The sequence below is a fragment of the Alternaria novae-zelandiae genome, assembly GCF_023758075.1.
Source record: "Alternaria novae-zelandiae strain BMP 2774 chromosome Unknown scaffold_6, whole genome shotgun sequence".
NCBI classification, from domain to species: Eukaryota; Fungi; Ascomycota; class Dothideomycetes; order Pleosporales; family Pleosporaceae; genus Alternaria; species Alternaria novae-zelandiae.
Genome location: NW_026056966.1, coordinates 1,125,941 through 1,345,815, shown reverse-complemented (window position 1 = coordinate 1,345,815; position 219,875 = coordinate 1,125,941). Strand labels below are relative to the sequence as shown.

Here is a 219,875-nt window from a genome sequence, read left to right as displayed (position 1 = left end):
ACGGCGGAGGCTCGAGCGCATCGTTTCCACAGAGAACGGTACGGGTAGTCGGCTATACAACCATCTCCATAGTGTCAGTGGCTATCATAGCCCGATGCTTGCTACAGTATCTGCGACCGAGGAGAATAGTTGCACAAGACTGCTGCATGGCCTTTGCCTACCTGCTTTTCCTTGCGCAATGTATACTCTACATTGTCCTGTCACCTATACGGGTCAAGGTGCAGGAGGTAACGGAAGGCAAGATACCACCCTACCCCGAGCTACCTTATCATATCTATCTCATTGGCAGACTCATTTTTCCTGCCTTGACGTTCTTCTGGGCCATTTTATGGACCGTCAAGCTTGGGCTGCTTTTTCTCTACAGGAAATTGACTGTTGGGCTACCCAGAGTGTACATTCGGATGTGGTGGTTTCTTGTCATTCTCTGGGCTGTCGTGAGTTCCCCTCAATATTCTGACAAGGTGACCACTGTGTGCTGACAGGACAAACAGTCGCTCGTTGGAAACTATGTAGCTTTCCTCACAACCTGCGTATCACTGGACAGCGTTTTCGATGGGTCTAGAGGTTGCAACAACAAAGTCAGGCAGTTCGTCAGCATCTGGTACTCATTCGGTGCGGATACGATCACCAATATTATGCGTAAGCACCCTCCACATCAAGTCGCCCGCCTCGAAATCGCTACTGACCATCCCTAGTCATCGCATTTCCTTTGCATCTCACGTGGAACCTTCAGATGCCGCGCACGCAGAAAACTGCCATCATGGTCTTATTTGCCAGTGGAGTCTTTTGCATCTTGATCGCCACTCTACGTGCTGCCAATATCACTGCACAGACTATCAGGACTGGCAAGACGATGGATGGTACATGGCTTGCAGTATGGAGTATGGCCGAGACAGCTGTTGGTAAGTCTCCCATAGGTCTTTAAGCTTGATCCGCTCCGTTAGTTTAGTCGCTCAATACTGACACATGTAAGCCGTTTTGATCGGGCTTTGCCCCTCCTTTGCCGTCCTCATCAACGCGAACCGCAGAACGACTCACGAAGTCCGTGGATGGAGCTCCAATCTGCGCACCATGGGCAGTGCTTCAACACGTCCCAAACCCAAGGCACCGACTGAGTTGGATACGTTTTGGACAAACATACACGGCAGTGAGGAAGAGCTAGCAGGGAAACAAGATAGTGCCTCTCTCACTACGACAGTCGACCAAAGTGAAGAGGGCCTAGGCATGGCTAGATGAGTGCGTAAAATGGCATGAGAATGATGAAAATGTGAGACAGTAGTAACTGGTGCAAGTGCAGGGTATCACGCCGACTTGTCATGGTCCATGGAGTATACAACGTGTCGAACTCGCGTGAAGGTACATGTAACAACTATGCATGACATTTACGTCATGTTTCATACACTACTGCCGCACTACATTTTTGTATGTGTAATCATCTGAGACCAGGTTCTCTTCATCGATCGTTGCGACACAGCTCTACGTCTCTTTCACGACATCGGAGAAAGAAGCCAGTCTGACGCTAGTGAGCCACATTCACTTCGTTTCTGAGGCCCACACTTAGCTTGTTTGGTATATCACGGGTTCTAGCGCAGTCCGCGAACTGCAAGTGACGCCGACTTCTCTACAATAGCCAAATTCTCTTCGTTCGCGTTCGCGATACAACCTAACGTGCTCTGGTTTCAACCACCCCTTCCATAACCTCTCCAAGCACCTCTCTAAGAACTTGCGGCTGTTCTTCCAGCGCACCTACATCTTCAGGCTAACACATCCCAGGGCTTTACCTCACATAACCGAGAGACTTTCGGTCAGCCGAAAAGATGAGCGCCAATCAGGACTACATATCGCCGAACGAGCACCTCCAGCGGTCCCTCCAAAACACATCCGCATTCGAAGTCTTGGGCCACTTCTGCGGTATACCCGCTGTCGGCTCCCCCCAACGACTCAATGAGGCCGCCGTCGTCTGCATCGACGCAGAGTGGTGGCAAAAAGAGCCGAAACCCACCACCGAGCTCGGAATTGCAGAACTAATGCAGAAGGGACTGACCCCAACAATACACGCCGAAAACATCCTCTCTAGCATTCAAGTCGCCCACGCCCGCATCATCGAGAACGCGCACCTCACCAACAGATTCCCCGGTGCTGGTGACCCCGAGAACTTCCTTTTCGGCAAGACCAAGTTCGTCACTATGGACGAGGTGAAACAGGTACTCATCAACACGTTTGTGCGACCGCGGGAATACGGAGATGGGTCGGAACTGCAGCCTATCATTCTCGTCGGCCACGCTGTGGAGAACGAATTCGAGCATATGCAACGCGCATTCGGAGTTGACCTGCTGAGCTACGGTACTATCGTCAAGGTCATCGACACGCAGCTCATGGCGCAAGAGCTGGGTATCAAGGCACCACGAGGACCGTTCATCGGCCTGAAGGACCTTCTCGCACACTTCAACATGGTTGTACCCAACCTCCACACCGCTGGAAACGACGCAGCAGCTACACTCATGGCCGCCGTCTTACTCACCCTCAAGCCCTGGATGTACCCCGACGTCCCCGGCTCGCCACCCGCCATCGTCCAGGGCCGTAGTATGTCAGATGTGGTGGCTGGAGTCATGGAAATAGGACAGTCGTTGTCGCCGCCTCCGTGGGGTGAGCTTGTGTACTGCGTTCGTTGCGATCACAAGAGTCATCTCGCCAAATCCTGCTACACTGCTCTGACCTGTCAGATTTGCAGCAATTCGGGCGTCAAGAGGCTGTTTGGTGCGCGAAACACACATAAGACTACGAGGTGTATGTACCAGTACTTACCGATACCGCCAAGGGATTATGGATTTGGAGGGCAGTAGATTGAAGGGAACAGAGGCGAGAGATGAGACCAAGGAAACGTTTGAAAGGACTACCGGTAGAACACCCAGGTAGCTACGCAGCTACGAATGAAACCATCACACTGGCGTACAAGTCAGACCCCACCCTAGCCTAAACTGACCGTGGGCTACCTACTTTGCATGTGTTCATCTTGATGTAGGCTGTAGACCTGTTCAGTTCTTCCTTGGTGCCACATAGCTGCTCGTATATCAGCCCGCCCCATCTTCTCAACGGGGCCCAAACGCACACAACCCCTCCATATGCGTCCCCGCATTCTTCCTCCTCCACTCCTGAACTGCACATTCACACCTCCTACACTTCAGATCCGCATTGTGACACTCCATAAACCCATGCTCACCACTCCCACATCTCCAGCAAAAGACTTCTACACCAACAGGCGGCGCCGGCGTGGGCCAATTCATCAAGCTCTGCACCACGAACATCGCAGACTTGGAACTTGACTGGCCCACCCGCCCTGGCTTTGCCTTCGCATTCTGTAGAGACCCATAGAGCTCGAAACGGAGGGTTGAGAGGATAGCGACGATAGTGGCGTACATGGCTGCGTTGCCGCTGTTATCGGAGTGGTATACCGGGATGTTGAACTGTCTGAGGAGGTATGCGAAGTCTGCGTCTGCGTGGCGCGTGATTTTAGACTGTTGGGGTATGATCTGCGCATCGAGGCTCGCTACCGTGGTATCCAGAAGAGACGGGTCGAAGTCGAACGCCACCTTGCGGGCCTTGCTGATGCTGCTGTTGGAGCCAAAGGACATGTATATAATGGGTCGGTAGCCTGCATCCTCATTCTGCTCGTCCATGGGCTGGTGCCAGATCTGATGGAGCAGGAAAAGAGCTTCTTCTTGTGTTACGTAGACCGTGGTGCCGAAATGGAAAGGGTCGAGACCGGTGGCTGTAGAGTCGAGGTGCGCAGTGGAGCGGATGACAAGGTGTAGACACCATACTTGGCGTAGCAGGTCTTCTGCGTGCGGGCCAGCCATGACAGGCTGCCCTTGATTGATGCTAGATCGGTCGTAGGTGGTGATTCCTAGCTCGGTGAGGCGATACGGTGGGTGAGCTGACCACTTGCGGTGGAGGACGACGAGGACAGCGTGGTGAAGTAGGTTTGGAGCAGTTGTCGACGTTCCGAGATATTTGTGCAGGACGTCTTTGTCTGGAAGCTGGGCCAAGACGCCGCGGAGGGTTGTTAGCTTTGCTGACGTGGATTTTGACATGGCTTTGGAGCTGCGCGATGTCCATGGGTAGCAGCAAATGAGGGTTAGGAGATTTGTGTAGGTGAAGCTGTCGTCCGTTGGACGCGGCGCTCTGGGACGAGTCTAGTGCCATTAAATTTGAAGGTGAAGGTGAAAGTAGATGTGAAGATGAGAATGAGATTGACTTAGAATCTGGTTTTCGCGGTCTGCTGCTGCCCAGCGCAGCACATCTTTCTCGTTGCATTCGATTGAAGTCATGGCCTCGTGTAGCCATTACCAGCGTATTTGATCCAAGCGTGAGTATTTTTGACTTTTTCTCATGCCGAAGGAAAGTGTATGGCATCTCGTTGCAAAATGATCGCGTACGCCATGATAGATTATGGCTTTATTCACTCTTGACTTCATCGTCGACACGTTTTGGTGACTCACAGGGAGCTGTGACAGCTGATTGCAATTTTCGGCTGACGAAAGCTCATCGACCTGCACGGGATTCTACCGCTATGATGGGTGTGCCCGAAAAGACGACCTTGTGCTCTCCCTTGCAGAGAAATGAGGAGAGAGGTGAGGGGATTTCCCGAGGTCGGCCAGACGTTAGCGCAGCCGCTAATCCGTGAAGGGCCTAGCTCCAGACACCCTTGTAATCCCAGCGCATCCCCGCCATAGCTCCGCGAACCCTCAAAATCTGATCTCTCCAGCCTTATCATTGTCCATCGTCGACATAGCCCGCCCACCAAACTTCTATTATGTCGTCAGCGCCACCCAGAACCATAATTGATCTTCCGATTGAACTCATCGAGCTGATCGGAATGAATCTCATTGAGTATGCTCCATACAACGATTCCGTCGCACCAGTCATACCGCGATTACTCGTGGGGAGTTGCCAGGCAGTGTACAACACCCGTCTAGCATGTCGGGGTCTCAATAACGCTTTGAAAAAAGCGTTCCTAGAGGTCCTACATGATGTACCCTTCCAATGCACTGAGGAGCATCTGGGCCGTTTGACGCGATTGTTGCAGCTTCCCTGGGTGTCGCAGTCGTTCAAACAGCTCACTATCGGCGGTGCCAAGATAGCCAAAACACCCATACAACGATCCCGGGCGGTCTGGATACAGGACCATCTGGCGGACGCTTTCAAGACAATTCTCAGCATTGCGCCTCGTTTGGAAAGCATTAGATGTGTCCCAATCTTTGAGTCTTTTAAGCCAAACGATCCCCGTGACTCTTATGACAAAGACGTCGCCAATGAAACTATTCCAGAACGAAGGCAGGGTCCCTTCCGCTCTATAGACATCTTTGGAGTACGTCAAATCACCCATCGTTTCCACAGATAGTCTCAAAATAGAGGCTAACACGTGAACGTAGAAACTTTACACATCAATACACGAAAGCGGACACGCGGAAGCTCTTAGGTCGCTTTTGTTAGGATTCGACTACAGGGGAACACACAGAGTCTCAGCGCCGTATGAGATATCGTACCGCGGTCGAATAAAACTCTCCCCGTTCCTTGCGAAGCCACTACCCCATCTACAACACCTCGTCCTCGACTTGGGATGTCTACGATACAGCGCTGGCATTTCCAGTTCGACCCGTATGCCAGTCCTCGAGTCGTTGACGATCGTATACACAACGTTCCACAATAAGAGCGAACGGAATGTCGGGCCGTGGCCGGAGGGAAACCTGGACCTTCTGGCAAAGACTCAACCTCGACGGCTCGTGCTCACCAGCTATAGGTACATCACTCGAGAGGTACACGAGCCTCGAGAGAAGATTCTTGCTATTGTTCGTGCATTCAGCCACAGGCAAGGGCCACTACCGTGCTTAGAATTGCGTGACATGGATGTCGAATTGGATTACCATCGGGACGAACGGCCGATGCCAGCAGATACTTGGAAGTTCCCGGGGGACTTTCGCATCGCAGAGTTGAAGATTGCAAACGTGACGTGGTACCGACATGTGATCCATCGTGGCAGGTCAGAGCGCCGTGGCTGGTGCGAGACGGGTTGGGAACTGTTTCCTCAAATTTGTGACGCGTCAGATGTCGTACGTGTACGCGTGTGTGACGGGTCGGAGCCCATTGAAGAATGCTTTCTCGAAAGACCATATGAAGATTTGCATATTGATGGCAATAGCACGGATCATGATACCGAGACAGATCGCAGCACCACCGAAGACGGATTCGATGATTCAGACCGGTCCACAGACGAAGATGAAGACGATGACGAGGACGAAGATGAAGACGAAGATGACGACCATGACAATGACGCAATGGACGAGGCATAGGCTATGATGGTTATGCATAGCCACTGCTTTCGATTTGATACAAGGGGTCCATTTGCATAGTGTTGGCGCAGCTTTACGTTCGGTGACAGCTTCAACCTCCGCCAGGCTTCTTCAGCGCTCCACCAAGAATACTCGGGTCAAGCATCTTGGCTTCAGGGACGTCGACACCACAACGCACCCACATGCTGCTCCAAAGCGCACCGACTGCTCTTTCTTCGGGCATGAAAACGACTGTATTCACGTACGATCGTGTCGTGTTATAGCAGTCTGGCATGTTGAATAGTTGTGCCTCGCAGTTGTCGCCTTTGTTCGAATAGAACACGCCGCATCGCGCTTCGCTTGGGAGAGTGATACATGTACCGTTTTTCCATGTTTCGAGGGGCGGCGGGAAATATGTCTTCTGCAGGAGTTCGCCGCGGCAGTGCTTAGGGCCGCCTGCACCGGAGTATGTGAGGGCGAGAATCGGTATCTGTGGAGTGGTCGGCGGTCGAGGCTTAGGCGCGACGGACGGTTTTGGCGTAGCAATAGGCCCCAAGACACCTTCAGCGCTCCAACTCGCACTCGTTTGTGGTTCCGGTGTGAAGCCAATCATTCCGTCCTGGGTTTCGGTCATCGTGGTGGGTACGAGCGTCGCGCCAGACACGATGCTGCTGCCGTTGTACACATCGCCGCGGTCGAAGTCTGTGCCGTTCAACAGCGCCTTCGCCGCGACGATATCATCGCCATCTCCGACTCTTGCAGCTTGCGCGAGGTTGATTTGTATGACTGGTGTGGTTGGTGCGCGTACTTCGATGGCGGTCGCTAGCGAGATTGCGATGAAGAGGAGGAGGGAGACGGACGATGCGATGAGGATGATGCGCCGCGGTATGGACGACATCGCGGTGGTATTACATTACTTTTGGAGATTTGGGAGGTTGAAGGGGTATGCGACAATGTCGAGGTTCGTGGGCGACGCCAAGGAAGCGTCGGGGGTTGCTACACTACGCGTTTCATCCCCACGTCTTCCCCAGACATCGTCGCAGGCATGCAGGCAACTTTTCCACACTTCCCTGACAGCTGTATACACGTTCTTTACTTCATTCGGACATATGATCGTGCGCGAGTGTACAATCTCGATAGAGCAGCGGTTTAGACCGACATCTGTAGTTCAGTCACAATCCATCCCCTGACCCTTATACAGCTCGGTACCAGCCTTTGTGGGCTATTGCTTGGATTACACACCTTGTTTACATATAGGCTTTCCATTGTCGTGTAGCGAAAGCTGCACTAACGATTCGATATTGTGGTTTTAATGAATAGGGTAACGGCCGTCTTCCACTCCACGAAAAAGCGAGAGATTCACTGGAATGACAGCCATTGGTCCAAGCTCATGACAATTCTTCTAGGTATTGACGTGTAAACACAGATCACTGAGTACCAATCTTCCGATCACTCGCTGTTGCCTAAGCACTGGTCTGTCCCCTGCGCGATTTATGTCTCGGTTATCTCCCGTCAACCGTACTTAGCCACCCTCATCCCAGAGACCCGTCTACCTTAGACCATTACCCTCAATATCGACGATTCACCTACGCCAAATTCATCTATCTCTCGATGAAAGAAGGCGCGGACGAGACCCCGTCCTCGATTCCGGACATGGCTGCCGAGCTCTTGGACGCAAACCGACGAGCGCTAGCGTTAGCCCTTAAGAAGACTGACGCCAACAATTCGAACACATCTACCGCTCGACTTGAGATGATGAAGGCCGAGTCTAGATATCATTCGCTGAAGCGTCGCCAAAAGGCACTGCATCGTGAAGAGGCTACTGCTGCTCGAGAATACGGCCAATCTTGGTGCCAAAGCTTCTCTCAAAGCCTCCTTGATAAGCTCTCTCGCGAGTTGCGAGATATGATCTACGGTCACCTTCTCCCTCATTCAGCAGAAGTATCACTCCTGGGACAGGATTGGCGCGTTTCCTTCTGCCCTAGTCAGACGTTCGGCTCTTGGAACGACAGCGAACTCGATCCCATCCCTCATTATCTAACGAGTGAATTTATGGGCACTTCCTTCCAGAAAGAGATCATGGAGGAACTCCACAGACACGCACAATTCCGTATCTACCACTCAAACGATGTGGAAGAGTTTCTGGAAGATGGCCTGCCGCTAGCATCACTTCCGGTCCGGACTTTTGACTTCGTTCGCTCACTCACTGTTCTGCTATCCTTCCAAGCCCATCAGGACGTCGACAAACTCAGGTGGCGCAGAACGGGACAGTACGATCTTAGGGGCAACTCTGGAGGAGATCGTCAGAACTTGGAAGCTGTCGCTACCAACCATACCTTCGAGAAAAATGTCAAAGTGCTTGCTGTTATCGCCAAGATCAAGCAATTGAACAAGCTCGAACTGCATATCTTGATTCGCACCTGGACCCCTACAGGAGCGAGAGGCTTTGAGCGAGCTCTGGTTCCTTTTGTGCACGATCTGCAGGACCGCGGAGTGAAGGTTGACGGGGAAGTTCAGTCATATCGACGTGATTCCCGTCGTAACACTGAGATGTACACTGGCTGGAAATGTGACTTTACCCGTCCAGGGTCGCGCTAGAAAAGCCACCGACTCAAGACTTGTACTTTCGTAAGTTCCCAGCCTCATGGATATCCTGCAGATGCTTACCATCAGACATGACTGGATTTTTTATACGTTGAACCTGTCGATGAAGTCGAAGCTCGATGATCTCGTGAGGTCTCGTGTTCTCTAGAGTTTTTATTCCTATTGCTCCGGCTTCTCAGCACAACAATGTAGTCTTCACGCAGAAATATATCGTGAGACGGCTTAAGGAGTGTCGTCTTGCTATGCCACCATGTGGTGTATAAACGCGCTCGTGGATATATGCTCTCGTACAAGAGATGTTCTCACACATAGGACCACCGATAAAGGGCATCTTTGACACCTTAAACAAGAATTACTTCGATTGCTACAACATTTGTTCTGGTGCGTGATTCCCTTGCTGAAAACACTGCATCGTTCGGCGCCCATTCACGAAGTCGTTGTGAAACTGAAAGTGATATTTCGGCAAAGACTAAGACCATACAAGGATGCGAAGCCGTGCGCGAGCCTAGCACCATGTGGTACACGGTGATGCTACATTCCCCTAGTCTCGCTGACTCCTTCTAGGCTGCACCACACTGCACTTGTTTCTACGTGCAGGTGTAGCGCTCATACCTCTTGTCTTCTAGATCTAACATGCGCGCTTAGGGAAATAAGGTTTCTAGAGTAAGTTTGTCAGGGGGGCTTTCGAAAGGAGCGGCGATAGCAACTTCCACCTGGCCCGCTGACAGCAACATGCTCCGATCATAGGTAACTGTTTCCGTATCCGCCGGCTGGGGGTAAACGTTCCTGCCCCGCTTCTCGTACGAAACAACGACCTTGCAATCCTTTTCGACAAGCGTTTGGATATGCGGGAGCAGCACAGCTTTGTATCTGTAAAGCGCAATCTTCGTCCGCACACTGACATTAAGTGTGACGCTCATTCTGGAAACTTGTGCTGTTGCCGCGAGATCGCCAAGCCAACTCACCTGGCTCTCGAAGCGTTCCCTCTTTATATTAGCCTCTGCTGTCATGTGGCGAGCTATCACATAGTCCCGGGGACGTTGCGCAAGATCCACATAGTCCCGGTCAGGCGGGACCAAATGGTTGGGGATGGGGATGAATATGTCGACCGAGAGCGTTCGGAGGAAGTCGATGGGTCGGAAGGGCGCGTCCCTCAAGGGGCCAACACTAAGTAGGAAGGGAACGTCATCGATGTGCCAGACATTGTAGGAGGCGTACGTATTAAACTCTTCCGCGAGTTCGACCACAAACTCCTTTCCCATATACTTCTCCCTGAAATAGTGCTCAAATTTGTTGTCAAGGCCGCGAGCCTGGCCGCGACGGTCACTGTGGTCAACGTGGAGGTAGTATTTGTTCCCTTCGTTATCGGGCAGGTCTTTCTCGCGTTGAATGATGCTGACATCTGGAGCGCCACCCATGAGATGGAAGTAAACCATGTCTCGCACTTCGCGGGCAGAGAGACGTTCGAACATCTCAGCGGCGAACTGGCGGTTCAACGTGCAGGTGTAGTCATCAGTTGACTTGCCGAAGTTGCTTGAAGGCAATGTGACGTCAGTGATCAATCTGTGTTGTGCTGGAGTCTCACACTTACGTAGCCAAGCTACGCTTCTTGCGCTGAAGTGTGCTTCGCGTGCTTTGAAGTGCACGCAGCTTAGTCTCAAGCTCTTCGATCTCTTTGTCATTCACACTATTCCTACAATAGCTTCGTGAGCATCCAAAGAATGAGAATCAACGATTCACTTACATCTCTTGATTATCCCTTCGCTTCTGTATAATGCTGCGCAGTTGTAAGTTATTGGAATGCTGCTTGTGCGCACATCTACGCCGACTTACAATGAGATTGCCTTAGCCTTGGTCTTGAGTGGATTTCGAGGGGCCATCTTGGCGGTCTCGCGTTGATCGTGGTATGGCGGTAGCGATTGAAATGGAAGAGAAAGTTCGGGCGCTTGGAGTTGAGCTATATAAGACTGTCACGATGTGCAGTTGATAGGTGCTTAGTAGGTAACGTGATGGAGTCGCGAGCTAAGTAGGCACCACGATCTAGGCAAACACTGGGCTTGACGCACGTGCACTCGTCGTGAATGACCAGTTCGGTCTAGTCACAATTCCTATCGCAAAAGTTACTAGGCTGGAGAAGGAAATGCTAGCCCATCAATCTTCGGATTGCGTCGAGAAAATTACAACCCCAGATCTCTTCAAGCATCCCCACCCTCAGCCTTCTCCTTCGCCTTATCCAAATCCAACGGCACCCTAACCACAATCTTACCCCTCGCCCTCCCCGTCTTCAACTTCTCAAACGCCTTAGGCGCATCCTCCCATTCAAACACCTCATCAACCACAGCCTTGACCTTCCCCTCCTTCATCCACCCTCCAATCTGGCTCAGCGCATCCGACGACGGCTTCGCCATCAACAACTGATAGCTGTTCTTGCCGCCGCCCAGAAATCCCGGCAACAGCATATTGGAGCCCACATTCTTGATGCTAGCAACGCTCATCGCCGAGCCAATTTGCACGAACTTGCCGGCTGGAGTGAGGAAAGTGGAGGCGGCTTTGTAGAGGTTGGGTGGTGTGCCGATATTGTCGACGACGAGGGTGTAGGTCTGGCCTTTGGAGGAGAGAGTGTCGATAACATCGCTAGTTTTGTAGTCGATGACTTCGTCGGCGCCTAGGCTCTTGCAGAGATCGACGTTGGGCGTTGAGCAGGTGGTCGTCACGTGGCAACCCAGCGCTTTCGCGATTTGGATGCCGTACACACCGGTCCCGCCTGAGCCGCCGTTGATGAAGACTTTGTCGCCGCTCTTGACGTTTGGAGCGATGGCTTGGTATCTGGATATGGGGTTAGCATGGCTTTCAGCTGTGTTCTCGGGCTGCACGGCCTTACTCGGTCAGCCCCACGATGCCGACGCCTGCTGCGTCTTCGACCTTCACGCCTTCTGGTAATCTTGCCAGCATTTGTCTATCCACGGCTACGTATTGCGCCATGCTTCCTCCCGTCAGCGCACCAACCTTTGCGCCAAATACGAATTCGCCAATCTGGTACTCGTCGACTTTCTTGCCTACTTTGGCGACCTTGCCGCAAAAGTCGGCACCGGGGGTGATGTCGGAGCCGACAAGTCGCAGAGGCATTGGCCCTTCCGTGACTTTGTGGTCGACAGGATTGATCGCCATAGCGTGAACTTGGACCAGAATCTGCTCATCATGAAGCACTGGTTGTGGCGCGGCCTCATTGATCTGGAGGTTCTTCTCGATGCCGCCTTTGGTGCTGTTGTACTGCCAGGCCCTCATCGTGGACGCCATGTTGCTGTTTGATCGTAACGGAGCTTGTCGCGATAAATTTCCGATAGATTTGATGCCGTCGATGCGCGCTGTCCTTGTTATCTTATAGCGTGGAAACAGGCATGCGTCATGACGATTTGCGTTGAGCGGGGCAAGCAGCGCCACCACCGCCTGTCAGCACGAGCTTTGTGAGTAGACACCCATCTATCGGAGCTCCATTCAGGCGACCGGAGAGATCGCGCAGATTGAGCCTGGGTAGGACACCTACATTGTGGAATCCATTGAGGTGGGTATGCCTCCTTGCCCAATGGGTTGGCTTACTTGCGCTCGGTCGATCAAGGGGCATGCCCACATTATCACCTAGCCCGATCGGGCGCATTCTGCGCAGCGACAGCAGTCTCATCATGAGTTCTGGAAAGAGATCAATATCAAGATATGGGATATGAGCGAGATCATTGTTTGTGTCACGATGGATTTTTCAATTGATCGGTCCTGTACGTCGATGAGGAGCTGGAGGCCTAACAGCTGCAGCTCAGGCCGCCCTTTCGCCCTGCATGAAGCCTCTTACGCGTATGTAACAAACATCTGCTCAAAGCCAGTAACGTTCCACACACCGGTAATGGTGTTGAGCGTCAAGTTGGTTGGAGTGGTTGGTCCACGTTGAAGCGCCCCACTCTCGACATGACCGCCTGCAGCAACTACAGTTCCGTTCGTCCTTTCCAAATGATTGGCACCAGCCTTGACGGTGAAGTTTGCGAGGCTGATATCTAAGGGGTTGCGAGATGCGACAGATGGCGAGCCTAAATGTTGTCAGCACATACGTTTCTCGACATTGCGCAGGTGCAATGGGTATACTTACCATAGTACTGCGCATTGAGCTCCTCAGGAGAGATGAACAGCTCGTAGTACCCTCTGTAGTAGCCTTCAGTCCACTGAAGCTCCCGGTTGTCACGCACGAGCGCTGCGGACCGGTCACTCGAATTCGCAATAGACCTACCAGCGCCATAACCGCTGGATGAAACGGCCGTGCCAGCAAACTCGACGCCGATGGCACCAGCACCAGTCGCCTGGTCGTATGGGGTCTCGTCGAGCCAGACAAGATCAGACACCCAGTTGGCATGAGAATCGCCAGCCAAGAAGGCGGTGTTCGGAATTTCGTTGCTGTAAAGGTGATGAAGAGTGCGGTTGCGGTTGGCAGTGTATCCGTCCCACTGATCAGCATTCAGCTCGTTGCTGTACACTGCGCTGTTGTTCATCCGGGAGAAGATGATCTGATTACCGATAATCCTCCAGGTAGCACCTCGTTCATGCGACTCGGACAGCTGGTTGTAGAACCAGTGTTCCTGGCGACTACCCATGAGCGAGCGGCCAGCGTCATCCTTGAGATCCTCGATGTAGTCGTCATTCCAGTTCAGAGTCGTGATGGATCGATCGTAGTTGCGAGTGTCGAGCATGATCAGGTCGAAGAGTTTGCCCATCTTGAAGTTGCGCCAGATGCGGAGGTTGTCATCCATGTCGACCTGGCGAATGCTGCGGTCGTTATTAGCGAGATCAGGGACGATCAAAGCGAGATACGTACGGCATCCACTCGAAGTAGGCGCGAACAGCGTTCATCTTCCTGGAGTCAACGCTCACTCCTCCGAACTTCTTGAAGCTTTGTTCAGTGTTGTTCATGCCGCTAAAGCCATCGCGATAACCGTTGTTCGCGACCTCTGTCCATCCGTTAGTTGAGTATAGAGGTGCCATGCCAAGCAACATACCATGGTCATCCCATGTTGGAATCCAAGCAAAGTTCTGGTGAGCAAGGCGAAGGTCGTCATCAGTGCGATACTGGCCAATCCTCGTTCGGTAGTCTTCGAGACGGATCAGTAGCTGTCAGACCCAATGATCAGTTGCTTACGAACCGTAAAGTGTGACAATCTCCCGCGATGGGTTCGTGGCGCGCGGGTCTTGGCCGAGCTTGCCCTTGGTGGACTCATAGATGTAATCACCAAGATGAACCTTCATCTCCAGATTAGCAGAGTCAAAAATGCGCGTCATCATCATACTTACGAAGAAGTCAACTTGATCTTTCCTAGCAGCATTGCCGTAAGCGTTGAAGTAGCCATTCTGCCAGTTGGAACAGGAAAAGATAGCAAGACCAACTTTGGAAACATCGTCGTCTTCGTCGGGGCTGGTCTTGGTTCTGCCGAGTGGACTCTTGTTGGAGCTACCACAAACGTTGAACTGGTAATAGTACTGGGTGAATGGGGACAGGTTCTTTGCTTCAATCTTCTCAGAGTTAGCTTATCACCCGAAATACCCCTGGCTTAGATCTTACCTTGACGGTGAAGTCGATGTCGGAAGTGGTATATGCTTGGCCTTGATCGACGATGCTGGAGAAGTTGCCGTCCGTACCAACGCGGTAGTCCACGCAGATAGGGTTTGGTGAGGCCTTGATGTACTTCTCCGTCTCGTGGTTGTAGAAAGCTACATTGCCCGTAACTGTCACGTTCGATCCGTCGTTCTCGAGAGATGGCGCAATGCGTGTCCAGAGAATGACAGAGTCGGGATAAGGATCTCCAGAGGCGACGCCGTGCGTGAAGCTTAGCTGAGCCGGATCCCACGGAGTCGCCCGCTTGATGAGGCTTCTCTTCGCGACCTTCGGCACATCAATGCCAAGGCCTTCGTGTCGGCGAGAAGGCGAGTGGTAGTTCAGGTTGCCATCGAAAGATGCACACACGAGCGAGGCTAGAGGCGCCGCTGCAAGAAGGATCGAAAGCATTGCGAAGATCAAAGAAGCTTCGGTGACTCTCTTCTTAGTTTTCAAAGTCCCGAGACTTCAGAAAGCTTAAGTACTTCCATCGCACTTCGACGTGCCGTCCTTCGCGTACAATTTCATCGCCTTCGTACTACTCCGGCCGCCAACATTACCGCATCGTGCATTCAGTACAGTTCTGACAGCAGCTGTGGCCAATCGCATAGAGTGCATTGTAAGTGTGTAAAAGAGTGCCTGTTGATCGTCAACCGCGACATATGCACGATGCGCATGTGCCGGGAGGATGAGCTGAGATTGGCCGAGCGCGACTTCATCCCGCTGGACAGGCTAGCCCGTTGTGGGGATATGCAGCGCGTCGAACGTCGTTGATCCTGGCATGACCTACAGTGGGTGAGGAGTCAACGCGACGATGCGGAACTCTAAGGTGCAGTCTTTGGGGTGACAGAAGAAGAGGGTTACTTGGCTTTCCAGCTCCCAGTCCGCGGAAAGAGATGGCGCTAGTATTAGAAGGGTTTAGCGCCAACCGCGCCGCATGCTCCCTAACCATGGAGAACTCCATCGTCCATTCCTTCGACACCCACCCCGTCTAGCTTTCCGAAGAACTCCTGAGTCTCTCTCTCATTCCTGACCTACACTTTCTGTACGTACGAGTTGCAGTGCGGATCTGGCCTTTCTTTCGATGCCCAATTTTCCGCTTCTAAAGCGCTTGCTTGCTTCTCTATCTTGATTCAACCAATTATTGCATCATTTACACCCCGCCGTAAACGTTCCCGTGTTGTCCACGTTGCATTGTCGGAACTGCCATTCGCGCAAGAGCTATCACGGTATCGCTGATGTCGTTGTACCTATACCGACCACGGAATGTTTAAACACGGAACATTACTGCTGCGTGGGAAGCCCCCCGGCTTGCCTAGACCCTTCACGCTATGCAATGCGGTACCGCTTCATAAAAGTACCAGTCCCTGTCTTCTTCCTGGAGTTCGTATGAAGCACACCATCTTCTCCAGGGAGGTGTATCAGCCTTTACCCTTTTCCAACCGGCGTGAGCTCCGGGACTATTACATTACGAAAGAAATGAAGACTAGAACGATCTACCTCTGCGGACCCAAGTTTGCCATTGAGCAGGATTATCGGCGATTGTTAGAGGATCATGGCTTGAACCCGGGGATGACTCTGTCGACCTATACCTGGAAGGGGTTGACTAGAGGGGTTTACGCAGTCATGCCTACTGTGGAGGATGCGGCCCGAGCCGTCGCAAAGGTCGAAGGTGCACTCCTTTTTGACACCAAAGTCCTTGTTTGGCCCTATCCTGATGAAGGATTCTTGGACTCCAAAGTCTATCAGTTCGAGTGGGGCTGGTATGCTACGAGTGGGCCAGGCATCGAGAATATACGGTTGCGTGCACCTTTACTGTCCCCACCGGTCGATATATTTAGGCCGATTAAGGAGGGTGCGTTCTGCCTCCGTTGTGAAAGCAAATAAGCGTTGACTAATTTGGTTCAGCCCGCCAAGTAGTTGTGAAAAGTTGTCAGGGGTACTTTCGCGGCGTAAAAGCCAGGGACTTGCAAGTGGAAGTTTATAATCTGTTTCATTCTTTTGATGTGGAGTGCTTTGAGATGAACAAGCTGACATCGGGGGAATGGTTTATAGTTCTCAATTTCGTTGATGCTGAGCAAGCAGAGATTGCTCGAACGACGTACAGCACGTATACGTTACCGAGCGGTAATCGAATCAAGTGTGCATCTAACAGGGTGCCGAAGCGCTTTCTAAAAGATATGCCCTGGGAATCCAGTCGGAGTGAAGGGTGAGTCTCTTACCCGCACAGTTTTGGCCGCGATACTAATGGTGTCTTCACCAGGCGTGAGTCCCACTCCGAACGAGGTCTCGTCACGGGCAAAAACCTCGAGCATGTAAGCCATCATCCTTTTACTGTCGCCGCTCTTCAATACAGCGAAGTGGACATTGCTAACCCAAACAACAGCTGCAAGAGGATGTGTTTCGCAAGTGGTTGTTGGGCAAGAACGATCGAGGTCTCTGGGTTCCTGGGTATGTTCATGACAGTACAGCTGACTTATTCGTGACTAATGGCTGCAACAGGCACAAATATTAGACAAGAATTTATATGATCTCCACAAAGATAACACATCCCATCTAATCAACCTTATAAACAAGCTTAACACCCGAAACCTTCCCATCCTTCAAATCCTGCAACCCCTGCGGCACACCCTCCAGCCCACTCCTCACCTCAATCGGATGCGTCTTCAGCTTGCCTTGGCCAAACCACTCCTCAGCCTGCTTCCAGAACCTAGCACCAAACTCGTAATCCTCTTGACTGGCGCCAACCTTCTCGCTGTACGCTTCACCCAGCGCAGTATACGCGAAAGTGAACTTGGTCTTCACATCGCTCCTCGGGTAGTTGTTCACGGGCAGAAGAGCAGACATGTGACCACCCGTGGAGCTAATAGCCGCAGCGGTGATGTCGAATGAGTTTCCTTCGGCGATGCAGTCGAAGGCCAGTTTGAGCTTGTCGTTGGTAGCTTCGCGGATCTTGGCGCCCACATCCGCGTCTTTGTAGTTGAAGACCTGGTCGGCGCCTAGTTTGCGGAGGAGGTCGAAGTTGTGCGGTGAGGATGTCGCAATGACCTCGCAGCCTGTGTGCTTTGCGTATTGAATGGCGAGGGTACCTGTTGCGGTGGAGCCGCCATAGATGAGGACGGGAGTTGGTGATTGGACCTTCGCGGGTGGGAAGGGTAGGCCGAGTTCTTGGTAGAGGCCTTGGGCTACGGTTGTGATGCCGACGCCTAGAGTGGCGGCATCTTCGAGCGACATGTTGGAGGGGATCTTTAGATTGATTCCGGTCTTGGCTTTGACATGTTCGGCGAAGGCGCCGTTGGAGTGGTCTGCTGGGTCGCCTGGGATGTGTTAATAACCTGCTTTCATGATGGTAAATGATGGATCTACCTCCGCGAACAAATCCAGCAATTCGGTCTCCAACCTTGTAGTTTGTTACATCCTTGCCAACTTCCTCGACTTCACCAGCATAATCGCATCCAGCGATAGCACCCGGCGCCGCGGCCCTATCGATGTTCTTCCAGTCCGTCGGGTTCAACGCTACAGCTTTTGTCTTAACCAGGAGCCAATTCTCAGCCGGAAGCTTAGGGATCGGGACGTCATTGCGCAGTTCAGATACGCCGTTAGAGACGTGTACAACTGCTCTTTGTGTAGACATGTTGCGTGTGTAAAAAGCACTTGGGAGTCTGGTATGTAAGTTTCGGAATTTGATGAGATGGGGAAAGACGGTTTTCATCATTTATAAAACTAGACTCTTTGAGGTCCATTTCTGCTATGATGCAAGATGTACTAGTGGATTTGTAATGGGAGGGGACTACCGCGTCATGCAGCCTTCTTTAGGACTACCCGTAGACGGGCGGAGCGGAGTATGCTCGGCGAATTCTGTGGAACATGCTGAGCATACTGGAAGGCCAGTGAACATCGATTACTTGTAGTGTGTCGTGACATGGCATGCTATGGCCCGGTATGGCATGACATTTGACACAATATGTGTGTGGTGAGTGCCGTTGTAGCAGTCGCTGACAGGAGTGTGATGGTCCAAGCTCGGACTGCGCTAACTTTGGCGCAAGGGTCCAGCATCGCGACAGCTCCATGCGTAGCTTTCCTACTCTAAGCCCAGCATATGCAATTGTCCCGAAGCTTGTCAAGTGCATAAACTCCGATTGCGACCATGGACGAACCTCAGCGACCACCGACACCCGATGACGAGGACATCAAGCTCAACTTCTTCCCCGACCCCCCGCCTTTCTACAAGCACTTCACAACCGAAAACCTCACGCGACTCAAAGAGATTGAGAAGGAAGCTGCGCCCGAAGATGACGAAACGAAATCCTCGCCCTCATATCCAGCGACGAAGCTCACCGCAGAGCAAATCCTCGCTTTACCGACCGAGCTGCGCTACCTGATCCCACCCGAACCGCCCGCCGACGATGCCGAATTCCACGTCTTCGGTACAAAAGAAAAGGCCAAGGGTAAAGATGTCTTCCAGCAAAACATGGACTTCATAGCCGAGCAGCTCAAGTGGCAGGATGTCTTCCCAGACTGGGCGTACGAACAACTCTACCCTTCCTCCTCCACCGAGCCCACGACCGACGACCCCTCCGCGCAAGCACCTACGGCGAATAACTCCGCGTCTCTCGACCGGCAAAACTATCTCTTCAGATTCCTACGCAGCATACTCATGAGTTACATATCGCTATTGGGCATCGTGGCCGCGAACCCGACGTCAGAGCAAAAAGAACAGAAGCTCAAGGATATCATGACGCTGGTCGCGAATATGCATGCGCTGATCAATGAGTACCGGCCGCATCAGGCGAGGCAGACGCTTATTGCGAAGATGGAGGAGCAGGTGCGCAAGAAGAGGGAGGAGGTCGAGGGTGTGAGGAGGATGGGGGAGAAGGTCAAGGAGGTGCTTGCTGGATTTGGTGGGGTGGATGGGGAGGATAAGTCGGGTGATGGGGGTGAAGAGACTCTAGAGGATGGTATGAGGGCGAGGGAGGAGGACAGAAGACGCGTGCAGAGGGGCATGTGGGAGGCTATTGGTGAGGTTGTGGGATAAGACGCGCCAGATTAGGCAGTTATCACGACGAATGTCATTGTCATATGAGGCAACGGAAGCTGGTGTTTGCTGTCGGCGCGCCATCGACACACGAGTTCTCCCGTACCTCTGAAGCCGGCACATAACGCGTCTGCCGCATCAGCGCAAAGAAGCGTCAGGGTATCTTTGATAAACACCGCAGACGTTTGATCTGAGATCCACTGCGCCTAGTATACATCGCAGGCAAGCAACCGCACTGATGTGGTCTGGCATGGGGTTGGATATCCAGGTATGAACTGCTTCGCGCCACACCGACAATAGATACACCCACAACCACTTGTTCCTCCACATACGACCATAGGATCATGAAAATTAGGCTTCCCGTCCGCTCAGCCATATACAAGCATGATACCGGCGGATTAGTAGTTAGGTGGGTGACCACTAGCGAATCCCCCCTGTTGTATGTTGTTCATCTTTTTGTCAGTTGAACTATCTTTTTGCAACCTTAGCGACTCTGGCCATGACGTCATGGCACCTGCCGTCCTGCAGCCTTCCAGGAACACCAATCCAGCACCTCCCTAGGGTTGGCCTACGATCATTCTCAGCCACGTCCAAAGCCACATTTTTTTTACTGATCAGCTGTTCCTCCATCGTTCATCTCATTGTTTCGGAACTTCCCGCTGTCGCATGCGCCGGTTGATGTTGTGCTTGTGACACCGACGTAAGGCTGAACGGGTTCCAAGGTTGGCACGCGCTCAGCCCTGGTGCGCAGACCGCCAAATACTCGATAAAGAAGGCGACCACAGCTGAGTCTTTGGGCGATTTCAGCCTCTGACCGACTCTCCTTCAGCCTACAAACGCCTAGAGATAAGCAAGTAAGACGAGGGGACTGCTAATTATCTAGACGCGACCGCGTCGTTTCTCTCAAGTCTCTACGCGCTTCTTTGGTCTACTAATTCACCTATCGTTAATCTTTTGGATCTGCCTTGCGCGCAAGTTTCTTTTCCCAGCTTCTCAACATGCCTTCCACGACTTCAACGCGGCCAAGTAAGCGCCTAGCCATCTTCTGCGACGGAACATGGGTAGGTCGCGAAACCCAAGTCGAAGACGCGCCTCCAAGCAACATCCGCCAACTCGCCAACATGGTCGGCGAAGTACAATACTCCACCGACGACAAGACAGCCGCAAAAGTCCACCACATCAAACCGCACAAAACAGCCACCAGCAGCTCGACTCCCGACATCATCGCCGGCTACCAGGAAGGCGTAGGTCTTAACAAGACCTTTCTGCAATATATCTGGGACGGCGCAACCGCGTCCACCATCAGCGACGAGTGCATAGCCGTGTACCGCTTCATCGTCGAAAACTACACGCCTGACCATGAGATCTGGTTATTTGGATTTAGTCGCGGCGCCTTCACCGTGCGTTGTGTAGCGGGCATGATAAACAACTGCGGCATAATAAAACGACTCCCGTCATACTCCGACGCAGAAGTCCAACGTCTCTGCTACGAAGTCTTCCGCACCTACCGCAGCAACCTCCCTGTCGACGCCCCCAAAAGCGAGGAGTGCCAGAGATGGAAAGGCCTGGGCGATAGAGTCTGGCAGGTCAAACGACCAATCCGGTTCCTGGGTATCATCGATACAGTCGGCGCACTCGGTATCCCGCGCCTGAATGCCGGAATAGGATTCGACTGGTCCCCCTTCGAGTTCTTCGATCAAACCGTTTCTAGCGTTGTGCAACACGTGTATCACGCGCCCTGTCTGCACGACCGCCTCTGGATCTTCCAGCCTTGTCTCGTGTACCCCAACGATAACGACGAAGAGGAGAAGGACAGAGCCGTAGTAAACCAACGCTGGTTCCCAGGTACCCACTACGACGTCGGCCGCATGACCTTCCGCTTCGTGCGGCAAAGCCCCGCGAACTGGATCGAAGACGCGCTGGGTTGGTTGCCAAATCTCCTCTCGCGGACTATCTATCCGAATGAAGTGCTCAGCGATGCGGTGTTACGGTGGTTAGTACAGGGAGTACGGGATGTAGACAACGACTCTGCAACGCCGTTGATGCCTAATACCGAGCAACACATCTCCACTCTCAGCACGCGGCTTGGCGAATCTTCGTTAGCACTGCCGAAGGAGCCTGCAGCACCGAGTGCACGCACAGGAAGCGGCGATATATACGGCGACGTTCTCGCCTACGCCCCCGGTGGCGTGCTGTTTAGCGCTATTCAACGGACGTCCCGCTCTATCACTAGTGCTCTAAACAACGTGTTCCCCCAACTCGGCGACAACCTACAAGGTCTACTGGGTATCAAGACGCTTGTTGGTATCCTGACTGCTACGGCTGATCGACGCATACCGGGGACGCAGGCAGATGTTTATCCGTATATGGAGGAGGAGAGTGTAGTGGTGGAGGGAAGGGAAGTCAGTTTCTCAGTAGAGAAATTAGCGAGGTTGAATGAGAAGAATGAGAGGGGGGTGTTGAGGTATCCGAGTCAGACGCTTGAGGCGTTTTTGTTGTGGAAGAGGGTTTTTGGGAGGGACGAGAATGAGTGATGGATAGGGTAGTGGTAATGAGGGGGTTTCGGTTAATCTGTAAATAATGTGGTGGTAAGGGTATACATTGTTTCTTAGTTGGCTTCAGAATGGCTTCGCTTTACTTGCTCTTGTTCATCTGAAAAGCAGCTTCATTCGCAAATGCCTTCTTGTCAACAACTTGGTCCCTAGTAAAACATCTATTAGATTCCTTCTATACTCGAAACATATACATCATCAACCTTGAAAAGACACTTTCGTCTAAAACAGACCCACTACATCCCCGATAAAACACGATGGAGGCAAGACTTACTTCTTGCCACGGCCTCCGAAACCCCATCGGATCTGATTCGCCCACCTTCCCTCAACACCGAGATCATCAGCGCACTGCCAGACGAAACCAGGGTTCTTCTGGAACATGCGACCGATGAAGGCGACGTCGAGGTTATCGTTCTCCAGATACCCGTTCGCTTGCTTGCCATCGGTGATGCTGCCCACGGTGCCGACCGCCATCTTGTCTCCCACCTTGTCCTTGACTGCCTTGGCGAACGGCTCTTGGTAACCTGGTCCACCGTGGATATGCTGTTTCTCGTGGAGACCACCGGATGAAACGTCGAGCAAGTCTACGCCGCGATCGGCGAGTATCTCAGCGAGTTTGACGGTCTGGTCGACGGTCCAGCCCTCGATGCCGGCTTCGTCGAGCCAGTCTGTTGCACTGATGCGCAGGACGAGAGGCATGTCTTTGGGGATAGTCTTGCGGGTGAGATCGACGAGTTCGAGGGTGAGGCGCGTGCGGTTCTCAAAGGAGCCGCCGTATTCGTCTGTGCGGTGGTTGGATGCGGGGGAGAGGAAGGTGTGCAGCAGGTAGCCGTGTGCGTTGTGGATTTCGATGGTGTCGAAACCGATGTCTACTGCGCGTTTGACGGCGTCGACGAAGGCTTGCTTGAAGGCTTCGATGTCTTGTTTTGTCATCTCCTTGGGTGTGCAGTGCTTGTCGTTGAAGGCGATGGCGGAGGGCGCGTAGACGTTGTCGGGCCAGCCGTTTAGTTCCTTCGTTGCGATGTCGCCTTTGCTGAGCCACGGGGCGACGGTGCTGGCTTTGCGGCCAGCGTGTGCGAGTTGAATGCCGATTTTCTGGCCTTGAGAGTGCGCGAATTCTACGATCTTGCGCAGCGGCTCCTTTTGCGAATCTTTCCAGAGACCGCAGTCTTCGGGTGTGATTCTTCCTTCGGCTTGTACGGCGGTGGCCTCGACAAATGTCAGACCGGGACCGCGCTGGATGATACCGCCCAAGTGTGTGAGGTGCCAGTTCGTCTGGTGACCATCTTCGGCGGAGTATTGGCAGAGAGGGGAGAGGGCGAGGCGGTTCTGGATCGTCATGCCTCGGAGCTTGAGGGGCTGGAAGAGCTTGGGGATCTTGGAGCTGCCGTCGAGCATGCCAAGGGCTGTTCCGGCGACGGGCTCTTGTGCGGGAGTGAAGTAGGGGATCTGGATGGGTCAGCTAGGTGAAGGCATGGGGTTTGGATGTATGCATACACCAGGAGCGGCCTTGTTCCTCAGCTCATCGTGCTTAGGGACTTGTTCGCTGTTCTTATCCTCGGGGATATCCTTTGCGATCGCATGATGCGAGTGCGGCTTGTCGGTATCAGCCTCGATTCCCATTATGGCGGTTGTCGGTGTGTATAGTTGTATGTGTGAAGCGTGAGGAGTGTTGTGTCGAGAGTCGGAAGCTCAATGGATATAGAAAGTGGAGGAGGGGTGGACAATGGCATCTTTATACGCGCATGCCATTCTTCTCGAATGTACCGGCATGACGTGCATGTTTGGACATCGTTACCATAGAACCCCAGCCGTGGGGCATCTTTGGCGCCCCGCCTTCCTCGTTCGGCATGGCTCGTCGCTAGCAGCTCATCATTACGCTGCGTCCTGATTTGTAAGACGCACGTCGTCGCATTCACCGATAGGCGTCGGGTAGTCGAGTATGTTGTTGAGGGCGCGCGTACCTGAGCAATGGTTTACTCTACTATGGTCGAGCCAGTCAGGAGTCCGCTCGGAAGCTTAGACATGTGCTGACAGAGATAGCCGAGTAACATAAGCAATCCCTCTCATGATCTGCATGCATCCGTCATGCTGTACGCTATATAGCCTGGAGCTTGTTCGCCTCTACTTCGGAATACTTAAGCGTTTGTACCTGTTCGCTACTTACTGAGCTTCACGCAGCATGTCTCAGAAGCTTGAAAGGCATTCGTGCATTGCCTTACTAAGCATCGTGATATACCCGGCGGCTACTTGGCCACTGCGACGCGGCTCAAACTCGGCCCAAGCCACGCCGCCGAACTCTACCGCTCCAAGCCATTAGTGCTAGAATCGATTCTGTCTCATCGACTTCCCAACTCAGTATACCAAGTCTTTTACGCTGGTATTGACCCTGCTCAATATGCGATAAGCGTAGAGCGTAAAGCTTCGTCAACCATGGCGTCTTGTCAGGCTTTCTCTCGTGCGTGTAAGCACTATGTGGAACATAGCCTATTCAGCTTTGAGTACTACCCAACCAGCGCACGCATCGCGCACCATCACGTCTGCCCGTCCAGTCTCGGAGGCCAATTGAGCGCTCGATAACCAGATCCATACAGGTCTTCCGGGTCATTATGCTCGATGACTGGTACCTTCGGATACATGAGATAGCAATTGGGCTCAGCTTCAAGATCAGGCCTGTACGTGTCGGTCTCTTTCTCTGGTCGAAGTACAGCGTAGCTTCGTGTCGCGAATCCATTCTCAACACCCTTACACTCCATGTATATATTTCCTACGCGCCATTCGCTCTCAATATCCGAGTCCGCCATATCATACACGTCCTGTGCGAGTTCTACCGGCGGCTGGACGATGCGAAATCCCTCCAGCTCTTCTTCTCTTCGCAGGACTTGTTCTACTAGATCACGGGGATCTTGATTGCGCCATTGAGTTCGCATTCGGTAGCCGAGATCGGGAAACGGTCTTGGGAACCTGACCATCATAAAGTTCAAACTTTTCATATCATGTCGGATGGACCTCAATGACCAACGGATTCGATGGTATGTGACTTCTGTCGTCAAAGGACCTTGGATGAACACGGAAAGGCGTTCGAGGTTCGGAAGACTTTGGATGGCTCTGGCGATACTAGGGCTTGACCCTGATATGTTGAAAGTCTCAATGCTCCATGGAGATGGTAAGCCGTCTGTCTCATATAAGAATCCATGCTGGCCAAGCTCGCGGAACTGGAAGTGAATGTGCAATGAGCGAATTTGGGATAGGTGCGATGCAAGAGCGGCCCGACGGAAGACACTGGAGCGGGACAGTACTTCCAATCCGACGTCTAATCCAGACACCACTGCCTGCGTCTACTGACCAACATGCAGTTCCACCACGCGCCGGACGTGGCCATTGTACCAAGCCTAGGAGAAGAACAAGAACGTCGCGCGCATTCACGAGCTGCGCGCTGGACACACGGCATTAGGGGTTTTCTAGAAAAGAAGATTCGACTCGCAAACACAATCCGTGAAGAGTTGGATGAAATGATGGAAGAAAGACGGCGGAAAAGGGAGGCTGAGAAGGTGCGAAAGTACAAGCCATTTGAGCTGCGCGCTCGCAAACGTTCCACACAGGAGAAGAGCCGTCTTCTCAGTCTACCAGCTGAAATCCGGATCATGATTTGGGAGTATGCCATGACTGGACAGTTCATCGTACTCTATCGAAAGCGGGGCAAAGTCACGTCCAGTGTCTTTGATAGCCATGGCACCACGAGTGTCAACAATGCAACTGTCTCGATCATGACCAGCATAGCCATGTCGAAAGCGGAATCAGGCGCCATGTCCTTGCCCCTGACTTGCACGACCACGTAAGTCATTAGGCATAGCGACCTTGCGGAAGCCCACGGACTGACGTAGTAGATACCTGGAAACGATGGCGATGCTTTATCAGGAAAACACGTTTGTCTGTCTCGATACCACCGTGCTAGTTGAACTGTGTAGGGAACGATCCCGGTTCAACATGGCTCTCGTTCGCTCTTTCCATTACTTCGTCGGCACACGGAAGTTCTCTTGGTATGGAACGTCACTACCAGAGCTCGATATGATTCCGTCTCCTACCCACACCGAGAGATCAGAGAGTGCAAGCAAGATCTTCCATAAATGTCTACCGAACCTTCAACAACTCTCAATATTTCTCTACGGCCCCATCCGTAATGTCGAGGACTACACCAATATGCTAGAGCACCTGCACAACGTCTATCGAGACCGAATGTCCATCAAGATGAATGCGTTGGGAGTGTACGAGGATTATTTGTTCCACGATCGTTTGACGCACCCCAGTGGCAACTCGGTACCTGTCCAGATACTGACCTCTTCCTCACGCATTCCATTATTGAAGGGTAACAAACGTCCGACAAATTACACTGGACATTCGCGTTGGGGCGAAGGTGATGAGATATCAGTCGAAAACTTTACTTTCAGGGCTGAGAAGCTACGGCTAGGCTCTTATGGTCGAGCAGAGGGGGCAAAGAAACTGGTGTATGTGGTACTCAGTCCCGAAGATGAATCAAGGAGGATGGTAGGGCAGTTTGAACCGGCAATACTCTGGGATCTTATTCCCGACAGCTAGGGGAGTAAGCAATTACATCAATGCTGACTGGTTGTCTGTGCATGAACCTTCGACTTCCTGTTTTGGGCTCGCATACACGTTGAAGGAGAGTTGGACTGCCGAGTGGAGTCGGATGCATCGGCACTCTCCATCGCCCGTCGATCTGTACCCAGCAAGGCGACGTCAATGCAGACATGACGAAGGCGCCTGCCTGGTCAGGAAGCCCAATGATGCGCATCACGCGTGTTTCGTTTCGAGATGGCTGAGGCTTCAAGGCTGAGGCAGCCGATGTTCCCGATGCTTCCCAAGTAACCGGTCCTTCTGCGCGTGACGTTATGTGGGAACTTGCCGGCAAGGCCGAACGCCCTTTTGGAAGCTTTGCATGCATGCCTCGGACAGGGAGTGTGGCATAACACGCCGAAGAGCAGGATGATACGCTTTTGTTGCAACCGCCTGTGCCACAGCCACAGGTGGTGCGAGAAGCCTCTCTGGGGGTCAAGTTCGCAGTGGGGCCGTTGTCTACATGGCGAAGTAGAGGCGGCCAAAGCGGTGATAGGGTCTTTGTTAGATGGAATCGCAATTTACCCCACGGCGATTGCGGCGCATGATGAGAGGAACAGGCTAGCGGGCTGCTATCTTGGGCAAGGTGAAGCATGGGGCCAAACAAGGACGGATGTGGCGCCGGCCAATGGCAGACAAGCCTCAACCCTCCGCCAGCCGCTGCCCTCGAACGCGACCGAGTATCACCTGTTGACGCTCCCTCGACACCACTCGTGGCCGTTTTGTGCTCCATCGACAAACGTAGACGCCTGCGCTGCGATTCACTCACTTGCTCGCGCCATAGCATCTTGTACTCCATTCGTGTTGTGTTGACTTTGCGACTGCCGCTCGGCACCCCCTCGCGCCTGCCGCTCCCTGACGCCCGTACCCACTCGTTCACCACAACTATAGTCGTCGCATTCACCACGGCGCAAAGCCAACAACAATAGCCCGAGCAACAACAATACCACTGTTGTTGCTATACATATACGTACGCAGCCATCGGACACGCCTCTTCCGCTGTCACCGCTGTTCAAGCCTTGCGCATCTCAAACACGCAACGCTCCACCCACGCGCACACGTCTCTTGTCATGCGCACGGCACTCTGGTAGCATTCCGAACACCCACCTTTTTGGAAAGCCCTCCGTCCCCGGCCACCCGCCGCAATCCTCCGTCTGCTTAACAAAACTACCGCCCCTGTCGCTCTTTCCCTCGCTCGCTAGTGGTGAGCAGCCGGCCTGTCACCACCATATCGCGAATACTCACTCGACAACCGAAATTGCCTCCTCCTTTTGGCTACAACAACCAACCCATGTCCTAGCGACCAAGTCACTCCTTAGACGAACAGCTGGACTGCAGGCCACCGTACCGCTGAGCGGATACTTACATACACACATACGTACATACCGACTAATACCGAATCGCCAACATGGGGTGCTGCGGAGACCGCGAAAAGGGAACTACGGTGACAGAGGAGCAGAAGTGGACTTATATCGTAAGCACTTGACCGCGAATACGGAAGCGCATCACTAACTGTCTTAGAACTTGTCCGACTTCAAGTCTACATCTTGCCTCGCGCCTTTCTCTTACGCCTGGCTGTGGATTCTCGTCGTCATCTCATGCGCCGTCTACGCCGCCGATGCCTTTACCGCCGTCAACCTCCTCGCTTTCGACAAATGGACGAGCCAGGTCAAGCCTACCGTGCCTTTCGACATTGCCAAATGGATCTTCGCCATCACCATTATCGTCTCCTACGTCTTTCTCGCATACCGATGGATCCGGGCTCTGCGCGTCATGCGGACAGGAAGTGTCACCGAATGCTACCTCGAGCCATTGGCTGCTATACTGCAGAGTATGCGCATCACAAAGACTGGCCAGGGCTGGCGCCGCTTCTTGGTCTTCGCAGAGTTGACCAAGAGTAAGAAGGGTGCCAACTACATCGCTCTCTTCGTATACTTCCAGTTCAAGAGCGCTCTTCTCATCATTGTCGCCCAGGGACCTCGCATTGCCCTCAATGCCATGACTTTATACGCCGTCATGCAAGCGCAGCTCATACCCGTCGGCGAGCACGCGTCAGAAGATCGCTCCAACTTCGAGCAGTTCTTCATGAACATCAAGCTCATGGTCGAGACCGGCAACAAGCAGGAAACAGTCATCTACTTCACCATGTTGTTCTCTCTCGTCATCTGGGTCATCGCTGCGCTGGGTCTCATCATCGCTGGTATCTTGTACCTCTTCTTCCTCTGGCACTACATCCCCAAGGCCGATGGCAGTCTTACCAACTACTGCCGACGCAAGGTCGAGACCCGTCTGGAGCGTATTGTGGGCAAGAAGATCAAGAAGGCCATCGAGAAGCAGAACCAGCAGCTGAAGAGGGAGGAGGAGAGGGCCATCAAGAAGGGCGAATTTGACGCTTCCAAGTCCCGTCCTACGCTACCCAAGCTCGAAGGCGATGATGACGATACATCGACTGTCTTCTCGCTGCAACGATCCGATACGATGCAGACCACCGCGACACTACCCCCGTATACCCTCGCAAACACACCTTCATACAGAACAAACCCGGAGCGATCGAACACCTCGAACACCTTCAACACCATGAACTCGGGCCGAAACTTGATGAACAAGCCGTCTTTGCCCACGCTAGACGAGCGACCTGGCATGCCAGAGAGGGACGCACAATTCACAAACTTCTCGACTGCCAGCTTCGCTTCAAACGCGCCAATGCTGAACCAGGCAGGAGGTATGGGCAGATCGTCGCCTGCACCCCAAATGCCACCTCTAGACCGTAACGGCACTGGGTACTTTGGCCAGCAAGACAACCTGCCTTACCAGTCCGACCGACCTTTCACACCAATGTCACAGGGCAGAGCGTCCCCACTCCCACCACGTGGGCCCATGCCCCCTGTGGATACAAGCTACAACAACGGGCGATACGAGAACGATCCTCAACTCATCACTCCCCTCGATGCGCGAAATACACCACAACAAGCTCACCCCAACCGACCGTACCAAGAGTTCAGCCCCTACGACAGCCGGGGTCCTCAGATGGGCCCGGAGTATGAGCTGTCACCTGTCGATGTCAACCCCACAGAAGATATCTCGCAGCACTACTTCTCGGACTCAAATGGACAGGCCGACTACCAGCCACCTCAAATGCCCAGCTTGTTAAGAGCTGGCTCACCCGCCCCATCACAACCCATGGGTCTACCATCGCAACCACGTTCAGGTACCGCGCCTCCACGATCTGGCACTGCACCACCCCGAGCTGGTGTTCCAGCATCACTGCAATCTGCAATCCAGCGTCGCGAAGCCTCGCAACCTTTCCCCAACCGAGGGATGAACGGCTCAGCGCCGCCTCAACAACAACAACGAAGTGCAACAGCACCGATTCAACAACCAGGTTGGGCTCAGGGACCTCCTGTCCGTAGCTACACACCTCAGGGTCCCGGCCCCCAACGTAGCTACACACCCGTCTCTGGACCCCAACAACAACAGCAACAACGCAGTTACACCCCCACTGCGCCCCGTGGCTACGACAACAGCTACAACTACTGATCTCCCTCATTTCATTTTATCTCATACAACGTTTGGAATCACCACATTCATGCATCTCACGGCGTTCACTTCTACTCTCCATCTGTCATCTTTGTGCCTGAGGCCACCCAAACCCCATTCTTTCCTTACAACTCTTACATTCATACGCACGACGTTCTCTCCTCCACTCCAACGTGTGTGAGTGAGGGAAATGTTTAACGACCTTTGTTCTGTTTTCTACTTTCGCCCTTTAGCTTGGTTTCGAGATACCCCCACCCGCATGGCTGGCCTCGGACGTCCGTTCGCTCTTTCTTTGTTTTTACGCGTTCACCTGGAGGACTTTGGTTGGATGACTTGGTGGAATGATTTATCTGGTTATGTGGAGGAGCTTGTTCTCTTGTGATGGATGAGGGGGATGAAGAGATGGAGATCTAGGCTTTGGCTTAGACATGTACAGGTAGCGTGGTTGGGTTACATCACCCTCAAAAGTGAGGACTGTCTGCGCTGGGAGAGGCGCCCATACGTGTATTATATACCCACTTCTTTTGCAATTCCTGGAAAGCAATGGAAACTTGTGCATACTCATCTCGAGATTTACGCTTCACTCCAACCAAATATCCTCCCGATGCCTGGCATCCGTCATCTCATTGAAAGCCCGCTCATCCATGTCGCGAAACTGCAGCGCTCCCATTCGCCGATACACGCTTCCAATCTTTCCTCCCATCTTCATGATTCTCTCTGACTGCTGCAACATGAGTTTCTCGAAGGCATCCAGGCGCCATCTTTGTTCTCGAGACGGTTCTACGCCTGCTAGTGCGCTTTTGTATTCTTGGTACAGCCGTTCCTGCCCAGAGATCCAGGAAGTGTGTTTGATGAGGAGGAGACCTACACCGGAGTACGTCTGGCGCGCTTTGGGGGAAGAAGGTTGGGGTAGGTGGGGAGTGTTGGTGGGGTTTGGAGTGGCGGATGCGGCGAGGATGATGAATGCGCAGTGCTCTGGGTCGATGCATGTAGTCGCTAGTGGAGTGTCGAGGAAGGCATCTACTTCAACGGTGTCGGTAGAGATCTTGCTCGGGAAATGGAGACGGTATTGGTCTTCTTGCCCTTTGACCAGTCGCCCAAAGTTGATGTGGGCCTTCAGTGCCAGTGTTCTGCTCTCTAATATAGGCTCCTTGTCGCCTTGCCTAGTTTCTTCTTTGACCGTGAATCTGACAGCAGCTCCATCGTGATCTGTAATCTTGTATGGTCGTTTGGCTAGTCGGTGTTGAGGCACAACGGCACCCTTGATACTTGCCCAAGACCAGCTGGGGATATTGGCGTCTAGCTCCGGCATCCTCTTACATGCTTTTGTATCCCGCACTCTCCAAGTCAGTTGCTCCTCGAGCGCTCCAGACCACATACCCACAGCGTATTGCTCGCTCATAAAATCGCGTAGCAGTTTTGCGATACTCCAGATGGCGATTGTCTTGTCGCCTTGATTGGTCAGTTCGCATTCCGTGTAGTTTTGAACTGCGGACATCCAGAAAGTATAGGAGCTTTCGTTGTCGATGACGCCGACCAAGGCGTTCGATGAGACTGTGCTTCTGGCTAGCCGTCCTCTCCAGTGTCGATCTGTGCTCGCTTCGTGGTCGAGAGGAAAGGGAAGTCCTTTTGGGAATACTTCGCAGGCTGAGAGCGTGCCGCAGTCCCAAAATATTTGACGCTTTGTGAAGTGGAGGATGCGAGGAGAGAGAATGCGTTCTATCAATCGTTCAAGGTCAGCTTCTGGTGAGTTTAGATGGCCTGATCATGGGCTCTGCTTACCTTGGAAGACCCATGCACGGCCATATATGATGGAGCTCAGAAGTTCTTTTTCCCAGAGATCCGCCGGAACAATCGTCCAACTCTTCTCCCCCAAATGATGACGCGCATCGGTCCCCTGGTATGTGACCGGAAGGATTTCGTGAGGTTTTCGCGTCCTGAATAGGCCGCCGTATGCATCCTTCGAGTCCGCTGCAACGATATTGCAATGCGAGTAGCGATACACCCTGTGCATGAGATCGGCTTCTTTTGCAAAGTCACCAAGGGGTTCCTGCACGATCGCGAGACTGTCAATCCAGATGTACCGCACCTTCAAGAAGCGGGTAACATGTATTGCGTGTTGGAAGTTACGTGGAAGCTCGTCTAGAGTAATGCCTGTGATCAGATGCTTCGCCATGTTCCACACGGTGGTAGTGAGGAACGGCTTCTCTCGTGGTCCCCAAGCGTGACTCAACGTGCAGTAGGGGCCCTTGGCTTTGGTCGTTTTGGTATCTACTAAGCGGATGACCTTGTCATCTCCAGTGTCAACATCCAGAAGTCGTGTCGGTAAGAAGGAGGGTTTGGATCGCTGGTCTTGCCAATAGTTGCTGCAGTCTTGATGATCGCGCATACAAGTGTCCATCCATTTGTTGATCTGAGTCCCTCCACTGAGTTCTGGATCTGTTGTTTCTGATAGATCCTCAGGCGCAGGCACATGTAGATCGTTCCCTGGTAGGAATCGGAAAGACTTGGTTGTAAATTTCGGATGAGAAGACCGAAACCGCAGCATCATCGATCCTCTTAGCTCCCTGCCGCGTGGTAGCGCTCGAAGGGTCCAGTGATACAATGGCCAGTCTTCAGTGTTCGATAGGAAGTGCTCCATGTTGGCGTAAAGCGATGTGCAAAATGTGCACTGGTTCAAAGCGATATTTGCACCATCTATCGAGGCTCGATGTTGACCGGAAGATGCAGCGGAGTCTAACACACTACTGATGCAAAAGTCACATACGCCCATTGGCGACTGTTTTGATGCCGTTTCCGCTTGCGTGACCTTTCTTCTGGGCTCATGGTCCTGAAAGATACCCCGAGACATACCCGGTACATACTCGGCGCTGTTCATTCTAGGAGGCGATTGGACTAGTTCATCGTCCTTGTCAAGGAATAAAGTCCGATCGTACGTATCCTCCGGCTCGCGGATGCCAAGGCTATGTTCGAGGCTCGTGAGCGGTGTTAGGAGAGGCCTTTCGCTTGCCAATGTGTCGAATGTGCTTCCCAAGAGATCAGGTGTTTGGTCTGATGAGGATGTCTCTTGGAACTGATGAGATAAGACAGCACCAGGTCTTCCCTCAGCTGCAGAATCGACTCGGCGTCTCGCCCGTTCCAACGAATCATTGTACTTCTCTTTTACATACAGAGGGAAGGCGGGTTGGCAGCATATATCCACTTTCCGGTCTACAGTGCGAAGATCTGTAAGCCATCCATTTGCTGCAGTAAAGACGTCTTCAACAGATCTGGGATAATCTATGCTCAAGCAAGTTCTCTGAGCAAGACTTATACACTGCTCCAATTCTTCCAGGGAAATGCCATTCGAATGGTGCGCAGCGACAGCAATTGCATGTAGCGGAGGTAAACGCTCTGGTTCCGGCTTGCGCTCGATGAAGCTCATCTCGGTGTCGAAATAAGCAATGACATCCCTGGGCAGCCTGTCATCGATCCGATCTATGTTGAAAGTAGCGACCTCGTCCCGGGTAAAAACATCTTCCAGATACAATAATGCAAGTGTTATGTTGCCACCAGCTTTCGACTCGATATGTTCAGCAATGCGGTTCGTGGCCTCTGGCTGGATGTCGCGATAGTGCATGCTCAGTCTCTTTTCGAGCAGGGGCTCGATGTTAAAGTAAGCCAACTTGACGCTGACATACTGATAAGTTTCTCTGAAATCATCCACTGGGCACATGTGAGAGTTCTCCAAGTGTTCCTTCTTTTCACAGTTGTAACACAGATCGAACTTGTTACAGTTTGAACATGCCCACCAGAGCTCCAGATAATTCTGCTTGCATTCGTCGCAATCTTTGTTGCGAGATATAGAAAACACTGGGACTCTCCGTGTTATCATTACCTTGAAGCCGCTGAGCTTCAAGGCGGACAAGTGTGTATCGACAATCGACTGTAATGCTTCGTTGATGCGATCGTATCCGTCAAGAATGAGAAACTTGCAAGCACTGGGTGCAAAGCTACTTAAAGCTTCGATCAGCTTCTGTATTCGCTCAGTTCCCGGAGTTCCGGAGTAACACGCAAGTTGATATGCTGCATACTCCACGTTGTGTTCAGTACCGAGTTCCGAGTATATGAGCTGAAAAAGGTCTTCTATAAACCCCAGGGATGTCGACCACACATGCTGAGTGATGGATATCGATGCGACAGCCGTTTTGATCCCATGTATGCTAGACGGCAGCCTATTGGCAGCGAAAGCAGCTACAGTCGTCTATCATGGTAAGTACTGTCCTCTGCCAGATCACTACGAGCTCACTTTGCCACACCCAGGCTCTCCATAGCAATGCAATTGCCATGATTTACTACCCGAAGACCATGCGCAGAAGGCTGGGGACGCAAAAAACTCGTTGAATAAGATGGCATCATATTCGCTGCCATGTAGCGTGTTTCGGCTCAAGGCTGAGTGTGGTACGTGAGTTTGTGGCGCAAAAGGATCTGGAACGTCTCCAGCCGCGGCGTCCGACATTGTCGTAGGCGCCACGAGATTGCAGATGCATTCGCAAGGAAATTGCCATCCATTGATACTGTTGTTTGATGGCTGCAGGTGTTGCTTTTGTGAGTCAGGACGAACGACGGGTTCCAGTGGGTCGGCCCCCGCTCGATCTATGTCCGTGCACTCGGCTTATGTCATGCAACCGGTCAATTAGCCCGGCGCGTAATCCACAAATACACATCGTCCTCCACTCCCACACAACCTGTATGTCAGCCGGCACGTCGCACAATGTAACGCTGCATTGGTCGGCTGTATATAGCACTTTCCTGTTCGAGGTGAACATCCGACTAGTTCGCGAACTCGCTGCCTCTTTTCTACTGCCTACTTTTGCCTTCTTCAACCTTCTCCTGTCCTAAACAGTTCCGCTCACGACTGGACGAACCTTTGCCACACTAAGCGTGCGCCTCTGCTGCGCTCACGATTATTTCTATAGGTGCCAATCAGGGCTTTGTTTGCTCATTGAACTCCAGCGCGGACGAGGGGCTTCTATCACCGAGCTTTCATCTACCGTTTGGACCTTCAGCTTGCGATTGGGCTATGCAAACTCGTAGCCAGCTTCCCGTCGACCTTGGATATATCGAATTAGGGATACGTGTATCTCTTCAGCCTACCGACTCCTTTGACCGCGTGGGATAGGCCGAAAGGCCATGTGGGGGCCAAGTGCGGCTGAAATGCAAGATGACTGCTCTGTACTCCGCGCATGAACCCACAGATCGACTGACAAGCCTCTAGCGCAATTCCGGGAAAGGCTTAAATTATCTCATGATCCATTTACCCCCTGCAGCTTTCCGTTCACTGCGCCTGTGGGAATTGGTGGCTTCGTGCATTGGCAGGAGCAAGTGTTCATTCATTCGATAGCGAACGTTGGCGGCCTACCGTTCCTGTAACATTCCAATTTCATGGAGTTCCCGTTGAGGCTGCGCAAGCCATCGCCACCCATTCAGATCCCTGCCAGTGAGCTTCACAGAGTTACACAAGATGTGATCACCGAAGTTCAAAAGTTGAGGAGATCCACTCTATCTACTGAAAAGATAACTCGCTTTGGTTACTGATTCTTGGTCGCGCGTCATGTCTCTCGTTAAGCGCCTGACGATATCGTGCCTGTTGGCATACGGATGGGCAAACCCTCTGAAAGGCTCTTTCGCCACTCGACAGGTTGAGCCTCCTACAATTTCTTCGGAAGCTTTCTCTACTGCGTGTGGAGATATCATTGTCGCTGTAAACAACAGTCAGTACCATTTCATATGATTGGGGAAAACGCCTTGACTAATTAATGGCCAAGACTACACACTATTCCAGGCATCATGGGTGTACGAGTGCTTGCAGAGCATTCCCTTCAATCCAGCCGTCGCAATGCGCTTCCTCGACTACTACAATATGACCTTACAGTTCCAGTCCACACTGGGATACCTCAAAGCGCCACCCGCAGGCTACCAACGAGCGCCATTCGACGTCGACCAAGCCTTAGAGCAGATCAAGCAGAACGTGACTGCGGCTGCCTACAACAACCAATACGAATTTGAGGCACAAATTCAGCTCCTGGTAAACCAGCTTCATGACACACACGTTATCCTCAATGCCGGGGCTCTGTCGGCATTCTCCTTCGTCGGCTCATATGGGCTTGTAAGTGCGTCAATTGACGGCAAACAAGCGCCAGACATCTACCTTGATCAGGACCTATACGAAGCTTGGGCGATTGATGAATACGAAGCGTCACCTGTGACCCATATCAACGGGGTCGACGTGATCGAATACCTGGAAAGCTTTGCCAACCAAAATTCGCAAGGCTTCTTGGAACCACATGCAGATTGGAATGCGATAATGAATAGTCCTGCGCTCAATATCCAGGGTATTCCGAGTACATTCCAGTCGGCAAGGCTTTACCCCGGCAATGGAGTCTTCTCTGATGCGCTAAACTTTACACTCCAGAATACCACTGTCGTCGAAACCGTCTGGTGGGCAATCTGCATCGGTTGTGAGGATACAGGACCCCTTACCACTGGCGGCGACTTCTACAACTATTTTGTTCTTGGCTTCTTGCCAGACAGTTATAGTGAAGGCGAGCAGTGGTGGCCAGCCATCGAAGACGAGGTTCCTCCTCCAGCCGACCAAAGCGATGGTACGTTCAACTTCACAGCGGCACTGGAAATTTATTGCAATGAAGGAGCTTCGTCGAGCCAAAACTGGTGCATGAACAGCTTTGGCGCATACCCGAATAACCCCATGACCATCCAAGCCGACCTTTCCATCACAGGAGGAGGCATCGTGTCCAGCTATATGTTAGATGGGAAATCTACCGCTATCCTTAGCATACCCTCATTCTATCAGAACGGTATCGATACCTCCAACTTTCGGCAGGCGATTCGCGACTTCATCGGCAACGCATCACAAAGTCCGGCTTCCCGTGTCATTATCGATCTGCAACAGAACTCTGGAGGTCTTGTGTTCCTTGCGTACGATACCTTCAAGCAATTCTTTCCGAATCTTGAGCCCAACGGTGCAAGCCGCCAGCGCAGTCATGAATTGAGCGATCATCTTGGTGAGGCTTATACAGAATGGTGGGACCACTCAGGCCAGGCCCAGCCTGAAAACTACAATTGGGCGTCGAGCGAGTGGATCGTCACTAATCGCATCAACGCCGCTACTGGGAAAACTTTCTCGTCTTGGGACGAGTTCTACGGTCCAGAGATTAGCAACGGCGACACCTTCTCGGGGAGTCAACGATACAATTTGTCCGATGAGAGTTTCGACTATTCCGCATTTGGCGACTACCCATATGGCTACGATCCCAGCGACCCCATAACCAACACTTCACCACCTTGGGCTCCTGAACAGATAGTCATTCTTACTGATGGCTTGTGCGCCTCTGCATGCGCTGTTTTTGTCGAGTTCATGACCTATGAAGCTGGAGTCAAAACCATTGTCGTTGGTGGTCAGCCCAAGCCCGGCCCCATGCAAGCAGTCGGCGGCACTCGTGGCGCCGCCGCATACTCTGCTGACGCCCTCGACTACGATTTTGACGAAGGATTGCAGTATATGCCTGTGAATAAGCCCGAAGTAGTTATACAACTGCCCAACCGAACGGATACAGGAATGTGGATCAATTACGCCGGTTTCACAGTCAGGAACCAAGTGCGCGGCACGGAGCTCACACCCCTCCAGTTCCAATACCAGGCTGCCGATTGTCGTATCTACTACACGCTTGAGACGATCTATAATATGACGCAACTTTGGAACCACACTGCTCGTGCAGCATGGGACGACTCGACGCTTTGTGTCCAGGATTCCACAGGTTATCCAACGGCCCGCAACAAGACTTCGGCCAAACTGCCCCCATCAGCCATACCCGCCGCCTCACTGGCAGTCTATGACTTCTCGCCGCCGCCGTCCGCTGATAACGCAACGTTTGAGATTTTCGACGGCGACCCTGCCCATACAAGATCAGCAGGTAAAATCATATCGCCATGCCCTACGGATAATGCTTGTCGCTGTCGCTCCATGGAGTTGTCTTGCCCCGGCCAAATTTATCCTGTCAAAGTCGGGGCTTGTCTGCCAGCTTGCACTGTCACAGCTGGCGATCCACAAGGCGATTGCCGGGGGCATAATGTCTGGTGCGCCCCATCAGGGCCACCCAGGGACACAAAGGCTCACGGACAAGGAGGCACTAACTATGTGGAACAAGGCGGTTACTGTAAGTCATGGGATACAAAGTACTGCCCGCTTTGGGCCATGTAGGTCAATTGAGGGAGCGTAGAAAATGAGGGAAAGAGCTGTCGCGTGATGAGGCTGCATGCGATTTTGGGGCCATACAACGACAAGCACATGGCATGTCCTTCTATCTTAATTACTTGTTGTATCGATTTATCTGGCTTATGCAAATACAAAGATCTTAAGGGAAGACACTGCGATCAACTTCGCCACAACTGCTTCGCCTGTACAACAAGACTTCGGTGCAGGGTCCAGATCATTCGATCTAGGAAGTTAGCGTGATTGAGACATAGCGCTCACAAAGCCCGAGAAGGCTCGTAGTCTAGCCATGCTGCGATTGGACCTTTCAGGTCTGTTACGGTTCGATCAGAGTCGACAGGGTGATCCAAGATGACGTCTCTTATCTCAGCACACTTATCTCGATCGATTGAAGACTAACCTGGCTGCCATTCCACACGCATGGATTAACGCGACTCAAATACATGTCATAATATGGCCTTTGGTAAATTAGCAGACTACGTAAAGCATTACTCATGGTCCATACAGTGGACACGAGGTCGACATTAACCGAAGTAGCGAGACATGATGAGCAGTCGCCCCGTGGTCTAGCCAAAGATGACCATAATCAATCGCCTTATTGTTCGGTTTAGGACTACCATAAGCAATCAGCTTCCTGTTCTGTCTAAGAACAACGTAAGCAATCACCCACTTGTCTAGTCCAAGACTACTATAGGCAATTGCTCTCTTGTCTAGACTAAGACTTCTATAAGCAACCGCCCTGTCATCTAGCCTAAAACCACCATACACACTCATCGTCTAACAGTTGCAGTAGAGTAATGTCAAGATATTTTGCCTGTCGGGGACGTGCTCAGAAACAGACTCATGAATGATCGACATCTCTAATGGTTGCGACATCTTTAATCCTAGGAATACGTTTGCATGTGAGATGGTTGCAGGGATCATGAGAGGCTCGTCGGTTTCTGTCATGGTAGTACTAGTGTGAACAATCGACGATGGGTACTTGGTAAGAAAAGTATAAACATGGTCTTCAAATCTCGCAACAAACACCACTCACATCCTCAACAATATCATCGACAGCCATCTAACTCACGAGGACCATCAACATGCGTTCCATTCAATCCATCAGCCTGGCGTTCATCGCCCTCCTCGCCACGGTACACGTCCCCTTTCCCTCATATTCTCCCAGTGCGTCAACCCCAAACTAACCACAATACCAGACCAATGCCATCCAAGTGAACGACGGCGGCGCGGCCGGCGGCTGCCCAGGCGGCTGCTGCATCCCAACCTGCAACGTGATCGCCTTTGGCGAGGGCGATGACCTGGGCGCATTCGGAACCGCGTCTTTCCTCGATACATGCAAGCAGAACTACGACCGGAAGAACGGGGGTACAGTTGATCTGGGTGACGACCACCAGGCAAGCTGGGTCTACGAAGGCGAAGACAAAGTCTTTCTCGATGTCTTCCGCAAGAGCGACAAGAAGTACAATCGATTCGAGATTACTAACTGTCAATTGGCTACTACGGGTGGGTCGCAGTGTGCGCCCAGTGGTGGAGGCTGTGTAAGTTGTGAGCGGTCAACTGTGGGAAGTGTGCTAATGGGTGCGTGTAGGATGCCAAGCTGATCCTCGTTGAGCAACAGGGCTAGGAAATTGACTGCACTTACGACAGTATGTGGAGAATGTTGCTATTGAGATGGTGACAGGGTCGATGTTCGTCGACTACTTGTCAAAAGCTTATACTTCTTGGGTACAATCTTTTGGCACTACACTCGTTTTATGAACTACTATCAATGGATTGTCACTTCCCTGGCGCATACCTTTGAGATGCGTTCATGTCTGCTTGTGTTCACTCGTCACACACCTACCACTGGGCATATCAGATATGCTAAAGTAGCTAGCGAAGCATTCTATCAGGAGCGCTGATGTGCAGTTTCACTCCAGACCAGGATCCCACTACCACACCACCACATCCCCATCGCCTCTCCCTCTCAAGCATCTGTTCTTCTTCGTATGTGTATCATCAGACAAACCATGAAACACGCAAATCCCATCTGACACACCCGTTGAACCCGTATCTCGGCTTTTGTGGGAAGAAAAAAGCATATGCGCGGGAAAAGCAAAAGATGTGTCTAGCGAACACCCGGGTATAGTTTGCAGCGGCTCATGCCGATGCAGATCTAGATGCAGATGCACACTTCGTGGGTTCAACCGTTCATATGCGCATTAGCCTCCTGTCACATGCTTGATCAACGTGTTGAGCGTGGTTGTGAGGGACGTTGAGGCTGTTGAGATGGTTGGGGATCTACGTTTATGTCGATAGACCTGCTCGATATGAACGATATCAATAACGTCTTCCCAGGAGTATTTGTCTCACCCACGATTGTTGTACTCGGGTGGGCGTGTTGGGTAGCGCGGTGAAGAGGATGCGCGGTTGAGTTCCCTAGATGTCTATATGCAGCGAATAGGGTGGGTAGATGAGTTGCTTTACTGATTGCGGTTTCGATGTCATGGTTTGACGATGCCTAAAATTGGTATTGAGAACTGAGGATAGACGATGGAGGACAGACGGTGAAAGGTAGTGGGGCAGCCGCGGGGATATATTGACATTGCATAGTATGCCATATCTCCAAGCGAACGTACTAGGTGATCAATACACATTAATAACACCACCTAGCTTCCTTCTCCTCAAAGCTGGAGAGAGAAACGGAATGCAAACTCTTACCCATCCATACCTTACCTGTACGCACACCAACATACCTGAACCCAGCAAACGATACAGAACAGCTAGACTTAACCCTCACCGCCATCTTACGCCCTCCTCCCGTATCTCTATACCATCTGGGACCTACGCGATTAACAGCGAACGATCATACCTTGAACACCTAGCTACCTCCCTCTATGCCTCTACTCCTTCCTAACTCGTTCAAGCGTACCGTTACCCGTGCAAGTGTACCACCAAACCCATTCGTTCAGACCCTGAACAGCGCTACAACATCATTTTCCTCCCTAGCCGCATCCCCCGTCGCATCCACCACCAACAAACCCAACTTGTCAGCGGCCCCCAAACGCCACGCGGCGCCCGGGAGATGTCCAACCTGCATACCCAGGCTTTCGCAACACCGACTACGAAAAAGAAGGGTAGAACTTCCGAGTGGGGGCCGCACATGAGCTGAGCGATTGGCATGTACGTTCACATGCAAGTTTCACATTTCCCTTCTCTTTTGTTTCTGCTAGTGACGGCGGTGCCAGTGCCAGTGGCGGGCACGCGCCGCGGCGAAACGTGGACGATAAGATAGCGAAGAAGCGGCTTGGTCTCGCGTGGTACACTACGCGTAGATGCAGGTAATCGGTTTCAGCCACGCTGTCTGCGCGCTTCTGCGAACGTGTGGATAGCTCGGGGACCGAGTTCGGCATTGCGCGTCTGGCGACGGGCGGGAACTGTCGAGGTTAGAACTTCTTAGAGTCCGTTGACCAACCGGCCACGTGTGACTCAGTTGAACGGAAACTGTAGCATGAGGTTAGTTGGCCGAATGACATGTTTTGACAGGTGTTGCGAGCGAGGTGGACGTCGTGGTAGGGTAACGTGTGCTGTCTGGCGACGCTGTGGGCTGTGCCTCAGCACCGTCGAAAATGTCAGATGTCTTTCTCATCGCTGTCACAACGTCGCAACACTTTTCACAACATCATTATCACCAGTCGCATGCAGCGCATAAGATAGTCGCCATGATATCAAGCATGACTGTTGTGTTGTGTTGTGCTGTTGGTGCCGCTCACTCTTCACGCCGCGACACCCAACGCCCGCCCGGCACTCTGATCGGCAAACCTGATCTCCTGCGCTGCGCACGCAGCACCAACCGAGAACGCGTTTGATCGACAGGCACCACATCCGCACCAGCGCAATGGTGCCGACTCCTCCTCCTCCGCGGACCACGCTCCAACACAACTTCGCGCCCGCTGCCAATCCAGACTTTTTCTGACAGACTAGCTTGCGCGTACTCAGAAACGTTCGGTGGCTTTGAACTTGTTTCGGCGGCTTAGAAAGAAGAACGTTGGGGGCGTTCTTGGTGGTCATTTGGTTTTTGCGTGGTAGCGAGATTGTGTTTGGGATTGTTGGGTGAGGGGCGCCTTGAGGTGAGGGGGAACCGCTGGTGCTGAGGGGTGTGTACATGGGTCCCCGCTACTATGGCAGATTGTTGTTGTTGCTGTTGTTATGGACGACGATATTTGCAATCAACGCAAGTGCGTAGGGCAGACATTGAGTTCCGCAATTCCAACATTCCGCCTCATGGCGACATGATTGAGTCATCACTACGATCGATATGGTCACTTCCGCCTCGATTCGAAGCCAGATACCACGTCCGTCATGTTGCATGCCTGCTGCCCGATCTGACCGATATCTCCACCCGCTCGCGTGCCTCTATGACCTCTGATCGCTTGTACCCTGTCAACGGGTGTGTAGTCGCAAAAAGAAGATTCTGTCAGGAAGCACTCTTCCATCATCTAGCAGCCAGTCGAGCACATAACCTCGAGGTATGACTGGTAAATCCGCTCCACAGCACCACAAATCCCTTCCACAAGCGAAATTACCTGTAGTTGTCTAGAACACATCCGCTTGTTGGTAGTCTTACACCTAGTGATGTCACACCAACCCGGCTCCGAGTAGGTATCGATAAGCGGGCAACACTTGCGAACGTCTTGCATGAACTTTTCGTCGCCGGCTCCGCAGGACGTTGCGCTTTTCGTATGATTGGTTTGTGTGGAAAATCATGATGGTAGTGTTGTAATGTCCGCCAATGGGATGTTTTGAGCGACAAATGCAGGACTTGTCGGTCCGGCAGATAATAGTAATCGTATGGCTGGCTGAACTAGAGAGCATGTGTGTCGCCTAGAGAACGGCGGCAGGAACAGAAGGTGTCCGCATGCAGTAGTGTTTCTGTGTAGCTCTTGGTTTCGCAATGTCTCAGTTGGCGCATAGAGGCTGTGTTGTTGCTCTGTGCAAGGGCAGGTTGCTCGACCAGATGTACAATGTCGAGGGCGACACGCAGCACAACCATGAAAGTACCAAGACATATGATGGAAGCACAGAAATGTCCGCGTCACTACTCTCGCTGGCCATGAGAGAAGGTCCAGCGGCCGGTGAGCCGAAGGTACACATGGTTTTCGCTTACCGGTCCGTTTCTGCTCGGAGGAGCGTCACAGGGAAGATCCAGCGAACAGCGACCCACCACGTCGTGTGAGGCTTTTCTGGTCACGGCTGGCGGTGTCGCTGTACACCGTACTAGCAGTGGGTAGTCTTCCAGATTTTCACCATGCATATACCGGCTACCACGTTGCGATAAAGAGCCTTATCGTCCCGCTGACGGCACCGGGGCTCCACAAACGTTGCATCGGCACATCTTGCTGATCCGTGAATGGAGAGAATCCTGCCTAGGTGCAGGTGGGCTGCAGATGTGGAAATGGGCGAGGCAAAAAGTCGTCGTGTGGACGGTTGCGTCACGATCCTGCGGAAGGACTGCATGCCCTGACGGAGTTGGAGAGTTACGCATGCATAGCCGAGGGGGAAGACGTGTCCGGCTCACAGACTGTCGCGGCTGAATGGAGTGTACATTGTGTCTGCACACGGCAGTGACAGTGATAGATGAAGGTTGTGGACTCGTCAGGGCGACGGAGACTAGACTCGTTGGGTGAAAACACGTGCCGGAGTGTGACAGGAACACGCAGGCAACGCGGCGCCGATGTGTGGAAAACGTTCTGGAATCTGGAGGGTCAGTATCCACGGGCGGCTGCCCCAATCACAGCTGTTTGGGTTCCACACTGTGTAGATCGCAATTGCGCGGCCTTCACGACGTCGCCCGCGGGTGCTGAGTCGAGTCCCGCGCCTTGGGATTGCGCACTGTCGTTGTGAAAGTCGAGCGACAACTCTTTGCTTCCTTGCCGCTTGCGAGTCTGGCCAAGGGGGACGCGGCTGCGACAGGCGATGAAGCGACGAAGAGAGATCAAAAGCGGCTGAAACCTCGGAGCGCCAACTGTGCCTGGCTCAGGCACACCAATGAGAAGCGCCAGCCAAGTCAGGATCGCGCGCTATCCAGGGGTGCAACATCCGGTGCAATTGGCCCTGACTAAATTAGTAACGGGGATAGTCCGCAGCGCGCTAGTCCAATTCTGTCTCCCAGGAGATGAGATGGGGGCAGCCCGGCTGAAGGGCCACTTACCTTTGTGCCTGGCCGCTTGTTTCCCTTTTCCTCCTTCACCCCAACATATAATCCACACATTGTCCCTCTTTTTGAAAAGGCAAATTCGCGCGTTCACTCTTTCACGCCCGTCTTGCGCCTGCTAGCTCTCGCTCACCCAGTCACTCATTACTCATACCTCAACTACTCGTTGACCAACCACTACCAGCGCATCACGACACGCCGTTGAACGACGTTACGACCTGTCCGCAGTATAAATACCAAGCGCTTACCTCACTCAATCACCCTTACGCAACTTCACGATGCGTTACTCTTCCGCCGCGGTGCTGAGCACCATCGTCGTTGGCCAGGCTGCTGCCGCCAACCTCCACAACCGTCACGCCAGCTTCCACGCCCGCCGTCAAGCGTAAGTAATGCCTCCGAGTCGACAACGAAACCTGGATGCTAACTCTTTGCAGTGAGGTCAAGCGCAGCGCTGCCAACGAAGTTGACTGGAGCAAGGTCGCATACGATCTGAGCGATGTCGACTGGAGCTCCGTCTTCGCCACCCCTACTCCTACTCCTGCTCCTGCGGCTGCCCCCAAGGTTGCTGAGGTTGCCGACTACAAGACTCAGGCTGAGCCCACGCCTTCCTCCACCAAGCAGGAGCCCACTACCACCAGCGCCAAGCCCGCCGCTACCTCCGCAGAGTCTAACGACCCTCTTGGTGACCTCGGCGACGCTTTGGACAACGTTGGCGACGCTATCGGTGGACTCGTCAGCTCCATCTTCGACGATGTCCAGGACTGGGTCGAGGAGCTCGGTTGCAAGAAGGGTGTGAACAAGCAGTCACAGTGGGACGGTATCTGGGTTGGCGGTGACAGCAAGTGGAAGGCCGAGTTCATCAACGACCGCTCCGACCAGGATATGCTTCTGTTCTGCTGGAGGGCACTCGGCTACTCTGGCATGTCCGTCAAGGCCAACCAGCCTGACATCTCAGTCAAGATCCCCGCCGGCAAGTCCCTCGAGCTCTCCTGGAAGGAGGGTGTCCCCTCTGCTTGCGCTCCCGTCTTCCCCGGCTACAAGGATGACGGCTTCCAAATCAACAACACCTGGTGGGAGGTAACCTTCGGTGCCTCGGGTGCTTTCGATGTTTCGCGTAACATCAACATGAACGGTGACAGCATTAGCTCCAAGGGCTCCAAGTGCGTCTCCGACATGAACACCTGTGTCTTCAAGTGCAAGAACGGCCTGGACACGTGCGAGCAGGGTTCCGACTACGACCTCTTCAACTGCAACTCCAGCGGTGGCGGCGGTGGTGGCTACGACCCAATCATGGCCGGTACCGGTGGTGGTTGCTCCATGGGCCAGAACGGTGAGACCGTCAAGGTCGTCATCTCCTAAACGCTTCCGACATGAACATGCTTGGAGTTGGATTGCGCCTTGGGTCATTTTGTGTATTACTCTTCGCCATATTCCCCCTTTGTACCTTGTCGACCTGAACGTCTCCTTGCCTAGGCAGTCATCTTGACTTAGTTGCCTGGCAAGATGCCCACGTGCACTTTGGGTAGTGGTCGCAGGTCCATTCGCGTTACTCGTCACGGCTCTTAGCGGTCTATGTGTATTTTGTAAATGTTTATTGTTAGTATCTCGCAAATTCGAAAAGCCATAAAAACTACATCACCTTTCTTGCTTGATTGACATCTAAGGTGAAGCTCGCGATATTGCACGCGTCATCACATCTAATTGCGTGCTGTGATCGGCGTGGTTCCCGTTCGGGACTATCCTGGTTCTCCAATATTGACGCTCAGACATAACGTTTGCTGCTATCCCAAGGTTGTCGCGTTCCCAGACCAGGGCCAGAAACCAGGACTTCGCAGGCAAATTTCCGGTCGTGGAGCATATTGCCTGGGGTAGGTATGTATAGCCGTTATTGCTGCACAAGTGGAGCGATTATCGCTTCACGATCCAAATCTTGCGTGGTCCAGGATATGGAGGCCGCTGTGATCAGAGGCCGCGTAGTCTGTTCGTAGCTTCGATGCATCGTTGGGCTATTAGAATAAAGCGTTGGCTTAATGAAGCGATAAGGCGACCAGACGGTGGATCGATCGACTGCGACGATACTGCGCGCGTCTCCCGATTCTGCTTTCGAACGGCCTGTCTGTTAATGTGTATCGCGCGTGCCTTTGGTTGGGTGTCGCATTGTTGGTGACGGTGGCACGGTGGTTAGCCAGCCCTAGAGGTTTATCCGCAGTGCGTGTGTTCACCATCCCTAGGCGAGGTGTAGGATTGATCCAGCGACGGCAAGCGAAAGTCGAAGAGCGATGGCCAGACATATCCATCATAGGTAGGAACGACCAGGCGACAGTGTTTCGAGCGCGGCAGCCATGGTGTCAAATGGGGCAGTCGCACCATATGCGTAGAAAGAAAGCGCAAACCCCAGACCAAAGAACAAAACTCGCAGCACTATCTTGGAGTGAATAACTTGCTGTAAGCCCGGTAGATGAACCAAAGATATCTCTTGCGCTCCGCATTCTGTTTGGGAAGATGTTGAGTGTAAGAACGCTCGCAAGGGGAAAGCGCAACCACGGCACCAAACGAAAGAACCCCGCATGACAACGGAAGAGAAAGGAAGAGCAAGTATCGAGTAACTCAATAGGCGTGAACATCAGCAAAGCCCTAGAGCATGTTCTCTCCACGCGCGACACGTAGACTATGAGTAAGGAAGGAGCAACCAAGACACGATGCACGTTGGCGAAAAGAAAACATGGAAGCGAAGGAAACCCCTCACTCAAGTACACGAAACGATACGAGACCATGGCATGACACTATCGAATGTTCAACATTCCTCTCTAGAACCTCGATTTCGTTGGTACACCAGCTCACCGGACCTTTGTCCTGGCAGGCTAAGCTGGGTAAAGCGGCACATGCTATACGAGAGCCGCGAGGAAGGAGCCTTCTAGAAGCGGCTGTCAAACAGAAAGGCACGGGCTAGATGTTGTGTCGCAGTTTGTAGTACACATACAGTTAGATTCTGGTAAGTAGAGATGTTCTAGAGTGGTGTATGCTCCTACGCTATGTTTCATTACCTGGCCACCTCTAGGGACGAGGATGAGGCTACAAAAGAACCTTGGAACTCATCCAAACGCGTCACAAAACCCACATTCACAGGATTCACGAGAAACAATGAAAATACGCATCGTCATCGTTGCTGGTAGATTAGCAGTTCGCTTTTTGTGGCGCGCGCTCGACTGATGACGGTGAAGCACATCGCCGTCTTTGGCCTGGTAGTTATGTGTAGGTGGTTTGCAGTACAGTCCATACCATCTTCGACCACAGACTTGTGACGATCTGTGTCGAGTTGTCCGTTGAGAAAGGCCTTGGTTCCAAAAGACTTGTCGCAAAGAACGCAAGAGAAGCGCTTGAAGAAGACATCCGACTGACGCTTAGCGACGCTGTTCGACATAAGATTTGCTACCCTGAGTCGGCACGGATGCGAGCTGTGTATTACATCAATAACCAACCTAAGAGTCTACATCGTCCTAAGAAGTAGTCGCGTATCAACATTCAACATGGTGTATGCAGCAACATGCAACACGAATATAAGCAACACCAGGCATCATCGAAAGGATGAAGTGATCTCATAAGTATTTCATTCCAAGTAAATACGCCCATGACTGGTAAAGCAAACTGCGCATATATCTGAGTGCGTCTAAGCAAGCTGTATCCCCAGCGCGAAAAGTGCTTTTCTACTCATACACGTGGGTGCCAATGCAACCAAAATACGACATGAAGGATGCAACATATATGGCGACTCTACAGTCAACCATCTACAACTCGTCGTGGTCATCGGGCATCTCATCGTCACCACCGGGGCCGCCAGCGCCGTAGAGCTTGGAGGTGATGGGGTAGGCGACGTCGGACAGCTTCTGGAACTGCTCGTCAAAGTCCTCAGCGGCGGCCTCGGCGGCGTTGCTCTCGAGCCAGTCCTGGGTCTCCTTGACGGCCTCGAGGAGAGACTCCTTGTCCTCCTCCTCGATCTTGCCACCAAGACCCTCGTCGTCGTTGACCTGGTTCTTGAGGCTGTAGGCGTAGTTCTCGAGCTTGTTGCGGGACTCAATGCGCTCGCGGTTGGCCTTGTCTTCCTCGGCGTACTTCTCAGCCTCCTCGACCATGCGCTCAATGTCTTCCTTGCTGAGACGGCCCTTGTCGTTGGTGATGGTAATGGATTCACCCTTACCAGTGCCCTTGTCGATAGCGCCGACCTTGAGGATACCGTTGGCATCAAGCTCGAAAGTGACCTCAATCTGGGGAACACCACGGGGCGCGGGAGGGATGTTGGTAAGCTCGAACTTTCCAAGTTGGTTGCTGCAGACATAGGTTAGCAAATCGATCTTTGTAGTGGACATGCAATGGCGCGGTAGATACTTACTTGTCCTTTGTCATGGCTCGCTCTCCTTCGAATACCTGGATCAAGACTACGGGCTGGTTGTCGGCGGCGGTGGAGAAGATCTGGCTCTTCTTGGTGGGGATGATAGTACCACGCTTGATAAGGGTGGTCATGACACCGCCAGTGGTCTCAATACCGAGGGTAAGAGGGTTGACATCCATGAGAACGACGTCGCCGGTGGCGGCGTCACCGGTGAGAATACCACCCTGAACAGCAGCGCCGTAAGCGACAGCCTCATCGGGGTTGACATCCTTGCGGGCCTTCTTTCCGAAGTACTCCTCAAGCATGGCCTGGACCTTGGGAATGCGAGTGGAACCTCCGACGAGAACAATGTCGTCGATTTCGCTCTTCTTCATCTTGGCGTCCTTGAGAACCTGTTCAACGGGCTTGAGGGTCTTCTTGAAGAGGTCGTTGTTGAGCTCCTCGAACTTGGCGCGGGTGAGGGTCTCGGAGAAGTCCTTGCCCTTGAAGAAAGACTCAATCTCGATCTTGGTGGTCTTCTGGGAAGAGAGAGTACGCTTGGCCTTCTCAACCTCGCGCTTCAACTTGGACATGGTCTTGGAGTCCTTGGTGATGTCGACATCGTTCTCCTTGTTGTACTTCTTGGTGAAGTAGTTGATGACACGGTTGTCAAAATCTTCACCACCGAGATGAGTGTCACCAGCGGTAGACAGGACCTCAAAAACGCCGGATTCGATAGTGAGGATGGAAACATCGAAAGTACCACCACCGAGATCGTAGACGAGAACCTGGCGTTCCTTCTGGTCGGTCTGTGGTGCGTTAGCTGAGTTGCTTCAACGGAGGATGCTGATAACTTACCTTGTCGAGGCCGTAAGCCAGAGCGGCAGCGGTGGGCTCGTTCACAACACGGAGAACATTAAGACCAGCGATAGTTCCGGCGTCCTTGGTGGCGGCACGCTGAGCGTCGTTGAAGTAGGCGGGAACGGTAACGACAGCGTTCTTGACAGGCTCGCCAAGATAGCTCTCGGCCACCTCCTTCATCTTGCCCAGAACCATAGCGGAGACCTCCTCGGGGGTGAAGGTCTTCTCCTCGCCGTGAACCGCAACGGAAACCTTGGGTTGACCGCTCTTGTTGACGACCTTGAAGGGGAAGTGCTTGATGTCATTCTGAACAGACTTCTCCTTGTACTTGAGACCGATGAGACGTTTCTACTCCACAGTCAGTATGCCAGCCTTCCAACAACGGTATGCGGGAGTGTACGTACGATATCGAAGATGGTGCGTTCGGGGTTGGAGGCGAACTGGTTCTTGGCGGCGTCTCCGACAAGACGCTCGTCATCGGTGAAGGCTACCCAAGAAGGTGTGATACGGTTACCTGGAGAGGACACATGTCAGTTTGGGTGTGTGGGATGGTCGAGCACGCAGACTTACCCTGGTCGTTGGTGATGATCTCAACCTTTCCGTTCTTCATGATACCGACACAGGAGTAGGTGGTTCCCAGATCGATACCGATGACGGGGCCGGAGACGCCATTGGCGTCCTCCTTGATGGGCTCCTGGTCCTGGGCGTGTGCTGTCTTAGCCAGCATCAGACCGCCGACAAGGACGAGGAGGAGGTAGAAGGCAATGGACCATGTTGAGCGCTGGTTGGCGCCCCGCGAGCTTCGTGCCATTGTGATGTGTGTGTAGTCGTCAAGACTGGGGGTATGGCCTAGATGCCAGGTGCAAGTGCGGGCGTAACTCTCTGGGAGCTCGCAATGTGTGGAGTAGACGGGGCTCTCCGGGTATCGCTGAGAAAGAAACAAAAGACGAGGTGCGGTGGTTGCAGTTGCAAGGTGAGTGGAGGAGGGAGGGCAAGTAGCGGTGGGCGGCTACTGTTATATGGACACGTCGTGGAAGTATTTCGAAAGAACACCTTGCGATCTCGAGGATCTTGCTCCGCAAACGGCCTAGCGCGCAGCTCGCCCATGGCCCGTTCACTTTGCCCCAACCGCCCGCATCAGCCTCAATTTCACCTGCGTTTGACGCAGCTGGCTACAGGACACGTGTAATTCGCTAGCACTGTGCTTTCACTGCGCCCGTGTAGCAGGTGTGACTCCGCGCTATGCAGACCTATAGGCCACAGTAGCTTCTTGTGCAGACGATGATGGGGAAGTCGCAGCTCCGTCGTTATCTGCTATCGTGCCTCTAGGCCAATTTACCCCTCCATCTAAGCGAACGCGAACATCTACAAACCTCGGTGCTCTACCATCTCAACGTCCAAGTCGCGAATCAATGCATCTGAATTGCAAAATCGCCGTTTCCTCCATGCGCGAACCCCAGCCAGTCTGAGTCGCTGCGTCGGTAATCTCGGACACGGCCCTCGTTGTCTGTCCCAAGTTCCAGGTGTCCTTTCGGTAGTCTTCCAGTCGCTAGGCAGACAGATCTACACGAGACACTGGCTCCACCGCACCGCCAACACCATTCACCTCGATGACTCCTTGGTCGATATGCAACGTTTCCTCAATCTTTTTGCCACGAGTGTGAACACGCTGCTTCATATCTTCATAGCTGCCTAGCAGAAGGACGGATCAAAGCACCCTGCCCACCGTGCACGACCAGTCACCATACTTGCACATGTGAAAGGATTTGCCTGTAGGTAAAACTGGCCTCTTTGAAAGCAAGATGTGCGAAAAACACTACACGTATGTGGTTTGATGCTTCGTCCCGGATAGCTTGACGTCTGCCCAAGAGAACCTTCGCGACCGTTCCCCTGTCCCACTCTGCCGATCAGCCGCTTCGCCGACACAACCATCGGAACCCGTCACCAGGCCTTTGCCAAAGTCTCCCTGAAAGTGCTCAATATGTCAGCCCACCGCGCACCAGACCTGCTCTTCCACACAGCCAGACCGAGAACGCCGACACCCAAGGCGGAGGGTATCGCCTTCTTGGCAAACCTTGTTGCAACGTGTCTGAAAAACATGTCCTGCTTCTGCCTTACCCGCTTCACATGCTCGTCTCTCTTGTTCTTGACAGGGAATGGCTCCTCTGGTACCTCTTTCTCGAGGAACTCGCATAGCGGCTTCCAGCCATCCTCCAAGCGGAACTCGAGCAAGCGCTCGGCAGGCACCGCAGCACGAATTTCTGCATAGTGTTTCCTATATCGATCCTTGGCAACCCGCCGCATCTCATGCACATTACGCACATCATAGAAGCCCAGCATGATCTTGCGAATCGTCTTGCCGCCATTGAGACCGTACAGTGGTCCCAGTACGTTGATCACGAGATCAGCGCGAAGCCCCCATGTCGTGCTGAAGATGGCCGCCTCCATACTGTCGTACCACTCGTCGATATCACGTTCCACCAAGATTAGCTTCGCCTCGGGATAGGCTTCTATGAGCTGCGTCGCGAAGAACGAGCTCATGTCGGTGACGGCCTCATAAGGCCCAAAGATAACGTCCCAATCGGCGCGTGTGAATGGCGCGCCTGTGTAGGTCGGCAGCGAAGGGTAGAAGGCGTCGCATGCTTTGCTGAAGAACTCCCACTCAATTGGGGAACTAATGGCCTGGATGCCGTGGTGCACGCCTTGATATCCGAGAATCTCGAGAGCTTGAGTAATGGACGCCGACCCTACCCTCGCTTCAGTCAGCTTCTCCCGACGGCTGTAACGATAGCAAAAGCAAACGTTGGAGGAGCTCACCAGTACGCGTCATTCCCAATGATAGCACCTTCAGCTCGCGCTTTGGGCGATCGCCAATGGAGGTTGGTGTCGCCATGGCTCAGACCAAAGCTGGTTTCAATCACGCCAAATGGCTGACGAGAGAAGATGGTCGGGAGTACGACAGAAGGTGATATTTCTCGACCATTGTAAGCTCGGCAGAGAGGTGACTACCCCAAGTTGCTGCTCACCGTGGACCGTGGTAAACATTCCATACTCATTTATTGGACCGCCTACCACGTGGTCAAAGGAGTGGCCATCTTACTTGCCGCTGTCTAACTCGAATGTGAGCGCCGAAGAGCGCCCACTGCTATCAATACGATCTACCGGTAGACCCCATCCTAATTTCAACACGCTCGGGCCGAAGTGTAACGGGCCGAGTAAAGTGCCACTGCAAACGCATCGCGCATAATTGGTCTACACTCCAAGAGTACAACGGAATACGCGCAACCAACATCCTGGCTTGGTAAAAATATTATCGGAAAGACAGGCTTTCTGCTGTCGAATCACATGAGGTAAATCAACGATGTCCGGGTCTGATACACGCACACACATCATCACTCGTGTTCACCGTGTTCACCGTATTCACCGTATAGGGCGTACTTGCCCGTCATGAGGCCTACGCAAGCGTTCTGTACACTGTTCTGACGCTGCCGGTATGCATAGCCTTGTAGATTTACGTGCTGATACAACAGATGCTCAATCAAGTTCTGACTACCGCCTCGGCCTGATGGAGACCATGAGCGGCTTCTTCTCCCAGACCAAATACGACTTTTGTGTGATCCACCACTTCTCACTGTTTGGGCTGAGCGAGATGTCAAAGTTCCAGAAGAGCTTAGCCAAAGCCAGTCTCATCTCATTCATAGCCATACTGGAAAACCATGAAGTCAGCGATCGTTCCACCGATACCGAAAAGGGAAAGAGAGATCTTACGTTTGTCCAATGCAATCATGTCTACCATAGGAGAAAGGACGAGATGCACCTCGGTCATCACGAGCAAACTCCCCATCTTTCGTCTGCAGCCACCTCTCTGGGATAAAGTCAAGAGGCCGGTGCCAGTTCCATGGAGCGTGACAGGCTGCGAGATTGTGCATGCCTACAGCTGTCTGTTGGTCGACTAGTCAGTACAAACTCGCCACGGCCGAGACGCGAACAAATACTTACACCTCCCGGTACCCATTTTCCATCTATCTCCTCTCCACCCTCTGGAACCCAGCGCGGCAAAGCTGATGGCGTAGGCGGCGATATACGCATCGACTCCTCGATGCAGGCCTTCAAGTAAACCAGCTCACCAGCAGCAACCATGGTAATCTCCTCTTCGCTCGCAAACCTACCCCGCACCTCGGCAATAACCTTCTTATAGGCGTCCGAATGCCCACAAACGAAGAAGACAAATGCGCTCATCGTATACGTAGTCGTGTTACTGCCCGCCACAATCAACGCGCTCGCCATACCAAAAAGATCCATGTTACTCAAATTCTCACTCTCGTTACCAAGGATGTAGCTCATGAAATCCCGTCTCTTCCCTTTTCGGGTGCCAGCACGCTCCTCATCAATCCGTCGCTGTACCTTTTGGAGGGTGAGTGTTTGATGCCGCTTCCGCGCCTCCATGGCCGCTTTGGGTGCCGTCCATTTGAGTATCCACTCGATATGGTAGTACGTAGCGAGTTGATACCAAACAATGCTTTTGACGCGCGATCCGATAACGTCAAGCCAGGGCTCATCGGCGCGGTCGAGACAGCCCGCGGGTTGTCCGAAGGCCAGGTCGCTCATGATGTCGAAACTCAATAGGCTGAACCAGCGGAGGATATTCTGCTCTACAGCATGATACTGTGGTTTCCGTAACTGAGAAACAAGCCGATCAGTGTGATCCCGAAAGAAATCTTCTTGATCCCGCAATGCGCGCTCACTGAACGCTGGCTGAAGCGCCCGCCGTAGCACGGCATGGCGCTCAGGTGTCTCGGTAACGATACTACGACGTCCATTCACGATCGCAGGAGCGATTCCACGCCCGTCCAGACACTTGAGAAACTCGCGAGGTGGAGGTGAGCCGTCGATCTTCTTCAAGGCCGTGCTGCTGGTGTAGGATAGCTCGTCGGGTGCGATGCGTATTACGGGGCTGCTGTAGTAGATGTGCATGTCGCGGATGCGCCATGCGAGGTCGCCGCGGAGGTTGACATAGTGCCAGGGCAGGCGGGAGATGGCCCAGAGTTTGGGGCCTGGGAAGCGTGAGAGGGGGTGGAAAAAGAGGTAGTAAACGGAGCGGAGGAGCAAGTAGAGTATTGGCTGTGCGCGGTTAGGATGTTGGAGGTTCCTGATGGTGTAGGAGGTGTTGACGTACACTGGTGAAGATGAAGAGAACTATCATGGACAACATCTCGACGTTCAGCTCGGTGTTCGCTCGTTCTGGTTCTTCTGCCCAGTACTCAAAAGACGAGCTTCATAGCCACAGGTTCGTAGTAGTGGCATAGACAGATATCTTCTTCCTCGTAAGTAATGCGAACCAATCACTTCCACCTCGATTGCTGATTCTCTTTCGTTCGCAGGGTAGTTCTGGTATCGTTGCCATCGTCGCAGATGTAGCAGTCGACGAGCCAATGGGAGTAAACGTATATCCACGTGGCTGATCGACTTACTGTGAGCGTCTGATCTCGAATGTGACTCCACTCGTTGTTCTCGATATTGTGACCCCACGCGGCTCCTGGTCTCGGCGATACTAGGACTTCGATCCCGCATTCGGTCCGGCCTCGTTAGTGAGGCCTAGTCGCCGTTGGTTGCTGTACTGACTCGGGACTTGCATGGCATCGTTACGAGGTCAGTGGTGATGGAAGAGGAAAGAGCGAGGGCTCAGCGTACATTCTGTCATGAGCGGTTGGTTTCAAGATTTAGGATGGATGACACGTGACTACACTCACACTGCCACCACCATCCAAGAATTGAGCCACAGTCGAGTCAGCTAACTAGAACAATGCACCAGTATCTACTCAACAGCAACCCTCAATCTACACAAAACCGCCTTCTCCCTCTCCAAAGGACTCCCCGGACTGCACACCACGGTAAAATTATGCCAATCCCTCTCCAAATCCACGTCCAGTCCTTCAATAACATCATACCTCTGCATCATTCTCACAATCACATACCCCGCCTCCGTAAGAGCAAATTGCTGCCCAATACAAATGCGCGGCCCCCCATTGAACGGGACGTACTGCCACGTTGATCCCGGTCTCCTCTTCTCCCAACGTTCGGGTACGAATTCATCGGCGTCTTCGCCCCAGAGGTCTTTCCGGCGTTGCAGGACGTGCGTGCTGAAGTTTACTTCTGTCCCGGCGGGGACGAAGATGGGGAGGGTGCCCGAAGGGCCACCGCCAGTGGGGAGGGTGGTGTCGCGGATGGCGCAGCGGGAGTTGAACGGTACTACTGAATGTAACCGTAGTGTTTCGTTCAGAACATGTTGTAGATAAGAACAGCTTTTCAGCTTCTCGAACGTGATGCTTTGTCCAGGCGTGGTATTCGAGTAAGATCCAAACTCTGCGAGAACTACTTCACGTAGCTTGTTGTATACCCGTGGGTTCCGCACTAAGCAGTAGAAAACCCATGATGTGAGTGATGCTGTCGTATCTCGACCTGCGGCTAGCAGACCGAGAACTTGCTCGCGGACTTCAGCGCGGTCGGCACAGCGCGATCGCAGTGTTTCGAGGAAGTCGTAGCGGAGGGACGAGGAACCTTGTTTTCTCGCCAGGTCCGCGGCGTCGATGGCGCGGTCGACGAAGGTGTGGAGGGTGTTGATGCATTTGTTTAGTTCGGTGTTGCCGTAGAGCCAGTAGAAGCTGCGAAGACGCATTCTAATTCCGAGGATGGTCAACATACGCTCGAATGCGTGGTCGAAGCTGCCTTCTTCATGATTCTCGTCGCCTTCCTTCTCCTGTCGCTGCTCCTCAAGCAACTTATCGAGCGACCCCGTACTCATCCCCAAAAAGAACTCCGTCGCCGAGTCCATCGTCAGCTTCGGTAACAAGGCCGCCAAACTGACCGGCGCCGACCACGCCCTTCCTTCCTCATCAACCCTCAACCCCCCTTCTTTCCCCTCAATAACCCGTAACAAACTCCCCACATGCCCCTCCAACACCTCCAACCGACTCACGTTCTCCCTACTAAAAAGCGGCCGCATAGTCTCCCTCGCCCTATGCCAAGCCACCCCATCAACAGCAAAGATACTGCGCCCCAGCGCCCGTTTCAAATTCGTGCGTCGTGCTGTACCCATGATGAAGTCGTCGAATTGCGTGGCGAGTAGGGCTTGGATGTTGCGTGGCTCGGCCGTGATCAGATTGGTTGTGCCGAGCAGGGATATGGCCCATGTGTACCGGTTCATGGCCATGAAGCGCGAGAAGACGAAGTCGGGGGTGCGTTGCTCGCGGTCGGCGAGGAGACTGCGGCGGATGGTGTCGATGCCGAAGGGGAGGTGGTAGGGCTCGATGAGGACGGGACCGCATCCTAGTTGACGGCTTTTGAAGTAGTTGCGGAGGGGCTTGATGAGGAAAAGGTTGGCTATGTGGATCAGGAGTAGGAAGCCAGCTCCTAGTATGAGGAGGTGAGTTTGCATGTTGTGTGTCGCTACTTCTGCATTCGAAGCTGCGTTGACCTAGCAGTGCGCCACTCTCAGCTTAAGTATGCTACCGAGCTATTCATCCCGACGCACCAATTTTGACCCACGTGCATAGCACTAAGCAGGGGATGGGTATCCAGTCGACTTTCTGGATTCTGAGCTGGAATTCGCCCGCTTGGCGTTGTTTGTGGGAATGGCCGGGAGCGAGTCGTTGCGTTTACAGTGCATGTGCGATCATGATCGCATCACGGTTATATTTTCGATACCTCGCTATCTACATCGCCATACGCAAGGCATATACATCAGAAACAGCTCCATGGCTTCATCTTCGGCTGCCGTTATACATTCAGATCAGACACAGGCGTTAGCTGGACCATCAAAGGCAGCTTCTCCCACACCAAGTAAGTGCCCTGCTTGTTCCACCAGTCGTTACCAGGGTCATGAAGTTCCCAGTCAAAGAACCGTACCAATTTCGCCATCGTAAGCGACATCTCGGCATAAGCCATAGATCGTCCGATACAAGCCCTCTGACCGTAGGAAAACGGCTGGACGGCAGAACGGTCATCGTCCTTGAACTCTTCGGGTGCGTCATCTAGCCAGCGTTCCGGATGGAACTCACGAGCCTTCTTAAAGTTACGCTCAGAGTGTCCGGCTGCCAACTGATTGACAGCAACGGCATAACCACCCGGAACCCATTTGCCCTCGATCATTTCGCCCTTTCCAGGAACGAAGCGTGGCAGTGAGCCTGGTGTTGGTGGGTAGAGACGCATGCCCTCGTTGAGGCAAGCGCGCAGGTACTTGCAGCTTGTCACAGCTTGAACGGTCATGTCTGCGCGGCTTTTGAACAAGCCGCGTATCTCTTGCTTGAGCTTCTCGAGTTTATCTGGGTTGCGCAGGAGAAGATATGTCAGGCCGGACATGCCGCCTGCCGATGTACCACTGCCGGCTACGATGAAGTTGGAGGAGAGCATGACCAGTTCAAGGTGGTTGAGCTTCTCGTCGTTCTCGAGGATGTAGGACCTGATTAGTCACTGAGTCAGTAGTGTTTGAACTGAGTGATGAGTCGATTGAGCTTACATGAAATCCTTCCCAGGGTTCTTGGCCTCGACACGTGCCTTCAACTTGGCTTCTGTCATCGCGATGTGCTTCTTCCTTGACTCGGTGACGTATTTAGGTGTCATCCAGTTGAGCAGACCCATGAAGCCGTACTGCACGGCAAGCTGGAACCAGACGATAGCCTTTGCGCGAGCGAGGATAGCTTGGATCCATGGTTGCTCGGGGTTGTTGACGCAGCCTGACGGTTCACCGAAAGCCAGGTCGGATACGATATCGAATGCGACAAGGTTGTACCATGTAGTCATGTCGACGGGTCCGTCTTTGCTTCGTTCTTTCAGCTTTTGGACAAGGTTATCCGAGTGGTCTTGAAAGTAACTCTCTTGTTCACGCCTAGCATGGGATCAGTATTGACATACCATGCCTGCATTTCGATGAATAGACTTACAGCGCTCTCTGACTAAAAGCCGGATCGATAGCTCTTCTCAACCTCAAGTGTCGATCTTGATGCTCAGTCATCAAGCTACGTTGGCCACCTATACTCGCAGGCGCGATACCTCTACCGTCAAGAGCCTTCACGAACTCAGGGTTTCGCTGTCCATATATCTTCTTCCACGCTCCCGAAGTCGTGTAAGAGAGTTCATCAGGAGCGATGCGCACAACAGGACCGTATTTGTCGTGAAGCTCGCGGATCTTCCAGCTGATCCGACCCTTCATGTTTGCGCGATTCCATGGTAGACGAGAGATGGCCCAGAGCTTCGGCCCCGGATAGCCAGCTAGAGGGCTGAGGTAGAGATTGTATACGACCTTGGAGAAGACGTGAAGCAGGATCTGGTAATCTTTGTGAGATGATTCAGAAGCCAAGTTGGGACTTGCGTGAACTTACGAGCACGAAGATACCGACGGTAATGTTTCGCAATGTCAGTGGTGGTGCTTGGCGCAATTGTTGCCACAGGCTATCTGGTATGAAAGCAGCAGCCATGATGTTGTGAAGTTGCCAGACTGTGACGAAACTCAGAGCCAGCGGTTCGAGAGCCGGGAGATGGACAGCTCAGTCTTCTCCAGCTCATCACCCCATTGAATGCTCACAATGCCGGAGGCATCTATCCCGACGTGTTCGATCCATGCGGCATCTGGCAAAAACTTCCAATTCCACTACTATCGCCAAACGTCGCACCTGCCGACCGATGGTGCAGACCAGAAGTAGCCAATTGCATCCCCTCAATTACGCACGCTCTGCTACAGTTGGTGTTTAAAGAGACTGAAGTTTTCCGCGGTGAAGATACGAAGGTGAGCTCAGGTGACCCGGACTTTCATTCGGCCCTTGGTTGTCGGGCCGATCCTCTCTCCGAAATGGCTTGCAGATAGTCGGCTGTGCGTATGCGATTGTGGATACTGGCGGGAAACATGGGTTTTCCAGCAGTGCGCAAACGATTATGTGCAGCTGGGCCACGTGTTTGGGGTGAATGGTGAAAGCTTGACCACGGGACGGAGAAAAATGACTCGTGATTACTACCCGGCAATGCAGTGTAAGATAGAGCATTTCTACACCCCTGTTGATATGGAAGGATGCCAGTTCCTCCTGCGTGGCCTCCAGCACGCGGTATCGTTGGGTTGCTGGCCTGTCAATGTGTCCAAGAGATGGGCTGTGATGACGAGCTGGTTGTCTGTGGGCAGCTAAGCATCTCGTTGTACGAAACACCATCTCGTTTCGGTCTCGACGTCTCTCTTTGATATCGCCGGTCAACGCGGTAACATCTGTATCACCAAAAAACATGGATAATCAACATGGCTCCGACAGCGTGCTTGCCTCATCGGCAAAGACAATCCGTGCCGAGCTTCAACAGAAGCTTTCCAGCGAAGCGCGAATCCATCTTCCGTTCGACATGGACAAAACGGGCTTCGACAAGGGCAACCTTCGCTTCACTCAGTACGAGCGCCCAACATACCTCGCTATCGTCGAGCCAGGTTGTGAGAACGATGTAGTCGAGGTCGTCAAATATGCGCGGGAGAAGGGTATTCCATTCACACCCCGTGGTGGCCACCATGCAGTCACTACCACGATGAGGCATTTCAAGAACGGTATATGCATCAATATGCGCCCACTCAACCACATGCGATGGGACGCTGAGAAACGGCATGTTACCGCCGGTGGTGGAGCGATCACTGATGAGTTCGTGCGCTTCGTGCATGATTTGGGTATGGAAGTCAGTAAGTGTAACAGCATCTTCGCTGAGAGTGAAAGTACTTACAAAGCTGGTAGATGTGGGGTCGTGTCCTACGACTGGTGTTATTGGCGTAGCGTTTGGTGCAGGCCTTGGCCGTTTACAAGGCAAATATGGCTTTCTAAACGACAACATGGTGTCTTGCAAGCTCGTGCTCGCCGATGGAAGCGTAGTGGTTGCATCCAAAGACTTGCATCCGGACCTGTTTTGGGCGATTCGTGGCGCAGGCCACAATTTTGGCATTGCAGTCGAGGTCACGTTTCAGGTCTATCCGCAGCCGCACGGAGGCATACACCATACTTGGGATCTGGAGTATACATTGGATCAGTGCGATGCGGTATTCGAGACGCTGAATAGCGTCTACGAAACTATGCCCGCTGATTTGGCAATCTTCGTCATATGGTTGCGCCAGAGCAGCGGTCGCAAAGTAGGTCGCTTAACGAGTGAGGTATCCACGCTGCTAACAAGGCTCAGCACATCATTCTCGTCAACCTAGTCTGGTCTGGTCCAGCTGCGGGTGCAGACCCCTATGTGCAGCGCTTCGAGTCCCTGGGCCCAGTCTTGATCACCGGGCGGAAGTCCGTGTCATGGCCAGAGCTGCCGTTCACCACTTACAAAGAGATAAACAAGCTCTTTTGCAATCCCGAAGTCTGGCTCAGAGGCCCCTATAAGATGATGGGGGCCGCCTGCGTCGACAAGTTCGACCTCAAGACGACACGCGAGTTCTTTGAGAGTGTCAAAGCTATGAGTGAGGAGTGGGAGGACCGCGGCTGGTTCAGTGCCATGTTTGAATGCCTGCCTGATCAGCGTGTTCGCGAGATCCCCGACGATGCGACAGCCTTTCCGTGGCGCGGTGGTTCGAATCATTTTCTGTGAGTGTACCACATTGGTTCTGTACCAAGCAAGTTCTGACTTACGGGATATAGTATGCTGAATGCGACACCAAAGCGGCTGGAAGACCGCAAGGTTTTCGAGGACCATCTCAACTACTGGAAGCAACGCTTCGTCGAGACGTCTGGATACGGCCGTTTGCAACAGTATGTGAGCTATGGTAATGGCACGACGACCTTGAAGGACCCGCCCGAAGCACTGTACGGCTACGAGCCCTGGAGGTTGGAAAAGCTACGGCTTCTCAAGCAGAGATATGATCCTGACAATGCGTTTCGATGGTACCAACCACTCGTTGAGTCATGAGGTACCTACTATAGATCTTTGGAGCAGCATCCAATGCAGACATAGCTTACCCACGATTTTGTTTGATGAAAACCGTATTAAACAACGTGATCCTGCCTGCGCTTACGCGCGGGCCTTTGGACATGGCGGCGACACCCTTGGTGCACCTCTGAGCGTTTTGAGATATTCGCTAGCTTAGCAGATACGATACCAACTCCCTGCTGAACAGTAAAAGCCCCCGTACGTACACGTGGGCATAAAGAGTGGCCTATAGATGTTGCTAGAACTCCGAAATCTGGCCAAATCGTGGGCGCAGTAGGGAGTGGGTACTCTGGCGCATCGTGACCCACGCTGGACTTCGAAGCGAGGACAACAGCAGTACGGTCTGGTGAAATATCTGAAGCCGACGCTAATAATTCTCCGATTATAAGGGCCTTCGGTGGGTCGGAAAAGTCTTGGGAAGTCTTGTTTAGAGTGGTGGAGACACACCTGAGTCGTGGCTTCGGTTACCCCGGTCGCCTTCAGATCTTGGGAAGATAGTCGAACACGTTCACCTGTATCGGGGAAACAACATGCTGCGTGCTCAAACAACCCAGCGGTATTGGATAGTTTCGACGAGATGTTTGATCGGCTTCATATCGCTCCTGCATAATTGCAGTGCGGATGCGTGGGCTTGAGAACGGTGATCGGGCCATTGCGACGCGAAGCCTGTAGCATTAGTAGATGAGAGTCTCATGAGACCCTTTGAAGATGATTTGTACCTGTAGCCTTCACAGCAGGCTTTTACGATTGTTCTCCTCACATTCACCACATCATACAGCTTTGTACTACTTCTCATACCCCTTCCTCCTCTTCAAGCTGTCACAATGAACAAACCAATCGCCATAATCGGTATCTCTTTCCGGGGCCCAGGCGATGCTCGCGACCCCGAAGCCTTCTACCGTATGCTCGTAGAAGGTCGCAGCGCACGCGCCGAGATCCCCAAAGATCGTTACAACGTTGACGCTTTCTACCATCCCGATCCAGAACGGCTGGGTAGCATCCAACAAAGGTAGGCTCAATCTGTTGCCACGCGTAGGCCGTTAACCATACTGATGTGCTATTGCGACAGACATGCGCACTTCCTGGAACAAGACTTCAAGGTGTTCGATGCTCCTTTCTTCAGTATCACGCCGAAGGAAGCAAAGGCCATGGATCCGACACATCGCATCTTACTGGAAGCCACGTATGAGGGCTTCGAGAACGCCGGCTTGACCTTGGAGCAAGTCTCAGGCACACAAACATCCTGCTACATCGGAACCTTCACAGCAGACTTCCCTAACCTGCAAGCCCGTGATAACGAAGGGCCGTCAATATACCGTAAGTGATCGAGTCGGTATAATGCTGGTCCAAGCTAAGCCTTCTCTGCAGACGCGACTGGCATGTCAGCATCTCTAGCCTCCAACAGACTGTCGTGGTTCTACAATCTGCGGGGGCCTTCACTGACAGTCGACACGGCCTGCTCATCAAGTTTAACAGCATTCCATCTAGCCTGCCAAAGCATCCGCACAGGCGAAGCCGAGATGAGCGTGGTTGGTGGTGCTAATCTCATGTTCGGACCAGATATGTCTATCCTCCTGGGCGCTGCCAAGATTCTGTCGCCTGAAGGCAAGAGCAAGATGTGGGATGCAGACGCGAATGGCTTCGCGCGCGGAGAAGGATTCGGCGTTACAATTTTGAAGGTGTGTACTAAGCGCTTCCGCCGCGGTTTCGGTATGAGGAATTTGACTGACGAGTGGCGGTATGTAGCCTCTAGACGCAGCGATCCGCGACGGCGACAACATCCGAGCAGTCGTGCTGGCCACGGCCGCTAACGAGGATGGTCGCACACCAGGCATTTCGTTGCCAAACAGCGAGGCGCAACAAGAACTGATCCGAACCGCATACCGGCAGGCTGGTGTGGATCCAGCAGAGACAGGATATGTCGAAGCGCACGGAACGGGTACACAAGCCGGCGATCCACTCGAAGCCCGAGCTATCCTTAAAACCATTGGATCAGTCGAGAACCGGTTGTCGGATCTATACGTCGGATCAGTGAAGACGAACATTGGTCACCTCGAGGGCGCAGCTGGTGTAGCGGGTATCATCAAGGCTGCGTTGACTGTTGAGCGAGGCATGATCCTGCCGAATCTCTGGTCAGTAGATCGCTGAAGCTCTCAATCTGCATATACTGATATCCTCCAGGTTCGAGAAGCTCAATCCCGACATTGATTTACCGGAGAATGTCAAGATAGCTTCCAAGTTGACGCCATGGCCACACAGCGGTCCTCGCCGCGCAAGCGTCAACAGCTTCGGCTTTGGCGGTGCGAATGCACATGTCATCCTTGAAGACGCGGCATCTTTCCTGTCACGACATGGCTTGAAAGGTCGACATGCGACAACACCACCCCTTCCCAGCCCAGGCAGCGTGCGCGTTGCTGAGCTCAGTGATAGTCCTAGTAGCTCTGCAAGCACTGTTGAGACGACCAGCGGAGACTGCAGCGACAACACGAGTGATGTTTCGAGCGAGATCTTGCGCGACCTTCATCCCACATCGAGGTTGTTTGTCCTGTCTTCCAACGACCAAGAAGGAGTCAAGCGCAACGCCGAGCGCCTGCAAGACTATCTGGCCTTCAAGACATCCACGGTACCTTCGTTCCTCAACGACTTGGCATTCACGCTGAGCTCCAAGAGGACTGCGTTGCCTTGGAAATCGTATTCCGTCGCCTCGAGCGTCAGCGGCCTGCGAGAGAAGCTTACGAGCCTTGCTCCAGTGGTCCGTTCCTCCACTTCTGCGATACCACGAATTGCCTTTGTCTTCACTGGCCAGGGCGCGCAGTGGCATGCAATGGGGAGAGGTCTTTCGTCGTACAAGGCCTTTGCTGAGAGCATGCAGAAGTCGGAGGCCATGCTCAAATCGTTCGGTTGCCCATGGAGTCTTGGTGAAGAGCTTAGTCGCAGCGAGGCTGAGTCCAAGCTACGTGAGACTGAATACAGTCAGCCGGCTTGTACCGCTATCCAGGTCGCGCTCGTAGACCTCTTGAGCGACTTTGGTGTTAGAGCTGTTGCTGTTCTCGGCCATTCCAGCGGTGAAATTGCGGCTGCGTACGCTGCTGGCTTCATCGACCGAGAAGCGGCAATCAAGATTGCTTGGTTGAGAGGCCAGGTCAGTAAGACTGTGTCCAAGAACGGTGGCATGTTGGCCGTCTCTGCAAGTGCCGATAGCGTACAGGATCATCTCAATGGCTTGAAGAGCGGTCGAGCAGTCGTGGGATGCTTCAACTCCACCAAAGCCTGCACCATCACCGGCGACGCTTCAGCCATTAGTGAGCTGGAGACGCAGTTGAAGGACGCGCAGATACCGTGCACCCGACTGCCCATGGACGTCGCATATCATTCGTTCCACATGGAGTCAGCTCGCGAACAATATGAGAGGGCTTTGGAGGGCATCCCACATGGCTCCACGGCGACCGTCCCCATGTTTTCTTCGGTAACGGGAAGTTTGATTGATCCTGCACAGATGAAACCCTCTTACTGGGTGGATAACCTCGTGTCTCCTGTCAACTTTGTCGCAGCTACCCGCTCCCTTCTGAGCCACCCTCAAGAGAGCAAGTCGCGCAAGGCCTTCGCCAACCTTTTCGTCGAGCTCGGCCCTCACTCTGCCTTGCGCAGCTACCTCCTAGACATCTTCGCCAGTGCGAACCGTGCTGCTGATACAACCTACACTAATCTGCTTCGCCGCAACCACGATGGCGCTGCTACTATGTTGGAAGCCATGGGCCATCTCTGGGCGCATGGATGCAAAGTCGATTTAAGCAAAGCCAATGACGTTTCTCCCGACAACACCAGCATGTTGGTAGACCTAGCTCCGTACGCCTGGAACCATAAGGCGTACTGGGACGAATCCCACCTCAGCCGGCAACACCGCCTTCGCAAGTCGCCACGCACCGACCTTGTCGGCTATCGCCTTACTGGAACGCCAGAGCACACATGGCGCAACTTCCTCCGGTGCAACGAAAATCCATGGATCCGTGAGCACAAGGTCCAGGGCGATATTCTGTATCCAGGTGCGGGCATGCTCGTCATGGCTATTGAAGCGGCGCACCAATTAGCGCAGGAGACCAATGCCGACGAAGTGTATGGTTTCGAGTTGCGCGACGTTAGCATCGACACTGCGCTTCGCGTACCTGATACAGAGAAGGGTATTGAAGTCATGACACAGCTGCATAATCGTCGTACCGGAACACGAGCCGCGCCGTCGTCCACACTTTACGAGTTTGTTGTCTCTTCCTGGAGTGAGGAGATGAACTCTTGGAGTGCCCATGCTCGTGGCCTCGTCTCCGTCGTCTTCAAAGCCTTCTCTCCTTCGATGGAGCGTGAGCTGGCGCTCGAAAACGAGCGCTACATGTCGTCTCTTTCCAACGCTAGAGATGTCTGCCAGAAGCCAGCACGAAGCTTCTTATACGACACAGTCGAGACGATCGGTATGCAATACGGACCGACCTTCCGCAACATGACTGAGCTGTATGCTGGTCCTAGCTCCAGCTATGGCATCATCAAGGTACCTGATACCAAGGCAGTCATGCCTAAGGGCTTCGAATACCCCTATGTCGTTCACCCTGCCACGCTGGACTCGGTCCTTCATCTTGTCTTTCCCAGTATATCTGGCGACGATCAAGCACTGAACGAGGCGGTCGTTCCTAGATCTTTTGATCGCATCTTCGTTTCAGCCAGGATCCCAAGCACCGCTGGTTCAGAGCTACATGGCTGCTCTTCCGCGAAGAAGCTGAGCTACACGACGTGGACTTCCAGCATCACGATGTCCGAGGCAACCATGACCGACCCTGTTGTCATCATGGAAGGCGTTGTACTGGCATCTGTTGGTGCAACCGAGAACGCATCGAAACAGCTTGAGACGCGTGCGTCTTGTTTCGCGCAAAACTGGCACGTAGACGCTGATCTCTTGTTCCCGTCTCAGATCAAGGAACTCGTCTACAAGCGCACGTTGAAGAGTAGAGACGACGATTCAGTGCTTGATCTGCTCGAGTTCGTCTGCCTCGTATACATCTATCGCTGCCTTGACTGGTTTCAGAGTGAAGCAGGCAAGGCACATGTTCCGCAGGACGGCTTCTGGAAGTCCTACGTGGAGTGGATGCATGACACCGTAAAGCAATTTCCTCCGCTGCCTGAAGATGTCGAGACAGAGATGCAGGCAGCCCGGAAACGCATCATCAAGTCGGAGAGCGGCGATATCACGGTGCAGATGGTGGACCGCATTGGGCAGAATCTTTCTCGCATCTTTACACGCGAGGTCGAAGCTCTGCAGTGCATGACTGAGGGTGATCTACTTTACTCCTTCTACCGCGGCGCTTTCGGCACGAGTTTCAACACCAATGTGGCGGAGTACGTAGGTCTGATTGCTGACAAGCAACCTGGACTACGCATCTTGGAGATCGGCGCCGGAACGGGTGGTACTACATACCATGTTTTAGAACGTCTGCGCAACCCCGATGGCAGCTCCAAGGCCGCCCAGTATTACTTTACCGACATCTCTCCTGGTTTCCTTGCCAAAGCGGCCGACCGGTTCGACGAGGACGCATCCATCATGCAGTTCGGTACGCTCAACATTGAAAACTCACCCACGGAGCAGGGGTTCAGTCCTGAGTCCTTCGATCTCATCGTTTGCGCCAACGTACTTCACGCCACGAAGAGCATTCAGGAGACACTAGCACACTGCAAGATGCTGTTGAAGCCAGGTGGTCGTCTTGTCTTATCCGAGGTGACCATCAAGCGCATCTTCTCCGGGTTCATCATGGGGCCGTTGCCCGGCTGGTGGCTAGGAGAAGCGGACGGTAGGAAGGGAGGTCCACTCTTGGATGCTGAAGAGTGGAACGTCGCTTTGAAGCTGGCCGGGTTCTCTGGTGTTGATGTCGATATCCGCGGTGATCGAGAAACTTCGAAAGAGCCTGTCTCGCTGCTCATTTCGACCAAGCCCGAGACTACAAGTCCTAGTCTACCTCCTTGCTTGGTCATCACCACTAGGACTGAAGCGACAGGTAGGCTTGCCTCTGCCATCCAGAGAGCATTCGCCTCCACCGGCCATGACACAAGCATCGCCCAGTGGAATGACATCTCCAAAGCACACGTGGAGGGCAAGTACTGTCTCTGTCTTACTGAATGGGATGACACTATCCTCGCCAATCTTACCGATGGCAACTGGGGTAGATTGCGGGAAGTTGTCCTCTCGTCCCAGGGTGCTTTGTGGATCACAGGTGGCGGTGCCCTTGACACGCCATCTCCCATGAAGAGTCTGATGGTTGGGCTTGCCAGAGCCATTCGCAATGAGGATGCCGGCGTTCGCCTTGCCTGTCTCGATTTGGAGGCGCCATCGACCATTGACTTCGAGAGAGCGGCACAGAACACACTCAAGGTCGCTCATGAGCACATCCGCGGTGACGGCACCGAGGGTGAGTTTGCCGCCCGTGGTGATATGGTCTACGTACCCCGCGTAGAGCGAACAATGGAAGTGGATGCATCTTTGCGCAAGTATGAGGCCAAGGGTGATCCCGAGATGGTATCCTTCAAGAGCTGTGGACGTCCCCTCAAGCTGAGCATCAAGACACCTGGTCTTCTCGACACCTTCCAGTGGGAAGAAGATGAGACGTACCACACGCCATTACCTGAGGATTGGGTTGAGATCGAGGTCAAGGCCGTTGGTCTCAACTTCAAGGATGTACTCGTGGCGTTGGGTAACCTGGCTGAGAACAAGCTCGGTGTTGACGCCTCGGGTATTGTCACTCGTGTCGGAGCGGCTGTCACAGACATCCAGGTTGGCGATAAGGTCATGACTGCATCTTGCGATACCTTCGCCACCTACGTCCGCTTCCCAGCCAAGGGTGCCATACCCGTTCCCTCTGGCATGAGCTTCGAGGAAGCCGCCTCAATGCCACTCATCTTCCTCACAGCCTACTACGCGCTGGTAACTGCAGGTGGCATTGTCTCTGGCGAGAAGATCTTGATTCATGCCGCTGCTGGCGGTGTCGGACAGGCCGCCATCATGATCGCGCAAGCCAAAGGTGCCGAGATATTCGCTACGGTCGGCGCGGACGCGAAGAAACAGCTTCTCATAGAGCAATATGGAATCCCCGAAGACCACATCTTCAGCAGTCGCGACACCAGCTTTGTCAAGGGAGTGCACCGTGCCACGGGCGGCAAGGGTGTGGATCTGGTACTGAACTCGCTGGCTGGCGAGGCTCTTCGTCGATCATGGACTGACTGCTTGGCCAAATTCGGTCGTTTCTTGGAGATCGGAAAGGCGGATCTCTTCGCCAACACCGGTCTTGACATGAAGCCCTTGTTGGACAACAAGAGCTATATCGGTGTCAACCTGCTGGACTTTGAGAACAATCCGACACCGCGAGCAGTAGCGCTATGGCATGACACGGCGAGGATGATCCATGAGGGGGCGATCAAGCCCATTGCGCCACTCCAGATCTTTACCATGGCCGAAGTCGAGAAGGCCTTCCGCCATATGCAGGCAGGAAAGCACATGGGCAAGGTGGTCGTTCGCGTTGACGATGCCGACTTGGTCCGTGCCGTACCTCGAATTCCACGCGTACGTGTCCAGTCTGACGCGACGTACGTGATTGCCGGACTTGGTGGTATCACGCGTGAGATTGCGCGTTGGTTGGCAGAGAAGGGCGCAAGGCACCTGGTGTTCCTCTCTCGGTCTGCAGCCAGCGGCACAGACAACAAAGCATTCGCTGCGCAGCTGCAGAAGACGTACAGCGTTACGCCGTTGGCGCACGATTGCGACGTTGGCAACAAGGCCGCTCTGCAAGCAGTCTTGGATGACCTGAAGGCCAAGGGCTTACCACCTGTCAAGGGTTGTGCGACTGGGGCCATGGTCCTACAAGACTGCCTCTTCGACAAGATGACGGCAGACCATGTACGTACAACGGTCGGTCCTAAAGTCCACGGTACCTGGAACCTGCACGAGCTACTGCCACGCGATATGGACTTTTTCGTTATGCTGTCTTCGCTAGCCGGTGTGATGGGCCATCGTGGACAGGGCAATTACGGCTGCGGCAACAACTTCCAAGACGAATTTGCTGCATTCCGGCGCAGCCAGGGCCTACCCGCGATGACCATCGACATCGGTTATCTTCTGTCGGTAGGGTTCGTGGCTGAACATGACGAGTATGTCGACCACGTCAAGGCCATGGGGCTCAAGGTCATGCACACGTCGGATCTTCATGGTTTGCTAGCGACAGCCATCGAGGGCCCCTCTCAGCACCCAGGGCAAGTCATGTGCGGTCTGCCCTTCAATGAGCACGACGACGCCTGGTACTGGATGGCCGACGCGCGATTTTCTGCACTGCGCAACGTTGCAGCTGGCTCCTCGGCGAAGGCTGGACAGACCATCTCGTTGCGTGAGGAGTTGACGCGATGCGGCACAGCAAACGAAGAGGCCGTACAGCTCATCACAGCCGCCATCGTGCAGCGTCTTGCGAGTTTGATGATGATACCCGAGGCCGATATCGATGCCGGCAGGCCGCTGAGCGCGTATGGTGTTGATAGTCTGGTGGCTGTTGAGGTGAGAAATTGGGTTGCGCGTGAGATGTTGGTGGAGTGCTCCGTGTTCGATGTTCTGCAGAACATCCCGATGACACAACTGGCGCAAAGCTTGGCAGAGAAGAGTAAGCTGCTCCTTACACAGGCCTGAAGCTGTATGCACCTAGGTAGCATGAATCGTGACTGATTGCTATCGCATCGACCTTCGTTCTTGATGTTCGTGATGCTTGCTGACAACGAAGGACGAAGCAGCCACGCAAGCGGCTTAGCCACATCTTCTGATTGGACAAAGGCTGATCATAACGTCATGGACTCGTGGAACCCTTTGGTCGTCACCAACGCTGGGCCGCGCATTCGAGCTTGATTGATGTGCGAGCTACGATGATGCCTGATCATTCAATACAAGATGCATCCAACGGTACATAAGTTTACCTGCCGCTCCACCTGGCAGATCTACTTGCCCGGCTTTCTTTCCCGATCGACCAGTATAACACTAGTTCATCGTCGGACTTTACTACCAACATGTCGGGCAACGTGGTCGATCCTGAGGCACGCGACAAGTACCTCCTGCAAGGTACGTTGCAGTGGACTGGAATCATCTTACGAAATGCTGATGATTTTTAGTGACGGCTGGACCATCCTACGATGCCTCAAAACACGAACAAGTATCAGTCAACGGCGCTGAACCCACACCCGTCGAGAGCGACCTAGTTGAAGCATGGATACGCGTCCGAATCAAAGACTACCATGGCCTACCTCGCGGTTCACCAGCTTCATCATCTTACTTTGATCACCCACAACATACCTCTGATAGATACTCCATCGCCTACTCATTCGTTCCCAAGCAGGACATGTCCGGCTCCGATCTTGTCATGGGCTTCGATTACGGCCATTCGATCAAGCACCAGCTTCCGCCAGGTTTCAGGTACGCAATGAAGATCGCCACGAGTATGCTGGATCCCGGGCTTTACTCAGATGCATACTCTGACGAGCCGTATCTCTACGGACCCGCACTATCGAGCTTCTTTGCCTTTCGCATTGGAGATCGGACGAGCGATGTATCAGCACAGGATCAGCTTGCAAGTCTCAGTCAAGAAAGTGACGATGTGATCGAAGAAGGTGCATCGGGGAGCGGCAAAGAAGTGCGCAAAGCGTCGTCCATGCCTTCGAAATGGAAGAAGCGGCGGAAGTATTACCTCGATGAACAAGCCCTTTCAGCCTTTAATTTCGAGAAGGGCCGCATGTACCATGCCGATTTCTTCAACCCACATCTTGACTTTGCGAATTTCTCCTTGAGGTTACCCGGGTTTTCAATCAGTGTGGCCAAGTACGTGGATGAGAAGACGCATCATCTAAGATATGTACTTCGGAATCGAAAGACGGAGGAGGTACTTCTTGTGGTCTTCTTCAAGTTGCTGTTTGGCAAGGAATTAGATGACACGTTGGAGAAAGAGAAGAGGAGGGAGAGTGCGCCGCCGGCTGTAGCTGTAAACGATCAACCAAAGCCAGAGCGGACAGGCCACGATGAGCTGACGAGAGTACGTGCTGCTGAAGAAGCTGAAAGACGAGCTTCACAACCTCCTCCTCGGACGGGTCATGAGGAGTTGACGAAAGTTTGCGCTGCTGAGGAGGCCGAAAGACGGGCTTCGCAACCTGCACCTCGCCCCGTACAAAACGATAGTACGCCATCTTCTGCAAAATCTACCCGTCAAGAAGGTTCAGCGTCTGGAACAGCCGCTCAAGTCGATGGCGAGACACAAGGGGATCAGAGTTACATCGGCCAAGCAACGAGTGCTGCGACAAACCTTGCAAACTCAGTGGTGGCTGTATACGCGGCTTTGGGCTTCGGCAACTCATCATCCTCCTCGTCTGATTCTGAACCTTCAAGCCGAAGTAGTTCGGAGCAGCCAGCAAACAAGTCGATGGCAGCTGAGATCGACAAGATGGACGATGCAACGGTAGAGCAGTATTTGCGGGGCCGACACGGAAGTGTGTGATATTCTGTATACGCATCGGTTCTTGAGACAATAGCTAGTATAATCTTATAGTAATCAACATCTCAATGCTGCGTAGGTGTGTCGTCTTGATCTAACTGGTTGAATTTGAAATGAGTAGCACGCTACCTTAGTGTAATTGAGGCCGACCGTGGATCCGGATATGGGAATTCTTTAGCACCGGAGGATTGTGATTGTAACTTTGTCCGCGCCGTTTCACGGGCCATAGGCAACGCCACAACGCTACCGTATGCAGCGCAAGGGTTCCATGGATTTAGGTTCCGTATAGAGTGGTGATGGGTACGGATAACGTGCGACTGGACGATGTTTGGCGAACAGTCTTCTCGCATGTCGTTAGTTACTGCTCTGTCAACGAGAAGGCATCGCGACTGCTTCATCTGCGGCGCGAGCAATAAGCCGTACCGATATATGCGACGCGTGCTTCAGAACTTTGGAAGAAGACATTGCCAGAAACGTGGTGGAAAGAGTGATTTGAACCGGAGAATACATTGCGCACGCCAGTCGGAACCCAGCCTAGCAAGCACGTGCGCGCTCGGCCCCGCAAGCATCTCGAAGCCGATGAAACTCCGACCTTGTCTCCTTGACACACGCACTGCACCACCCGCCATTCCAACGGCAACAATACACGCCCTCCCAACGCGCGGGCGCACTCAACCAGCAAGTGCAGTCGGGCCTAAGCATTTCGATGCGCAAGGGCTTACCCTAGCCCATCGGCAGCATGCCTCCACCTGACAGATCAGCGTCTCGGAAACTGTCTCTTCCATGGCACTAGTCACGTTTTGACTCTGGCCTTCGCCTGTTCCAGCAGCCCAAAGCACGTTGCTTTCGCGCAGACACTGTTGCGGTCAGGTACGTACCTGATTCACCCGGCGTCAGTCGTCCCGCTCAGCTGCGGGTATCTGTGTTCCAGTACTCGATACCCTTGCGGCGCCCTTTTAGTGGCGCGGATTCATGCGTTGCCGGTGTGTATAGACTACCTTTATGTAGCTGAAAAAAGTCCTTCATTACGCCAAATGGGCTGGCGCCTTTTGCTGTACTACCAACCTTTTCACATGATCAGCTTTTCGACCGTCTAGTGTTTGTCAAGTCGGCCCGGAGGTCAATCTTAGCAACCATGATAAGCACTTGTTTGGACCTTGCGCTTCTGTGCCATCCGGTTCTTGCTTTCCTCTCGATACAACGACCAAAAATGGCGGCTCCGATTTCAAAATGGCAGTACTTTCTTCTCAGCTTTCTTTCGCTGCTCGCTATTCGCTATGCGAGTACTACGAACGCGAGTCCTCAGGTTCCGGTCCTCCATGAAATCCAACAAGCTGTCGAGCAGGCTGTCTGCAAGACGGTTGACCAGCCAAACCCCATTGCGTCACAGTACCCAACAAATGCGACGGGAACATTGAACGGCACAATCTCAGTCTTACCAATCTCCCTGGATCTCGCACGCAGTCTCATCCCTTCGCAATACCGCATCTTGGAGCACGCATACCGCCATCTCCTCCCTGACTTCCCGGAAGGAATGTACCCAGCCCTTCTCCAGGCAGTCCACGACCACGGCGTACAAGCTTTCGGCTTTCAAATACCCGACTTCTCGGTACGATAATGCGCCTAACCTTAGATCGTGATCCGCGATAGTAGTGCTAACTTTAACTAGCGTGGTGGCATCGAATTCCCATTCCTCGATCTCCTCGGCGATAATGCCACGTCCTTCAAGTGGACGCCATCGCTTGTTATGTCGGCTGAAAACGTCATTGCGTTGAAAGGCGCTGCGGACTACGGTATCAAGACTTACCCGTCGTTATTCGAGCCTGCTTGCGATGCATACAGTGCGGTTCCCGACGCTAAGGAGCCTGGAACGACGTCGTTCGAGGCGACGAGCGCTGAGGCTGGCGCCGCATCCATTAGCACGCGGCTGTCACTCACGTCGGAGGAAAAGTACCCGCTGGGTTTCTTCATGAACATCACCAACCAGGTCATGTTCGGCGACGGCAAGCAATGCGACAACATGATCCGTCTCTTCAACACCAGCCTGACAACAAGTCCCAACAAAATCGAGACGGTTAAGGGCACCGTCAAGACCAAGGGTTTCCCATTTGAGGGCGAACAGGAGTTCGAGTGCGCGTATGGGATCAGGTTCAGCTCGGCGTTCATCGAGAACAACTATCTGCCTTGCGAGAACTTCAGGAACTACGGCACTGCTTAGATGATGATGGGGAGGATGGTATGTGTAGATTGCGTTTTCTTCTGGCGCGAGTGAATGCTCTAGGAAGAGCACAGGAGGTCGGGCGAATGCCCGCAAATAACGATACCCATTAAGCCATTGTGGCTAGCGAATACCCCCTTGGACTGTATATAGAATTCTAGAGGAATGCATTGGTGTATATATACATATCGCGCGCCTTGTCCAATGGTCTGCTGAGTCATCGTGGACAAAATCAATACCTGATCTGACAGACTCAGGCATAAGGAGCTGACCGAGCCGCATGTATGCAAAGAGATCGAGCTGGGTAAGGTCATGGCAACAAGCATTCAGAGATACGTCGAGATTTGCGCACGTCTTATGCCGAAAATTGCGGCTGATGATACAGCAAAGGGTGCGCATCCGATGCTTCTATGACCCACCTCGTAATGGGTATATGTCGCAAAGATAGGCTTGCGGTGTGGATTTTCGGAGTCAATAAGCAATTCATATCAAGTGTGTCATGGCCGAAGCCAGAAATACGAGTCACGTTGCAGAAACATACCGCAAAAAAGTGCAACTCACCTAAGACGGTGTATAGCAGGTGGGCAGACCCAAATATTCTCTACCTGGCCAGCGGTCGCACAGGTTCCTTGACTTTGGTTAGAAGCATGTCAGGTGCATGTTGGAGAAAAGCGTACATGTTCTGATTGGACTGTCTCAAGCTCATACGCCCGAAAGGGCCTCCATAGTCGCCATTTGTTGTACAAGTACCGCCGTGTCGCGGTAGTCTTCGCATCAATACTGCTGTAAGCCGAACCTTTTGGGAATCGCATAGACACACCTTAACGCCAAATTCCGGGGATATTTACCAAGCGCCTCTTCTGCCTCCGCGACGACCTCCTCGTCCACCACGGAAGCCACCGCCGCCGTATCCACCACCACCTCCTCCCCAACCTCCACCGCCGCCTCGGTCCATGTCGCCGCCGGAGGGAGCGTAGGAATTGCGGGGTGGCTGGCGGTCCTTGAGCTCCTTGGTCAGGGCTTCGTAGGACTTGCGCATTTGAGCGTAGCCGAGATGCATCTTTCCGTAAAAGTGGTCTGCTAGACGCCGATCATTGTCAAGACGGCTGAGATACGCACCACATACGTCGCACACTTGGAGCTTCTGGTGGCCAGATGGGCCTCCGGTGTCTGACAGAGCGCGCAGCTCCCTCTCTCGCTCCTCCTTCTCGGCTTTCTTGTAACGGACCTTGGTGAACTCTTGGACGGCCATGTTGACCATGCCTTCCTCACCCATGATTTGGATCTCGAGCATACCGGCGTCGATCGATTTGGTCAGTTCGTTGATCGCTTTGAGCTGTCGCGCGTGAGCAGATAGTGCAGGTCCCCTGGCCGGGATACTTACAAGAGCGTTGGTCTGCCTGATCTCTTCAGGCGTCTTCTCTAGGCGGCGCTGGGCAGTGTCTATCTTGCGATTACAGCTGTCAATGTGATGCTGCATGTCGCGCATGTAATCAAACTCGAATCCCCATTTGCGCTTCTGTTCCGCGTCTGCCTCCTGGTACTCGGTCCGGAGCGCCTCGTTGTGCACCTTGGAACAGGGACCCAGTTCGTTCTTGGTGTTGGTGAAGAGGTCATGGGGGCAGTTGCCCACGAGGTAGGAGCGACAGACCTTGGTGTCGTTGATGTTTAGCTGGGGCGCGCGCTGGTCGGTTCCGCTCATGAGCTGTTCGCCCATAAGCTGCTCTGTGTCGCGTTAGCATGGCGGTGTATTTGTAATAGTGTTTTGGGGGGGACCTACCAAGCAGCCTGCGCGTCTCTGCGGCGGCCATGATGTGTATTTGTTAGGGATGCGCGGTTGGGTCGTGATGTGGAGAGCTGCAAGGTGAGCGACAGCCAAAAGAAATCACGACCGCGGCAGTGCCAAGTACAGTATCCACGCCGGGTGACCAATCACCGGTGGGGCGCCTTCACTCCACATGTCCGCCGCAACCCCAACACCAAGGGCCTGTCGTCAGTCTTCCCGCTCACATTTCGCGTAGAGAGCGCTACGATGCTGCGATGCTCTCGTCTTTTTACTTTGTGTTGCTCAATGCCTTGATTGCATTCGTCTCTGCGGGCGCCGACTACAGCGAGCGACTCCTCCTGCGACCCCTTCCCCAGAACACCCTTCTGGCCTCTTTCAACTTCCGCAGCAACGAAAGCGCAACTGCATTCGAACAGCAGAACTTTCGATACTTCCCGCGATCTTTTGGACAGATTCTGCAACATGCGCACACGAGAGAACTACATTTGAGGTTCAGTGTTGGAAGATGGGATGCTGAGAATTGGGGACAGCGGCCCTGGAACGGCGCAAGAGAAGGAGGGACCGGTGTTGAATTGTGGGCCTGGGTAGAGGCTGATACTGAGGAAGAGTACGACTTCTATGCATTGGGCGAGGAACTTCTACTAATTGCAACAGAGCATTCGCACGATGGCTGAAGCTTACCAACGCCTTGTCAGGCCTCTTTTGCGCCTCGATCAACTTCATCGATGCCACCAAAACCATACGGCCCGTCATGTCATTCGACCCCGAAGGTCAGCACCGTAACTCGTCCAACCTCCACCTCCTCCACGGCACGCTACCCCACGAAGTCGTCTGCACGGAGAACCTTACACCTTTTCTCAAGCTACTACCCTGTAAGGGTAAAGCCGGTGTATCCAGCCTACTGGACGGACACAAGTTATTCGACGCTTCATTCCAAACCATGGCCATCGATGTACGCCCGACGTGCGAAGAGGGTAGCTCAACCTGCTCAATAGAGATGGAGCAAAGCGTAGACATGGTCTTAGACATTGCGCGAGCCAAGCGACCCAGAGACAACCCTATTCCGCGACCTTTACCAATCAACCAGATGGAATGCGATACCTCCAAGCCATACAACGGGCACGATACCTGCTATCCCCTGAACAAGGGCACCGAGCCCGCCTGGACACTGGAGGAGGTCTTTGGAAGACCGCTCAGGGGAGCCTGTCCACTGGCAGAGCAGGCTGAAGGAGAAGCTAACAACGTTTGCATCAACTTGCCGCCAGAGCGCGAACTCGAGGTCAAGACAACAGGAGAGTTCACAGAGTCTAGACTAGCATCAGACACCCTCCGATGCTACAAGCTCCCCGTGGGCGAAGATCTAGACCTCGTCCTACCCGAGCAGAAAATGAAAACCGGTCTCGTCCGTCCCGATCCTCTAGTCTTCGCGGCAAGATCCATCAACGGTCACGGCCAGGAACGCGGTAGTACACAGTCCGTCATCAAGAACCCGTCTACCACGAACGCCGTCGAGATAGTATACCTAGAGTCTCTGCCCTGGTTCATGAAGCCATACCTCCACACGCTCCAGGCCCGCGTCGACACCACAGACGAAAGCCCCATAAAAGAGACCTACTACCGCCCAGCAGTCGATCGCAAGCGCGGCACCCACCTCGAGCTACGCATGGTCATCCCACCAGCCTCCACCCTCACACTCACTTACGACTTCGAGAAAGCGATTCTGCGCTACACGGAATACCCGCCAGATGCGAATCGAGGCTTCGACGTCGCACCTGCTGTTATCCGTATTCTGTCGCCGCAGTCAGGAGATAACAAGGGTATCTACGTTCGCACTACTTCGCTACTTCTTCCGCTTCCGACGCCGGACTTCAGTATGCCGTATAATGTTATTATCTTGACTAGTACGGTTATGGCGTTGGGCTTTGGCAACATCTTTAATCTACTTGTGAGGCGCTTTGTGGGCGTGGATGAAGTGCCTACTATGGGTGCTGGGGGATTGAAAGGTATTATTATGGGGAAGGTAGCTAGACTCAAGGGCCTACTGGGGATGGGCTGAGAGTTCGTAGTTATGAAATTTTTCAACGATATACGCGGTGCTGTCGCCGGTGTATGTGACTTCATTCTGCATAGAGATCAAGCTGTTAACACTCAACGAAGCGCATCAATTGCGCCAACGTCCTCAGAGTCATCAAGCGAACACGAGGCTGAGGGCAGGCTGAGAGTCTGCAAGGTTGACATCGTCGCAAGGCTGGGCTGATCCCCGCATTGCCGACTCCGATGAGTGGACGCCATCTGCGGCAGGCGCACTGCTGTGCTGCGCCTTCTTACAAAGTCTTATCGTCTGCCCACTTTCCAGCCTTTCGCTCCGTCACTCCTTCCATCTTTGTGTACGCCTGCCATGGCTGAAGTGGCCGGCACCATCGTTGGTGTCATATCGCTTTCCCTCCAGTTGTACGACAAACTCTCCGAATATACGAATGGTGTCAAAGATGCGAAAAAGAAGGCTGAACAGATTACCCGCGAATTGGACACGCTGGTGGATCTCCTCGAGTGTCTCGAGACCGCTACTAGCAGGATGGACCCTACGACACCTATCGCGTTAGTCAAAGCTATCATACAGCAATGCGCGCTTTCCATAGAGTCGATCAGGACGAAAGTCGGGGATGATACTCCTTCGACGAACTCTAGCAGGTTTTCGACGCAGTCGCGGAAAGTTATCAGGCGACTAGCATATCCGTTCAAAGAGAGCGACATCAAGTACTGGAGAGATGCTTTGAGCAGTGTTCGACAAAACCTACAGATCGCGTTGCAGGCGTTAGAGATGTAAAGACTTCACCTGTGTGTAGACAGCGATACCTCAGCTAACAGCTAACAGGGATCAGTGGCAACAGAACTTCGCGACTGTACAGGGACAGCTTGGTCAACTGTCGCTGAATACCCAGATGATACTCGATCAGCAGCGACGCGTCCAAACATCGCCCGACCGTTACCTCATTGACCAGAGCTGGAGCTTGAGCGCAGATTTAGCCACCAGTCGACGACAGTCAGGTTTCATACAGCCATTCATCGATCAGCATGGTAATGTGTTTGCCCAGGATCCTCCAATCGAAGTTCACTTTCCGAATTCACCCGCGACGGCGCGACATAAAGAGCTCTGCCATACACTACTGCCAATGTCTGCAGTGAGCCTTGGAGAGGAGATCACGAGTCTTCGAACTCTTGAGCGGAGGATGAGAACAATGCACTCCAAACGGATTGAGGATTCTAAGACTTTCAATTTCTGCACATGCCGCAAGCGCCTACAAAGGAAGCAATTCTCACGGTCACCGTTCGTCGTATCGCGGGACGAAGTGCACTACCATGATCCGAGTTGCCAATTCTGGACAACTGGAGGCCATGACACGACAATTGGATTTGGGATGATACTTTGCTATTTGATCCTTGGCCTAAAGCTTCGTTTATTCCTGCAACTGTCAATTGGAAGTGGCACTTTTTCGATCATGCCGAACCTCTCGTTCCGTCGAATTGTTACTGTAGAATCCTCAGCAGCATTCAAGCTGATCAATTCCATAATGCGGGGGAACATTGATCAATTTCCAGTCCTTGACTACCCTGTGGAGCTGAACAAGATATTTCAGACACGCCAAGCGTCACCTCACGACCGCTTGCAGGATGGGAAAACACTGTTACACGTCAGTATTGGGATACCCCTTATTGCTGTGTAGAATTTCACTGACAACCAAAAGTTCCTCTGTGAACGTATTAATTACGCATCAAGTTGGGGGGATCCAAGCGATCTTGTTGTTCATCGATCACTGTTAAAGCAGCTTCTGAGCTACATGGATTTCGCATCTGCATCGGACATCGACGATAACGGAATGTAAATGAGAACCGTTCGAATTTTCTGAATACGACTGATCAGATACAATTAGGACATGCATAGATCTCCTCCTGAGCGACGTGGGCTTCGTGAACCCCTCTCATGATATATGGAAGATGTTTGGATCTGATCTTCTGTGTTACGATCTAAAGATATCGTCAACAACCAAGCATGCTAAGAACTATGGTTCGTGGCTAGAGCTTCCTTTCACAACCTTTCCAGACCCTTTTGCTGGCCTTAGTAAGCCTGTTGTGGCAGCGTTATTAAGATCAGAAGTGGAGTTCAACGAGGCAGTAAAGAGACGCCATTCTGAAGAAACTCTATCGAAAGAAGAAGCGGCTCAATTGTTCGCTTTGACCACTCGTATGGGCTGGGTACGCGGTTGCGAAATTCTCCTCAATGCTGGATTGACCTACATAAAAGATACAATGCGCCACACGCCGCTTCTGCTCCGTGCCGTGGACTCACAAAATCCAGCTATGGTGCAATTCTGGCTTGGCGTGCGCGAAAATGCTGGAGAAGAATACCTTGAGGATATCGGGAGCCTAGAAGTCGCCATAGTACACGCATCTGTAAGGTCTAAAGCAGATCTAGCAGAAATCTTCGCCACGCATCTAGTCGAACAAAGACGTCAGCTCCACCAGTTGATAAAATCATACGGTATCGATTGCGAATGCCTGGACAGATCGAATGGTGTACTTGATTTTCATTGCGCGTGTGCAATACGTGTGCTCGAAAAACACAATGTCAGGATTTCGTCCTCTTTCTGGTGTACCGTACGGAGCATCTACAATGTTGATATTATTTACTACGGCATCCCCCACCCCCGCTTTGACGTTTCACCGACGAAGACTTCGTTGAAGGTCCTGCAATTCCTGTACAACACCGGGTTCAGAGATATCGCAGCAAAGGATACTGGATGCAGCCACATCACCTCCTGCCCGCCATTGCACTTCGCTGTAGCAAATTACGTCCCACGCACTTTTTCTTCTGACCCCTTGTCTGGACTTTTCCAACTTGTAGACTGGTTCCTAGGCAAAGGGGCGCGCATTACCGACTGCTGGCTTGGGCTGAAAAGCACCGCGTCACATTGCATCGGTGCAAAAGCTGCCATGGCCTTTTTCTACAACAGTCACGAAGCAATACCGGATGATACGTGGGGAAGGTTGATCAACATCTTTCAACAGAAACTTACGGACGACTGTGAATGCAGATGTAGTACGCACGGGTGTACTAGCATTACTGCTTTTCACAAGCAGGCTCCGATCGTCACTCACGCAAGTGAAGGACTGAAATGGAGATTGAAACTTTTGAGTTTGGAACATATGCATCCCCACGATCAACGCCAGTACCAAAAGATCACAAAGTATATACAACTTGTTGCGAGAGCAGCTGAAGATGCTGTGCATAGATGGATCATCACCGAATTCATCAGAATGTGTGTCTTTACCTGTCTGGGCATTCGACACACGTGCTGCGACCTCAATTACATCATGGGTCCTTTTTATCATCACGACTTTTCGCGTCCGACTCCACCGCGATACTCCCCAGATGAGTTGCACCGCATCCAGGAAGAAGACGCAAATCTTGTTCGTCTGCTGGATGATCTGGTACCAGGCTTCGATGCACGATATGACGCCCATGAAGGCGATCTACTATCTTTCGTAGACAACGTCATGGTACCGGGGGTCAACGTTGTGTTGGATCGATTGAAGCAAGAGGATGAGACCGCACATGCCGCGGGAAGACGGGAATTGGGCGTTGTCATGGTCGACGAATGCGAGAGTGACTCCATCGAAGGATACGAAACGGACTCACTTGAGGAGTACGAGAGCGATGCACATGATCCTACCACTCAAAGTCTACCCTGAAGGGTGCGTCATGCCATGTTCGATGATTGATCAGGTTGAAACACTGCGCATACCGGCTACGTGTAGTAATAAACGGGGCACAATATCTCACATTCACTGAACATCCAACAGAGCAAGTAGACGAACGAATCTCATTACAAAATGATACAAGCCTACAATTCAGACCATCATACCAGCTCACCGCTAAAAGGGGGTATATCCACTACAAAACAGAAGACAAGCATCGCTCACGCACAACCACGCTCACCACATCTAGTGAAAAAGATCCTGAGCCGCAACAGCAGTCGCCTGCGCCTTAGCAGCCTCATTCGCCGCCGCCATAGCAGCCGAAAGATCATTATCGACCTTCTGCTGCGAAGAACTACCAGGCCGGTTATTATCACCCGTTCCTTCCCGTTCTCCCACTGCGGCGGCAGCGAGATGTTGCAGGCCGGCCATGTTGGGTTCGAGCGCGGGGCTGGCTTGCTCAGGACCGGTGTAAGGGGGAGTGGAAGACTTCTTCTTGTGGAGGAGATCGCCGATTGCGGTTTCCCAGCCTAGGCCGTCGGAGCTGCGGTGGATGATTTGGCCGTTTGATAGTGCGTCGCTCATTTCTTTTATGGTTGCGCTTGCTTCTGCTTTTAGTTCGCCTCGGTCGTTTAGTTCGGTGAGGGATGTGGCGACTAGAGCGGCGAAGATGTGGTGCAAAGGCGTGATAGCGCCGCTCATGAGGTTGCTGAGCAGGTCCTTGGTGACTTCGAGGACCTCGGCAGAAGGCAAATTCTGGCCTGAAAGTCGCGCGATAAACACTCTGAGATACTGGTGCGCCAGATGAGGGGGCGAGTTACTCGTCAAGGTAGTCAGATCGATGGACTGTTTGATTTCATCTAGTGCCCCGTTGAGGTACTCTGACTCCGTGGTTCCAGGTTTGAGCGCGGAAAAGGCGAATGGGGCTGCTGGGTCAACATTTGGGATGCTTCCAGCCCGATTGACGTAGGCTATGCGGCCAACGAGTAGGGCAACACCTGATGAAGATTAGTCTCGGATAGTCATCAATGGAAAGAGCTTGCACTTACGAGCGAGATAATAAGCGACTTCACCCAGGGCTGAGTAATCGTCTCGCGAAAGTGTTCCAGAGTATCGTCGAATCATCATGTCCGTCGATTGACTAGACGCGTGGAAACGGTCTATGATCAACGCAGTCCAATATACGCGGCGAGCTGTCTGATACACTTCGAGATCTTGTTCTTTCAGTCCAGCCAATGTTCTGGCATCATTTATTCCGACATCTGCAATGCATGCTGAGACACGGGCCAGCAGTCCAGTAGTACTGCCTATGATGCTTGGGCCAGGTCTGTCAGATGCTGCGGCAAGCAAGATCAGTGACTGGCAGTATACCAAGTGGTTATAGAACCGTCGTGAGCTGTCCGTGTCATGAAGACAATAGTTCGCCGCGTCGACTGAAGTAAAGCACTGTTGTAACAGCTGATTAAGACTGATATCGATAGGTGGCAGAGCCTTCGAGGCGATGGACCGGATACATCCTTCTAGTACGAGGAAGAACGTCTCTCGCAGCTTCGACGGACAGTTTGTAAGGCGGTTTAGTTGAGACTCGTGATGTGGCAGAACAGGCAACGTGGGATGAATGATGTTGTAATACCTGATATATGGTTTAGTGTCTGGCAAAATGCACATGTGCGGGTATACGTACGCTTTGAGAATCTCTTCATGAGAGCCTGTGATAAGACTCCCGCCCAAACTCATTTCTCCAAAAGAGGTACGACGGTTGCCATTGAGCGACGAGTCTTGATCACCTAACACAGGCAGACCATGTGCGTCTACAGATCCACCATTACCGCGATCCTGTGCGGACCAGTTGGGCCGGCTGAAAGCCTCGTGGAACCCGTCTGTCATGGAGTGAGTGCGCTGACGCTTGAACTGCGGTGGACTCTGAGTATCGGGAAACGGCTGATCACCCAACGTTCCGAAATCGAAGTTATGCGACTGCGCCGGAGGATGGTGAATCTGGCTTTCGAGCGAATTCAGCCGGTCCGCAAGTTCTTTGATATAGCTGGAAATTGTTAGCAGACTCGCCAAACTGCACACAATCCACATACCCTTTGCTCGGGCCGCGCTTCATAGGCTGACGGCTGAACTGACAGCGGGCGCCAGTCCGTTTGCAACTAGAGCAGGCTTCTGGGCCGTTCTCGCTGGTCGCGTCGCATCGAATCTACCCAGCGTAAGCGCATGTTGTGCAGGATTGGAGGCATCGCATACCTTCTTCCTTCGGCATTCGTCGCAGGCGCGTGAGACTTTGGAGCGTTTGCGATTCGGGTCGTTGGGATCGTACGGGTCGTGGTGTCCGTCCATATTCATGACATGTTGCGCCATTTGCTGTGGAGAATGCGTCGGGCGCGTTGGACCTGCAAAATGCGGATGCGCGCCCATGGCAGGTCCCATATGAGCCATCTGCTGGTACTGAGGCTGCTGGGGACCGACTGGATGCATCATGTCTCCACCGTCGCGCAGCTGCTGTAGGTTCTCCTGTAGGCGCAATTCGGGATCAGTCAACTGGTGTTGCTGCGCCGGTGGTGTGCCATTCTGGTTCGCGTATTGGCCTGGCCCTCCTCCCATCTGCGTATCCGAGTCCCCGTAACCAGCCATTTTTCAGCGCGTCGTATTCGAGATTGCAGGTAGAAATGTCGTTGTTATTTATCCAGAGCACCGGTTCGGTAATGTTGCGCGATCGCGCGCGAGGTTCTGGCGTTGGAAAGCGAGAGGAGCGTGTTGTGTAAGAGGCCGCCGAGGAGAGTTGTGCGAGCTTTGCGATTTTTGCGCTAGCGTGAACCATGGCAAGAGAGAACAGGTCCTCATGGCCTTGGATGAATGGGAAAGTGACAACAACATTATGGTGGTTGTCGTTTTCCTAAGACATGGGAGATGTTATCTGCTTGCAGCGTGGATCGGAAGCTACTAACTGGTCGGTGACGACGTCGCTGTTGGATTATCTTTTCACCGTACGCGCTCCGGGCGGCCAGTGGGAGCACCATGCACAGCCATCATCAGAACTGCCCGCACACTGCAACCGATGATGAATAGCATTATGAACGTCAAGAGACTGCTGAATTAGCCATATTCTTCTGCTGCTACTGTACTGCTGCTGCGCGATATTGACCTCGTCCTGTCTATCATGCGCTGATCCATTGGTGTTCAGATGATGGTTTTAGTGCCGACTTACTTGGGTCACCACACACTACAATGAGCTCGCCATAAAAAGTCCCCGGTGCACTTGGACACGTTGAGCAAGACGTTCAACAATTTCGAGCCATTGGTGGGTACGGGGTCTGAAGAATCACCGTATCATATGATATACGTACACCTGTTCACGGGTCACGATCATGTACAAGGCCAGTGCATACCGAATCCGAAGTCGTTCAATGTCAGATGCTGTAATTACTCCGGCTCTCGTAGATTAGCGGTACCAGAGTTCCACGAGACGATCAACGACTTGACGGCTGGCTGCAGCGTCAAGCGTAAGATCACCAGGATCTCCCGTATAAGAGCGGTGCAATACACCGACAGAGTATACCCCACGGAGAAGCCATGGGGTCCCGTTTCAAAAACATTATGCCAACGCTGTGCCCAGTGGTCCCAAGGGCTAGACGCTCTGTTGGATCTAAATTCCATTTGTCCCACAAAAGATCAAATTCGAGTCGACGGGCTAGCGCTCCCTGGGCCGGAGGATTCATGTGAGATATACAAGCGGGCACTGTACCTGAGAGTAATGGATAGGCTTGCTTCCGGTTCTATATGTGCTGGACGCTATCGACGCAGACAATAGTGATGATCTCCACTTGGCAACGGGCGACGGATGCTTCGAGTTACGGCCGTCGCGGTAAGGGAAACATGCTGACTCGACAAGCGAATCGCGTCCGCAATGAAACATGCCGTGCGTGGAGTCCCGCATGATTAGAGGCGGGCTGGCGAGGCCAGCGCAGCACAGGAGCAGGCTCCGTCGCAGGCGTCGTAGGCGTCCGGTGTGGATCGCGACGGCGGCGGGCTGGCGGATGGCAGGATTCATGCGGTGAGAAGGTGCTGCTGGCTCGCACCTGCACCTGCACTTGCACTTGCATGCAAGTGTGGGATTCCCGCGCTAGCCCAAAGGAGCCGCCGTCATGATGGCTGATCGCGCTTGCTTCGAGCGTCGAGGTCTGAGCGCACTTGCCGATGACGCTAAGCCCCACAGCCAATTACACGCCGCGCAGGGCCGTGTGCGTTCCTCTTAACCTGTTCCTCCCGCTCGCTCTCTTCCCTCTCATCACTACCTCACCCGCACAACACCACATAGTATACTGGTCTGGTCGTTCCCAAGGAGCTCCGTCTAACGCTTTCGGCCAGCGCCTCTTGCGCTCGGTTCCCCTTTGATCTCCCACTCCACTCTCCACTCCATCCTGTCGTCCTCGGTCTCATTCCCCGGCGTTCACGGTTACAAGTCAGCATACCATACCATTGCCCAAGATACCCTCTGGCGTTTGAACTAGCTTCTCTTGAATCCTACTATTCTTCCCTGTATCTTTACCCAGACGCTCACACCGCGCGTGTGGCTTTATTTCGTCATTTTTCGCCGCTTCTAGCCAGTTGGCTCCCTGGACCGCTCCTACCCAGCTGCTCGTAGCCAGCTGCGACGACCGCACTCGGCCGTTATCGCCCCGGTATGCCTGTTATCGATGGCGAGAAATGGGCCTGCTCGTCCTGCATCAAGGGCCACCGTGTGAGCGGTTGCAACCACACTGGTATGTCGCTCAGTGCGACGCTTCACAACCTTTCAGTGCTAATTCGTCTTGAAGATCGGGATCTCCACCACATCAACCCCAAGGGTCGTCCTGTCAAGCAATGCGAACACTGTCGCGGTGCGCGCAAGTCCAAGTCTCATCACGCCAAGTGCGATTGTGGCGACAAGAAGGACAAGGACTTGCACAAAGACAAAGGCGACGCGAAGAGTGAGCTCACATCTGGCTTGGCCGTCCCCGACATCTCTGACGTTACTCTAGCTCATGACAACCGCTGCCAGTGCCATTCCGGCGGCAAGTGCTTGTGTGGCACCAAGAAGGAAGAGATCGATCTCAAGATCGACACTACCCGGCAGACGCTCCACGATGCTCGCGCGAAACCCAAGTTGACTGCGACGCACTCGGAGAGCCACTTGACCGTCTTCGCAAACGGCCACCACAAGCCTTGCCATCGCAACAACAACTCCGCCCACGTCTCAGGCCTTCCGTACAAGATTCCTCGTCCGCATACGCTACACGGCCATGCCGCCTTCTCCGCTCTCTCGCAAGAGAAGAGTACTCGCAGCAAGCCTGAACCGCCCGCTACCCGCTCCATGGACACGCTCTCGTTATCGAACAACGACTTCCACACCATGTTCGGCTCTACACAGCGCTGTGCCGACAAGTCGCCGACTCCCAACGTCGGCGGTAGCCTCGACACATTCGGTTTCAACGAGATGTTCAGCAGTCAGCCCGGCGTCTTTCAACAAGACGGCGAGTCTCCCAACAGCAACGTCAGCGACACGTTCTCGAATCAGTGGCCATGGATAGCCAACAGTGTAACACCCGTGAACAGTACGTTCGGTCTGGGCAGCCTGTCCACCTCGCCATCGCAAGATTGCCTACCAAACATGGATAGCGACTGGTTGACAGCATCTGCTGGTTTCGACCACGTCTGGTCTGCCACTGATCTCCCGCTGGACCCTAGCAAGTTCAACGACGACTTGGCGCAGCCGATCTCACACAGCGGAGAGTCCAAACTGAGCGGTCCCGGCCTTACTGTAGCGTCGTCTGCGCACTCGGAAATTGGAGAGCCAGCCCTCTTTGGTGACTTGGACTTCAAAGCCCCTCAGTCGGCTGCCAGCGAGTCGCTCTTCTGGGAAGATACCCCTGCGTATCGCTTTAGCACTGCCGTACCGAGTGAATCCATCAACGCGCCCATGCCAATGGCCACTACGGCACCCATGCCGAACATGCTTGGCTTCGATCCTATCTACGCCAAGAGCATGACTGCTGCGCCAGCAACTATGACGAGTACCGCCTCGCCTGACTTTGCCGACACAGCCGCCCTCTCGATGCCTAGCAATTTCGAAGATGTTGTTCCCATGGACCCATGGCCTATAGATCAGACCAATGGTGCTTTCAACGCGATGAACAACTTTGATCTATCTTATACCAACAGTGGTTGGTTTTAGACGCCTGCGAAGGGACAGCCAGCTCTCGCAGCTACTGTCGCTTTTGATGACGCCATGATTGATGACGCTGCTGGTGCGCGATGATACCAACGCCTAGGCGATCTCTATTCATATCTTCTTTTAGTCTTCATGACTACCCTTTTGACTATCGGTCGCCTGTGTATATTTTATGACCTGGCCCGAACCATTCGCTTGATGTGCGTTTGAGGCCGTTCTACATAGATCGCCGCCATCACTGTTTGTTGCATTTGAGTGTTGAACAAGCAAGCATACGTATATACAATGGGATGGATTTGGGTGGTGATTTCAATGCTTGGGCGGTTTGCCCGTGGGGGTTTCGCAAAAGTATAGACGGAGCCTTTGGCGTTCTGACGTCTGGCCCACAATGAAATAAGAAAGTAAAACAATCTTGCGTGTCCATGTGCCTCTCATCGTGAACTCGCAATGTCAATTGAGGCATCCCGACGGACCCCTCAAGCATCGCAGAGTGACGTCCTTGAGTCGCAGCCTGCAGGGCGTGCCGCACGGCCGCAAGGTTCGCTTTCCTTCTCCTCCACCAATTAGCGTCTCTGCCAATCCAATTTTTCCAGGGTTCCCGCCTCGCCCACACGACGTATTCCTCAAGCGGCCAGATGAGACGCCCTGCATGCGAAGCGTGGAGCGCCTGCGAGCAGAGATTTTCGCTGACCATGATCGGTCGACAGGGATAGGTTATCTCCCAGCAAGACCGTGATTAACCTTTTGGACGCGCATGCTCTGTCAAGATCCCACGTTGGGGTCGTCCTGCACCAAAGGACGATGAGGTGCGTGGATGATCGGCGACAGATGTAACACCACTACGTCGTCTCACGGGATGCGCGACGAGAGCGCTACGCCAGGCGCTCGCGGCGGCTGCGATTGAATCGACGTGATCACTCGCAATGCGACGCACTGCACAAGAGCATGTGCCGGGACGGCCTCGGTGGCATCCCAGGCTTTTAAGGCTAAACACTCAGTCGCAACACACCTTGTCGTAGCTCCAGACGGCTCAGCGACCGTCCGCACAGCGCGGCAAAGTCAGTCAATTAGCTAGCCGCACCGTCAGGAAAGCTAAATCAGCAGCATGACCACGAGCATGTCATCCCACTTACGAGAGCTGCTTGCGGTCGCGGATGCGTTCACAATCCGGCGCCCGCTGCACAGCACAAACAAAGAACCGCTGTTTGTGTGTGTTGTGCATGCCAATGCCCAGTGCACAGCCTCCCTTTTACGCTTCTTCACGAACCGCCAGTGTGGGAGGTGTGCAGTGGGCGTTCTGGCGAACCAGATGCGGGTAAGCTGGGTGTGCTCACGCGTTCTCGTAATGGGGACGGGTGCATACTTCCTCACGATAGTGCTAGTCTGCCGCTTTCCATCGCCCCAACAGATGGTATCAAGAATGAAGAAGTGTTGTAGCAGTTGTTCATGAGGATGGAGAGATAGCTCAGCTTATCAACAATGTTTGCTCGAACCGAGCTTTCGAGATAATCACTCATCGCGAACTTGCAACCGCAGCGGTACCCTCTCTCTTGCCTTCTTAACGAAGCAAGCGTTCCAATAGCGAAAATCACGCACGCATGCAATGCATCTATAGACTTTCGCATATGTAGCCGCGGACAATCCCGCCTAGCGAACTGAACTTCCTTCTCGAGAGTCGCGGCATAGCGATATGTGAAGGTTGTATGGAATGTCTAGACGCCATGCGTCGCATCGCTTGCATCATGATACCCATTTCCCGCGGGCTTTCGGGCGTTCGCAGACTGCGTGGGCTTTGCGGGGTCTGGTGGAAGAACAGCAGCTTATTGGCGCTAGCTCATCCAGAATGTCAGAAGACGAGCGCACTCTGTTGGAACACCATCATGAAGGTTCGGTGGTTAACAGATCATTGAAGACGTACGTCAGTCAACCTCAGAGACCCTTCCTTCAGACAAGGCAAGATCGTCGATCCCTGAATCCCCTACCTTCGGCATCGGCCGTCGGTACTGTCTGTCTGCTGTCGCACCTGTCGCACACGCTTCTCTATCGGACCTTTCGGCAGGACCCTGAAAAACTGCCCTTGTCCTTGACCCTGGCGTCTCTCTGACACCCGTTCAAAATGATGTCAACGTCTCGTGTTTGTCCTTCGCGTTCTTTGAACCGAGGCAAGAGGCAAGCGAAGAGACAACGAGGTTCCACCGTTCCACCGACTTTTTCCCCTTTGGGTAATACAGCCAGTTGGATATCGCGATCGCCAACGCCGACAATGATTCAGTTTTTTTTTGCGAGTTGGAGTTCGCGCGTGTCTGTATTGTGGGGGTTGTGGGGGGTGCGGAATCATCTGCTTTTATAGTATCTATTGCGCTGCGGATCGAGTGCAGTTTACTGGTGAGAAGAAGAATGAGGCGGAACATGCCCGGGCAGCTGTCATTACTGCGTTTCGCGTACAGTACCCAGGTATGGGTAGTTCGCGATTGTGGTCGAAGGTAACACGAGAAACGACGTCATCTCGCCCGTTCCCAGCCCCATCATGTCCACGAGGTCGGTTGCTAATAACCGTCTCATTTCCGAGCGTAGACATGGGGATCAGCTGCCGGTAAGCAAATCCCCGGATATGCTGTGAACACTAGTTCAACGTTATGCTGCGGTGCTGAGGTGCAAGGTTCGGATGTAAGTCATCAATCACATGCACGGCGGAGAATTTCCGCTTCACCCTGCATGCAGCTGGAGAGTCGATCGCTGGAATGTAACGGTCAAGCTTCCTCTTGGTTGCACGTTGCACGGCGGGATTGGTGGCGCGTTTACCGCGTGTACATGTCGCATGTATGGGACTGGCGGTGTCGATACTGGAAAAGTAAGATGCATGGCGCAAACAAAGAGGTGTACGCTTGGTCTGGGTTGAGTATCTATGCATTGAAAGTGATTTTACTGGTGGTTTGGTGCACTTAGTCTGCGCGTGTGTGTAAAAAAGGAAAAGGATGATGATTTAGATGATGAGTGTCGTGAAGGTGATCGATCAGAAGAAGTGAAGATGCGCCTCTGAGGAAAGCGATACGTGTTTCCGTGAGGCAACGGCGAACATCGAATGAAGGTTGTGGAACAGTTGATAATGGAAAATATTTCCAAACGACGAAGTCGAGAAGTCGACTGTTGAATATCAATACTACGTGAGGGGGGGGAAAGCTCATCAAGATTACACCCAACACACTCTGAACCACTTCATCCCTCCTCACACCTGATAAAAGGAAGGCACTGAACAGGCCTGAAGCCTACACTAGAACAGCAAACAAGAAGACGTAGCGTCATGGTAGACCCATCGGTGTTTAGCCTTTCCCTTCAATAAAGTGCTCGGCTCGCCTTCTCTTCACCCTAACCATCCCCCTCCACCTCCACTTCTTCATACCCACTCCCCCAGTCAATCGGCTGATACCCACTAAACAAACTATCTCCCAACTGGTACCCCGGTTTACTAAAGTACGTCGACATGCGTCCCATGAAAACGGGTGGTGTATCGTAGTCTTCGTCCGTGTAGTAGGATGGCTCTTGAGGTATGGCAGTGTAGTTCGCTTGCGATGGCCAGTAGGATGAAGATGAATTTTCTCTGGGGAGAGGAGTAGGGGGAAGTGATGTTTGGGTTGCGGTGGTCGAGTAGGTGGGTTTTTGCGGGGGTGGAGGGGGGTTCGGTGTAGCGTGGCAGTTGCATGGACATGGTGAAGTTTCTGAAGTGGGCCTTGGCTGGGGTGGAGGACTGTGTTGTAGTGTCGTGGATTCCTGGTTCAGGGCGGGCTGTGATGATGGTGGCGATGGTGTGCTCTCGACTGGTGCTGGAGATATCGTCTTCGTCGACACCGGCTTGCGGTCTGGCTCTATCACTGGCTCGGCGTCTGTCCTCGGATCTGACTTTTGCGGCGACTCCATCTTCTCCGAATCGCCTACACCTGAGCCAAGAGCTGTCCACTGCGATATATACGAAGGTCGTCCCGGTTGCCTCATTTGCCCCTCAACAATCGTCTCCCCCAACAGCGAAATATCCGAGTTCGTCCTCGAATTCGTATAACTTAGACTCGGTGGCCGACTCGCTCGTTGCGAACTGATTGAGCTCGACCGCTTGCTCCTGTTCGTATCGCTCACTCCGCCATCTGATCGCATGCTCGTTTCCGATAATGGTCGCAAGAACGAGACCGTTCGCGATCTCCTCAGGGCCTGTCGATCAAGCTTCTCTTCATCTTCAGTAGGCCCTGGCTTCTTCACTTCGGGCTCTTTGTACTCCAGCTTGCCGTTCTTGTCGGATGCGAAGTATTCCTCGCCTCGACCGAAGACGACTTGAAGGGACGCAAAGTCTCGTGTTGTGCCGTCGATGGGATAGAGCCAGTCTTTGAGTGCGGGAGGGAGATCGTAGCCATCTTTGAGTTGTTAGTATGAGATCTTCCCTTATTATCAGACAGTGTGTGCGCACCTTGTCTGAACTCTCCTCCCTTCGTTTTCCAGCATACGTAGTATCGCTCGAAGGCGCCAAATGCGCAGACTATCAAGTCGTCGAGACTTTCGGGGTCGTTTGGGTTTTCTGGTATCTCTCCCAAGCGTTTGTATAGCCGTGTCGATGCATCCATGTTGGGTTCTCCGTAGAGCGAACAAAAGCCTTGTAGGAGATACTGTTCAGTACTATGCCGAAGCTTCCACCGAGTGCATTAGTCGACAAGATTAAGAAAAGGGACTGTATACAACAGAAAAGCAAACGACACACTCGAAAGAAGGGCTCGCCCGTTCTCCAGTTGTTAGCAGTCAGTAGCAGGCACGCTTGGGTAGTTACCCCAGCTTTCAACGAGCAATCACTTTACCGCGCCACCTAGCATTACCATATTCTCCATCAAACAGTTCTCGCTACATGACGCCTTGTTATCGCGTGATCAATACGGCATGTGACATTTCGCCAAAACGTGTCGGAAACCTGACGCACTTGCGATGGGTGAGTCGGTCGATGGTGGGTCGAGTTTCACATTTGCCGGTCCGCAACGCCATGCAACGGGTGGGTTAGCCGGCAGATCCGTCGTATGCGGTAAAGTGTATCATCTGGATTGACTGTCGCTCGGGTTCTGGATGTTGGTGATTGTGAGAAGTGAGGTGGTAGAAGAGATGAAGAAAGATGGTGGCACTGAGCGAATTATGGAAGGTGGCATTGACGCCTAATCGGTTTTGGGCATCAACACGGAACGTGATTACTCAACCAAGCACTACCTCCTTGCGAAATAGATATAGTGATGTTTGATAGAAATTTTGTATTGATCTTCATCTTTCATCTTCGTGATGGTGTTTCAACGCTATATCACTTCGTCTTCCCACTCTCCTCCTCCAAGCCAACCAAATCATCAATCTGCCTAAACAACGCCGACGTAGTCTTCCTCCCACCATTATCAGTAGCCGCCCTGTCCCTACTCTTCCCAACCGCAGGACTACTACCAGCTTGCCTACCCATCCCACCCGTACTTCCCCTCCCCTGACCCCCTCCAATCCTATTATTCATCCCCTGATTCCCCTTCCCACTCGTCATAGTCCTTGCAAGAGACTGACGCCCTGATGCCGTAGTGGATGACATAGGTGACGGACGAGACGTAGCGGCTCTAGAGGAGAATGGCGATGAGAGTTCAGAGATGGAACGATCTCTTTGCCGGCGATCGGGAGTGGGTCTTTGTGTCGACTGCTGCGAAGTTGATCGTCGTGATGAGGGACTCGGGCTTGGGCGGGGACTAGATCTATCTGGATTCGGTCGACGGGGTAGAGATATAATGGGTTGGGCATTTGATGTAGATTGAGCTGCGGATATGGCTGGGTCTTCTCGGATGGAGGGTGCGCGTTGGCGGGGAGGTGTTATCGGTCGTTGGATTGACGGGTCGGATACAGACATTGTGGCTCCTGATGGCTGTGACCGCGTCGCCAGTGCTTTTGCTTGTTTCGCTTTGGAGACGGCGAGTGCTAGAGACGCCGGTGCTGGTGAAGCTTGGGGCTGTGCACTGACTCCAGGCACGCTCAGTGACGCATCTTCATTGGAGTATACAGAAGACGTGTTACTGTTGGCACTCGATCCGCGTTCACTTGATCGCCGTCTAGCCTCAGGACTAGTCTTTTGCGCTGCTGCCATGGCTTCGAACTTCTGCGCCTGGGCTAGAGCTCGAGAGCCGCTGCTTCTGTTCAGCTTCGGTGTGGTTCGTCTCTCGCTGGAAGACGAGGGTTGCTCTTCATGTGACGACGTAGAGTCTACCTTGTCAGCGGTGGTGCCTTGGATCTCATCAACCCGTATCGATGGTGATTGAGCTTGTGCGACGTTTGCGTCGTTTGATGGACTTTTTGTCTCTTCACCGAACGTTGACTGAGCTTCAGCTGACCAGGATTCTGTTACAACAGGAGGCGTTGGGTTACTACTTTGACCCATGCTGGATACCTCACCAGGCGCTTCCTCTTGTCCCATCGCTGTCCCCGAGGTCTTCTCTTCACCCCTTCCAACAGACTCATACGCCGGCGGCGGTGTCCTTGACCGAAAGACCAAACTCTCCACCACGGGCGGCGGATCCTCAAATATAGACTTCGGTATCTTCATCGGCCTCCAACCCTCTTCCTTCCCCTCTCCCACTGCAGCACCGACCCCCGGTCTAACCTCCACCTTCTCCCCACCCAACGGCTTCTCAACCGGCGCATCATCCTCCCTCTCAACCTCCCTCTTAGTAGTCTGATCCGCCACCCTCTCGTCCGCCTCTTTCTTCCACCTCTTTTCCTTGCGACTGAGTTCGATCTCTAGTACCCTCGTACCAGGTGCAACTCTAGACTTGAGGCCGTCGTCATCGAGATCAAAGTACAAGCCCCATAGTCCGGGTGCTTGTTCAACTGCACACCACCCCTCCCAACCATCGAGTGTGAGCCGTCGGTCTTGACGCGTGCAGTCAAACGGGCCTGTGAGATGCGGTTGTGCATCAGCTCTCACACCATATTTCGCTTCTCCCGTCTCTTTATCTACATACACCCAGTTCATGATCGGCGCCACATCCGTAATCGTCGTCACAAGCCCTTCGTAACTTGTATCCGGGTACGGTAAGTAATATCCAGCATAAGGATGACCCAGTGGACTTCCATCTTCTGTCCCGGTATCGATCCAGAGCTTCCCGTTTCTCAGTACGACTTGCCGGCCGTCGATTTCGCGGCTGCGATGTGAAGACTTGACGCATGTGGCGATGAGGTTGCAGCGGCGGGCACGGTGTTCTTCGCGCTTCTCTTTGGATTGCGATTGCCGGATCGCTTCTTGAGAGCCGAGGAGACCGGGGGCTACGATTGTGGCGATGAGGATTGAGAGGACCATTTCGCGTGTGCTGCATCATGGGGATGCGTTTGGGGGTGCACCATGTTCGCTATCGCTTGCAGATGGGATTCGATATGGTCTATGCGCATTACCGTGGTTCCATAGAATCGGGATCGCTTGATAGCTCCGGTGGTCTGATGGTCGCTCGACTGAGAACAAGAGTGTCCGAGCTGAGACGGTCGCCCTGAGCTTCACCAGCCCCTGTGTGTTTCATCGTCACAGCCGCCCCGCCGGCAAGCATAGCACATCCCCACAACATTCAAGCGACTGCGGTTGATCGTCTTGTCTGGACCCTTGATTCCCTTTCGGTAGTGAGGCTGGTACGAGACTCGGACGATGGCAGCGACTTTGAGACACAGGAGTGCCACAACAGCCGTTTCGGGCGTTCAGCGCGACATCGACTCATGGAAAAGGTGAATGGTATGCGTTGTTGTCGTATCGGATGGCGACTTTGCTTATAAGGCAGAGATATGGCACTTCATCAAGGCCAGTACAGTTGACCTGAATCTCATCCTCACCATCCACCATCGCCAATACCCAGCAACGGCCCGGCGCCTGTCCAGCTTGAACCACTTGCCTAATACCTAATATCGACTTCTTGTTATATCCAACCATCCATCAGAATGTCTACCCTGTAAGCAACACTGGTACGAAGGGTTTTATATGTGCTAACCTCAATCAGCGACTCCACCATCCGCCCAACAGCCTACGGCTCCGACACTGAGAGCGATGGACAAGCCTCCGGTGGCCGTAAGGTGTCTTCCACTTCCAAGGTTGGCCCTGTCCCATCCTCAGCCACACTCAACCGACCGGCCGGCAACATCATCAAGGGACCAGTGGACGACAACGGCAAGCCCAAGGATGCGGCGTTACTCCTGGGTATCAAGCTAGATTTGGAGGCAGAGATTCACTTGACGGCAAGGATTCGTGGAGATATTACGATTGGATTGTACTGAGCTACTGGCATGGTGGACTACGGACAATTCGCCCGGGGATTCGAAGACATTGTGTGGAAGACTCCAAGCGACATCGCAAGAGCATAGGAAGGCGTTACTGGTCACGAGTATTATGGAAAAGGGTTGAGATCTGAGCACATTGTTAGCGTTTGATACACCAAAAGCAATCAATATGTGCAAGTCGAGGTTGTTGATCAGACTCATGCCCTGTCACAGGCAGTTATCACCATTGCCGTAGCTCGGTAGACCGTCGTGATAAATTGAATGTTCATCTTGTAAAGGAAGTTGAGGTTGTGGGTGAAGACTTACCATAGAGGAGAACATCACGATTGCAACATGAGTAGAAGATCCTACGCAACTGATCAGTTGCTGTTGTCTCTCATCTTCATAGTGCAACACAGTGTAGTGTGGATCAGACAGGACAGTTCTCGTCGTCGCCGAAGCTTGGACATATGCTTGTCATTGATAAAGTCGTATCATCATATCGAAGAAGGAGATAGGCGGCGAGCGTACCGATTGTAGTGAGGCAAGCACTGATGGATCTGAGTAGCAAGTTAGCAAAAGCTTCTACCAGTAAAGAGAAAGCAAATAGTATGCATTGAAGTGGGATCAGTTGACATGAATGGATATTTTGATTTTAAGTCTTCACCGGGCGAACCCGTCGGACTCGTCATCAAGTGTTCATCATTTCCCAGAAGGTGAGCAAAAGGAGTGCGCTTACCATTGAGGATAATACAGACTGTTGTTGGAGAACAGACTGATTGCGTTGTTAGCCGAAGCTCAGCGACGCTTGTATGATTGTGCAGTATTGGCGAGCGAGGTCAGTCGGCGAGGTTTCTGAGGCCTGCCATAATGAGCGTATCCGTCACGAATTGTCGGTGCCCAGTGCGGAATCATCATATGGTGTTCGGAGGGGGGTCGAGAGGGTGGAATCGTACCATTTGGGTCGCAGGATGATAGTGTCTGCAACGCGCGAGATGTTAGCGAGAGCTACAAGCGATGTTGAGAAGAGCAGGGAATTGAAGGTCGAAATCAGAAACAGCCATTGTTTATCGGCACCGGCAGAAGCCTTGGTCGGTAATTTCCAGCGTGCCGTAGCACAATCTGATCATCATTGGACGAGGGAAGGTGGAGGAGTGATGTGCTTACCAGTAATATTGCAGAGCTGCGAAGCTACCTGTGGCCGTCATGAGCGCCAAAGCGCACTGCGCTTGTGATCTAAGTGCATATCAATAGGATCTGAAGCTGGTTAGCTTGATGCTCTCGTCGCAACAGTCAAAGACAATGTGATGAGCGCAGTCGCGATCAGACTGACGTGCAAAAGTTTGAGTTTCATTCCCCTAGAGGTCAAAGACTCTAATTTGTTTTTGGCTTTGTGAATCATCATGAAAGCGCAGGATGGAGGGTAGGGTACTTGTACTTACGGGAGTGAGCGCATGCTGGAAGCAGTGCTGTTAGTGCTGACGATTAGTCATAGATCCTGTGCGCACAACAGCAAATCTTGCTGTATCGTTGATGCGCCATTGCTGGGTGAAGCAGTAATGGTGTAGGAAGACAAGTTGTAGGCCGCTGAGAGAAAAGTTAAGCTATCGGAGTTCTCGCTAGTTTTTCCGCTCCACTAGCGCGTTGGTGACTAAGCCAGCCTCACGCGAAGGTGGACCCCCAGCCTCATAGAGACACGGGCCTCAGTACTGAGAACATCGTAGAATCACATAATGACTACTGAGCAAGGCACGAGGATCGCGAGTCATGTTGCTTCGCTCTGTGGAAATTTGGTGAAAACACTGATCGCATGTCTCTTGCTGCTCTATCCTTGATCTTTCCACCCATATTGACGCCAAACTGATATGCATGCCCTTCTCCGACTTGCGCCTTTACTATGACGCGTGAGAGACTATCATGGCGCGTAACTTGGGTATTTACATGAAGTCGTAAAAACTGGAACTCATGGAGTCGCGTGTATGGAAGCCCCTTCGCCTGTACATCCAACCTTCCTATGCAGAACACGTACTGGCAACGATGCGAACAAAAGTGGCGAAGCTGTCGTCTCTCATGAGGCAAAGATGCGAACGTTCAAGTCAACGCAGCCTGTCGCAATAACACAACGTATACCTGCTTTGGCTGCTTCCTCTTCTTTCTTCTTACTGGCACCGTTGGTTGCGCCGTTGGTAGCATCTCCGTTAACTGGTACGTCCTTGATGACGTTGGGGGCCCAGCGCATACAGCTTACGAAGTGCCCATGGGCGTCGGTAACAGTCTTGACGCATCGGCCTTCCTGCGTGAGGTCCCAGCATCGGATTGTCTTGTCGTCACTAGCCGATAGCAAGTACTTGCCGCCTGGATGGAAGACCAGCGACCGTATCCAATTGTCATGGCCAGTAAGTGTTTTGATCAGTGTTCCCCGTCCGTCCCATATCTTTATGGTCTTGTCTCTTGATCCAGTCGCAACGTACTCGGCGGAGCTACTGAGTGGTGGTGGTTTCTTGAGTCCAGCAAGTGCTGCAAGGTTGGCGTACGATACCGGAGGCGCGATTGTAACGCATTCGATAACGTGCTCATGACCGAGGAAAGTGCATTTGGGCTCTCCTGAGCTTGCGTCCCATAGCCGAGCAGTCTGATCGTTTCCTGCAGACAAAAGCCATCGTCCGTCAAAGCTCGGGGCTACGTCTCGTACCCAGTCGGCATGCCCGCGTATCGTCTTGACGCAGTATCCCGTTGTGACGTCCCAAATGCGCAGTGTCTTGTCTCGGGACGCAGAGACTAGTAGGTTCCCTGAAGATGGAGATCCGGCGGCCCCACTAGGAACGAATCGAATCGCAGAGACGGAATGGTCGTGCCCGGGAAGCGTCCTGATGTTCTTGTATTCGTCCGAAGGATCCCACAGCTTGATAGTCAAGTCGCTCGAGCACGAAGCCAGCAGCGTGCCACCTCTTGGACCACCAAAATCGACATCCAGCACTCCTTTTGTGTGTCCCTTCACCGTCCTTTCCAGCTCACCCAATTCCCAATCCCAGATCTTGATGGTAGTGTCTTCAGAGCCGGAAGCGAGTGACGAGAATACGGGATGGAAAGCGACGCAGGTAATGGGCGAGCGATGTGATTGGAGGGTGTGTCGTGCTGGAGCCCGTGGTAGCCAGGCGGTGGGGTCTTGGTTTCTCCTGATGAGTGAGGTTGGCGTTGTGGAGTCGAGCTCGCTCTGGAGGCTCTGGTTGCGTTGCTCGAGTTCCAAAACCTGAAGAGTGTAAGCATATGGTTTCACTGTAGGTATTGACGCGCAAGTACCTTCTTCTGCAGCCGCACTACACTGGTCCACTTCTTCTCCAGCAGCCCCTCGTACTTTTTCCGCGTGGCATCGTCGAAACTCTCGGCTATGTTGGCTTCTTCCCGGAACGCTTCCGCCGTCTTTGGCGCGTTTATAACGCCCAGATATGCGATTATGGCCTTGTGCCTGGCTCGTCGTCAGTCATGGCTCTCGAGTCACTTGCTGTCTGCAATGCTCACAGCTCTTCCGCTTGCCGATCTGTCAATATCGCGCTCATGGCGTAATGGCTAGGTCATACGCGATTGACGCTAGACGGGACCATGCACTATCGCGACGTGGTGCGTAGTCGTGTGCGGTCGAGGCGGAGGTTTTTGGTGGGCGCGGGGAATTGCGGTGAGCGGAGGATGTCTGCAGGGGTGGGGTATCTTGGGCGGAAATTAGAGGTAGCGGAATGGCGACGGCGGGAGGATAGCGATTGTCTCGAAGCAATAATGCGGGCGTGTGTTGGAGGTGGCGTGTGTGCTGGACGCTGTAGGTGGGTTGGGCATTCATGTGGTGCAGGGATCTGTTTAGGAAGGAACACTGCTGTTCGCCCGGACAACGAGCCCTGGAGCGCCCGCCAAAACATACTTGCACTTTCTACATCATCACCTCACACCATACTCGACCCCTCACACTCCGCTGTTATCGCTATCCGAGACTTTGCGATCCAATAGTCTCACAAAAAGCAATCGACAACATTGTCTACTGACATCATCTGGTACGTCTCCGCCGCTCCTGCCTCCTGCATCAGTCATGGTCCACTGCACGCGCGCCCATCCGCGCGCATATCACTGTTGTCCACACAGTGTTTGGACTGTTGCGCCACTTGCTATAAGGCATTCCAACCTTCCAGAACTCCGCGACTTACTCTTCATTAGCTTTTCTGGTTTCTTAGACGACCCCGCATTACATCCATCACATTCCATAACAGGCCATGGCCGACGCCGCGGAGGAAGATTTCAGTTCTCTGCCGCTTCCGGATCGCTTCGTACACAAGGTCTGGAAGGTGCGGAAAGAAGCATACGAGGCCGCTGCCAAAGAGTTCAGTCTCGCCGCCAGTGAATCAGACCCCATTGTGCGCCAGTTCATAAACGATGCGAGCGTATGGAAAGGTGTTGCGGGCGACTCCAACGTCGCGGCACAACAAGAAGGTCTCGGCGCACTGTGCGCCTTCCTCGAGATAGCAGGAAGGGAGGGCTGCGTACGGTAAGTACTTTGCAAAGCTTTGCGCGGCGCATTACTAACGCATCGTTCAGGTCACGCGGAAACACCATCACAGTCATCGCCGAAAAGGGCCTACCCTCGACACGACCGGCAGCGAAGGCAAAGGCGCTCGAAGCGCTCATGCTATACATCGAGACCGACAAGCCCGACCCCGTAATCGAAGAGCTCCTACCAGTACTAGGGAACAAGCAACCCAAAGTCATCGCCGCGACTTTAGACGCCCTTACACAAATTTACCATGCCTACGGCTGCAAAACCATCGAGCCCAAGCCCGTCCTCAAGGCGCTTCCGAAATGTTACGGCCATGCGGACAAGAACGTTCGCGCCAAGGCGCAGGAGTTGACAGTCGAACTTTACCGATGGCTAAAAGAGGCCATGAAGCCGCTCTTCTGGAACGATCTGAAGCCCGTCCAACAGCAAGATCTCGACAAGCTATTTGAAAAGGTCAAGGAAGAGCCCTCGCCAAAACAGGAGCGACTGCTCCGTTCACAGCAGGCTGCCAAGGAAGCCGCTGCTGCTGCACCAGACGTTGAAGAGGAGGAAGAGGAAGAGGAGGCCGCCATTGATCTTGAGCCCGAGTACGAAGCCGTTGATGTCTTCGCTAAGATTCCCAAGGACTTTTCGGAGAAACTGGCCTCGTCGAAATGGAAAGACCGAAAAGAAGCGCTCGATGACACGCAAAAAGCTCTTGATCACCCAAGGATCGCCGAAGGACCTTTCGATGAGCTAGTACGCGGCTTTGCGAAGACCTGCCTGAAGGATGCGAATATTGCCTGTGTTGTAACTGCCGCGAACTGTGTCGAGCTTCTAGCCAAGGGCTTGAAGAAGAGCTTCGCCAAGTACCGCAAAGACGTCATGAACGCAATGATGGAGCGTCTGAAGGAGAAGAAACAGACTGTGACTGACGCCATTGGAGCTGCTCTGGACGCCTCCTTCGCATGTACGAGCTTTCAAGAGTGCTTGGAGGAGATTCTGGAGTTTCTAAAGCACAAGAATCCTCAGGTCAAACTTGAATCGTCGCGATTCCTGGTTCGATGCTTGAAGAACACCCGCGAAGCCCCAACACCGGAACAAGCCAAGGCCATCGCAGAGAGTTCTACAAAACTACTTACTGAATCTCAAGAGGTACAGCGAGCTGCTGGTGCCGAGGTGCTTGGTACGCTGTGGAAGATTATGGGAGACCGTATCATGAACGCTCATCTTGACGGACTTGACGAGATCCGCAAGACCAAGATCAAGGAGTTCTTCGATGCTGCGGAAGTCAAGTCCAAATACAAGCCAAAGGCTGCGCCAGCGCCCAAGCCTGCAGCCGCAGCACCAACTAAGAAGCCTATGGGTAAACGGCCAGCACCGGGCGGCGCAAAGAAGCCGGCTCCTGCAGCAAAAGCACCCCCGCCTCCGCCTGTGGAAGAGCCCGCCGCACCTCTCGAGCCGAAGCCGACTTCAAGACCCGCCGCGTCCAAATTAGGTGCCAAGCCCGGTCTTGCTGCGCCATCAAGGCTCGGTGGATTGAAGAAACCAGGTCTCGGAGCTCCTTCGCCACGGAAATCTGTTGTTTCACCTCCTCCCGAGGAAGAAGCACCACCGCCACAGCCCAAGTTTGGTGCCGGACGTGGTCTCGCAGGTCGTCCCCTGGGAAGGCCTGCTGCTGAACCCGTCGCCGCCCCAGCACCACAAGCGCCAACCGGCCTCAGCCTGGTGGAACGTGCGGAACTTGATGAGCTACGAGCAGAGGTTGAACGCGTACGGCGGCAGAATGAAGATTTGCGTGGGGAAAGGACAAACCTCACTTCGCAGATCCATGAGCTCCAGAACCAGAACGCTCAGCTCATCGAAGATCACACCCGCGACGTGCTCTCGATAAAGGCAAAGGAGACGCAGCTCGTCCGTGCGCGCTCAGACTTTGAAGCGTCCGAACAGACAGTACAGAACCAGCGCCGCGAGATTGATAGATTGAAGCGCGAACTCCTTAGGCAGGCGCGTTCAAATTCTCCGCCAGCTACAGACGTCGGAGACCAGATATACACTGACAACGGAGTTGGTAACACCAACGGCGCGCATTTCGGTGACTCTGGCTATGGCAGTCGGGCCATGCACCCAAGGCGAGAGAGGAGTTTTGCCAGTGGGCCAGGAAGCCCGGGCGGCGATGGTAAGGAGAATTTTGATTCTCTATCCCGCCCTGGTAGTAACTTGAGCGGAAAACTAAGTCCACGAGCAGATGGGCTGTCGTCGATGTCGCGTGATGGCAGAAGCCCAACAGAGAACGGAACAGCTCAACGGGTACCTTCCGCAGGAGCATCTGGTGCGGAAAGCTGGAAGCGCGCAGCAGAGGTTACCCAAAATCTCAAGCAGAGGATTGAGATGATGAAGGTCAGTTCCGACACCTCCCGCTTTGAAGAAGACCGCCGTCTTTGTTTTACCTTTAACGACGAAGCTTACAATTCCTCAGGCTAAGCAAGGTATCGGACGGCCACAGCAATAGAATAGCGACTTGCCGATTCGACCTCATTTTCTCGACGAGCAGTCATCTTTGCGCTTGCACGAACGAATTGCCGCGCTTCACCCAAAATCGAGACGGGCACACACAGATTCTCTTGAGGGCGTTCATAGGGCTTCGTAGCTCATCGCTTATCTTGGACCCTGCACCCCATACAAGGGAAAAACTGAACACCTAGGAGCCTACGTCGCCGTCAAGCCACCAACTTCACAAGTTTTTATCTTAATGTAGGCTCTAGGGTGTTCGGTTTTCCTTTAAATAGGGTGCCTGCATGCGCTCTGCATGCATTTATCCGTGAGCATCTTCAACGGCGTTGGTCTGGCTTGGGGCGTGCATTTGTGTAATAGTGTTAGGCAGGGCAGGACATGAGGCTTAGGATAGACCGGGGGAAAAAAGCACGCGTGCAGGCTCTATGACTTGCATGGTCTTGGTGCAGAGGGGAGACATTGTTTTTCCCTTCCTTCCCTTCTTCAGAGATTCCCCACACGCTTGTGTTCATTATCGCGAATCCAAATAATAGATGTTATAATCTTCACTCTGTCCTCTCTTCCTACTCTTCTTCGAGATACCCATCCCGTCACCGTATCGAAGCTATGACCCGTCCCTCGCCGGCCGCCTGCCCAACCAACAGAACGCGTCGCGTCAGCCCCAGGTTACCAGTCCACTGGGTCCTCACAAATAACTGTGCCGCAGACCGCAGCGACCACCCTTGGCAGCACACCCCGGACAATGAGATCGCAACGTTTTTTATCTGCGACAGCGACGTGCTGCAGGGTCACTTTCCCCACAGTGCAGCAGCTGTAGCTACTCCACCTCAATTTTGTTACATCACGCATCGCCATACTACATCCTGCATACTGAATGCGCAGCACGCGCCACCTCTCCGTCTCAGCCATGATGGACCCGGGACTGTCGCGACGAGCGCGGAACGCGCTCGACGGGCTTGCGCCTGCGCTTGAGGGTACCGCACCAGCGTCGTTTGACCCTTTTGACAATACGATTGATCTTAGTTGTGGGGGGAATGAGGTGTTGTATCCCGAGTTACAAAAGTTTCTGGGCGATGTTGTGAGGGATGTGGGGGCGGTTGAGGTATGTTCGCCCCGGTTTTGGAGATCGTCGGGATGCGTTTATACAAGTATAGTTTTGCGCATGTACTAATTCGGTATGAATCTACGATAGGCATTTACGTCCCCCGCGGAATCTCTTAACGGCGGGGATTTAGGTTTGAGGAACGCTCTTGCGGGCTTTTTTAACTCGTATTTCAAGCCTGTTCATGCTGTGAGGGCTGAGCATGTCGTTCTTACAGCCGGGACTACGGACGCGATTGAGAATGTGATCCATGCTGTTTGCGACGATGGGGATAGTGTGCTTGTTCCTGGTCCGAGTTGTCGTAAGCATTCCTTCCACATTAAGCCCCGGTCATATCCATAACTTCGTCCAACCCTCACTTACAAAATTGCCATCTTTGACTGATATAACCACAGCCACCCTCTCGCTCTTACTGAAGCGAAAAGCAAACGTAACACCCATCCCCGTCATCCCACCAACCCACATCCACTGGGACAACTACCTCGTCCCTTCCCTGCAAGCCGCCTACGATTTCTCCGACTACAGAACGCGGATTAAAGCTGTTTTGTTGTCTAACCCTAACAACCCACTCTCCCGATGCTATCCCAGAGAAACTTTACGGGAGTTACTGGAGTTCTGCCAAGAAAGAGGATTGCATCTAATCGTTGATGAGGGGGCTGGGTTGATGGCATTAGATGGGAAGGAAGGGGGCGGAGGAGCTAAGAAGAAAAGAAATGGTGAGACGTTCGTGAGCGCGTTGTCGTTGACTGAGCCGCTTGTACCGGAGGGAGCCGTCAAGGTCGATCCGAGTCGCGTGCATGTGGTGTGGGACGCAAGTCGATTATTCGGATTGGGTGGACTGAAAGTTGTAAGTCGTTCTTCTTGTCCCCTCAGAACTACACCTATTGCAATGACCAGGAGCTGATGAGTATTTCAGGGTTGCGTGGTATCCCAACAAAACACCCCTCTCCTCTCCTCCCTGGCACTAACATCCACACACCCCTCCTCCCTCTCGACCATCTATCTGACCTCCCTGCTTACATCATCCCTCCTCCCCTCCCTTCTCACTCTGAACACATCCCGCTTGTCAACTTCCTACAACATGCTCGCTTCCTTCCTCCGACGCCACGACATCGAAATCGTGGTACCGACACACGGCCCCTTCCTCGCTGCTAAACTAGCAAAGAAGACTAGGACAAGCGAGGAGGAGAACGCTTTCTGGAGGGAGTTGGAAGGAAGAGGTGGGATCAAGGTTGCGCCTGGGCGGGCGTTCAATGGGGTGGAGAAGGATGGGGGTTGGGCGAGGGTGAATTTTGCGGTTAGGGAAGAGGTTATGCAGGAGGTGGTGGGGAAGCTGGAGGAGTTCTTTGGGGCGAGTGGGTGAGGGTGGTCTTGTCGCCTGGAGTGTATAGCTGGGAGGTGGTTTGCTTGCCTGGCCTCGGTGCGTACTGTGCTGTTTGCGATGGGCGGGAACGTTGTGTTTGCTTTCCATTGTATAAGCGTGGGCGGAGCTCGTTTTCGTCGGAGTGTATAGAATGACATGTGTACGGTTTTCCTGGCTTTTGGATAGAGAAGCTTGCGCTGGATTGGAGTATCTAATAGTACAATATCAGGTTTTCTTCCATGCCACGACTAAAGCGCATGTATCCTCAAAGTGCGCCGACACCGTCCACGTACAACATACCAAGGGGATCATCTCACAAATGTCCTCCCTCTCATGATCGCACCTTTACCCGGTCCCTTGCCCGCCTCAAACTATGAGGACGTGCCCAAGACCCCATCATTCTCCTCAATATACCTCACCATGTCATCAATCGTACACACCTTAATCCCCCACTTCTTGCCGAAAGCCAAACAGTCGTCCCTCCTCATCATGCCTCCACCAATCAACTCCGGCTTACCAGGCACCTCGTCGCCATCGGTAATCAACTCGCAAATAACACCAACAGGTTGCTTGCCCGCCAACCGGCACAGATCCACCGCCGCCTCTGTATGCCCCCTCCTTTCACGCACACCACCATCCCGCGCCTGCAACGGCAATATATGACCCGGTCTCCTGAAATGGCTGGCTTTGGCGCTGGGGTCGGCGAGCATGCGGCATGTTAAGCTGCGGTCGGTCGCTGAGATGCCGGTTGTGACGGACGCGTCGGACGAGTCAATGCTGACGGCGTAGGCGGTGCGGTTGGGGTCGGCGTTGTCGGCGACCATTTGCGGGAGGTGCAGGGCGGCGGCACGGGAAACGGGGAGGGGCGCGCAGATGTAGCCGCTTGAGTAGCGGATCAGAAAGGAGGCTTTTGAGGGGGTGAGGGCTTCGGCTGCGATTATCAGGTCGCCTTCGTTTTCGCGCGAGGGTGAGTCAAGGACGATCACGAATTCGTCGTTTGCTGGAAGGCGCGTTAGTAAGGGTTGTGCGGGGTGAGGGGTATGGTAGCTTTTGGAGCTGGAGGTGTTCGCAGACACGTACCGAAGGCTTGTATGACATCTGGTATCGAGTCGAACGCTGGGTGTGCAGGTGTGGGATTTGAGAGCTCCGTCGCGTTGCCGTTGACACCATTGGTACCGTGGGCAGGCAGCCCGTTTTGGAGTTCTGCAGGCATGTTTGGGGTATGACTCTGGTCCAATTACTTTCGCCTGGTATCGCCTTCTCTTAAAGTAGTCGTGTCGAGGAAGAATAACGGAGCTTGGTCGTTCCGCGTGCTTGCAAAGCGTAGAGCTCGCTACCACTTTGCTTAGAAAAAGATCTCGTAAGCCACCGGATGTCCGCGCCTGGAACCTCGAGGTATGCTAAGCTCTGGGATAGTGCTCCTTATGTATGCTTCGAGCGCGAATGTATACTGCGTGACAATGCGAGAGTTAATTGAAGGAATTCGAGCGGAGTCAACGGTATTGATGTATGCGGAACCGGCGTATCACGAGTACATCGAGAGGAGGTATCTAGAGGCGGGGCTTGCCTCGGAATCGGAGGCGGCAAACTCCGATGGCCGATGTGTGGCACGTGGTGGCTTGAGGTCGCGACTGCTACAAGACCAATGTTTGACAAGTCTGATCCTAGCACACGTACCTGTCGTCTTCAATTCTTAATAAAGAAATTCTATCCCATGCGTCCCCGATGAGGCCTCCGAACCCATGACATCCCTATCGCGCAGTGCAGCTCCACTTCTGCAAGCGGCAAACTATCCTCGCACAGCCAGCTATCAACGCATCCCTGAGGATGTTTAGGGCTTGTAACTGAGCACATCGTCCTTGTAGTATCTGGTAATGTTATTGTTAGATTTACTAATCCTCGGGATCGTCAATAGGGTGCATACCTAAAACCATTAAGCTGCGGAAGCTGTGGAAGACAAGCTGTTGATGCGGCGCATGGCAGCTTCCTGAAGTCCCAGGACCGCCTGGGTATACTGACCTTGCATATGCTCCGGTATGTACGACTGGCATTCGAGAAGGAATTCGACCCCTGCAAGAACGGCAGAACGCTTGTCCTCTCGATTAACTCCCGGCGTTCCGGGCAGTTGGCCATCATCGCCAGTGCTTGCTTGCTCTCCGCCTCCTAGCATCTTTCCCGTACTCCATTCTTCACCTTCCTCGTCGCCGGCAGTGACTTCTTCCCGGCCCTCGTTATCTCTCTTATCTTCTTCTACTGGCACAGTGCCCATAGCAAGTGCCTCGATGACCGGTTGGTGTCCGCGGATCGGAAGAAGTATCAGCGCGTTACCCTCGCCTAACTTAACGCCCTCGGCTTCCATCTCCGCATCCTCCTCGCTGTCGTCTAGCTCAATTCCATCTGCTTCCGAATCCGTCTTGTCTTCATCGTCCTCTCCCTCTTGCTCAAGCATCCATGCTTTGTGTTCCTGGAGATATTCGTCTCGCTGCCTAGCCAACCAGTCAAGCTCCTCACGGAGGTCTTGTAGGAGGGTGAGCGAACCCGTATCATTCTTTTCCGTCGCTCGTCGTAACACATTACTGTAAGTACTCTCCTGAATTGCCACGGTCGAAGTCAGCGCATATTCCACATCCAATCTGTACGTTGGAGATCTTACCGCGGCGAGCCTCCATTCATTGCCATCATCCCAGTTATCCATAGCGCTCGTGAGAAGTATACAGTTTCTTATAATGTAGTACGGCGGAAGAGTTGTGTCGCTGGAAATAGTAAATCGCAATACTAATTTTGGCGGATGCTTTGTTACTGCCACTTACGTTATGTTGCGCTGAGCTGCCAATATGCAGCCAGCTATATCGCCGCTGTCGAAGAGCGCTTCTGCGTCCTCGAATCTCTTCCGAAACAGTCTCGCTGCTGCGTATGGATCAGACATGTTCGTCTGAATTGTACCCATATTTGTGGGAATTCCAGTATTGCGTCAGCAAAAGTGTAGTGGAGAGCAAACGCAACAACACGCAGTGTAGGCACCAGAGTTTGGATGCCAAGCATTGCGTATAGGACAACAACCAACTTGTTTGCTATACAGAGAGGCAGAAAATTTTCACTCCGTTTCACTTTACGCCGGCATACCACTTTACTCAATTTCTGCACATTTCGTTCTGGATCTCGGTCGCGTCTGCAGTATCCAGCAATCGTATCAAAAACTGCGCCGTAAATAACCTCTCGCGCAAGACGAAGTCCTTGGCATACACATGACAGTCTTTTCGCGTCATGCACTACATTTTTTGTTGGGCGTACCTTTCACGTTGAGTCTAAATCCATCATGAGAACAGGCTGGACCGTCAAGTACCTCCGGGATCTACACATGGAACAACCGACATCACGGACAACTTTCTCGACGATATGGAAGAGAAGACATCGAAGCAGCTACCGTAGTACCCACGTTCAACATCGTCGTGAAATCGCCCACCAAGCCTACAGCGCCTCTGCAAGACGAAGATCAGCCCGCTAGCAGTCTGCAAAAGTAGAAAAGTAGAACATTTGGCGGTGATGCAGCCAATATGTATGCCTCTAACAAGCCGTTGGGCAGGAGCAGTGGCGGACTGGCGTTGTACGACTTCGCGGAAGATGAGGAAGATGACAGGGAAAACAAGCGCGGCAGGGATAAGGACAATAAGCGTGTCTGAAGTGCAACGTATGAAGCAAGATGTCACACAGCGCCTGCAGGAGCGGCGTGTGTTGACTGTGCATCATGGACGTTGTAGTTGCAGTCGGGTAGTGACCTGGGGACCTACGTAGTTCCAAAGAGCGATAATATAATGGTCACAACCGAGGTTCCTTGCACCTGCGTCGGTGAGTCGGTCGCACCTGCACCCGATGGCCGACGTGGCTTGAACTGCTGCAAGATCGATATCTGACAAGTCTGGATATCCTTGTACCAGATGCGCTGAATGTCAGACGTCGTGCGCTGGTGGCTTTGGAACACGGCGTTCTCTCCCGTTCTAATGAGACAATTGTAATCACATGCAAATCTTTCAAAAATGGAGATGTTACGTCTTGTGTACCATTGTAATAAATCCGATCTATATCAGATACAAGTGAGGGTATAATCGAAGAAAACTACCCGCGTCGGCGCGCATTAAGGCGCCTCGACGTAATAACGCCATGTATACAAAAAGGTCGCAAAATGACTATCAAATTCCCATATACAATCTCAATATCAAAGCAGACACAGTCTACGACGCACGTTTATCGGTGACGAACTCCTTGTCATCGTGAGCCGAGCTGCCTCCGCTATGCGGCTCTGAGACACCCATAGTCTCCGGGTCAGATCTCCAGAAGTCCTTCTTTCCGCTGGCGAGCCTCTTGACCCACGGGGGGAGGAGGCCGCCCTCGAGACGCCAGGTCCAGTGCTCTTTCTCGTCCTTGTTGGGAGGTACAATGCGACCACCAGAAGCCAGCTCGACGAGCCAGACGGTGCCGTTGATGAGAATGTACGAGCAGATACCGGCGATCAGACCGTATGCGATGGAGTACGTGAAGGGCATGACGGCGATGGTGAGGAAAGCGGGGATGGAATCGCCGAGGTAGCGCCAGTTGATGTCCTTGGCCGAGGTTGCCATGAGTGAACCGACGATTACCAGGGTACAGCCGGTAGCCCAGGGAGGGATGGATGCGAAGATCGGAGCGAAGAAGATGGCGATGAAGAAGCAGATACCAGAGAACATGGCGGTAAGACCGGTCTTGCCTCCTTCAGAGATACCGGCACCGGATTCGATGTAGGCGGTGACTGGAGGGCATCCCATAAGCGATCCGATACTGATACCGAGAGCGTCGACGGAGTAGGCGATGGAGGAGTTTTCGAAGTCCTGGGTGCGCTCGTCGATAACACCGCAGAAACGAGCCATGGAGTAGAGGGTACCAGTGCCTAGTGATGTCAGCATATTGCTCAAAAAGTGTCTAACGCGCAACTTACAGTCCAGAATATCGACGTAGAGGAAGGTAATGAAAGCTAGACCCCATTGACCAGCGTGCTCCGAGATGTTCCACTGCTGAACAGCAAGGATCTTGCCAATCGGATGGAAAGTAACGACTTGCTTGAAGAAGTCGAAAGCGGAGTTGCCAGTCTCGGTGTACGGGAAGTAGGTGACGCTTGTTGGGCGAGGCCATGAGATGATGGAAACGAGGAGAATGCCGATGATGATGGCACCCTTGACGCGGTACAGCATAAGCATGACGGTCAAGACACCGCCACAGAAGATACCGATCCACATGGTTGGGCTCCTCATCTTGACACTTCCTGGGCAAACGCCATCAACCTGGTCTGCAGCAACGCAACCGGCGAGTTCGAGAGGGGTCGATTGAGCACCGGTGATGAGACCGATACCAGCGGAGTAGGCGAGACCAATAATCGTCAGGTACAGTCCGATACCGACACCGGTGGCAAGCTTGATACTAGCAGGAATAGCTCGTGCAAGCCATTGTCGGATACCCAGCATAGTAAGACCAACAAAGACGAAACCCTCGACGAATACGGCAGTAAGAGCGACCTCGTAGGGGACCATGCCTAAAAAGCAATTAGCAACGTTCCATGAAGATCAACTGGTACGACCCGTGGCGCCGGTAAGCAGACCCAATTAGGGAACCGCATAACGGGGATACATAAACGGGAACGGGGAATGGCGCATTGGTGCGACGTACCTGTACCATGGAAACCAACTACGGTGTACGCAAAGTAAGCGTTCAGCCCCATACCCGGAGCCAGGGCAATGGGCAGATTGGCGAACAAGCCCATGCAGAAAGTAGTCAAAGCGGAGATGGCAGCGGTCGCAGTAACCAGATCACGTCTGACTTCCTGGACACAGAGGGCGTACTGTGGGTTGGTCTCGCAAATGGGGTCGTCCGGGAGGCCTGGGCACACGCAAGTACCACCAGTGTCTGACACGATGGATGCTACACATGGTCATCAGATGCGGTTCTGTCAACGACATCCCGCAATGGACATACAGTTAACAGAGATGATATAAGCCATGGCGAAGAAGGTGGCTAGTCCCGCGCGGAACTCAGTGAAGAAGTAGCTCCCCTTGCGCTCTTTGGGCTATAGGGCTGTTAGTGCATGTACCGACTATCGACATGCGATATACATACATGCCCTGATCCCTCGAGGCGAAAGTACCGTCCGACGGCGGAGCGCGCGACCGCGCCATTGACCTTGTGAACAAAGCCCGACATTGTGGCAGAATTTTTTCTCGACGGCACCGCGGTTGATAATCGCAAAATTGAGTTGAGTTGTGTGCGATGAAGAGGTACAGTTGATGCGGAGTAGACCGGCGAGAGGATCGACGTCAAGCTCTGCTCGATTTACCAGTGAAGGCGAAGCGAGTCTTTTAAGTCAGGGTGCGTTCGTAGCACAGGGCCTGGACGGCGGATGTGAATGAAAGTGTATCCCGCACCAAAAAGATAAGGACCAGCGGCGACGACCAACCCTGTCGCGTTCGACCTCCCGCGAAGAACCAATGACCCATATCAGGCCGATCAAGCCCTGCTTTAGTTGGACTAGTCGCGCGGCCCATGCGATTCCACTTCGCGGCAAGCTAGGCTGTCTCGGCGTGCTGCGCGTGAAGGTGACCGGCCGCTTCCCTCAGCCTAAGCCTGGGGAACGTAGAGTGAAGTCCCGGGCACGGCAGCTCGCCTTTCGCGACACCTCATCTTGGCGCATACACATGCTTTTCCCCCTCGAAGCCACGCCAGCCCTGGCGTATCAGGGCGGACGCGCTATTCGGAGGTCGCCGGCCGGCGCCCGCAGCCACGCCCTGTGGAAGTCGCCTCTTGTCCACGGGTATCTAGGACCGAATCTCTGTTATCGTAGCTGACGAGACGCACACCACGGGCGCACCTCGTCGATTGCAAATGGAATCTTGTCAATCTTCGGAATGGGTCGCTCGTGTTGGAAATAAAGGTGGAGCTAGTCCATGCGACGGTTGACGGAGACTCGCCTAGTCGCGTTAATGAAGTTCTGATAGCACCAAGTGGAGTCCTTGGAATGCCGTCAGCCTTCCACTGCCTGCAGCGCTGTTTCGCCTGCATATGTCGTCTGCCTTCGTCCTCCATTGCGCAACACGACCATCCATATTGACGTTGGTGACACCCGTGTCATCGTTGGGTCGCTTCTCCTCACATGCAGGAGCGAACCCGGCAGCCAGGGCATCGGGGGCTAACTGCATGGGTCCCAAATATATCGCAAGGAGCCCCTTGCCCAACATTCACCAACAAACGGCTTTCTACACACCACCTCCGGGGAACAAACACATCGCTTGCTATACATACGATCTTGCATGAACGCTACGAGTATACTAATTGGCACGTTCCTTCTGCCGGGGTAGTCTACGCTCACGGGGAAGCACTCGCGGCATCGCGATTCGATAAACTAATCAAGGACATCTAGCCTACTTGTTTGTTCTTCTTACCTCGAACACCACCATCTCGACGACTAATCTCAAGAGTCACACAAGAACGATGTGGCTACACCAATCGCCCTCCAGCCCTAGACCATGCCACCACGATACCTCGCCTCGCAGCATCTCAAAAGCAATTACGCGTCTTCTGGCCTTATGGGACTCCACTGGGCCACATCTAGAACGCCCCGATCTCAGGTTTCAAGGCGCTTGATGCGGTTTGCCATGTTATCCGCGCCGCTGTCGCGCTGTCGCCGGATCTGGTGTAACAAACAATCCACAAGGAGTATTTCGAGCGCGGATTAACGCGGCTTTCCCGATGCGCCACGGGCCGTGATTGATCTGAAACTCGCTGCGGGGATCTAGGAGGATGAAATATTGTCGCAAGGCCTCTCACTTTGCATAGGCCTGCTGTGGAGATTGTTGACAGCGTGGTCGATATCCTGTGTCAACATCGCCGCTGCCGGAACCAAGCATCTCGGCGTTCGCAGACTGCGGTTCAAGCTGACTACATCGCCATGAAGAGAGCTGAATATTCGAACGCCACGCAACAAGCACAACGATTGTTCTAACCGATATGCACTACGTGAGCTGAACGACGGTGCGGGGATCGTCGCCTCGCTCCTAGCGCTGCCATGTGGCTACCCCTTGCGCTAGCAACATGTATTGGCTGCTAGGGGAAATGCAATATGCATCTTGCTCTTTAGAGCGCCTCCCTCACGTGGCATAGGAGACGTCACGAAATAGTATTGTTTGGAAATGACAGGATTAATAAGCTGGCTAACCAATCGCTTTTGCCGTGTCCTACGGCTACATGATTTCCGTGTTGTTGGTTCTTTCGTTTGGCGACTTCGGACTCGGCTTCACCTTATTCGCACTTATACCAGAGCTTATGGATATCCTCTTCAGCTCCTGCGAACAACCTGCATGGCTTCGGGCCTCTTACTTACCGGAGATACTTGGGTAGCCGTTGGGCTGCTGGCGTCATGTTCATCGATTGTAGCGCGGCCTAGAGCTGGACTAAGCAGACCTAGTATGAGTGATCATCGCATCCCGGAGTAAACATGAGCGTGGAGAGTTTGAAATGAGGGGATGACGAATATAGAGTTTGCGGAGTAAATCCTCTGCCGTCATACTTGAGTGCGATCGCGCCGTTGGTCCGCTCCGTATACACCTGCCGTATGATCGCCCAGCTGGGCTGACCGCATTGGCGACTTTAGACACAATAATCTAAGCAAATTGTATGTGAGTATCCACGAAAACTACGGTTACTGCAATGGCATACAAGCCACATACAACAAAACGCTTCAGCTCCCTACCTATGCCGCGTCTCCGTAACAAATCTTCGTAGCCTTCCCCATATCCACCACCCCCTCCTCATCCATAATCTCCTCCGCCCTCAAATAAAACAACGACCACGTCTCATTCAACTCCCCCTCCTGCATATGAACCTGAAACATCAGCGCATCCCGATACCTAATCCGCCACTCATACCACGTCTTCGCTTTTGGCGGAAGCACCCATTCGTGATTCGGTCCCAAGCGCATAGTCCTCTCACAGTACGTATAGGCCAGGAGAGTTTCATCCTTGGCACTACGTGCATCGGCGACGAACATGATATTTTGGTTTATGAAGTTTACGCTGTATTGGTTGCGTAAAAGCCAGTCTTTGCATTCTGATGTGGATGTGAAGGGGGAGAGGAAGGAGAGGCTGGAGGGCTTTTTGGTGTAGTCGGTGCGGGCCTTGGGGCTGGCTTTGGAGGAGGCGATGTAGAAGGGGGAGAAGTCGGAGGGCATGTTGTGGGTGGCTTTGTGGACGAACTGGACAGGTTGTTAGTTTTGTGAGAGGGGTGGGGTTGAGAAGAGGTAAGTCTTGCGGGCTTCGCTTCCTCACCGATGCAGAATAGCATCACGCCTGTCATCTTGAGGAATGATGTAGTTTCCTGGCTTGTTTGGAGTGAGACCGCCGGTTTCAGGCACTACCTGCTTAGGTAGGTAAGGATGAGGATGTGACTGTGGCTGGCCTTGAGCATGTGAGCGGCCGTGCTGTCACAAATTCTTAAGGGACGCAAGACTCATAACGATGTTGACAACGGGGCGTAAACTTAGATCTAAATCCTTCATAAAGCGTTGGTTGAGATGCATCTAAAGAACCGCCATTGGTCGGGTGCCTTTAGGATGTGGGGTCGTGATGACGTACAGACAGTACATGGACGCCTAAAACGCATTTCAACGATCAAAGTCACCGGGACGGTGGAAGCATGTGATGTGTGTCTGGTATCGAATGGAATGAGATTATAACTACAGACTTCGGGAATCAGGAAAATTCTGAAGCAAAATTGAAGCTGCAGTAACATGTCTACCCAGGTAGACCACTTCCTACAGCCCACCCCCTCCTAGATTCTACCTCCACCAAAGTAACTCGCTGTCTATTCAACGCGCCCAATTCCCCCTATACAGTCCATCTAGGGCCTCATTCAAGGCGTTCAAGTCATCCCAGTCACCACTCAGTCTCCCATCCGCACTTATACCTTGAACCTTCCCATTCTTCAGATCCTTCTTAGCTTTAAAAATGAGTACAGACAAGACAACAACGACGATCACCACGGCCAGAATGATAGTGAAGCAGCAGCAGGCGTCTTCCTCAGAATTCGGTCTTCGCTTCGGCGTCGTGAGTGCTGTGCTGCGTGTATGGGCTGGGGCCTCAGCTGCTGGTATGCGAGTTGTGCGTTGGACCTCTGCGGCATTTGATTGCAGCGAGGAGAGAGCGATGTTTGTAGTGCTGGAAGCGTTTATTAAGTGCGATGCGGCTTCGATGTCGTAGTTTGGGTCGCTGGGTGCGAGATGGTGGTTTGATGAATGGTGGGCGTCGGGGAAACGGACGGGTTCTGGATGGGAGATGATGTGATCGGGAGTGTTGTGTGTTGGTGGGTGGGAAGCGGTACTGCAGAAGTTGTCTGATGTAGTATGCGACATGTGATCATGCGTAGAGTAAGAAGGTGGGCAGTCGAACGACTGATCGTATGACGTGAAGGTGTTATCGTCTGACATGGCTCCTTTGAACTCGATAGTTTTGTGTGAAGGCTGTTTTGAGTTTTGTGAGGAGTGTTGCAGTGGAGGAATAGTGAGGAAGGAAAGTAGCTTTAAAAGTATTGAGATCTTGCCTATAGTGGGTTCTACCATATGTTGTAATAGCGAACCACGGGTCTACGGTCATGAGTCGTCCACTCCAAACATCAGCATTACCGCCAACGGAATTTGAGCAGATTACACCGACCTCACAAAACTTAGGCAGACGCGCAATGACCGCCATCCACTCTGAGGTCGGCACCAGTCATGAATCGACTCCCTTCTGCTAGCAAGAACACTGCGGGTGCTTTGAAGTCATCCGGTACACCAAGCTTCCCGAGCAGTGCGCCAGCCATCCACGTCGTCTCTACGTCTGGGTCTGCTGCGAGAAGTTCGTCGGTCATCGCAGTTCGGATATACTGTGGATGCATTCAGTATGATGTCTAGATAGCGAGATGCAAATAGACTTACACCTGGCGAAAGCGTGTTCACTCGAATGCCATACTGGCCCCATTCTTGCGCTAGCGAGCGACACATTTGGTGTACAGCTGATTTGCTGGCGTTGTAGGCTGTGCATGTAAGACCCTGAGATTATTGTTAGATCCACTAAATGCTTCAAGACGGAGGCAATATACACACCCTATTGGCGACCTGACCCGACATACTAGCGATAAGCACGATAGAACCACCAGTACCCTTGTCCTTCAGTATCCTCGCAGCTCTCTTGACTGATATGAACGCGCCGACAACGTTCACTCGTAGCATACGCTCAAAGTCTGATGCTTCGTAGTCGAGCGCTGGCACTCTTTGTTGGATACCCGCGCATGCGACCATACCATTCAGTGGCGCGCCTTGCTCATCAGCCTCGCGTGATATCTCATCGAGAACTTGAGTGACTTCCGCTTCACTAGTAACGTCGCATCGACGGTATGTAGCTGTGGTGCCGAGTTGCTTAGCAAGCTTCGTCAAGGCTTGCCATTCTGTGTTGCTTGGTTCTGGAAGGATGTCTAGGCAGGCTGCGTGTCCGCCTGCTTCCACGACAGCGAATGCAAGGGTAATTCCGAGTCCGCGACCACCTCCTGTGATGGCGATTGTCTTCCCAGCGAGAGAGAAGAGTGCCGGTGTTTGCGCGGCTGATGTTTGAGTCGTGGATGAGGCAAGAGCGCTAGTGACTGTATTGATGGCTGATGGACTCATTTTGCTTCGTGGGACGTCAGAATCTCCTAAAGATCAAGGACTGGTGTACGAGAGGGTCTGAATGCAAAGTGTTGAAGAGCGACGACGCAAGCAGCTTCCATGTATACCGAAGCTCATGGAATATATAGACGCGCATTTTCTCCACATTCGACATGAAAGCCGCACATGTGGAACTGATTCGCTGGAATTTCATCGTCGCAGATCCAGCGAGGTGTGTACGTGGATGGACGTTGGTGTTGGCAGTTTCCGAGTTGATCGAACGAGCAATCTTAACCGCTGCCAAGAGAAACAACCTTGTTCAAGGTACTGTTTGGCTGCGCATATAGCTGCCGCGTTAGGAAAATGAATGTTGCGAGATGTCGCCAAACTCTGATTGTTTCTGGTAGACTCTGTACTTGGGATGCTCGAATTCAGCAGATAAAATATCCTGGTACCCGTGCTCTTGCCTGGCGCATTCTCCTACTGACCCATCGGAAAGATGATTAGCACAAGGAATCCACTCCATCAATCGGGCAACTTCCAAAGAACCATCGATTGCAGCTGTGCGACGGTGCCCTACTATGCGCGTTGCATGCCGAAGCCAACGCCCTAGGCAACTTCCCGACCACCATCGATCGCTTGACAAAGACTGACAGGCCGTACAAACCCTGGCGGGGTCGTCGTACCCTGCAAGCTCACCACCCGAAACCACCACGTTGGGCAAGTTCACGAAAACCATCGATCACGGCTGCCCTTTCGTGCCCTTTCCACGCGACGCCTACAGATTCATCCAATGACCGTCCAACGCCGTCGTGCCCTCTGTGCCCCCTCATGCACGCCACCGGAACCCTCAAACTACTCTGTACAGTAACTTCCAGCCCACCCATCGATTCCCTCGGAGCACGTACATCTGCACATGTCTGTTTCAAGACACCGCCGCAGGAAATACGCGTTGTAGCGTCGTACGTCCAGGCGGTGAGGGTGGTTCACGAGACCCTCCATTGAGGCTGAATGACGTCGTTTTCTCCGCGCGTGCATTGAGCTTATCGAAGCACCTGTCACCGATGGGACCCGACACCGCTTCCACGATATACACAAACTTCCTCTGCCAGCATGATCCCTCTATTCTAGATCTCCTTTTGCCTGTCTCTCTGTGTGTTCCCTTCCTGCGCGTTCAGTCCCTGCATTTCCAGCGTCCAGCTTTCAGCGTGTCGAGTCATGTCTTTCCTCCAGCAAGTCCGCAACACGACGCGGCGCTTCCGCCGCACCCAGCTGCACAACATCGAGACGATTAAATCGCAACCGTTGGCCGAACTATCGGGTTCGCTGGGTGATCTAGGCACCCTGCTCCCGCTCATGACAACCCTGGTCCTAACGAACTCGATATCGCTCCCCTCAACCCTCCTCTTCACCGGCGCAGCAAATGTACTCACAGGCCTCGCTTTCGGTATCCCGCTACCAGTACAACCGATGAAAGCCATAGCCGCAGTAGCAATCGCACGACAATTCACACTGGAACAGAATGCAGCTGCGGGACTAGTGGTCGCGGGCCTAGTCGGTGTATTCAGCATCACAGGATTGATTAACTGGGCAAATCGCGTCACGCCCATTCCAGTGGTAAAGGGGATTCAAGTCGGAGCAGGCCTATCGCTATGCTTAAGCACAGGGACAAAACTTCTTTCCTCGCTTACCTGGACGGGACCGTGGTGGGGCGACAACCTCTTCATAGCCATCGCAGCAGTCACCCTCTTACTATGCACATTCCCCTACCCCCGCGTACCCTATGCGATGATAATCTTCCTAATCGGCATCTTTCTCTCCTTCGCATCCCCCCAAAACGACAAAGTCTCCGTTCCACACGCCGCAATCCCCATTCTCCATCCCTCAGCCAAAGATTTCCTCGAAGCAACAACAACAGCATCGCTCGGCCAACTCCCGCTCACCTTACTCAACTCCGTCATCGCCGCCTCAGCACTATCGTCTGACCTCCTGCCCTCACCACCTTACCCCACCGCCCCCACCGTAACAGAACTAGGCATCTCAGTCGCGGCCATCAATCTACTCGGCTGCTGGTTCGGCGCCATGCCCGCGTGCCACGGTTCCGGTGGACTGGCCGGCCAGTTCCGATTCGGTGCTCGGAGCGGGAGTAGTATAATTTTCCTGGGAGCAGTCAAGTTCATGCTTGGGCTTATTGCGTTTTGGAAAGCGGATGCGATTATCAGTACGTTACATGATATACCCAAGGCGCTGCTGGGTGTGCTGGTTCTGGCTGCGGGCGTGGAACTAGCGAAGGTGGGGGAGAGTATTAATACCGATGCAAGGGATTTGAGGGTGCTGGAGAGGGATATGACGTGGGATGGCAAGCGGGTCAAGGAATTGGATGAGAGGGAGCGGAAAGAGAGGTGGATGGTTATGCTTGTTACGGTGGCTGCGCTGCTGACGTTTAAGAATGATGCGGTGGGGTTTGTGAGTGGGTTGGCGTGGCATTGGGGGTTTGTGGCTGCGCGGCGGATTGAGATGGGCAGGGCTGAGGAGCCGGTTTGGAGGAGCGTGGGGAGTGAGAGGGGGGAGAGGGCGGGGTTGTTGGCGCATAGTGAGAGTGATACTGTTGCGTAGGTGGGATTGTCATCTCATAGGGGCCGCGGCTAGATGCCGCTGTTCTTCATAACATGATATTCATGGCATTCCAGAAGTCTCACAATCACAAACACGTCTAGTAAAAACCATCAAGTTCAACATTCTAGTCATATCAACGTAATGGTACGCAAGCTGGCAAGCGGACCATTGTTGGATTAGGTGAGGTTGTATGTACATACATGTAAGAAACAAAACATGCTTGATAAGATATGTGCTCAGCGCTTGAGCGTATGAGAAACAGTAGATCTAAGTCTTGAGAAAAGGTATAAACGATATCGCACCAAAACATGTATACAACTAATGTGTCGTCATGCAGCGAAAACGCCCATAAAAAAACGAGAGTACGAAAAGCAGCAAAGCAGGGTCATAAAGGACGATTATGCTTTTTCTGAGATCTCATGCGCCTGCGACGGCGGTGTGGTCGTTCCGGTAATGGAAGCGTACCGCGCGGTCTCGGTGTTCTTCTCTGCGTGTTGCTCGGTGTTGGAGTTGAGGCTGCTGCCGACGTGCGAGGGCTGGTCGAGATGCTGTTCCTTGACGGCGCCGGCGTGGGCGCCGACTTCCTTCTTGTTCTTCTTCTCCTTCTTGGGCTTGGGCATGCGGAGGAGGTAGTAGAAGGCAAGGGCGGCGACGATGTTGAAGATGACGTAGACCCAGAGGATACTGTGAGGTTGAGTTAGTAACAGGTTCAAAGCGGAAGATGTGGAGAGAAGTGACTTACCCAAAGTTGCGCCAAGCATCACCGTAGTCGGAAGAGATGCTGCGCAGGAAAACATTGGTGTCCTCGATAGCGCAGAAGTTGCAGTCGGTCATAGCCTCGGGGTTGGTCATCTTACCACCGGCAGATGCTTTCCAGGCCTCGATGTATTGACCGCAGCTTTCGCCTTCGCGAGGGTCGAAGTGGATCAATTCGTTCTGTGCGCACTGCACGTTGGCGTTGGCCAGGCCGACAGACAGCAATCCAGACACCATGTACGTAAAAGGCGAGACGCGGTACATGAAGATCCAGAAGCGGGGGAAGGTGGAAGGTTGGGCAAGGACACCACAGAAGATCAAGCAGAGCGAGAACATCAAGTTGGCAATGTTGCCACCAGTCTCAGCGGAGTCGATACCAGCAATGACCATGTGTGTGAATGTCGACGTGAAGATCAGGAACATCCAGACGAAGAGGAAGAATTGGAAACCACGGTAGGTGACCTTGTCGGTTTGCGCTGCGTTGTTGTACAGACCAATCGGGTAGTACCAGCAGAAGTAGATGATCACGGCCATGAGCGAGTTCCATGGAAGCTCGACAGCGATGTTGGAGATCATGAAGGCCTTCCAAGAGTAGGTCTTACTGGGACGTTCGCGGACCTCGTACAGAGCACGCTGAGTGACGAAGTGAGGCATGATCTGTTGGACCAATTGACCGAAGATTGTCAGCAACATGAAGATACCGAACATTTGGTTCTGGAGACCAGTCTGCGTGTTGGGCATCTGGAAGAGGGAGAAACCGATGAAGAGAGCCGAGAGCGTGCAGAGGAAGGTCTTGGAGTAGATGTACGAGGGTGTGCGCCAGTACTGGGTCCAGACACGGGACATGGTCTCGCGAAGTTGAACCATGAAAGGTGCGGCGAACTCGCGGTACGCAGCCTTGTCCTCTCGCTTCTGAGCAGACATGGTACGTTGAAGAGCCTCGGCTTGGCCGCGTTCCGACTTGAGTTCGGCGAGATGACGCTTGACCTCACGGTACTCGGCGGAGTCGCGCCAGGTCTGGTGCCAGTCGATGTCTGTGTGCGAACCGGGAGCGGCACCAATGACTTCCAACATCCATTCAGCAGGGTTGGCGGCAGGCGGGCAAGGAGGACCACCGTTGCGAACGAAGTAGTCGACGAGGACGTGCGAGTTTTCACCGACATCTCCATAGTAGACAGTGCGTCCACCACGGGCCAAGAAGAGAAGACGATCGAAACGTTGGAACAACATGGCACTAGGCTGGTGGATGGTGCAGAGAATAGCCTGACCGTTCTTCTTCAACTTGTCCAAGAGATCGAGAATAGCCCAAGAGGTTTGCGAGTCGAGTCCAGAGGTGGGTTCGTCCAAGAAGAGAAGAAGAGCGGGCTTAGCAGCCAGCTCCACACCGATAGTAAGACGCTTGCGCTGCTCAACATTGAGACCTTCACCGGGGACACCGACGATGGCATCGGCGTATTCAGTCATCTCCAGAAGCTTGATGACCTCCTCGACGTATTCGACCTTCTCTTGACGAGAGACGTGTGCGGGTTGACGGAGGACGGCGGAGAAGGTGAGGGCTTCACGGACGGTCGAGGTGGAGAGATGGAGATCTTGCTGCTGAGCGTAACCTGAATGCGAAGTTAGTGTGTGTTCCGAATGTTAGCGATAGTAGGGAGACATACCTGTCTTGCGCTGGAAAGAGTCGTCACGAGGCTTGCCATCGACCAGCATCTGACCGGTAATGACACCCATAGTAGTACGTGTAGCCAAGCAATCCAAGAGAGTCGTTTTACCAGCACCAGAGACACCCATAAGCGCAGTCAAAGTACCCGGCTTGACCCAACCATCAACGTGGTCGAGGATACGGCGAGGCTCCTTCTTGATAGTAATATCGTAGCAGACGTCTTCCCACTGGAAGATGGCGGTTTGGCGTTCGATGATGGCGATGTCGTCGGAGCTGTTCTGAACAGAGGCATTGCGTGCAGGTTGAGCGGCTTCCAGATCCTCTTCGGACTTGCTCTTGGGCGCAGGGAGCTTGTGGCTACGCTGGAAGACAAGGACTTCGCCCTTGGACTTCTTGGCGGTGATGAACTCAGTACCAGCGAGGTAGACACCCATGAGACCGAACATGAAGACCCACATGATGCCGAAGTTGCGCCACTTGTTCTTTGCGTAGTAGTTGAAGGCCGAGTTGATGTAAGCATCACCACTAACGAATGGCTGTCCGGGAACAGAGCCGATGGTCCTGCAAGCTTGTTGAACACCAGAAACGTCTTCGTAGCCGGGGCCGAAAGGAATGAACTCGTTGCACTCAAATTGCCTGTTGTGGAACTCGTTGACCATGAGAGCCTCGAAACCGTAACTGACAGGGTTGATGTAGCGGATCCACTTGGACCAGCCCAGCATGTAGCTGGGAGGGATAGCGAAACCAGTGTACATGACGAGACCCAGGATGAGGATGGCAGCGGGTGCGAGAGCCTGGACAAGAGAGCGGGACAGAGAGGCGATGGAACGGAAGAACATAGACATGACGAGCGTCAATGTGAAGGAGATGAGGACGAAGAAGAAGAAGTTGCCGGGCTCTCGTCGGAGGTTCGTCATGAAGTACAGGACCAGGTTGAAGGTGATGGAGTTGACAATCTTGTATGGCATGTCGGTCAACATACTGGCAAAGGCTTCAGCGGACGGGTGGTACAAGGCGTAACGAGAGTGCTTTTCAACAATGGGACGTTGAGCGTAAAGGGTCAGAATCTCGAGGGCGGAACCGAAAGCGTTCATCAGGATGGCGAAGAAGAGAAGGGCGGATCGAGAGTAAAAACTGGAAGTGGTAGGCTGGAGGTTGTAGAAGACGGACGAGATGACAAGACCCATGATGGAGTTGGCGATGAGTTGCGTGATGGTGATACTGGGGTCAGCCTTCAAGCGAACGAAGCCTCGCCACAAGCAAAGCTTAACCTGCTGCATGTACGAGAGAGTGTATGGGGACTTCTCGCGCTGACCCTTGGCCTTCTGCAGCTGGCGCGATTCCTTGAAGCGCTGGCCAGCCTCGCCACCAATGGGGTACTTTTGCTCGTAGGCTTCGATCTCTTGAAGGAGAGCTGCTCGCTCTGCGGATTCGGCCCAGCGCTGCGCGAACTCATCCGGAGTGCGTGGGACACGGTTCTCGAAGCCCTCGCGAACAATACGCTCCAAAGGACTGGTCATGGAAGTCAAGAAATCGGCATCGGTCTGACGGTCAGGGCAGAGGAAACCCATGTTGACGAAGAAGGCCTTCGCGTCGGTGGTCTTTCCGAAGAAGATTTGGCGACCCTCGTAGAGCACAAGTACCTTGTCGAAGAGGTCGTAGGCAGCCTGAGGTGCTTGGTAGATGGCGACACACGCAGTGGTACCGTTGATCTCAGTCTCCATGCGGAGGGTCTTGCAGAATTCGATGGCGTTGGCGGAATCAAGACCACGGGTGGAGTTGTCCCACGCTTGCAGTGGCGCTCTGCTGAGGGAGGCTTCGGCGATGGTAACACGCTTTCGCTCTCCACCAGAGACACCACGAAGGAAGTCGTTACCGACGCGAGTGTTGACGGTGTGAGAAATTCCATACAAAGCCATGATGACATCGCGCTGGTGCTCGGCGTACTGCTTTACACTGACGCCGCCTGGAATGTTCCTCGGCCGACGAGCTTGAGCAGCAAAGTAAAGAGTCTCTCCAACAGTCATCATGGGGAAATGAACATCGACTTCGGCAGTGTAGATGGCTTCACCGCGGTAGTTCTTGTTCATGAGCTCTGGGCTGACACCCTGGTAGTTGATGTGCGAGCTTGAGTCGACGACAAAGCCGTGCGTCTCTCCAGTAATAGTCTTGAGGAAAGTCGAGCAACCAGATCCAGGAGGTCCAAGAACGACCAACATCTCGCCAGCCTCGACTAGACCATCACAATGCTGCAGAATGTCGATCTTGCGGCCCTTGTCGCCCATGATCTTCTTGACGAGCGCAGGTCCATCTAGCCACACGTTACCAACAGTCTTCTGGTAATCGGTGTCGGTTCCGAAACCGTGAACGTTGAGATCGCGGAAAGATACACCAGCCGTTCGTGTAGGGGGCGCATTTTCGTCATTCAGCTGTAGGTTGAGCATAGCCTTGGTCCATGCTCGTGCGTTGAAGTGCTCGCCATGGGGGTCCAGAGCGGAATTGGGTGCCGCGTTGAAGGGATTTTGGTTTGCTGCAGATTGTTGACTCTGCGAGGTAAGTCTGCGGGCCAATTGGTGAACAGCCTCTTCTCTCCGAGCAGCCTCGGCGATTTCGTCGGCGTCATGTGTGTTGTAGTTTCCATCCTTGCGGTCGGTGTGGATGTTATGACTTTGCGGCGAGCCCTCGACAGCTGCTATTGTGGATGCATCTGACTCTGCTTGCTCGTTGTCGTTGTAGTGGGAAGGCTGTCTGCCGCCCATCTCTGGTGGTGGAACGCCGCCGGATACAGCCTCGCGGTCCATGTTGGTTGTGAAATTGCCGACTAGACTCATGGTGGGCGAGAGATCGCCACTTGGGGGCAGAGATTAGTCAGGCGAAGGAGAAATGCAAAGAGGGACAGGTATTAAAAGGTAGTAGAGTGTGTATGGCAGGGACAACAAGGCCAGGCCGGGGGGATGAGGTAGATGATAATAAAGGTAGCAGCAGCTACTGCTAATGAGGACCCAGGCGCCGCCCCAGTAAAGGATTTGGTCCAGCGGGCGGCGGACTGACGGCTTGGCTGGCGAGGACCAGCGCGCCGGATGGCCTGCCTGTCCGTCTCCGGTTCGCTTGCATCGAGTGCGCTAGTGTCACGCCTCGGATACGGTAAATACGATACCTACCCATAAGGTCTTCCAGCCAATCAACGCGTACACACTACGGCCACGCGATATCGACTCATTCTACATCCACCACTGTCGTTTCGCGAAGAACGGTCCGAACAAAGTTACGTCCGTCGTCGTCGATCGCCGTTCGGCCATGCGGCTCTGAGTGCCCTCTCTGGTAACCACAGCTGTACACTGTCCTCTGTATACAGCACCACATCCGAGCTAGTTCGTCCGACCAACGCCCGCGGCTGCCCCTAAGCCTTGGCCAAGCTCACATGCAGCCCATTTGCCCTCTGCGATAAGCGAAAGAGAAAGCGAATCCCCGCCAGGCCCCTAGAGAAAAAGAAGGTCTTACAATCGACTGTCTCAGGCAATCGAGGGCTGCACACGCCATCGCAACACTGCTCGCAACCGACAGAAACAAACACATCAACACTGTACCTCATCTTGACGTCGTGCATCTCCGTTTCCCCTGCGCATGCTTGCACACCGCGCCAATCAAACGCACCCCGGTACGCCCCTCCCAAACGAAAGAGCCCCAGACCCCTCCCTCGCACAAGCACAGCGGACGAAAATCGCAGATCGCGAGATTCAGGGTGAAGGCAGAGTGGATCCAGCCCCCGGAGTGGTTGCGTGGCCATCTGCTCGGTGTTGGCTCTGCATCCGGTTCGACCTGCCGTTTCGTGGTGTTGTGGTGGCTTTTCAAGGTTGCCCGGGTGTTTGTGCTTGCACCATCTTTCTAGCGCGGCTTCGGCGGCGGATGCAGCGTCTTCCGTGGGACCGGAAGACGTTCAGCCCTACCCTGACACCTGCCATGTGCGCGGCACGGTGCTGGTTCAAAAGGCTTCCGGGTCCCGTTGCTTCTCGATACTGATTCTGGAATCTCCACTGCTGACTGCGGCTGCTTATCGTCGTGCCGCAAGAGAGGGTCTGTGAGGTCGTTGGTCCCCGGGATACGGCGAGGATAGCGGATCTTGGCCTTTCCGATCGCCGGGGGCTGGTCTGTTGACATATACCTCAAATGCGCGCGCGGTATGTTGTTGGTATGTACTGCTGACTGTGCGCGCTTTTTCGAGCTCGTATGCCGTTTAAACGGTGTGCATCTTACGACTGCTTTGTGCCGGTCAGCGTTGGCATGTTACGCCCCGGGTAATATTTTGCCACTCACAGTCATCTAGGCAGTCATCAAGCCATCGATCGAGCTACTGGACTTGCGATAGGTTCAGTCAGTACTTGGCCTCTTATCTGCAGACGCCGGATATTTCTCAACGATCTGACGATTTCCTCCCGGCTGGGAGTCAGGCAGCGATTCAACATCACCAGTACGACCAGCCGTTGCCCAAATTATCGCGAATACAACAAGATGGCCAAGAGTGCGACACTGGAGCCTATATCACGGTAGCATCCTTACTCAGACGTTCGTCAATTCCCACCGGTCGTATGCTGTGCAGCCCGTTAGACTTCTACCGAAGAAACGACATGGCGATGTCTCACGAATGCAGGATCGACCCGCTGGATTTATCCAAGACGACGGAGACGTGAGAACCTATATATGTCGTAGCATTCAAAGTCGGGGACATGAAGGGGTCCGGCTTACTATTGCGTCTTCCCTCCGCACAGATCCGTCGGTCCGATTGTGCACCCAGATATATCTCTAACGTTGCGGGACGGCCTGGGGTAGTGCTGATGAGCTTATCGAGACAACCGACGGCACGTCTGAGCAATGGCCATGTCATTCTTTCCAAGATTCATTGTCTCATGATGACTTGAATGAAATTGAGTGTAAAACACATGCCGTGAACGTACACAGTATATCCATCCATAGATCTAAGAAATTTCAACTCACATGCAATCTCCCCAACCCATTTCCCATCTCACAACTTCCCCTTCTCCTTCCCCTTCTCCATCCCCTCCCCCTTCTTCTTCGCCAACGGCCTCAAAATACACTGCTGCGTCATACTAGCCACACACCTCCCCCCCTCATCCCACACCCAACCCTCGCCAAAACTCCTGCCCTCACCCGCAACCTTACACCTCAACTCCCTCAGCAACCACCCCTCATCCAATTTCAACTCCTCCGTATCCACAAACAGCCTCAAGGAGAAATCCAAACTAGACACCGCACTCGCATCTCCAAACCACATATGATTGAACGACAGGGGTAAGAACGCGATGCCCAGATCCATGAGAAAGGTCAGGGATGTCATGTTATCGGTAGTGGTGGGAAGCTGTTCTCGGCTGCGGATCCAGTCCGCGGTGCTGCGCTCCGAGGGCGCGAGGGTGTCTTGGGTGTGCGGTGCTGAGGCGGCGATGCCGTAGAGGTTCTGGGTGAAGACGCTGTCGGGGACGAGGCGTTGGTCATAGAAGTGGGAGATGAGATTGAAGCTCTTTTCGTGGGCTTCTTTTAACTTTTTGGGGACGGTGCCTTTCTCCACTAGCGCGGTGAAGGCCGCCTCCGGTGTAGGACAGTCGCGCCAGTTGGGGTGGGTGTGGGATTGGGAGTAGGATAGGAGGGACGTGGGCGAACTGATGATGAAATCGGCGGTTGCGAGGAGGCATATTCTGCTTTCTTCTTTCTGGCCGTCTTTGGGAGTGGTCGTTTGGCTTACTTCGACTTGGCGCGTTGCAAATGTGCGGGTTTGGCGTACTACTCGTACGCTGGCTCGGAGGGGTCGGTCGGTATAAGCTGGGCCTAGGTAGTTTCCTTGGAGAGAGTAGAGGTTGTAGCCGTCTGGTACGGTGAGACAGGCTGCTTTGCAGGCTACGGCGATGGTGTAGCCGCCGTAGGCAATGTCCAGTGGATTGCCCATTTTCTGAGGGAAGTTGATCATTTCGAATTCGTTTTCGCCGGTTTGGCGTAGGGCTAGTTGCTCCATGAAGGGCTTTTGTGGGGGATTGGGTTGGTTGGTCATCTTGGTTGGATGGAGAGGTTTGACGTGTGTTGGGTGTGGCGAAAGTGTCAGGTTGGTGTTTGAAGTGTTAGCAGGCAACGCTGATCTGGTGCGTTGATTTTAAGATGGCAAATCTCTAATGACAAAGCTTGTGATCAATGTATATATGTTATTGGGGATGTTGCGGCCGTTGCGGCCGTTACGGATGGAAGTCGTGCCGCTAGCGTGCTGCACCAATCATCTAACCTCGGCAGGACTTCCCGCTGGTAAGCAGCCCCTCACCTCGATCAAGGTATCGTTGCGAAGTGCTCTCCAGCAGCAGTAACTTGGGGTATGTATGGAGGAGGTCTTGAGCAATAGTTTGATCAGTTGATAATATACAACATACAATTACCCTACATCACCAAATCCTCTTAGCAACCATCGCATACCGACTGACATGCCCAAAGCTTGTCCCTCTCTCCCTCTCCTCTGCCTCCTTCTTCCTACCCTTCTCATCTCTCTCCCTCAATCTCTTCAGCGTCTCAGGATCATCGTCGTAAATCACCTTCCTCTTCTCCTCGTCTACATCCACAACGCCCCACCCCCCGATTCTCTTACCCCCAGTCTCCACATTCATCTTCTCTCGTTCCTGCATACCGTGGTACCGTTTGCGGCTGACGGATAGGAGGAGCATGCCGAGGATGAGTTTGAAAGCGAGGAAGATGAGGTAGCCGACGAGGAAGACGATGAGCATTGTTGAGCCGGCGATGAGATCGTCGAGGGTGTAGGAGAGTGGATTATACCAGGCTTGCGAGGGGATGCCAGCGCCGAAGGAGGAGCGGCCTAGGGCTCGGCGGAAGACGTGGTCGATATGTGCTAGTGCTGCGGTCGTTGTGGGGGAGGAGGTCGGGTCGGAAGAGAGGGATGTTGATGTGGTGTGGAGAGGTGGCGGCATGTGCATGGCGATGAACATGTGATAGGTCTGGATGGCGGCACGTATGAAAAGACAGGACAGTGGTATGACTGGCAAACCAAGACGTCGTGTCAAGTCTGCATCAGCAAAGGCCTGTGAGGTGTTAGTAAGCACACTGCCAGAGATTGAGACGGCTTACGTTAGAATAGTAGTCCTTTGCCAGAACGTCGAAGAACTTGCTATACACCTCTGGCTTGTACTGATTGAACTTGGTAATGTACGCATGCTTCAGCCAATCGACAAACATCTCGCTACCCAACACCAGCAGGAACGGATTGAGTACCTGTGCAATGTACTTTGGAAAGATAGTAAAGCTCATTGGTATGATACTCGTAGCCTTGAACGCGGTCGCAGAAGACGCATTGGCAGATCCAGTGAACATGGCCGTCCAAGAAGTGTCACTGCTTTGGATACTCAAGCCACCAACTTCAACAACGTTGCGCATTGCAATGATGAGAAGCATGAGCCAGAGCTGGAAGCGCTCTACGATATCTGCGCAGGTAATCTGGAAAAGGTTCTCCTTTTCAAACTTCTTGAACACCGTGCCCTTGATTTCGACGAATTGGTTGGACATCAAGAGCGTCAGTAGTGCGTTGGAATAAGAGTTGACGGCCACGTTGAGCGTTATCACTTGGTAGAACAGCGCTGTAGCGTGGGCGACGGTGTATACCAGTGCAAGTGCAAACATTCCAAATGGACGGAGGACCTTACTTCTGCCGTCGGGATTACGGTCCAGCGTCTCGCGAGAAAAAAGGCATTCCAGCACATCCTGACCGACGGCTGAGAGCAGGCGATCACAGACCTCGAGGACGTTGTAGATGACATAGAGCTTGATAGCTGACTGTCCGCGAATGCCATGGTACATGCGACTGGCATCGAAACGCATCAGAACGAAGCAGCTGGCAATGACCAGTAGACCCTTCAGTATGTCTGCTTTGTGGCTTGGTTGTAACGTAGAAGGCGTGGACTTGGTACGGCGGTGACGGAATCGGGAGTTTCGAGGCCGGCGCGCTCTGAGCTCGTTCATGTCTGGGAACTTGAATGTCGTAGACATCTGAGGGTTCTGCCTAGCTGTGGTGTTGGCTGAGGGAACAGTTGAGGAAGATGGCTTCCGCGACATGGATGGAGGCACCTCCTCGGCGGGAGTTGGGAGTGGTGTAGGGCCATCGATCTGCTTTCTGCGTTGCCAAAGGCGAGGAAGACCGTCGTAGACAAAAGCCCAGAGATCGCGAAACTCTTTCACAATGACCGAGCCCCACCATTTGACCAAGATGGCAATAGCGAGCAGAAAGCGGAGGGGCAGAATCGTCAAGACGTGCATCCATGCATCTAGACAAGCTAGCGCTCCAAATCCAAGTATGCCCTCGATCTTCAACGGTATTCGCAGGAAGTTGAGCAAGCGCTCGTACTTAATCTCGGATGTTTCATATGGAAAGTCTGTCGTCGCTGGGCGGTATATGTACAACGGGGAGGGACGGCTCGCGGAGAGTTCTAGGGAAAGAAAGGTAGGCATCGACATTGGTGGCAGCGGGAGGGCAATTGGTGTCGGAGAGACCTGCTCACGTATCTCGCGCGCCTCCTTGTGTCGGTCGTAGCCCTTGGACGTGCCATCTCTGTGGTCCAGACTCAATGGCGGAGGAACATGCCTGCTATGCCTCCGATCTTCTGTCTCTTGTGTCTGATTATGTGTTCGGGAGCGCGACCTTGACGTGGTCCTCCGTGGGAGCGAGGGCGTGGTAACAGATCGTGAAGAAAGCACCGGGCGGCCGTTGCGCAACTCGGTTGCCGGTGTCTTGATCAGGACGACTTCCTTCTCGCGCGGCCCTTCCCGCCCTCTTGAGCCCTTTCCTCCCCTCCCCTCGCCATTCAGCTCCACCGGCCGCTCCAGCACGACGCCCAAGAGCTTGTTGCTGCCCTGGCCATCGCCATCTTCCAGCGGTGTGGCGTCTTCCAGCTCGTCTTCGAGAATCGGCGTAGCTGCTCGGATGGGAATGCTCGCAGGTTCACTCGTGAGTTCCTGAATCTGGCGGGGACTGAGCTTGAGAATCTTCTCGTGCTCCGACACGCTGCTCCTCCGCCGCCCATCTCCCGGTCGCTTGATAGGCCGTATCTTCTCGCTGGTGTCGGAGAGAATGGCCTCTTCGTGCACGCTGGGCCTCCTGCTCGGCGCACTGGAGCTGATTGCGCTGTTTGGCTCGGCTTTGGCGCCATTCGTCATGTTCTGCAGCGGTTCCTCGCTTTTGGCTTCATGGGCGCGGCGGCCACTCGGAGGTGCCACATCATCCGGTTCGGGCGTCGAGGAAGGCGTGGGGAGCTGGCCCGTCGTATGCAATTCACCGTATATCCGTGTTTCTGCCCCGTTCATGGCGTGAGGGGCTGGAGTTGCTGGTTGAGGGCATCGTGTATTGCTCCTCGTGGTGCTGGGCAGTCGCGACGTGTTCGGGTCGAACCGAGGATCGGGAAGCACCAACACTAAGCAGACCCCGGCCACCACCAACCTCGTACCCTCAACAGCCCATCTAGGTGAAAGTACTTCCAACGATTTCGTTCTGGATTAAAGTCTATAGGAACAATGCGCCACACCTTCAATGGAGGTCTATGATCTAATACTCCACCTAGGCGGCCTGATTGCCTTGGGCCAGATGTTTTCGCCTGCCTGGCCTGTGAAGGTCGATACCAATGACAGCGAGCCAGGTCACCGCCAGGACAAGAAGACTCACTGGTCTCGCAGTTCACATGGCAATTGGTAGCGATGGTAACTCACAGGTACTCATCGGGTGTTGGTGGAAGCGAACGTTCAGAGCTTGTCTTCGTATCTATGACACCTTTGACAGAAACCTGCATCAAATATGGAAGCAACGCGACCTCGACATTCAGAAAAGGGTCCATCCATCTTCAGTGCTATCATATCCTCGTTTACAATTCTACTTGTCGACTGGAGCGACGTGAGCATGATCACCGCGTTAGTTGTAGTCAAGACAACAGAGGGAAACCGACCCTGGAGGCAGTGACGAAGGTCTTCTTGGTGCTCCCATCGTGTTGACTAAGAAGAGAAATAAGAGGGCGAATAAACCTAATGCTTATAGCCGGATGAGGAGTGAATTGTTCCAATCGACGAGTCTACCACATTGCTCGTTGCCGGCCTCAAGGATTTCTTGCAAGACTGACTTCAAAGAAACCAGACAAGAACGTCTGATGCAAACAGCCGGATTACGCCTCGCGCCGTTCCGGCCGACCCCGTCACATCCCTCCCTCCCAGATACGTTGGAAGGGTTCTTTGACAATCCGGAGATGTTTCGGTATACGAAGATCTCGTCAAGGCCTGCATCCAGACCATCTTAGACAGACTTTCTTCCGCAGACCTCGACTGTACGTCGTGCAACATATATGCCTGCTTACGCCATCTGCATGCTCGACTCGACCGCAACCAGATCTTAGTGTATCACCGCACTGCACATCAATATAAAAGAAAGATGGTATAGTTTGGCTACACTCTATGCGTTTTCAACGCCGCGAAGTGCGCTATCTGATCGACTCAACTTCTTTCCAGCTTCTATTGACTGCGCATACAGCCGAATCCATGTCCGCATGCGCCGTACTACCCGAACCTCGTATTCCTCACAAGCACGGAAAGCTACATACAGCATCAAGTTTGGTACGCCTAAACTCACAGTGGATATGATATGGCAAGGGTCAGCATGTGTAGCTTATCGTAAGCAGACTTCTGTAGCTATCCACAGGTTCATCCATGTTACTGACACACCACATGGCATCTCGCACAGCAGCCCGTACTACAACGCTACACTAGACATCAACGACACCAAAACTCTTATCCCCAGGGTCAAGTGAAAGACATGCTTTTGCGAAGCTATACCAAACTCATAGTATGCTGCCTTAAAAAAGCAAAGGCAACCTCCATGGGTGCCCGTCGATCAGCACCCGATCTACGATATCCTTCATGCACGACACCTTCAGCTTCTTCTAGAATCGCCACTGGGCCGCTCGAGGAAGTATTCTTCCGTCCAATAGTTCCATGTTTGGGAATCGGCAGATCGCCATGGTCGGCACGTGCCGCATAGTTGGCTGATCTTGGGCTAGCTAGGGCTGAGAGTATGTGGAGTGTTGGGGGTTTACCTGATGATAACCCGGGTGGTTGTGGTTGTGGTTATGTGTCTTTCTTCTTCGCCCTCATTCTACCTCCTTCCTGTTCGATCGCCAGAACGAGTGAGATCTAGTGGGACTAGATGTCGATGATGCCTCGACTGGAGGATGTAGACACCTGCATGGAACATACTTCTCTTTTTGTGACGTGCATGAGTGAGGCTGCATTCTGTTCGGTAGAAGCTACATCAAGATAGCTTCCATGAGATCAGCGAAAGCCGTGTTGTGGTGGACATAAACCCCGTATACAAGCAAGCCAATAGATCTGGCACTATGCCTTCACACTCCGTCCAAAACACGGTGAGTCGCCACCCTCATTCGCCCCTCATAGGCTCACGCTCTTCGCAGCGGAGATGCTGGTGATATCTGGGGCTACGCGGGTCCATGCAGATCCGACGGCGCTCGCTGCACACCACTCTCCCAAGTCTACATTGCGTCCGTTCTCGCATGGAGAGTGTTCGAGACCAGAAGCCAGTCAAGTGACTGGCTCAGTAGCAAGAGAGCCCTGGGATGTGAATAAGAACATTATGTATTCCTTCCCTCATCTTCTGCACACATATGCCGTAGAACAACCAACGGCACCGTTAGCCTGTTTGTGGGCACACAAAACAACCATATCGCCTGCTGCCTGAGTCTTGTGGGCTTCGCGCTCGAACTTGAAGTCTTTTCGCGAGGGACTTTGGGTGTGTACATTGGTGGGCTGATAAGTTGATCATGGTGGTTGCTGCCTGAGTCTGGGTCTGGGCCCTCGTTCACATCGCATCACTTGTTCCGTCTTCCTCTGCCTACACCACTGCTTCTCGGCTGCAAGACGACAATGCCTGCGCAGAACCGAGACGCCACTCCTGCCCTCGATGCATCAAACGCTATCCTTGAAACCATCGCTGGTTTGCTCTTCCTCGTTGCTGTTATTTCCTTCTTTGTATTCGTTGGGTATTTCTGCAGGCCGATACTTTTCCGCTGAATACCATCGATGTGACATGTAGGTAACGTCAGTCCCACACTTACTCTACGACATGAGTTCTAGGGGGTAGAAATCACTTGTAGACTACTTGTTGTGACACAGGAACCCTTGAGTCGTGGACTATGAGGTAAAGCTGCGTGTTGTTGGTTCTTGACCTTTTACTCATCGACTATGGGTCAGGAAAGGTGGGGGTTTGTTGTTTATCAACTAATCTTTTCTTGCTTAAGTCTTCGTCGATGATGATTCGTTTATCCTGCTTTCTCATCGGTACAGATAGGCTTAATGAAGGAGATTGCCTGGAGTTCCTGATGGACCAACCATCTGTGTTCGTGCTATTGTCTGGGAAACGATCGGCCCCTAAGAGTACGTCGTCCTGATTTTGCCACCTATCATTGGAGTGCGAGCGTGTTCTAGATGTTGGGTGACTGTTACAAGGCTATCAAAGTGGTTGCCCATAGTTGTTTACAGCAAGTTGTTGAAGACCCTTTTGACCTCGATGTATTGCTCAAAATGCGATGCCGTATGCTGGCTGATCGGAGTCAGGTCGAGACTAGATCACTCCCTATTCAAGGGGAAGACTAATCATCTGGTATGATAGACTGTAGAAGCCTACGTTAATTCCTTGATCTACATGCTCCATCCCGGTGCAAGCTGCAGAGATCTGTCCAATCTTTTCCTTGTATGGTGTACTCGTGATCGCGTTGGCGGTGTGCTCCACTTATGAGAATATCGACAGGGTATGGGCGATCATCTCATCAATACCGGCCTCGACTCTTTTCTGGCAGTTTTCCGGGGTACATGCAAGCCACAATCATCGATTCTTTTGCCCGTCAATACAGCGATCAGCACGAGTTTTCCCGTCCGGGACCACGCATACTATCGTGGTACAAGAAATCATTTGCACACCCTAAACTCGTGCGTGCTGGGATATCCATAGCTGACGTGCATGAAGTGGAGGTATTGCATCTAAGCGATGTAGGGATGTAAAGACAGTTTTCGTCAGGCTTTCCAGCCACGTTAATGGCGACATAATCGACTCCCCCAACTTGGTTCTGCGGAAGGCTTCCAGCATCTTCTCCGCAGCATGAGTCCAGGCATTGCAGGACCACTCTGCGCGGGACGTTATTCAAACGCCACACACTCTTATATGTAGTCCGTGCAAACAGGCTCTGGTTCCGATGGCGCTAAGAATAGGCAAAAGCACTGCTCGCAGGGCGAGCTCAGCTGGAATGTCGAAGATAAGTGCTTCACATCCTGTGGGTGGTCCTCAGATGCATAATAGCGCTAGTACGAGACTGGAGTTTCCGGATGTGATGCATTCGGTAGTCAGCATTGCGGGATGTAGGTCCAGCCAATGAAGGCAACCGAGGACCACCAAGGGGCTCTTGACGCCCGCCTGTTGCAGATTAATGGATCCTTGTATTAAGCGAGAGTCGCAGAGGAGGTAGCTCATCGTGATCCTGATGTTCGTGGTATTCGAGTTGGTTGTGCCGCTCGAGCGCATTTCTGTAAGGCTGGATCCCAAGACACTGGATAGCAGCGATCGATAGCCGTAACACCACTGACTGGACAGACATTGGACTGCTTCGCGGGTGCGAAACCAGCAACAAGGCCTTGGGAACGGGGAAGCTGTGGGTAGAATACCGTTGCTCGAAGATTGGCTGCCAACGCATAGGGGGCTGCGTCAGGAGTTTGCTGTGCCGCATGCAAGCAGGATGGGCGTTCGAAGGGTTGCCCTGGCATCAAGGTACCGACACGAGGTGTATGCGTCTAGGGAAATGAGCCACAACTGTAGCCGGATCCAAAGGTGATTTGGAGACAGCACTAGGGTGGGCGCACTGCAGCAATAGGTACTGACGAGGCTGAAGAAACCCACCTGGCTGCATGAAGCACGCAGTAGCCGCGTGGTTGTGTCCACATTGCTGCACGTTCGGAGGAAGCGGAAGTCTTCTAGAACGCGACCTCTTTAGCCTGGTGTGGGTGTAGTCAGCCGAAACTTTGTCCCTACGCGCACGCGAACAGACACGTGCAACTGCAGCGGAGTGCATCCGCGAAAGGGTCTGTTGTCTGTGCCCACGGTTGATGAGGTGTCGTGCAACATTATGTCAGTGGGAGGAACTGTTCGGGCCGGAGCGGTGGTGGACAGGGATTTATGCATGTCGACTCAGAAGGTCCCGAGAACAAGAATGCTATGACAATGAGGCCGTGGTGTTCGTCGCGAGGAGTGAGAAGTGAGAGTTAGTCCCGGAGAAGGCGCGAGGGGCTGCCAAGACTATTACGCCTAGGCCATAGAGGAGAGATTTGAAAGTTTATACAATGCGCCGCCGCTCTTCGTCGAGGTCTGCATGTGAGCACTGGCTCCTACTCTCCCCGCCTGCATTGCTAGGGTGCACGTATCTGATCATCTTGGCGACTGTTTGTTCTCTTGGACTTTTCGTCGAGGCTGCGCGAAGGATGCCAAAGCAATTCCGTTTGACGTGGAGTGGACTCGGCGGCTTGAGTACCCGCAGCTGGCTGGAGGCAGAGGTGGTCGCCCGTGGCACGGTTCTACGTTGTTACCTAGTAGAAGAAAGCGGGTCTAGAAAGAAGAAACTAGGAGACGCCAATCGGCGCCGGCTCCGCGAGGGCTCTCTGGGGTCTGTCAACGACGATGAAGGCTGTAGACAGGCTAACATCGGCGAGAGGGCCGTTTGCTGCCAGCATCGACGTGATGGTTGCAGAAGGAAATTGTCACGAACGCCGGACAAATGCATCGCGTGCTATGACTGCGCAGCGTCCTTGTGGTTGAAGATGTGTTTCAGCACATGTCCGAGCTTAGCTAGGTAGTGCAGATCAGACGGGAGCAGAGCAAGACGACGACGTCCGTCTCGCTCCACCCCGGAAACCTTGGGCTCAGATAGAGTGCCCGTCCCGTGACAGCTCCGCGTGGGAGACCGGTGGACTGCACATGGCAGACGGGGGGACTGTTGCGTGCTGCAGCTGTACCCCAATAAGGCCAACCCTAAATCTAGACATGCCATGGCGCTCGATTATCGTGCGGCCAGGCGTTGTGGTGTGGCTGGCACGCCATGACTCTAGGGAGCGTCGACGCTTAGCTCTGGGGGGGTTCGGTCGCCTTTGATAGCCACTCGTGTGAAAGCAAGGATGCGACTCAAACGTGTTACCCATGCTAGTTCCTGCCGACGCTAAGGGCCACGCCTGCGAAACGTGCCTCTTCAATCCTGTCGGGCCCTCCTTTCGACGTGCTGCTCACTGCCATCACGAGTCCGACACCTGTTGCTTCTGCCTTAATAATCCCCGACTACCCGCCCGCCCAAGCCTGCCATCCTGCCCACCGCCCGCAACCACGGCCCCGTCCCCACCCGATCCCCCCGGCCAGCTTTCCCAGTCGCCTGATGCATTACTAGACACGCATTCCCACTCTCCAGGCAGTCTGCCATAGAAGCATCCAATGGGTCAGAGCAACGGCAAGCCCGTCGTCTTTACCGACCAAGGTGCGTGCCATCGTCTGGCTTAAGAGAAGGGCGTCGAAGAGCATCCATGGACCACCAAGACTAACACCATCAGTAAACCTCAACCACTTCCGGCTGCTGCGAGTCGTCGGCAAGGGCGCATTCGGCAAGGTGCGCATTGTCGAGCGCAAAGATACGGGTCTCACCTTTGCGCTCAAGTACATACGCAAAGATGAAGGTTCGTCTCCATGCCCTGTGCATCATCCCAGCCCTACTCGAGCTGACGTCGTGTCACAGTCGTACGCTCGGAGAGCGTCCGCAACATCATTCGCGAGCGGCGCATGCTCGAACACCTGAACCATCCCTTCCTCTGCAACTTGCGCTACAGCTTCCAGGACATCGAATACCTGTACGTCATACCTCCCAGCGATGAGTTAGCACGCGGCTGACAAGGGCAGATATATTGTGGTCGATCTAATGAATGGCGGTGACCTGCGCTTCCACATCTCGCGAAAGACATTTACAGAGGAGGCTGTGCGCTTCTGGATAGCCCAGCTAGGCTGCGCTGTGCGCTACATCCACCAGCAGGGCATCGTACACAGGGATATCAAGCCAGACAACGTGCTGTTGGATTCCGAAGGTCATGTCCATCTGGCAGATTTCGTAAGCTCGGTCCTCATCATGTCTCCGGCCATCACTAACATCCCCAGAACGTCGCTTCCGACTTTGTCCCCACCAAGCCGCTGACGAGCAAGTCCGGCACGCTGGCCTATCTCGCGCCCGAGGTCTACGAAGGCAAAGGATACTCATGCGAAGTCGACTGGTGGTCACTGGGCGTGCTCTTCTACGAGTGCATCTACAACAAGCGTCCCTTCGAGGCTAGCAGCCACGACTCTCTCGCCGCCAAGATCTCCAAGGGAGAGCCCACATACCCGGTTACCAGTCCGCCCGTATCCATGCCCTGTCTACATGCCATCAGCTCGCTCTTGGAGAAGAACCGGTCAAAGCGCATAGGCGCCATCGGATTCGAGTCCTTCACAGACAACCCCTTCTTCCGTCCCATCGATTTCATCGCGTTAGAGCGCAAAGAGATCCCGCCCGTCTTTATCCCGTCGAGCGACAAGACCAACTTCGATGCCACCTACGATCTGGAGGAGCTGTTGTTGGAAGAAGCACCGCTTGAGGCAAGAGCGCGGAGACAGAAGCCCAGAGAGGCGCTCAAGGACGATGCCACTGAGCAGGAGATCAGGGCTGAAGAGCTGCACAGGATGATTGAGACCCTTTTCGAGCCCTTCAATTACACCACTGCTGGTGACCAACGAACGCCTGCCGCCGTCGCAGTCGTAGATCCCCAAGATTCCGTCGGCGGCTCAAGGACGAGCAACCAAAGCGCACCGGATCAACCTCCCACACCGTCAGTAGATCCCTGGGGTCGCCCAGTTGCGAACAATCCCCAAGACGCAGAACTCCATCCCACACGCTCCGCCGCTACTGGCCGATCGACGCAATCTCCCAACGGCAGCCCTCCTCTTGCCACCAACATACTGAACCAGACCGCCAACACCGGCTCACCCACCTCGCAACGCGGCGAGCACGTCGACTACTTCCCCAACGACGGTTCCGAAGTCCCCACACCCTCCTTCTCCCGCCCGATGAACAACCGCCAGCGAGGCTCGCAACGCAGCATCAGCACCAGCGGAGGCGTACAGGTAGTTCTCAACGAGACCGGTTCTTGGACTGAGATGGCTAACCAAAGTTCCGCCCTCGTACAGAAAGATGCCCAAGCTGAGAAACCCTCCGGAATGCTCGGCTTCCTCAGTCGCAAAAAGGGCCGGGACAGGAGTCCCAAGGCGAAAGAGAGGGGTGTTCTGGGTAAAGAAGGCGCCAGAGTCATCATCAGCAATACTTGAGATGCCTGCTCTTTTTTCCTCACCTTTTTCCGCCTGCCCCGCCTTCTTTCACGTCACGCCCACACAAAACGCCCTTTCTTCCAACGAGTTCCCTTGCCGTAGATGATGTCTTCCCAGGAGACTTTCTTTTCCGAGGCCGATTTCTTCTCTCCTGCCTGGCGTTTTCTGGCGTGTTGTCTTGGACTTCATACATGCCAGTCCCTCCTACATCTTCAGCGACGACGCTTCGCACATCATGGTTGTCGCTTCCTCTCCTTATCCGACCGCATCGAAGTTGCATAGTTCCACCACCCTGAGAAAAAAGAGGTGTGCGCGAAACGGGCGTTGTAGGCATTTGTTTTTTTCCATCAAAGAGACCGCGGGGACACATGGGGCAGCTGTTGCCCCGTAAGCACAACGAACGAAGAACGAGATTAGGGTATAGATTGAGGAAGGCAAGAGAAGAGAAGGGGCAGATGAGGCGTTGGCTTTTCTACTTCCTCTGAAGAGGAAAGTCGCGCTGTTGTACATTTGAATGTGTGGGCATAGGGATGTCGGGACGCCGAATGCATGGGCTATGGGCAACGCTATGTGCTGCGCCTGCTGTCGCCGCTATGAGATCTTATGAGTGGAGGTTATGCTGGGGATGGATGTTGTATTCGATAATTGTGCGCGAAACGTTAAATACCCATATTCCTACTCTTCACATGCGCTTCCCACGGACCTTGTTCTTCCTTGACTTCGGGTTCTGCACGCTCTTTGCCTTTTCCCTTTCCAATCCGTTTACGACACCGCTTGATGTGTCTGTTGAAGTTGTCTTTCCGTCTGAAGATCTTGGTAGGCGTGGAGCAGCCTGGGATAGTACATCGGTATATCTCGTCACCGTCGATGCCTTGCTGATGCACATGTTTCTTATGACGCTTTAGGTCTGCTGCTAGACCGAAGGAGATGCCGTTGCATAGGTTGCATGTGTAGCGGAGGTTGTGTGTACGGTTGTAGTGGTTTCTGAGGGGAAGTTAGGGGATGTGTTGAAGGGTGGGAGAGTAGGTGTACCTCAGTAGACCCGGTGTACGGAGGATCTTGGGGCAGTCTGGACATGCGTATAGTAGCCTTGTCTCATCTTCGATGGTGCTTGGTGTTGATGCGGAGGCGGTTGACGAGGCAACAGGTACAAGTAGAGGTGCAGTCGTAGTTGACTTGCTGTTCACCGAATACGACGAGATCTCATCAAGATTCGCACGGTCGCTATGTACGTATGACAAAGACATCGCAGGGCTTGAGACAGTAAGGACCTGGAGGAAATCGTCTTGGTTTCCGTATAGTGTGTGATCTGGACTTAGTGCCCTGGGGCCATCGTCGCCCTTCCACAAAAGGCTGTGCGGCGCTTGCCTGCTTGCTTTAGCTTATGCGCAACGAGTTCAGGAAATTGACCTACTTGCAGGAAGCACTGTCTGGCTTATTTGGCCTGAAATCGATAGATCGACCATCGTGAGATGTTCGGCTCGATCCGGAGTCTGAAAGAATGCTTAGGTTGATGGTGTTGTTACTCGACGACGAAGAAGATTCTGCGAGCGACGGAGTGCGGGTGGTTTCGCTATCGCTTGATGACCTCTCAGGGCTTGATTCTGCGTGTTCCGATAGCAGAGGCCGCAGTGATTCAGAGGATGACTTTAGGTGCGAGAAGATCACGGGATTGGGTCGGTACTCGACGTCCCAGGGATTGACCCCATGCTCTTTGTGAAGGTCTAATATCTTGCCATCAAATCGAGCGGACCCATTGGCAGGGAAAACCGTGACGTGTGATGCGTTATTGTGCACTGGGAATGTTGCTGTCAATACTGCTAGAGTGGAATTCGTGCACTGTAAGACTTACGTTCATGGTCTGGTAATCCGCTTAGATATGAAACGTCGTCTAGTCCCAAAATTTGCTTTGGACTCAATGTGATTCTTTTTCTGGGCTGTGTGCGTGGCACATCGAGAGCTCGTTCAGATTCTAGAGATGCATCGCGGGACTCGGCTCGTCGTCTTTGATAAGCTTCCCATCGGTGAAGACCAAAACACGCGCCAAAAGAAGTTACTACCACGAATAGAAATGCGACAATGAAAACAACATAGAAAGGAGATGCTACCCGTTTGGACGAATTCTTTGAGAACTCAGATATGCTGGACACAACCAGTACGACGCTTACGAACGAGATGAAGATGACTATTAGAAGAGCCACGAGGTTAGGGTGTCGAATCATGATCGCTTGCTTCGAAATCGGAAGTACTTCTGATTATTGTGGTAGAGCAATCGAACTTGAAGTAATACTCTGCGGCGAGGGAACTGGGACTTCTAGTGCAAGGCAGTGCACACAATCGGCGGCATACTGATATCGCTTGGCACGGGTGGCCAGGCGACCCAATCATGACTGCAGGTGGCTTCAGCCTCGCCATATTAATCTCGATCCATACACATGCCGAACATAGCTACAGGAATTCATTCCATACCCAAAGCTCGTTCCTTCCCTTTCTCACTTTCCCCATGAACTGCCGCCACTTTCGCCGCTCTCGCCTCACAGCTCCTTACATGTCTCATAAAGTTGTCCTTGCGTGTCCACTCCAGATTCGGCGTCTTACAGCCAGGTACAGTACACCAGAATCGCTTGTTGGACCGGAATAAATCCTCATGTACTGTATGTTCATGGCGTTCGAGATCGGCTCGCACTCCGAAAGGACGCAAGCAGATGTCGCAGACGAAGCGGAGATTGTGTTGGCGATTGTAGTGTTTTCTGCAGGGATAGAATTAGTATGGGTTTGGTTAATCATTGAAGATATTTTTGAGGTGGAGCAGGCAGGGAGAGTACATACTTTTGCTGGCCTGGGGTGTTGAACACCTGCCCACAGTCTCGGCAGATGGGTTTGTTGTCTGACGGGGTGAATGGCGTCGCGGGGGAGTCGGCTCCTATAGACGGTGTTGTGATAGCTGTTGAACCTGGTGAGGGGACCTGTGTGGCTGTGGACGCGAAACTCAAGTATGTCATTGCAGAATCAGGCGTTGACTTGCTGGACTGCGGACTTGCTGTGACATTCGCGGTCCGTGGTGACGACGTTTTGGGCATCAACGCGCGTTGATGGTGACGCCGTCTTTGTCTTGAACGATCGGTATTCGTGCGGTCGTGGTTGTCGAATGGCTCGGTCTTTGCGCTGTTGATCTCTAACCGGCTTAGTTCGCGGCCTGCTTCTCTCTTGCGTGGTGCCAGATTGGGGGTGGATGCTAGAACAAATGCTGGAACAGGGTCTTCTGCTTGTGGGTTGAGACTATAGCTGGAGACTACGTCAAATACCGGTTCCCGATGGATACTGGGACTCCTTGCACTGTCAATTTGCATTTCCATCTCATCGTCTGGATGAGCTTGTGCGAGACCAAGACTCAGCGGCGACGTGACATCTCCTTGTATGGCGTTGATGAACGTCTTGCTACCATCAGGCGTTGGGTGGCGCATATTGAGCTCATTGGGATCAGCCATTTCAGTCTCTGGTAGCGGCAGATCAAAATCAAACGTGACGTGATCGCCGAGCGTTTGCAACTCAGCGTTCGGAGAAAGCGCCTCGATAAATGGAGTCGCCTCGGTGAGTAAAGCCGCGTCTGGTTTGTTCGATGGACCTGGAGGTGGTGTTGGAAAAATCACGGGGTTTGGACCAAACTCGACTTCATATGGATCAACATAAGCTTGTTCAGGCTTTTGATTCTGCGGTATACCCGATCTGTCGCTATTCCAAATACTTGCAGGAGCAATGTATAGGCTTGGTCGGGCTGCATGTATCTTATCAGCGGATGCAGTAGAGTAGCTAGGGCCACACTTACCTCCGTAAATTGATAATCGTTCCAAGGCAACCCTTGTATTGATACCAAGTATCCGCTCGATGGCACTACGCTTTTCAGACCTTGAAGAGTCAAGTGTCGTTGAAAGCGTCGGATGAGACGCCGAAGCATTATATAGGGCTGGGTGTTGGCACCGTAGTGATTCCGAGTAGTCAGGTGGTAGGGCAGCCTTAGTGTCTACTAATCTTGGGGCTGCAGGTAGCTCGTGTACGTCGGGCTCAAACTCGGGTGTGTGCTCAGATGTGGGTTCAGACACGATTGAGTTACATTTGAGTTCGTGTCGAACAGTTGTTGATTCAAGCTCGGGCAAGCTTGGCTTCGTCCTCCTCCCCCTTATTCTCCTCCACCAGAATAGCCAGCATGTTGCTCCAATAGCGACGGCAAAGCAAGTGACCAAGACAGTGACGCCGATTACGATTGAAGGGGCGTTGGCCGCAGGTAAGGCTCTTTTGCTCCGAGAAGGCGCATCATGCAGAATTGCGGAGCGGACAGCGAAGGCGATGGGGGCCATGTCGTCTGTGTAAGGATACTCAACAATGAAACATACATTTCGGGGCGGCCAGAGACAGACCATGTCGTAATTATAAAGTATGTGGATAGACCATGAGGCTGAGTGAGGCATACGCATACTGCTGAGTTCGAGCCAATCACAGGTGCAGGTCGCACCAACTCGAAGGACCCCATCTTGCACATCATGCAGATGCAGATTGCCCTCATGAAGTCAGGATAGATGATATCTCTCCTGTCTTCTATTGGCACACATCGTGAGAGGCGGCATATGCACGTCTCCGCTTTGAACGGTTGCCCTATGATAAAGTTCCGGAGACGCGCAATGCCTAAGTATAGCCATATTAATGGCACTCGCCAAAGTGGGCGAGTATGTTCACTGTTACGCCTCTGATAGAACATGAGACTGTGATTGATTCAAACTTGAGTCCTTCAACTACACTCGGTGTGCCTCATCAGACCGGATGCGGGTATTGTTCGGTACTCGACTCGTAGTTCTCGGTGCAAATGTCGCCCTTATAACTTTCCAAACTCAAATTCTCGTTGGATTTGCTGTAGCAATGGTCCTCTCACAACGCTGCACATGTCGTGTGAAGTTGTCTTTCCGGGTGTATGTCTTTCCAGGAGTCGTACAGTCGATGTTTGGACATCGAAACAGTTTCGTGGGAATGACGTGAGTATCGTATCGGTGGACGTTATTTTTGTGCCGTTGGAGGTCTGCTCGTAATCCGAATCTTGAGCTGCAAATTGCGCAAGGGTATCGGAGGTTGTGTTTACGATTCCGATGGTTTCTGACAAGACTCTTGTTAGCATGGATGTCACGATTACTTGTGCATCTAGACTACGTACCTCCTCAAGCCTGGTGTTCGAAAGCTAAGGTAGCATAGAGGGCATGGGAACGTTGCATCAGTGCTTATCTCGGTTGATATCGAGGGAGACACTAAAGCTTTCGCTGGCGTCGACACGCTGGGTAGTAATGAAAGCGGTAATGCTTGCGAAGCAAGATCCATCGCGCCGCGGTCCGTCCAGACATGGGAATCAAATGACAATGTGACTGTGATGTCATTATCGAAGTCTTTCGAGGACTGATTCACCGGTGTAATCGCAGCGAAGTTGATGAGCTCGACCGTCCCAAGCTTGTCTAAGCACCGTTCTTTACCTTTGAACAGCGAGAATTCTCCAGAAGTTGCTGTGACAGGTGATATTGATTCGACTGAGAGCTCTGATGTACTAGAGCCCAGCGAAAGTATCGTATCATCCGAAGATCCAGTCATGTTGGGATGAAGTGTCAATAAGGTGCCGCCTGGATCGAGTGTTGTAGGAGTTGCGCATTGGGCCGGGGGATCGTTGAGGCTGATCACATGTGAGGCACTCATCCCAATACAGTCCCCAAGCGTTGATAGCATCTCTGAACTTGAAGCGCATGCTGTGATCGCGTCGATATTCTGTGCCGGGGTGACTTTTACTGAAGATGACAAGTGAGAGAATATAACCGGGTTGGGCTGGTGCTCCACATCCCACGGATTGACACAGCCAGCGTTATCAAGATCACACCTCCGGAAGGTAGACTGTTCTGTACCTTCGCCTTCCGCAGTCTTTATTAAGATCGCGCGGCTTGGCCTCGGTCTGGTAAAGGCCAAGTAATCGACAGTATCTTCACCATCGGATTGTGGCGAGTGCAAATCCGCTGACGTGCTTTCTGACGCACAATGATTGTGGGTGAATCTATCAGGCCTGAAGTCCTGAAGCCAGGCTTTAGAGCATTCAGTTGGTTGTAGAGTCTCGGGTGAATATCCAGTTCCGAGGAATGGCGTTTTAGAGCCAGACGCTACACTTGCTGGAGCTGCGGTCAGCCATGGTGCTTTACCTATAGTTATGTCAGTCTCACTTTCCTAAGCTCAGCCAGATGTTTGGAGCACTTACGACCATGCGACGTTATTTCGTTCAAGTACGAAGCATCGTCGGTACCAAGAATGCGCTTCGCATCTACCACGACTGGTTTCACATCCTCGGTAGATGTCTGGCTTGTTGGTGTGCACGTTTCGTAATTTTGTTGAGCAATCATGAATGATGACCCTAGCGGATGATGTTCTACTGGATCATGCCGGAGCTCTGATTTCGAATCATCATAATGAGCCGCATCCTGCAAGTCCGGCGCCTCGAGACCCCGTTCGCGACCAGCCGTGTAAAGATCCTTTGCGCGAGCATGGCCTTTCTCAGCCTTGTCTACAACCGACGTTGATAGATGTTTTGCTCTGGTGAAGATACGGCTTCCAAGCAGACATATCCAAACGATGGGGACGAGAAGGATAAGCAGACCGAAGATGCTTCCTATCACGATTCCCGCGATTGCGCCATCGCTGAGACCATTCCCAGTAGCGTCGCGTGGCTGGGATGATGTAGACGAGTGGATGTTCCTGGGTGAACTGGACATGGTGTGTAGAGGTTGATGGGTGATCTTCGGGCAAGGTACGTCCGTGAAGCGTCCTCACAGTGTTGTACTTATAACAACGACGACGGACGCTGGAGGCATAGTGACGGCGATCGATAGAGCCACATTAGATGGCGGGAAGGATAATATCTGCATGAAGGTTCTGCGATATAATCGAGACGATTTGGGAAGGTCTGCATGCCGCATGGCACAAGGCTGAGAAGAGCTGGAGGCATACTGATTCCGTCAGGGCTTGCCATTGGACAATGCACATATTGCCGCCATACTTCAGCCTCGTGGTATCTGAACGCGGCCTTGAAGCGCTAAGCGTGCCTCTAGTATGCTTCGACAAATTGGCCAACCTTTGTTGCTATGCATCGTGCCTTCTGGGTTCGTAGTTGATAGGACGGAAGACCGCGACTGAACGGGTGACAGCAGGATACCTAGGTATGGATTGGCAACAGCATCGTCGGCTGTGTTAAGAAGCGGGCGGGCACTACAACAGATGCCGGGTAAATGTCGCTGATTTGATTCGTGCCGCAGAGGTACCAGATACACAGAACACCACTCTGGCATCCGGAAGGCGGGAGATCGATGACTAACCCCGCTAGCTGCTTCCGGTCGAAACTAAGCCGCATTGTCTCAACCTTGGAAGTCACATTGCAGGTCGAAGCTGAGAGGAAGGAACTAATCGTTGGGTATCGAATATGAACGCCGTCTTTTCACGCGGCTCTCCATAACACGAGCGCAAACTCCTACGACCTAACAAGAAAACCAATAAAGCAGCAAGGCATCAGGCTCCTAGTTTTTCTCGGCCTCGGTTTCCAAGAGCGGAACTTCCAAAGCCTGGGTTTCCAAGGCCTCTACCTAATGAGGCTTGATGCTGGACCTGGCAAGCCACAAGGCCACGCTCTCCTTTGCGACTTCACTACCCCATACGCCATCGGCTCCTCCTCGTCGCCATTCCTCGCCAGACACGTCTTCGCCGCCACCTCGTGTAGCCTCGCCGAGTAGCACTTCCAGGTCGCGCTTCTGGCTGGACAGCCAGCGCTTGAAGAAGGCCACAGGGTCCTTGGACATGCTGGTGAAGAAGGCGTGTTTCGCCTTCGACTGACCAATAGCACCCATCAACAGCACAAGCTGCTCATCGATCTTCTGGATCTCTTGCAGGGTCTGTATGCTATCTGGTCGGCGGAGGATGTCTTGGAACAGCGGCTGCATCGGGTCCTCGAGTGCTACCTGGACGTCGTATACGGTCGGTTCGGAGGGGGTCTTGCCGGAGTCGACAGCGGGCGAGATGTAATCCTTGTCCACACGGATCGTGTATTGTAGTTGGATTGGTGGGAGAGTCGTGAGGTGTTGCTTGATGAGTTGGGGCAGGTTCGGGAAGAAGAAGTGGTCCTGGCCACCGAACAAGGCCTTCAGCCTCGCGTCGCATGCAAATTTGCGCTCGTCGTCTTCTTGTTGTAGGTGTTGCGACCTCGCGTATTCCCAGATGCCCATGAGGACACCAGCGCGATCCTCCTCATCGGTGTCAAGCAGCTCGGCGAGAGGTTTGCTCAGTCGAAAGACTTCGGGGTTTTGGTACCGCTGTAGGTTGATCGTGATGTTGATGTTCTCGTCGCCCTTGCGCTCGAACTCGAGTTCGCTGAAGTTGGCCTCCTTCGCAGTGGGGTTCTCGGGTCGCTTCCATTCGATTTGCGTAAAATTGTCGGGTTGTAAGCTCTTGGCGCGGTCGAAATCGATGTTGATGGACGTAAAGTAGTGTGAGAACTGCTTGGGCTTCGCGGCTGGCTTCTTCTCTGCCCCGTCTTCATCCCTAAATGCTAGTCAGTTCTGCTGTAGGCGGTAAAACGCGACCGGCAGGCGCTCGAACTAGCGCTATCGCAAGAAAAAAGTCGACATACATCGCATCGGCGTCCTTCTCCTCGTCCTCATCCTCCTCAAGACCTTCGTCGCCGTCCTCGTCGAGCAGGCGGCCTTGGATCTTCACGCGGTATGTCGCGTTGTTCTCGCCGTCAAAATCGAAAGCGTCTGCGTCGAGGCCGGTGCTCTGCCAAGGCTGGTTCTCGGCGGTGTTTGATATCCATATGCGCATGGTGCCGTAGCGCGATGCGCGCGAATGGTGTTTTGAGTCCATGACATCCAGCTTCTTGCGCATCATGGTCGCATCCAGCGTGCGCTCGACCTCGCGCAATTCCTTGTAGCGGGCTACGGCGTCGCCGATGCACACGTCTTCTACGCCCTCGGGAATGTTCTTGTCGGTCGGGTTCTTCGCGATTCGGCGCATCTTCTCGCGGCGTTCAGCTTCGGCGCGCTGCGAAGCCTGCATGTTGGCGTTGTTGTACTGCGGTTGCGCAGCCGGGTGCGGAGCGTGGACAATGGGGCCTGGGTTGCGAAACAAGTGAGCGAGGTCGTTCCTACTAATCATCGTCTTTTACGGAAGGTATGCGCAGGCGGTCGGTGCGATGGGGCGTGTTGGGGAAGCTGTGGTTGGCAATGGGTACTTACCTGGTCGCCGGGATGGCGTAGCTGCATTGTGCTGTTGCGGATAATTATATCCCCGTGCCTGATAGTTCGGTTGCATGTTGCAAAGTGTGCGAAAATGAACGGCAGCGAATTTCGCGATGAAAGCGCGTCAGTGGAGATGGAAGGTGGATAGGATGGTAACTTCTTCGAGACGCGTCGAGGTTAGGTACGACTACGTGCATGCACGGATACTCTAGCTCCCCCTATAGGCCATGCGGGGCATCACCCCCACCCAGCCCTCGACTGCACAAGCTTTTCCATCTACTTCCAGCCTCATCGACATCAGAGACCCGCGTGTGATGTAAATTAGCAGCCTTCAAGAGGTGCTTCTCGCTGCTATTGGGGCCCCGTCTCATTCACTGCTTCAGCATCCGTCTTGGCACTCGTTGACGCTCGTTCAGTGAAGCGATCTAGTATCCTCCAAGTTTATCTAAGCGTCATTATCGCTGTCCCCTGTTCTCCTTCTTCCTTTCTTTTTCTCCCATCTGCCCCTAACAGGCATTACCAGTCGACACCCAGCACTCTAGTCCTTGACGTGAGTGAAGAGAAGGAAAGCATGGAGGACCAAGCTTCAAAGAAACCTCTCAGAAGAATTACCAACGTGCGTATACCGGATAAACCGTCGTCGACATTCTGGGACATCACGATCAACGATGGGAGAATTGTTTCGGTGGACAGCCATGTCAAGGACTCGGACGGGCGCAGTGAAGACACGCTAGATGGAGGCAATCGTCTCATAGCGCCATCGCTTTGTCATGCCCACATCCACCTTGACAAGTGCTTCCTCCTACAAGACCCCACATTCAGCGACTTACAGATCGAGAGCGGCGACTTCACGGAAGCCATGTCGATGACGGGTGAGGCCAAGTCAAGGTTTGAGGAAGATGATCTCCTGAGGAGGGGCTCGCGTCTCATCGAAGAGAGTATCCAACATGGTGTGACCGCTATGCGGGCGTTTGTAGAAGTGGATGGGGTGGTGCACACGAAATGTTTGGACGCAGGTCTCAAGCTGAAAGAAATGTTCAAGGATCGCTGTGAAGTGCAAATCTGCGCGTTCGCCCAGCTCCCGCTATTCTCTGGTCAAGACGGGGGTGAGGAAGTAAGGAAGCTGATGACCAGTGCTGCCTCGTTGGAGAAGGTGGCTGTGCTCGGAAGTACACCATATGTCGAGGATGATGAACAAAAGTCCAAGAATAACGTGAAATGGATCACGCAGTTAGCACTCAAATGTCAGAAGCATCTAGATCTCCATCTTGACTACTTCCTGGAAGAAGACAAGAAGCCACTTGTCTGGGATACCCTGGACATGTTCAAAGAGCTCAAATGGAACGAAAAGGCGGGAGACAGACAGATTACGCTAGGACATTGCACCAGACTGACGAGATTCCGGAACGACGAGTGGACGCATCTGAGACAAGAAGTAGGCGACCTGCCAATCTCTTTCGTAGGCCTGCCGACCTCCGACCTGTTTATGATGCGAACACCAGAGAATGTGCGCGGGACTCTGCCGGTCATTGAACTCATCAATGAGTACGGGTTCAATGCTGCCATTGCCGTTAATAACGTGGGCAACGCGTTCACACCGTACGGGAACTGCGATCCTCTGGTAAGACATCTCGCCTTAATGCTCATACAGAAATGTCGCTGAAACTGTGACTAGAGCATTGCATCACTAGGTGTCGGTCTTTACCAAGCTGGTACAAAGAAAGACGCTGAACTCCTATATGTAAGCAGCCGTTCAACACCCCGTTTGCTCATGCTAACCATGCAGGAAACCGTATCTACACGGGCAAAGACCGCTATTGGCTGCGATTCGACGTCTCTCGCCCTAAATCCGGGTCAGCCTGCCGACTTTGTGTTGTTCGACCGAATGGACAGTGGCTGGCACTGCAGAAAGAGCGTGGTAGAGGTGGTGTATGATGCCGGCCATACTCGCCAAACGGTTTTCAGAGGCCGCTTGATTGCATCGAAAGATACACGAACGTAATGTATGAGGTTTCTTTAGTGATGCTGAACGAGTTGGTGACACTGGAAGGGGGTTATTAGGATGCCACGCAAACCGAGGAAAAAACTAAACAGCCTGGAGCCTACATTAGCGCTGGGTCACCGCCTTTGCATAATTTTGGCTTAATGTAGCCTGCAGACCTGTTTAGTTTTTTTCTTGTGTGAGGTGATGCGGCCTCATACCGAGTGTCTCAAACGTACGTTTGAAAACTTTATCCACTCCGCGCTTTTTGGTCTAAGTATATGCCTGTCGCTTTGTATCAGCTGCTTTAAATCGAATCGTTGAGGAGGAGTGCGATATTCCTCCGCAGTCATCGCGACTTCCTTCAGATGCAACAGTCGTCCCAATGGGGCCTAGAAGACCCTGCTTGTGACACATTATGTGCAAACAACCCACGAAGACTCCTACCCGCGCTATACAAACGAGAGATACTGCGTTTCCACCTCCGCGAGACCGAAAAGCGGTGGGCGACACGCGCTCACGTGTTTCATCTTCACTTCACCGGAAGGTGCAATCGCTGCTAACAGACCAGACTCGGCTATTTGAGGACCGAGCGCCTGTACCACGAGGCTCCAGCACCCATCAATTCTGCAAATATCTCGCACCAACGCCGGTATTGAGATTGGACTGAAGGTTGTGGCCAAGAGATAGTGACCGTGCTGCCGCCTGGACGAACGTCATGGAAGCTCTCGACAGCGACAACATGCTCAATATTGCGCAGCAATCGCGACACCCAACCGAAATGATCCACTCCGGAACGATCAACGGCAGACACGAGCACGTGATTCGTGGTCATCAACCGACTATCGGGCAGGTCGTTTACATATTCCTGGACAACATCAAGGTGCGTTGTTGCTTTTGCACTTATCTTAGACCCTGCACCTTATACAAGAGAAAAACTAAACACCTAAGAGCCTACGTTGCTATTAAGCTACTAACTTTATAAGTTTTTATCTTAATATAGGCTCTAGGGTGTTTAGTTTTTCCTTTAAATAGGGTGCATTCCTGTAGCATCTGAGACTGACTATCGAAGCTCCGATTTGGTGAACATTCGACTGAGGTTATCAGCATCTTGAACCTCCTTGGTACATTCCGAGCTGGAGAGATGTCGAAGAAAGACACACTCGTTGCGATCAGGAACACGCTCGGAGATCATGCAGACCTCAAGCAAGATCTTCTGAATATCCTGTTTCACAGAGAGGCCGACTGGGGTAAGTTTTGACTATACGAAATGCATGTGAGACATATACTGACGTCGTGCGTCTACCTCCAGGCGTGGGCGACTTCGACTTTGGGTTCCGCCAGCCTCTCGAACAACCCAGCCCTAGCCCTCAATTCCTGCAGCCGGCTCATCAGCCTCAGATGCGCTTACCCCGAATCTCTCCACTATGGCACGAGGATGATCATACCTACTATAGCCAGCCTTGGTCTTCTGTCACCAACGGTCCGATGCTCGACCATGCGCAGTCTCCCACCGGCAATCACTTCAATTCGCCAGCAATCTCTTACCAAACCCAACTGTCTCCAGCTCTCTCGCCAAGGAAGGGAAAGACTGCCACCGCTAGCCCATCTGTGCTTGGAGTACCCGTCGCTGTACCCATCGGCCAGCCCATCGACGAGATGCCCCCTCCATCAAAGAAACGCCGTCGTCGTCAAAGCTCAACAATCCAGGCTAAGACGAAGGAGGAACCAAGAGAAGAATATGCCGAGATCGCTGATCGACTCTCAGACCCAACCCAGCCGGAAAAGAAGATCAGAGAGGCAAACACCATGTCGCAAGGAACAGGAGGGCCATACATTCACAGTCTGTGCGGCAAGGGATTTTCCGGCAGGTCAAAGGTCAAGAAACACCACTGGGGTAAGAAGCTTGATGATCTGGAGACAACTAGCGGTTGTTGGGCGAAGAACAACAAGCCAGACGTGAGCTGGAACGAGCATCCGAGCTGCAGAGAGGGCGTGGCACAACGAAAGCCTTCATCGGCCGTTCTGAAACCGAAAACGTTGACCCAAGAAGCCCCATTGGTGCCTTCGATGGTACCTACCTCTGGAGACCGCAACCATTCTTTTGCCGACACTTCGCGGTCCCGCCAAGAGAGGGAGCAGCCTATCGAACACATGAGCTCTTATCATTCTCATCGGCTGCCTACTCGATCAAGTTTCGACGACCTGCTCACTGCTGTCAACGTCGCATCCGAGATCGACGCGCCACGACCGCAAGGACGCATCGACTCAGTGGTCTCTCATCTCGATGCTCAGGCAGCCGCTGCTGAACAGAACAGGCAGTACATCACCAACTGGCAGAATGCTTCAGATGATCGCCGTGAGGAGTCTCTTGCATACGGTCGCCAGTACCCATACACGACACAGGGACTTGGCCTTCGAGGTGTTCACGTGCCAGTACACATGGCTTTGCCGGTTCTTGATGGATCACACCAGTACCCTCCTCCCTCACGTTCTTTCGCCGATTCACACTGGAATAACGGCAACGAGTTGGAGTTCGACGGTTCGAGGCGACAGTATGCAGCTCTCGGATCGCCGTTCTCGCCTGGTGCAGATGCGGAATACCGTTGAATCTAGCCGGGGAGCCAGTTTGCGCGTTTTACTGGGACGAAAACGGAGACGGTTGTATGGAAAATGACTGTAAGCGTCAGCGAAAATGAAGCAGAATTCATCGAGTGTAGTAGTGATTGGAGCTGCAGAAAGAGTGTACGATTATAATCAACGAGAATACCCGACTCATGTATGTAGCGGTTGTTCGTAGAACAACAGAACATGGCGCGATCTAATCTAATGTCTTCCGAAATCATGTTGTATCTGTATGATCAGGGCGTGATGATGAATGACGCGCTGCTTCGTAAAATGATGCAAATGGCGGTGTCATTGCTGCATGCAGTATACCATCCCGACCTTGCATACACGACATGTGGCGTGGTTCAAGCTTCCGCCTCAACGGGTAAGCTCATCGGCAGGGATACTTCACCCCAGCCGCTCTCCGCGTAAACAACAAGCCATCTCCACGTTCTTCTGCCTGTGAAGGGGGCGCGTTTAGTTTTTTCCGCTATTTTCCGCGAATGGCGACTTTTGCCGGTGCCTTTTACTAGACTAATCCTTGTCAAGTGAGATTGTGTAGTCGCGCTGCTGGGAGCTATGACGACCGAGGCTTCGAGCTTGCGACGGAGCTGGATGCCTCACGGTGCAACACGAATGAAGAACAACTGCAATTGAGAGCGACAACCTTGTGCGACAGCTGATCTTCATGCTCCATGGCACAGATGTGACTAGTGTGCAGCTTCTGTGAGCTTACGCGGACCGATTTCGTCATAGCCGCGTTCCTGGGGAAATTGACATGGCCTTCCTGCGGGGAAGAAGCGCACGTTCGCTACCCTCGAGCGGCGACCCGCACTTTCCCCAGTACGAGCCCGTTAGCACCATAAACCCGGAGGCTGGAGAAGTGAGAATATGCGGGATGGATCCTAGTCACAGGATCGTGGAACGGTAATTACGCCGGTAGCCTGTTCGTCTATAGCAGTATATAATATCCCTCCGCCCTTCAACCCCGTACCCTTCTCCACACCACATCACATCACCTCCACTTCTCAACTCGATCGAGCTTGGCAAGTCACGATGCGGTTCTCAAGTGCACTCCCCCTCTTTGCTGCGACTGCCCTCGCGCAGTACAGCACCCCGCCGACCAACTCGAGCTCGTCCGGACCTGACAAGGACGGCAAGTACGAGATCTCGTCTGAGGGCATTCGCGGTCACTTCATCCCATATGGCGCCTCCGTCTCCAACTTGTTCGTCATGGGCAAGGACGGCGTTGAGCGCGACATTGTTCTCGGTTTCGACAACGCGACTGCTTATGAGGGCGAGGTTCACCCCCATTTGGGTGGTGTGCCCGGTCGTTACGCCAATCGCATTCGGAACTCTACCTTTTCCATCGATGGCAAGCAGTTCTTCATCGAGCCCAACGAGAACAACAACAACAACACCCTGCACGGTGGACCAGATGGATGGGATTACCGCAACTTTACTGTTGTGGCGCATACCGAAGACTCCATCACCTTCTCTATTGTCGATCCCGACGGCAAGGAGGGCTTCCCCGGTGAGGTCGTTAGCTACGTTACCTACACCATGACCCCCAACACCTGGAACATCAAGATTGTGGCGCTTGCTACCACCAAGAAAACGCCCATCATGCTGACTTCTCACGTAAGTAGATAAACTTCTAGTGTATCATGCGATGCTAATGAGAGTAGACCTACTGGAACTTGGACGGATTCGGTAACCCTGAGGATGAGACCATCTTCAACCACACTTTCCACATCCCATACTCTGGCCAGCGCATGGATGTAGATGCCATTCTTATCCCCACCGGTACTATTCTTCCCAACGAGCAATACTCTGTCAACGACTTTTGGTCGGCGCCCAAGCAGATTGGTGCCAACCAGACTGCGCCCGAGCTTCTCGGCAACTGCGGAACTAACTGCACCGGTTACGACAACTGCTACCTAGTCAACCGCGACGAAGCTGAGGCTCTCGACTGGCGCAACTCTGGACCTGTCGCTTCTCTGTGGAGCGAGTGGTCCGGCATCAAGCTCGATGTCTACTCTGACCAAGCCGCGTACCAGATGTACAGCTGCCCCGGTCAAGATGGTATGTGAGACACGCAATATGTTCGTAAAACCGCTAACAAAAGTGCTAGGTACTCTGCCTATCAAATCTACCCAAGGTGCCGAGGGAAGCAGCGGCTACGTCCCCAAGTACGGCTGCGTTGTCATGGAGGTTCAGGATTGGATTGACGCCATCAACCACCCCGAATGGAGGCGCGAGAAGGAGCAGATCTTCGGTCCCTCCAGCGGAGCTTACACGCTCGAGGCCCAGTACGTGTTCTCTACTACTGAGTAGATTCTGCACTGCCGTGACGAAAGAGCGGAGCCTTGGATAAGGCGACATGATACCACGTGCGATAGTATAATTAGACACCTTTCGAGGATGTCGTAATGGTAATCCAGGTTAATTCCTAATTCACGTCGAGTTTTTACTTTGTGTTGTTTGTTGTGATACTCCTTTTCGTCGGTCACCATGGATTTGCAGTCACCTTGGATTCGCGGTCACCTTGGAGTTGCGGTCACCGCGGATTCGTTGCCGTCGTCGTTGCCTACGTCCCTGTCCATCTCGCCGACTGCTCCTTCCTTTGCACCTTTACCCTCACCAAACAACTCGCCATCTTGAGGGCGAGAACTTGCTATCCAAAGACAGCCCCAAGGGGTCGTCTATACGATTCTAGCTAGCAAGCCGCTTGATCCCCGTCCTCCTCACCTTCACCATGGCTGGCGGTCACAAGAACCGCAGCAAGAACCGCCGCAAAAACAAGAACAAAGGCAACGCCAAAGATGCCATCGAAGAAGGCCCCAAAGCCAGCGATGAGGGTAAGGCAGAAAGCTCACAGCCGCCCGCACCCACTAACCTCAAGTCCCCCATTGATCTCCCCGAGCTCGACACGCCTAACACTACTTCATCCCTGAACTTCGCATTGCGCAAATTTACACCTCAACTGAGCACCACTGACAAGAAGAAAGCGGGCAACGAGACAGGTCCCCAGACACCAGTTGTGAACCCACCTCCACCTCGATCTGGCTTCGATGATTGGACATCGCCAGAGCCTGACGTTCACAACAAGCCCGAGCCTGGTCCCTCGCAATTACGAAAGAGCAAGACGACTCGCGCTTTAGGTCTCGCTCGAGCCACTGACGCAGCGAAGAGGCTGCACCGCGTCTTGGGCATAGCGCCGCCAGAGCCGTTCGTTATGCCGCCTGACATGCCGGAGGGTCTAAAGGAAGAGTTCGAGGCTGGATTGGAGGAGTATGGACTCGATAAAAAGATGCAGAACCTGGGGCTGAATGTGCTGAGTCAGGTGGCGGATATGCAAAAGCCTCTACCGGATAAGCCGCTGTTCCCTTCTCCTCAAGTTGAGGCAGAGACTTGGGATGAAGGAAAGGGCAAGGGCAAAGGTAAAGAGCCTATGTCTGCTCCAACAGCCAAGGGTAAGCAGCCTATGGCACCTATTCAAGCTACCGGCGCCATCGACGCCCCATCAGGGGTAGAGCCTTCGTCAGCCAAGAAGCGTATGCCTCCAGGCGGCGATGAGGTCTCCGGCCCGGCACCCAAAGGTTCCCGTGTAGACGGTACAACCGGCCTACCAACCCTTCCTGAGTCGTCTTCATGGGATATCGATTTCCCCGGCTATACTCCCGCGCTCCTCACCATCCTCCTGAACTGGTCCTTCACAGTACAGTCATTCTACCGGCGCCTTCCAAACCCCAAGGCATTTCGTGCCCATGCCTCATTTCCCTTCCCCGTCACCGCTCCGATCTACAACCACCTCATCTCCGTCGGCTTCTACGACACCAGCGTCGTTCCCCACAAGGAGATCAGGTTCTTGGGTCCAGGTGACGCGGCTGAGATTGCCTACGCAGAAGTCGACGTATTCCGTGGCAAGGAGGAACGCGCTGCTTTCGAGGAGCAAGAGCAAAAACATACGAAGCTCGAGGAAATGAAGAAGAAGCTGAAGCTTGGACGCGGGTACGGTACGCCGGGAGGACAGGCGACCCGATCCCAGGACCAGTTTCATCTTGCCATCCATGGAGAGGGACGATGGGCGTACGTCCTGATCAAGGGTCACCCCACTTCGCCTGAGGACATCGCGCCGCCGCATGTCATGCTCGCCTGGCACATCTCCGCCGTCACCGATGTGTCGAGTTGCCTGCACACCGTCTTTCCCGAGAAGGATGCTCCCGCTCCTGGCGACCAGCCCATGACCCCGACATCTTCTAAGCAGCCACTGAAGCCCTTTGCTTCCCTACAAAACCTTGTGGGCGGAAGCCGTGGCCAGAAGCATCTTCATCGCGAGATTCGCTCGGCCTCAATCAGCTCGGAGCTGCCTCAGGTGGATGCATCGAGCATTGAGCCGCAAGAGGGTGCGCTGACGTTGAAGAGGACGGTCGCCAAGATGGAGAATGCTGGGAGTATACCACTTGTTGAGGGCTTCCGGGTTGACGTTGGGCAGTTCAAGGGATGGCTGGATGCTGTGGGTAGGGGAACAGGCAAGCTCATTGTTTGGAGGAAGTAGTAGTCTACGACTCTACCATCCGCGCCGGTTGCCTAATGTGTGGCATCAGTGGCTTGCAGTACAAGTGGGCGAAGGATTGAAGTTGGGATGGTCGTTCGGAACAGATGCTTCGAGCGAGGACAGTGTGTGAGCTTGCTCTCGATTGATACAGCGATCTCTTGAAGCTAGTCATCGTCCTGTCTTGGCGGCTCCGTTCTAACTACACACTATTAGCTACGACCACCCCATGCATAGAATTTACTTCTGCCCCAAAGCTATCCCAAGAGACGACGCGATCGTGATGCTCTTGAAGCCACCAGGTTTAATGAGATTTGATGTAATTTGCTTACATTGAAGTGAGGCGCGTCATTGCGACACATGGTGGTCCCTTATCCAATGATTCACGTGTTTCCTGAGCCGATACAACACGGCCTCTTCGTCCATCGTAGGCAGGCCACTTTCATCAAGCCGCCTGTTAACGTCTTCTGCGAGTTCCATTCGAACATCTTCGGGAATATCCATCCAGTAGCGGAGTCCTTTTCTGGGAATCTTTTCCATGTTTGCATTGACCGCCTCGCGAAGTACTTTCTGGAAAGTGGGTTAGAACATGTGACAACGCTCCGTGTCACCGAGCGAATGCGTGACATTGTACTTACATAAGGGAATGATCTCTGAGCTACCTTCTCCCAGGCTTCGTACTGATCTGCGACTGTTTTCGGTTAGCATGGATAAGCGTCATGTGCGCCGAGTATGCATACAGCGCTGATAGTGGCGCAGCTCTGGTAGAACCTTTGATACACGCCACTCGATCCCTTCATCATCTACAGGAGGAAGCCCTTCCTTCACTACAGACTCCCTGATCGTTTGAATTAGATATTCCTTCTCTTTTGCAGTGAGCTCGGTCAACGTGGAGCGCGTGAAGTCTTTGCAAACTGCGAGTGAGACACGCTGCGGGAAAGTTAGCACTATAAGCGCGTCGCGACACCTGATTGAGCGAGAGTTGTACCAGGAAGATTGGCCATTGTTTCTCAGATAGTCCCAGAGTTTCTCTGACGGTACTTCTGCTCATGCGCCGTGGGATATGGGTCCCGGTTGCCCAGAGAAATGCTGTGATCCTCATTGCGCGTGTTATCCAACGCGCAAGGTTGGCAACATCGCACGGGCTAGATCAACTCGGAAATAAGAAGATTCCGGTGTCGTGGCATCCGGTCTGCTCGTACTTGGGTCCAAGGCTGTCGTGTGGCGGTATGGTGTTGGAGATGTGGGGAATGCATGGCGGCGTTCCATGTCGCGTTTGACAGAGTGCAGACATCATGACCCTTGCATTAGCCTATTTTGGGACCACGCTAGCATCCTAGCGGCAAAAAACAATCCGATCCACCACACAGCGTCGTCGGCTTCGCGCGCAACACATGATGGCCCCAATGCAGCGCCAATTTATGTACGATCCTACAGTTTGAGAGCCTCACCGAGAGCCTCAGCCGCTTATCGCGCATGTTCTATCGAACTTAACCCCCGTTCCGAGGCGGGGCGGTGCCCGCTGCAAGGTACCATGCCGCATGCGTGTGATTGGGGCCAAAAACGCAGGTGGCAGGCAGCATATTTCATGCCCTGTCCTGAGAATCCTTCCTAGTACCCGTGTAGCTGTTCAGTCTTTCCTTTCTCTAATTCGTTTTTCTTTACTGCTTTTCAACTTTGGCGACGATACTTGCCTGTACTCCCGAGCGCCATGGCTTATGAACCCGTTGGACCCCAGGCAAAAGGTCCACACGTGTCAGTGGAATATGATGGCGGCCTGAACACCCAATACGATTCCGGGGCGTACAACACCGCCCCGCATGTTCCCCAGGATAGCGATACGGCATACAGTGTTGATGATACCAAGGGCGTATCGCAGAAATGGCCTTCGGATTTACGGAAAGTTGGGAGGATTACGCCATTGAAAGCACTGATTCTGGTTTTCGATGTGATTTTGGCTTCAACGCCTATCATGTTTCTGGGTGAGTACGATCGATCTCAGCGTGACCACACTGAGCTGTTTCAACAATTACATCGACCACTTGCTGACATGCTATAGCTCTGGCCCTTATCGCTGCCAGGTTGAACGGAAAAGAAGTGTCGGACTACGGTACCAAACTGGAACAAACACTTCTCCTATCACCGACAATCTTCCCCCTAATCTTCGCGGCCTTGATGGGAAGGTTTTTCCGACATGTTGGTCTCTTCCTTGCTCAACGAGGCACAACTCTCGGCCGTCTTGAACAGCTGATTGGTTGCCAATCCGTCTTCTCCGCACTCGAACGTCAATTTTGTCTGAGATCTTGGTCTATGCTTGGACTTGCATCCGTCTTGATTTGGCTCCTTTCGCCAGTCGGTGGACAGTCTGCACTTCGTCTTATTGACCAAGAGATTGGAAACGTCCAGTTTACCAAACAAGTGCGCTACCTCCATCCGACGACGTTTATGGATTCATTAATGGAGACTGCCAATACCCTGAGTAAGTTTACATGTGCCAAGCTCAATTCAAACGTAAACTAGCTCTATACTTACACTATTCGTAGGTTCAGGCCGTAGCTCCTTCACTCCAATTTTCCTCACATCTATACTCAGCAGCACCAGATACCGTACTACACCCATGGACCTATGGGGAAATGTCAAACTCCCGCTCTACCGCACTATCGAGAACAGTACGTCTGACGAGTGGAAGTTTGTGCCTAACGGTACAGCCGACAACATAACATACGCTTCCCTAATCGGTATCCCGATAGCCGGACCTCCCTCTGTCGGCATTAGCTCTTTCAACATCGAAGCTCGCCAATTTGACGTGACCTGTTCAAGCAACAATGCATCAAGAGGAGAACCTATAGATTTTGTGTCAAAATATACGTGGCAACTCCAAGTAGTTAACGATACAGCGCCTCCGCCTTGCAAAAAGAACGGGACGTCCTGTGCGCCCCCGGTTTGTGCCAGTTACCCCTGCCCAATCCGGAGTGAATCTCTCGTCGATTTGGATACAGAGAAGTACTCAGTGGCGAATTGCGGGCTTTCGTTCGAGAAATATGAAGTCGGAGTGCGCTGCAATGGGACGGAGTGTGCCGCTTATAAGATGAGGAAGATGTACTTGTATGACGAGGACTACCCAATAGGCTACGATATCGCGCTAAGGAGGCAGTTCATGGCTACCGCACTTCTCGCCATGACGAGCGCGGACAACTTCAACATGCCTGCTGCAATAGCTCGAGGCGCGACGACTATGGAGAAATGGCTGCAGGACCCACTCGACTTCACCGGCGTATTCTTTGGAAATGTCGAACTCTACAAGCTGTCGCCGCAAGTCTTCGGCGACCGTCTGACTATAATGTACAATACATTCTGGCAATCCACATTCGCCAGCAGAGCGATCGGCGGGAATTTACCAGCATCCGTGATGGAAACCGGCGCTATGAACTTCACTCAGGCACAACGTGCAGACGCCAATATTACATTCGTCGCGACCGAAGCCAATGTATCGCAGGATACGACGCCAATGTACAAAACAGATTGGAGATGGTTCGCAGCCTTATTGGTTTGCTCATTCATACTGCTTGCCGCCGCGTACACCGGACTCGTACTTAAGTACATCACGATCGCACCGGATATCATCGGCTATGCATCTTCGCTGACGCTTTTGAACCCTTATGTTCCTACGCCTACTGGAGGAACTACCTTGACTGGACTGGCGAGAACAGCGCTGATGCGCGACTACCCTGTGCGCATAGGAGATGTCTGCCCGAATGAGGCCGTGGGCGCGATCGCATTTGCAAGAGCCGACAGGAACGTAGGAAAGCTAGACAGGAAACGATTATACATATGAGCCTACAAAGTTGTAGAATAGCGGTGTTCCTGGCACTACCTGAAGATTATAGAAGAACAATAATGTACATCACATATCATCAATCGCAGTCATGGCTGATCATGCCTCGGAAGGTCGCGAGTCAGATCTCGCGACACACGGCATGCCACCTCATGTGTGTCGATGCAACTCACCACAAACTCTTCGATCCATCTAACGACATTCTCGAACACTATAACGTATCACATATTGTCGCGCCGCGGCTATAATCACCACATGAAGCACACCGAGACAAACGACGCCATACCCACGCGGCTCGCGGATTCCAGGATCATGGCTGCAAGCAGCTGTCACCACCTGTCAAACCTGCGCTATAAACATTTTCATTCTTAACAGTAGCTTGAGTGGTGTAGTTGTTTAGTCGCGTAGCCGATTCGAAGGTAATGAGGCATTTGGTGTGTCGGCTCCAAGACCTGCGGGGTTTCAGGTGCCTGAGGCAGCAGTTTGGAACACCAACACCGACGGACGCTGGCATTGCAACTCCGCCTAGCAATTTTGCGAGAAGCGATGGAGATCTGGATGTAGGCGCCGTGGGGGTAGGTGTGCGAATATATATTGACTGAAGATGCCTCTGGGAAGACTCCATCATCAAGCCAACACTCATTCATCTCACGTTCACTTCATTTCATTCTCTTCACTTCACTTCTTTAGCGCTCGGCCGCATCATTCATTCAATACCACCTTAAGATACCCATCACTTTAACGCACTTTCATTCCAAATACTTCGATTTGTCAACATGAAGTTCACCAGCACCCTCCTTGTTCTTAGCGTCGCTGCTCTCAGCAACGCACGCGCCATCTATGTTCGCCAGAACAACGCGCAGACCTTCACCGGCGCTCTCGGCGGTGTCGCAGCTACACCCATCCTCGACTCCGGCATCGCCAACCGCCCCTTCAGTGTCAAGGGTGACACTTTTGTCAACCTTTCGGGCGCTCTCCAGCGCTCTTGCGACCAGCAGTTCAACGGCTGCGCGAACTTGGCCAATGGTGGACAGGGAGACTTCTCCACTCAGGACTGCCAGGCTCAGAAGCGTGAGTTCGATGATGATAGTCTTTTGGAACGATGCTAATCAGGTGGTAGAACAATGCGATGCTGCAGGCGCTGGCAACTAGAATTACCCTTTGAGGCAGTGAACCGGGGTATGCTGGAGGTCCTTCAGCGGTCAGCGAGGGGCTTGATGCTTTGCGACGAAGGGGCCGTGCAGCATACATACTCTTACGATTAGACGCAACGCAATTTATGAGATGACAATGAACTTTCGCATTTGCACCCCTTGTGTCGATGATAGTGACTCAGGTTCATGTCTGCACTAGCCCTTCTCTTTCTCTGCTTCATCCTTCCCAGTAGAATCTCTCTTCGGCAAGTTCTTGAGGCACGGCGCATTGAACAGACGACCGCTCCATGCACCGCGTGCTGTGCCAACAGCTACTACGCACCACAGCAGGATGACGGCTACGGCGAAGATCGTCCCTAGAACTCTGAAGAACGGACTCGGGAAGATGTTGCCAAGCTCCATCGTACTCAGCGCCATGACCCCAAGGGGAAACGTGAAACCCCACCAGCCCATGTTGAACGGAAAAGGCCGAGACTTGTAGATAGATGCCAGTGCGAAACAGAGCCAAGTCAGCCCAAACGCCCACATGATGAGTGCCAGAAAGACCCCGAAGACGAAGAACATGTCGCCTGCCATGGGAATATCTGAGAAGAAATCCGTCTCTGGAAAGACCCGCCTGCTAACCGAACCAAGATAGGTTATGGAATAGCCGCCCATGCCCAAGGGACCTAGTGGCAAGAAGGATGACACAACAATCTCTCGTGGTGGTAGCTTGTGCAAAGCCAGGCGTGTATAGTACATGACTAGGACGGTCATCGCTAGTGGTGTAGACATACCCCACATAATGTACGAAGCAATTATTGTACCGAGAGCATGTTGCGGGTCGGTCAAATGCTCTGCGACTCTGGCACCGGTCCCTGCAGCGACTATGGATGCAGCGATGGGTAATAGCTGAGCTGCTGTGATGCGATCCAAAGCCTGACGATCAGAGGCGGAGATCAGTAGGATCGTGAGCGATATCGTGACTGAGACAGCGACTACAGAATCGATCATCCAGCAGACCCAAGCAAAGGTAACGGCCCAGGGCCCCCAATATGGGATGCATATTGAGCACCAAGCTGAGATAAGGGTAGCGAATCCCATCGGAATGGTTCCAAGGAAGAGCGAGTTGACACTGTCCGCGATCATGACGGTCCATATCTCAGGGTATACCACATATCGAAAGACAGAGACGGAGAAAGCGCATGCGAACAGGATAGTGTTGAGTCCAAAGAAGATCACCGCAAGCCAGTACAACCAGTCTGCTTTGAACGGTATAGCGACAAGAAGTAGAGAAACTACTCCCGTGCCCATGGTCACGGAGAACCATGACGGCGAAAAGTTCCTGACAATCCTGCGCCAGCCTACCTATGCTTGTTTAGAGTACATTTCCAAGCCTCGTGTGTTGAAAACGTACATCGTATTTTGTTAACTCCCCAGATGCGACCGTTGTATTGGAACCGGTAGATTGAGCAGCTGACGTCGATGTCGGGCCCTGAGACTTCAGCCGTCGTATGGGAGCCCGCTGGGCCGCGGGCGCAGTCAGAGCAGGATTATCCGACGCGACGCGATCCAGTTCGTAGTCGTCCATCTATGCGATGCGCTGTCCGTGTGTGCATAGCAGTCAGGCCGGCTGGAAATGCCATCTTGGACAAGACACCACTTTAGCGATGACGATGCAGTCGCCGCGCCGCCATTGCCCGCTCGCAAATCCCAGAGCCCAGATCTAATCACGTGGGTAGCACGGACCGATCAGTTTCACAACACTGAACCTCGTCGAAAAGGCTGAACCTCACTTCAATCTTCTCCGCAAACTTCCCTTGATCACGTCAGCTCCCTGTCGTCACCCCCGCATCCCCATTCTCTGGTCCCGCAAGCAGCGAGTGCAGGCCTGTACCATACTCAATAATCCTTCGGTCTCGCTTCCGAACATCCGTGTGCCTGCCGCTGGACCCTGATCTTCGACAGGCGCATTCGCACTTTTGGTCGCCAACCAACATGCCCGGCTTTTTGGATCTTCCACTTGAGCTCCGAAACCATGTATACGAGGTGTTGCTCAACGAAGAGCTGGGTCGTTCTTTTCGTGGGGTCATGGTGGTGTCAGAGCATTACGTGAGGAACGATTTACCGCTTCGGTGTTATCGCGGGCTGCTCCGCGTGTGTCGCCAGACGCATGGAGAGTTTAAGCAAGCAATCCAACACCTGGTCGCTGCGAAACGCTTAAACTACGAATTCGACATTACCTTCTCACATGGCCGGCCGTACTTCTCGTTGAGCTGGGTTCAATTTGCGGCGCTTTCGCCTACCATCAATCAACTTCTTATCAACGTCGACTTGCGCACAAGAGAGCCCCTCCGAGACGGGCCGCGCGAATCTTTTGTTCCTCATGAGCATGAGCTGGCTCATTTGTTGGAGCACTCGCCGACTTGTTTTGCCAAGCAGCTCTTCGATTACATTGCTATCTTCCTGAAGACACTTGCGAATCTATTATTCCAAGGCAACCCTCACTTCAGTGTGCTCTACACTGAACGCATGATCTTGAACTTGCGTACGCCAACGAAAGTGGTAGCACTTGGTGGAAACGGTCACAATCCAATCACCCTGTCGCGGCGGCTTCGTGTCGACCAAGCCGAAGCCCGCAAGTTGCACAACACTATGCGCAACACTCTCCAGATTACGTCGAATAACTTCAAGGCATTTGATGCAAACAACTGTGACCGGCTGTTCCCGCTGATACAGATTGGTTCTTTGCGGTTTGCGACGGAAGGGGTGATATGGGGAGAAGGACACAACTTAGTACTTGCGCATGATGACTTCCAGTGGTTGCGATATTAGACACACTGATATGACTACATAGAGCTCACATGTTTCAAACCTTGCTGGCATGAGTCACTAAGATGTCTACATGAAGTTTGATAAAGTCAATCTATACTGTAAAAAATCATTAAGATGTCTACATGGGGTTTGGCAAACTTCAGTTTTCACTATCTATCAGGTATGTAGGGGTCTGGCCGGTACATCATCTTGATATTCTTCTGCACAAAATCTATGTAGTCCTAAACGACATCCATCAAATCAGCAAGGTCATCCACATCAGACGACGTCTTGCCCCTCGCCGCCTTCTTCCTCGCCCTCCACGCCTGCTTCCGCGTCTTGTCTTTCACCTTCTTCTGCACCTTCTTCTCCTTGGCTAGCGCCATCTCAGCCGCCAAGCTATCCGCCTTCTCATATAGTGTGCCGATCACGTGCACAATGTCTTCATCCCGCAACAATGCGTCATCCGTCTCATGGTCTCCCAGACCAGAGAGGCGCGCATTAACGGCTTCGACGAGGTACCTGCGCACTAGGCGCGCTGAACCGTGAGTGAAAGAAGAAAGTACGACGAGAAGACTGAGGACCTTGGCGGACATCTCGTCGTTGACGGGCTGCATGGTAGGTGGTAGGAGCACCTCCCATTTCTTGCCCCAGTTCGTGAAGATAGCCGTTCCGAGGTTTTGCTTAGTGTCCATGTCCTCAGGAGCGGCAGCGGCGATGTCCTTCAACTCCTGTTGAACGTCGACGTACGGGCGTGTGATGCGGATTGTGTTCACCAGGACGGAGTCTTCAGCCTTTGTGCCGAGGCTGGTGATGTGTTCGCACCGCTGTGAGTCGTTGAGTTCCTAAGCATTCAGTCAGTCTTTGCTAAAGGCAGTTCAATAGGCAGCGACTCATACCTTCCACGGCTTGCCATAACCGTCAGCCCATGCGTCGGTAATCTTCTCCATCTCTTCGCCATTGTAGAAGATGCAGTTCCTAGGCGAGTAGGGCACCATGATCTCGAACTTTTCTGTAGCGACTTGGACAAGGTCGCCGGGTTTGCAGGCGCAGATGTCATCGATTGGGTTGCCGCGGATGTCATAGGTGGCGACGTAGTCGATACCGAAGAGCGAGCGAATGTCCTGGAGGATCTCATCGTGCTTCTTGGAAGGCACGAGACCGAAGGCGCTCTTGGTCTTGTTGATGGTGGGGCAGTGAAGAGCTATTGAGAGACCCATGGTGGCGTTGACGTGGTAGTAAGCGCAAAGTGAAGGTAAAGGACGCCAGATTATGAGAAGACGCAAGGGTGAGAGAAAAGTCTGGAAAGCTTGGACGCGCTAGAAGATTCTTCGTTCGAAGGTGAAGGTGAGCGTTTGCATTGTGCGACAGTACGTCACCGTTGCCTGGCGAGCGCTCCTCCACCGCTTCGCCTTCACTGCGAGCAGAGTCTAGAGGTCTAGCGAGTGATCCACTGTTGTTACCCGCAGCAACCTGGTATTGCCTATATATTGCTTGTAATATCGTGAGTTTTCATAAGAACATTCCGGGTGGTCGAATGGGTTCAACGGCGAGTTTGAGACACTCAAAGCTGTTCCTCCTAGATCACAGCTTGAAAACAGAAGACGGGTTTGATACACCCAACCAAGTAGATAGCACCGATCAAGGATATTCTTTTTTGCTGTAGAGTTCGATTCTAGACTCTAACATAAATTATTTTTGTTCTGCTAGATTCGATTCACGACCGTGTTTTGCCTCTTTTTGCGCAACTTCACAGGCTCAGTCATTATATATGTCAAAATGCCAAGAGGATTTGACGTATTGAAGCAGACGCAAGGAGCTCTTATAGTAGGACAACAAATGCTGCAAGTGACTAAGGTATGTAAACGCCCGGCTATCAATCGCTAAAACCCTCAAACTCATCCGCCGCCTCTTGGGCTTCCTTCTCTGCGACCTTCTTCCTAACCTGGTCAATCATACCCTTCACCCTCTCTTCCTCTTTCCGCTCATCCTCCGTCAAAGCCGCAACACGGTCATGTTCGCGCTTCGCTGCCTTCTTCTCTCTCCTTGACTCCTTGAGCGCCTTCGCGTCCTTCTGCTGCGTCCACGCCGACGCCTTCTTGTCTTCCGTGACATATCGCTTGTTGCCTTCTTTCTTCCCCTCTGCCTTGTTGGCTTCGTACTCGCTCTGCTCGACCTGTCGTTGTGCTTCGCGCGCCTTGTCTTTGTACGCGTATGTGCTGAAATCCATGACTACGCCTAGACTGCGGTCTCCGTCCCATTTCTTCAGCTCAGGCATGCTTGGTAGTTTGAGGAGACCCCAGGCGTTGCCGTGTTCTGTCCAGTCGAGATCGGGGATGCGGAAGATGGAGCTGGCGGTGTGTTTGCTGTAGGCGCGCACCCAGGAGACGAAGCCTCGTTGTGCTTTGTCGAATAATGCTCTGTCGGATTTGACCACCTTTCGTATCCGATTGCTCATTGCTGTGGCTTCTTCCGCGGTTACTGTAACTTCAGGTGTCGTTAACGGCGATACTGGGGTCTGTCGAACACGGAGGAACTCGATGTAATCTTCTTCTCGGCCCGGGCTGAGGAATGTGACGGCTAGGCCTTTGCGACCTGCCCGACCTGCGCGGCCGCAGCGATGAATAAAGGTTTTTGGGTCGCTTGGTGCGTCAAGTTGAAGAACCAGGTCCACTGACGGGATGTCGAGACCACGGGCAGCGACGTCTGTGGTGAGGAGGATGGATGGTGTGACACTCTCTACAAATTTGATGAAGTTGCGGTTCCTAACCTTGTCCGGAAGTTTGCCGTGCAGGGGCACGATCGTGTATCCTTTCAGAACTTCAGGTAAAATGTGTTGGAAGTAGTCGACTGAGAAACATGTCGCCAAGTACATGATAGACTTTTGCGGCTGCGGATCCAATGACTTTAAGACTTTCTTGATGGCGGGTAGCTTGTGCGATGCTGGTATGGTCAGATATGTCATCTGCAAGCTTGCTGGCGTTTTCTTGTCTTCGATGGCGCCCATTTCTCCTGTCGCACTATTGGGTGCCGCTCGTGCCTTGACCTTGACAGCGATACGGACGGGATTTCGGAGACCCACGCGAATGAGCTGGTCCACAGCCTCAGAAACACTAGCACTAAAGAGACCGGTTCGGCGTTGCTTTGGAAGTCGTGAGAGGATCCTTTGTAGGTCATCTTTGAAGCCAAGGTCTAAAAGACGATCCGCTTCATCGAGTACGAGGGCATCAAAGGATGACTGCGAGCAATGTACATGCGGAGAGGAAAGGAGTTCAAGTAGTCGTCCTGGTGTGCCGATGAGTACGTTGGTAGATGATTTGAGGAATCTGCTCAGGTCCTGAGCGGGCGTTACTGATCCTCCGAGAAGAAGCTGGGGTATGACCTTCAACGTCCCGGGTGGAAAGGTGGGTTTTGGCGGTGCATCAGCGTCTTCCATGTCGGTATCTTCATCTTCCGGATCCAGTAAGGCTGCAGAGGGCGCATGAAATCTGAGAAGCGACGAAAGTACTGTGTGGATCTGGGTTGCAAGTTCTCTGGTAGGTGAGATGATAATGGCACCCACGTGATGCTTTTTTATAGGCGCATCCAGTCGCAACAAGCGCTCGACGATGGGAATGAGATAACTACGAGCTTGTTAGATGCGCATAAAGATTGGCAATGTATGACCTTACGCTAGAGTCTTTCCACTCCCTGTGACGGCCTCAACTACAACATCAGAGTTCTTCATGAACATGGGGATGGCTGCGTGCTGCACAGGCGTGGTCTTTACGAAGCCCATGGAATCCACAGCTTCGAGAATCCATTCTGACAAGGCAGGCGTTAATGCGCTGAATGAACGATCTATCTTAGTTTGGGGCGCCATGATGCACTATGATCTCGTGAAGATGTCTGCTGGAGTCGCGATGGCTGTACAGAAAAGTCGCGCGAACTTTGAAAATAAAGTGGAGCACTGCACGGCCACTTCCAAGGTTTGCGCCACACTGTCGTCCACAGGCAGATACGCTCGAGAACACGCGGGGCCGTCAGCTGTCACTGCTTCGAGTGCATCTGACAAAAGCTTGATTACTCAAAACATGATGCATCCAGTTCGCGAGCCTGTAATGACACACTGACACCGTGTCTCCTTTCTCGAACCTGATCGCATCGCCAAGGCTGATCCGCCGCCACGCTGATCATAGGCGCATTCGCGAGACCGGATCATACATGCGTAGCCGTGAGACCAAATTTCCCAGGCTCATGCAGCAAGATTACAGCCGTCACGCCCCGACCCCTTCCCTGTTCACCCGCCTATAACAAATAAGACGACCGCTGCTGTCGCCTGCACGCACTGTGGCATCTTCTGCCTCCCTAAACGATGCGCGCTGCCCGGACGAATCCGCGGGCCATGAGCCTCTGATCACGCCTGATGCTGACATCAATGTCGAAGCCACCCTAAGTGCCGCCCTCCCACATGTTAGCTGTGACGCGCCAACCCAGCCTCATTACCTTTATTCCCAACCCTCGGATCGCCAGTCCCTGCTGGTAAACATCGCCCTACTCTGTGCCAGGGCCCACTCCACTCTCTCCGGCGTCATCCGGGCTCCTACTTTCCCTTACTTTCCCACCTGCTGGCGCGTAGCCATGGAATCTTCACGCCAATACCAGATCCCCAACACGCCGCGTGTGATCTCGCCGTCACCAACGCCCTCGGAGGCGGGTAGCACGAAAGATGGTTATTTTGGACCCGTGACGCGCTCTTCGACGCGCAAACAACGGGTTACGTCACCTCCACCTATCGATGAGGACTCGGGATCAGACCCCGACAGCAGGGCTCGAGCAAGGAGTCGGAATGCCAGAAGCCGGAGTCCTGTCCTAGAGGGAGGCGTAGGACGGCGGAGGATGAGCGGCCTGACAAGTCGCAGGCAGATGAATGGAGGCATGAAGAAGGATCTCGCGCTGCCGGGCAACACTTCAAACGGCCACCTGTCACCCGCGCAAGCGAACAAGAATTACTGGAGGGAGATGAGCAGGAGTCCGAGTCCTCTAGGCTTGATTCCCATCCACCAGAAATGGCGTTCATTCGTGAGTACACACATGGTGATTTCGCAAGCTCATCACTGACGTCGACAGATTCACCGGCATGAGATTCCTCGCAAGATCCTCCACGTCTCCATCGGCTTCCTGACCATCTTCCTCTACTGCACCGGCACGCAAACGTCGCAGATACACAATGTCCTCCTTACCATGCTGATACCCATCGCCCTCACCGACGTCATCCGACACCGCTACTGGCAAGTGAATCGCTTCTACATCCGGTGTCTCGGTGCCTTCATGCGCGAGTCAGAGGTCGATGGATACAACGGTGTCATCTCCTACCTTCTGGGCGCATGGATAGTCATGCGCTTTTGCCCAAAGGACATAGCAGTCATGAGCATCCTACTACTAAGTTGGTGCGATACCGCTGCTTCGACTTTCGGCAGGCTCTGGGGCCACCTCACGCCCAGAGTCAGGAAAGGCAAGAGTCTTGCGGGTTCCATCGCGGCGTGCGTAACGGGTGTCATCACGGCGGCTGTATGGTGGGGCTGGCTAGGTCCTCTCTACTCAGAGTACAACCATGGCGAATACGCTTTTGCATTCCAAGGCGCCCTGACGCTGCCTCCACAGATGCGGGAAACCTTTGCTCTCTCTGTGAAGCAAGCTTCCCTTACCGGATACTGGGCTTTGGGCGCCATGTCTCTGGCGTCTGGTATCATCGCCAGTGCCAGTGAAGCGATCGACGTTTTTGGCTGGGACGACAATCTCACCATCCCCGTGCTTTGCGGAGCCGGGCTATGGGGCTTTCTCCGGATCTTCGGCTGATCAAAGCTCCCTACATGTACGATTTTACGTTTTGTCTCTTCTAGAGTCTTGCAATTTCCAATCTATATCCCCTTTGGATCAAATGATACCCTAGATACGGGTCCTCGGGGAGTGGCATCGCATCTGTCATGGTTACGACGGCGTTCTGGGACGTAATGGGAACTGGGCAGACGGAGATGGACGGGTTATGGGCGAGTAGATCGGGACATGAATCGGTATACCTATATAAGCAAATAGTGATCTTCCTTGCAGCCACAGAAGCTACTTTGGTGTGAAGGCGTCGTAGGGCTTATCGAGTTTCAAGCCGAGGTCCAAATTCTCACGTTGCTCATCTACCAAGCACCGAATCCAGCTCTCCCACACGCCTTTAGGGCTGACTATCGGCAAGCACCCGTCCTCAATGCAGAGCAGACGCAAAAGGGAAGGCCTGAATACCCTGGAGGACCCCTGCAAAGCGGTATTCGACTTGGCGCATACCGCCACATGCGACGCGGCCATTGGAGCATGCCGCAGACTTGCTTCTTCATATATGATCACGCTCACTCACGCTCATTAACAAGACTCACGGAGACACTCTGACTCTTGCGCATACTCCTACCCAGCCAGATATCCCCTACCCTCGACTGCCAGCGAGCCCCCTGCCGATCGCCCGCAGCTTGCCCCGCCACACCCGCCGTTAAGAGCCCTCCACGTCCTGCGCCCGAACGCGCCTCTGGAATCTCCACCTACCCTCTTTCCGCAACAGAACCGGCGCACACAAAACTTCCCTCACGCAAGAACATCTGCATCCGGATCGCTGTAGAACGTGTGCAATCTCTGCGTCGCAGCTGTTATAACCGTCTCTTCGGCTGCGTTCCCCCACCCGTTCCCGATCACTCTGCGCATACCGAGGGTTCGACTTCGAGCGCCACTTCACATACACATACGCGAAGAGAAGGGTACTATGGCTTCGTCATCTGCGGCAGCGGGGCTGCTGGCTCGCCAACTCAAGCAAATGCAAAATGACAAGAGTATATCGGGCATTAGCTGCGGTCTGGTGGACAATAATGTGTTCGAGTGGGAGGTAATGCTGATGATCGACGACGACACAAAGTTCTACGGAGGTACGGACCCAGACACAGTCTTCCCAAGTAGAAGCTCTAGTACTGACATCACACATAGGAGGTTTCTTCCGCGCGCGCCTCACCTTCCCCAGCGAATACCCCCTCCTCCCTCCAAAGATGCGCTTCGAGACACCCATCTTCCACCCCAACAGTACGTCTCGTTTCTCACAAACCCCTCACAACTCGAATCGCATAACTAACACCTCCCAGTCTACCAAAACGGCGAAGTATGCATCTCGATCCTCCACCCACCCGAAGAAGACAAGTACGGCTACGAGTCCGCCGCAGAACGCTGGTCGCCCGTACAAACACCCGAAACGATTCTTCTCTCCGTCATTTCCATGCTGTCGAGCCCGAACGACGAGAGCCCGGCGAATGTGGAGGCGGCGAGCTTGTGGAGGGATAATACGCCCGAGTTCAAGAAGAGGGTGAGGAAGTGTGTGAGGGATAGCTTGGATTATGAGTGAGGTGGATGATCAGGGTGAGAGGGTGGGAGGCAAGTGTCTTTTGTGATAGCATAAGCGCGGACGGGTATTTGGGTAGGCGATTATCTGATTGTGTCATGGCTTGCATGGCGGTGTTTTTGACTGTTCTCAGGGAGGCTTGAATGCATATGATAACTTCTTCCGTGAGTTCGTTAATGGTATTGGTGTCATGGGATTGTCGTAAGAGTCGGAATCTGTTATGGTGCTTCATCATAGGCTTTGCGGACTCTATGTGCGCAAGTGGTTCTAGACTCATCGAACCGGGAATCACATGGAGAGTCATCATTCGACCGGCGGAAGAATGTCAGTGAGTAAACAGGGTCTCAAAGCGAATTCACGAGGCGAGGTCTAAGATGTAGCTTGGAAAAACAGGTATCTCATTGTATCATACACACCTCCCTTCCTATCAATCATCCTTCTCCAAGTATATCTATAAATAAACTATCCCACCTAAAGGAGTGGTAGGCAGTGACAACAAGAACAATAAACCCCCTTGCCCTACATCTCAGCGATGTCTCGTCCGCCACTCATATACATCCACTCTCTAGATGGTCCACTGCTTCAGCAGCGAACCTACCATGCCCGAATGCACCTCTGTCTTGGATTTGGGTCCGACATCTTGAAGGTGTAGAAAGCTTAAGCAGCAGTGCAAAGCAATCCATCAGCACCAAGCGGGACAATGCAGCACTGAGCCGTCGTGCCGTCCTCAGCGCAAGCAGCTTGGAAGTCCTCTGTTGTTTCGATACCAGCGCCGGCTGTCATACACATTAGCACTCATCCTCCTCACTTCAATGGACTGGATGTCGTAACGTACCGTTCGCGCAGTTCAAGTTGGCAACACCAAGGACATCAGTCTGGCAGCACAATGGCGTGGCGAGGCCACCGCAGATCTCGCTCTGGCGAGCCTGGACGGAGGTGGCAGAGTAGGGGAAACGCTTGGTGACTGCGGCGGCGGAGGTGAGGCTCAGGAGAGCGGTGAGGGTGAAGATGGTGAACTGCATTTTGGTGGTCTGGTGGTTTGGGTTGGGTTGGTTGTGGTGTAAAGGTGTTGTAGATGATGAGATGAGAACTGTTGTGATGATGAGTCTGTTCTGGAGGGAGAAGCCTTGTGCTTATATATCTCTGATGGACAAGATGGCGGAGATGATTCCTTTGCCTACAATGCTCTTCTCTTTCGTGCCCCTTGTGCTGTTCTGTGCTACGCTGCCTACCTCCAGCCTCGATCTTACCGATCTCATCCCATGCTCCCACGTCCAAGACCACGACACGTCGATCAACATCCCCAATCCCCTCCTCCCCATTTCCTTTTCGTCATTACATCCCACAAACTATCCAATGCTCGCCGACCATTTAGGCCTGTCGCTGATTGTTCACAGTCTGTAATCCACGACCAGCTATCAGCCACCACGCCGATCTCCATGAGGCTTAGATACCCAGTGACGATCCCCATCCGCCAAGTACGCCCAATCTACCTCCCCGTACGCCACGTAGTCTACAAGCAGATACGTCACGCCGTTTTGGGTGAAGGTTTCCCTCTCTGTCTGGCCACCTACCCTGCGTTACCGTGCAGAAAAGGCAACGACATATGTGGGGACCCTGATGAACGGCAGGGTAGTGCTTTGGTGTTTAGTGTTTCGCAGCGAGCTAGGGACGAAGCGACGTGTAGATCTGATAAGCTCCTGCTTTCGACATCTGCCTAGCATAAGCAATGCTTGTGGGAGGGTTTGGGCCGTCGGCGAGAACTAGAAGAGTAATCTAGGTTCTTGGAGATGTTTGGTAGTGGTTAGGGGTAGTGTTATCGGAGGGTTGTTTGTTTGGTTCTGTCCCGCATGATCGCTGCAAAGAAAAGTGTGCGGTGGAGTTGTAGGTAGTGAAGGTTTTGTGTGTGAGATTCGGTGGTTAAGGTCATGGCAGAGATGGCCAGGTGGTGATCTCCTTCGATACCTTCAGAGTTTGAAACGGTACCTGCATACTCAGCCCCAGAAACACCCACGACCTGACAGACAGATTCGGTATGCCTGTCATTGATGTTAGCCACGTTATCTCCCACATCTTCCAATCTCTGTGACAAGCGAGCCACGATCAACGATCCAGTCACCTCGGCGATCTTCCCCACCCACCAATACCAGCACCAACACTTCCAATCAACCCATCGATTCCATCAATGTCAACACCAGAATTCCGTAACAACAATAACACCTCCACTCCTCCATCCACCCTATCTCTCCATCCTCCCCGTACCCACCGTATCGCGTCACCAGCCCCCACACGCTACTACGGCTTGGCGCGGCTGCAGCGTCGATCATGACGGCAGATAGCTACAAGCCTTCCGCCCTGAGCCTATCTCGCTCGGATGCCCGGGTGCAGTACGTACCGCATGCTATCTCTTGATATCAGGGACCGAAAGAAGGAATTACAGTAGTCGCTATTCTGAGAACCGAGGGACGATCACCCACCCACACGCACATGTAAGGGGATATTGGCTCGGCAGTGTAAGACAACGAACAGGGAATGTCACGAGAGAAGTGGAGGAAAGTGAAAATGTCGATTATCTCATCTTGTCTCTTCGTCTGCCCCGATGGAAAGATAAAAGAAGAAGAAAGCACATGGCCAGCATATACTCTCTCTTCATCTCTTCCTTCTCTTACACACGATAATTACCATCTCTCCTTCTACATACATACACATCTCTCTATCTTTCCCACATCATCAAATCGTCAAGGAAATCGGGGGTGGGAATAACGAAGAAAAGAAGAACAACGGCGTATTTACATGTAAACATCCTAGGGTATCAGGCGCCAAAACATCCCGCATCCGTAACAAAACCAAAAAAGCCAAGTAGATCAAAAAAGAGCGCCGGATTGCTGCCAATCCATAAACGTCGAAGCGAGTGGGTGTGTGTTCTCAATGTGGTCATCTCCTTCCTCCAGTCTTATATGTCGTCCCATGGGAAGTCTTGCGGATCGATTCTTGTGCATGTCAAATAGGGCAGTCCGCCTTCTCGTAGGTCGAGTTCGAGGAAGTTGCGCATCAGCGGCTTGACTGCGTCTTTGGCTTTGACCTTGATCTCTTCGATTCTGCGTTCGAAGCGCTTCAGGTTGTCGCGGTTGTAGTGGTCAGGGTTCAGTCGCAGGAAGCGCTTGCATTCATCGTGGTTGAGGTAACTTGAGCCGGCCTGGCCGAGCAAGCGGAATATGCGGCCGGTGTTGAAGACTGGTGGAGGTGGCAGCGGCGCACCGTCTCTCGAGTTCTGGGGTCGTGGCGATTTGAGGATTGGGGCCGGGGGTGGCGTAGTGTTTTCGGCGAGCCATTGTCGGAATAGCGAGACTGCTATCCAGTCCAGCCAGTTGCTCGATGGGCTCACACGCTCGCCGCGACTAGTTGTGAGGGATAGGCGGAAGAGCTTGACTTCAATCTTGGCCTTGAGCTCGTCCATCTCGTCGACTTTGTCTTCTATCAGCTCGATCACGGGCTCAGCGATCTGGCCGCGTAGCTGATTGATGCCTTGTGGCCACTGTCCGACAACGTGCACCATGGCTTCGGCGAAGATGGCTTTACTCCGTGCCATGTAGCCAAGTTTGAGGTAGCTGGGCGGGTATTTCGCGATCTGCTTCCATAACCGGCCTTGGAAACGCAGCAGATGATGGTCTACGCGTGGTCCGATGACGCCAAGCGCGTCGTACATGTCGGCGAGCTGCAGGAGCGATTTGCACTCTACGTAGGCATTCGCGATGTTGAGAGAGTCGAGCGTGGGAGGGTAGTTGTAGAAGATGCGAAACAGGTTGTCGTAGTCGCGGAAGGTGTCGTCGTCGGGGTCGGTCTCGGGAGTGGCTGTCGCGGGCACGTGGAGGGTGGAGAAGTTGGCCATGCTCCGGAAGAAGCCTGACTGCGGTGCGGCAGGCTTGTTGCGCGCAGTAGGGGGTCGCACAGGTGGACTTGGATCGCCGCCAAACATGGTAGGCTGGTTCTTCTGTACTCTCGTTAGCATGGTCGCCGTCGCGGACGGTAAACAAACACACCTTCTGCACGAGCATGGGCAGGTCGTCATCGCCGCTGCCCCAATCCATCTCGTACCTCCATTTCCGCTTCTGCTCGGGTCGTGATCCTGATGGTATCCTCGACAGGGCGGTGCCGTTGCTGGGCCCGGCGTTGGTCACATCACCAGCAGTCGCCCACTCATCGCTCGTGCCAGCCTCGAAGAAGCCCGAGCACTGCGTCAGAATCAACTTGTGCAGCAAATAACGCATTTCCTTCCGCCCATTGCTGATGACGATCTCGACGTCGCCGGTATGCGTAAACACGGGGAACTCATTTTGGGGTGCTAGCGACGAGCCACCCACGTTGGAGCGGTGCTGGCGATGTCTGCGGACGGTGGATGCGCGCGACGAGTGCGACACAACCGACGAGGGACGCCGTATGGGCAGTGAGCGCTCTGCACTCGCCGAGTCTGGGTAGGAAACCATGCGCCGCGACGTTTGCTATCTCGCTGTCCGGGTCTGGTGTTGTGGTGCTCGGGGTGGCCGAAGGAGTGGTTTGCGACAATGATGCGTTCCAACAATATTGCGACGGATCGCGGATGGCTGGAGGCGGGTGACACTGCGAGGGCGGGGGCAGGTGGCGACAGCAACAAAGCTGCGTGGTGCGGTGGTTGCACGCAGCGGTGCAGCTCGCGGTGCAGGCAGGCTGGTGGTGGGCGGCCGGGTTGTTGATGCTGGTGAGCCCTGGAGAGGCTGGTGCGTAGGCCGTAGACGAGAATGGCCCGCTAACCACCCCACCTCGAATGCGATGGCGCCAAAGGTGGACCTTGGCCCAGAACCGGTTCAGCGCGACAGGGTAGACTCTGCTGCTTTGCGACGCATGTGTAGTCTTGAGAAGATGTTTCAGGAGCCGTGCAGCACCAGACAGAAGTGGCTGTGGCGGTTGTTCACATGTCCGCTATCCAATATGCACCTGGCCTCATGCACCCTGGGACCCAGCTCGAACAGGTTGGAGGCTGTGCGCCAATCGCCGGCCATAACCGGGCCAAGCGCAGAGTCAGCCTCGATGGTGGCCAGCTGGGATGTCGCGGCCAAAACAGGGGAGTGCAAGCATCTGACGGTCCGAAGCTTTGAAAGTTGATGCAGGGGGCGAGCAGCGTGGTTTTGTAGACGGCTGCGGCCACAGGATATCTTGACTGCATGTTTCTTGAGTGGTGTCGCGCATCTAGTTGCGGCACCAGTAACACCCAACCACCTGACATCATAGTCTAGATACATGATACATATCGTACAGTACTTCTTCACACCATCAACGACGCTCCGCCTGTATCTTTTCTTGCCCACCCATGAACGGTCGCAGCACCTCTGGTATTGTTACTGTGCCGTCCTGTTCGTTCCAGTGGTTCTCCAGAATGGCTGCGAGGACTCTGGGCACAGCAAGTGCTGTTCCGTTGAGCGTGTACGGGAACTCTAGTTTGCCTCCCTTCACGCGCATGCGAGTCTGTAGTCGCCGACTCTGATAGTCTGTGCACATGGAGGACGATGTCACCTCGCCCCATCCTTCGTCCTTCTCACGCGATGGGAAGAAGGCTTCGATGTCAATTTTCCGCGTCGCGCTGGCACCGAGGTCGGTTGTGGGCATTTCCAGGATGCGGCAGTGCAGCCCGAGTGCTTCTAGTATCTCCTTTTGGATCGACAGCATCTCGTCAAAGATTGACTCTGAGCTCGGTGCTGTTGGAGTGGTGAAGTGATCTTCTCCCATGTTGTCGGGCGTTGTCCAGGCGAACATCTCAACCTTGGTGAACTCGTGAACACGGTACAAGCCCTTTGTGTCGGCTCCTCTTGCGCCAGCTTCAGCACGGTAGCATCTGCTCACGCCGACCGCCTTCAGTGGCAGCTCGGTCTCCTCTAGAGTCTGATTGGCCTTCATGCCAGCAAGCGGTATTTCTGCAGTTCCGGCGAGAGCGAGTTGCGGCTTTGCCTTGTCCTTCTCCGACTGCTCGATAGCGTATATTTGTTGCTCCCCATTCTGATCCCGCGGTTGGAATCCGCAGGCAGATGCAATGTGCGAGTAAACCAAGGATGGAGGTGCGACTGCTTTCCATCCTTTCCTCCTAGCGACACCTAGGGCGTACTGCACGAGTGCCTGTTCCAGCATTGCACCATCTCCGACCAGAAAGTACCAACCCCAGCCCGAAGTCTGCGCTGAGCCCGAGAAGTCAAGTATCCCCAATTCCTGCCCAATGTCGACGTGCGACTTGCGATTTTGTGATTTCGACGACTCGTTGATGTAGCCGAGTACATCTGCTTCGGTGCCGACGGGCGTGCATGTGCTGCTTAAGTTGGGTAGATCCTGCGCCAGCCCTTCTATCTCTTCTTGGATCTCTGACTCTTGTGCCTCGATAGAGCTCAACTCTGCCTTCAATGCCTTCGCATCGCTGATCAAACCCTCCCTCAAGGCTACCGGCTTGCCGTCGGCGTCCTTGGCGCGCGATGCTGTCCTAGCTAGAGTGGCCCGTATGCGATTGTTGCGCTCTCGTAGGTCGCGACTGCTTTGTTGGAGTGCGAGCCATCGCTCGTGCAGCTCTATGATCCGCCATGACGATTTGCTGTGTGCGGCATAGTTGCGATCTATGCAGTTCTGCTCATATAGTCCTGGGTTCTGTCGGATGTGTTTGATGTCGATGGTGGGTTTCGGTGCGAATGCGGGTCGTGTGTATGCTCGGCGTGGTATTAAACCTGTCCGGCAGGACGTTAAGTTGCTGCAGAAGATTTGCCTCTGACATGTTGCATTGGCGCGGAAAGATGGTCGGACAGCTTTCATGGTTGTGACATGAGAACCTCAATCGAATCTCTTGCAGTGTCCCGCTTTCGCGCCTTCCTAACTTTTGAGCATCCTTGATCCCTGCACGCTGCCGTCGCGTAAGTCGCGTCACGAAACCTCCCCGCATTCTCTCACTCCGCCTTACATGGGTGTACTATTCGCAGCAGGTGTCTGTTGAGGATCAGCCAGACGAGTAAGATGGCAACGCTGCGCGTAAGTTCAACAATATGTGAGGGCAGAATGTCTATTCGCCTGTCCTCCCACCTTAACCCGCTCACGACCACGGTACCGCGGTGACCCTGTGAAGCCCCAGCGAGACACTCGCAAGTACTCGTAATACATCCTCGTGTTGGGTCAGGGCTTCAAATACGAGCTCAAAAGCCTGCCTGACAGACCTGTGTAAATCATGAGTGCTCTTGGCCTCTCTCACCTACAACTTACTCACCATGGCTTCCAATCCTGGCAATCGCCCAATTGACCCGGTATGCGACCCTCTGGCCGACCCGGAAGACTCCAAAATCTCCTTCGAAGATGGCTTCATTGCTGAAACTGGGAGAAGACGCAAACCAAGTACGAGTCGGGGCCAAGGACCGCCCGCGACTGTACCATTCCCGCGGCAAGACTTCATTCCATATCCACAACCAGGATTGAAGGCACATGCCACGCAAACTCCAAACCTTCAGTACATGCCATTCTATTGTTGCCCCATCTGCAGAGGGAAGCGTGAGGCGCATGCCCACGTGCGTAAACTTTTCCTTGTCGCCGAGCGACTTATGTGGGAAGAAGGACTGGTGTCGATGAGTGAGAAGCATCGCAACGCATACTTCAACAAGCAGGTCAACGACGAGCTCGGCGTCTCAAATCCCACTGTCATTTGCCAAGACTATTTCCCTGGTGGGAGGCATAGCCAGACCAACAGACACTATCCTTTCAACAACGAGCACGAGATGGGGTTCGCTTTCAACGTTGTACACACACATGACAACTTGACAGAAGCTGTGTGGTCATTGTGGATTGGTTCACAGTTGGACATGGAAAGAGGGCTGGCCGAAAACAGAGCAGCAGGTACTCTTCTGCCCGGGGGGAACACAGGAGGATGGACAGGACCAACCAACATGGCATCACATGATCATGCGTCTGCCCAGGACTATCTTTCTGGGCTACCTACGCCGCCGGTATCTTCCATGGAAGAGGCTAGACGCATGAATGCTCTCTTCAACTCACCTGTACCGGCCGCACAACAGAGCCAGTTCACCGCCCACCCGGCAAATATACTCGGTCACAGCAATCGGATCATTAGCTATAGGAGTTTGCAGGACTTCTACTTCCTTCTCGACAGAATCGAGAGAACATCGTACGTTGCAGAGATGTTTCTCGTAGCATACGCTGCGAGGTTGAGAGCGGATAAATGCATAAATTGCTGGCACAATCAGAACGTCAGAATTGATGGGCTTTGAGCGCAGCGTCTTCATCATCACATTATTGCTTTAAAGATACCCACTACCACCTCTACGAGGAACACGCCGGACAACTGCACTGCAGTCTACTCTATTCTAAAACGAAAGTTAGCCAAGTCAATAAAAACCTCGGAGCTATTTACTTCTATTAGGTGTTCAACTTCTTCCTTGTATGCGGTGATGCGGCGTCCGAAGAGCGTGAGATTTGTCACGGCATGACGCCTCTAGTGGCGGTGCACTGTACCCATACACATGCAACAGCATCCAACATGACGTGGTCCCGTGGCAGTGATTTAGCATTCCACAAAAATGACCCGGTGGACATGAAATCTGTCGTGTGCCTCTGGCGCAGGGCGATGGGTCCTCGGCTCGCTAATCGCATCTCGGCCTAGAACAAGGGACTGCACCAAGCTTGGTCGTCATCCGCACCTTTTCCCAGGCATCCTCGAGCGGCGTGCATCATTGTGCCGCCGCGGCCTTGGATCTTCGTATCTACCCGAGTATAAATCCGCTCTTGCTCTGCCTTCCTGCCGAACGCCCCTCCGCTGCTTCCCTGCATAAGAAGGGACCATCGCTCCTGCTCGCGTGCAACTCTTACCGCCCTGACATCACTCCTCGCACCTCCACCTCCACCTACCTCCGCGTCTGCTGCACCCCACACTCGACTGCCACGATGCACGACCCGTTCCCTTTGGCGCCGCCGGAGAGCCTGGTCAAATATGTACAGCCCGTCGCCGACTTCCTCAACATGAAGTCGCTGCCGCTGCACTTCCACGAAGTCGCGATAGCCTTCACATTCTACCAGATCATCTTCAGCTACGGCGCCCCCGCCATCTCACGCTTCTTCTTCCCGCGGATATACGCCAACTTCACCGCGCGAACCAAGCTCAACTGGGATGTGCACATCGTGTCATTTGTGCAGAGCACGCTGGTCTGCGGAATGGCGCTATGGGTCATGTGGACGGATAAGGAGCTGAATCAGATGGACTCGACGGAGCGCGTGCATGGATACACTGGAGCGTCTGGCTTGATCCAAGCTATGGCAGGAGGCTACTTCCTATGGGACTTGGTCATCACGTTGCAGAATGTCAAGGCATTCGGTACCGGCATGCTGTTCCATGCTATCTGTGCCCTCTGCGTATTCTCGCTGGGTTTCGTAAGTAGACCACGGTGCTTTCCAGAGCGTATGGGAGCTATTCAGAGTACTGATCGTGTGACAGCGTCCCTTCGTGAACTACTACGCGTGCACCTTTATCCTCTACGAACTCTCCTCGCCCTTCCTGAACATCCACTGGTTCTGCGATAAGCTCAACATGACCGGCACCACCATCCAGCTCGTCAACGGCATAATCCTGCTATGCACTTTCTTCTCTTGCCGCATCGTGTGGGGATCCTATAACTCCATCCGCGTCTTTACCGACGTCTACCACGCCTACGCCGCCGGCGCATACACGCACTCAGACCCAGACGTCGGAAAGCTGTCGCAAAACACTACCCTCCACAACGCCGGCTTCAAACACGACATCCTCCGGTTCGCCGAAGGCCAAACCGTCCCTCTCTGGCTCATAACCGCCTATCTCGCCTCCAACATCATCCTCAACGGCCTGAACTGGTTCTGGTTCGGCAAGATGATTGAAACGCTGCGGAAGCGCTTCGACCCGCCCTTCGGCACAAAGACACAAGGTCCCGAGATTAAGGAAACTACACTGGAGATACCGGATGATGAGAAGGTTCTCGTTGAGGGTATTCACGTCTCTACTCCTGGTGCGGTGGAGCATGATGCCAAGGATTATATCCAAGTGACTGACCGGGCGGCTGTGTCGCTCGAGAAGAGCAGCACAGGCACGCATTTGGAGGTTGGGCAGACCGAGGTGAGAAGTCGGAATGCGGGGCAGAGAGGGGGTTTGAGGGCTGCGCAGGCGGCGTAAAGAGATGGAGATCAGGAATGAGATGGGTGGGTCTGGGGTGTAAGTAACATGTAAGGCATCATCTACCAAATCTACATATCACCAGGCTCTTTTACAGCCTGGAAATCAGCTACTATCAGAGCTGTCACCATGTTCTTCACTTGCCTCCCCAAGATCTGTCCACCCCTCCTCCCGCATAGCCTCTTTAGTCTTCTTCATAGCCTCTTTAGTCTTCTTCATCAGCGTACGCAAGGCTCCAATCTTCCTACCCTTTTCCTGACCCAGAGCAATGGATATATCATGCACACGATGGAAACGTTCATCAGCAAGCCTCAGCAGCTCCTTCGCTTGCGCAACTGATCTCCTTGCTGCCACGACTTCAGCATCGGCGTTCGCATTGGCGGCGTTGTGATCAGGGTCGGGCAATCCCAAACGTTCTTCCGCAAGCTCCTGCAGCTCCTTCATTTCCGCAACTAATCTCCTTGCTGCCACGACTTCAGCATCGGCGTTCACATTGGCGGCGTGGTGATCAGGGTCGGGCAATCCCAACTCTTTCATCATGGCTTCGATGTTACGGATGAGAACGCCGTTGTCTGTGTAAGGATTAGGTTGGATTAGTAGCGTATTTTGGCTGTGTTGGAATACGTAGGTAACATGGTGATGGTTACTTACATTCGTGTCTGTCTTCAAACGACAGCTGTGGGAGTTTGGATAGGAACCATGCTGCTATTGAAGAGGGGTTGGTTAGCTGGCACTTTCTTATGGCTAAGGTAGCGGTTCTGCAAGATTGAGGAGGGAAGGTTGCCTACTGTTGATCTCGATGGTTGCGGGGAGTGGGGCTTCTTCCTCGTCGGACATTTTGGTTTCGGTTTGTGAAGAGGGTGCTGGGATGGAGATGTGGGAAGGTGTTTGGTGGATCAAGGTGCAATAGCGGATTGGTAGAAGAACGACGGATCTAGGATACTGCTAATAAGAGAGCGTAGTGTCATGCATGTATAGGACGCGTGCGGTTTGCTATAAAACTCGTCGATTGGTGACATGACTGGTAGGTCGACAAACCGCAAACCCGCTGTTTCCTCCCACTCTAAGATTTTCGAAACAACGTTTGGTCGACCTTGCTCAGCAACTCCACCAAGCCTTCGTGCTTAGTATCATGTACTGCCTTCTCGAGCTCGATCTGTCGCCTCTCTTCCTCTAGTTTCCCCTTCGCACGCTTTAGCTGCTCTTCCAGATCTTCGACACGATCCTCTTCCCGTTTGATGTAATCGTCGGATTTGTCAGTGATTGATTTTCTCTCGACAATGCTGTCTTGGATATAGTAGCGAAGGGTACGTTCATCTGTATGCGTGTCAGAAGATTCGAGCTCCACCAGTAGCTATGAGGTGAGCTGCGTGAGATGGTAAAGGGAAGCGAGCAACATCCAGGCAGGGGTAGGTAAAAGAACGATTATAGGGTGAGGAAGAAGAGGGGAGCTAGGCACGTACAGGCATTTCGATCTTTGAGACTCTTTTTGGGGAGAGTGGAAGTGAACCATAAGCCTGTTGTTTTTTGTTCGTTAGTCTGCTGTTTTCTTCTCGGAAAAGGACGTTGCGGTAGCACTCACTGGATATGTTTGGACGAACGTGTGGGTTTAGGGGCTCTGCATCTGTAACCATTGTTGGCGCTTTTCGCAAGTCGTTGACGCTTCTCGCATGCCGCATTTTAGATACAGAGGTCAGATGTGAGTTCATGACTGAGGGAGAGCTGACTGATAGAAGAGTGATAGAGATTCTGAGCAAAGAAGTATCGCACTGCCGGAATATATGTGATGGCACTGTTTGCTATTTACTACGTCGGTCAATCAAGACAAAGAGTTCGCAAACTACAAACCTAGCCAACTCTTTCCATCTACGATTGAGGAGCGTCGTTCTCATTCGGCACATGATTCTGCACAATTTCCTCGACCGCACCGGTCAACTTCTGTAAGCCGTCATGCATGGCAGCATCCACCAACGACTCAAACATTCTCTTTTTCTTCTTAAACTCGAGCTTCTCCACCTCGTGCTTTCGTTCTTCTCCTTCTTCCATAGCCTCGACCCCTGACTGAGCGAGTTCTATGACTAATTCGTCGCGTTCACGATGTTCAGCTACACGTCTCACGCTCTTGTCAATGGACTTCTTCAGGACGGTCAGGCCTATACAAGTGTCAAAATGTACACGTAAGTGACGGTTGCAGAGAAGGAGCCCGTCTGGGGTGTGGGTGTGCGTACATTCTTCTTTGGGACGTCGTGACTGGGTTTGGAGGAAATCTAGGTATTCCGTCACCGCTTCATGGTATCGAGTTAGCAAGTCGTTGACTTTTCTAAGAAGGGGCTTTGGGGGCTTCGTTACTAGAGAACTTATCCCCTTGGGACATGTAGATTTGCGGGCCTGGTGGCTGTTCTTGTTCGGACATGCTGGTCGATTCGTTTGGAGATACTTGAGCGATGCGTTCGGGATGCTGTCTTCTACCTAGGTAGGTGTGTATGAGATGGAGTACAGATGTTGGAAAAGATCTGACGCTGATATATGTGGTCGTGCTTGTATCGGTGACAATTATTTGGTAGTACCTGAGGTGCTTGGTACACAGCTACAAACTCGATGGATTCGATGGGCTTTGTAGCTTGCTCCTCGCGACGTGGTTTATCGAGGCAAGCGGCATACAGACCCCAAACTCACTGGACTCGTGCATCATCTAGATCTCCGTCTCACTAGTCTCGTCTTTCGCCCCCTGACCGTCACAAACCCGCATCATCAAACCCCAGCCTGTCCATCTGCATCACCCTCAATCAGTTCCTCAACCCTCTTCACCAACTCCATCAACCCCTCATGTTTAGCATCGCCGACAGCCTTCTCAACTAGCAGCTTCCACCTCGTCATTCTCTCATACTCCCTCGCCGCATCGACCTCGTGTTCGGGGTGTTCACCTTCAAGTTTCTGAAGTTTCTGTAGTACGAATTCGGAGACTGTGGTGTTGCGTGCTTGTTGCAATGCATTCTCTGCAGCGCTTTCTTTGACGTGGAAGCGGAGGATACGGAGGTCTGTGGGTGCGTTAGGATGGTCTGGAAGGATGGGGAGTTGGGGTATGGGGAGGTAGAGTGGTAGATTCAGTGAGATGGTTGGTGGAAAGAGAGTGAGCTGGGTAGTGGACGTACAATCTTCTCTGTCTTGACGGGACTTCTTCTTGAGCTTGTCTAGAAGCCATTGGCCTGCTTGGTCAGAGAGCTGGTACGTCTTTCTTGTGGAATAGTCTTGGAGTTGAACTTACTAGAGATGGCGGGCTCTTCCGTAGCTTGCGCACTTGTTGGTTGTGCACCTGGTGATGATTGTCCTGACATGATTTGATCGTCTGAGCGAGGAGAAATGTCGAAGATCTGAGAGGGGATGTATGGAAGATACAAGTATACATATCCTGACATATCTGCTTGTTGGTAATGAAGACAGTTGGTGGACAAACACAAACTTGATAGATCCATTGCAATTGTACTCTGTAGCCTGTCTTCCCAGCTACATGAGTATCTTCCGTAGTTGATGTATACCGTACAAACCAATGTAGCCGTCTGGGTAACACTTCTCATCCCCAATATGACTTTCAAAACACTCCGGGTATACCCTCGCTCCTTCAAGTAACTCCATGTGAATACCAGGCTCATAAAGTAGCCGCCTCGTCCATCTATCACTTCACTCAACTCGACATAGCGCCAAGCTTCTTCGGAGTGCCCTTCGAGGGCCTCCTCTTCCCCTTTCCCTTTCCTTTCGCACCCTTGCCCTTGATCAGCTTGGCCTCAATGACTTCAGCGCGTTCGTAAATCATGGTGATCGCGTTAAGAACGTCTTGCTTCTGCAAAGCGGGATCCTTGTCCTCACCCTGATCCTCTCCAGTGCGAAGAGCAACCGCTTCTTCGAGGACCTCTAGGACGAGACGAGATTGGCCCTGAGTGAAGCCTGCCAGGATACTAAGGACAGCCAGTGTGGAAGGATCGCAAGACTTCGAACTGGACTTGGCGGCCGCAGGCTTCATCGATGTAGGTAAGAAGTGCTCGACGGTGATGCCCCAGCACTTCTCGATGTGACCCTCGTCTTCGGCAACGCGTGCAGAAGTTGAAGTCGTGGAATTCAAGGCTTCGATGTCGGCCTCGACAGGCTTGTACTCGCGGGTGATACGAAGCTTGTTGCGAGTTGTGGGCTTCTGCTTGTTCAGACTGGTGATGTGCAGGCACTTGTCGTGGTCGCATAGCTCCTACACTCCAGTCAGTGACGTTCCTTTGAGGTGAAGAAAGAACAACGTATACTTACTACCCACTCTAGGCCGTAGCACTCGACGTTCATGTCAACGTCGTCGCCTTCCTCGCCGTCGTAGAGAGTCCATTCGTACGGTGCATCAGGCAACATGATCTCTTTCGCACTAGCTGCTACCAGCACCCGCTGGTCTTCTTGGAGAGTACTCGGTTCCGTGATGCGCTTAGCCTCTGTGGTATATATCGCGGCATACTTGATGTCGAGGGCAAGTCGTACACTTGGTAGAACTTGCTCGAGAGTTTGGAACGGTGTGACGAAGAAGTCCTCGACGGTCTTCTTCGTGGACGGGCAGTGTAACTGAACGTTGACCATTGTCGCGAAATCGTAGAGGGTATTGAATCAGACGACTGTTCTTGTCGAAGAGGGAGTGCGGATCAAGAAATCAAAATCGATGAGGATATATAGCCCAGAGGTCAGTGCTCTCTAGGCAGGCGCAGTGAGTTTGTGTTTTGCTCAATGAATGAGAGACACTGTCGCTTACGCTCGGCTGACTCTTTTCAGGAGCCAGTGATAGCTCACTTGACTCTCCTGGAAGCAGACTTGGGTCATATTGTGCTCACTGCAGTCGCAAGATATGGATTTGATAGCCTTATTGAGCAAGATATGTGCGGGGAAGTTCGTATATATGGAGGTAAACGATATCAGATTGAGATATTTACTGGCTATTCACGCGTCACTGCGACTTATAAACCATCTACTGTTTGTCAGTCAGGTACTATCGCAACCGCAGGTGACGATATCACGTACCAGAACAAACGCCCAGCTTGCACCCTCCCCTTACGCGTGATTGAGAGTCTCAATCTCCAGGCCGTCCTTGAACTCCGCCTCAAGCATCCCATCGCCACCTGCCGTGGTCGGGCGACAAACGTATCCTGCGATACTCACGCTCCATCGCTCGTACTCCTCAGCAAGGACCCAGGTGACCTCCCTCAATGGCTGCCTGCTGACCTCCTTGCCAGCCTCATCCTTGATAATCCAGTAAATCCAAAGACTGTTGCCGAGCGCATCGCTCTCCCTTCTCGCCTCAATGGTGGCGCCGGGCATAGTACCGTTCTTGAACTCAGGCATAGGTGTGAGTGACCAGTCAGCCCAAGCATCACAGCCCACGGTCGCCACATACGGCTTTCCGTAGTAGAACTCGATACCAGTCTTGATCCATTTGGTTTGGTTGTCTGGAACACCTGGCTTGGTGACGTGCAGTAAGAGGCCGGCTTGATCGTATTGGCGGAGTTGGTCAGACGGTGGAAGCTCGAACGACAGCTGCGCTCGCTGGAAGTTCTTCAGAGTGTAGGTTGGGAGCTGCTCTGGGTAGGTCGATGCATTGAAGGCGTTGTGCATGGGAGGCTTGCGCCAGATGTCAGTGTTTGGTGGTGCCGAGAGGCTGAAAGGCTTGATGGTTGTGGTAGTCGTGTTGGACATGGTGACTGCGGCTGTGGCTGTGGCTGCGAGGAAAGAGAGAATGGAGGACTTCATCTTGGTGATGCATGTTAATCTATGGAATCCTGATTGTATTTATACCTTGGCGCAGTGATGCAAGACAGCTCTACGGGTGTGACGACGGCGATTACTGCTAAAGTATGGTAACGCATGCGATTGGCGGGAAGTCGGAAGTACGGTAGAACGTCGGTATGATACAGCTGGATGATTGTGATGGCTGTGGAGAGAGCCCACTGAGGATACCAAAGGAGATTACCCCGAAGCCTCTTCATCCTGGGATGTCGGCATCTTGTGATGCAGCCGGGGAAAGCGGGGTACTGTTCCGGGTGAGAACGTGCAAGATTTGACTTCCTATGGGTAGCTATGGTGGTTCGTCTTACACATCAAGCCATACTACGGCAGATCATGCAAGACGTTGTCTAGCGGGTACCGATGTTTACCCGACAAGTGGGAACTGACGGAGGAAGGTGCAGTGCTAGGCGCTTCCCTGATTGGGCGGGGAAATGCGAGATCTGCTTGGCATGAACATCGAGACTTCAAATACGAAATACGAGACGCGATCGGGCTGCAGCAGTCGGACACGTGCCTAGCATGGCTAATCCCATATGAAAGTTTTGTGAATCTTACTCCGACGTGCAATCTGGATTGTGCAGACTCAAAAGCGCCGACAAGTGAAGCAACTACACCGAGCAAATCATCACAGCAGTGGGTACACGTTGTGGACCATCGGATGTTGTACAATCACGTTCATTCGCAGGTATATACAATCCAAATGCTCTAAACCTTCTATTTCTTTTGCTCTCCCTCTTTGGGAGGCTCTGGCTTTGGCGTAGGGAGCTTGAACTGCGTGCATATTAGAGGCTGCATCGAGAGAGTAGGATGCAGGATAGCTTACGTTCTCCGGCTTAAGATCGTCACCAGGACCGACCTGCTCCCAGGCTGATGAACCACCACGGAAGTTTCTGAAAGCCTGTGTCATCTCCAGGGGTTCTACGACAATCCTCTTCTTCTCCTCGTCGTATCGGATCTCAGTGTATCCAGTCATGGGGAAGTCCTTTCGCAGTGGGTGGCCGTCGAAACCGTAGTCGGTCATGATTCGCCTCAGATCCGGGTGTCCAACGAAGAAGACACCAAACAGATCGTAGACCTCACGTTCGTACCAGTTGGCACCATCGTAGAGATCGCACAGACTGGGTACTGGGGTGGCCTCATCCGCGTACGTCTTGACCCTCAGGCGCGAGTTGTGACGGATGCTGAGCATGTTGTAGACGACCTCGAAACGCTGGTCCTTGGTGGGGTAGTCGACGGCGGTGATATCTGAGATTTGTGTGTACTCCGCGGCGGTGTGGTACTTGAGGAAGGTGAAGGTGGGGATGATGCCGGCGGGCGGGACGTAGATGGTCAACTCATCCTTCCATACGGAGAACCTTGGGTAGGGTCAGACGGTAGTTCACTGCCAGGTGTGAATTGACATACTGCTGGACGTATTTGGGCAGACATGACATGATGTACTGCCCATACTTGTGCAGAGCCTCGCCCTTCTCTTTGTAATGGTCGGCCGGGTTTACGATGGCGCGCTTGAGCGTAACGGTCTCGTCGCGGGGGGCAAACTGCGTTTACATTAGAAACCACGTCTTCGCCATATCATGTGACATGCGCACCCTCATGTTTGGCGTTTCCGATTCGGGACCCGCGACTTCCTTTGCCCGGAGAGCCGTGGAGGCAAAGGTGCGAACTGCATGGCGGGAGGAGCCCGAGGCGCGGACGGCGGCGCCCAATGGCCGGCCTACAGCTAGCCGCATAGCCATTGTGTGCGGTGAGGGAGTGGTGAGGCTACGCGATGTAGCAGGTGAAGGCGACTGCGGGTGGTGATGTCGTCGACGTCGTCGAGTTCGCAGCTCCCACCCGCAAATGCGCGCTTATGTAAGTCGCTAGCGTTAAGCGGAACCTGGTGTGCCATCGCGCAGGTGCAGCCTCTTAACCCCCATCACCTCCTGTGGATCCCTCTTCCAGCGACAGCGACACTCCGGCCGGCGTTTATTTGTACTTCCGCGGTTTCCTTACTGACCTCTCGTCCCGACCCCCCAGGTCTCGTCTCACCCCACGTATCTCTACTTTGGGCGCCACCCGCTCTCAACAACACATCGCAACCATACACACCATGTCTCGACTGCAGCAGGACCAGTTCGTCGACGATGACGAGGAGGAGTGCTGCCCGCTCTGTGTCGAAGAGTTCGACCTCTCGGACAGGAACTTCCGCCCCTGCCCATGCGGCTACCAAGTACGCCTTTGTGCCAAAACTCGGTGAACCATCTCGAGTCCCATGCTGACCCACGTGCCAGATATGTCAGTTCTGCTACAACAACATCAAGACGACCATGAACGGACTGTGTCCCGCCTGCCGCCGCCCCTACGATGACTCCACGATCGAGTGGAAGACCATCTCCCCCGAAGAGTGGGTCCCCTGCACCTTCCATCTCTAAACACATCTGACACTGCCCAGGATGGCACAACACAAGCAGCTCATCGCGCAAAAGGCCAAGAAGAACGCGCAGATACGACAGAAGGAAGCACAAAAGGCCGAAGCCGACTCTCTCAGCCGCAAGCATCTGTCGGGTCTGCGTGTCGTCCAGAAGAACCTCGTATACGTGACCGGTCTCACGCCGACGATACGCGAAGACGAACTGCTCAAGACTCTTCGTGGGGACGACTATTTCGGCCAATACGGCAAGATCCTCAAGATCGTCGTCAGCAAAGCCAAGGAGAACGCGCAGCATCAACAGTCGGTGGGTGTTTATGTGACATTCGCTCGCAAGGAAGATGCAGAGAAGTGCATCAATGCTGTCGACGGTTCTCAGAATGGCGAGAGGACGTTAAGGTATGTGAATCTCTATCCATGCACACGTGTCATGTAACAAGCTCACGTCTCTTGCAGAGCTCAATTTGGTACTACAAAGTACTGTTCAGCGTATCTCCGCGGCGAGACCTGCAATAACCGCAATTGCATGTTCTTGCACGAACCCGGCGAAGACAACGACAGTTTCACTCGCCAAGATCTCTCCATGATGAACTCAATCCAGACGCAACAACCGTCGCAATCGTCTACTTCGCGAGCCGCGCCCCCCGCCCACCAGGGTCCCGCTGTCGCTGCCGCGATCCCGATGCATCGACAGGATAGTACCGATACGTCGAGCTCGATACACGAGGCACCCGGTTTGCCTGCAACCGCTAGCTGGGGAAGCAAGGCATTGCTGGAACGCCGAGCCAGCCGCTCCACGGTCGCTTCGAACAACGCCAGTCCCATGGTCACGAATGCTGTCCCCGCGCAACCACCCAAGCCATCGAAGGCAGCTGAGCCACCAAAGAAGAAGGGCAAGGACAAGGAAAAAGAAAAAGAAAAGGAGAAAGAGAGGGAAAAGGAGAAGGCTGCACAAGCATCGAAGGCTGCAACCCCGCCGCCTGCTCCGACACCCGCACCCGCTGCCCGACCGCCGAAGCCCCGCGACAATGGTATTCACGATTTACTGAAGGTCATCTGCTCGCCAGACTTCAAGTTCGTGTTCTCGAGCGCCGTTCTATCTGAGGAAGAACTGAAAGCTGTCACCGAGTTTCCTCAACTCCTGGATCCCAATGGCGGTGCTAAGCGTCGTGCCATCAAAGAAAAGAAGGAGAAGGAACTGGCACTGCAGCGCGAGGCTGAAGCGGAAGCTGTTGCTGTAGCAAAGGCAGCGTCCCAGCAAGCCCCAGCTGCTGAGCGTGAAGACAACGAAGCAACGGCTGGCGGCAGCTTGCAGCTAGGCGGAGAGCCCGAAGACGGTCCCGAGACAAGCACCAACCACCTCAATCAACACGCGATTGCACCACCTGGTCAGCAAGGTTTTGGAGGCAGCCTTTTCGGACAGAACACGCCTTTGGCCGAGGACTTCAGCAGCCTGGGACTGAGCAACAGAGGCCTTACACCACAGCAACAGCAGCAGCTGTTGCTCTCCAACTTCAAGTCTGGCACCCAAGCCACGGGCCTACTGAACAACATGCCAAGTGCTCAGCATCCTCAACAGCAGAATGCCTCTAGCCACACCAGGCACACTTCACGCTTCAGCTTCGCCAACGACAGCGCTTCCGCTTCTGCGAATGTGCAGCCTGTCGCAAACCAGAAGCTGATGAGCCAGCAAAACTCGATGATGCCCAAGAATGCCAATCAATTCAACCCCATGTCTCAGCATCAGCAGTTGAGTGGGCAGTTCTTCACCAACGTGCAGGGACCCCCTCCAGGACTCAAGCCTACTGGCACACCCCCGGTCAGCGGGACTGGCATGTTCGGCCAAGGCCACGGTTTCGCTACTGGTGGTCTACCCTACGGGGCTGGCGCAACGGCGAGAAACAACAATGATGCTATGTATCAGGACCTGCTCCGCAGCCGTAACATGGACGGTGGTGCTAGACTAGCTGATGCTGGAAAGCGTGAGTCAATGTTTCCTTCTTTCCTTAATCAACATCCTTCAACTTCCACACCTGCCCCTGCCCCTGGCCTCCTCAGCTTCCCTTATGGACCTTCGCCTGGAGCTTACCAGGAGTCTGGTTCGCAGAAATCCAAGAAAAAGGGCAAGAAGCATAGGCATGCCAACACTTCCTCCTCTGGGGGTGGCGGTCTTGCCGATGTCCAAGACCCGAGTATCTTGCAGGCGAGGCTGCACCAAGGCGGAATGGCCGGGCAGGGCATGTATGGTCAAGGCCAAGGTGGTTTCTCTTCGCTCTATTCCAACAACAACTACGGCGGCGCTGGACGATGGTAGTCACTTTCATTCTGCACTCGGGTCGGCCTCGCGGCTTGACATTTTGTCTTAGTACTTTACTTCAATGATGGCTGCATGGCGTTTCGGATTTACGGCGAATGCATCGGCACATATCCAGTGCTTCGACACTGGATCGCCTGGCGTTATGATTTGGACTGCACGGATTTTGTCAAAGCATATGGCCCCGGCATGTCTTCACGGCACCTATACCTTCTCAATTCTCTTCATTTTCTGTCATGATTTGGTGGATTGCGCTGTCCTGCCGCTGCAAAGGTTGGCTTCTCTCGTCGTCTTCGTCATGGCCATCGCATGTACGTAACTACCCCTCCTGCCGCATCATGTCGGCATGCTTACTTTCTAATAGAGAGATGGCCTGTTCACTGTTTTCTTGCCCACCAAGTGACGAAGATGTTCGAGAGACGACTTTGCAACATGATGTACCTTACGCTTTTGTCAACCCATCCTGACCATCGTCTGGCGGCCGCCGTACTTAGATCATGACCTCGCTTTTGTCAATTTACACTTTGAAGATTCTAGTGCTGACGTAGTATTGCAGATGATGGATCTTTGAGTGTAGAGGAACAGGCATCTATCAACGTCGATGCACTTGTTAACGACAGCGACAATGAGCCAACACGGCCCGCTCCAAGCACTCCGCTAAGCGGCCAATTCTTCGAGCATCCTCGCCGATCGACTCCTACTATACCGCCTGGCTTCACAGTACCAGCAATTCCCAAAGCAGTCCTTGAAGAGTCACGTTCGCGTGCTGGATCTCGACCAATGTCCCGTACTACATCTTCGACCATCATACCGGCCGTGCCTGTTGTACCTGCCACGCCGCTTCCCAACTCAACTCCTAACAAGAATACCAAGGGCAAGCAGAAGAGTGAGATTATCCAACCTGCGACTCCTGCAGCAGCACCTAGTGCGGCCACAGTCTCCAAGCCTTCGCCTGTACCTACGACGCCCTCGAGAACGACGGTCAAGGAAGCAGTTGTCGTTCCCCAGACACCCAAGGAACCCACACCCAGAGAGGCCTCAAAAGCAGCGAAAGAAGAAGTTATGCAGACACCCAAGTCGACCCCAGATGCTAAGAAGTCAATGGCGGAGACGATAAGCAAGGACACGCCAAAGTCGAAGGGTGCTTCTAAGAAGACTCAAGCTGCAGTTCAGACCACCCCAAAGAGAGAGCCACAGAAAGAGACAGCGCGCACTCCTGCGGCGACTGCGACACCTCCAGCTTCGACCAAGCGACAGCCTCCTGGCAAGCTCGATATTCAAGCAGCAACTAAACTGCCGGTTGAAGCTGGCTCTCCAGCTCCAACCTCATCTAAAACAGACTCTCAGGCAAAAAGCAGTCGTTCTGTGCCAACGACATCAGCTGGTTCTGTACCCCCAAGTCCCGCCGCAGCGGTGACTGGATCGCCAATCAAGCGCGCGGGTGCTCCGAGGACTTTGCGTGTCGTCGCAACACTAAAGACAGAAGTGCCACCGCCTGTTTCGGCGGCATCACAACCGTCCTTGCCTCAGATCCCAACGGTCGACAAGCTTCGATCTAGGCAAGCGAGTATCGCTTCCGTCAATATACCAGGCACACCAAGCGAAATGATATCGGACACTGCTTCAGTTACTTCTACATCATTTTCCAGGGCCAGCTCACCGCCTCCGATCGGCGGTAAGGTCGGAACTGCGCCTGTTAGGAAGAAGACAAAGTCACAAGCCAAGAAGGATAGACAAGAGCGAAAGAAGCAGATAGAAGAAGAAATACTGGAAGACAACAAGTCGGATGTTGAGGTAATGCAAGCTCCAATCATTGGGCGCAAGAAGAAAGCCAAGAAGCCGACAACAAACGCCAAACCTATTGCCGCTGCCTTCAAGAGTCAGCCAGCCTCGCCCAAGCCAGCTACTGTTGAAGAGGAACAACCTGAAGTGCCGACAGTGGCCTCACGGAGAGTCTCGTCAGCGAAGATCTCGGCAACAGCAACGCCTGAACCGGAGCCGGAGCCCGAACAGCCCAAGGAGAAGCGGGAACATTCAGCCCAGTCGATCATGGCTGACTTGCAGCGCACGGGCGAGCTCCTTGCATCGACCCTTGAGTTCTTCAAACCGTTGTCTTCGTCACTCGCCCATGCTACCCGCTCGACTCAGAACGGTAATGTGTCTACACCTCCGGATCTGAAGCTGCACTTTTCCCAAGCCGACCTCGAGGCGCTTGCGAAGAAGAAGCCAGTACGTCTGAACAGCCAGGACGCAAAGCCAGACTCCAGGACTCTGATTACACCCAACGGCAAGTTCTTCTGGGGGTTGACTGAGGAGCTTGAGAACAAGGCACTTGAGCTTGAGAAGCATATCGAGGAGCTCAAAGGCCATGCCCGCTTCCACCCTCGTAAGCAGAATGCACACGGTCACAGTGTGACTACTTCGGCGCATTCAAATGACGTCCTCCCAGCTATCGCGACTGCACTCAAGGAGGCAGGTAAGAAGCTGAACACCAATGGCGGACAGCAGATGCCGCGACTGGACAACTCTTCTGGACTTCTCGGTTCGACGAACCTTCCCTTGCCACCGGTACAGGGACAGGACGCGTCCATGCCCCAGGTCCCTCCCCCACAACAGCAGCAAACACCCGCAGATGCCGGCGCTTATCTGAATCAATACGTTCTCCCGAAGACGGACAACCCACCGCCAAACCAGCCACGTCCCGAGATGGCGGCTGTTGGTGGCGCACCTGGGGCCGGAACAGCGAACATCTCTGTCAACTCGAACCGACTAGCCAAAGCGGCCAAAGCAGTGGTTGAGGGAGGAGCGGTGGGGAGCACAGAGATAGACGGCATGGGGTTGATGGCGGCTGACAGGCTTGGCGGCGTGTTTGTGCAGGGTCTCGAAGCGCTCGTGGGTGCTGGACTTGGCTACCAGTCTTCACAAGAGTTCGGCCTTGACGGCAACGGCAACATCACCTTTGGAAATGGAGGCGGAAGCGGACTAGATATGCAGGGGCTGATGAACGCGATTGAGACGACAGCTGGGATGGGTGGATATGGCAACACGAGGCGAGGAAGAGGTAGTGTGCTGACTATGGAAGAGGCGGAGCAGGCCATGCATGCGGCGAGGAGAGAGCATGACGTGTTGGAGAAGAAGCTCAACGCGTTGATCAAGAAGAACAAGAAGCTTGCGACTGGCGTAGGAAAGTAGTGGTGGCATGGAGTTGATGGGAATCCCCAATATGTATACCTAGGTGGTAGGAGGTTTCGACAGATGATATGCTTAGCAGCTATCACTAAATCCAAATTACTATTTTGGTAGCAGAATTGGTAGCATCGTGACATCGTATCTGCGCGACGGATTTAGCTTGCTCGTATTCCCTCACGGCTGGCGTGTGAAAAGGGATGAAGTCGACATGCACCTGACGATGCGCCGACGCCCCGATTCGCCAGGGCGCCTCACCGCCAACGCCAACGTGGGCTGGATTTCCAGGGTCCACCAACTCGTTCCTGAAGGCCAGATTCGCAATTGCACTCACTGCACCTTTCTTCTGATCTTGAGACATTCCGACAATCTCTTGATTCCAGCTTGCTTTTTCACACCCAAAACTACGCCACTATGAGTCTGCAACCGCCTTCCCTCTCCATGAGGCCCAAGTCTCCGTCTGGAGGCTCGACCAAGGCCGTGATTCTGGTAGATACTGCCCACAACACCGACGCCGCCATGTATACTCACCGCACTAGGTCGGAGGCCCTTCTCGCGGCACACGCTTCAGGCCTCTGTCTATGGAACTGCCCAAGGTACGCGACGACGCGAAATAGACAGCCCCAGGACATCCCCGCTAACGCTGCTCCAGCCGCTCTTCCCCATCGCCGGCCACCCGATAATCGAGCACTGCTTCCGCGCCATCACAAACGTCCCCGAGATCAAGGAGGTCTTCATCGTCGGCTACTACGAGGAGTCCGTCTTCCAGCAGTTCATCAACGCCGTCTCGACCAGCTGGCCGCACCTGAGCGTTAAGTACCTCCGCGAATACCAGGCATTGGGCACAGCGGGCGGTCTCTACCACTTCCGCGACGTCATACTGAAGGGCAGGCCCGAGAAGCTGTTCGTGCTCAACGCCGATGTCTGCTCCTCGTTCCCGCTGGTGGAGATGCTCAAGCTGTTCGAGGATAAGGATGCGGAGGCGGTAATGCTGGGTACGCGGGTCGCCAACGACGCCGCCTCCAACTTCGGATGTATTGTCTCCGATGCGCACACAAAGCGCGTGCTCCACTACGTCGAGAAGCCCGAGTCGCACATCTCCAACCTCATCAACTGCGGCGTCTACCTGTTCGCGACCGAGTGCATCTTCCCCGCCATCCGCAGCGCCATCAAGCGACGGACCGAGCGCCCACGGCTGCTGTCGTACCCCTCCTCCGAGAACCTCGAATCCTCCTTCTACCAAAACGACGACGACGATGACAACAAGGAGAATGCTGTTATCCGATTGGAGCAGGACGTCCTGTCTGACATCGCCGACAGCAGGCAGTTCTTCGTCCTCGAGACCAAGGACTTCTGGCGCCAGATCAAGACCGCTGGTTCCGCCGTGCCAGCGAATGCTCTGTACCTCCTAAAGGCCTTCCAGGCAGGCTCAGAAGAACTCGCCGCCCCCTCCGCAAACATCCTCCCTCCCGTCTACATCCACCCCTCCGCGCAGATCGACCCAACTGCCAAGATCGGCCCCAACGTCTCCATTGGCCCTCGCGTCGTCATTGGCGCTGGTGTCCGCGTCAAGGAGTCCATTGTCCTCGAAGATTCCGAGATCAAGCACGACGCATGCGTCTTGTACACCATCATCGGCTGGCACAGCAAGGTCGGTGCTTGGGCGCGTGTCGAGGGCACTCCTACCCCCGTTACCAGCCACACCACCAGCGTCATCAAGAATGGCGTCAAGGTTCAGAGCATCACCATTCTCGGAAAGGAGTGTGCTGTTGCTGATGAGGTTCGCGTGCAAAACTGTGTGTGCCTGCCCTACAAGGAGCTTAAGAGGGTGAGTCAATTAATATATAAGTTCTCAGCGTGTGCTAACGTGTTGTGCAGGACGTCTCGAACGAGGTCATCATGTAAATGACCACGACTGGTAACAGTATGTTGCTAGTTAGCAGTGCGTGATGATGCGATACAGGTGCATCTATAGAAATTAATCATGATGCGATGCATGACATGTGACTGGATAGAGCGATATACCACTATACTTGAAATGAACCCACGATGACAGTAAGAATGATCTTGCGTCTGAGCTTGCATTCGTGAAGACGCGCATCTCTGGACGCTGCTCCCTGCTGCCATGCACTGTTTGGCAGCAAACTAATTGACGTGCACCATGAAAAAACACCGTGTGCAGTCATCAATTTGGACCGAATCCTTCGTAGCATGATCTGAACGCACATTTCTCATAGTTGCGTCTCTTGAACGTGTCCTAGAATAGCCGCGTCTAGTCTCGATTAGGCATCGCCATCCGAACATTCGACATCCCGCCCGATCTTTCTACTCCAACACACGTTTGTACCGATTCGCCAACCTCATCGAAATTTACACGCAGTGCTCATAGAGAATCGAACGTAACTGCTAACTTCATTCCAGGACGATCGATTGTGAGTTACTAGGACCGTTATCGTGTCTGAGTCAGAGGGAATACGATCCAACCATCCATCATTGAGTTGAAAGAGTGCCAGTGAACCAAGCAAGAGACGGTCATTTGAAGGAAGACATAATGTCAGATATGGATACAGCCCCCGGTCCAGCAGGAGATAAGCAGTCAAATGGCACCACATCCACATCTCCCCCAGACCTCAACCCCACTCCCGACTCCGGCTCCCGCTACGATAAGCCCATCGCCGCGGCCCAGAAAGATGGACTACCCATAATCGACATATCCCCCTTCATGGACCCCTCCTCCTCGCAAGAAGCTCGTTCCACAACCGCCTCCGCCATAAACGCCGCCTGCATAAACTACGGCTTCTTCTACCTAACCGGCCACGGCATCCCCACGACCAAACTCGACGAAATCATCAACTTGGCACGTGACTTCTTTTCTCTACCTCTAGAAGAAAAGAACAAAATCAAGCGCTTCGACGCCGGCAGTCCAGAAGGAGGCGACGGCGCACGCGGCTACCAGGGGCTCGGCGAAAACGTAACGGGTGGACTGCAAGATATGCAAGAAGCCATTGACTGGTACCGGGACTGGCCCGCCGACAAAAGAGAACCAGGCGATGGCGGACCAGGCAGCGTCAAGAGCCTTCAAGGTGTCAATCTATGGCCTGAGAAACCCGAACAGCTTCGGCCCGTGTACGAAGAGTACATCTCGCGCGTCAAGAAAGTCGGCGAAGCACTCGTGCACGCCATGGGCGTAGCTCTCGATCTCGGACCACCACCCAGTGAAGGCGCAACAGAATCAACGCAAGACGAAGAGATCTTCCTGCGCAACTGCTCAGACTCCTTCTGGGTGATGCGCATGATCGGTTACCCACCCCTCACAACCCCCATCTCGGGCGACGATAACATCGACCAATTCTCCTGCGGCGCCCACACAGACTACGGTTGCGTGACCCTCCTCCTCACCGACCCCACGCCCTCCTCCCTCCAAGTCCTCCTCAAAGACGGCACAACCTGGCTGAACGCGGACCCGCTCCCCGGTGCGTTTGTCGTCAACATCGGCGATATGATTGAGCGGTGGACGAATGGGTTGTGGAAGAGTACTAAACATCGGGTTATTCATAGGGGGGAAGCGTATAGGGTTAGTGTGCCGTTTTTCTATGAGCCGAATTTTGAGGCGTGGGTTGAGCCGTTGGGGAAGTGTGTGCAGAGGACGGGGGGTAGGGAAGGGTATGGGAAGGGGAGGTATGGGGATCATTTGTTGGGGAAGGTTAGTGGGAATTTTTATTATAGTATGAGGACGGATTGGTGAGGGGGCGTAGTGGGGCGTACAGTATGTCAGTGGCTTTGGGATGGGTAGAAGGGTATGTGGTAAGGTATCGAATGTATTTTGTAGTTACTGTGATCTTTAGATGGGCGTTCTGGATGTCCTGAGACACCAGTGACTCAGTCGGACATACGGTGACGGTTACATACACACTGAACACACCTGAGCGAACATCTCATCCCGCGATGTGTGAGCAATGAGACAGCGCGAGTGATGCGGTATCTTTCACTCGGATAGTCTGCTCATCCGGTCTGTCGACGTGACGTACCTAGTCTGTGCGGAAACTGTTTGCACGTCCCCGTTCTCACAGTCACACAAACAAACGCGCTCTCACCCATCACCTCCAGGCAATTGAAACACTGTATCGTAGTGTATATACGCAATAATTTACTAATATCTCAATAGAATCTGATGGGCCCGTAGCGTATGTCCTTCGCATGTCTACCCTGTCGTGCAGGGTGTGATCCGTTCACATACAGGCTTCGGTTGAAGCGATCTATTTTTGCTCTGGGTTCGAAACTGACTTCGTCCATCAAAATCGATGATCTTTTATCTTTTTTTGCTGCTGCTCAATTCATTATACGTCACGCTTCACGCATCCGCACTGCCACAACAGGTTTAGTCAGACCCCTCCAGCCACCCTAGCAGCGCGCTATGGTATCGCTCACTGTCCTGAACCTGTGGACTGTGGCCTAATTCCTCAAACTCAATAAGCTCTGCGTCTGGGATTCGCGCCGCTGCTTCTTTACCCAACACCTCGTATTTCCCTATCTTAGCCTGCACTTCTGGCGGGCTCCAGGCTTTCCCGATAGCCGTCGTGTCTTTGGTTCCTATCAAGAGGAGCGTCTTAGGCTGTACAAGCTCAAACTCATATGCAATCGGTTGAGTCAAGACCATATCCGTAGTCTGCGCCATATTGTACGCAAAGTCAATGTTTTCGGGTGATGTTTGATAGAGTGAGACTAGCATATTCACCCAGACGTCGTATTCCGGCTTCCAGGTATTGACGTAGTAAGTAGCCTGTTGGTATTTTCGGATTGATGTGTAGTTGGTGGCCAGCTCGTCTTTGTACAAGGCGTCGAGATTGCGCCATGGGACTCCAAGTGCTTTCCAGTCTTCCAGGCCGATCGGGTTTGTGAGAATGAGATGGGATGTTTGCTCTGGGTACATGAGGGCGAATCGCGTGGCTAGCATGCCGCCCATGGAGTGTCCTAGTACGTATGTTGACTCCACACCTAGACTTTGTAGCAAGAGATGTGTGTTTCGCGCCAGCTGCTGCAGCGAGAACTGGTAGGCGGGCGGTTTGGACGACTTGCAAAAGCCGATTTGATCGGGAATAATGACGCGGTATCCGTGGGCTGAGAGGCGACGCGCTGAGTCCTCCCATGTCGCGCCGCAGAAGTTCTTGCCGTGGAGAAGCATGATGGTCTTGTTTGAGTCATAGCTGGTGTTTTGAGAGGGTACATCCATGTAAGCCATTGAGAGGTTGGCGCGTTGTGACGTGAACTCAAAATACTGCACTGGCCATGGGTAGGTGTAGTTCCAGATACTGGGTGGAACTGTAGTCGCGCCTAATGCCGTCGCAACGAGTTGCGTGAGAAGTAGTAGCTTCAGCCGCATCTTGAAAGTGACGATGGAAACTCGAGACGATGGAACGTGGTTGAGAGAGAGAGAGAGATGTGGTAGAATGTGAGGTTGCCATTCGAACTCCTGGATTCCTGACATGCATATGATGTGCAATGACGCCTGCCAATCTATCTTGCCTATCGCGACCCACTCCAATTCCTGTCTCTGTGCATTGCTTCGTATTGCGATTCACTGCATGGTGCGAACGCACGCAAATACATTGAGTTATTAGCAGAAGAAGACATGTCGTGTCTTGTTCGCTCTGGCATCTAAATGAGATCGCACCTTCCCGTCTACGCAGTCATATCTCATAGCCGTTACTGTGTTCAGGGTGTTATTCTACTTGCCAAGACGAAGAGCGTCCGATTAATCCTCTAATGAGATGAAGGATGCCTAGCGGTACCTAGGTACGCATGAAAGACGCCTCTGAGTTGTCTTGTCTCGCGGCAATACAGGATTCTGTTAATAACTATAGACACAGCTGTTAAAACTCTAATATTTCTAATATTTTAATATAATTTTATTACTAAGATACTAGTTTCTAAGTAAGTTTTCTCTTATAATTTTACTTTAGTATTTTATTATTTTTACTAACTTATATTTATTTACTTTAGCTTAAAGCGCTTTTTATAATTAGCTATAATTATAGTACTAATTTTACTTTTTTTCTTTTATATACGCGTAAGCTATACTTTTTTAGTATTACTAAAAGTACTAGTAATATACTTTATAAATAGCTTATTTAAAGTATTAATTTTTAGCTAAATAAAATTAATATTATTATAATTTTTATTTATATACTATTAGTAAGTTTACTTTATTATTACTTTACCTACTTTATATAAACTAATTTTTTTTAATATTATAATATATTATAGAATATACCTCTAGATACTTCTTAAGAGTATAGTATATAATTATACTAGTATAGATTAAGATAAGCTCTTAAAAGCTTTACTACTTAAAAGAGCTTTCTAAGTAAGCTTATAATATAATAATTTATATTTTATTTATTTCTATACTTCTAGATATAATAGTTATAAGCTTAGTACTTTAAAAAAATAATATAGTTTTATATTTATATACTTAAGATATAAAACGTTTAATAAAGTATAGTAATACTAATTTTATTACTAATCTTTACACTTCTATAAAAGTACTACTTTATTACTTATAATAAGTAACTTTATAATAATCTTTATAAAAGCTTTTATACTTACTAACTTAGTATATTAGCTTAAGTAGTTTACTTAGTTTAAATTCTATACTCTAAGTAGAGAAATTTAAGCTAATATTAACTTTAATACTAAAATAGCTACTTCTATCTAGATAAGTATTCTAACTACTCTAGAGCTAGTAGTAATTATATAGAATACTTTAGTTAATAAGCTCTATACTAATAAGTATAACTTATTTATTATAAAGTATAAAGTATAAGTAATAAAATAGTAGTTAAAAAGTACTTATATTAGATATCTTTAGAACTAAGTTAATTAGACTATTAGTTTAAAGCTTATAGCTTCTACTATACTTTTTATTTCTATAAAAAAAAAGGCTATATTATAATTACTTATTAAATATCTTAAGTTTACGCTTTTTCTAGAAAAGAACTATACTAAGAATTTTATATACTTATAGTATAAAGTATATTTCTAGAAAGTATAATAAGAATATATTAATACTAAGCGCTAGTAATAGAAATACTTTTATATTTTAGCTTAAGCTAAAGTATATAAACTTACTAAAGTTAATAATATACTTACTATTTAGAACTATTTAGAAGTAATTAGTATTAAGCTTACTCTAGAATAGAGGCGCTTTATATAGTAGAACTTTATTAAAGCTTTTACTATTAGTAGAACTTAGGTTACTTTTAAATAAGTATTAAAAATTTTTACTATACTAATCTAAGAGTATACTACTTACTCTACTAGTAAAAGTAGTATATTTACTATTATAAAAGTACTATAATAAGCTTTTAATAATAATAACTTATTTTAAAAGTTTAAGAAAAATTATCTATATAGATAGTACTATAAGTAGTTTACTACTATATATAAGTATTTAAAAATAGCGCTTATAGATAAACTTCTAAAGCTTTCTAATAAAGCTAAAGCTAAAATTACTACTAAGCTTAAAAACTTAAAGTATAATAGCTTATAGAGAGCTTTTAATAAAAAGAGATAAAGTATTTTATAGTAAGTATAGATTAAGAGCCTAAACTCTATTTATCTAGAGTTAATTTAAGTAATACTTATTAACTTTACTTTTATTATAAGTTAGCTAAGTATTAGTAGTATATACTCTACTATAAATTTTAATATCTACTTACTCTTTATAAGTACTATCTTAGATAATAAAATAGTAGTATATTTTATTAATAATATATTTCTACTTAAGCTAAAAACCTTTATAAAAGTATATAAATTTTATACTATAAAAGTAGAAAGCTTTTCTTTCTAAGTACTTAGATATAGTATATAAAGAATTAGAAATACTTTAACTAGAAAAAGAAAACTATATATAGAGAACTTTATTCTAATAAGTATAGTACTTATAAAAAGTTTCTATATTAATATTATTTTAGAAGTAGCTCTTAATAAAGCTAGACTATAGTACTTAGAGTTAGACTTAACGCTTTATATAGAAATACTTACTAATAACTTTATACTAGTAAAGCTTAAGAGAAAGTATAAGCTTATATTTATTAAATATAATTCTTTAAAGTTTTACCTAACTATAATAAGTATAACTAATAACTAGCGCTTATAATAATTCTAAAAAAGCTTTTTTTAGTCTAATTTAAAGAAGCTTTAGTATATAAAAGTAGGCTATCTAGATCTAGAAGCGCTCTAAGCTCTTATTAAAAATATACATAATATATATATTAAAAGAATAAGCTAAAGTAAGTATAAGTATTACGCTATTACTTATATAAAATAGTGTATCTTTAGATAACTACGTAAAAAAGCTTTAAGACTTTATTAAAGAATTTTATAAAATCTTTTTAACTTTTCTACTAGTTATAATAGAGAGCTCTAAATTATAGTACTTAAAAATAATTATAGTAGTAAGATCTATTAATATACTCTCTAAGCTAAAATACTTATAAAGATTATAAAAGTCTTTTATAACTTTATAAGTTTTTTTATAACTTAGTATAAGTTTAATATTTATATTATTATCTAAAATAATAATATTATAATACTACTTTAAAAAGGTAAGTTACGCTTTAGTATATAAGCTAAAGAGTAGAGTATTATTATAAAGTATACTTTTATTTATACTTATAAACTAAATAAAAAAGTAAAAAAAGTAGATTAGAAGATAATTACTAAGTTTATTAAGATAAAAGTTAGTATAAATCTTTCTAAAAAGCTCTAGCTAAATATTATAAAAGTAGTAACCTAGTGTATAGGTATTAGAGAGTATAAAGATATATTACTATAAGAACGTAAAGTAATTAGTATAGGTAAGAAAGCATAGTAGATACTAGTTTAGTAGAAAAAAGTTCTATTATAGAAAGATTCTATTATCTAAAGTATTATATAAAAGTCTAATACTAAAAAGTATAAGTAAAAGATAAAATAGTAGATAATTCTAAAAAGCTCTTATTAAAAGACGTTCTCTTTCTAGGTAATTCTTAAGTTATTAAAGATCTAATTTATATAAGAACACCTTATATACTAGTATAAATCTTTTCTTTCTAGTAGTATAGTTCTATTATACTATCTAGAACGTATTAATTACTTATAGTATAAAGAAAAAATAAAGAGAAAATATAAAAAAGAAAGTATAAAGTAAAATAAATAATTAAGTAGAGATATTAGTAATATACTACTATAGTATAAGTAGTAGTTAGATTTTAGGTAAAATAAGAAGCTTATCTAAAATCTAAGTACTAGCAACGTTACTAGTATATCTAGTCTACTTTATATTTTATCTACTATAATATAGCTTAGATAGGCTAGTAGTAAAAGCTAATAGAGCTAGTATTAGTATCTTAAACTAAAAAGAAAGTAGTAGAACTAGTAGTAGTAATATTATTAGAGAGCGTAAGAAGCTAAAAAGTAATAATAAACTAAACGCTAGACTACTAGCGTAAGCCTAAGAAGTCTTAAATAAAGAGAAAGAAGTAGATATAGTATTAAGATTAGTAGCGTTATAGAAGTAGTAATAAATATCTAGTTTTATATTAATCTTATTAATAAGATGTCTAATAGTATCTTTTATACTATAATTATAATTCTAAATATACTACTATCTCTTATAAGAAGAAGATATACTCTTATTAGTAAAAAAGAAAATATTTAGATATTTACTATTAGCGCTCTTAGTAAAAGTAGCCTTCTTAAGCTTCTTAACTACTAGCTATAGTGCCTTAATCTTCTTAATAATATACTTATACTCTTTCTAGATATACTCTAGAATACTATTCTTATTCTTACTAAGAAGGTTATAAATCTTCTTATATATAAGAAGGTTATTCTAGAAAACTTATGTAAGAATAGCCTTCTAAATCTAAAAGAAGAAGTTAATATATATATTTACTAGAAATGTCTACTTAATACTACTATACTTATTATAATATCTAGATAGTATTATAGAAGAGACTATAAGATTATAATAAGCTTTTAAAATTTTATTATATATTTCTATAGCTAGAATCTCTATAATACTCTAGCGTACTATAATATACTATAAAAGAATTATTTAATAAATCTTAGTTACTAGTTCTATAGAGCTATAGAGCGTTATAGAGTAGATAATATAAACGTCTTTTTCTCTATAAATAGACTTCTTCTACTTTACGCCTAGCGCTATTACTTATACTTCTTATATCTAATTAATATTATTATACTATCTTTTAATAAGGCTAGTAGAATTCTTCTTAGTAGTTTTACGCTATTATAAGTATAGCTCTATATATTAATAAAAGCTTTCTAAAACCTCTATATAGTTCTAAGAGTTCTTATTATTAATTAAGACTAATTTTTAAATTATATCTATATCTTAACCTTAAGCGTAAGTAAATAATAGATTAAAATTAATATAGTAGAAAAACATTTTATTACCTAGTATAGTATACTTAGCGTAGTAAGAGTAGAAAACTATAGTGTATTCTTTATAAAGTACTAAGTAGAGTATTTAGTAATAAAAGTTAGTATAGATAGCTTATTAAATAAAAGAATAGTATATAATATAAAGCTAGCTAAGGTTCTTATTACTATTAATATATTAGAGGTAGTAATAATATATCTTAAAGAATTCTTTAATAATCTTCTTAAGTTTTTTATTATTAAAGAATAGCTACTTAAAGTTCTCTATAGTAATATTACTCTTCTACTTAAAGTCTTCTACTAGCTTACTCTAATCTATCTTTTTACTAACTATTTTCTAAAAAGAAATTAGATATAGATTATAGGCTATCTAAGAATAAAAGTAATAGCTAAAAAGATTAGAGTCTTATTTACTAAGCTTATATTACTTAATAAAGAGAATAGATATAATTAGATAGATTTAGAGTTTATACTACTTATCTTAGAAAAGATATAAAAGAAGAAGAATATTATTTATAGCTTTTATATTTATAGCTTACTTAAAGAGACTTATATAGGTAGCTATTACTTATATATAAGTCTAATAGATATAAGTACTATTAATTAATAAGCTATTAGAGTAGTAACTAATATAAACTTCTTAATACTATACTTAGATAACTTTAATATATTTATAGTTATTAAGTTTAGTGTACTTAGAGTAGCTATTAAGAATTAGTTAAAGAAAATTAGAAGTTCTATCTAGATATTTATAGTTCTTAGCTATAGTTAAAGCCTTAAGCTTATTAGAATTCTAGTCTTTATCTTCTAAATTATCTTTATTAAGTATAGTATCTATCTTCTTAGATAAAGATTAGTAAGCTAGAGTAGATTTTAGAGTACTAGCGCTAAGTAGTAGTAGTAGTAGTAGAAGACTAGTTTATATACTATAAAGCTTTAATTTCTATAACTTAGCTACTACTACTCTCTTCTTAACTACCTTAAGACTAGCTTAGCGCTCTTAGTATACCTACTTCTCTAAGTTTATAGAAGAAGTAACTAATCTAGCTCTACTTAGTTATCTTACTCTAATTTTCTTTAGCTTTACTTTAATATAATTACTACTTTTATTAATTACTCTTAACTTATATAAAGATAATCTAAGTTCTATTATAATAGAGATAGCTAATTAATAAGTAGAGTAAAGCTTTATCTAGTATCTAGCTATAGTATTAGTAATTATTATATTATTACTACTATAAAGAGTATACGTAATTTAGTAGTTCTTATTAGAATATCTATTAGCTATATATAGAAAGATATATTACTAAAACTTATATTAACTATTATAAGTACTATCTTTCTTATACTTATAAGTAAAAGAAACTATAATATTTCTAGTAGTAAGGCTAAGTATACCTAGCGTTATACTATACTTTTTATAGTTCTTTTTTAATACTTTAATAGAATACTTTAAAAGAGATAGTATCTTAGAAAGTAAGTTCTTTTTAGTAAACTAAATAGTTACTTTAATAAAATCTTATAAAGTAGTTTAGTTTTATATAATAATATTAGTCTTAGTGCTTTTACATAGAGTATAGATATAAATAGCTACTACTTAGACTAAAAAAAGAGCTGCGTTGCTAATATCTAGATACCTAAAGTAGAACTATATATTAGATATAGTCTAGTAGTTATATAGAACCTTACTTAAAAAGTAAAAGACGTAGCTTATAAGACTAGGCTCTAATATATTAATACTCTTAGTAGTAGTAGTTAGCTCTATAATACGCTTATCTTTAGTATTCTTAGCTTAGCTTAAGACTTAATACTAGCTATTAAATACTTTAATACTACTATACTTATCTATAAGCTCTAGTAGCGCCTTAACTATATTAGATACTTTAAGAATAAGATTAGTAATCTAGTTAAATAGAAAGATTGCGTTAGTGTTGTAGAACGTACCTCTAGATACTTCTTAAGAGTATAGCACGTAATTATACTAGCATAGATTAAGATAAGCTTTTAGAAGCTTTACTACTTAAGAGAGCTTTCTAAGTAAGCTTATAATATAATAATTTATCTTCTATTTATTTCTATACTTCTAGACGCGATAGTTATAAGCCTAGCGCTTTAAGAAGATAATATAGTTCTGTATTTATATACTTAAAACGTAAGGCGTTTAATAGAGTATAGTAATACTAATTCTATTACTAATCTTTACGCTTCTATAAAAGTACTACTCTAATTACTTATAATAAGTAACTTTATAATAATCTCTATAGAAGCTTTTACGCTTACTAACTTAGCGTATTAGCCTAAGTAGTTTATCTAGTTTAAATTCTATACTCTAAGTAGAGAAATTTAGACTAATATTAACTCTAACGCTAAAATAGCTACTTCTATCTAGATAAGCGTTCTAACTACTCTAGAGCTAGTAGCAATTATATAGAACGCTTTAGTTAATAAGCTCTACGCTAATAAGTATAACCTATCTATTATAAAGTATAAGGTATAAGCAATAGAATAGTAGTTAAAGAGCACTTATATTAGGTATCTTTAGAACTAGGTTAATTAAACTATTAGCCTAAAGCTTCTAGCTTCTACTATACTCTTTATCTTTATAGAGAAAGAGGCTATATTATAAGTACTTATTAAATACCTTAAGTCTACGCTTTCTCTAAAGAAGAACTACACTAAGAATCTTATACGCTTATAGTATAGAGTATACCTCTAAAAAGTGCAATAAGAACGTGTTAACACTAAGCGCTAGTAATAGAAATACCTCTATATTCTAGCCTAAGCTAAAGCGTATAAACTTACTAAAGTTAATAATACGCTTACTATTTAGAACTATTTAGAAGTAATTAGCGTTAGGCTTACTCTAGAATAGAAGCGCTTTATATAATAGAACCTTATTAAAGCTCTTACTATTAGTAGAACTTAGATTACTTTTAAATAAGTGTTAAAGATTTTTACTACGCTAATCTAAGAGCATACTACTTACTCTAATAGTAGAGGTAGTGTGTTTGCTGTTATAAAAGCACTGTAATAAGCTTCTAGTAATAATAACTTATTCTAGAAGTTTAAGAAGAATTACCTATATAGATAGTACTATAAGTAGTCTACTACTATATATAAGCGTTTAGAAATAGCGCTTATAGGTAAACCTCTAAAGCTTTCTAATAAAGCTAAGGCTAAGATTACTACTAAGCTTAGAGACTTAAAGTATAATAGCCTGTAGAGAGCTCTTAACAAGAAGAGATAAACTACTCTAAAGTAAGTATAGATTAAGAGCCTAAACTCTATCTACCTAGAGTTAATTTAGGTAATACTTATTAACTCTACTCTTATTATAAGTTAGCTAAGTATTAGTAGTGTATACTCTACTATAGATTTTAACGTCTACCTACTCTTTGTAAGCACTATCTTAGATAATAGAGTAGTAGTATATCTTATTAATAATATATCTCTACTTAAGCTAAAGACTTTTATAAGAGTATACAAATTTCGCACTATAGAAGTAGAAAGCTTCTTCTTTTAGGTGCTTAGACATAGTACACAAAGAATTAGAAACGCTCTAACTAGAAAAAGAGAACTATATATAGAGAATTTTATTCTAATAAGTGTAGCGCTTATAGAGAGTTTTTATATTAATATTATCTTAGAAGCAGCTCTTAATAAAGCTAGACTATAGTACCTAGAGTTAGACTTAACGCTTTGTATAGAAACGCTTGCTAATAACTTTATACTAGTAAAGCTTAAGAAAGAGTATAAGCTTACATTTATTAAATATAATTCTTTAAAGTTTTACCTAACTATAATAAGTGTAACTAATAACTAGCGCTTGTAATAATTCTAGAGAAGCTTTTCTTAGTCTAATTTAGAGAAGCTTTAGCACGTAAGAGCAGGCTACTTAGGTCTAGAAGTGCTCTAAGCTCTTGTTAAGAATACACGCAATATACGTATTAAGAGAATAAGCTAAGGTAAGTGTAAGTATTACGCTATTACTTATGTAAGGTAGTATATCTCTAGGTAACTACGTAAGAAAGCTCTAAGACCTTATTAGAGGATCTTATAGAATCTTTTTAACTTTTCTACTAGTTATAATAGAGAGCTCTAGATTATAGTGCTTAAAGATAATTATAGTAGTAAGATCTATTAATATACTCTCTAAGCTAAAACGCTTATAGAGATTATAAGAGTCTTTTATAACTTTATAAGCTTTCTTATAGCTTAGTATAAGCTTAATATCTATATTATTATATAAGATAATAATATTATAACACTACCTTAGAGAGGTAAGTTACGCTTTAAGACATAGGCTAAAGAGCAGAGTATTATTATAGAGCGTACCTCTGTCTATACCTATAAACTAAATAGAGAAGTAGAGAGAGTAGGTTAAGAGATAATTACTAAGTCTATTAAGATAAGAGTTAGTGCAAATCTCTCTAAAAAGCTCTAGCTAGATATTATAGAAGCAGTAACCTAGCTATATAATATAAGCCTGTTATATACTTATAATCTCTTAGTACCTAACACTATGCTTAACGTATAGTATATAGAGTATAGTAAGAAGGTTTATACTATTATAGCTAACCTTTACCTAAATTAGAGTACTATCTACGCCTATAGCTATAGAGCTTACCTACTTAATAGAGAGTAAGCAGCTAGATAAGACAAGCGCAACTTTAAAGTTATACTAAGAGGCTATATTAGATACTTAGTAGAATATAGGGCGTTTAATATTTATAGAATATAGGTTCTAAAGCTTAATTAAATAATTATAACAAGAAACGTAAGCTTTAATAAAAAGCTTTTCTATAAAAGTAGCGCTAAAGGCAGCTAGAAGTACTTAGTAGAAGAGCTTACGTATATTATTAATCTTCTATATAAGAATAAGCTATATAACGTAGAAGAAGCGTATAAAGATATCTTTAACTAGCTCTGCGCTATAGTAAGTAAAACTTAAGACTAGTATACTTCTAAAGACTCTATCTAGAAGCTAGAAGATAGTGTATTGCAGCTTACTATTAAATAGGCTAGCTAGCCTAATTAATAAGTAGTATATAATATATCTTCTATATAGGTAGAAAGCTTAGCTAGCTAACTACTAGAAATCTATGCAGACTCTTAAGAGTATACTAGCTTATTTACTCTAGAGTAAATACTAGAGCCTAGAGTGTACTAGACTGTAAGGTCTAGTTAGAAGTATAATAGTAGCGCCTAGAAAGTGCACTAAACTAAAAAAGAGCGCCTACTAGTACTAAGTAATAAATAGCTTTCTAATATAGAGAGCTTTTATTAGAATAAGATATACAGTACTTATTAGAATAGAGTACCTCTAAGTATACTATATTTCTACGCACGCTCTACGTTTAGAACTTCTCTAGAATAAGGTAAAATAGAACTACTATCTACTTCTAGACTAACACGCTAGAGGTATAATTATAGAAAACTAATGTAATTAAGCTCTAGAATTAGAAAGTAACGCAAAGGCCTAGAAGTAGAAGAACTAGAAGATTATGCGCTGTATAATCTATAGAATAGTATATAAGATAATAACCTTCTAAATAGTCTTCTCTAATACTTATATAGAGTAGAAGAAGACTAGAAAGAGCTTATAATAGTCTACTTAATTATAGTAGCTGTAATCTTAGGTAATATACTTCTATAGAAGTATAAGCTATCTAAACGCGTATACTATAATTAACTACTACTACTTCTAAAGAAGTATAAAGATCTTAGTAACTATCTATATAGAAAGCTCTTCTATAAGGCTTATAATAAGAAGATTAATACACTCTATTAAGTAGGTACCTAGAAGAAGATTAAGCGCTTCTTAGTATAAGAGCGCCTACTTCTACTAAAGTAGGTATTTATATATAAGATTAATTAGAATAGCTACTTTATTAAGTGTAAAGCTTGCGTAGTAGTAAGAGAAGATCTATAAGTAATTAATTCTATATACTCTACGTATGTAGTAACGCTTGCCTTACGCTCTTTTAGAATAGTAATAGTAATAGTAGCTAAGTTTAATCTAGAGATTCTCTAATTTAACGTTATAGAAGCATTTCTTTATACACACTAAGAGCACTAGCTAGTTATAGTATATAATATACTAGATAGCTTTAAGAAGCCTAGTAAGTATATAAAGCTTAAGCGTGCTCTCTATAGACTAAAAAACTCTCTACTACTCTAGTATAAAGAGCTTTTACGTATAGTAAAGAAAGTAGGTCTTATTACTTCTAAAGAAGAGCTTTATCTCTTTTTTAATAAATAAAGAAAGATTCTTCTACTCTTCTACATTAATAATATACTACTTATGTATTACTACACTACTTATTAAGAAGCTTTATAAGTTACTAATATAATAAAAGTAGTATATAATCTAGAAGAGAAAGGCCTAGTTAAATAGTTTCTAGAAGTAAGAGTATTGCGTAATTGCGCTGCTTGTACTATAACGCTTATATATAATAAGTATTTAGATAAGCTTACTAAGAAGTTTAACTTAGAAAGCACTTCTTTAAGCTCTACTATACTACTTCTAAGCTAAGAGCTTATAAAGTTAATAGGTAAAGTAGATAAGAAGGTAGTTAAAGACTACTAAAAGCGTGTTAGATTACTGCTCTATATAGCTATTATACTGTAGTCTAATATAGTATACACTATCTTAAAGCTTTTATACTTTCTTATAAACCTAAGTAAAGAGTATATTAAAGTAGTTAACTAAGTAATTATATATTTATATAAGACTTACTATTAGACTATTTACTATAGAGTGTACTCTAGAGTAGAGCTTATAATTTGCAGTAACGCTTTTTTTATAGATAATCTAGAGACTAAGCGCTCTTTATAAGGCTATCTTATTATACTTTTTAGAGGTGCTATTATTTAGAAAGTAGTGTAATAAGTAACTATAATAACTTTAACTATAGAAGTAAAGCTTCTTACTCTTAAGTATATTAGTAAAGAAGTAATAGCTCTTAAGAGGCTGTTTTAGAAGCTTACTCTTACCTTAGAAGTAGCGTAGATAATTTTCTATAATAACTAGTAAACTATACGCTTAGTAGTTAGCGCTAATAAGTGTATAATAATACGCCTTAGACATATTAATATCTAAAACATATAGCTAAGGTAAGAGTATGCTAAAGAGTCTTTTAGAGTTAAGTACCTAGAGACTAAGAGTATGCTAGCTAATAGGCTTACTAAAAATCTATTAGTTTAGCAATTTGCCTACTTTAAGAAGTAGTTAAATATAAAGAATATTAAATTATTAGTAGTATTATAAAGCTTATAAAGTATAAAAGAGTTTTTAGCTACTCTTCTTAGAGAGTAGTAGAAAGTGTATTTTAAGCGTAGCCTCTCTTATAGGCCTGCAGAAAACTACTTATTAGAAAAGGCTTTTATTAAAGCACACGCTCTAAAGAGCGCAGCGAGACAAAAAAAAAAAAAAAAAAAAAAAAAAAAAAAAAAAAAAAAAAAAGCACACACCTAGAACTATAATTAGAGTAACACTTCTTTAGTTATCTAAGCGCAAAGTTAGAGAAGCACTACTAGTTATTAGTAGTATTCTTGCAAGCTTAGAGATACTTAAACTCTAAGGCAAAGAACTAAAAGAGTATAACTTTCTCTGCAGACGTAAATGCGCAACTAAGTTTAGTAGTAATACTCTTATAAGCAACTATAATAGTATTATTAGTAATAGTTTTAGAAAATACTCTTCTATTACTATTATTAAAGAGCGCTGTACTATTATCTATAGTCTTGTTATAGTTAACCTACTTAACTACTAGACAAAGTTCTATAAAGCTTATTAGCACTAAGAAGTTAGAGCACTAGAATAAAACTTACTAGAAGAACGCTACTTAGAAGTAGAAGCGTTGTTAGTCTTATTATTAAGGTTAGATTAAGACTACTTAATACTAGAAGTATTCTTAGACTTATTAGTATTACGCTCTACCTTTAAGATATTAAAGCTTTACTTCTTACTATGCCTCTAGATTATATAGCTATGCTTAAGGCACTACTTAAAAGTAGTGTTATAGTTATAGACAAGCTTATAAAAGTAAGAGTTCTTAATATTAAGTAGATAACTAGTCTTTAGGTTCTACTCTGTAGTGTAAAACTAATTAACTATACGCTTAGTAACCTTCTCTATATACTTAGGTCTAAAAAAGAGTTAGTAAAGCTTCTTAAGCTTAAAAAAGAGTATACGTATACGTTATTATATCTATAATTACTAACAGCACTAGCAAGGCAGCGCTTAGACTTCTTACTCTTATTAATACTTACGTAGTTTTTGTAGAGAGAGTTAGTAGCCTTTCTAGTGCTTATAGACTAGAAGTATTAGAGGCACACTATCTTATAAAGCTTACTAGTAGTAATAAAAATAGGCTTCTTAGAGCTGCGCTTACGTATAGACTTAGTTACTAAAGCTCTATTATTCTTATTATTAGAATCTTTATTAAGCGCATACTTCTTACTATTATACTTCTTATTATTATACTTATTAGAAAAATTAGTAATATCTAAACTATTAGACTAGATAAAGAGCTCTAGATTAAAGAGAGAGCTCTCTATACTACTTATAATAATAAAAGAATACCTCTTTTTAAGAGTAGAGCTAGAGAAAGGTAAAGCGTTATAAACTATACTACTCTCTTAAGAAATAGAGAGCTTACCTAAGGCTTTAGCAGAAAGCTTAGAAGCGTTAGAAGAGATAGTAATAGAATTCTTAGAAGTAGAGCTCTTAGAACTAGAAGAACCTAGAAAGAGAATATTAGAATAAGCATTACTAGTAGCTAAAGAACTAGAAACTATAATAGTAACTTTAGTAGAATGCTTACAGAAATTACTAGAAAGCTTCTAAGAGAGCGTAGCAACGTTAGAATTATAGTTAGTATACTCTTTCTAGGTAGTCTTACTAGCCTACTTATTATTATACTTTTCTATTACGCTAATAGAATTAGCAGACTACTACACTTAGTAGATTACTTTCTCTAGAACTATCTCTTAATAGAGCTTAATAGCTCTTAGAAGTAGAATCTTAAAGCATTCTTACTTAGTACGCTGCTTATTAATAAAGCGCTTATTCTTAGACTTAATGCGCTTAGTTTTAGTAACTACCTTAGCTTTAAAATTCTTATTGCTACGCTCTAAGTTGCACTTAACCTACTTATTACGCTTACAACGTAGACGCTACTTATTTTCTATAGCTTAACTAGTAATATAATGCTTATAAGTAATCTAGTTATAATACTCTTACTTTGCCTTATTCTTAGCTTTAAGGTCGCGAGCGTACTACTTATTAGCGTACTTCTAGGCAGCGTGCTTATTATAATGTAAAATATTATTAGCCTACTCTTAAGTAACTATATTACTATACTTAGTAAATAGATTAGACTTCTTAGAAGCGTAAGTTAGAGTAGTAAACAAGTTATAAGTAGAAGTAGAAGCACTTATAGAACTAGAGCTCTACTTCTTACTAGAAGAACTACGCTTAGAAGAGCCTTTAGAAACACTATAAAGCTTATTTAAGCGCTCGCAATTATCTACCTTAGAGAGAGTAGCTAGATACTTAAAGAAGTTAGAGGTATTAGAGCTTAATAGCTTAGCCTTTAACGCGCTTACGTAACTAGAACTTAAAAGAGTTACCTTAGAAGCGCTTATAGAGCTAGAACTAGACTACTTATTCTTAGAAGAGTAGCTATTCTTATACTTATACTTATTCTTATTTAATATAATGCTGTAGAGCTTAAAGATAAATATAGAAAGATATACTTAGTTTAATTAGTATAATAGAGTATGCTGCTAGAGTTAGTAAGTGTACTAATAAAAATTAGAGATACTTACTCTTATTTTAGGTAAAAAGTAGAGAACGTTTAGCTAATTAAATAATTTTTAGTAATATTATAATTAGCGCGCGTACGCTAAGTAAGCTCTTAGCGCTGCGTACGCTCTAATAAGCATATAATTAGCGTTCTTAGCTATAATAAGAGAGCTTATTACAAACTACGCAGCCTACTCTTGCAGAATACTTAGAAGGTGTATTATAGAACGTACCTCTAGATGCTTCTTAAGAGTATAGTACGTAATTATACTAGTATAGATTAAGATAAGCTTTTAAAAGCTTTACTACTTAAGAGAGCTTTCTAAGTAAGCTTATAATATAATAATTTATCTTCTATTTATTTCTATACTTCTAGACGCGATAGTTAGTTATAAAAGTATTAAGAATAACCTTCTATTACTTAGAAGACTACTATTTAAGACTAGTAATAAACTCTATTATCTTACTATTAATATTTAGATTCTAGAGATTCTAGTTCTAAGCTAAGATAAGAACTTAATTCTTAGCTTTAGTATATAGAGCTTAGATAATTATAAAAGTATTTTTCTTTAGTTATAAACTAGAAGAAGTAGTAGAGAAAAAGCTAGTATTACTTCTAGAGGCTTAACTATAGATACCTAAAGTAGTAAAATTCTTAGTTAGACTAGGTATATAGAGCTTAAAAGGTAGTTCTTTCTAAGAAGAGGTCTCTTATAAAGAAAAGCTTTAGCTATAGAAAAAAGTTAACTTTCTAGTATTTATAGCTTTACTTTTACTCTTATTCTTATTACTAGCTATTTCTTACTAAGCCTCTAGTAGCGTAAGTATTTTCTTTTAGTAATCTAAGACTAGCTCTTATAAAGAAACTCTTACTAGACTAGCTTATAGTATAGAACTAATAGTACTAAGCTTATATATATATATATATATAGTTATACTTATATACTTATTTATAGAATTAGTTATAAGTATAGTAGGCTAAGCGCGCGCTTTTATATATAGAGTTAATAGTAACTAAGAGTTATAGAAAAGATTTAGGTAGTTTATAAGCTTATTACACTTCTTTATACTAGGCGTAGTAGTTATAGTTATAGTTATTAAAGTAGAAAATAAGAAAGGTTAAGTTAATAAAGAGAGAAAGAAAATATAGCCTACTTCTAAGAAGTAACTATAGTATATAGAGGTAAGAAGAAAAGATTAAAAAGGTTAAAGAAAAAAGAAAGAAGTAATAGCTAAGAAGAGGTATATATATATATATAATTAAGAGACTTCTATCTATTATAGTATTATAATATTATAATATTAATAAGTAAAGTTAAGAAGTAAAATTATAGTAAAGATAAGGTAATTAATTACGTAATTAGCTATTATACTTAGTAGTGTTCTTATATATATAATAGTATTAGTAAATAAATAGCGTTATATTATTATAGTAGTAATAACTAGATTTTAGATAAAATTCTAATCTACCTAAAATCTATATATTAGAACTATTATAGCTTATAATTATTAGAATTATAGCTAAAAGACTATAATAACTATATAAATATAGTTTAAAGAAAGTTTAAAGCTAGATAGAATAGTTAAAAAAGTAATACTTATTATAATTAGTACTAGTATTTC

At 51.2% G+C, this 219,875-nt stretch overlaps 69 protein-coding genes across 69 annotated transcripts; 32 read left to right on the top strand and 37 right to left on the bottom strand.

Annotated features, from left to right (window-relative positions):
* Positions 1 to 1,817: 1,817 nt before the first annotated feature.
* J4E88_003956 (uncharacterized protein) lies at positions 1,818 to 2,650 on the top strand (the record flags this gene model as incomplete). Its single annotated transcript, XM_049397604.1, has 2 exons — positions 1,818 to 2,583; positions 2,625 to 2,650. 2 exons carry the CDS (start codon positions 1,818 to 1,820, stop codon positions 2,648 to 2,650), a joined length of 792 nt encoding a protein of 263 aa, XP_049256992.1.
* Positions 2,651 to 3,035: 385 nt separating this feature from the next.
* On the bottom strand, positions 3,036 to 4,091 carry J4E88_003955 (uncharacterized protein; the record flags this gene model as incomplete). Its single annotated transcript, XM_049397603.1, has 2 exons — positions 3,036 to 3,060; positions 3,304 to 4,091. The coding sequence occupies 2 exons, from the start codon at positions 4,089 to 4,091 to the stop codon at positions 3,036 to 3,038; spliced, it is 813 nt and encodes a 270-aa protein (XP_049256991.1).
* Positions 4,092 to 6,441: 2,350 nt separating this feature from the next.
* On the bottom strand, positions 6,442 to 7,227 carry J4E88_003954 (uncharacterized protein; the record flags this gene model as incomplete). Its single annotated transcript, XM_049397602.1, has 1 exon — positions 6,442 to 7,227. One exon carries the CDS (start codon positions 7,225 to 7,227, stop codon positions 6,442 to 6,444), a length of 786 nt encoding a protein of 261 aa, XP_049256990.1.
* A 755-nt stretch (positions 7,228 to 7,982) lies between these two features.
* J4E88_003953 (uncharacterized protein) lies at positions 7,983 to 8,927 on the top strand (the record flags this gene model as incomplete). Its single annotated transcript, XM_049397601.1, has 1 exon — positions 7,983 to 8,927. One exon carries the CDS (start codon positions 7,983 to 7,985, stop codon positions 8,925 to 8,927), a length of 945 nt encoding a protein of 314 aa, XP_049256989.1.
* A 647-nt stretch (positions 8,928 to 9,574) lies between these two features.
* Positions 9,575 to 12,230, bottom strand: J4E88_003952 (uncharacterized protein; the record flags this gene model as incomplete). The annotated part of the gene is made up of 6 exons (XM_049397600.1): positions 9,575 to 10,466; positions 10,525 to 10,626; positions 10,678 to 10,710; positions 10,767 to 10,890; positions 11,143 to 11,759; positions 11,815 to 12,230. The coding sequence occupies 6 exons, from the start codon at positions 12,228 to 12,230 to the stop codon at positions 9,575 to 9,577; spliced, it is 2,184 nt and encodes a 727-aa protein (XP_049256988.1).
* Positions 12,231 to 12,773: 543 nt separating this feature from the next.
* Positions 12,774 to 14,973, bottom strand: J4E88_003951 (uncharacterized protein; the record flags this gene model as incomplete). Its single annotated transcript, XM_049397599.1, has 6 exons — positions 12,774 to 13,009; positions 13,069 to 13,739; positions 13,789 to 13,921; positions 13,970 to 14,062; positions 14,114 to 14,480; positions 14,530 to 14,973. The coding sequence occupies 6 exons, from the start codon at positions 14,971 to 14,973 to the stop codon at positions 12,774 to 12,776; spliced, it is 1,944 nt and encodes a 647-aa protein (XP_049256987.1).
* Positions 14,974 to 17,118: 2,145 nt separating this feature from the next.
* Positions 17,119 to 18,196, bottom strand: J4E88_003950 (uncharacterized protein; the record flags this gene model as incomplete). The annotated part of the gene is made up of 2 exons (XM_049397598.1): positions 17,119 to 17,879; positions 17,929 to 18,196. The coding sequence occupies 2 exons, from the start codon at positions 18,194 to 18,196 to the stop codon at positions 17,119 to 17,121; spliced, it is 1,029 nt and encodes a 342-aa protein (XP_049256986.1).
* A 513-nt stretch (positions 18,197 to 18,709) lies between these two features.
* On the top strand, positions 18,710 to 19,597 carry J4E88_003949 (uncharacterized protein; the record flags this gene model as incomplete). Its single annotated transcript, XM_049397597.1, has 1 exon — positions 18,710 to 19,597. The coding sequence occupies one exon, from the start codon at positions 18,710 to 18,712 to the stop codon at positions 19,595 to 19,597; it is 888 nt and encodes a 295-aa protein (XP_049256985.1).
* A 998-nt stretch (positions 19,598 to 20,595) lies between these two features.
* On the top strand, positions 20,596 to 22,131 carry J4E88_003948 (uncharacterized protein; the record flags this gene model as incomplete). Its single annotated transcript, XM_049397596.1, has 1 exon — positions 20,596 to 22,131. One exon carries the CDS (start codon positions 20,596 to 20,598, stop codon positions 22,129 to 22,131), a length of 1,536 nt encoding a protein of 511 aa, XP_049256984.1.
* A 288-nt stretch (positions 22,132 to 22,419) lies between these two features.
* On the bottom strand, positions 22,420 to 23,772 carry J4E88_003947 (uncharacterized protein; the record flags this gene model as incomplete). Its single annotated transcript, XM_049397595.1, has 2 exons — positions 22,420 to 23,598; positions 23,647 to 23,772. 2 exons carry the CDS (start codon positions 23,770 to 23,772, stop codon positions 22,420 to 22,422), a joined length of 1,305 nt encoding a protein of 434 aa, XP_049256983.1.
* A 4,420-nt stretch (positions 23,773 to 28,192) lies between these two features.
* J4E88_003946 (uncharacterized protein) lies at positions 28,193 to 30,321 on the top strand (the record flags this gene model as incomplete). Its single annotated transcript, XM_049397594.1, has 2 exons — positions 28,193 to 28,258; positions 28,306 to 30,321. 2 exons carry the CDS (start codon positions 28,193 to 28,195, stop codon positions 30,319 to 30,321), a joined length of 2,082 nt encoding a protein of 693 aa, XP_049256982.1.
* A 580-nt stretch (positions 30,322 to 30,901) lies between these two features.
* On the bottom strand, positions 30,902 to 34,036 carry J4E88_003945 (uncharacterized protein; the record flags this gene model as incomplete). Its single annotated transcript, XM_049397593.1, has 2 exons — positions 30,902 to 32,040; positions 32,104 to 34,036. 2 exons carry the CDS (start codon positions 34,034 to 34,036, stop codon positions 30,902 to 30,904), a joined length of 3,072 nt encoding a protein of 1,023 aa, XP_049256981.1.
* Positions 34,037 to 36,150: 2,114 nt separating this feature from the next.
* Positions 36,151 to 38,298, top strand: J4E88_003944 (uncharacterized protein; the record flags this gene model as incomplete). The annotated part of the gene is given in 3 exon segments (XM_049397592.1): positions 36,151 to 36,156; positions 36,173 to 38,250; positions 38,292 to 38,298. The coding sequence occupies 3 exon segments, from the start codon at positions 36,151 to 36,153 to the stop codon at positions 38,296 to 38,298; spliced, it is 2,091 nt and encodes a 696-aa protein (XP_049256980.1).
* Positions 38,299 to 39,567: 1,269 nt separating this feature from the next.
* Positions 39,568 to 40,220, top strand: J4E88_003943 (uncharacterized protein; the record flags this gene model as incomplete). Its single annotated transcript, XM_049397591.1, has 3 exons — positions 39,568 to 39,571; positions 39,809 to 40,134; positions 40,185 to 40,220. The coding sequence occupies 3 exons, from the start codon at positions 39,568 to 39,570 to the stop codon at positions 40,218 to 40,220; spliced, it is 366 nt and encodes a 121-aa protein (XP_049256979.1).
* A 4,847-nt stretch (positions 40,221 to 45,067) lies between these two features.
* On the top strand, positions 45,068 to 46,148 carry J4E88_003942 (uncharacterized protein; the record flags this gene model as incomplete). Its single annotated transcript, XM_049397590.1, has 2 exons — positions 45,068 to 45,171; positions 45,224 to 46,148. 2 exons carry the CDS (start codon positions 45,068 to 45,070, stop codon positions 46,146 to 46,148), a joined length of 1,029 nt encoding a protein of 342 aa, XP_049256978.1.
* Positions 46,149 to 48,574: 2,426 nt separating this feature from the next.
* On the bottom strand, positions 48,575 to 50,827 carry J4E88_003941 (uncharacterized protein; the record flags this gene model as incomplete). The annotated part of the gene is made up of 5 exons (XM_049397589.1): positions 48,575 to 49,112; positions 49,177 to 49,964; positions 50,014 to 50,364; positions 50,421 to 50,530; positions 50,587 to 50,827. The coding sequence occupies 5 exons, from the start codon at positions 50,825 to 50,827 to the stop codon at positions 48,575 to 48,577; spliced, it is 2,028 nt and encodes a 675-aa protein (XP_049256977.1).
* A 1,130-nt stretch (positions 50,828 to 51,957) lies between these two features.
* On the bottom strand, positions 51,958 to 52,846 carry J4E88_003940 (uncharacterized protein; the record flags this gene model as incomplete). Its single annotated transcript, XM_049397588.1, has 2 exons — positions 51,958 to 52,763; positions 52,840 to 52,846. 2 exons carry the CDS (start codon positions 52,844 to 52,846, stop codon positions 51,958 to 51,960), a joined length of 813 nt encoding a protein of 270 aa, XP_049256976.1.
* Positions 52,847 to 53,565: 719 nt separating this feature from the next.
* On the bottom strand, positions 53,566 to 57,567 carry J4E88_003939 (uncharacterized protein; the record flags this gene model as incomplete). The annotated part of the gene is made up of 6 exons (XM_049397587.1): positions 53,566 to 53,722; positions 53,785 to 53,957; positions 54,016 to 55,137; positions 55,193 to 55,289; positions 55,992 to 57,490; positions 57,562 to 57,567. 6 exons carry the CDS (start codon positions 57,565 to 57,567, stop codon positions 53,566 to 53,568), a joined length of 3,054 nt encoding a protein of 1,017 aa, XP_049256975.1.
* Positions 57,568 to 57,792: 225 nt separating this feature from the next.
* ALT3 (Cytochrome P450 monooxygenase alt3) lies at positions 57,793 to 59,489 on the bottom strand (the record flags this gene model as incomplete). Its single annotated transcript, XM_049397586.1, has 4 exons — positions 57,793 to 58,474; positions 58,532 to 58,900; positions 58,956 to 59,338; positions 59,394 to 59,489. The coding sequence occupies 4 exons, from the start codon at positions 59,487 to 59,489 to the stop codon at positions 57,793 to 57,795; spliced, it is 1,530 nt and encodes a 509-aa protein (XP_049256974.1).
* A 793-nt stretch (positions 59,490 to 60,282) lies between these two features.
* Positions 60,283 to 61,926, top strand: ALT4 (FAD-linked oxidoreductase alt4; the record flags this gene model as incomplete). The annotated part of the gene is made up of 4 exons (XM_049397585.1): positions 60,283 to 60,718; positions 60,810 to 61,159; positions 61,207 to 61,604; positions 61,659 to 61,926. The coding sequence occupies 4 exons, from the start codon at positions 60,283 to 60,285 to the stop codon at positions 61,924 to 61,926; spliced, it is 1,452 nt and encodes a 483-aa protein (XP_049256973.1).
* Positions 61,927 to 62,771: 845 nt separating this feature from the next.
* ALT5 (Type I Iterative PKS) lies at positions 62,772 to 70,648 on the top strand (the record flags this gene model as incomplete). Its single annotated transcript, XM_049397584.1, has 5 exons — positions 62,772 to 62,956; positions 63,017 to 63,264; positions 63,316 to 63,626; positions 63,694 to 64,079; positions 64,129 to 70,648. 5 exons carry the CDS (start codon positions 62,772 to 62,774, stop codon positions 70,646 to 70,648), a joined length of 7,650 nt encoding a protein of 2,549 aa, XP_049256972.1.
* A 156-nt stretch (positions 70,649 to 70,804) lies between these two features.
* J4E88_003935 (uncharacterized protein) lies at positions 70,805 to 72,494 on the top strand (the record flags this gene model as incomplete). Its single annotated transcript, XM_049397583.1, has 3 exons — positions 70,805 to 70,812; positions 70,995 to 71,071; positions 71,122 to 72,494. 3 exons carry the CDS (start codon positions 70,805 to 70,807, stop codon positions 72,492 to 72,494), a joined length of 1,458 nt encoding a protein of 485 aa, XP_049256971.1.
* A 1,207-nt stretch (positions 72,495 to 73,701) lies between these two features.
* J4E88_003934 (uncharacterized protein) lies at positions 73,702 to 74,709 on the top strand (the record flags this gene model as incomplete). Its single annotated transcript, XM_049397582.1, has 2 exons — positions 73,702 to 74,100; positions 74,161 to 74,709. The coding sequence occupies 2 exons, from the start codon at positions 73,702 to 73,704 to the stop codon at positions 74,707 to 74,709; spliced, it is 948 nt and encodes a 315-aa protein (XP_049256970.1).
* An 844-nt stretch (positions 74,710 to 75,553) lies between these two features.
* J4E88_003933 (uncharacterized protein) lies at positions 75,554 to 76,520 on the bottom strand (the record flags this gene model as incomplete). The annotated part of the gene is made up of 3 exons (XM_049397581.1): positions 75,554 to 76,045; positions 76,094 to 76,434; positions 76,490 to 76,520. The coding sequence occupies 3 exons, from the start codon at positions 76,518 to 76,520 to the stop codon at positions 75,554 to 75,556; spliced, it is 864 nt and encodes a 287-aa protein (XP_049256969.1).
* A 229-nt stretch (positions 76,521 to 76,749) lies between these two features.
* Positions 76,750 to 78,551, top strand: J4E88_003932 (uncharacterized protein; the record flags this gene model as incomplete). The annotated part of the gene is made up of 2 exons (XM_049397580.1): positions 76,750 to 77,102; positions 77,150 to 78,551. 2 exons carry the CDS (start codon positions 76,750 to 76,752, stop codon positions 78,549 to 78,551), a joined length of 1,755 nt encoding a protein of 584 aa, XP_049256968.1.
* A 3,317-nt stretch (positions 78,552 to 81,868) lies between these two features.
* Positions 81,869 to 82,246, top strand: J4E88_003931 (uncharacterized protein; the record flags this gene model as incomplete). The annotated part of the gene is made up of 2 exons (XM_049397579.1): positions 81,869 to 81,872; positions 81,927 to 82,246. The coding sequence occupies 2 exons, from the start codon at positions 81,869 to 81,871 to the stop codon at positions 82,244 to 82,246; spliced, it is 324 nt and encodes a 107-aa protein (XP_049256967.1).
* A 252-nt stretch (positions 82,247 to 82,498) lies between these two features.
* Positions 82,499 to 84,889, bottom strand: J4E88_003930 (uncharacterized protein; the record flags this gene model as incomplete). The annotated part of the gene is made up of 5 exons (XM_049397578.1): positions 82,499 to 83,250; positions 83,302 to 83,885; positions 83,937 to 84,296; positions 84,343 to 84,455; positions 84,503 to 84,889. 5 exons carry the CDS (start codon positions 84,887 to 84,889, stop codon positions 82,499 to 82,501), a joined length of 2,196 nt encoding a protein of 731 aa, XP_049256966.1.
* A 2,050-nt stretch (positions 84,890 to 86,939) lies between these two features.
* Positions 86,940 to 88,469, top strand: J4E88_003929 (uncharacterized protein; the record flags this gene model as incomplete). Its single annotated transcript, XM_049397577.1, has 3 exons — positions 86,940 to 87,018; positions 87,073 to 87,225; positions 87,277 to 88,469. The coding sequence occupies 3 exons, from the start codon at positions 86,940 to 86,942 to the stop codon at positions 88,467 to 88,469; spliced, it is 1,425 nt and encodes a 474-aa protein (XP_049256965.1).
* A 3,363-nt stretch (positions 88,470 to 91,832) lies between these two features.
* Positions 91,833 to 93,073, bottom strand: J4E88_003928 (uncharacterized protein; the record flags this gene model as incomplete). The annotated part of the gene is made up of 2 exons (XM_049397576.1): positions 91,833 to 92,866; positions 92,920 to 93,073. 2 exons carry the CDS (start codon positions 93,071 to 93,073, stop codon positions 91,833 to 91,835), a joined length of 1,188 nt encoding a protein of 395 aa, XP_049256964.1.
* A 1,032-nt stretch (positions 93,074 to 94,105) lies between these two features.
* On the bottom strand, positions 94,106 to 95,808 carry J4E88_003927 (uncharacterized protein; the record flags this gene model as incomplete). Its single annotated transcript, XM_049397575.1, has 2 exons — positions 94,106 to 94,207; positions 94,360 to 95,808. 2 exons carry the CDS (start codon positions 95,806 to 95,808, stop codon positions 94,106 to 94,108), a joined length of 1,551 nt encoding a protein of 516 aa, XP_049256963.1.
* Positions 95,809 to 96,431: 623 nt separating this feature from the next.
* On the top strand, positions 96,432 to 96,764 carry J4E88_003926 (uncharacterized protein; the record flags this gene model as incomplete). Its single annotated transcript, XM_049397574.1, has 2 exons — positions 96,432 to 96,442; positions 96,491 to 96,764. The coding sequence occupies 2 exons, from the start codon at positions 96,432 to 96,434 to the stop codon at positions 96,762 to 96,764; spliced, it is 285 nt and encodes a 94-aa protein (XP_049256962.1).
* Positions 96,765 to 98,814: 2,050 nt separating this feature from the next.
* Positions 98,815 to 100,303, bottom strand: PAC1 (protein with putative role during mitosis; the record flags this gene model as incomplete). The annotated part of the gene is made up of 3 exons (XM_049397573.1): positions 98,815 to 99,996; positions 100,047 to 100,212; positions 100,266 to 100,303. 3 exons carry the CDS (start codon positions 100,301 to 100,303, stop codon positions 98,815 to 98,817), a joined length of 1,386 nt encoding a protein of 461 aa, XP_049256961.1.
* A 699-nt stretch (positions 100,304 to 101,002) lies between these two features.
* Positions 101,003 to 103,774, top strand: J4E88_003924 (uncharacterized protein; the record flags this gene model as incomplete). Its single annotated transcript, XM_049397572.1, has 3 exons — positions 101,003 to 101,274; positions 101,325 to 103,662; positions 103,742 to 103,774. The coding sequence occupies 3 exons, from the start codon at positions 101,003 to 101,005 to the stop codon at positions 103,772 to 103,774; spliced, it is 2,643 nt and encodes an 880-aa protein (XP_049256960.1).
* A 2,838-nt stretch (positions 103,775 to 106,612) lies between these two features.
* RIB3 (3,4-dihydroxy 2-butanone 4-phosphate synthase) lies at positions 106,613 to 107,454 on the bottom strand (the record flags this gene model as incomplete). The annotated part of the gene is made up of 2 exons (XM_049397571.1): positions 106,613 to 107,241; positions 107,322 to 107,454. 2 exons carry the CDS (start codon positions 107,452 to 107,454, stop codon positions 106,613 to 106,615), a joined length of 762 nt encoding a protein of 253 aa, XP_049256959.1.
* Positions 107,455 to 108,072: 618 nt separating this feature from the next.
* J4E88_003922 (uncharacterized protein) lies at positions 108,073 to 109,188 on the bottom strand (the record flags this gene model as incomplete). The annotated part of the gene is made up of 5 exons (XM_049397570.1): positions 108,073 to 108,109; positions 108,166 to 108,202; positions 108,261 to 108,817; positions 109,052 to 109,148; positions 109,185 to 109,188. The coding sequence occupies 5 exons, from the start codon at positions 109,186 to 109,188 to the stop codon at positions 108,073 to 108,075; spliced, it is 732 nt and encodes a 243-aa protein (XP_049256958.1).
* Positions 109,189 to 110,470: 1,282 nt separating this feature from the next.
* On the bottom strand, positions 110,471 to 112,466 carry J4E88_003921 (uncharacterized protein; the record flags this gene model as incomplete). Its single annotated transcript, XM_049397569.1, has 5 exons — positions 110,471 to 111,162; positions 111,211 to 111,801; positions 111,936 to 112,187; positions 112,242 to 112,332; positions 112,383 to 112,466. The coding sequence occupies 5 exons, from the start codon at positions 112,464 to 112,466 to the stop codon at positions 110,471 to 110,473; spliced, it is 1,710 nt and encodes a 569-aa protein (XP_049256957.1).
* Positions 112,467 to 115,008: 2,542 nt separating this feature from the next.
* On the bottom strand, positions 115,009 to 115,610 carry J4E88_003920 (uncharacterized protein; the record flags this gene model as incomplete). Its single annotated transcript, XM_049397568.1, has 2 exons — positions 115,009 to 115,509; positions 115,602 to 115,610. The coding sequence occupies 2 exons, from the start codon at positions 115,608 to 115,610 to the stop codon at positions 115,009 to 115,011; spliced, it is 510 nt and encodes a 169-aa protein (XP_049256956.1).
* Positions 115,611 to 116,975: 1,365 nt separating this feature from the next.
* Positions 116,976 to 117,954, bottom strand: J4E88_003919 (uncharacterized protein; the record flags this gene model as incomplete). The annotated part of the gene is made up of 3 exons (XM_049397567.1): positions 116,976 to 117,176; positions 117,229 to 117,342; positions 117,397 to 117,954. 3 exons carry the CDS (start codon positions 117,952 to 117,954, stop codon positions 116,976 to 116,978), a joined length of 873 nt encoding a protein of 290 aa, XP_049256955.1.
* A 1,197-nt stretch (positions 117,955 to 119,151) lies between these two features.
* J4E88_003918 (uncharacterized protein) lies at positions 119,152 to 120,549 on the top strand (the record flags this gene model as incomplete). Its single annotated transcript, XM_049397566.1, has 1 exon — positions 119,152 to 120,549. One exon carries the CDS (start codon positions 119,152 to 119,154, stop codon positions 120,547 to 120,549), a length of 1,398 nt encoding a protein of 465 aa, XP_049256954.1.
* A 7,439-nt stretch (positions 120,550 to 127,988) lies between these two features.
* On the bottom strand, positions 127,989 to 129,026 carry J4E88_003917 (uncharacterized protein; the record flags this gene model as incomplete). The annotated part of the gene is made up of 1 exon (XM_049397565.1): positions 127,989 to 129,026. The coding sequence occupies one exon, from the start codon at positions 129,024 to 129,026 to the stop codon at positions 127,989 to 127,991; it is 1,038 nt and encodes a 345-aa protein (XP_049256953.1).
* A 379-nt stretch (positions 129,027 to 129,405) lies between these two features.
* J4E88_003916 (uncharacterized protein) lies at positions 129,406 to 132,325 on the bottom strand (the record flags this gene model as incomplete). Its single annotated transcript, XM_049397564.1, has 2 exons — positions 129,406 to 130,053; positions 130,100 to 132,325. The coding sequence occupies 2 exons, from the start codon at positions 132,323 to 132,325 to the stop codon at positions 129,406 to 129,408; spliced, it is 2,874 nt and encodes a 957-aa protein (XP_049256952.1).
* A 6,211-nt stretch (positions 132,326 to 138,536) lies between these two features.
* On the top strand, positions 138,537 to 140,447 carry J4E88_003915 (uncharacterized protein; the record flags this gene model as incomplete). The annotated part of the gene is made up of 5 exons (XM_049397563.1): positions 138,537 to 138,579; positions 138,653 to 138,775; positions 138,835 to 138,946; positions 138,996 to 139,200; positions 139,248 to 140,447. 5 exons carry the CDS (start codon positions 138,537 to 138,539, stop codon positions 140,445 to 140,447), a joined length of 1,683 nt encoding a protein of 560 aa, XP_049256951.1.
* A 659-nt stretch (positions 140,448 to 141,106) lies between these two features.
* Positions 141,107 to 141,913, bottom strand: J4E88_003914 (uncharacterized protein; the record flags this gene model as incomplete). The annotated part of the gene is made up of 3 exons (XM_049397562.1): positions 141,107 to 141,431; positions 141,480 to 141,810; positions 141,862 to 141,913. 3 exons carry the CDS (start codon positions 141,911 to 141,913, stop codon positions 141,107 to 141,109), a joined length of 708 nt encoding a protein of 235 aa, XP_049256950.1.
* A 6,183-nt stretch (positions 141,914 to 148,096) lies between these two features.
* Positions 148,097 to 149,660, bottom strand: J4E88_003913 (uncharacterized protein; the record flags this gene model as incomplete). Its single annotated transcript, XM_049397561.1, has 3 exons — positions 148,097 to 149,048; positions 149,137 to 149,617; positions 149,654 to 149,660. 3 exons carry the CDS (start codon positions 149,658 to 149,660, stop codon positions 148,097 to 148,099), a joined length of 1,440 nt encoding a protein of 479 aa, XP_049256949.1.
* A 654-nt stretch (positions 149,661 to 150,314) lies between these two features.
* J4E88_003912 (uncharacterized protein) lies at positions 150,315 to 151,745 on the top strand (the record flags this gene model as incomplete). Its single annotated transcript, XM_049397560.1, has 3 exons — positions 150,315 to 151,364; positions 151,419 to 151,484; positions 151,530 to 151,745. 3 exons carry the CDS (start codon positions 150,315 to 150,317, stop codon positions 151,743 to 151,745), a joined length of 1,332 nt encoding a protein of 443 aa, XP_049256948.1.
* Positions 151,746 to 152,466: 721 nt separating this feature from the next.
* J4E88_003911 (uncharacterized protein) lies at positions 152,467 to 154,334 on the top strand (the record flags this gene model as incomplete). The annotated part of the gene is made up of 3 exons (XM_049397559.1): positions 152,467 to 152,607; positions 152,797 to 152,974; positions 153,037 to 154,334. The coding sequence occupies 3 exons, from the start codon at positions 152,467 to 152,469 to the stop codon at positions 154,332 to 154,334; spliced, it is 1,617 nt and encodes a 538-aa protein (XP_049256947.1).
* A 1,053-nt stretch (positions 154,335 to 155,387) lies between these two features.
* On the top strand, positions 155,388 to 156,668 carry J4E88_003910 (uncharacterized protein; the record flags this gene model as incomplete). The annotated part of the gene is made up of 3 exons (XM_049397558.1): positions 155,388 to 155,972; positions 156,020 to 156,416; positions 156,466 to 156,668. The coding sequence occupies 3 exons, from the start codon at positions 155,388 to 155,390 to the stop codon at positions 156,666 to 156,668; spliced, it is 1,185 nt and encodes a 394-aa protein (XP_049256946.1).
* A 421-nt stretch (positions 156,669 to 157,089) lies between these two features.
* J4E88_003909 (uncharacterized protein) lies at positions 157,090 to 158,892 on the top strand (the record flags this gene model as incomplete). Its single annotated transcript, XM_049397557.1, has 1 exon — positions 157,090 to 158,892. One exon carries the CDS (start codon positions 157,090 to 157,092, stop codon positions 158,890 to 158,892), a length of 1,803 nt encoding a protein of 600 aa, XP_049256945.1.
* A 2,614-nt stretch (positions 158,893 to 161,506) lies between these two features.
* J4E88_003908 (uncharacterized protein) lies at positions 161,507 to 162,724 on the top strand (the record flags this gene model as incomplete). Its single annotated transcript, XM_049397556.1, has 2 exons — positions 161,507 to 161,558; positions 162,018 to 162,724. 2 exons carry the CDS (start codon positions 161,507 to 161,509, stop codon positions 162,722 to 162,724), a joined length of 759 nt encoding a protein of 252 aa, XP_049256944.1.
* Positions 162,725 to 163,500: 776 nt separating this feature from the next.
* On the top strand, positions 163,501 to 163,876 carry J4E88_003907 (uncharacterized protein; the record flags this gene model as incomplete). The annotated part of the gene is made up of 2 exons (XM_049397555.1): positions 163,501 to 163,795; positions 163,845 to 163,876. 2 exons carry the CDS (start codon positions 163,501 to 163,503, stop codon positions 163,874 to 163,876), a joined length of 327 nt encoding a protein of 108 aa, XP_049256943.1.
* Positions 163,877 to 164,073: 197 nt separating this feature from the next.
* J4E88_003906 (uncharacterized protein) lies at positions 164,074 to 165,448 on the bottom strand (the record flags this gene model as incomplete). Its single annotated transcript, XM_049397554.1, has 2 exons — positions 164,074 to 165,225; positions 165,275 to 165,448. The coding sequence occupies 2 exons, from the start codon at positions 165,446 to 165,448 to the stop codon at positions 164,074 to 164,076; spliced, it is 1,326 nt and encodes a 441-aa protein (XP_049256942.1).
* Positions 165,449 to 165,855: 407 nt separating this feature from the next.
* On the top strand, positions 165,856 to 166,692 carry J4E88_003905 (uncharacterized protein; the record flags this gene model as incomplete). The annotated part of the gene is made up of 1 exon (XM_049397553.1): positions 165,856 to 166,692. One exon carries the CDS (start codon positions 165,856 to 165,858, stop codon positions 166,690 to 166,692), a length of 837 nt encoding a protein of 278 aa, XP_049256941.1.
* A 221-nt stretch (positions 166,693 to 166,913) lies between these two features.
* Positions 166,914 to 167,891, bottom strand: J4E88_003904 (uncharacterized protein; the record flags this gene model as incomplete). The annotated part of the gene is made up of 2 exons (XM_049397552.1): positions 166,914 to 167,516; positions 167,571 to 167,891. 2 exons carry the CDS (start codon positions 167,889 to 167,891, stop codon positions 166,914 to 166,916), a joined length of 924 nt encoding a protein of 307 aa, XP_049256940.1.
* A 656-nt stretch (positions 167,892 to 168,547) lies between these two features.
* SPB4 (ATP-dependent rRNA helicase spb4) lies at positions 168,548 to 170,533 on the bottom strand (the record flags this gene model as incomplete). Its single annotated transcript, XM_049397551.1, has 2 exons — positions 168,548 to 170,294; positions 170,343 to 170,533. The coding sequence occupies 2 exons, from the start codon at positions 170,531 to 170,533 to the stop codon at positions 168,548 to 168,550; spliced, it is 1,938 nt and encodes a 645-aa protein (XP_049256939.1).
* A 758-nt stretch (positions 170,534 to 171,291) lies between these two features.
* J4E88_003902 (uncharacterized protein) lies at positions 171,292 to 172,509 on the top strand (the record flags this gene model as incomplete). Its single annotated transcript, XM_049397550.1, has 2 exons — positions 171,292 to 171,732; positions 171,781 to 172,509. The coding sequence occupies 2 exons, from the start codon at positions 171,292 to 171,294 to the stop codon at positions 172,507 to 172,509; spliced, it is 1,170 nt and encodes a 389-aa protein (XP_049256938.1).
* Positions 172,510 to 173,452: 943 nt separating this feature from the next.
* On the top strand, positions 173,453 to 174,079 carry UBC15 (Ubiquitin-conjugating enzyme E2 15; the record flags this gene model as incomplete). Its single annotated transcript, XM_049397549.1, has 3 exons — positions 173,453 to 173,612; positions 173,671 to 173,763; positions 173,823 to 174,079. 3 exons carry the CDS (start codon positions 173,453 to 173,455, stop codon positions 174,077 to 174,079), a joined length of 510 nt encoding a protein of 169 aa, XP_049256937.1.
* Positions 174,080 to 174,733: 654 nt separating this feature from the next.
* Positions 174,734 to 175,098, bottom strand: J4E88_003900 (uncharacterized protein; the record flags this gene model as incomplete). Its single annotated transcript, XM_049397548.1, has 2 exons — positions 174,734 to 174,852; positions 174,912 to 175,098. 2 exons carry the CDS (start codon positions 175,096 to 175,098, stop codon positions 174,734 to 174,736), a joined length of 306 nt encoding a protein of 101 aa, XP_049256936.1.
* A 1,931-nt stretch (positions 175,099 to 177,029) lies between these two features.
* On the bottom strand, positions 177,030 to 178,560 carry J4E88_003899 (uncharacterized protein; the record flags this gene model as incomplete). The annotated part of the gene is made up of 2 exons (XM_049397547.1): positions 177,030 to 178,067; positions 178,117 to 178,560. 2 exons carry the CDS (start codon positions 178,558 to 178,560, stop codon positions 177,030 to 177,032), a joined length of 1,482 nt encoding a protein of 493 aa, XP_049256935.1.
* An 823-nt stretch (positions 178,561 to 179,383) lies between these two features.
* Positions 179,384 to 180,898, bottom strand: J4E88_003898 (uncharacterized protein; the record flags this gene model as incomplete). The annotated part of the gene is made up of 1 exon (XM_049397546.1): positions 179,384 to 180,898. The coding sequence occupies one exon, from the start codon at positions 180,896 to 180,898 to the stop codon at positions 179,384 to 179,386; it is 1,515 nt and encodes a 504-aa protein (XP_049256934.1).
* Positions 180,899 to 183,028: 2,130 nt separating this feature from the next.
* Positions 183,029 to 184,283, top strand: J4E88_003897 (uncharacterized protein; the record flags this gene model as incomplete). Its single annotated transcript, XM_049397545.1, has 2 exons — positions 183,029 to 183,511; positions 183,576 to 184,283. 2 exons carry the CDS (start codon positions 183,029 to 183,031, stop codon positions 184,281 to 184,283), a joined length of 1,191 nt encoding a protein of 396 aa, XP_049256933.1.
* A 105-nt stretch (positions 184,284 to 184,388) lies between these two features.
* On the bottom strand, positions 184,389 to 185,120 carry J4E88_003896 (uncharacterized protein; the record flags this gene model as incomplete). Its single annotated transcript, XM_049397544.1, has 2 exons — positions 184,389 to 184,855; positions 185,072 to 185,120. 2 exons carry the CDS (start codon positions 185,118 to 185,120, stop codon positions 184,389 to 184,391), a joined length of 516 nt encoding a protein of 171 aa, XP_049256932.1.
* A 1,029-nt stretch (positions 185,121 to 186,149) lies between these two features.
* Positions 186,150 to 187,618, bottom strand: J4E88_003895 (uncharacterized protein; the record flags this gene model as incomplete). Its single annotated transcript, XM_049397543.1, is given in 4 exon segments — positions 186,150 to 186,436; positions 187,064 to 187,342; positions 187,436 to 187,531; positions 187,549 to 187,618. 4 exon segments carry the CDS (start codon positions 187,616 to 187,618, stop codon positions 186,150 to 186,152), a joined length of 732 nt encoding a protein of 243 aa, XP_049256931.1.
* A 347-nt stretch (positions 187,619 to 187,965) lies between these two features.
* Positions 187,966 to 188,891, bottom strand: J4E88_003894 (uncharacterized protein; the record flags this gene model as incomplete). The annotated part of the gene is made up of 2 exons (XM_049397542.1): positions 187,966 to 188,520; positions 188,577 to 188,891. 2 exons carry the CDS (start codon positions 188,889 to 188,891, stop codon positions 187,966 to 187,968), a joined length of 870 nt encoding a protein of 289 aa, XP_049256930.1.
* A 465-nt stretch (positions 188,892 to 189,356) lies between these two features.
* On the bottom strand, positions 189,357 to 190,052 carry J4E88_003893 (uncharacterized protein; the record flags this gene model as incomplete). Its single annotated transcript, XM_049397541.1, has 1 exon — positions 189,357 to 190,052. One exon carries the CDS (start codon positions 190,050 to 190,052, stop codon positions 189,357 to 189,359), a length of 696 nt encoding a protein of 231 aa, XP_049256929.1.
* A 750-nt stretch (positions 190,053 to 190,802) lies between these two features.
* NUO31 (NADH-ubiquinone oxidoreductase 30.4 kDa subunit, mitochondrial) lies at positions 190,803 to 191,824 on the bottom strand (the record flags this gene model as incomplete). The annotated part of the gene is made up of 4 exons (XM_049397540.1): positions 190,803 to 190,859; positions 190,912 to 191,443; positions 191,493 to 191,626; positions 191,678 to 191,824. The coding sequence occupies 4 exons, from the start codon at positions 191,822 to 191,824 to the stop codon at positions 190,803 to 190,805; spliced, it is 870 nt and encodes a 289-aa protein (XP_049256928.1).
* Positions 191,825 to 192,177: 353 nt separating this feature from the next.
* J4E88_003891 (uncharacterized protein) lies at positions 192,178 to 198,001 on the top strand (the record flags this gene model as incomplete). Its single annotated transcript, XM_049397539.1, has 5 exons — positions 192,178 to 192,297; positions 192,359 to 192,471; positions 192,520 to 192,894; positions 192,952 to 194,477; positions 195,366 to 198,001. 5 exons carry the CDS (start codon positions 192,178 to 192,180, stop codon positions 197,999 to 198,001), a joined length of 4,770 nt encoding a protein of 1,589 aa, XP_049256927.1.
* Positions 198,002 to 198,409: 408 nt separating this feature from the next.
* Positions 198,410 to 199,900, top strand: J4E88_003890 (uncharacterized protein; the record flags this gene model as incomplete). The annotated part of the gene is made up of 4 exons (XM_049397538.1): positions 198,410 to 198,484; positions 198,535 to 198,591; positions 198,648 to 199,823; positions 199,874 to 199,900. The coding sequence occupies 4 exons, from the start codon at positions 198,410 to 198,412 to the stop codon at positions 199,898 to 199,900; spliced, it is 1,335 nt and encodes a 444-aa protein (XP_049256926.1).
* A 646-nt stretch (positions 199,901 to 200,546) lies between these two features.
* Positions 200,547 to 201,740, top strand: J4E88_003889 (uncharacterized protein; the record flags this gene model as incomplete). The annotated part of the gene is made up of 1 exon (XM_049397537.1): positions 200,547 to 201,740. The coding sequence occupies one exon, from the start codon at positions 200,547 to 200,549 to the stop codon at positions 201,738 to 201,740; it is 1,194 nt and encodes a 397-aa protein (XP_049256925.1).
* A 633-nt stretch (positions 201,741 to 202,373) lies between these two features.
* On the bottom strand, positions 202,374 to 203,375 carry J4E88_003888 (uncharacterized protein; the record flags this gene model as incomplete). The annotated part of the gene is made up of 1 exon (XM_049397536.1): positions 202,374 to 203,375. The coding sequence occupies one exon, from the start codon at positions 203,373 to 203,375 to the stop codon at positions 202,374 to 202,376; it is 1,002 nt and encodes a 333-aa protein (XP_049256924.1).
* Positions 203,376 to 219,875: the final 16,500 nt, after the last annotated feature.